Source organism: Acomys russatus, chromosome 17 (genome assembly GCF_903995435.1).
Source record: "Acomys russatus chromosome 17, mAcoRus1.1, whole genome shotgun sequence".
NCBI classification, from domain to species: Eukaryota; Metazoa; Chordata; class Mammalia; order Rodentia; family Muridae; genus Acomys; species Acomys russatus.
In genome coordinates this window covers 49244065-49532422 of record NC_067153.1, presented here as the reverse complement: position 1 = coordinate 49532422, position 288358 = coordinate 49244065, and positions in this window count along the sequence as shown.

Here is a 288358-nt window from a genome sequence, read left to right as displayed (position 1 = left end):
GTCTACCCACACCCCATGTCCACTCATGCCCAGCATGAAGCAAGGCTGAAGAAGCATGGCAACGCACTTCTGATACTAGAACCTAGAACTGACTTTTCTGACATAAAATAACATCATTTATTTTGCTCACACACCTGCAAAATGAGGCAGCTGAGCCTATGATCGTGGTCATTGCATGAGAAATAAAGTCCAAGAAACAGCATCTGGATACAGCCTGCTACTGGCCATTACCAGCCAAAGCCACTTGTGCATGCCGTCTCACCCTCACCTGGACCCACAGAATTTTCACCATGGGGGGGTGGCCATCTGCTCACACCCCCCCCCCCCATCTAGCCTCACCACTAACACTCTTCTCTGTGTGTGATGCCTTCACCTCTGCTCACAGCCCAAGGGTTCCTGGCTCACTCAGGCCTCTTCAGGTCCCAGTGTGGCCTAGATCCTGACATCTATCCCTTCCTGCACTCCATCCTCCACCTCTGGGAGGTGCTGGTGTGGAATCTTAGAAGTGGGAATAAGTCTTCACAGTTCTCTCTCACTTCCTGCAGGTCCCTTGCTCAAGGCTGGCCTTTATGGAGAGACCAGCCTTGTTTACACCTGTCACACTGTATGTCCTCAAACCCCAATTTTGTTTCCTGCTGAGACTTATCTCGTGGTAAGAACACATTGGGTAGCACCATCTTTCCTTACACTGGGATGGATGGAGCTCCATGAAGATACCTGTTTACCCGTGTGACTTCTGTTCCTATATACATGCCTGAATGGCGTGAGTGTTAAGGAAGATGGGGGGAAGAAAGAAGAGGGGGGGGGAGGGATGAGATAAAGAAAGATAGAAGAGAAAGAGGAAAGGATAGAAAGGAAATAAGGAGAAGAGAGGGAGGTATGGAGGGAGGGGGAGGGAAAGAGGAAGGAGACAAGGGAGGGAAACTGATGCATGAGGGATGGGCTTGCTCATGCTCTGTGCAGACTCACTGACTCTAAATTGCTGCACTGACCCCAGGCATCCTTATTTGACTAGTAAATACTCGGAGTACATGTCCAGGGTGTCAAGGAAGGGGCTTCACAGTGAACGTGTAGGCCAGTGATCGATGGGCTGGAACCCAGAGGCCCAGGACAAGAAGAGAGAAAAGAGAAGAAGAGTGGGGGAGCCCCAGCTTGATGGACCATGGGCTGTGTCAGGCTTGGCAGACCAGAAAGCGATGGAGACACAGATACTGGGATTTAAGAGGGTCCCTGACTCAGAGCATGAAACACCCTGCAAAGATGTGGCCCCGGGTGCCTGCTGCTGTCCCTGGGTCACTTCCCCTGTAGCGGTGACTCGCTTAGAAACCACAGCTCATTTGAATCCTCACACTCATCATCATACGGTCTTCATGTCTACTGCCTTCCTGTGCAGAGCATTTTATTTCTCTATTTATAAAACTGTCTACATGAAATTAAAATGTATGAATCTTCCCAAAGCCAGCTTATCCTCCCAGCATTGAGAGTTACGTGTGTCTCCGCACAAAACCCAAGTTCATCTGTCTGCTCCACACCGCACGCTGTTATGTGAATATACTGCAATTTGTTTATCCATTTTCCCCTTGATGGATTTCTGCTGTTTTCCAGGGTTTCCTTATGTCAAGCTAATTTGAACAGAGAAGGCCAATGTAATGTGTGTTTCTCCTTATGTATCTAAAGCTTGGCTGCAAAAGCAGAAGTGAGATTCCAGGGCTGTGGGGCACACGATTTCCAAGTTCTCAGGATATCAGGGCTAGAGCTCTGGGAATCCAGCAGGAGCTCATGAGTCCCACTGGGTCACTTCCTCTGGGGCCCTGTAGTTTCTTGTTCTTCAGACCTGTGCAACAGATGCGTAACATCTTCAAACTCTGACATCTATCTCCCTGCTAACAAGTTTGGATACTTTTTCCTATGTATATTCAAAATCCTGCTGTAGCTTTGTTGTTGTCGTTGTGTGTGGTTTTTTTTAACCGTGTTTCTATTGTGATTTTCTTTCTTTTTTTTTTTAACCTCGTGGATCTGTGTTTGGGATTCAAATCCAGCACCAATTATTTGCCCTGTAAACATCTCCTCCAAGGTTGTGGTCTTCAGTATGAGTGCAGAGATACACATCTGCAGACCCAGCCGTTTAGGAGCTGCAGCAGGAAAGTTGCTTAAGCCAAGGAGTTTGAGTCTAAGCATCACAGGAATTCCCTACATCTCAAAAGACAGACAAGACAGACAGACAGACAGAATATCTTTTTTTTTTTTTTCATGAAGATTTGAGGTTGGAGAGATGGCACACTGGTTTCAGAGCACGTTCTGGTCTTGCTAAGGACCTGAGTTCTATTCCCAGCACCCACATATCAGCTCAAATCATCTGTGACTCCAGTCCCAAAGGATATGACATCCTCTTTCTGGCCTCCCCACACACAGAGTGCACATTTTTACACGCAGGCAAAACATCCACACATATGAAATAAAAATAAATTAATCTTTAAAAAAAACTAAGATTTTTATTTCTTTTCTTCCTTGCATCTGTGTGTGTGTGTGTGTGTGTGTGTGCGCGCACGTGCGCACACACTCATGTGGGTGCTTGAGCTAGAATTATAGGTGAACTCAGGTCCTCTGCAAGAGCAGCATATGCTCTTATCTACTGAGCCATCTCTCCAGCCCAGATTTTCACTTCTAGGGATTTTCCCCTGTATTTAACCCATGCTTTACGCAGTTGCAGACTTCCGTAACAACCTCACCCTTCCCCACAGGCACACAGGCACAGTCCTGGATATCCCTCAGCCATCTGAGTCTCTGCCTCTTTTACTGCCCTGCTACCCATCCCCCAGGCTGCTGTTTGCCAGGGTCCCCACTTTCCCCTTTCTTAGTCCTCGGTTTTCTCTCCATGCCAACAGCACCTCAGATTACTCACTTTCCCCCTTTCCATTTCTGAGTGTGAGTGTGCGTATGTCTATGTGTCTGTGTATGTGTACATATTTTCACCTGTGTGCGTGTGTGTGTGTGTGTGTGTGTGTGTGTGTGTGTGCGCACGCGTGCGCGCACCTATATAAGGAGGCCTGTTTATTCATGATCACCCTTCCTCCTTATTCATTGATTAGGGTCTCTTAATCAAACCAAAGCTCAGCTTGCTCTGAGGATTGCATGCCCCACCCCCACCTCTGCCTTCCTAGGCTGGAATTCCAAGAGGCCCATTTGCCCACCCATCGTTTGCACACATTCTGAGTTTCTAAACTCCGGTGCTCACACATGTGTGGCAGACGCTTTAACCACTGAGCCATCCCTCCACCTGAAGTTAATCCTCACAGAAAAATTCTACAGGGCACCTCCCCTCAGGGGTTCTGAGCCCTTTCTTCTCCATTCAAATTTACATATTCCCTAGAGAAGTCCCTCCGCATTGGCTGGACTGAGTGTCATCTCATGGATTAGTCTGAGGAAGGGGATGTATTTATAACAGCGAGCCTGCCTCTTCATGTGTAGAGAGATCATGTCATATATACAACTCTTTCTTAGTGTCTCCAATGAAGATTTACACATTTTACCCATCAGGCTTTCAACACTTCTGCTTAATTTATTCCTAGGAATTGTGTAGCTTTTGTTGTTTCTATAATTGATATTTTTATTGTTACTCTTTTCAGTACACAAAATTGTAATTGACTTTTTATCTCCCTCTTATCTTGGGATGCGTTACACTTTTCTCTACTTCCCATTGTAACCCTCTCCTTTGAGTCCTTCACTGAGACCGTTGTTTTAAGCTTTAGACTCTCCAGTATGTATCTTGGATCCCTTTCTCTGATAGTTTTCGCCAAACTGACACAAACCTAGACAAACCTGGGGAAGAGGAACCTCAGCTGAGAAAATGCCCCCATCAGATTGGCCTGTAGGGAAGTCTGTGGAACGTTTGAGAGGGCCCATGTCCTGGGGGTGGGGTACCCTGTGCAGGTGCTCCTGAGATGTATAGAAAAAAAACTCAAGATGAGCAAGCCATAGGGAGAACTCATCCACTTCCATTGCTTCAGTTCCTATCTCCATGTTCCTGCCTTTGGTTCCGGCCCTAGTTTCCCTCAGTGACAGACTAACATATTAGCTGAAATAAACCCTTTGCCCCACATGGTGCCATGATTCTGCTGTTTATCACAGCAACAGAAAGCAACCTAGGACCCCTATGCACTCTTCCCTCTTGGTGTGGCCTCCAGGAACTCCTAGGCAGAGTTCTGGGGATCCCTTTGCTCCACTGTGCTGTGTGTGGGAAACCCCAACAACCCTGGCTTTACATGATCCTGGTTCTGTCTCCTCAATGGAGCCAGGCTTTGTGATCTAGATTGGGATGGCCTGGAAGCTGTGTCCAGGTAGAAGCCAGTGTTCCAGACCTAGCTTCTTGGCATCTGTCTCTCTTGCTAATGGATAGATCTGTGCTTCTTTCTACCATGTTCTCCATTTCCCTTGGTTCTTGTGGTAGGAGGGACATTATCCTAGTGACACCTCCAAAGAGGGAGAATAAAAGATACCAGGGATTTCAGAGCATAAGAGGTCATGCACACAGCTTAGCAAACCTACCTAGTGCAGCTTACATTGAATTTAACTTGAATGTTTCTTTTTGTGTGTTGGTGTGTGTGTGTGTATGTGTGTGTGTATGCACTGTTGGTGTGTGTGTGTATGTGTGTGTGTATGCACATGTATATGTGGGTACTTGCTTGTGGGGGTCAGAGGACAACATCAGGTGTCACTCTTAAACACTTTTCACCACATTTTTTGAGCCAGGGTCTCCCAATAAACCTGGAGCCCCTGATTCATTTAGACTGACTGACCAAAAGGCCCAAGTGCTAGGGCCACTGGTATATACCACAGTGCCAAACTGTTTAGGTGACTGCTGGGGATTGAACTCAGGTCTTCAGGCTTGCATGGTGGCTACTCTACCCACTCAGCCTGTATATTTCTTTACCACAGTTTCTCATTCTATCTCTGTTTTTATATATATATATATATATATATATATATATATATATATATATATATATATATATGCACACACATATATATTAGTTTTTACCTAATAGTGATTTTTCCAGAAATTACAGCATAGACTCCGTATACCATGAACATCTTACATAAGGTGTGTTATACTGTTTGTGACTCCTGCTCTGTGTGATTTATTTTCCTACGTATTTTTAGTCCCATCATAGATCCTTCGTATTAGTTTTGCCTCAGACCATTGTCATTCCAGTGTTTGAGACAGGAGAGTGAGGCGCACCGTCTTCAGTGCTTCATGCATTCATGCCTCTGTCATCTCTCTGGCCTTGTTCCCTCTGCCTTAGTTCTTTCTGATCATGTGGGCGATAGTTTCTCACAGCTTACCCTTCTCTTATTGTTGGATTCTTCACGCTGCCCTCTTTTAAAAGTCTTAATTATAAACGGACAAGTTGCTGTTATACGTTGCAAACCCATTCAGAAGACTTTGGGATTTATGTACACACTGTGGGGGTAATTACATCCCACTGTTCTCTTGACCAGAGAGCCTTTAAAATGTGCTTTGTGTGTCTCAGCTATATTATTCATTGTTCCATACCATATGATGCACAAGACTTCGATTTGAAGCTTTTCTGGGTACACTTCAGGTTGCTGTGTTCATTTGGTTTAAGTCTTGAGATGGTGATCCTATGTCCCCTCCCTGGTTGGCTTTGTTCCTAATGAACTATCAGTTGTATTGTGGCTCAGTGTCATGTGACGCAGACCCTCCTTCTCTATTGTCTACTTTCTGGTTTCCCTATTTCTTCTTCTTCTTCTTCTTCTTCTTCTTCTTCTTCTTCTTCTTCTTCTTCTTCTTCTTCTTCTTCTCCTCCTCCTCCTCCTCCTCCTCCTCCTCCTCTTCCTCTTCCTCTTCCTCCTCCTCCTCTTCCTCCCCTTCTTCTTCTTCGTCATTTTGTCATTATTATCATTGTCATTGACATACTTGTCCTCATCTTGAGCTTTTCAGCAATTCAAAATGATGGGTGGCACACCATGTCACTGTTAGGGCACATCCAACTTCCTGGTCTGTGGTTGACTGTCACTTTCATCAGTGAAGGGAGCACAGTGGCCATGCCTTCCAGGCCTCTTCTCCCCCGCTCCTCACTGCAGCCTCAACCACAGCAAACACATCCATTCACATCTGAGTTTCCGGCACACCGTTCTGGCTTTTTGTTTTGTTTTGTTTTGTTTTCTTCTTGATTTTATTTTTCTTTTCTGCTTAGCAAGGACCTCCACGTTGCTCTACCTTCAATGTCACTGCTCTATCTTCTTAAGTCCCTAATCGGCTTCAAAGCCCATTTTATTACTTTTTTGTTTGTATTCAGACAATGTGTTTTCTTCCTACATTTCCACTTTGTTCTTTTTTAAAATTAGCATCTTTGTTCTACATAAGAACACCATCCCTTTAGTGTCGAAATTTCCCTTCACAGTTTGATGTTTACAAAAGTTGTTTTAATGAACTTGCCATTTGGACATTCTTCAGCCTGCTTCTGTATGATGTTTGACTATCAGGCTGTTAGAAAGCCCTGGACCATTTCATCTTGTCGGTAAGCAAGAGCCCTACAGATGGAGGTGTTTGCCTTCATGCTTTGGGTCCATATTTGCTTCCAAGGGTCGGGCCATCCCAGTATGTATGCAGCTGGGGTGCACACAGATGTACCACATACCACACCGAGTCAGTCAGAGTTGGCTCTGCAAGACATTGTGTGAGGGCTCAGCTCTGCCCTGACACCTTGAGGCAATGAGTGCTGGAGGAAAGAGATCAGGTTTGTTGGTAGCAGCATGGCCCCCTTCCACTGTTCCTCACTGTTAGAGTGGAGGCCAAGATTCATTTGTTCCCCCTTTTTGGCCCATTGACCTGGGAATGAAGCTTGTCCACTGCCTCTGTCTTCACCAGAGGTAGAAATAAAGAGCAAGTTGGATTTTTTTTTTTTTAAGCTGCTTACTCAGTGTTGTCATGCGTATCATTTCAGGGAAATTATCTTTGCATATATATTTTTATTTGTGTAAATTTGATTAAAGTAATCTCGTTTTTTTTTTTTTCTTCTACTGGGTCTTTCCTTCAGTCACCTTTTAATATCATTTGCTCAAAATTTCCCTTCATCTTTAAAATTGTTTTCCTTCATTTTTATTTTATACTCATGTGTGTTTTGCCTACGTACATCTATGCTCTATGTGTGGGCAGGGTGTCCTTAGAGACCAAAAGAGGACATTGGATCCTCTGGTACTGGAGTTACAGACAGTTGGGAGCCATCATACAGGTGCTTGCAATTGAACCCCAGTCCTTTTGGAAGGGCAACTAATGTTCTTAACATCTGAGCCCTCTCTCCAGCCCTGAACCTTTCATCTTTTTAAAACATTATTTATAATTAGTTACTTAGTTGCCTATCTAGATACCTACTTACTTACTTACTTAGCTAGCTAGCTAGTTAGCTAGTCAGTTGGTGGGGTGACCATATGGTGTGTGTGTAGAAATCAGAAGACCACTTATGGAGCTGGTTCTCCCCCTTCTACTCAGTTCACTAGATCTGAACGCATCTTTATTGCCAGAGCCAGCTTGTTAGATCCCCCGCTTCAACCCCCTTAGCCATTTTTAAAAATGTGTATCTGGGCTGGAGAGATGGTTTAGAGGCCAAGAGCAGGGCTTGTTTTTAAAGAAAGTCCAAGTTAGTTTCCCAGCACAATTCAGCTTACAGCCACCTATAACTCCAGCTCCAGGGGCTCTGACTCCCTCTTCAGGCCTCTGTGGGCACTACACACACACACACACACACACACACACACACACACACACACACACACACACACACACATCAAAATAAATAAAGGTATACATCAATGCTTCAGTTACCATCCTGAGTGCTTCCCTAGCTCTGCTCTGTGTGCTGTTTCTATCAGAAGAATGTTTTCTGGCTTTGCTTTGACGTTTTGACTGACAGATTGTTTAGAGATGTATTGTTCAATCCCTCAACTGTTACATTTCCCAACTAATTGATTCTTGGATAAATTACACTCTATTCAAATAACAAATACCAGTGTCAGTCTTTGGAAATTTGTGAAGCATTTTGCGGTGGCCTAGCATTGGAGAAACAGATGACAACTGTGACATGCAATGCTTCTCTCTGCCGCCTGGTTAGAGGCTTTATTATTTTATCTTTAAAGCATATATGTGTTTAACGGTGTATCTCACAGATATCATCCCACTAGACAATTCTAATGGCTACAATGCACGTCTAATCCATTACCTTCATCCTTGTGATTGATGGAGTTGGCTTTACTTCCTAATGCTTTATGGTTGTTTTTGTTTTTTTGTTTTGTTTTGTTTTGTTTTGTTTTTGTTACAACTCTTTCTGCTATGTCAACATTTTCATTTGACCCAGATTTTTTTTCTAATTTATTTATTGCATATCTATATGTGTTCGTGTATGGAAGAGTATACATATGGAAGTTAGGTGCACTTGGAAAGCTACTTCTCTCCCTCTACTATAAGGATCCTGGGGGCTCAGAGTCTGGTCATCAGGCTTGGTGGCAAGTACCTTTACCTGCTGAGCCATCTCACTAGCCTACCACAGATTTTTTAAAAAATATTTTTAAAAGGGCATGTCTTAATTAATGCATGCTTAATCAACTCTCTGATTCCATATTACTGCCTCATAATAAGTGATAAGAACTTTACAGTGACTTCATTCCATCCTTCCTTTCAAATATTGTGTCACTTTTAGCCTGGTCACGCAGTTTTAATCTTTGAAATGAGTTACTGAAAATATTAACTGACACAGCCAATATTTACTTAGAGTTATGCAGCCAGAGATTAACAGAGGTCATCAGTTTATCAACTAATATGTTTGAGGACTTAAATCTATCTCCTGTTCTCTTTCACATCAGAACCCCAATTAGCTGATGCTAAATCTCTTTACTTTGAGCCTTTCTTCTTAAGCTTTCCTCCTCCTCCTCCTCCTCCTCCTCCTCCTCTTCTTCTACTTCATCTTCTTCCTGCTTCCTACTTCCTTCTTCTCCTTCTGTGGCTCACATTCTCCTGCTTACGTGCTCCATGAAAAATTTCTCCAGGTTTACACTCCACTCAAAAATTCATTCTTTAGCTACACCAAGCTCTATACTTAACACAGCATCCACTCAATTTTATTAATGAGATGCGTAATTTCTTTTTAAAAATGTGTCTTGGCAATTTTCCTAACTCTCTGGCATTTTTCAGTGTCTTGCCTCTTTTTTATGTTTTCAGTGTTATATATTGAGCTTTCCTCCATCTTGGTGCATACGTGTGTCTGTGTGGATTATACACCATTATACTTGCAAATCTATCACTTACCTCCTCCATATTGCATCTGGAGGTTATTATTGAAGGTGGTGGATTGAGTTTTAAATGTTTCATGGTGAAAGTGCATGTGAGACTTGAGGAAATAGTATCCACTAGATACTTCTTTCTGCCAGAGTTCCTTAGGCTTAGGGACCTGGAGCCCAGGTTTACATCATAGCAATTACATCACTTGGATTCTTCTGGGCCCATTTGTAAGTGCAACTTCAATTCCAGACCAAGATGAGTGAATAGCTCATATCATGTGTTTCTTATTTTGCCTGGAGTCCTGGTTTGGAAGTGCATGTTTTCCTCTGTGTTGGCAGGTGGAATTTCATTTTATTTCTGGTACATGTCCCTGGACGTCTTGTCTTTCAAGTTCCTGATAGGAGTCACCGTTACATCTCTGTCCTCTGCATGGTTCCAAAGACCTCACTTTGTCTCACAAAAGGATTTCACTTTAATGCAGAAGACACCCTCAGGGAGATGAGGGCTCCCTAGAGCTAGTGGCCAGCTGTTTACTTGGGACTATTTAATTCTGTCCCCAAGGATTCCCCTTTGTTTCACAGAAGCTCAGCTGTGCATGTTACTAGCCAACACCTGTTATATTTTATACTGCGCAACTATGATTGTGATACAATGGAGTATCTTCAATCCTACTCACTTAAGGGTCGCTACAACTACTGAGTAGATGGAACAAAACCATTAAAAACCCTTTGTTGACATAGTTGCAAATGTCAAACTAGTTGCCCCAACTTTTACTGCAGTTCCAGGCACCGGGGCTCTTTTCTATGCAAACAAGTGTGCTCCTTCTCTGGCATGGCAACAGCATCTGAACCATTTACTCTGCCCATGATGCCACTGTGCTGTGTAAAACAGATCCCAGGGTTCTCATCGCTTAGTCATGAACGAGATTTTAACAAGTGTATGCAGGATTCTGTTTACTCAGTTCATGCGCACTGAGTTTGTTTTCTGATGGCCCACTCTGTGTTTGAAACTAGAGTTCTGTTGTGGCTACCTTTGTCTGAGTCACACTGTGCTATGCACACGTTCCGCTCAGTAATGAACCCTTTATGTTGGACTAGCCTCAGAGGGCTGTGGCTTCTAAACCAACAACTACAAAGTGACTTCCTGACTCTGGAAGGATGCCCAGCACTGCTGAGAGCAGAGATACACTGTGAATGTTTTTTTTCCCATGTATTTAAATTTTAATTTTTATTACGCTTTATTTTGTGGGTATGAGAGCACACATGCATTACAATGAGCATGCACAGGTCAAAGGTTCGAGCCATGCCCATCCTCCTGGACACAGGGCAATGGCTTCTACCTTCCTTCACTTTGGGGCCACCAGGTGCCTCAGTTCCAAATGGTAGAGAGTGAAGTGACATGGTGGGGCCATCCAGCCTGCAGCAACTACCTGTTGTCCTTCACTCCATCTTTCCCATTTTCAAGCATAGATCTCCTGGGAATCCAAGGCCACAGAGATAAAGGCAGAAGGAGCAAGTGACCTGCTCAGTAAGTGTCGTGCATAGCCCAGCATATGGTCATGTCCCTAAACCCACACTTTACCTTTAGAAAGCCACTAGGTGGTCTGGGTGGCTGATTTCGGTTTACCCTGCCTTGGTCAGTGACAGGCTTTTATCACGTCAAGCTAATGTTCCCTCTTTCAATAGACAAGCAGGGTCTGGAGCCACAGTCCTCAATCTGTGGGTCGTGAACTCTTTGGGGAGTTCAAATGACTCTTTCACAGAGGTCCCTTAAGACCATCTGCACATCAGATGTTTACATTATGACTCATAACAGTGGTAAAATGACAGTTAGGAAGCAGCAACAAAAATAATCTTATGGTTGGTTGGGCGACACCACAACATGAGGAGTTGTATTAAAGGGTCGCAGCATCAGGGAGGTTGAGAACCACCGGTCTAGAGATTTTTCCTATGGTCAGTTCCTCTGCGGATGGAATTCTTTCATGTTACATTTTCTATTTTGGGTGTTGCTACTTAAGGAAAAGCCATTGGTTTCCCGGGCTGATGATTCAGCTTAGTTGTTAAACACCAGTTCCCTGACGTTTGCAATTTTTATTGAAAAGAGAATGATCATATAATCGATGGCATGTTGTATTTTTATCCAGTTTTTCCCATTGTCTCGAATCTTTGGCACCACAGTGCTGGGTTAGGCAGAATGGGCTCCCTCATTGGGCTGAGCTGAGGAAGCACCGGGAGTGTTCCTCTGTTAAGTAAGACGTGCCTTCCATTTGCTGGTAAAGACTTTTGATCAAGATAAGAGCATTTCATTATCCTGTGTTTTCTAAGTGCTTAAAAAAAAAAAAACAAAAAACAAAAACAAAAACAAAACAAAAAAACCCCACCAAAATCAGGAATGGGCTTGACTTCTATCAAAAGCTTCTGTAGCACCTGGTGAGATAAAGCACGTCCTTTACTCTCTTAATGTGAGGCCCCGATGATAGTTTTTTGTTTTGGTTTTTTTAAGATATCTCTGTATTGTCATCATTAACCCTGTGGAATTGTCACCTGCTGTTCTCCCTAGGCCTTGCCGATCTCGATAATAATCACATTGGATTTATCTCACTAAATTGGAATTTAATACAGTTCCTTGCTTGTGCTGTCTTATCTAGTTGTGACATCATAATTGTATCAGATGGAAAGGCTCTCTCTTGTCTCAGTTTGCTTTCTGTGGTTATGATACAAACACTGTGGCCAAATGCAACGTGGGGAGAAACAAGTTAGTCTCAGCTTTCATGTCTCCCTCATATGCCATCACTGAGGGCGGCAGGAACCGAAGCAGAGTCTGGCTTGCCCGTCCTGGCTTAGCTTGCTTTTATTTTTGTTTGTTTTTCCAGACAGGGTTTCTCTGTGTAGCTCTGGAGTTCTGGAACTTATTCTGTAGATCAGGCTGGTCTCAAACACAGAGATCCTTCTGCCTCTGCCTCTGGAGTACTGGGACTAAAGACGGGCACCCCATATTGGGCTATCAAAGGTGTCAGCCTGCTTTCTAATTCAACCCAGGAACACCCACCTCGGGGTGGCACCACCCACAGTGGTCTGGCCCCTCCCACATCAATCATGAAAATGCACCGCAGCCAATCTGACAGAGGCAATTTCTCAATTGGGGTTTCCTCTTCCCCGTTCCCTGGCTTGCTTCATGTTGACAAAGAAGCTAATCAGCACACACCTCCTGTTATTTTCTGAAAGTCTGTAACATTTGACAGTTATTCCATGACTCATATGTGTGCACACATTTGTGGTGTGCATGCACATGTATGTGCGTGTGCACATGCACGAGAGTGTGTCTGTGGTATGCATGCATGCATGTGTGTGCATATGTGCATGTATGTGTGCATATGTGGTAAATCTGCATACATGGTATGTAAGCATGCTTGTTGTGTGTGTGTGTGGGGGGGGTAAATGCTTCCTTTAGCTGTTACTAAAATTTAATTCACAGTACACTTGATGGATAATCACTGGTCAATTCTTAAATGTCAAGCTGTGTCAACCTTGCACAGTACAGCTCCTTATCTGTTTCCTTCAGGATTCCAGCCATAGAACTTGCTGTTCCCACAGCTGTAGCACATTTGTAGTTTGCCCTATCAGCAAGGAACTGCTCTCCTGCCTAGGGGACTAGAGCTTGCTTTTCTTATGGTTATCCTAAAACACACCTGCAGGCACAAACACATATAGTCACTCACATACACACATGGAACAAACATACACATTCAACATACATGTAAGCACACATAAATGCACACTCAAATACACACATGTAAACACGCGCGTATATTTTTGCCTCGCCAAGAATTTATCATGTACATATAATAATTCTATGATTGGTTTATATTCAATATTTTCATCATCTGTGCTGTGGAAACACTGTTTACACTATATTCTCCTGAAGTTATTTATCCCATTCTTCACACTTAGCTGAGACAGTTCATGCTGATTCCCAGCCCATACTTCTTTCATATATTTGAGTTATTTTAATTAGTGTATACAAATGTATATATGTATGTATGTGTACATATGTGTTTATATGTAGATATGTATTCATATCATATCTACCATATATATATCAGAAGCTATTCACTTAACACAGCATCATAGAATGGACAGACACACTCCAGGCCAAGAAGCGGGACATCACCAGTGTCCACCCAGGATGTCACCCATGTGCATAGAGCACATCGCCTATGTCCACCATATTCTCTCATCACTGTTTCCTCTTCCATCATCCCACTGTGAGCATTGTCTTGATTTCTGATCCTGTAGGTCACTTTTGCATTTTTCTAAAGTAAGCACACATACCAAAGGCTGTCAAAAAAAAAAAATATGCGTTTTCCTGCATAGCTACCCTTGCTATTCTATAAACTCTGTGCTGTATCACAATTGGTCCACTTTGCTGTTGATAGGCATCTAGGAGATTTTCAGCTGCTGACTTGAAGAATGGGACTCTTACAAACTTGTTGTATGTTCTTATTGGTGATTATACATCTATGCACGACTCAGGAGAGGTGGGCCTTGGAGCACAATCCTGCGCTTTATGGCACTGAAAACCTTGCAACACTCAAATGGAGCCCAGTTTCCTCACACCTTGGCAGGATTTCGCATTCTTGCCTGTTGGTGGCTTAGTTATTTCTGAAATCTGTGACTTGGATGTTCATATGTTAGAAGGTTGGATCTCAGGGCTGTGGTCTTGGTCAAACCGTCACTGGGTCAAGGAGGGGTCCAAGAGAGGGGATGTAGAAACTCAGTTCCTCATGGCTTCCGGTCTCTAAGTGTGTTCCCTTTCTTACATGGATGTATTTTCACCACTATGAGTCACAGCCTACAAGGCTCTGAGAGCTGCTCTGGAGACAGCATTGTGCCTTAAACCTTCAGAACTGTGAAATAAACAAACCTCTTTTCTTTTTAAAATTAGTTGTACTTGGGTATTTTATCATAGTAATATAAAATGGGTATTTGGAATGTACAGTATATAACACACACATATGTATATATAAATACACACACACACACACACATACACCCTCATCCCTCATCACCTGTGGCAGGTAGGAAAGTCATGAGAGCTGGAGAGTTGGCCCTGCCCCACACTGGCTGCAGCACTAGGAAGAGAAGGCTCTGTATTTTGCCTGAGCAGGCCTTGGTGGCATGATGATGGGGGATCTGGACCCAAGGGCATCAGAGAGGGAAGGATGGTCCTGCCACTGGGTGGCTGAGGCATTAGGTGAGCTATCTGGGCAGTGTTGGAGAGATCACTGTAGTGGTGTGGGTGTGGGAGAACTCGTGGGCTGGCCAACTCAACTACCACTCAGGCCTATATCCATGGCTTTGAGTTGGCCCACCCCAGCATCTATGAACTGCTAGAGTGGGTGAAAGGGCTGGTCCTATAGATCCAAAGATGCAGGATGTCCATGACACAGCACTGGTGAGGATTCAGTATTGACAGTGTAGCAGAAGCCAAAGGCCTTGCAACAGACCAATGAACTTGCAATGAACATTTGCAAGTAAAGCTGTAGGGCAAAAGGTCATACTGTGTAATACAGTTTCACACATTGTAGCTTCCATGAGAAATGAGGGTTTTGTTTGTATTTTATTTTATTTTTATTTTGTAGGGGAGGTTACAAGGGCAGAGGATGCATAGGAAGGGATGGGGATATAAGGTGGGACTGGGGGAGTGCATGATGTGGATCATAAAGAATCAACAAAAAGTTAAGAAAAAAAAAAAGAAAGAACACTTCCCTATGTTGTTAAACTCTCATACTATGAGCCAGGTGTGTATCCTTGTGTTTGCTGTTTCACTAATTTGGGATTCATTACTGATTTGCAAAGTAAAAGTTTCATGCCAATATTTTAAACAGTATTTGAAAATGCAAAGCGTATACAATATAATTTTTATGTATTATGCATAAATATATGTTGTTTTGTATATAAGAATATTATTTTACATATAAATATATTATAGAGGAACATATAAAATATGACTTACATAAAGCATATTAAAATATAAAATATAGTAGAATATGTACTAATTTACTCACAGCTTAAGTGAATCATATTTACAGACTGTTTGGAAATTCTCCTTTGAATTGTGTGTCAGGCTGCAATTCCATCTTACAGAACTTTCATGAATTTAAGCTTCACTTTAGTTGAATTTAATTCTGTTTTAGGAGTTTTGAAAATATATAGGGGGAGGCAATCCCCCTCAAGAACAGTCATAGGGGAGGGGAATAATGGGAAAATGGTGGGGGGGAGGAATGGGAGGATACAAGCATACAAGGGATGGGATAAACATTGAGATGTAACAAGAATAAATTAATACAAAAAAAAAAGATTAAAAAAAAAAAGAAAATAATCTTTGCTTCTTATAAAAACAAAACAAAACAAAGCAAAAGCAAAAACAAAACAAAACAAATTGTGGTACATTTACAGTATGGAATACTACTCAGCTATTAAAAACAAGGATTTCTACCCAGATCTAGCCAATGGTCAGAACATTCTCCACACTTGAGTGGAGAGTGGGATATGACTTTCTCACGTACTCTGGTGCCTCACATTTGACCATGTCCCCTGGAGGGGGAGACCTGGTGGCACTCAGAGGAAGGACAGCAGGTTACCAAGAAGAGACTTGATATCCTATGAGCATATACAGGGGGAAATAATCCTCCTCAGGAACAGTCGTAGGGGAGGGGAATAAAGGGAAAATGGGAGGGAGGGAAGAATGGGAGGATACAAGGGATGAGATAACCATTGAAATGAAAACAAGAATAAAAAACAAAACAAACAAAACAAAACAAAACAAAAAAAAAACCCAAGGATTTCCCAAAATTTGTGAACAAATGGATTGAACTAGAAAATATCATAATGAGTGAGTTAACCCAAAAGCAGAAAAACTCAAATGGTATATACTCACTTATATCTGGACACTAGCCCAAGGGGCATGTCCCATGAAAGTCATCACTCACCAGGAAAGTGGATCAGAGGGGAGGACATCCTATTGGGACTTTAGGTGAGCGAAACATGGGAGAATGGGGAAATAGAAGGATCCAGAGGGTCCTAGAAACCTACAAGAAGAACATTATGATGGGCAGATCTGGGCCCAGGGGTCCTGCGCAAACTATGTCACCAGCCAAGGACAATACGTGCAGTAAACTTCGAACCCCTACCCAGATCTAGCCAATGGACAGGACGTTTTTCACAGTTAAGTGGAGACTGGGGTCTGACTTTCACACGAACTCTGGTGCCCCATATTTGACCACGTTCCCTGGATGGGGAAGCCTGGTGGCACTCAGAGAAAGGGTAGCAGGCTACCAAGAAGAGACTTGGTACCCTATGAGCATATACAGGGGGAGGAAGTCCCCTTCAGTCAGAGTCATAGAGGAGAGGAGTAAAAGGAAAATGGGAGAGAGGGAGGAATGATAGGATACAAGGGATAGAATAACAATTAAGATATAATATGAATAAATTAATAAAATATATTAAAACAAAACAAAAGACAAAAAACAAAACCAACTCTACCTATTCTGAGGTGTGGATGCCAGATGGCAGACGTCCTCCAACTCACAAGCTCACTGTGTTAGTATCCGAGTGAAAAGGTTTAACACTCCCTATGTTCACAACCACCTGGGAGACTGAGCCTCGTTATTGTTAGTTAGTGTAGAGTTAGTGCTCTTCTGTCTGATCAATAAATCTTTCTGATGCCCATGTTCACTCAAAAACACCTTCAGGTCATTTCAGTAAGTTTCAATAATTTATCATTTATATATACATCTATATTATTTCCTTCCCTACATAGGATATTGAAGACTCATGCTCATGGTTATCCAGTGCAATGTGAATATTCCCTCAAACGATGGTCTGTCCACCTCTACCTTAACACCAGTTTGATTTTTTTCCCCCCTTCACAAATTAGGCCTTTTAGAACACTTGAGTTAATGCTACAGATGGGGATTTTTCAAGGCAGAAGAGGGAAGTCTTCCAATATAAATATGAATTTATCACACAATATATTCTACTACCCTGTGTGAGAACATACCACACTTTTCTTTCTTATTCCCACTTCATAAAACAAATTTCCAATTTGACATCACTTCATACTTTTCCCAGTCTTCTGGTTTGTATCACATCTGTTAGCATGAAATTGCAAACATGTTCCTAATTAATGATTTTGATTGAAGGATTGCTTTAAAACCTGGAATTTATACTTAGTTTTCTTATCAATTTCAAATTTTATTGCCTTGAAAATGTGCCCAGCATCTTCTGGCTTTCATTTTTCTATCAATATATCACTGTTAGTTTGCCATTGCTTCTTTGAAAGAAACCTTTAAAGAAAATTGCCCATTTTAACATTTTTGTTTGGGTTCTAAAAAGTTTTCTATGTCATACCTATGTATGTTCTTTTAAAAATTATTCCTGGTTTCATCTGTGGCATGACTTGATATTTTCAGTTACTTTTAAAGCATTCTCATCACCTTTTCCTTTAAAACATGGATTTCCTTCCATCCACTGCAGGACTCCAGTTACACCTCAACTTTCCGACATGACTACTTTGTCATTTTTTAAAATACTTTTCTCAAGTCTTTTCACCCCTGAGCATGAGGCTCGTATGTTTCTCTAGTATGTCTTCCTGTTTGCTCATTCTCTCTTTAGCTATGTCAAATCTCACTTTGTAACTTTAGGTATTTCAGAAGCTATTTTGTTAATTGCCAGTTTTTATAATGCCTTCTCAGATATGTTCTGTGCATTTATTTAAAAGATACATTTGGTGCACTGTGTTCTGAATCCAAACCTCCCCGTGGGCATGTAACTACTGTTCCTTTGTCCATCCTGTTTGGTCCATGCTTCTCTTGTTTCTTTGGGTTTTGGGGATTTTTAGATACTGAATATGAAAATCTGTAGAAATAATTGATGGAACAGACAATTAGCCTCTAAGGAGGACTTACACTTACCTCGGTGGCCAGCCTGCCAATCCCAGTTCTCTCAGGCCTTTCAGCTGCACTCGGCTAGAGCTGAGCTTTGATCCTTTGCGGACATTCCTTTGTAGTCACTCTTATTCGCGGGATATGATCCTTATGACATCAATGCAAAATGTTGTTTTGTTTTTGTTTTTGTTTTTGTGTGTGTGTGTGTGTAAGATGGACTGTTCTCTCAAGCAGAACTCCTCAGGAGGCTGATCCAAAGCAAAGATCTGTTTACTGACATTTTCCTGGGAAGCATCCTTGATAATAGCTATGAGAGATCTGAGTGTGAGGGACTAATGAAGAAGCTTCCAGAAGCAATCACAGAAGCCCTAGCTGAGCTCTTGGAGACTTTGAACCTGAATTGGTGGTCTTCAGTGGTTATCCTCCATCCAGGCTATGTGGCAGAGTGTTCTCTGTTCTCACCAGAACATGGATCTGCTTTGCTTTAGGGAAAATGGCTGAGACCCACTCCCCCAGGGAAACACATCAGGCAGCACCTCTGGATGCTGAAGAAGTGTTTACCTTGTCCAGATAAATTCTGTAGCCACTGTGCTCCACTGAAATGGCTAATCTGTGCTGCAGCAGTACAGAAACAGCAAAGATCATGGAGCAAAAGGATGAGTGAATCCCACTGGAACTTCTTCTGCAGAAGCAGCCATACACTTACCCTTGGCTGTTACTGTCAGATCTCAATCATCCCAAGTGTTTTGTGCCATCACCCAGGTCATGCCAGCCTGGGCAGAATGACACTATGATATAAAACACAAATCTCCATTGCCCTAGCAGCTACTTTCCCACTTGTGATGAATGCTTTTAGAGCTGTGTCGTCCTGTACAGCTAGGCCAGTTATATGCCTTTTAATTCACAATGGTCCAGACTGCACACCTCCAAGAGCTGCCAAGAGAATGTTGGATGTTTCTATCATAAACAAATGATAAATATTTGGGGAGAAATATATATTTCACCTGCTTTAAACAGTATGCATTGCATCAGAACACCACATGGTACCTCATTAATGAACATACACAATGTTTATATTTTTATGCATCGGTTTAAAATAAATAAAAATTTAATATAAGTAGCTAAATTAAATAATGCCCCAGATTATGTTTCCCAGCCACTGTTGTCTATGTTAAGGGTTCAATAGCCACATGTGGCCAGGGATGCTATATCAGAGACATCCTGCCCCACAGGAGATTCCACTGTGCATCTTGTGTACCACAGGTGTAGGGGAAGGGTTGAGGTCCTGCTGCAGGATCAGGGGTGCCACTCTTGCTTCTGTATATATGGGCCCTGATTCCTCTACCCTTCTGTTCCCTCAAACTTTAAAGATAGTGTCTGCCACATTGTTTGTCTTGTAACTAGAAGTGAAACACTATACGATTTGTAACACTCTTCCCACTTTCTCATGCCATCTATTCAGTGCTTCCTGTTTGAACGTCTTCAGATTGCATGTGAGGTTCCCCTGTGTAACATGTGCTGTGGATTCCTCAATCTAGTTTTCACACTTCCACCTCTGCCCAGGTAATAATTTTCAGCTTCTTGTTTTAGTTCCCTATGAGTGTTCTTTGTATGGTATGTGTCTGTGCAGATGAATATATGTGCTTGTATGTATCTTATGTGAGTATGTACGTATTGCTATGTACGTGCATAAGTGGTATGGGGGGGTATCTGGTGTATATATTTTTGGGTGTGTATCTGGTGTATGCATTGTGTGTGTATCTGTATGTGTTTCTGTGCAAATGCATGTATGTATATTTTGTATGTATGTATAGTTATGTATGTATATCTCATGTGTGTATGTGTATATACGTGTGTCTGTGAAAGTGCATGTATATATTATGTGTGTTTGTATATATTGTTATGTGTGTATATCTGGTGTGCATATGTGTATATATATTTCTGTGCAAGTGCATATATGTGCATGTGTGTGTATTATGTTTGCATGTATGTATTGTTATGTGTGTGAATGTGCTTTGGGTATGTGTGTGCATGTGTGCATGTGTATCTGTGCAAGTACATATATGTGCATGTATACACATTATATGTCAATATTTTTATGTGTGTGTATATCTGGTATGTGTTTGTGTCTATGTGTGTTTGTGGAGTGCTTACATGTACATTATGTGTGTATGTATTATTATGTGTGTCCGTATCTGGTATGTGTGTGTGTGTGTGTGTGTGTGTGTGTGTGTGTGTGTGTGTGTGCACATGTGCATGTGGCACAGACAGAGAGGGCACAGCTACAGCTGTGCACATTCAAATTTTCTACACTATGTTTGATGATTCATACCCTAGCCTCTGACAGCACAGGCGCAACCTTTGTCTTCCAGCAATGACTTGTTTCTGGCTGTGGCTTAGTAACATTAGTTTACTTCTGAGTTACACGACTTGCCACCTGTATGTCTCACAGTCCCTTCACCACAGAGGCTGCTCTACTGTATGGACAACCATCCTTCTTTACTGCTGACTTGTACAAGCACAGCACTCCTAAGTGATGGATCTTGCATTTCCAAATCTTGATTTTTGGTTATAAAATATGTGTATCCTTCATGCAAGTAACAGATTCTCCTTATTTTCAATCCAACTTGCATTTCTTTCATCTAATATGCATTTAGTCCAAAATTTCCATTTTTGAAGTAGAAAGAAAAGGTGGCCAATCCCTGTGCAGCTTCCTCTTCAGATTTCCCATCCCACTGCCCCAATGTCACATTCCCCAGTGCTGTTTGTCGGGGTTGGGGGAGGGGGAGGACAGGATCGCTGTAAGACCATGAGAAAATAATCTAAGATGGAACTCTGCGTTCAAAGCTCACAATACTCTATAACCCAGCACGAGCTCACAGTGTTTAAGCCTCAGGATGCCAGGAGATGCAACCATCACTCCAAGTGACAGCAGTCCCACAAGGAACCAGTCAGTGGACAGCTGCAAGCCTAGAAACAATATCTCAGGGCCAGAGCTTTTATCCGGCTCAGCACACAAATTGAATTCAGTAAATATTTGGGCACAAATACCCGATGTCCATTAAGAATGGGCAGGCTGGCAGTGAAGGAAAGATGCGCTGGAGTACATGGGCCAGCCCTCTCCCGCAGCTTCCTCAGCAGAAGTCTCAGTGATTCGGCTGTTTACTTTCTCAGAAGTGTCTCTGATGATGGACCGGGAACAGAGAGGAAAGATAGAAAGGCACAGGATGGCAGTGCAGAGTGCTTGCTTTTTGGTCAGCAGGTGGAGAGATGTCTGCAAGAAGGTGAGCACTGTAGCATGGACACATTTAGAATTGGGACAAAACAATCAGCTAGGCAGGAGCCATGATGAAGGACACCGGCTGGAGCAGCATTTTCATGGGGATAGTGGGTTCTGCCATTTATCGTGCACACCCCATTGTCATAGCTGTTTAAAGTTGGTGTATTCTATCAGGTCCTAGTTAAACAAACAAACAAAACAAAACTGTTGTTCATCATTTCCCATCTTCCAAAAGGGGAAAAGAAAGCTAAAAAAATATTTAGCTCATTGGCCCTGAGCCTTGGTGTTTCTGATTCTAGTAGCCGTAGGGTGGGAGTTGGGTCTGATCCTAATTCCCACATGTTCTGCCTTTGAGCCTGTGAGTGCTGGATGGATGGGTCATGTGCAGACACTGACATGGGCGGGACACAGGGGACATTTAAGAATGGCCATGAGTTGGAGCCTTTCTCTTCTGCTCTCCTCTGGGGAGAGCTCCAGGCTCCACTTTCCTCAGAGGTCCTGTGACTGGAGACCATAGGAGACAAGACATTTCCTTCACAAGTCTGAAGGCCTGTGACAGTGCAGAGGGGAAGCCACTGATGACCAAGCCTGTCTTCAACAGGATGCGTTACAGTACTTCCCTAGATGCACCCCCCCCACCCCCACCTCACAAAGACACCAACAGCATCAACCAACCATTCTGTGTGTGACTGGCATTCCTCCCTTCGACCTGGGAGAAGGAGTAACTCTGTCATATTGCTTTCCTCAAGATCAACAGTCAGTGCTCTTTTGGATGCCTCCCTTCCAGGGCAGCTGGTAGGGAGCCCACAGGTTTGGCAGTGAGAGGTGATGAGTGCTTTGCTTGAGCAATAGGGATGGCATGCAAATTACTCGCCACCAGGGTAGCAGGCAACATGAAGACAGCCTTGGAGGCTCACTCCCTGCCAGGCTGAAATGATCCCCCTCCCCTGCTTCTGCAGGCCCGTGAGGGGACCCCCATGCAGCAGCAGGGCCCTGGCTGGACCCTGGATTGATGCTGCCAACACCAGCTCTTTTGGGCTCCTGGATGTGGAGGATGGGTGCTCTGACGGGCATATCGAAGCTCCCTCCCTGCCACTGTGATCTTTTTTTGTGCCTCTGAACAGTTTGAAATGTGAACCTTCCAGGTAACATTGTGACTTTGGGAAGTGACTGGGGGTGGGGGAATGAGAGAAGAGCTCACGTGCACGGCATAGATGGCCTACGAAAGAGGGAGCCCTCTTGTTCCTTTTGCCATTGAAGACAGTGAGGATGCATCTGTGAAACAGGAAGCTGGATATCTCTAGGTACCATAGGTTAATGTCTTGATCATAGACTTCCTTTCAAGCCTCATGAGCCATGATACTTAAGGATATCATATCAGACGCACAGTCTAGGGAGTCTTGTTATAGCAGCTGAGATGAGCTGAGGCAAGCCCTCTGTCACTGAGTGAGTTACATTATCAGCCCTCTTTGACTTTCTATTTTGACATAGAGTCTCACTAAGTTACACAGACTGACCTAGAACCTAGGCTTGCTGTGACCGACCCATCTTCTTGCCTTGGCCTCCCTAGTAGCTAGGGAGCTACTCTGCTTACTCCTGGCTTTCTCTTAAGCCACCCCAAGATTTGGACTTAAGAGTCCTTCTGTATACGGCCTATGGATGGTCCTGGCCTACCTTGAGAGGGTCACGTCATTTGACTTGGAGTCAGAGTCCTCACAGTTGTTAAATGAGATCTGGGATCTGTTCAGTCCTAGTGTAGATCCATCTCTGTTGCTGTGATTAAAAACAAAAAACAAAAAACAAAAAAACAAAAAACAACAAAAAAACCCACCCTGACCAAAGCAACATACGGCAGTAGGGAAAGGACAGCTTATTTAAACTTACAATTCCAGGTTATGCCCAGCACTGAGAAGTCAAGTCAGGAACTTGAAGGTTGGCCTTTTTTGCTGTTTCACACAACAATTACCTCTGACCGAGGAACTCACATCACAGTAAAAGGAGCAGAATTTATGGAGAATGCTATTTACTCACTAGCTTTCTTATACTGTTCATTACCACTAGACTGGGGAATTGTGTCACCCATAGTGGGCTGTGCCCTCCTACCTCAATTAAAAATAAAGAGGATCCTCCACAGACATGCCCACGGACCAACTTGAGGGAGGCAATCTTTTTTTTAAATTGAAACTTCTTTCTCAAGTGATTCCTGACTGTGGCAAGTTGACATTTGAAACAAGCCAGTGCAGGTGGGTTCTGTCATACTTATCTGTGAGGAGAGGCTCCCTAGGCAAACACTTCTAAAACTCAACTCAATAAAAAGGGAAGCTCAAGAGAACTGTGCATGTTTGGGGTTGATGTTTGCTGGAGACCCAGGTTTTCTACAGACATCATGCTGGGACAGCCTCGGAAAATGTCCTCGTGATCTGAGAGACACTGAGTGGTGACAGAGACCCACACAGAAGGCAGATTCTCACACAACTCTGCCTCTTCTTACTCAGCCTGGCCTCCCAAATGTCGAGTAACAAATTTAATCCTGTGGAGTAGCCCTGAGAGGAGCAATACGGCAGGTCTGGGCCAGCTGGAGCCCACAGCAATGGTAAGAGGACAAGGGGGAAAAGTGAAAGTGCAGAGGCAGCAGGGAGCTTAACGAGCAGAGGCAGGGGTGGGGGGAGAGTGGAGTGGGAGACACTTCTCTCCACACCAACGGTTCGTTTTCCAGCACTTACCACCTAAATCCGCACCACTGTCACCTTCAGTCCTGGCCTAAGAATAAAGCCAAGCATGACCCCCTCTTTGCTAGGCAAGCTATGAAGATATGGTTTTGTTTCCCCACTTGGCTACAGCGGCTGTCGCTCAGGTGGGGATTCCTGTGTGCAGACGGTTACACAGGCTTTGCTTCCAGTTTGCACTATCCTCATTCTTATTTCAAGACCTCCATGCATTGGGACACTTTCCGGAGACCCAGAGGGTTTGGTTGTTTGTTTCTTTGTTTTGTTTTGTTTTGTTTTACTTAGACAAAATCCCCCAAGTATGGGCAGTTCATAAGGAAGAGAAGTCAGTATACCACACAGTGCCAGAGACTTGGTGCTAAGGTCCACTTGGCTCTGAGGAGGTGGCTACATTATCACTCAGCAGATGACATCATGGAAGAGCCCAGTGCAAGAAGTGGGGACCATAGGATGAGACAAGAGTCCAAATTGTGGGGAGGGCTGGTCTTATTTTTCAATCAAAGCCCATTCTTATGAGAATCAACTGAGGCACATGAGAACTATATTAATCTCTTCCAAAGACCTTGTCAGCTGTCAATCACCTTGCTACCCTATAATATAATCACTGTAGATCCCAGTCCCTAGTGCATGGATCCTTGCGGAGCTTCTTCATTCACAGATTCACAATTAGCTTGCAATTACTGCCTTTGCCGGAATACCACTTCTTACAAGGTTTTAAGGGTGGATCCTATCCCTGACTCAAGCTCAAGTCACCAGGCATCTCCTCCAAGGAGCCAGCACACTCCTATTGTTTGCACTGACTCTTACGAATGCATATTTCTGATTCTGCAGATTGTCAATGACATGTCAGATGCTTCTGGCCTCCCTTAGAACAGAACTCTTGGAGAGATGGCTTGGCCTCCCTGATTTCTGTTGTATCCTTGGAAAGGCCCTGAGTTCATCAGTGTTGACAGACACTTGTAATGATAGTGTCAGGACCAAACATAAAAAGCCCCTGAACGTGATCTATGACCTCCAAGGGCAGACCAGGTAGGGAAGACATGTCTAATGACAGAAGATAAAGGCTTCCCCTTCGAGATGATACCCTGGGATGAATTACAAGTAAGACTTTTGCAAACTAGAAAAAAAAAATCAGTTCAGACAGATACCCATGAGGGCTTAAATGGGTCAGATTTGACCCTGCAGAGAGTAAATACAGGGTGATAAGAGAGGACTCGGGACCTTCCATGGGCTAGAGAGTAAGGGCAAAAACAAAGGCTTCCGAAAGAGCATGGGGGAGATGGTGTGGGTTCTCAGGCAGGAAACAGATGTGCGAGGAGGCTGCACACTTCAGGCAGCAGCAGCCAGGTAGGAACTCCCAGCAACGGAGACCTTCCTGACCCTACCTGCAGGAAGGATCTCACAGTAGACAAAAAACGCGCCAGGTACCGCCAGCAAATGACCCCATGTCAGCAGTGAGCAAAATATTTTCAAAAGGCACCATGGACTCAATTCAACAAATTGGTAGAAAGGGAAAAAAAAATAACAAGGTAAATTAACATAGAGCAGAACAGACTACATAAATTAGGAAATGGTAGCCGATGACTGCAGTTAGCCCAACTGTGATGCGTCACCTTGACAGCAGGTGACTGCCCCATGCTAAAGGGCAGACGTCTTCCTTCTCCTCATCCAAGCTTCACCCAAAATGAGTCAGAAAAACAGATGTTTAAGGACATTCTCTGGCATGCCTGACCTGGTCTCCCTCAGGCTTTTCCACACCAAAACCAAGGCAAATCTGAAGAATCCTCCAGACTAGATGTTGGGCAGAGAGCTGGTGAGACAGAGAAAGTATGTGAGATCCCAGGACAGAGACCCAGGCTACCCTAGAATATCCAAAATTACCAAACTCTATTCGTAACTATGCATCCTGTCTACCTCCCTCATGGACCATGGCAAAGACCCCAAAAGATACAAGATGTAGGCAAGTGAGACCCAGGTGTGGTCTATGTGAGACCTCTCCATGCTAACTTTGTCATGTGAGTTTCTCACAGATGTTATTTCTTTTTAAGAAGTTTTAATATAATATTTATTAAGTCTTTTAGGATTTCACATAACGCATTTAGGCGATATTCATTCCCATTTCTTCCCTAGTTTCTCCCAGATGCAGCCCCCTCCTTCTCTATCCCTCCCAGTTTTGTTTCCCTATTTCCTTTTGATAGCCCATTGAGTTCACTTTTTGCTGTTCCTATGCATATGGGGCATCTACCGGAGTGTGGGTGTTGACTTACTAGGACCACAGCCTTAGATAAAACTGACTCTCTCTCTTCCCCAGGAGCCATCAACTGTCCATAGCTACTTAGTTAAGGGGGGAGGTTTGCATGAGCCCCTCCCTGCTGAAATGTTGACTGGACTGAGCTTGTACAGGTCTGTGCTGGTGACCACAGCTGCTGTGAGTTCACTCACTGCCCTGGTGTGGAAGAGCTGATGAGCTCACAAAATGGGCAGACCCAAGTGCCAGCACCGAAGACTCCACCCATGGCAGGTTCTGGAGGGTGGCCTAGGTCCTGAGATGGGAAAGAAAACCGCAAACTGCAACATCCCACTGGGTGCTTTAGTTCTCTGTGGACTCCGTTGCCCATACACAGGTTCCCCAAGCTTTCCTGAAAGATAATGAAAGCTTAGATCCATTCAGTGGGAAAGAGGTAGCCTTCTGTAAGGCAGTAAGGAGCCCTGGCTCAGCTCTGTTTGTCCAGAAGTTTTGAGTGTAAGGGTCTCACAAAGACTCACTCGGCACAGATGAGGATAAAGAACTAACGTCAGATCTTGTCCTAATCAAACTCATCTGAACTGAAAGAACCTGGAGGCTGCTGGGAGGCCTTGGGTAGAGGACAAATGGGTTGGCCATGGCAATAGAGGATCTTGAATATGTTTTAGGTACGTTCAAGGACTCCAGCTGCTGAGAAAGGCTCAGGGTAGGCATCTCTGAGCACTTACCAGACATCTCACTGAGGTTAACCCTGAGAGAAGAGTCTAGAATGGGGCCAAACTCTGCCTGCAAGCTGCTGGGAAAGGAAGCATGCACTGTGAAGGCAGGTGTTGGACACACCCACAACCGCTCCTGCCAGCATTCTGCCGAGAGCAGAGGGAGCGAAGAGTTGGAGAAAGGTCTCTTTAAATCCCTCTGAGAGTTTTGGTTGTTATTAGTATGTCACTGGGCTGTTACTGCCTGAAAATGAGAAGGAGATTCATGGTGCAGCCGTGTCCCTGTGCAGAGCGGGCAAGGAAGGCAGCCTGCAGCAACAGCTGGAAAGGTCATCCAGAAAGGCCAGGGAGTCTAAGTCACTACATCTTCTTTCCGCCCCTGGTGGGTATGCAGTGTGCATGGATGCATGATGTATGGGCTAACAGATCTTGGGGTACACAGAGCAGACCATCTAAGGATGTTTGAGCTCACAAAAAACCATATTGGTCTGCAGCATTGCGGTATCTGAGAGCATACCCTGTGTCCCTGATTGTCCTCAACTGGAAGTGTGCTTGCTCATCTGGATTTTGTTCAACAGTCCCACAGTGAAATATATAAGCTGGCTTCTGATCTTTTCCCATATTCAGTATCACAGACAGTTCCTAATTTGTTGTCATTGTCTTGGGCAGCAGGGTGTTCTGACTGGTATCCTGTGACTTACCCCCCCCCCACACACACACATAAGGCCACGCTGCATAAAGGAATCCCACCTGATACATCCTAGTTATGCCTGCCTCAGCACAGCACGTCTCCCTGACAGTGGTGTGCAGCTGTCCTCACCAGTTGCATCCTCCTGTTGCCTCAATACACCATGCCTCTTCCCCGAAGGAAACAAGGGATGGAAAGGTGCCAGCTCTCTCGTGCTCATCCGACATAAGGAAACAAGTGCACATCACTCTGAGACATCTTCACCCCCCCCAAAAAAAAAAAACTCACACAGAGATTGGAAGGGCTGAATGGCTCCTGTTGGAGTCATCAGAAGAAAGAAGCCACAGCAAAGCCTCTTTAGACACTGGACAGTCACATATATACTGACCAGAATCATGTTTGCATATGTCACACCATTCAGTACCAGGAACCAAGAATCCTCAGATCCCCACAGGGGCACTGACCTAGTTTTTACTTGGTGATTCATCGAAGAACCTCATAGTTACTGCCCTAGACTAAGAACACTAGCGTGCAAGATTTCATTTTTATAGAAACAACTGTCAAAGGAACACCCAGGAACCTGACCTCAGAAGACAGCAAGGGAAGCAAGCTGCTAAGCGGAGAGATGCCTCCAGAAGAAACTCCATAAATGCCAGCAGGGTTGGGAAGGTCAAGAGATGTGATGTCACGGAGGAGGTGCTGTGTGAACGGAGGGACTGTGATGTGAATGGAGGGGGTGTGGCGTGAAGACAGAGAGTAGCATGCTTCAATTTAGAGCAGGGAGGTGAGGCCAAGGGACTTTCCCATTGAGATGACACCCTGAGTGCCAGTCTGCATAAGACAGCAGCAAATAGGGTGAAGGCTGATCATGGGAATCGGGACAGAGGTAGAGGAAGAGCGTATGGAGAAGCTCAGGGTGGCAGAGTTGGGTGTTACAGGATGCATCATGCACCTGAAATTGTTAAGGTCCTAACCCTTAGTTTCTGTAGGCACAATCTGAACTGAAACAAGGCCTTTGGGGATGATCAAGGCCTGGTGAAATATTTAGGGTGAGTTCTCAAGGGATATGGCCAGCGTGCTTAGGAATAGGGCACATTTAGATTGACCTACACACTTAGGCATTCGAGAGGGATGTAAGGATGCAGGGAGAAGCTGGTTTTCTACAGATCGAGGACCACCATGGACCATGAGATCTGGGCAGTGTCTGGAAAGAATTATCCTCCAAGGCTGTAGAAGAGCCCAGGCCTGTTGATACCTCTATCTAGAGGAATAGAGGTGTGCATGTGTGCTATACTGTCCAACAGCAGAGATACAGCTTTCACTCCATGATGCACAGCTGTGACACTCCCGACAAAGTGTCACAGCTTATGGAAAAGACAAGGAAAAAATGAACTCACAATGCAAAAGAAGAAAGTAAGGCGTCAGGGGAAAGTGTCTACCACTGTATCCTTTGAACCTCAGGAAGACACAGGGATGACCCTCAAGAGTCTCGTGTGTGTGTGTGTGTGTGTGTGTGTGTGTGTGTGTGTGTGTTTGTGCACGCATGCATATGCCACAATCACAGAATGGGCACTGGTTCAAAACTAGTCTTAGAATTGTTGTTTACTGACTATAAGAAATAGATTTGGTTTTCTTAATTTAAATTTTAAATCTTTTCCAGAATAGCCTATGAGTACTATTTAATCATTAATGTACCACTCTCTCCCCACCCAGACCTCCTCCATGTCCTCCTGGTTCCCTTTCAAGTTCACTGCCTCACCTTTATTATTGTTATTATTTTATGTATATGTGTGTATATACACAACCTACTGAGCCTCTTTAGTGTTGTTGGTATGTATATGTATTTAGGGGAGATCACTTGGAACTGGATAACTTATCAAGGGGTTTCTCCTTAAAGAAATATGAGTCTCCTTCTATGGGCAGCCATTAGTTGCCTGAAACTCTTCATTCAGGGCTGGGGCCTTGGGATATTTCCCCTCATCTACTTTGATATGTCAACTGGTTGCTGCCAGGCAGGTCTTATTTAGGGGGCCATGTCATTGAGATTTCATAGCCGTAACTTCCCTGTCGTATATTGAAAACACCACCTAGTATCAAACGCCATGTCTTCTGGCTCTCACAATCTTCCTGTCCTCTTGTTCAATGTGTTCCCCAATCCATCGGTGCAGAGATTGTACATGTATGAGGTGGGGCTTGGCACCCAATAAAGTTTTATCAGTAGTAGATATTTGGAATGGTCTCCATCTGCTGAAAAAAAAGAAAAAAGAAAAGAAAAAGAAAGTATCTCTGCTGAGAGGTGAGAGCTATGCTAATCTGTGGGTGTGAGAATAAGTATTTAGAATGCTTATGATGGTTATATTAGTTTAGGAAAGATAGTTTTATTAGGCTATGAGGTTCCAAGGTACATCATATAATCTCCACGTTCTTCACAGCCACAAGAACTGGTACAGAATGTGTCATTATCAAAATAAGAGAGGAAAATTAACAGTCTTAACTGCACGTACAAAGAAGAGTAAATAGAACTAGTGGCCCTAGTGTCACATCATAAGAATTGTGCAAATGAAGATCAGATCACGGTCAGTGAGCAGAAGGAAGTCAATGAATGAAGGCTCAAACTGAACCCAAAGAAGAGAAAAAAGAAATTAAGGGTCAGTAGAAAAGGCAAGAAATGTGTCCAACTGGGCAAGCCTCAGGAGACAAAATGTAAGAATCTTAAGTATGATAAAAAAAAAAAAAACAACTCATTACAGCTCCTGCAATTCCTAAAATAAAAGAGGAATAGCAGGTACAACTTTTGAGACTATAAATTAGAAGGTGTCAATGAAATGGGAAAAACATCTTCCTGGTGTATTTTCTAAAGATGGCCAAGAACAGGATTTTAGAATCTTAGTAGCTCCAGCTTTGTTGAACAAATCATGTCTGTTACATAACAAGTGCCTGGGTGCCTGTTCCTACAAATAAACAAAACAAACTTGTTGACAAGAAAAGCAATTCACAATGGAATTTGCCAAGTAGGGGGAGGAAGCAGAGTCACCACTGCACAGCATCTTCCAGAACTATAAAGGAGGACCCCGAGCTGCCATGCAGTCTCAGTCCAGCTTATTATTGTCATATGGGCCTGAAAATAGTATTACAGGGAAATAATGAAATCCTATCCCCCAACATAGGTGTGAAGACACTAAGCAGAGGATTAGAAGCAAGAAGCCGGTGGTAAACAAAACAGTACATCCAGGCACTCCTGGATACAAAGAGGAATAAATGTTTGGAAATAAATCAATATGCTCATAAAATAAAATGAATTAAGTGGCCGGATCACATAATTTCTTAGAGTTGTGCAACACACATACATCATATGCACACACATACCACACCAAACAAATACATACATATACATATGCATGCACATGGACCCACAAACATATGTATATACACACACATACACATACATGAGCACACATGAACATACAAAGGCACATACACTACACACAGACACACAAGCATGCACACACATCCAGAAATTTTTAACATCTTCCCAGACTGACCACTCTCTACAAACCAGAATTAGATGGTGATACCATCATTATCCCAATAATTCCGTCTATAAAATCCCCAAGATACATTTCACATCAACTGGTAATTACTGAAAGGCTTGGCAGTGAGTACCAAGAGGCCCTTCTATTTGCTATTCTCACTTCTGTTCAACATGGTGCTAAAGACATTGATTGGTGAAGGAGGCAAGGCAAGGAAATTATAAGAATAAAGATGGGAAAGGAAGGACAAACGTGGTGTAAGAAATCCAAGGTTCTAAAGAAAAACTAGAATTCATTCCTAAGTTGAAAATAAATCAATGTGCCCATAAAATTAAAGGAATAAGTGGCCAGGTTATATAATTGCTTGGAGTTGTGCAACACACACACACACACACAAACACACACACACTATACCATACACACATACTGCACCACACACACACTACACCACATACACAAACACACACACACATGAGTTGTTTGACTCATGGTGTAAAACCAAAACAATAGGCCAAAAGAAAAAACGCTGCAGCCCCCTCTTCTAGCTCCCACAAAACTGAAGACAAGCTTCGGGAAGGGTCTACCATCAGCAGTACTGAAGGGCAGCTCTAGAAACGAATGTAAAGGAAGCCAAAGACAGCTCCATATGGAATTTAGCCAGAGAAAATAAAGACAACTTCTATAAATGGAAAGCTGCCCCCCTAAGGCTCTGGCTGACTCACTGGAAAGTGTCATCTCTTCCCAGACTGATGTATATATTCAACACAATCCCACCGTGAGTCGCCGGGGGATTTCTCTATGAAAATTGACAAGATTCTTCTGAAGGGTATGTGAAAATACAAAAGGCCAAAAATAGCCAAGGAGATCTCTAAGAAAAGGAACAAAACTGAAAACCTTACTCCGGCAGATGTCAAGACATGTTACATAACCACAGCTGGAGGACTCGCAGAGGTTCAGAGCAGACAAAGAAACAAGAATAGATACATGGGGCTATCAGCCATGTAACAGTGCAATGCAGCTGGAGCAGGAGATAGGGCTAGTAAACCAGAAAAGGGGGGAAAAGTTGCAAGCTGACCTCCTATGGTAGCTTGTGTTGTATTGCTAATGGCTTTGAGTTGAATGGGGATCTTAAGACTCAGTAAATAAATAAAACACACACACCCCAGGAAGCTCCCCAAACTTACAAGATTAAGAAAGCCCGCCCCCCCCCCCACCCCTCTAGTTATGTTAGCAGTAATGATTGTTAGAGAGGGCAAACTGTGACCTGCAGAATTGCTTCCATGTTATACAAGGAGCTTTAGGGCTGCAGTTTCTGTGAGTGGTCTCCTGGCTGGGATGGGCTTTTCAGTAATGCAGCTGCATGTGAGTACTCAAGCTTCTGCAGTGACTCCGTCATCTACAATTCTGTACGTAACTCCCCATGCAAACTCACTGGCTACCTAAGCTAGACCTCACTAACCTTCTTAAGCCAGCCATTCAGTTCCAGAACTAAAGTCAACAGATATTTTATGCTCATCACACCAAGCTACACACTATCCAGAAAAGACTTCCAAATCCACAAATATCTGAGACTGAAATAAAATATAAAAAAAGAGTCCAATAAAGAAACATAAGACCAAGTCCTCCTGAATTGGAGACAGGTGAATATTTACTAAAGGGTCTTACACTCAGCCCATGCGAGCTTGGAGATGGGGACATGGAAACAGAAGACTTCACGGTGGGAACATCCACCTGGAGAAAGTGAGGGTGAGAGGGGTTTAGCACTAGCAATGGAGCCTTCTAAATATGCTAGGGTTCCACTGGACTCCTCAGAATGGGAGCTCCATCAAAGCCACTTCCGGTGTCAGCTTCCATTTCAGGTGGTCAAGCAGTGATGGGCCAGAAACTGAGTTTTCACTCCTCATAGTCTTCACCACGCTTCAGGTAGTCAAAAGGCTGGGCAGATTTGCTTCTAGGGAAGGCAAAGGCATTGGTTGGTACACTCTGGATCCAGCTTTGCCTCAAGGCAATGTTTTGTAATGAGACCTTGAGGCCTTCATAGCCTAAACCCAGCCTGGCTGTGATCACGAGGCAGAGGTGTAAACAGTGGGTCCTTGGTACAGAACTGGGTCCAGTGACAGAAGTGACAGAATCCACAGGACTACAAGGTGATTGAAAACCCCAGGGACCCAAAGCTGGGGAACTTGGCCAGCACAGAAACCTTACCAAATTGCTGAGCGTTTTGCTGAGAACAGAGAGACCTCAACGAAGAGCCAGGAGGACTTTTCGCATGAGTCCTACATATCAGACCAAGGAGCATGTGGGAGTAGACTACGTAGAAGTGGATCATGTGAGAGTGGAGCATGTAGAAGCTGATTACATGGGAGAACAATGGAGGGAAAACCGTCAAGGTGAACAAATGGGGATGAAGCAGAAAGCACAGAGAGGGCATAGAGGGATGTGCAGATGACGATGAGCAAAGCCCGAAGCTGTGCACAGCAAAGATGTGATAATACAAACTGACTAAGGCTACAGAATAACAAGTGCATATTGGCTATGTGAGGGCCTGAGTTCAGCTCTTCATTGCCCATATAAAAAGTTGGGCACTGGGCACACACCTGTAATCACAATCCAAGAGAGAGAGAAAGGCTGGAGAATTTGTGAACTTCAGATCCAATGAAAGATCCTGTCTCAGAATGTCAAGTAGAAAGTGATTGAAGAATACATCTGATATCCATCTTCAGCCTCCATACACATGTGTGCACACACATGCACACACACACACACACACACACACACACACACACACACACACACACTGAACAAATAATAAAAGTCACCACGCTTGGAAAGGTTCCCCCATGTTGTTCAGAGTGCAGTGGAGAGATAGCCCAGAGCAGACACAGGGCAGAACTTGCCCAGGGCAGCAGGAAAATTATCAGGAGAATGGATGCTGAGTGTCCCAGACATGGGACAACAAACAAGGGCTTCTAAGTAGCTATGCCTAATGTGCAGCATGATTTAAAGTGAATGGTGGCTGTGGTGAAAGAATAAACAGGGGAGCGCAATGAAGAAATAGAGACTGCAAAGATAACCCAGTAGAAACTTTCATGGAACTGTGCAGTACCTGGCTCTTTAAACCTCCTAGAAGGGGTCATTGCAGAAGGAAGCAGGATCCAGAAGACAAGACACTCCTTGGAAGATAAGGACTCAAGACGGAAAACCTAACACAAGTCCCAGAGTGGCCTGAGATCCACAGTAAGTGATCCTTCAAGGAGAGGAGAGAGATGTGGGGATGAGGAAACATCTTACAAAATGATGGCTGAGGGGCCAGGATACAGCTCGCCGGGTGGAGTTCTCACTTTAAAAGTACATGCGCCTGAGTTTGATTCCCTGGTCCTCAAGGAAAACAAGTGAAGCATTTAGGTTAGAGAGACTGGCATGTGCCGGGCATGTGTCACAAAAAAGCAAGGTAGGTAGCCCTGAGGAATGGCAGCCATGGCTCTCTGGTTTTCTTAGATAGGTGCATGCGTGAGTGAGTACATAAATGTGTGTGTGTGTGTGTGCATGCATCCATGCATGCCTGTGCGTGTGCACATGCATGTGTGCATGCATGTTTGTGAGTGTGTGTGTGTGTGTGTGTGTGTGTGTGTGTGCGTGTGTGTGTGAATCCCAGTACGATGACTCCAGACAGAGCCAACCCCATGCATATTTACAATTCAGTGTGTCAGATCAAAGGGACAAGGACATCCAAAGTAATTGGAGGAAAAGTTATGAAGGACCAGAAGAAGGTTGGCTCTGCTCAGAAGCACAAAGGCCAGAGGCCAGCTGAGAAGCTTCTCTAAAGCTCTGTGGGAAACAGAGAAATTCGTAACCAGGGAAGTGCTGTTCAGGAAAAGTGGGAATGAGATGAGTGTGGACACATGAAAGGTGACAGGCTTAGTTGTCCTGAGCACCCAGGAGCTTGAGTTGTGTTGACGTCAGCCTGCAAGTAGACACAGAGTGAAACTTGCCTCAATATACTTTGTATTATGGGACTGATAACGCACTGTGGTATGAAATATATGCCACCAGGCACAAGGAGAGGTCTACAGAAGGACACACAGAGTGGCAAGGCTCTAAGACGCTGTGGAACAGATTGACAAGAATTCTCAAAGACCGGAAAGTCTAGGGCACACAACATCACCCTTGAGCTCTGTAAAACTATGCTCACACAAAATGCCAGCGAAAGAAATAAAATGTAGTTCTAAGATAGATGGGACCAAGGAAGATGGGAGATTAAAACAAAGGAATGAAACCCAGATAAAACAAAAAGGAAATATTAAATCTAATTATGTTGATGATTATACAAACTATAAACAAGAAATAACACCCCAATTAAAAAACAGAAACAATTAGAAGCCATAAAAAATCAAGGCTTCACTGACTACTCAGAAGAGAGTGTATTAAAACATTAAAAACAAAGAGTTGAAGAGTCAAAAAGTAGGGAAATAATATAACCTGAAAAACTGTAAACAGAATAATTCTGGTGTGCCTGGAATGGTGTCTGAAATAATACAATTAAGAGGCCAGTTTGTAACTAAAGGTATGAAGGGAACTCTCCTTAAGATAAAAGTCATGATGGTTTTCAAAGACATCACAGCATATACGATTGTCCTTAGGTACCACCCTGCAGCAGCTGGCTGCACAGTAGGGCAATAAAAGCCACCCCGCAAGCAAAACTGTTTAAAAAAACACACAAAACTCTCTTAATTGATAGAATAGATAACAGAAACAAACAAACATACACACACACAAAATCAAGGCAATGCCTCAGAGGTTATAGACCATGAGAACCAGAGTTCAGAGCCCAGTGACCATGTAACAAGGCGGCCATCCTGCATGTGCTTGGAATTCTAGCTCCCAGTGAGAAGACTGGAGAATAGCAAGGGCTTGCTGACTTCCAGCCTAGTGGAGAAAACCCCAGCCTCAGGTTCAAGAAGAGGCCCCACCCACAAAAGACAGAGTGATGGAAGAGGACACTCAGCACCCTCTTCCGGCCCCAGGGAGTGTGCAACATACAAATGCACAAATATCAACACACATAGATGTGTTCTCATGTACTGAGTCACAGAAAAATAAATCTTTACGTATGTATCAATTCAGAAAGACCCACTAAATATGAGAATAATCTGATTAACACTGTCAGTCACTGGCACATAATTTGTACTTATAGAAAATGATAGTCACTGTACCCACCCTTTTTGAAGCACATGGTGCTCATGAGCACATGATCCTCTAGACTGAAAAAATATCTTGATCTATCTTATAATGCAGAAATCCTCCATTGGAGGCTATCCGAATAGAAAAAGATTAAATTGGAATTTAATACTCAAATCTCAAATGATTAGCTGTTCAACAATGTCTTCTTCCTTCCCTCCACATGTTAAAGATTTGTTTATCTTTACTTGGTGTATATGAGTGTGCTACCTGCATGTACGCTGGTGCACTGTGCCATCCCTGGTGTCCATGAAGGCAAGAAGGAAGTGTTAGATCACCTAGTACCAGAGTTACAGCTCACTGTGAGCTGCCATGAGGATCTCAGAATTGAACCCAGGTCCTCTGCAAGAGCAGCCAGCACTCTTATCCGCCAAGCCATCTCTTCAGCTCATCTATTTCTCTCACTGCCTACAGAGGTGCGGAAACATGGGAACTTGACAATGCCTCTCTTCCTCCCCCCACCCTCGCCATTTAATGCTCTGCACATTAATCAAGACCTTTTAAACTCAACACTCACCTCTGCTATGTGCCCTTTGCAAACACCTATCTGCTTTTTGTCTCCATAAACATGCCTTCTCTGCATGTCATGAATCGAGTAAACACCATGTCTCCTTACCCGTGCACCCAGATAGGCATTTAATATTTTAATTCATAGGAGCTATTCTTGTTTTACATGATTTGAAGATTTGCCCACAAAGCTTGGTCTTCCTATAGAGCTTTTGAGGTGGCAGGATGTAAAGAGCACAGTGAGGAACCATGTGGGGAGGGACGCCTGCTGGTCTCAGTGAGTCCACTCCAAATGCCTGTCTGTTCCTAATTCTCTTCTATGTTTCTACCAAAATGGAGACTCTCACCAGGGGTCAAACAGATGAGGAAGCTGGATGCTAAGCTTGCAGTCTCGAACCGACGAGATGAATAACCCTTTTACTCTTTAAGTAGCAAGCCTTGGGTATTTTCACTATAATCACAGCAAGCAGACTAATTCATGTCTTTCTTGCATTATACTTCTGTGCTCACTTTCTACTCTCTTGGGTATACTTTGAGGATGGAATTGTCTGGCCCAACATATAACTCTTTAAAACATTATTACATGGATTTATGTGAGTAGGTGGGTGCCAGCGTACCATGGCAGGCATGTGGAAGTCTAAGAACAACTTGCCTTCATCAGTTCTCTCCTTCCACCATGGAACTCAAGCTGTCAAGCTTGGCAACTGCCTTCACTCATTGCCATCTTGATGGCCCTGTCTATACATCTAACTTTAACAAAAACACCCGCCAACCTGCTGAAATGGCAGTTGCTGCTGTGTCCTGAATGTCCAGCCTCCCGCACCCTTGGCAGCGCTGCCCTCTGTACCCTCTAGTGCACAGAAAGTACTTCCTCATTTGGATTTAATTTGCATTTCCTCAATGACTAATGATGCTGGGAGTCTTTCTATGTGCTTTTTGGCTTTGTGATTATCTTCCTTGGAGAATTGTCCATTCAAAGCCTTTGTCCAGCATTTAATTGGACCATTAATCTTGTTATTACTAGTTCAAGTTCTGTATACAAACCCTTCATCAAGTACATGGGTGGTGAATATAGTTTCACCCTCTGCAAATACCCTTTTCATCCTAGAGATATTTATTTATTTATTTATTCATGCATTCATTTATTTATTTATGTTGGAGTCTTTTAAGTGTCAAACCAAGATTTGTGTACGTGTTTGTGTGTAAGCATTTGTTTATGTCCTTATGTATATATGCATGCATGTGTTTGCATGTTTATATATTTTTGGAGGGAAGTGTATTTGTGTGGGCATCTAAATTTGGGAGGTGCCTCTGTGTGTGCATGTGTATATGGAAGTCAAAAAAGTGCTGTGTCTTTATTCTTTAGGCACCACTTGCCTCTGTGTGGTCACATTTTACCTGCAGATCATATTTTACCTGCTATGATAGAAGCTTCTTGCCCAACTCAATGTTATAATGATTGTCATTAAGTTTTGCAAAAGTTTTTTGTCATCCTGATTAAACTATCAATTTTGAGTTAATTTGGAAGATACAACATAAAATAAAGGTCCAAAGTCATTTCTTTTATGCATATAAATATCCAGGCATCCAAATACAAAATATTTGAAAGACTGTCTTTCCGCTGTCTGAATTGTCTTCAGGTCAACAGGAAGCTGGATGAAGGGTGGTCATGCACGTCAGTATTAGAGCTCTTGCTGAATATCTGCGTGCTCAGACCTCCTGAAAACATATGGAGACTGGAGGATTGAACTTTGCAAGTGGACCTGAGGTGAGCACTCATCTTCCCGATGCCTAGTCATCAGATCCATGATGTGGACTGTCTCTCCTTTTATCAAGTCAGCTTCCTCCCAGAAACATGTTATAGGAGCTGGAGAGGTGGTTCAGCGGTTAAAAACACCTGTGATTTTCCAGAGACCTTGCTCAGTTCCCAGGAGCCACCTCAGGCAGCTCACAACAGCCCATAACTACAGCTCCAGAAGATCAATACCCTTTTCTGGCCTCTGAGGGCAGCTGTACTCACATTCACCCATGCATGCACACACACACACACACACACACACACACACACACACACACACACACACAATAATTTTTAATAAAAATAAAGTAAAATTTAAAGAATTACCTTATAACTTCCCATATTCAGATCATAAGCCTTTCTTGGATTCACTAAGTTTTAGAAACCTATTATTAGGGGGCAAATGTAATGAAATGGTTTGGTTAATTTTATTCTTGGTTTATTTGTTGCTAGTTACCAAAAACACAATTGGTTTTTGTATGTTTATCTTGAATCCTCTGAACTCTTGAATAAAACATGAGCAAAAAAAAAAATATAGATGAATTAAAACATTTTTCAAACTGTCATAATAATTAAAATGCAACAAATCCAGTGATTGTAAAGCAAGAGTAAATAGCACTTTTAGGAAATTTACTATTTTAAATGCTAATATTAACAGCAAACTTTTTTCTTCGTGTTTATCAGTTCTTGGAAATTTTCATCACCATCCTCACTCACCTGCTGCCAGATCCATTCTTCCTCCCCTTTCCACCTGACTGAGTCCTTTTCATAAAATCATCAATCCATGTCTGCTGTCCATATAGTCTTGGATGTGAGGTCCACTGGAACATGGTTGGACACACCCTTAAAGAAAGCCAAATGTCCCTCACCTATCAGTCTCCAATAGCCAATCAGCTAGGACTAGAACTTCATGCCAGTCTTCTTTCTGCCGTGCTTGGATGCTTTCTGGCTTGAGCCTTTCCAGGTCTTGTGCTTACCGGCCACAGTCTATGAGAATGCGCATGCGCAGCTGCCCTGCCGGATCTGATAGGCTTACCAGTCTAGCTCTTACAGTCTTCCCCATCCATTACTTTTCTGAGCAGACTCTTGGGAGGGTGAGTGGCATAAAGGTCCCACTTAGGCCTAAGTGTTCTGAAGTCTTTTATTTCCCTGACCAGTTATGGGTCCCTGGTAATCTCCACTTCCTGAGAAAAAGAAGCTTCTCGGGTGAGGGCTGAGCGGCGCCATTATTAGAGCCACAACCATGTGTTCAGGCAGATCCTAGGCCTACTGCTATTCAGCAAAGAGAATTTCAGGCTTAAGCTTCTAAATTCAACTTTTAAAAAACTAGAAAATAGACAGATAATTGAACCTGAAGTAAACTTGGGAGAAGCAAAGAATAAGCGGTAGCATGGCTAACAAATTGCAAACACAATGGGAAAATTATAAGCTAGGTTCGTTTTCCATAACTGAGACAGGGTTCATGTACTCTGGGCTGCCCCTCCATCTGGCTGGATAGCCACGGATAGCTTTAAATTAGTGCTTCTGGGGATTGGAGAGATGGAGTCAGCTGTTTAAAACACTGGTAGCTCTTCCTGCAGACATGTGTTCAAATCCCAGCAGCCTCACGGCAGTTCACAACCACTCCAGTCCCAGGGGATCCAATGCCCTCTTCTTTCTGGCTTCAGCAGCTCCAGGCACACATGGTGAGCATACATGCACACAGGAAAACACTCATATATGTTTTTAACAAAGTAAATCCTTATGATGCTCCTGTTACTGCTAGAATTCCAAGCATGCACCACCATACCTGGCTTATCTGGTTCTGGGCATCAGATCCATGGCTTTTGTATGCTAAGAAAGAGCTCTTACGATCCGAGCTACACACACCCCTGCCCACAAATTTATTTTCCAAAAATTGGTAAAGATTTAAAAGCTTAGTATGTCTGATCAAAATCTTTTTTTTTAAAATATGAATGGCATTAATGTGAAGAGCGCAGATTCACATATGCTATAAACATTTTTTAAAAGTTACATCATATAATACATAAACATTATATAACCAAAAGTTTATGCTAAAGCATCTAGGCAAACAGAAAAATCTCCTAGATCTAAAGAAAAGGGGGGAGGGAAAAAAAAAAAGGTAGACAATGTCCTTATCAAACATAAGTAAATCAATAACTCTTTAAAAATTTATTATTAAGTTGAACCTAGCAATATCTAAATGTGAATTCTGCTGCAGGATGCACAGGAATTCAAGGCTGGTTCAACAGTGAGAATAAAGGAGACCATCTGGTGCTAGTTAGAAGACACAGAGAAAAGACACCTGGCCAAACTCCACATTCATTTAAAGTGTGCAGAAACTCTCAACCTCTGAGGGAAAATGTACATGCAAATGCAACTTTAAACAAATGAAAGCTACTTTGTTTGTGTAAGAGCAACAATGATTAAAAATACCCACAACACCAAATATTTGTAAGGAATCTGAATAGTGCTATCTTTTGTACATTCAAAGTGAGAATATCCCCAGGGTGATTGCTATTGTGTAAAACAGGTGGCTCACGTTTAAACTAGTCAGAAGTGTTTCTACCCCATTACTTTCCAGTTCCACATAGACAAAATGAAACTGCATGTTTATATAAAAAGGTAGTGCAGAGGGGGTGTGCTTTAGAGGCTATCTTCCAAAGCTGGGAGCCATGTGATCCCCATCAACTTGGGTCACAGTGTGGTTCCTTTTCAACTTCCTGCCCTGATGGTGGAGCACAGGGGCTCCTCATTTTCACGAGCTGGATGGGCGTAAAAATGGCAGGAACCTCTTGATATGCCAGCAATAACCCATCTCTTGATCTGTACTGTGGCTACATTAATATTGTTTATTATTATATTATTCCTTGGACTATAATCTCAACCTTTAGGTATTTTACTAGGTTCATGTTTACAAAAAATTCATCCAAATATTTCTACATACTTATTTCTAAAACAAAACAAAACAAAAAACAAATATAGATTTCAGGCACAGAAGTTAATATGCATTCCAGGAAAACGTACTGGGAGTAGCTAAACAACAAAAAAGGGAGATGTGATCCTTGAAGATGAATGTGAGAGAAACAAGCCTTGAAGCTTTCAAAGTTAAGGAAGCAGGGAGCTTATAGGAAAAGTCAAAAGTCAACCTCCACAATAGCGTGGGGTTAGACTTCAGAGAGTGATAAATGTCATCATTCACCTGGGGCACACTGAGCCCAAAGGGCATGATGCCGTATGACAGGAGCCTCTCACAGGACAAGGACAACGTGATCCACTTATGCAGAGAACCCAGATGAGTCAAACTCAGAGAAACAGAAGGCAGCATCGTAGTGGCCAGGGCTAGAGGAAAAGGAAATGAGAGTGGTCACCCTATAAGCAGAAGGGTTGTTACAAGGCTCAATGTGTTAAAGTGACCTGGCATGAAGGATGCTTACTGGTCAGAGACGGCACGTGTTCCTAAGGGCTCGTTATTAACAATAAAAGGAGAGAAGAGAAACACTGCTAGTGATAAACATTGATGGTGGAGAAGTCACGGCTTTGCACTGTGTTTGAGCTTCCCCAATCATACATTCTCATCCCTCCACTCCTCATATCAAAGCCACAGCCTCTTCTCTGAGCTCCTTTAAGGTCTGTTACAAAGGACTGTGCCTCTAAGTAATTTGTTCAAGGTCAAACAGCTTGAAGCTTGGAGTAACAAGATTGAAAACACTGTGCGGTAGCTTAAAGGAGAAAGGTCTACCATGGGCTCAGACATTTGAACATCTCATTCCTATTTGGAGATGCTGTTTGAGGGGCCTTAGGAGGTGCAGATTTTCTGGAGAAAATATATTATAGGGGGAGGGCAGCTCTGAGAGAAAATGCCTTGCCAACCACCAATTTGCTCTCTCTGCTTCCTGCTCATGGTGGAGATGAACTCTCAGCTTCCTGTTCCTGTTGCCATGTCTCCACTCCACCATCATGGATTCTTATCCTCCCTGGAACCCTGAACTGAAATAAACTCTTGCCTCTTAGGCTTCCTCAATCATGGTATTTTATTACAACAGCAGAAAGGTGACTAATACACTCAGGCAAAGGTCTCCCAGGATTTCTTTTTTTTTAAATGGTGCCAGAAATAGAATCCAGGACCCTATAGAACAGAAGTTCTCAACCTTCCTGATGTTGCAACCCTTTGATACAATTCCTCATGTTGTGATGACCCCCAACATATGATTATTTCATTGCTACTTCATAACTATAAATTTGCGACTGTTTTGAGTAATAATGTAAATATCTGGTATGTGGGATATCTTATGTGTACCCTGTGAAAGGATCATTCATACCCCCAAAGGGTTGAGTCTACAGTTGGAAACCATTGCAGAAGATAGTGGTAAGCACGCTGCGTCGCCCATTCAAAACTTCCTCTGAGTGACACAGTGAGGAGAGCTACTGTAATTCCCTTCCATAGAAAAGACAATCAAAAAGACACACTTGAAGAGATGATTTGCATACCATTAATAGAGCCAAGTGTACCACCATAGGAAGTACTAAGCATCTAAGCAAGATAAAACCCACAGTCCATCTTCACAAAACAGCATGGCCGAACCATCCAGAAAGAAAACAGTGAACTGTATGGCTTATTAGCTCTGCTCCTTAGTGACCACTTACTTCCCCTATGACTGAATAACAGCTTCTCACATGCTGGGTTTGGCCAGTAAGGGGTTCCTCTCTCTCCTTCCCCAATACTGTATCAGTGGAAGCCTCACCTCTCCTGGCTTCACCTCTTACAGATAGCACAGGACCTGCCACTACTGCCTTGTCTCCTTGGCCTTTGGATTCCATGGCCTGCAGCCTCCCTGTGGTGTTTCTCCCTAGGCTACCTCTTCACCCTCTTAAATACTGCCCTCACCTTCTCAGGAGTGTATTCACTGAGGTCCCCTCACTAGAATTTCCTGGTCTGAATTTTATCTACTCAAATCCTTTCCGATGTTAATGTTGAGACTCCAAATGAACCCAAAAACCTGAATCTCACTCAGCCTGACGTAAAGGGGCTGCATCCTACACATCTTTCACTGTGGGCTCTGAGTGCCATGCTGGTGCCAATCATGACTGGTGGCAAAAATCCTAGTTGTGTCTTTGTCGTGAGGATCTCTAGCCTTAATTTAAACTATGTTCATAATTCAGACCTTTGTGAGTCATTCTGATGTTTTGGGGGAACTATCTACAATGCGTATACATACATTATGTATGGCTTTAGAGTCTCCCCCAAGCCTTCTGCAGATGGTGGTAGTACAGTCATTTACTGGGTGGCAGTTAAGGAGGAGATGCCTTGCCCTTCCTGGGCTTACTAGATTCTATTCAGATAATGTTAGTCCCTGGGTGTCCAGACACTACTATAGTCAGCTAATTTATGTAGGGTTACAGGGTCAGAAACATGAGGATCTGTAAGTGAGTGAACCACCATAGGGCAGCAGGACCTGGCCCAGCATTGTAGTCAAGTTCTGAAAACAGAGTCAAAATGAATTCACGAGAGACGACATCACTTCACAACTTTCCCACTGACGAGCAGACAAAGTTGATGCAATGGCTAATGTTGTCAACTTGACACAGCTGGGGAGAGAAATGAAGAAATGCCTCCATTAGAGTGGACTGTGAATGTTTACCTGATGGCTGACTGATGTAGGCGTACCTGGCTACCGTGGGCAGTACAATCCCCTAGGCAGGTGGGCCTAAATTGTATACGAAAGCAAACTGAGCAAGCCATGGGGAGCAAGCCAGTAAATAGTGTTCTTCCGTGGCTTCTGCTTCTGTTTCTGCCTCCATGTTCCTGCCTTGAGGTCCTGACCTGACTCTCCTGACTGACAGACTGGAAGCTGTAAGATAAAATAAACTCTATCCTTCCCAAGCTGCTTTTGGGTCATGGTTTTTATCGCAAGAATAAAAAGCAAACCAATAAAGATGCTATAGCCAAATGGAATGAGAGTAAGACTTTACGTTTTTCTCCCACAAGCAAAATAGTAAAGGAAGTTGTGCACACCACCTGGGGGACCCAGGGACCATCACTGTTTGCTGAGGCAGCATGCAGCATGCAACACCTTCTCTGACTGGCCCTTTTACTTCATTGTTTGGCCAAATTCCAGAAGCATGTGTAAGGCCTAGGGATTAATTTAAAACCCAAACATAGGTAGTTGCTGTTCACAGCTGCTGTTCTGGACTCAGAGGCATAATGGAGCAGATCAACAGAGACTTTCCCTGCTGGGGGACCATGCTAAACCCTGGGAAAGCATGTTGCCCTTAGTTTTAGTGATGGATAAAGCACATTTGTTGTCTTACTTTGGGTCATTCCAGGAAGACCAGAGCAACAGAGCTATAATAAAGTGATAGCTCTACAATGTTCGGCAGTGAAAGGACATATTCAAAAACATCACAGTGCAGTTTATATTAAAATTAGGTCAATTCAAGAGACTCATAACTGGCGAAAGTGCAGAGATTAAGTGCTTATCTCTAAGGAGTACAGCTCTGTCATCCCTTCCAAGGCTCAGGGAACATTACAGAAGAGGAAGCCAGAAAGGTTGAGAGAGCTAGAGGGTAGGAAGTGATGCTGTGGAACTCTGTCTTCTGGAGACGATATGGTCATTGCACTAATGACCCAACTCAATAATATATGCACAAGACAGACACCGAAAGTAGACATGAAATTATGAGGTCACTAGTTGAGAGGAGGAGGGAACACATTGAGAGTGGATGAGATGAGACCGAGTAACTTAGGATCTTGATGCATCATATCAAAAAGAAAATAAAAATTAAAACCACAGCACAAATCCATACAGCTGTGCCTACCTTTAAAAGCATGATGACACGGGATTGAAAAAGAAGGGCAGGGGTGGTCTCCATCTCACTCTTTGCTCCAATACTTTCCCTTAGGGTGGGCTGCTCCAGGTGTCTCAGCACCCATCAGTTAGCAAAGCAGACAGGATCTCACTTCTGAGGTCAGGCAGGTCCTATCTTCTCACACTCTTCTTGTATTTCATTGCTCATTCTGAGTGAAGCCAGGCATCGTGCTAGAGTCCTCTCTGCAGAGAGACCCAGGTTCTAAGAAGTGAGAGTGAACTGGAGAACATCTCCCCAGGACAGTCTCCCATTGGGGACAGTCGTTCCCCAAGAATGAGCCAGACATAGGTCTTTGCTTAGTGAAGCCTATACAGGAAGACACTTTGTCCTTTGATCACAGCCTTTGATCCCTGAGCCAAAGGTGAGTTGTTGTATCACATCTGGTTCCCAACCCAAAAGAAACCTGGAGATAAAAATAAATAATCTTTGTTTCAAAGCCATGGAATATTAAGCTATTTGTCACACGATGATGGATAGCTAATACAAGGGAAAGAGGCGTGCTAAGTGATGTGGGCCAAAGGGAAAGGTTGAATGGAGCTGTTAAATGCATAAAGTCAAGTCTGCAAATGTTAAAAGCTAAAGTATATAGCTGTTGGACATTAAAGTATACAAAACTGTGAAAGACTTAATTTATGAGACTAGGGCCTGGAGAGATGGCTCAGCTGTTAATAGCACTGCCTGCTCTTCCACAGGACCTGGGTTCAATCCCCAGCTCCCTCATGGCAGCTCAAGACTGTCTATAGCTCTAACTCCAGGGGATCTAACACCCTCACACAGACATGCATTAAGGAAAAAAAATCCACACAAATTCACATAAAATAAAAAGAAATAAATCATTAATTTATGAGACTAATATAACATTTTACTTATTTGTACTTAGTAAACATACCTAGGATATAAAAGTCAGGAAATCAAAACTATAGGGAAAAATTAATCTATACAAAAAGCCTAGGCTGAGCTTTAGCACTCATAAAAACTAACAAACCAGACAAGTGAATTATCAAATGTGAGCAATGTTTTTGGGTTTTCTGTAACATATATGACATAAACTGCCTCATTTAGAAAGGACTGGAATTACTCTCTTACAATTTTGGACACTGGTCAATCAAGATGAGGGGCTATGAGCCTGGTGTCTGGAGAAGGCTGACTTCCACTTCCAAGTTAGCTTTTGGATGCTGCATTGTCTAGAGAAGACGGATTCTGTGTTTCCACATGGAGAATGCTGTTAGAAAGTGTAAAGGGCTGGGGTCCCTCCATCCTTCCATCAAGCCTTTTGATGGCATCATGTGAATGGAGATCTCCTGACCTACACATTCTTTCTTGTCCCCATCCAACTCTGCTGCATTTAGGATTCTCTTCCCTACACAGGAATTTGGAGGCAACCCAGTCACCAGAGCCCTATCAAGACTACATCTTGAATTGCAAACTGACATTAAGAACTTCCTCACCAGGGTCAGAGAAGTAATTATAATTGTACTTTTATTTAAAAAAAAATGGCAGGAACATAAGAAACAGAACCAAGTCAAGGTCAGTTTAAGGAAAACTGGAGAGAAGAGCTGTGGATGAGGGATCAGAGAAGATGTTTAAGATGGATTTGAAAGACAAAACTGGAATCAGATGTATAGACGTTGAAGAGATTGTAGGGTATGAGGGCACAGCTCAGTGGTAGAGCTCTTGCCTGGCATGGCAGACCCTGGCTCTATTCTTAGAGCTTCAAAAAGATTCAATGGAACGTGAAGATTTAAGGATTCGGTAACAATGATAACTCGTGTTTTCCTGCCCCAGGTGACCTGTGGGATAATGGCACTATTTGAAAACAGGAAAAAAAAAGTGGACTGTCTCTCCCTTATCAGATTGTGAAGCCCATGACCAAAGTAAGCTGCACTGGTTAATTTTTCTGTTGGTGTGATAAAATATTAGATTTGAGTTTAGTTCACACTTCCAGGGAGATGCGGGCCTCATGATGGAGAAGGCATGGCAGCAGGCAAGGTGCACAGAGCAGTCAGGAAGCAGAAAAATCACATTTCATCACCACCCAGGAAGGAGAGAGAGAGAGAGAGAGAGAGAGAGAGAGAGAGAGAGAGAGAGAGAGAGAGATATGATAGGAAGTTGGGCAGACTATAAAGCCTCAAAGCATCCCCCACTCCCATCCCCAGTGTTCCACTTCCTCCAGCAAAGCTCCACCTCCTAAGACTCCATAACCGTCCAAACAGCGCAACTACCTGTGAGCAAGTGTTCAAATACGTGAGTCTATGGTGAACGTGCTACCTTAATACTATATACAGACTTAACCCCAAAAACCCAAGGGGTTCATTTTATTTAGGATTATCTCTTTCTCTCTCACTTTCCTTACCTTCGTCTCTCCCTCCCCCTCCCCTTTCTTGATCTTTACTTTTCTCTACCCACTCCTCCTCCTAGCACAGTTACATCTTATTTTGTGGCAGATGAGTATTTCATCTTTACATGGTCATGAATATGTAAATAGCATCCCTGCTCTGAATATGTAATGCACAGTGATCACTTTCCTGTGATGAACTCCTGTTTGTTTTCCTCAGGGTTATCCACAGGCTCCTCTAAGTTTTTCTTTTAGTGTTTATTATGCTCATGTGGGCTCAGTACTCATCTCAAGATGCCCCTGTAGAACCTCTTCTCACTCATAAGGCATGGACTCAGCTACAGAGTATCTCTTTCATTTTCTCCTGTGTTTGCTCTCATACCCTGGTCAGCACACTCAGCCTTAATGAGCTCCTCCCTGAGTCTACACTTTGTCCTCACCCTGATCCCACAGAGACTTTCCAGATGAAGCCACCCTCCCATCAAAGCACCATGGTTTAAAGATACATTTTTGCTTACTTGTGTCTCATTGAATCTTCTTTTTTTAAAAAAAAGGTGACTGATATGATGTGCCTCCGGCCTTCATGAATGAAAATGCCTGGGTTCCCCCTTTATACAGGAATGAAAGTTGATCTGGGTATAAAATATTAGGCAAAAAGTATTTCCCTCTACACATTTTTAGACATGTTTATCATCTGCTTTCAAATTTGCTATTGAGTGTGTGGCAACATGCAGCTTTCCTCAGGCCTTAAAAGGGATACAACTTCACCTACTCAAAAATATCTTCCTCATTCTTGCAGCTTGCAGTTGGAAGCAACAGGTGTGGGTAGCCATGATCAATTATACTAGGTAATCTTGGATCTTCTTCGTAAATTTATGTTATACAAGTTTACCTAATATATATTATGCACCATGCCCTTTCTAGGTTCTGGTAAAAACAGGACACTTCTCTTCAGCACCTACCGTGTAGCGAAATGAAGAGAATAAGTAGAAAAGACAATAGCTATGTAAACAGCAGTGTAAGTTAAAGGTCGCTGGGCTCTATGAATGAAAATACCAAAGAAGAATGTAAGGAGAAACTGCACTGTGAAATGAGGGGAAAGGGTGAGGAAAATCAGGAATTATCCATCCAGAGAGAGTAGAGATCCATACAAAGCTTGCACCAGTCAACTTGTGTTGCAGGAACAAAATACCAGAAACTAGAGGCTGGGGCTTTCCCCTAGTGCAGGAGACTGGAACTCAGCCTCAAGGTACTTAGAGTATTCATTTTCAGATGAAGACTAGCATCTTCCTGATGGTCACCAGATAACTGAAATCTTTTTACAATTTTTATTTATTTTTATATTATGTTCATGGGTGTTTATATAGGTACACCATTCACATATAGTGCCTGTGGAGGCCAGAGGACAGCATCAGCTACCCCTAAAACTTGCCTTACAATTGTTGCTCTGTGGAGTGCTAAGAACTGAACCTGGGTCTTCTACAGTACCCTTAACTACTGAGCCATCTCTACAGCCCTTCCACTGGGTCCTGGTGTGGGGGAGTAGGAAGATAAACTCCCTGTCCTTTCAAGGGCACACATCCCACATTGAGGTTCCATGCCCATGAGCCCATGGCAAGCCCTCCATTGTGGGGAGCCAAGACCATAGCCGGCAAGCATCTCGGACCTTGGCATAATACATCGAGTGGACCTGGGGCAGGCTGCCTTGTGACCTCTTTTCCTCCTTGCGTCAGGGTACATTCCAGAAGGCTGCCTTATAACCTCTTCCCCTCCCTCAAGGTACTCTCCAGCTGTTCTCAGTATTCCTGGAATTACAGAGGCCTTCAGAGGAGGAGCGAAACAAAGTCTATAGATAACACCTGTGGTTCCAGATGCCTAACAATTCCACCCAGCCCTGGAACCACAGGGGCCCTCGCCCTGTCAAACTTCCTGACTTCCTGATATCTTGTGAAAACCACCCACTCAGATCACCCCACTCAGCCTCCTGCTTCAATGGTGTATAATTGCCTGTGAGAAAACAAAATTTGGTCAGCTTAATCAGACTCCTTGACTTGCTGTCCGTTCTTTGCATCTCTTGTCCCCCATTCTCTCCTCAGGGGTCCGAGGGTCTCAGTTGATTGTCCCGCGAGGTCCCACTCCATACCTCATGGTGAAGATTGAGGCTTCAGCTTATGAATGGAAGGGGAATCTTGGCTCTTAGCAAGTTTGAAGGTAAAGATGTTTCAGGTGTTTGAGAGAAACAAAGAAACTGGTGCAGCGAGAGACCCAGAGCACCTCAGAAGACCCCTGAGCCCTTGGATGCTTCTGGTAGGGGCAGATTGTTTGGGTCCCATTCAGACTGAAAGAGGGAGCCAGGGAGGCTCAGTGGCCTAGCTCAGCCTTTCCTTTCTCCTAGGAAAGTCCTCTGGCTTTAATGTGAGGATCCTTTCATTACCATGTCAATGGGGCTGTGCTTAGGGAACTGGGGGACAGAGTTGAAGGAATAGGTTAAGTTTTCTGTATTTAACCTGAAGTCATGGAGTCTGCTGTCCTGGGCAGTCACCTGGCCATCCACAAGGCCTGAAAAGAAACCATGAAGGTGCAGACAGAAACTTGGAAATCCTTCCTTTCCAGGGAGGCACACAGTCCCAAACTGTCATACAGGATTCTTCAAAAATCACAGGAAGCCAAAAGCTCATCTCCAGGGTGATGGACAGTTGGCGGTCCCAGTATCTGACAGTGCATATTTCATCTTTGCAATAAGCTTAGCACAGAAGTGATGTGTGCCCACAGCTGTCCACAGCCCTCCACCTGCCCTGTCAACCCTGGACCGTGAAGCCATCTGCATTAGTGCTAAGTGCAATGTTGCCACCAGCAAGGTCACTTGTGGATGCTAGAGTTCCTTCGTTGCCACCATACCACAAAGAGTGATGAAAAGATCATCTTCCCAAATCAAGTTCTGGGAAGGCCCTGGCTGCTGGTGCTGTAAGAACAGGCTGCTGTGTTCATTAGCCGACAGCCTATTACAGTAGATGAGACAAGAGCTTTGTGGAGGGGGAGTTCAGATATCAGCCTTGTTTTCCTGAATTATGGAAAATTAACGCACCCCGCCTCTGCTTCCTAAGGTGATCATGCTGGCTCTCCTGGAGGGACAGAGAGCACGGGAGTGGAGAGGCGGAGGAGGGAGTGCGACATATGTCTAATTTTGCTTTGCACAGCAACAAGCGTACCCGCTCATTAAAAAGAGACGAAGAGATATTTATATATAAAATGAATGCTTTTGATTTGATCCCTGGAGTGAGATGTCATGAATTGCTGTTAATTTGGGTCTGTTTACTAAAAATTTAATGCCTGCAGAAAACCTATTTGAATCATTGCAAACGCAATAACATCTACCAGGAAGAGAGCGGGAAGGATAGCAGTAATTTGGGAGGAAGCCCTGAGCAAGGCTTAGCTGGCATCTGCTGGAGTAGCGCCTGTTAACGCCTGCAAGCTGCCTACCCAGAGGACTCCAGCCCAGTGTAGCATCAATCAGAGAGTCCCCCCCCCCAAATCCTCAGGCCTGATACATCAATGAGTTCTTTGTTTCCCGATCATTGCTATTAATATGTGACCCTTATTGGATTCCTAGCTGTCTTCATGAGTGGGTTAATTATAATGGAGATTATTTCATCATAAAATTTTGTGACTCTCTGCCTAGCAAAACAAGAACTGCTCCGTGGGATGAAATGGAGGGAACCCAATGCAGTCATTATATCTAAGCTGTGCAGAACCGAGGCTAACAAATGACTGCATCCCTGGTAATGACATCCCCAGAGATAAAACAGCAGATACAATGGGGACCTTTGATCCCAGATCCTCAGCTAAGCATGGGGGACAGGGTACCTGTCATGTTTTGCAGATGACTTGAAGCAAAACCTTCTCACTACCTGCCCCCAACATCACTTCTGCCATATTCATTTCTCAGACGCTACAGAGTGAGGATGAAAAGAGCAAAGCAAGTCGCCTTCGTTTTGTGCCCTTGTAACCATGCTAGCCCATGAATGTTTGTTTCAGTGTGTGGGAACTCTCTGCATCAGCCTTGTGGTCCCATAATAGCTGTGAGGAAGCCAGGGAGCATCAAGGTTTTGGAGAGATCTGGGTGGTTGTCTACCTACACCTCATCTACACTGAGTTGCTGTCTCAGCTCACTAGATGTCCATCAAAGAGGAATCACCATTCAGTGTCCATGTGATGAGGCTGTGCTTTCAGGCTGTGGCCAAGTCATACCTAGCAGCCTGAAACAAAGACACTGTCACACTCCATGGAGCATCAGAGTGGCCCTCTGGATAAGGAATGACTTCTTCCCTGTGCTGTCACTCTTCAGGATTAAACCCAGAAGCCATGGGATGAAACTAGTCTTACATTCCACATGCTTCTGTATGCGCTCAGCTTCTCTGTGAGGTGGTCTTCCCAGCACCCAGGGTCTCCTGTCTTCTAGGTCCATGTGTGGCTCTGTGCTGTGCCCAGGGAGAATGTTTGGTTCTGGATCCTGTCTTGGGCTTTCTCCGTCCTCTCCCTTTTGGAACTGTTCAGTGGGCTCAATCTCACATAACTCTGGAATTAGAGTATGCCCGTGACAGTTTTGCCCTTCCTGTTTCTTTTCTATTGTAGACAAAGATGTCAACTGAGCTAACCACTCTGTGCCCTGATGCTGACCCAGGGTCTATTCAATTTTCTTAAAATAATTTTTCAAGTTTAAATTTTTTTTATATTTTTATTATAATTTATTCAGATTATATCTCAATTGTTATCCCCTCACTTGTATCTTCCCATTCCCACCCTTCCTTCCTCTTTCACCATATTCCCCTCCCCTAGATCTCTGGCAGAAGGGATCTCCTCCCCCACTATATGACAACAGTCTATCAGGTCACATCCCTGCCTTTCCTAGGGCAGCTGGACTAGTAGTGTCCACCATTGAAGGAAAGAAACAAGAATCCTAACCCAGATCAAAAGGCCTCCAGAAACAGTATAACTCTGTTATAACAACAGAAACAAGGAGAATCAAGGGTGGTTTATGGTCGAGAGAAACAGTGATTATAAGTGTTGTTGGTGTTGGTTGTTACTGTGTGTGTACAAGTGTCCCAACTCAAGGGCCCTAGATGTCAACCCTCTTCACTGATGGGTTGCTGGGTGAGGGAAATGAGCTCTCAGATCAACTGGGGTCACAGCTCAACAACAAAAGGGTGTGCTCCTCCCCCTGCCCCTCAAAGTCACAACATTTACTGTGGTGCCTGGTTGTCAACAGGCACCCAGCAGCCAGTCACAGCACAGAAGATTGGACTTACAAAAGCACAAAACTCTAAAGAAGGCTACATTGTGTCCTCTGTCTTGACTCACATGGTCTTGGCCACTCTATTGCCTACACAGAGGCCCCTAGAGCTACTGTGAATCTGCCCCCAACCAAGCCCTTCCAGTTACATATGAATTTACTGTCGCTGATACCTTTTGCTCATATGCACAAAAGCTTCTATAATGTGGGTCAAGCTCTTGAGCTGTTTTGAGAAGCAGGAAACAAATATGAAACAACACTTATATTCGAAAGCTGCCTTTACCTTGGCACAGGAATCTTGATGGCCACATGATGATGGCTGTCACTTCAGAGCTGGGCCACTTCTTTTACAAAAGTGTATACATGAATAAAGAAAGCAAGAGGAGAGAAATGAGATGGAACTGCTCACTTGTGGTGCAGAATCTATCGGTGAGCTGAAGACATGTTGCAGACCAGCTCAGCCCACTGTAGAGTGGAGCAATGCTGGGCTGGATGCTTGAGACAGCCACAGTTGGTACTCACACCATGTGGACAGTTCAGGGTTGCCTATCCAGGCCTTCCCTCTGGAGATTGGGAAGCAGTACTTCCCAGTTGGTTGCCTGTTTTTTTTTTTTTTTTTTTTTTTTTTGTTTGTTTGTTTGTTTGTTTGTTTTTTCTCTCCTCTTCAGGATGATCACCTTGAGCATATATTTTCCCAGAATTCCTGGTGCAGGTAGACACTTGGACAACTTTGTTATCAATGTTGGGCCATACCCACTCAGGGAGAGAAAGCAGGGTGAAAGTGTTAGTTTTGAGCACAATCCTGCTTCTTATTTTGAAGTCAAGATCTTAGGCTCAGTCTGTGTCCCAGTTTAGTGCCTCCATCTCTAATGAAAAGTCCAATGAGGTCTTCTGGGTTCATTTCCCTAAGGTCTAGGAGGGTCATGTTGCACTCAGCACACTGGCCAAGTACATCCCTCTCCAAGCTTCCTTGGAGTACAATGAGCTATTTCTTGGAGCTCAGCTAGCACTCTGTGCCTCAGTGTCCCCACTTTCCTGTGGTGAGCTGACATCTAAGGCCAAGGCTCAATGCACTTCAGTACAGTGAACAGATACCCTGAGGCCCTTGGTATTGAACTCAGTCATGGTACTTCCTTGGCAGTGTCAGCTGAGCTGTCTTGTGCAACTCTCTTCATTGTGATTTTGTTGCTCAGATCTGGAGGTGTAACACTGATGGAGTTGTAGTCTGTAATGACGGTCATGTCAGCCTCTATGCTGTGAAACATCCTGATTTGTGTAAGAGCAAGAAAGCTGCAAAGGCCCAGAAGAAGAATGCCTCTGTTCAGAGCCTTCCACACCTTTCTAAAGAGAGAACCTTCAGCTACTCAGGTTTAGTGTGATGAGGGTCTCCTCCCCGCCTTCATATCAGTCCACTCTGAAGAACGCAGACATGAGGTGCCTGAGGAGAATTCTCAGAACATGAAGGAAGAACCTGATAGGGTCTATCATGGGTGAAAGTAAACAGCTGAGGCTTGAGGTCCTAGCAACAGGTTGGCATGCACTGAGTGAGACGGATGGCCGGACTCATGGGCCAGGACCTCTTTAGCCTTCTCCAAGGACACAGTGTGATGAAAGCTACCTCAACCCTTGAAGGTTCCATCACCATGCAAACCTCAAGACAGAGCAATATTAGTTCATAGCTAAACTGGTTCATCTCTGGCATAGCTGTTACTGATCTAGTGATGGATGGATGGATGGATGGATGGATGGATGGATGGATGGATGAAGGAAAAGAGAAGCCTGTGGGGTCCACAGTCTAGATATGTGGGAGGGGGCTTAGCAGAGGCTGCTCTGGACCAGTCCAAGTGCACTGGGGATACAGAGATGGCATAGGGAGCAGGAAGAAGAGGAGACAACTCAGCAAGTAATCATCAGAGATGGTACCCAGACACTCTACTACCAATACAAGCAAGAGGAGAGGGTGGACAGCAGGACTTGCGGCATCCAGGTGCAGCTGAGACCTGGGAGCAGAACAGAACATTATTCTATATCACAAGGTTGGTGAATTTCTGGGAGGATAAAGCAAAAGGACAAAGCCAGAAGGGGAAGCTAGAGGCCACAATCATGGTCACTGGTCTCATGTGAGAAAAGAAGAAACCAACTATTGAAGGAAAAGTTGGACTGCAGGACATGGTTTTACAGCTTGTAGCTGTAGTCTATACACTTGTGATGGTATTCAGAGCATGCTGACTGGGACAAAAGTAAAATAGGCTGTGAGGAAAGACTATGACGATCTACTAGTTCTTTCTGCTCTTCAGTCTCCTGGCAGGAGCTGTGCACTCAGTTCCAGGAGGGCAGGGGCTCTCAGTCTACAGGTGCCTGAGCCAAGAGGGGTATTCATTTTTCCCCCCAAGAGACTGGCTCATAACTCACAGGTAATGATGGAGGATGAGAATGTGTGGCCTGGATGAAGCATAGTGAGCTTCTTGGTGGAGGCTGCATGTGAGGAGGCTCCTGAAGCTCCAAGAGCACTTTGGGTAGGGAAGTGAATGAATAAGTGGAGAAGGAACGGAGACCAGGCTACTTCCTCCACCCGCCCTCCCTCTGTCCTCTGTATATCCTGTGTCTGCCATTCTCTGATGCACATTCATCTCACTTCCCATGAGCCCACAGGAAGAGATGGTGGCAATTAATATTTTTATGCAAATGTTTGGTGCTTCAGGGCATACCCTTGCTATGATTTATGAACAATGATTAAAAATAACTCATTTAATGTAATCTAACGTGGACAAATATGGGAAGACAAGATGAAATTAAATTTCTTCCTTCTGGAAAGAGAACTCTGAAGGTCAGCACCTCTTTGGAAGTTCAAGTGGCTTCCTCCATTGGTGCCTTGGTTTGGAGCTCCAAAATGACATTCCCAAAGCAAATGTCATTAAAGCCAATTGCTTCCTGAGAGTAAGTCCCTGCTTCTGGTTCACTTCCTTCCATCTTCCCATTGCTCTTGGTGGTGTTTGACTTGGAGTGAGTGCTGTAACTCAAGGCAGGATGGTCAAGTTATTTAACACAATTGTCACCCCAGGGCCCAAGTGGTCCCCTTCCAGGGACAGTATTCCTTTAACTATGCCACAAGGAATGGGCCAGATGATAGATAGACAGATCCAAGACACTTCTCCTGTGTGCACATTACCAGTTTCCAGCCACAAAACTCCCAATGTAGAACTCTACCAAGGCAAAGGTTAACAAGTTTGAAGACCCCTCAAGGCTCTCTAGGCTGTGGCTGTGCCATGTATGTTGGTTGATATTATCACATAGCTGAGTGGAGGGAGGGGAGTGGCTAGGATGGGAATATGATGGACAAAGAAGCTTCTCTTGAATGGAGAATAAAATGCCAACATGAGGCCACATCATCTGAGGTCCTGTTTCAGCACTTGTTCTCCACCTGAGCCCTGTAGTCCCCTGAATATTGTCCCATGGTGATGGGATGCCCCCATCCCCAATGCTCAGTAGTCAGCTCTTCCTTGCATGTCTGCAGGAATGGCTCTGACTTTGGCTCACTTGGAGGTGAGGCACTCATTCACTCATGTACTGTGACGTTACATGTGGCCCACAAGGGTGTAATGATGCTCCCACTCTTTGTCACCTACAAAGTGCCTCTGTCTTCTGGAGCAGCTGATTTAGGAATGTTCTCTCTTCCTGGGGAAGTTTTCTGACTTCATCCTTTGAAAGTCCCAATGGAATGCTGCTCTCAGGAATGTGTGCCCTGCCAAGTGTCCATTTATGCAGATGCCGCCAGCACTGTGTGGATCACACATGTAGTAATGCTTGGTAAAGCTCACGAGAATAAACAATACAGAGTATTACATTCCAAGGAAGGTCTTGTCACTCATTCCCTCAACAAGCATCCTCCATCCCTGGTGTTTTTGCTAGAATAACAGGCATAAGCCACACTCCTTAGAAACCTATGCTGTCTTATGTGGCTTCTCCATTGTTGTGAAATAAAACAAACAAACAAAACAAAACCACTGGCCAAACCACCTTAAGGAGGAAAGGGTTTAATTTGCCTTACAATTGTATGTAATTGTCCATCACCAAAAGAAGTCAGGACAGGAACTCAAGCAGGACAGGAACCTGGAGGCAGGAGCTGAAACAGAGGCCATGGAGGGGTGCTGCTTACTGGTTTGTTCCTCATGACTTGCTCAGCCTGCTTTCTTATAGAACCTAGGACCACCAGCCCAGGGGTGACACCATCCACACTGTGATGGGCCCTCCCCACATGGATCATTAATCAAGAAAATGTCCCACACAATCACATATAGGCTAACTTGATAGAAGAATTGGTCAATTAAAGTTCCTTTATTTCAGGTGACTCTAGTCTGTGTCTAGTTGACAATGACTAGCCAGCACAACCATGAGTTTATTTCCCTTCTGCACACTGGGAAGCTACACCAGATACACATGCAACTGTTGTAAGTGATAGGAGGGCTGTGCCTCTAGAGCAAATTGTGCACCAAGCTTTCCCTGAGGCCATCTAGTGTCCTGTCCACCCCTCACCCCCACCCCTGCCTGAGACATTTATGAGACTGAGAAGTCTGATGGATGTGTCTGTCTCACAATGACCTGGAGAAATAAAAACCTTCATTGTTCATTGCCCCAGGCTTGGTCCTCTGTAGCTGTTTTTCTTGGAAATCTGGGTGCTCACATGCAGGAGTTTGCAGTCACAATGCAGCAGCAATGACCACCACCCCCCCCCCCCGAAAACAACTCTGGCAAGAGTGTCACTTAGGAATCTTTATGGCTCTTGCAGTTCATCTATCTTTCTAACAGGTCAGCTCCAGGCTACCTGGGAAAGAGATTTCTCAGAAAACCCAGTCAAATAAATCACAAATTTCCTCCCTTGCACAACTTAAAGGAACACACTTTTACGGGCATGAAGGAAACAGAAGGAAAAAGTGAGGCGTTCTGAAAGGCCCAGTGATACAACTGATGTCCCTAGTCCTTTTCCCATCCTTGGAGTATTCCCTGCTGTTGACAACGCTAGCTTCATTTTGCAGGTCTCTGTGTGTTTCTCACTCCTTGAGGTCATGGCCGGGAAGAACATAATTGACTCACTGCCTATTCAAAGAGCAGGAGAGGGAGGATGTTTCTGGAACTCATGCCCAAGCACCTGGAAGCAAGCAGCACACACCCTGAACCATCATTTATGGAGAACAAGGCCCCGTGGAGACTTTCATCATGGCACATCATTAATGATGGGAGGGAAGAGAGATGCCTCACAGATCAAGGACAAAGTGGGCTCTCTGCAAGAGAGAGGTGGCTCAGCTCAGGCCCTGTGGCTGGAGGGGAGCACAATGTACAGAAGTCAAGATACTGGAGGAGGAGCCGGGAATGGAAGGGGATGTTTTCATTGTATCCATGAGAGCCTAAAGCAAGGAAAGGGGAAAGGCCCAATGGCAAACGTCATCCCTGCAGCTCTGACAGGTCCCTGCTATGTCTCCAGAAAAACAGAGCCATTGCCCAGCAGCCTCTCTGGTACCTTCATTACAGCTCAGAGACATTACTTTTCAGAGCCTTTTCCTTCTGCAAATCCACCACTTATCATCTCATAGTCTTCTTCGTTTCATGTATCCAGGAGCAAGTTCTCAAGATTGAACCACACACAGTAAGAAAAGCCTCAGTTCCTTACAGTGCCTAGCAAACCTGGGCACTAGCAAGACCCTCTTGCTTGCTTCTTGGGATATTTGCTTCTCAACAGCACTTTCATCCAGGAATATAGAGAGCTGTGACTTCATGGTTTTTGATTTATGTGTTATTAAGTCCTGACATTGCTTGGTAATAAATAAATGCTAAGTGCTTACTGCTAGCACCCAGCCCTATGCAAGGAGATTTGAGGCCAGCTAGGGGAGGAGCTGCACCTGGCACCAAGTAGTAAAATGGTGCCAATCTGACAGAAACAGAAGAGGAAAAGGAGGAATTCTGGTAAGCAGGTATAGAAGGCCCAAAAAGCTGTGGAGTGTGGGTTTCCCTGTGGCTCCATGGTGGCTTTCAGTATCTATTGGCTCACAGTGAGTGTTAGGTGTTAGTCATCCTGGATGTGATGAAGGAAAAAATAAGGCAAGTCATGTATATTCTTCCTAGAGACAGTTAACGAACATGGACATCAGGAACATGGACATCAGAATGAGTGAGTCCATAAACGTGCTGGCCATCCCTTGTCTGGAATTCTTGGGATCAGAAATGATTAATTTCAGCATCTGAAAATTTGGAGATTTTTTTCCTGGTGTGTGTAATTAAAGATTCAGAGGATAAGAGCCAAATCAGAATGTGAAATAATTTATATTTTATAATACACTTTGTTCACACAAGCAGAAAGTAATAAACTGTGACACTCTAAATAAGCTCGATTCTTGATCAAGGTGTATTGGGAGAAGCCAGACCCATGTTCTTCATTCGTGGCAGTGCCTTTGTGCCTGTGCAGATGGTTCATCCACATTATCAACTTGTCTGGATGTAGAAGCAGCATGGAACCAGCTGTGTCTATGAGTGTGTTTGCAGAAAGGTTTAATGCAAGAGAGAGACTCACCACGCTAAGGATGAACTGTCCCATGGGCTAGGGTCACAGACTTAATAAAAATGAGATAGTGAACTGAACACCAGTGCTCCTCTCTCTCTGTTTCCTGACTGAAGATGTGGTGTGACCCGCTGCCTCATGTTCCTGCCACCATGCCTTCCCTTCCATGATGGACTGTGAACCTTCAGACTGTGAGCCAAAATAAACCCCTTCCTTCTTTGTGAGATATTTTGCCACAGCAGCAGGATAAGCAACTAGTACAGACCTCCAGATGGATTTTTGGAGCATTTCATATTTCATACTCTTTGGGTTTTGGACATTAGACTCGTACCTTAGGGTCCCAAGTTAAGAATCCCTACATTGTTTACTTAAAGCTCCCCTTCTGCTACATAACATTTCTGACAGAAGTGCAGAGAACTGTGGGTGTTTTCATATCCAGCACCAGGCTTTTCTCAGAAGGTAGCATGCTGCTGGCTTGATTACAGTGATCTTTTGAGAAGTAGTCACACAACTCCATGGATTAGCTAGATCGTGTGGGAAACCTATTCCACTTTAAATCTCCTCTGGAAGACCAACTTTGTCAACAAGATTCACTGACCAGTTTACCTGTGGTAATTTGACAGAGAATGACGCCCATAGCCTCATGTGTTTGAATGCTTGGTTTCAGTTGGTTGAATCATTTGGGAAGGATTAAGAAGTGTGGCCTTGTTGGAGGAGATGTGTCCATGGGGATTGGCTTTGAAGTTTCAGAAAGACTCATGCTATTCTCATAATGCCTTTATCTGCCTTCTACTTATGGTTCAAGATATGACCTCTCAACTCTCCCTGCCACCATGCCTGCACTCTGCCATCATGGATTCTAACCCTCTGAAACTGTAAACCCAAAGACTTTCTTTTGTGAGTTGCATTGCTCCTGGTGTTTCATCACAGCAATAGAAATATGCTTAGACACAACCCTCACTTGCTGCTGTGTAGTACCAAGCCTGATTCATTTCAATGTATCCTTGGACCTGTTTCTGGCTGTTCCCTTCTTCTATCTCTCCATGTCAGTCCCTACATCCTGTCATAACACCTTAATCATGACAGACTGGCATATATGCTGATGTGGGGTAGGCAAATGAAGACCAGAGAACAACAAGGTAAAACCTGCCACACACCCAATATTCCCTTGAAAGTGAAGACCCCGCAACCGCTCAAGTCTCTGTGAGATTGTCTGGGCTATCTAGCTGGCCATGCAGCAATGAAGATGAAAAATGATAGTGTTTTCAAACAGAAGCTTCCCCGCCCCCCGCTGTGTGATTCATTCTTGTGGCTTTACTTCCAGCTGACCACGTTTCCCAGTTCAGCTCTATGCAATCTGCTGTTCCAAGGAACTATGGGCTTCAGATCACCTGCATATTCCTAGAGATCCTGTGTGGATGTTTTGTAGACTGACTGACAGATGTCTATCCATAGATGCTGCCCTCCTATGCACTCTCTTTCAGGTGCTTCAGGCCTGGTTTCTAATCTTCTACTTTGTCTTACTCTTGCTGGCTTGTGACACCCTACTTTATAATTTTTTATTACAAGATCACCTACAGTGAGAATCTGTTGGAATCTGAGCCAGGCTTTTGTCCTCAACATCTACAATTATTTTATTCTCTTGATTTGTAGAGTCAGGACATACATGCCCACGTGTGACAAGGGCAGAACTCTGTTCTCTAAGACTTTTTTCTCTACAGATTGGTAGATGTGTATAGATGCCTCACTGTTGAATTAGCTTGCATTTCTCTCCTGGCTCCTGATATAAACACTTCTTCTCATGTGTTTGTTTGTTGTCTGTTCTTTGCACTGTAACATACTTCTGAATGACTTTTGTTCATTTTTATTGTATTATTAGATTGATCACAACCATTAAATTTTGAAAACTGAAGGCTGGGAAGATGGCCCAGTGGTCAAGAACATTGGCTCCTTTTGCATAGAGGTTTGGTTCCCAGCCCCATATGACAGCTCACAACCATCTATAACTCCAGTCCCAAGAGACCCAACACCCTTGTCAGGCTTTCTTGGGCAATATAGACATATGTATACATTCAGGTAAATACTCATACACATAAATAAAAATAAAGTTTAAAACATATCCCTACAATTTTAAAATGCGTTATGTATTCTAGGTATGTCTTTAGTCGTATTTGGGATTTGTAAATATTTTCTCTCAAGCTGTAGTTTGGTTTTCTTTTTATTTGTTTTTGTTTTTTATCTCTTTCACATATCTCAGCAGCATTGACTAACTAGTGTACCTGTGGTGGTCTGATTGATTATGGCCCCCATAGGCTCATGTGTTTGAATGCTTGGTACCCAGTTTGTAGAATTGGGCAGAACCTTCTGCAAATTATATATATATTGGGTTATTGAGGGAAACCTACTCTAGCTTCTGGTGGGACCACTCAATAGGTTGTTGTCCTGAATCAAAACATGACACTGATGTAAGCACCAGCATCCATCTTTCTCTGCTTCCTGCTATCAGAGGTATTGTGTGACCAGCTACCTCATGCTCCTACAGGCAGGCACACCTTTTCTACTATTTTAGACTGTGCACCCTTGAACTGTGATCCTAAATAAACCCTTGCTTCCTTAAGCTGATTTTGTCGTGTATTTTTACCAGATGAAAGTAACTAATACCTTCATGCAGTCATTGTTTCTTTCTGTATATCCTTGTCCATGTTGAAGACCTCTTTTTCCAAGCATGGGTCTGAATGATTTTCTTCCCAATGTCTTCTCATTTCTATTTTACAGCTATATCCATAATTCTGCTCCATGTAAGAGACATTCCCTGTGCACCACAGTCTCACCAGGAGCAGTGGTAAGGTAAGACAGCCACGAAGACTCGGAAGCCCACATTCAGGAGACTATACCCTACACACTGCTCAGGCCAGAAGCAAGGTGGTTTGTTGTTGTTGTTGTTGTTGTTTTTGTCTTTGTGGCTCACAGATCCTGCTAAGGCAAGATTGACTGATACTGACGTCTACAACTCACTCTAAGCCCCTGTCCTCTGTCACACACTTCTGAAAGTGGTCTCCTTTTGGGCCGTCCTCTCCTTTCTTGTTTTTCCACTGCAGCCTAGGTGAGCCTTCTATATCCTTTACTTTTCTCAGCACTGTGATCAATGCCTGCCAGAAGCATCTTCAGGAAGGATGGGGATCGTTTGGCTCATGACATGAGGGTGTAGTCCATCCTGGGAGGGAAGATGTGATAGTAGAGGCAGGACATCGCTGATCACACTATGACCTCAGCTACAAAGCAAAGAGAGATGAATATTGCTTCTCGGATCACTTTCCCTGTCTTATTCAGCCTGGGTCCCCTGCCCGTGGGATGACACGATGCATATATGGGGTAGATCTTCCCTCCTCGGTAAAACTTTCCTGATAGACAAGCCCAGCCCATGCCTCTGCTTTTTATTTCTATGGAAAACAGACTGAGAGAACCTCTTGGAGATGAATTCGGACATCTCTAGCTCCAGGGGAAGGGGTTTTCCCTTGCTTACCTCCGCCTCCCTATTTGTCGGTGCACACAGCTCTCAATGAGAAATAACCTTCTTTTTGATTCTGAATGCTTTCCAAGTCTTTCTGAATCCTGGGGGTTGTGGTGGGAAGTTGGTAAGTCATTCACAGAAGAGCCTGGCTTGGTAGATATGGATTTATAGACACAATGTCCATAGATAAGGAGCCTCTGGACCCAGAAGGACCACGAAGCAATTTCAGGGCAAAACATGGTCTTTTTTTATTAGACTCATCCATTCATTCATAAGCTATGGTATCTCAGCTGTGCAAAGACCCAGCCATCCATCCCCTCATTCATGCCTAGGCAGGGGTATTGAATATCTATTGTGAGAGAAGGGACATGGCAGGTATTGTGGTGGACAGAGGGGAAAGACGCTTGCCTGCATCTTCTGAGACCCGAAGCAGAATTTTCCACAGCTTCCAAACAGTGCACAGCTGCACAACCTCTCAGGTATAAAATGAAGATGGAGGTGAGTGATTATGCAAGTCTGGGAAGGCGGGATGGAAAACTTGCCCAGCTTTTCAGGTCTAGCTTTCCCATTTCCTGGTGAGAAGATTTGCTGCCTGGTGGGGAGAATGCAATTTTATCCACTAAAGGCAGCCACTTCAGATTTGCAGGCAATGCTGTAACACCTCAGACACACCCACGGCTAGAGCGTGCAACTTCTTCATGGTCATTCACTGAGCCACAACAAACTTTCATTTTTTCAATCTTTTTTTTAATTTAAGTAACTTATTAAGATTATATCTTAATTGTTATCCCCTCACTTGTATCTTCCCATTTCCCCCTCCCTTCCTCTTTCATCCTATTCCCCTCTCCTGTGACAGAAGGAAACCTCCTCCCCCACCATATGATCACAGCCTATCAAGTCTCATACCCATCTATTTTTTTAAATCAATTATCAGGTATTGCATCATGTCTCATTTTAACGTGCTTTGGCGTGTATCTATAAAATATGGGCTGGATTTTATATGGACACATAGCCCCACATATGTGCAGTTCATGCGGAAAACTGAAGCAGAACTATCCAGAAAAGCAAAAGGACCCAACAGAAGTAGGAAAGGAAGAAGTGGGAGGAGAGCCAGGGGATGGGGCTTCTGCTCAAAGCTTATGAAGCATCTATTTTTTAAGAAATGGTCCAGGTAACCCACTTTAATAAAACTGTAAAGTGGGAAAGTTACTGTTGTAAATAAGATGTCCCGCATGGACCTAGGAGTTTGAATAGTTGGTCTCAGTTGGTGGTGTTGTTCAGGAGATGTAGGAGGAATGGCCTTGTTGAAGGAGGTGTGTCAATGGGTGTGGGCTTTGAGGCCTCAAAGTTTCATGTCATTTCCAATGTGCCCTCTGCTTGTGGTATAAGATATGGACTCTCAGCTCCAGCCCATCTTGTCTGCTGCCTGCTGGACTGCATGGACTCTAACTATGTTGAAGTGTAAGCCAAAACTAAACTCTTTCTTCTCTTAGCTGCCTTGGTCATGATACTTTATTACAGCAGTAGAAAACTAAGTAATATGGTTACCTTAACCTATAACCCATGATCTCGTCTGACACCACTAGCCATCTTTCTTACATTTAGCTAATACCCACTGCCAGGGCCCTTTGTTTTATTCTATGTATATGTGTGGGTACACATGTGTTTGCATGTATGGGTACATGCATATGTGCAGGTACACATGCACATATGTTACCTAGGTGCCTTCCTTAATCGCAATCTGATTTATTTATTTATTTATTTGAGGCAGAGTCTCTCTCTGGACCCAGAGTTTACCAAATTCAGATAGTCCAGTTCACCAGCTTGCTCCAGGGAGTTCCTTGCCTCTGCCTCCTGTGTTCTGAGCTGATGCTGATGCTGACAAGTAGCTGCTTCACCTGCCAGGTGTTTACCTGATTTCTGGGGATCCAAACACCATTCCTCATGCCTGAGCAGCAGTGGCTTTATCCACTGAGCTACCTCCCCAGCCCTCATGGGTGACTTTACATAGTGGTTTGGTTTTCATTGGAATCTAGACATTAAATCTCTCTTGTCTGTTGAACAGTGGCCTCCACCCCCTTCTATGTCATGCGTTCATTTCGTTCCTGAAATATTCCTCACTGTCCAATAGAAAAGCCAAGTATTCAAGCTTGTTTCTCGTCATCTTAATGAATCTTCTCCTTTGTAAGTGGAAGATAGAGGACTGAGATTCTTCATAATATAATCCTTTTCCCCAAATACTTAATAAGTAGAGCCCTGTGTGCTGCAGGGCATCACCCAGTAGACATACCTGATGGCCATCTACCTTTAGGGATGCTATAATCTAGTAGTGGATTTGGTGGTGACAATATGATCTCTCTGTTGCTGGACTTCATAAGAGGAACCTATCCTTTGATCTTCATTGCCCAGACCACTTAGCTCCCAAGGTTGTCAAAAAAAAGTGAATTTAAAAAAAAAAAAAAACTCTAACTCTTCTATATTTCAACAAGTATAAATAAGATATGATAATTTCCTTTTAAAATATGATAATTGTATTAATTCTCTGAGAGCTTCATGCATGCACACAATGTATTTTTATCATATCCAACTGGTATTCCTTCCCATAACTTCTCCTATGTCCACTGCTTACATTCTTACCTCATCCCAACCTCCTGTCCTGTTTTGTAATAACCCTCTGAGTCCAGTTTGTGCTGCTCATGTACCTATGGGTGTCAGAACATATGCTGCAGCATGGTTGACCCACAAAGGCCACAGATTTAACACAACTTGACTTTCTCACCCCATAGATCCATAGCTCTTCAGTTAGGGATTGGGATTCTTAATCCACCTGTTTCTATGCTGGGGTGTCGACAGGCTTGACCTTCTGCATGCCTTCTGCAGACAACCACAGCAGGTCTGAGTTCGTGGGTGCAATAGCGCCCTTCCAAGACAGTCCATGGAGCCTCGAGGAACAGGTGTTACATAGCCATCCTCTTGTGGGCTGAGCATTCCACAGTTGCTTGTCCTCTGACCTTGTTCTAGTCCCTTCAGAATGGATGCAGTCTGGCCAACAGCTGAAACCGATGCCAGACATCTCCCTCCAGAGTCGTCTGAGCAATGTGTGTCATTTGGAGACCCTAGGTATATGGTGAGTGCTTACAGTGCCAATTATCTGTGGGAGAGAGGAGAGGAGGGAACCTTGGATTCCATCTTTGAAAAACAATGTGCATCGTGGGAGCATTCACAGAGAAAGAATAAAGGGATCAGGATCCAAGTTTGCTGATGAAAGAGCCCAGTCTTTCAGGAGCCATGCACGCTGAGGGCGCGGGGTGGGAGGCTGTGTTGCAGAGCGCATGCCGAGATCAGCAGACAAGATCAATCCCAGGAATGTTCCACCATCTACAGTCTGAACAGCAAACCTCAGGAGTGGAGAGAAGCCTCAGAGCTGGGCTGGGAAATGCTCACTGGCATTTAAAATGTCTCGCATTATAACCCCCCTGGTTTCTTTTTCCTGATTACACCTAGGAATTTCTTGCCTTTGTTCAGTATTTACCAAGTTATATCAACTACCAAGTAGGCTGTGTTAACTCCTGATGTCAAGTGATAACTCTGAGCATCTTTACTGTTGGTACAAATGCTCCTGGGGTAGGCATGTCTGTCATTGATGTGCTGCTTACTGGGACATTGCCAGTATGGGAGACGTTTAACAAATTTTACAGCATGATTTCTGTCTGGTATATATTGTTTTTACATCACTATAAAGTAAAAATAAATTCTAAGTCAAGCTTCCTAAAATGTGGACCATCCATGTCCCTGAAGAAATTAATCTCTTTTGTGAATGGGGGGAGGAGGAAGTGCATGGTCTTGTGGGTCCACTGTATGTACAGGTGTATCTCCAAGTGTGTCTGTGTATGTGGAGGCCAGAGATATTTTTCCTCAGGAACTTCCCACTTGCTTTTGTTTTTGTTTTTTGGGACAGAGTCTCTCACTAGCTTGAAACTCACCCAATAGTATAGGCTACATGGCCAGCCTGCCCCAGCAGTCTGCCATCTCCCCAGCACTGGGATTACAAATGTATGCAGCTATGCTGAGATTTTTTGTGCGGGGGGGGGGGCGGTCCTGGAGGTCAAATGCAGGCCCTTCTGTATCATGGGAAGCACTTTACAGAATCAGCCATCTCCCTAGCCCCAATTGCCTGATTTGTAGGAAGTTTTATTTCCACCATGGATTTGTAGAGATCCTTCCCATGATCACACACCCTGTTACCTAACCAGGGTGATTACAGGAACCCATGTCTCTAGCCAAACATTTATTCTAAAAGGACACAGAGCCTGCCTGAGATAGAGTTTAAATCAGGGGATAAGAAAGGCCTAGGGGACTATAGAGATACAGGGATGAAAACCTGAAGTACCAAGTACCAGGACACCTAGATATTGCATCAGTCAGCTGCAGCCAGTCACACTGGGTAGCAAATGTCCTCAGAGTATTAATTTCTTAAGCCAGGAAACTGTTGCTTCTTCCTCACATTGCATGCCACCTGCAGTTTTCTTTAGACTGTTTTTTCCTGGCCAAGGGTCTCATTTTATTTCTTTTTTCCTGTGTTTTGGATTTCATTTTGGAGATGAAGAAAAAAAGGGAGGAAGAGGAGAAGAGGAAGAAGATGGGGGAGGGAAGGTAGAGGAGGGGGAGGAGACCAAAGCTGATTCAACCATCATCCCTCTGCCCCGTGGCTCCCCCTGGACATTGGTTCCATTCAAAACCATCAGAGTCTGAAGACACTCAGCCTTTGTATGAACACACACACACACACACACACACACACACACACACACACACACACACACACACCTTCCTAACATTTTTAAAGACTTACGGCATTTTTAATTCTGTGAACTTGTGTCCATGTGGGTTTATGCACATAAGTGCAGGTGCCTAGGGAGGCCAGAAGAGGGCATCAGAGAGCTCACTCAATGTGATATAATTCTACAGCTATAATCTGGGGACATATTCCTTTCCTCCTATATTTTCTACTTGCTATAGTTTTACATACACAGAGACAGAGCCTAGGAACACAGGGGTAGCTCATTGATCTCTGGGAGATTGTGTTCTGCTCTCATCAAATCATGGAGATGGCTTAGTGTTGCCTAATTGATCTGTGTCACAATCAGACCAGGCCAGTGTTTCATATAGTGCTTGCTCACTAGACTCACTTCCCATTGGACAGGAGTGATCTGCAGGTCAGATTTTGTGTCACCTATGACCAGAGTCCTGATAAGAACTGAAAAGTCTCCTACTCTAGAGTGATGTTTTACAAAGCAGAGGAAACATTTTTTATTTGTCTCTTCAAATGTCTTTTCTGTATGTCACTCAGCATCGCAGGCTCTGAAGCACTTGCTGGCTCATCCTTTGTTGTGTTCTAGGTTAGGGGTCCTTTGCACAGCCCTCCACCTGAGTTTGCAGACCACCAAGTGCAGCAGGCTGCAGGAAGCCCACCTACATTCAGAACATATTTGCTCCCACTTAAACCACTGGCCTCTTAAATCATTGTGAGTTACTGAGAAACATCAACAGACTCAATATTCCACAAATGCTGTGCCCTGTGCCCCCTGAACATGGCTCAAAGCTTGCAGAACTAAGAGATACCTGAAATGTGATTTGAAGAGAGAACACGTAAGGCTGCCTAGCCACTAGAATGCATCTTGCCTGTAGTATTTAATTGTCTATAGCTGCAACTAACTGTTTCTTGGGTGACTCATAACTAATTTCTCTCCCCACTTCCTACTATGAACCTCTGTCTGTCTGTCTGTCTGCCTGTCCATCTATCTATCTATCTATCTATCTATCTATCTATCTATCTATCTATCCACATATGTGTGTGGTGTATGTACACCTGTATGTGTACATGGGTGCACACACCTATGTGTACACATGCAGAGGCCAGAAGAGAACATCTTGCTCTATCACTCTCCATCTTATTCTCTTGGGACAAGGCTTCTCACTAAACCTAGAGATACATGGAGATTCTAGAAAATCCCAGCTATTTTCTGTCTCTTCCATCCCACTGTTTGGGGACACAGACATGATCATGGTCATGACCGGCTTCATTATGTGGGTGCTAGGGATTTGATCTCAGGTCCTCGGGCTTGTACAACAAGCACTCTCATCCATTCCTACCCCTTTATATATTTGCTGTTCTACCTGAACCCCACAAAGAGGCTCATAGCAGTTGGAAGAAGTCACTCCAAGGCTTCATGCCCAGCAGTCCTGGCTTGACTTTGAGGGTTTTACCTGTCTGCAGTGATGTTCTGTCTCCCAAGGCCACCCGATCCTTTGATTCTGTTATTAAAAATGCATATGCAACAGAGAGCCCACAGTCATGCTGTCATTGGTGGGCTACTGAGCACCCTGAGTGTGGGCAAAACTAGCCTCCTAACCAGCTCCTCCAGAGGCTCAGCTGTGGCTGAGCTATGTCCCACCAGTTTTGTCCCTTCTCTGGGGAGCATCTTGGCTACCATACAGGTTACCTTTCTTCTTAACAGCATGCCATGTCTCCCTTCCAATCTTCATGTCTGTATTTTTGGGTTCTACAACTGCCTATAATAGGGGACAATCTAAAACTTGAACCCTAAACTAAAATCACTTTAGTAAAGGGATGGGGGTGCACTGGTGTGCTGTTTGTCTTAAATTCCCAAACATTTCTCATCTTGTTTTTTCATGAAAAATAAAGATACAAATTTCCACTCAGCATGCCCATGTTAAAAAAACACACACACACACAAAGAGAATACTTCATGCTTCAGGTCCTGTGGAACCAAGAAACCATTCAGGCTGTGCACCCAACAATCCAAATACTAATGGTCCCACTTGATCTCAAATTTAAAAGGGAGAACATGTTATGGCCTAGTCCACAAAGAAGGCACTCTAGATGGCAGAGCTTACCTAAATCAAAGAGCAAATGATCTATTGTGGAGTTTCTCACTGAGAGGAGGAAGAAAGGAGGAACCACACAGAAATGGATTCCTGAAGGTCCAGGCAGCTGCTCCAGAATGGAAGGGAGAACTTACTTGGAACTCAGTCCCTGAAGACTGCAGCTAAGGCAGGGTATCCTGCAGGCTAAGCTTCCATACCTGCTATGATGAAAAACCATGATATAAAGAAACTTAGAGAGGAAATGGATTATATGGCTTATGCAGCTACATCACAGTTCATCATCGAAAGAAGTCAGGACAGGAACTCTAGCAGACCAGGAACCTAGAGGCAGGAGCTGATGCAGAGGCCATGGAGGGGTGGTGCTTACTGGCTTGCTCCTCATGGCTTGGTCAGCCTGCTTTCTTATAGAACCCAGGACCTACAGCCCAGGGAAGATACCACACCCCATGAATTACTAATTAAGAAAATGCCCTACAAGTCTGCCCACATCCTGATCTTATGGAGGCATTTTCTCAGTTGAGGTTCCCTCCTCTCCCAATGACTCTTGCTTGTGTCAAATTGATGTGAAACTAGCTAGCACACCTCCAAAAGCTGAAGAAGACCCCAAGAACTCCTCGCACTATCACAGCCTGGCACACCAGGCATGAGGAAGGGAACCCTGTGGATCTCAGGCCTACTACTTCTGGTGGTATCTGCTGATGCATGTATTAGTGTCAAGCACACAGTTATTTCAGGAGAGCTATGAACCCTTGCCTATGCCCTTTAACATAATATAGCAAGATAAGCTTACTTAATTTTCAGCTTTACCAGGAAATAATTAAAAATTAGAAATTACACATGTCAAAAGTGTAAAACCTGATCAACTTGAAGCTTTGACAGACACACACATTGTGAAATGATCACTGTAACCAAGATAGCCTGCACATCTGTTCAGATGGCTAGATTTTTTTCTTTGATTTGTTTCATTTTTTAATTATATGTGTATGAGCATTTTGCCTGCATATATGGCTGTGCATCACATCTGTGCAATGCAGAGGGGGTCAGAAGAGGGCATCAGATCCCATGAAACTTGGGTTACAAATGTTGTGAGTCACACCACTTGGGTACTAGAAATCAAACCTAGGTCCTCAGTAACAACATCCAGTGTTCTTAACCACTGAGCCATTTCTCTAGCCACCTCCTTTTTCTTTTTCTATTTTTCTTCACCCTAACTTCTCTTTTATCCTTGCCTTCCTTCTTTTCTTCCTTCCTTCTTTTTTTCTGTCTTACTTGTGTGTGTGTGTGTGTGTGTGTGTGTGTGTGTGTGATGTTGTTGTTAGCACAAGTTTACTCTTAGTGGGTACGATGTTACTACCCCACTATTCAGACATACAAACAGAGACCTATAAAGAAAGGCTGTGCCACACTGCTGAGTCAGTCACCTGATCACTGAGTAAGAGCTGGCATATGAGATGTGAGCCCTGCCTCTTTCCTGAAGAGCCTTGAGTTCACTCTTGAGCTTGCTTTCCCTCCTGGATTGAGTCTTTCCCTCCCGTTTACCAGAGCATGCTGCGTGAGCCTCTCTGTCACTGTAATGATAATGGTGAGCTAATGATCCACGTTACTTTTTTCCTAATAGACTTCTTTATTTTTCTTTCTCCAGTGGCTGAAGCATGGTCCCTGACAAACAGTAGGTACTCAATAAATGTTAAAATACACAAACGAGGTAATAAATAAGTGATGTAGTTCCATATGCTCTGCATTTTCAGCCTAAATGATCCATGGTGCAGGCTTTCCTTTGTGCCTATAGGGAGGCCAGCACAGGTCCCCAGGCATCTGTTTCTGAGGCCATTCCTCGGTGTCGCCAGCCACCTATATTTCTGCCTTCTGATCTTCATGTAGAGTCTCTGGAACATGTTTAGACAATGCACTTGTCTATATGTGTGCCTGAATTTTAATGCACTCCCAAACGCTTCATTCTTGCCTTGGGATTTCAATAGAAATGTCACCTGACCCAGCAGAGGTGAGGCCATGAACATGAAGGAGGCCAGTGTAGGGCCCAGATTCCTGATCTACCCCATCTGTATTGGTTACTTTTCCTGTCAGTGTGATAGAATATCCTGACAAAAGCAATTTAAGGGATCAGGATTTATTTGGGGTCATGGATCAAAGTCACCGTACATGAGACTAGGACGTCACAGAAGGAGGAGCTGGAGGCAGCTGGTCTTGCTGCAGTGACAGTCAAAACTCAGAGAGAAATGGATCTTTGTGTTCAGCTCACATCTCCTTTTTAATAACAGTTCAGGATCTCAGCCTAGGGAATGGTGCTGCCCACTGTGGGCAGGTCTCTACATATCAACTAACCTAATCAAGGCAATCCCTTCGGGTATTGCCAAGGGCCATCCCAATCGATTTTGTCTCCTCAAGTTGACAATTGAGGTTAGCCATCATACCCACTGAGCTTTATGCCCATTTGTAGACACTCCATAGCTCCCACAAATGGCATTGGCCCTCTACAACCTCAGCAAGTGAGCATCATACCCCTCTACACACATCTTAAATGTCTCAGGCACAGCAAGCCAGAATCACCCACCCCCCCAAAAGTTATATTTTGCTGTTAGCTACCTTAAAGATGGAGCCACTATCTTTAGGTAATAATCACACTGTAAACCCTGTCATTGTTTGGAAAAGCATGACTCTTGGAACATTTGCAAACTCACAAATCTTTACCAAACACTTCAAGTTGTTTTGTGCATGGGAGCTCAAGAGACATGAGGAATAAGAGCCTTAGAGGAGAGACATAGGACTGAAGCAGGACACACACACATGCACGCGCGCGCGCGCGCACACACACACACACACACACACACACACACACACACACACACACACATATGCACACATGAAATGAAAAGCAGGCCTTAGTGCTAAGTTCCCAGGGAAGCCCATAGTCCTGTCCCCACTATGGGTGTGAAGAAAAGTGAAGTAGATCAGAGTCTTGCTGCTTGTCCTGGTGTTTCCCAGTACTGGAACAAACTTCAATCTGGACAGATAAGATTAGGCCTGCCAGCCACGGATCTCCCTTACCAAGCCTAATGAAGGGAAAGCAGCTAGCCTCATGACCCTGTGCTGCAGAACTAGGGAAGGGAGGAAAATCTCCTCCTTCCACCTTCAATCTTGGACTGGCCTCAGGGCCTTCCATTCCTAACTGTGATTTCAAAGTCATATTACTTCCCTGATGCTTCAGTTGCTTCTCTGGTAATAGAATTGAATGATCTTTGTCAGGCAAATGGTACTAGGGTGGTTTGAATGAGAAATGTCCCCTACGGACTCATGTGTTTGAACACTTGGTCCCGGGTTAGTGGTGGGTTTTGGAGGAGATTAATGGAATCTTTAGGTAGAGAAAGTACATCACTATGGGTGGGCTTCAAGAGTGTATAGCCTCATTCCACTTCCTGTTTGCTCTGCCTCTGCCTCTTACTCCCCCTCTTCTTTCCTCCTGTGTGGTGAGATGTGATTAGGCTGCTCAGTATCACTATGCTTTCCCTGCCGTGATGGACCTATCATCTAGAACTAAAAGCCAACTCAAATACTTCCTTCGCTAAGTTGCTGCTGGTCAGAGTAACAGAAAAGTAACTGATACAGGTGCCAAGAGTAAACATATAATGAGACTTGTGGCATGGTTCTCTCAGCCAGTGGGCACATCAAAGTCCGCAGAGCTATCACTCCTTTAGCAACCTTGTTTTATACCCAACACAATGGTCTCTTATTCACACCCTCAAACACAGACCAGTGTAGAGGGCCAAACAGATGACTGCCAGTAACTGTGTTTTAATCACTTGTGCTTGAGTTTTGAGTTACAGAAGTAAACAACAAAAGAATCCTCACTGTCACCAGTCCAATGATGGAGGTCACAGACATGCCCCTAGGCCCTGTCAGTTCTTTACTGTCTCCAGAAGTATCTCATACATCAGGGTTAGAGGCATCAGGGAAATTATGTTTTTAATCTAGAAGTGCGATGAGCAAGCAGGTGTTGGTGCCATTTGCCTGATGGATCCTTGCTCATCTCTCCCCTTGTGATCAGGCATGGGTCATTCCTGGCCTATCTGTCTTTGTGCTGCAGCTCCTCTGGGTGATTGCTTCTGAGCCAATGGGTCATTCAAATGACAAACATCCACAGCATGCTGCTGGCGAACAGCCTGAACACCATGGAAAGGAAGCCCAGTATTAGCATCCTCTCTGAGGGGAAGGCCACACCAGGTATGAGAAGCTACTTTTCACTGGCCCCATGCTTTGAAAATGGGGAAACTGAGGCTTTATCAGAAAACTTTATGAGGTAGAAAGTAGCAGATTTTAGTTATGTGACCTTTCTTCTGATTTCTAGTTAGTTTCTTTCCCTCTCTGCTTCCTGATGCCTCAAAGACAGATGGTTTATGTCATGTATATCTCAGTCTATGTGTGATCCTTGACTAAGGGGGATGAGGCAATGAGCTACAAGTGGGCCTTCTGCAGTCCAATTATGTAATTTCCCAAATCCAATCTCACCTACTGACAGTTCTCGTGTGTGTGTGTGTGTGTGTGTGTGTGTGTGTGTGTGTGTGTGTGTGTGTGTGTGTGTGTGTATGGATGCACATAGGCCAAAGGTTGGTATCCAGCATCATTTCCATCTCAGGCTTCGAGAAAGGGTCTCTCACTGAACCTCAAACTCTGTGATTCAGCTAGACTGGGCAGCCAGCAACCCTGGGGGATCCTTTTGTCTCCTCTCCATTCCCATCATTGGCCTGACAAGCATGTGATTCATACCTGGCCATTTTACTGGTTTCTGAGGGATCAAACTCAGGTCCTCATGGGTGCAAAGAAATACTGTTGGGGCCATCTTCCATCTCCACTGCCAATTGTTCTGTAGATTCAGAACATGAGACAGAGAAGGAAGAGGACACATACCAAGAGAGAAGGGAGGATAGAAGGAATGCTTTTCTCAAGGCCCCATTTGTAACCAGCACTAGGGCTAGCAATAGCATGCCTGGGCGAGCCTTGTGGGGCATTGCGCAGAGCTCACAAGCAGCACAGGACAAATTAAGCCCTAATCATAACTGCTTTTGTCTCCTGATGATGTTTTGTCTTCTATGACAATTTCTGCAGAAATAATTGATTTTATGGCTTGATTTCATTCCTTGCCGATCATGTTGAAGACATAAACACATAATGAGATTGTTGTCTAACATTCAGTGAGATTAAATGCCGGCAGAGTATCTGGGATTAATCAGGCCCATTTCTGTCATTAAATTACTCAGAACAACTGGAGCAAGCAGGCAGGTTTCGCTCAGCATGCGGCCTGTCCCCAAGGTCTCAGAAGGAGATGTTGGCAGATCCTCAGCACAGGTTGCAGCTGAGACCAGGTCCTCTCCAGCTCTATGGCTGAGGGAGGTTTCCACACTCAGCAGGGAGGTCTCTGGTCTGGAAAGTGAATAGGGTGTAAGGCAGAGAGCTCACAGAGCCTGAAAAGGTAGGAGGCAGGAGGGGGAACAGTAAAGGGCTTGCCACTAGCTGCTTCTGTGCCACACAGGTACATTGTCCAAATATTAAAGTTCAAGGTTTCCAAAATAACAATAAATGCCTCCACTCTTTTTTTTTTTACACATTTTTATTGAAAAAGAAAATAATTCATATTACATCTCATTTGCTATCCCATCCCATGGATCCTCCCATTTGTCCCTCCCTCCTGCTTTCACTCAATTCCCCTTCCCTATGACTGTGGCTGAGGGGGACCTCCTCCCCCTAAATATGATGCTAGGGTATCAAGTCTCTTCTTGGTAGTCTGCTATCCTTCCTCCAAGTGCCATGGGCCTCCCCATCAAGGGGACATGGCCAAATATGGGGCACCAGAGATCATGTGAAAGTCAGTCCCCAGTCTTCACTTAACTGTGGAGAATGTTCTGTCCCTTGGCTAGATCTGGGTAGGGGTTTGATGATGACTGTATGTATTGTCCTTGGTTGGTGCCTTAGATTGAGCAGAACCCCTGGGCCCAGATCCGCCCATCATAGTGTTCTTCTTGTAGGTTTCTAGGACCCTCTGGATCCATCTATTTCCCTATCTCCTATATTTTTCTCACCTAGAGTGACAATAGGATGTCCTCCACTCTGTCCCACTTTCCTGGTAAGTGAAGACTTTTGTGGGACATGCTCCTTGGGCTAGTACGCAGATATAAGTGAGTATATACCATTTGAGTCTTTCCGCTTCTGGGTTAACTCACTCATTATGATCATTCCTTGTTCAATCCATTTGTCCAAAAATTTTGAGAATTCCTTGTTTTTAATAGCTGAGTAGTATTCCATAGTGTATATGTACCACAGTTTCTTTATCCATTCTTCTACTGAGGGACACTTAGGCTGTTTCCATGTTCTGGCTATTATGAATAAGGCTGTTATGAACATGGTTGAGCATATGTCCCTGTTGTATACTGGAGCATCTTCTGGGTATATTCCAAGGAGTGGAATAGCTGGGTCTTGAGGAAGCCCTATTCCCGTTTTTCTGAGATAGCACCAGATAGATTTCCAAAGTGGCTGTACTAGTTTGCATTCCCACCAGCAATGAAGGAGTGTTCCTCTTTCTCCACATCCTCACCAGCATGTGCTTTCACTTGAATTTTTGATCTTAGCCATTCTGATGGGTGTAAGATGGAATCTCAGCATTGTTTTGATTTGCATTTCAGTTAAATTGCCAGATAAAATTCAGACTCCCCAGTTGAAGGTTTTTTCCTCTCTTTTTCATGTGTATATGTGTGTGTGTGGTGTTCATGCATATTTATGTGAGTTCACATGTAAGCAAGTCCAAATAATTCTCCACCACCACCTCCACCCCTGTGTGTGTGTGTGTGTGTGTGTGTGTGTGTGTGTGTGTGTGTGTGTGTGTGTGTCCTACCTTATTCTTTGAGGCATGGTCTCTCAATCAAATCTGCAGGCCTCCTGTAGAGCTAGTCTCACTGGCCAACTTTCTTGGCAAATCCCCTGCTCCACTTCCCCAAATTTCAATTATATGCTTCAAGCTGCTACATCCACCCAGTGTTTATGTGGGTTCTAGGTACCTGAAATATGGTCTTCATGCATGCTTAGCATGCCCTTTAAGCACTGAACCATTTTGCAAGGCTCACCTAATCTCTCTCTCTCTCTCTCTCTCTCTCTCTCTCTCTCTCTCTCTCTCTCTCTCTCATTCTTGTTCTTCTTGTTGTTGTTTTAGAGATTTGGTATCACGGTGACCAGGAACTCACCACTAATTCCAGATCAATCTGTAACTTGCAGCAATCTTCCTGTTTCAGCTTCCAGGGTGCTGGGGTCCCAACTGTGACTGAGTATGCCCAACCTTCAGTTTAATTTCAATTTTAGACTAACAAATACTTTTCTAAAATGAGTACATTATACATATTACTTGGAAAATATTTATACAAAAAACAAAATACAAAACAAAGCAAAAACAAAAACAAAAAACTATGTGCTGCCTGAAAAAGTTAACCATTCAGATTCCATTTTCATTTGTTGAAAGAGACTTCCGAGGGACTATCTGCCCTATGGTCTTTCATCCCATCAACATATGCATCTCCAGCACTGACACTGTGTCAATGTCTCTTTTAGAGCATGAGAAAGAAAGAAAAAAAATCTGAAAGGAGGACCAGGCTGGAAAGCACTCACTTCTCAAGCTTGAGGACCTGAGCATGCTCTCCGGAAGCCATGTGAGAGAGCCAGGTATGGTAGCTGAGCCAGGTGTTCCAGAGAGGCTGGGACAGGAAGGTACCAAGGACATGTTGGCAGCCACTCTAGCCAGTTGATTCAGATACCACAACAGGCCTGCTCTTTCCTATAATCTCAGGATGCCAAGTTCTGTGATTGGGCTCTGCCATGCCAGAGCCCTGCAGCTCTCCCTCCAGCTCTGTTGCTGTTGGGTGGTGTCATACTTGGCTCCATTGGTCAACTTTACCCAAATGTAAGGTCACCCAAAAGGATTGTCTTTATTATTAGGCTGGCCTGTGGGCTTGTGGCTGAGGCATTTTCCTAAGTCTTAATTGTTCTAGGAAGTTCCATTCCCTGCCATCTGTTCTACTCCTAGGCAGGTGGGCCTGGGCTGTGTAAAAAATGTTGCTGAGCAAGCCAGAGGAAGCAAGCCACCAAGCAGCATTCCTCCATGGTCTCTGCTTCAGTTCCTGCCTCCAGGTTCCTGCCTTGCTTGAGGTCCTGCCTTGGTTTCCCTTCATGATAGATTATAAGCTATAAGCCAAAGAAGCCCTTTCTTTCTTGAGTTCATTTTGGTCCCGGCGTTTATCACAACCTGAGAATAGACTGTGAGAGTTTGATGTCCTGCCCTGCCAACACCTCCAAGTATACATGTGGTTGTGTGTGTACACCGTGTAGTACAGGTGTGCATCTCCAAATACACATGTAGCCCAGGCTCTCCATAGCTGCAGTTCTAGTTCTTCAATTTCAGTTCCTGTTAAATCATGTTAAAAATATAACATAGAAAAATGCAAAAAAAGAACAGCTAATGAGACTTAAATTATACAGTGTGTTGAGCTGGAAGATGATGTCCAACTCTTGCCAGGGCCCTGTTGTCTTTGCCCAGTGTTTCCTTGCTGTGTATGCTACTTACCTGTCAGTCATTTCAAAGATATCTCAGACATCAGATCACACCAAGGGGTGTGGGGGTCAGGGCGAGGGTGGGGATGGGGGGGATCAGGGTGGGGGGGGGGACATGAGACCGGGTGGGGTTTATAGTATCAGAATGCAACACAGACATACATGAAATTAACAAAAAAAAAAAAAATCAAAATTCCCCTGTCTTGGTTAGTGTTTCCATTGCTGCGGTAGAACACAATGCAGAAGCAAGTTACACTTTCACATCCCACTCCATTACTGAGGGAGGTCAGGGAAGGAATTCAAGCAGGAACTGAAAGAGACCATGGAGGGATGCTACTTCCTGGCTTGCTCAGCGTGGCTTGCTTAGGCTGCTTTCTTTTAGCTCCCAGGACTACCAGCCTGGGGGTGACACAACCCACAGTGAACTGAGCCTTCCCACAACAATTATCAATCAAGAAAATGCCCCACAGGTCAATCTGGCAGATGTATTTTCTCAACTGAGGTTCTTCCCAGGTCATCTAACTTGTGCCAAGTTGATGTAAAACTAGCCAGCACAATGCCTGACATTCATGTTTGGCTTCCACATGCATGTACACATAGGCATGTACACCCACATACAGACATATATGCATGTGCACACATGCACACTCACACACATGCATGTACACGCACACGCATGCAAGCATGCACATTCTTTTTCCCTGCAAGAAGAAAAATGGGCTAAAATAATCAGCAAATGCTGGCTGGTATCACTGATACTCCATTGTCCCAGTTGGTGACCTAAAATGGAACAGCTCACGGGTACAGATCCACACCCCCGCTGTATATGGAGCCTTGCTCTGAAGTCTGCAACTCCTCCTGTATGCCCACCTCATCTGTCCAACTTAACTGACTGTGTTATTACCCAAGATCATCTTGGCAGTGACTAGCAGCATGAAAAGACAAAGGATCAGTTCCTTTTCCAGGGGTTTTGGTCTACCATGGGGACAGCAGTGACATTAGACACACTGTCAGCTGGTGTTCCTGCACAGTGTTGAGTCACCCAAGTCCTCTGGGCTGCTGGACCTGGCAGAACCATCCCACATCACTTTCATGTGGCAGCACAGGCCCTCCTTCCAGATTAACACGGGCCTCTCTGCCTCCCTTCTCCTGCCTCCCCTGCAGGACACCCTGCACCCAGACATCAGGGCACTCTTCTCTTGCCTGCTCCCTTCCACTATGCCACCCCTCCCAATTCCCAAAGGGAAAAGGTTCCATTTCTCCACAGCCACAGCATCTTCTCAGAGTCCCAATCTTTGTCCAAGTCTATGGTCTCCTCTCTCCTCCTCCCTATGGTGTATTCGCTCTCTTACTCCTCCCGGACCCTGTGTTCCCTGGCCTTGATGCCCATCTCTCCACTATGACCAGCTGCCTCCCACCTGCTCCATGGGCTTAGAGTAAATGCTACAAATTTGCAAGGTACCTCTCTGCCTCCTAAGTCTTGCAATCCTTTAAGCTACCACTGCCTTCGGATTCTACATACATGCCCATGACTTGAGCTGCTCATAAAGGGAACCAGATGTCCTGGAGTTGCTATGGAGACCGATGCATCAAGGAAGGACCTGCTCAGAGCTGGGTGTAACTAGAAGCTGTGTTGCCAGCATTAAGAGTCTTGTGGTGTGTTTTGGGGGCCCACTCACTTGTTCAGGGGAGACTTCCTATTCCAATATTTGTATTTCTTGAAACAAATGCACTCAGTCCACGGGTGGACAGTGACAGAGTGTCTGATTGCCTGTTTCTCTCTGACTAACTGCGTACTCTGTCGCTGCCAGAGCAAATTAGCACAAACTACATAGCTTGAGACACCAGGAATTGATTTTCTACCATTATGGAAACAAGGAGTGTATTCGTTAATTTTCTATTGCTGTGATAAAACACAGTGACCAAAGCAACTTATAGAAGGAAGAGTTTATTTGGGGCTTAGAGTTCCAGAGGTTTAGCATCCATGATAGCAGAGCAGAGGTAGAAGGTGGCGGGCACCAGGTGACAGGTGGCAGGTGGCAGGAGCAACAGTTGAGAGCTCATATATTCAGCCACAAGCCAGAAACAGAAAGTGAGCTAAAATAGGGTGACTCTTTTAAAACCTCAAAGCCTACCTCCAGTGACATACTTCCCTCAGCAAGACCACATCTCCTACTTGTCCCCAAAGGGCCACCAACTGGGGCCAAATAGTCAATTGCCTAACATTTATGGGGGAACATATCATTCAAATTACCACAGAAGGGTAACCAGTGCCAGACGCCATCCCCTGCCTGAGAGGACCACCTCTCCCGTGTCTTCTTGTCCCTGGTGGCTCTAGAATTCATGGCTTCAGCATCAGTCCCCAATCTCATCTCTGCACACCCTGTTTTCTTCTCCCATAAAGATTTAACATCGGATCCCAAGCCTAACCTAATCTGCCTCACAGTTCTTAGGTTAAACATATCTGCGTGGACACATGTTTCCAGGCAAGATCATCTTTCTAGATCTGGGGAGCAGGTTTTGGAGGTCTCTTCTGGGGTGGATTCAGCCCATCAGGTAATGGATAAGGTTGTGTTTTCCATCTGCCCCCATGTCCTTGCTGCCTGCTCCAGCACACCACCTGAGCTGAGTGCAGCTGGAAGCGCTGTTCCAGGAAGGAGTGGTTCTGACTTATGGATGAGGCATGATTTGCACACAGAAGCCTTGTGCCTGGTGGGCACTTGTTGAACACTGGAGGGCTCTGGGACCAAGGCAGGCAGGCATGACCTCTGTTGGAGCTGCATGCACCTGCATGTCACAGGCCCACAGGGCTCACAAAGCCAGGCAGGAGTTTTCTGGGAGTTGCTGGGGAGAAGCAGAGGCAATTATGGCCTAGGTTTGTTTAGTCCCAGAAGAAAGAGGGAATCGTGTCTGATGCTGAGACATTAGAGATGCATGGGTGTGGAGGGGATGTTTTATAGTGTGGAAATAGGTTCATCCAGGGAAGAGAGTGGTTTGTGGCCATTTGTGGTTGCCAACACTGGGAAACTATGGTGGCACATGAGTATATGCTGAGCACGTGTTTACAGAGACAGGTAGAACTACAGGGGACCTCAGAGGTGCTGCCTCCACTCACAGGAGCCCAACAGAACCACAGAGCTGCCTGCAGCTGGAACACATGATCACATCTGTGCCTTGTAAGGAACAAAATAGATAATAAGCCTATGACAGCAGTTTCTTTGACTAAGCTGCCTGAGGCCACACAGTGAGTCAGGATGAGACCTTGCCTGCCCAAACACACACTCAAGGGTGGTCTGAGCTAGTGAGTGAAGGGTAGATGACATGAATAAATTTTTGGTATGAAAGTTTATAAATATTCCATGACACATGTCAGCAACCAATGCTGGTTGTTCATATGAAATTCGAATCTAACTGGACAGGCTGCATTACATCTGCCAATCTTAACCTAAGCACACTCCTGCAAACATCATGCACAATACAGAACACAAACACATGGCATGCACATGGACACACACATGCACATACATATATACATACCATGAACATATGCACACAACAACATACAATGCAAATACAATGACTGAACATATAGAATATGTGTGTGTGTGTATATACCACCTACAACATGTATATCAATGAACTTCACATGATGAAATAGCTCACACCATGTACAGAGCACACAAGACATGCATCACACCTAAGAAGTGACTAAAGCACCTATGTCACCAATACAACGTGTAACATAATCACACATAATGCTCGTGCACATAAGACACAGAGACACCTGCAGAATATCTAGAATATATGGCCCCACAACACACATGATCATATACACTAGGCATAATCACACAACCACATACAACACACACATACAACACACACACACACTCATACACCATACAATACATGTACTAACAGAAACTGTGGTGTTTCCTCAGCATCAGCTCTTTCTGACTGTCACATGGACTTGATGTACACTGTTCCACTCTACCCCTTGATCTACAGTCCCTGTAGTAAATATCAACTCAGGATCCAACCTGAAACATTCAGATGACAGGTCTAGTCCAGAGCGCCCCTTTTCCAACCGAGTGAGGGCTTGTTCTGAGCTTAGCAGCTCCTGACTTCTTGGGAGTCCAAGTCATGGGGCCCCCACTTCCATCCAGCTTCTCCCACTTTGCCTGCTTCTTACTTTCCTGACCAACCCTATCTTGTGAGGCATTGATCTATTCAACAAATGTAAATATGGGCCCCGTATAGAAGCCGGGGATACAAAAGGGACATAGGCAAGCATGAAGCCCTAGGCTCATCATCCACTCACAGTGCCTGATGTGTGCTGAAGTTCTTATGGGTATAATGTCCATGTTGTGTTGGGAGCTGTGGAGGGAGAAGTGGGTTCTGGGGCCATAGGTATATGTCTGAACCTTATTCTTAACTTTCAAGTGAACAAGATGGATGTGAGCCTTAGTTTCTTATTTGTTGCTGTGATAAAATACCCTGGCAGAAGCCACTTAAGGGAGAAAGAGGTAGACATGACAATGGGCAGGGAAGGGCCAGTGACAGGAATAGGAAACAGGCTGAGCACATGGTATACACACACCGGAAGCAGAAGGTGATTAAGTAAGGCCAAGCTCTAAAGCCTCAAGGCCCAACACCAGGGACCCTTTTCCTCTAGTGAGGCTTCATTCACCTCCTAAAGGGTCCACAGCCTTCTCAAACAGTGCCACTAGTACAAACCAAGTATTCAACTACAGGAGCCTATGAGGAACATTTTTCACTCAAACCACAGCCCTGCATCACTTGCTGAGATCCCCTAGGCCAGTAAGTCAGGGTGCATCCTCTCTGCAGTGCTGTATTCTTTTGTTTTAATTTAAGGAAGATCTGTAAACAGTCCTTCATTAGAAGCTAATGTCAGACTGTGCTCACTTGAAGTTCCATGCCATGCCATGAGGACAGTCACCTGCCCAGTGAGTCACTTTGTTCATTGTTGTGGCAAAGCTAGAGAGTGGCTCCTTTGAGCTGGGGTTCCCAGAACTGTACGAACTGCTCAGAAGCACTGCTTCCATGTCCTGCACAGAGAGGTGAAGGAGCAGACCTGGGACTGGTAAAAGACAGATCCCAGAGGATGGAAGTCTCTCGGGCTGGGAGGAGACTGGGAGCCTCAGTACAGCATTGAAGGGCAGGACAAGGAACAGCCAGCTAGGGATTCGTCTGAGTGTCATCTCATACAATCACTGGCTTAGTGGGGATGTCAGGGTGGGTAGAGATGCAAAGATAAAACTGGACAGATATCATCAAAGCTGCCCTAGACAGGCCTGGTACACTTCCCTCTATGTAGAGGAACAAAACAAGGAAAAGACAATAGCAATTTCTGTAGCGCTCGAGGCAGAGGGCTTGAGTGCAGGGCAAAGAGACAGGGATGTTTCAGAGCAGGGAGATACATAATAGTCTCACAAGCAGAAACTAAGCATGATGTTTCTACCTTTTTAATACCAGAGAAGTAACCCGAACCAAGAGGGACATGGCATGATGGGTAAACAGGAGACCATCATCCGTAGCCAACTCTGCTCTCACCATTGACACCGGGACATTCACTGTAGGAAGTTCCAGGGGCGTGTGCAAATCTGAACCCAGACTGAAGAACTAGACTCCACTACTGTGATGCTCTGGAAGAATCCAGAACCCCTGCACCTCCCATACCCAGCTGGGGCTGCATGGAGATGCCCTGAGATCATGCTTGCCCTCCCATAGCCTGGGAAGCATCAAGGCAGCCCATCTTGAGATCTCAGCCTACAGAAGACCCAGAAAGCAACCATGGCTCTGCCCATGGTCCTAACAGCACCTGTGGAGCTCTTGAGCACTTCTCGAGTAGTTCAGTCTTCAGGGCCCTGGAGAAACAGTTGAATGACCTGCCCACTGCCTCTGGAACCCCCAGGTGCCTCACCTTCCAACAGCAAGAAGAGGCCAGCTGCACCCGTCCAATACCTTCAGTCCTAGAAATGGTTGCATGACAATCTTGAGTAACTTGTCTCACAGAAGAAGCCTAGGGTTTAGAGGAGGGACCCCACCCACTCATAATACTGGGAATCAATTGAGCATCACTATAAATGTGTCTAAGAAGTACAATTGAAGCTCCTGTCACCCCAGAAGCAGTTGAGATGCCTATTCTAAAATCTTGGCCCATGAGAGCCTGGGAAGCAGATGGTTGACCCACTCACCCATCTTTGAGACAGGACCACACAGTCCCTGTAAGGTCGTTTGTGCAGCCTTTCCATGCTGACAGGTACCACTGATTGGCCTCCCAAATACTGAGGGAGACCACGCAATACCCAGCATGCTATGCCACAACCATCTATACTCACCAGGCTGCTTTCCTCTCTTGTAAACCTTAGGTAGCAACCAGTGTCCAACATCTGCAGCCAGGGACACCACATCTGGGACTGCCAAGAACCTTCCACAGGGGCTGGAGAGATGACTCTGAGGTTAAGAGCACTGGCTATTCTTCCAAAGGTCCTGAGTTCAATTCCCAACAACCACATGGTGGCTCACAACCACCTATAGTGACATCTGGTGCCCTCTTCGGGCATGCAGGCACATATGCAGGCAGAACACTGTATAAACAATAAATCTTTTGAAAGAAAGAAAGAAAAACCTTATACAAGTGGGAGTTCACATTTTTTAGTCTGTGCAGCCTGGTCCATGGTCACATGACGAATACCACCATCCTTTACTGCAGTTGAAGGACATACAGAGGCCACATCCAAGTACTAACCAGGAACTGTGGCCAGCACAGCCTGAATAGCCAGAACCTACAACCCACCAGCAGCAGAAACCCATTTTCTATGTCAGATACCCTATAACATTGGCAGAGCCAGCTGACCCACTAGATGGCATAAGGGCTTGGGAAGCATGACAAAGTGTGACAGCTCCAAAGGAACATAAAAACTCTAAAGACAGGTCCCTAAGCAAACGCAGACTGATAAATTGCCTAGCGAGGAATTCCAAAGAAGGGTTTTTAAAGGAAATTAATGAGGTGTATGAGGATGCAGACAGGTAACTTCATGGGATCAGGAAGATGTTCCTAAGCGGAACGAGAAAGTCCACAGAGAGATCACAGAAATAACCAACTAGAACCCTGAAGAACATTCTAACTGAAGAAAACAAACAAGCAAAAATCATCAAGAGCTTTAACAGTAGAATTGATACGGTTAGAGAAAAAAAAAATCTCACATGAAAGAAATATTTTACTGAGATAACTTAAATGAAAATGAGAATATGATGACCTCTTTCGCTCTCTGTTGCAGTGATAAAACACCACGATGAAAAGCAACTTGGAGAACAAAGGGTTTAATTTTACCTTACAGCTCATTATAAAGAGGAGTCAGGGCAGGCACTCAAGGCAGGATCCTGGAGACAGGAACTGAAGCCAAGACCAGCACTACTTACTGGCTTGTGCCCCATGGTTTTCACCCCACAGCTATCTTGGCCTTCTTTTTCATGCAACCCAGGATAGCTTGCCCAGGGGTGCAAATCAAGAAGATGTTGGACAGGCTTACCAAGAGCCAATCTTGTGCAGACATTTTCAATTGAGGTTCCCCTCTTTTTGGATGACTCTGGTTTATGTCAAGTTGACAAAAAACAAACAAATAAACAAACAAACCAACATGCTCAGAGAAAACCTTTGAAAGCTACAGGATGTGGTTAAGAACCAAAGAGGGTCCTCAAGAGTATTGCAGAAGGAGAAAAAGATAGGAAGGTAAAGGAGAGATTCGTGAGTGAAGTGTGCTTCAAAAGTTTCCAAATCCTGGGCAAACATCAAGGCAAACATCAAGGCGTCCCACAAACTCAGTCAACAAGGATCTTCTCTGCAATGTATCAGTCCAGCTGCCACATAGCTGGGACTAACTGTAATAACAGCCATTTGACTCAATTACCCAGAACTCACGTTAGACTCGTGGTCAATGTCTCAGCAGGAAGCTCACAGGTCAGAAGACAATGGGATGAAATATCAAAAGTTCTGGATGAATAGGACTGTTCACATAGGGGCTAAAGAGGTCATGTGCTACAGGATGAACAAGTTGATCATTATCTATAGAGAACGATTATACTTTAACCCTGGGGCTATAGGAGAGGGGCCACAGTAAGGCAGGCTTCACAATCTATCACCAAATGAAGTTGTTATGGAAACGAGTCATGCTTCGAATGGGAGTGATCAACGTTATCAATTCCAGAGCTTAAGGTTTGTTCAAATTCTATATCATCTCATGCCAATAGCCATACCAAAAAAAAAAAAAAATGGATTTTTTTTTCTGTCCCTATCAAGCTCTACTTTCAGACCATTTGTAGGTTTCTGATGACAGTCAGCAGTCAGTCAAGAATCTTGGATCTAGCTTCACCTTTGTTCATCATGTAGAGTCCTCCTTGGGGAGTTGTCCACACCATCTAGATGAGCAATTAATGCAGCAGATATTTTCCGAGATCCATATTCCCATAGCTTTCACTCTATGTCCTGTAAGAACTAGAGTCCAGGCTAATGTCTTCAACAATGTGGCATTGTAATTAGCTTCATATACATGGTGTGCTGCTGACCAGTGGGCGAGAGAGTCCAGGCTGATATCTAGGTTACAATCATAATGTGCTGGACCCCTTACTCAGGTCAAGTAAGAGTTATCTCACATATTTGTACCCCAAAAAGCAGATGCGTAGACATGGACACACTACTTTTGTGGTCATAAGAGCTGGCACAGACTAGCACCTGAAGCAGGCTTATAGTGTAGAACCGCATTGCCTCGCCAAGCAAGACCAACACCACAGAGCAGCTACCAAAAGAGTGTGCATGCCCAAAGCCCAGAAGGAAGCCCTGCAAAGCAACTGCTGAGTGAGGATTCCTGAGGGAAAAATGTTTTCTTGAGACCTTGTTTTCTTCAGTTCTCTTGCTGAAACCAAATGTATGGCAAGCAACAGCTTAAGTATGGAAGAAGCCATTTGTTCTCACGGTTTGAAGGAATAAAACCCACCATGGTGAGGAAGGCACATGGTAGGAGTGGATCGTAGCTCTGTCCACAGAAATGTGAGGCCATTTACACAACTTGACCTATGTGGTATGAAAGAAAGAGAGAGAGGAAGGAGAGAGGGGGAGGGAGGTTGTAAAAGCCTAAGCCTGTCCCCTGGTTGTTAGGAGGTTTCTGTTCCTGAAATGCAGATCCTGTGGCTTGTGGGCAATTCCTGTGGTAGCCTGACACTTCCTAAAGATGCTATAACTTGTCAAAATGGCCCCACCAGCTGGAGACTGTGTCACCAACCATGTGACCCACTGTGGGACATTATGCAATTAAATAGTGACAAGCCTTGAACAGGAAATAGAGTATAGTTACATGAGGGGATGTGTCCACGCCCTGTGCTCAAAACAGGAAAACCATTAGCTGGTTGTTACATAGCATAAAGCAAGCCCTGACCTCCATGGGCTCACCAGGTCCCGTGAACTAGCCATTGGCAGTAAGTCTGGAACAGATCTGGGGTCTTGTTTTGGAAGACAGGATGCTGGGAGGTGTGGTGAGATGAGAGAGAGAGAGAGAGAGAGAGAGAGAGAGAGAGAGAGAGAGAGAGAGAGAGAGAGAGAGAGGTGGTCCCATATTGCCAGTGGTAAATATTCACATGGGAAACTGTGGAATAGTGCCAGAACCCAGTGGTACTTAGTATTAACAGATGAAGCTGCTGGCTGACATTCCTGGTGATCTTGCTGTCCAGACACTTAATATAATTAAGATCCATTGCCATGGAAACAGTAAAATGTTAGGCTCCTATGGAGCTGAGTGTATTCTGCAAAACTGATGTCAGAAGATGCTCTCTCATGTCTGCACTGGAAAAAGAGAGCTGGTGGTAAATCACAATCTTTCCCACTGGAATGACACCCCCCCCCACCCCAGTTCCTCGTTTCAACCTGTTGCTTCTTCAAAGGAGAGGAGGTCACTACACATAGTGCCACCATGGTTGTTGCACATATGTCCATGCTTGCTCACATCATATTCTGTATGCCCCCAGAGAAAGGATGTCTTCCAGGTGGCCATTTTTCCTTGGGAGTCTGACACCCCAAGCACTAATTTTTAAATGCAGGGTTGTTTTTTGTGCTTTTGGGTTTTTTTTGTTTGTTTGTTTGGTTTTTCTTTTTTTTGCTGCCATGAGCCATGCATCCTCACAGCTGCAGAGCCTCGGGCGTGCTCTACTCTAACTCTAAGCCTTTTCCCAAAAATATGTTTTTGGGGAGCGGCACCAAAGTACTTTCTGCACAAGCATGATGACCCGAGTTTGTTCCATAGAAGCCTTGTAATGCTGGCACCGGGGAGGTGGCGACGGGAGGGTTGCTGGAGCTCAGTAAGTACTCCCATGTACAAATACACACAGAAGCGAACGGATGGTGTGACTGTGTGGAAGGGCGCAGATGTGAGTGAACAAATGAATGAATCAGCAAACGGATTCTACCGCCATGCCAGCACAGACAGGTGAATGAGAAATGCCGACACAGGGGCAGCACCTCAGATTTCTGAGCTACTGTTCACAGAAGCAAGATGTTCAATAAGTGAGAGGGTTGATTTGGAGAAAAGCATCACAGCCAGTCCTCCAGGGACTTTGTTTTCAAAAGTCAGACCAAATGCATGCTTAATTTAATACCATGCGAAAGCCACAAGTGTGCTTGTGGACACGCAGAGTAAGGGAGAAACTGGCCCTGGGTCCCAGAAAAGTGACCCGGGGAGAGATGCTATCTCTCTGGGCAACACCCCCCTCCGCCCCCACCAGCTGCTCCATTCACCTAGGAGCCTTCACCGAGCTGCTCCCTGAGTGGTGCTGTTATGAACCTGCATCTCATCCTCTGAGGCCTCCTCTTTCCAAGTCCTCCTCCTTTTCTCCCCAACACCTTCCCTCAGCTTTGTTGCTGTCCTTCTCGCTCATGTCTCAATCTCTTCCTTGGGCTATCTCCTCCAGAAAAGCTTCCCACAACTCAAGTCGACTGACCTTGACATCTGCAGATCTGCTGCTGGAAGGGGAGCCATGCTGGATTCCCATGAGCTGCCTGCCCTCTTACACATTACAGCAACCTCCACCCGTTGCCTTCACCACACTCCGAAGCAGAAAGAACGAGATGCAGGCTGGGTGTGCTCCTGGCAGGTATTTGGCCAAGATGAGCAAGCAGGAAACATCAGTGGGACACAGCAGCTCTGATGGCGGCAGCAGGGTTGCAGGTGCACAGAGGTAGCAGGCCTGTATTAAGGCGGCTCAGCAGACTCTGATCTCATGGGTGGAAACAACAGAGGATCCTCCTGCAAAGAAGTTATCAACGTCAGTATTTGGAGCTGGAAGAGATTGTTTTCCAAACCTGAGCTGTCTTCCAAAGGTCCTATCAGGCACTATCAGGTGGATGTGTGTGTATGCGGGGGTTGACACCCGATTTGCAGAACTGGGTGTGAGTCCCATTGATCTGCCTCCAAGTAGTTGACTTAAGTAGAGAGTCATTATATGTTTTCCTGGTGAGTTAGTCCATTGGCAGGCTATAGCTGCTCTAGCTAAGCAGCAGCCAGCAGGCAAGAATCTGCTTTCTCTGGTTACTGCCTGGAATTGAATTCCAGCTGGGACAACTTAGACTACAGCAGTGATTTGTTTCTGTCTAAACCTAACTTGTATTTCAAGATGCTAGAACTGAGGACTGACAAGATGGCTCAGCAGTAAAGAGCACTTGCTGCTTTAGGAAAAGAACCAGGTTCAGTTCCCAGCTCACAACCATCTGTAACTCTCTGGCTTTAAGGGATCTGATGACGTCTTCTGGCCTCTGTGTGCACTACATGCACTTGGTGCATATACATACAGAGGAAAACACTTGTACATTTGATAGGTAGATAGATAGATAGATAGATAGATAGATAGATAGATAGATAGATGGGTGGATATGTCTTTAAGAAAACAGATGGTAGAGCCCGTATTCCAGGGTTCAGAGAGGGGTCCAGGCATAGAAAAGAGGAGTTCCTAGACCATAGAACACAGCTTTGAGGGTACCCACTTCCTCTATGGTACAACCTCAGCCCATGTAATGCTAATATTACCTCCAGGGCATGATTATTTTAGGCCTCCTTGTAGATTTTGAATGTATTCTTCAGCACTTTGATATTTAAAACATGTTTTTCTGAAGTAGTGATTTCCCTGTGTTACAGACTATATAAAATTTATTGGAAACCCTGTCTTGTCAAAACTCCTTAGGAGGAGAGTTACTGGGATGCATTGAGACGGGAAGAGCTGGGGGGAGGGCAGGTTGGCAAAGAGGCTCATAGATAATAAAAATTGACACTCACAATGGCCTGTGTGCGTGGAGATCCCCCCAAGGCAAATCAGCATGATTGTCTCTTAATTAACCTTGAAATCGGAATATTCTCAAGCATTGAGACCTTTTGGGGTGAACTGTGATGAAGCAGAGGCCTCATGTTATCATGATAACATCTTAAGCCCAATAATGCAGTTAACATCTGTAGAACGGAAGCACCTGTAAGTGCCACAAGTACTACTGGTAATACCAAGGTTAAAAAAAAAAAGAAAAGAAAGAAAGAAAGAAAGAAAGAAAGAAAGAAAGAAAGAAAGAAAGACATACAAGCCTTTACATAGTTTCAAAGACAAGCATTTCACTTAAATGGCCCACTTTTTCTCCTGTCTGTGTTGGCACTAAGTCTTGTCTGCATTTTGGAAGGCATCTCTGCATTAGGCTCTGTCTTATCTCTATGCTGTTGAGAGCCAATTAGGCTGAGCCCTTAGCACATCCAGGGTCATACTAGGTAGGCCTTAGGACAGCCTAGACACATGGGAGTCACTAAGATAGGAGGCCCTACCTCCAAGACCATGCCAGTTTGATGGTCAGCATGTCAAAGGAAAATCCAACTGGTCTCCTATCTCTCCTTTACAGCACTGGCTCTTACCTGGTAAATGCACTGGCCACCATGGACCACTTGGCTGCAACAAGTTGATTCCCGTTCAGCAGCTAAGCCACGCTTTAGCCTAAAGTCACAGCCTTGTTTGTGAGATTGAGGGCACCAGGCCTTTTCTCGGGTGGTTTCTGCAGCCTCCATTGCACCTTCTGCAGCTACCTGACAAACAGACAAAGATACAGGGCATGTGAGTCACTGGGAGGGGTAGGAGTAAGTCTGGAAGAGGTGCTCCCATCTTAGCTCTTGGCTCCTAGCCATAATTCATGGGTCTGGTTGTCTGTGAGAAAAAATGAAGACAGTCCAACAAAAGTAGAGAGTCTGGGCTTGAAGGAGAGAGGCTATATTCCTGCTGTTGCTTCCATGAAATTCCCACTTTCCTTGCAGGCAGGGTGTTCCCATGCATGGCTTTGTCCCAGGTGCCCAGGATGGAGTCCTGGTTAGATCTCTATGGATTTGAACCAACCAGTACCCTCCTGAGTGCAGAGAACACATAACACATGAGCATGTGACTAAGGCTGGGCCTCTCCCCACATGTGTCTTTCCTGTGTGTTCACTAAAAGGTGGCAGAAAAAGCACACGGTTCCTGAGACCCATGGCCCAAGTCTGCACCTCACCTGTGCTCCATACAGGAATGGATGGACGTACCATTGTTACTGCCTGCACAAGCAGAGAGCCTTAGAGAGACTAACTCTCCAGGGAGCTAAGCACATGGTGCCTGGGCACATTGGGCATGCACAGAGGCAGACAGACTACTCTTCTGTGCCTCTATCTGAACCCAGAGGCTCTGCCTGAGGCCCCTCCCACTCTCAGTGCCACTCCTGAGCCAGCGCCAGCCCAGCCTCCCCCTGCTGTCTTCTCACAGGACCGTCAGTCTGTTCTTGCACTAATTATGGCCTGTCATCCAGAACAAATACCTCGTATGACAAGTGAGATAATTAATACGCTCAGAGAAAACTTTCTTTTTTCTTAATTAAAGCACACAATTCCTTTAAAGAGAAAGAAAATGTATCTATTGTGTCCAGGCGGTATGGGTACATTGGAGAATGCATAGAGCCATTGTGACTTGGTTGCACTGTGTTTTCCTCCATTTCCTTTTTAAGAAATAAAAACAGTGAGCAGATAGACCATTTTTTGAAATAAGTATCCAGGAAGTACCAAATAGACAATGATGGCAGCTGTTTAGTTCGTGTCTGATGCATATGAGCCATTGTGCAAACATCTGTAACATCTAGTTACTGCACTCTGAATTATTATGATGTTATTTGGTTAAAGGGGGTGGGGAGGGTATGCTGGGTGATGACTCAGTGAGTAAAGTTTCTGCCTTGCAAGCACAAAAACCAGAGGTCAGTACCCAGAACCCATGGGAAAATCTAGGTGTGGTGGAATGTGCTTATGATCTCAGCCCTGGGGAAGTGAAGACAGGAGGTCCTTTGGGGATCTATGACCAGCCTGTCTAGCTAAACTGTGAACCCCAGGCCATGAGACCCCGTCTATGAAAACAATGTGGGTGGCTCCTGTAGCAGGATACCAAAGGTTGTGCTTTGGCTTCCCTGAGTTATGTTGACACACATGCACATGATTCGCACATACATGCATCCGTGTATGCATACACAAAAAAAAGCAGGCAGCGTTAAGAGAGGTGCGTGATCACAGGCTTGGGCATGGCAGAGACTCCCCTTCTGAACCTTCCTGTCCTTAGAATTGAAACCAGAGCCTCCCAAAGCATTTGGCCCAAGTCTGTACTAGAGATAGAGCTACCAGATCTCAGTCTAAGAACAAGAGAGAGAGATGGTTCTGTCCAGATGTGAGAAAGTGTAGGTAACCCTGAACTGGTGAAAACCAAAGAGTGCTGAGGGGAGCAGACTCCTCATCCTCTGTTCCAGACAGTGCAGGCACACAAGCAAGTGGTCAGGGGAGAGACTAAGCCTCAGACCACCAGGACTAGCACAGAGGTGCATGAGGAAGTAGAAGTTAGCAAGTAGCCATTGCCAATGAGGGCAAAGAAGTGAGCATCTATCTGCTGTGGCACCCCCAAAACTATGCTTCCACTCCTTGGGAGACTTCAGGTTGGAGAGGGGGAGTCACCTCACTGAAGGTCACTTTGATAAGACAGGGATAAGGCTCTGGGCATCTATCACTTTATCCCCTCCATTTGGAGAGCAGAAATTGGGCATTTGTTCACCCTGATTTATGTTCTCTCCCTCTCCCTCTCCCTCCCCCCCCCTCCTTGAAAAATGTTTGATTCCCTGGCTTTAGCCATCAGAGGGAAAAGGAAGAGCACGCAATTTCTTGTAAAAGGCTCTTCTAAGCTCACAACTCCTCTCTGCCTTTCTGAAGAGATGGTGAGGCCAGGGCAGGCACAGGTCTCCGTCTGCAATGGCTCTGAGCTAGCCATACCCATAACACCGCAGGGAATACGCACAGGGCAGAGATAGCTAGACTTAGACATCAGGAGGTATCTGAAGAGAGAAAAAGTGCTCTCTGTCTGTGTCCTGAGCTGCATGTAATGTGTGTAAAAAGGGGCCCAGTGTTCATTATGACGTCAGATACCTACCCGGAGGAACAGATGCAGGGTGCCTGTTCTTTACCTCCCAAAAGGGATGGCTGAGCCTGGCTTCAGGGTAGGAGGTAGGAGACACAGCGTGTGTGTGTGCATTGCTTAAGCTGGTAGAAGACGGAGAGGCAGGAAGGAGATTCATGTCTATGCCCATTGCTCAAAGCAGCTGGTGACAAACAACTGACATGTGGATCATCTCATTCTTTTTGTTTTAATCAATGCATTATTCTTACATTTATTTAAGTAATAGTTACATGTTGAGTATTGGCATAGGATGTAGAATATATTAGAAAGCATGAGCATGAAGGAGAAGAGATACATTTTCTATTCTTAAGGTGTTACAGTGTGTCACGGAAAGAATATTGCTAACGTATACCAACATTCTCTAAAACATAATTTCAGTTATATTGTTGATAGGAAGAGTGCAGTGAGCCCCAGAAATCCATGATTGTCTTCAAAGCATTGGGAAAGGAGCACTCTGTGTGTGCCTCCTGATCATCTCATTCTTGAGTGCCAGCTCCAGCTCCACCTACCCTTGGAGGATTGGTATCACCCAAATATGGCACTCTCTGAGGAGATCAAGGGGATCCTGGCCTGGCAGAATGAGGTGTTCTTTCAATCAAGGACCTAACAAGAGGTCACATTATCATATTTCTTCCTGCAAGGAGCTCCAACCATCTAGGAACCAAGAAGAGGCAAGGTTGGGGGAAAGGAGGGCTTCAGATCCAACCATGACACTGGTCATATGACAGGGCTACGAACCTTCCTCTTAGAATCCAGAGAGAACTGGTTTCCTGTTTTGTTTGACTAGTCATCCAACTTCTTAGAAACAGATATAGGACTATTTGACATTTCTATTTCTTCTACTGTGACTTTTGGCATATCATATCCTATTGGGACTAATTTGTAGTCATGTTTATTGTCCCATTTCACTGTCTCTTCACTGTGTTAGACCTGTAATGATCTCATTGCTTTCATTTCTGACACAAGTAATTTGTGTTTTCTCTGTTTTTAGTGAGTCTGGCTAGAGACTTACTAGCCTGTTTGTCTTTACAAAGAAATCAAATCCTTATATTGTTGGGTTTTTTTCTCTACTGATTTTGTTTTATTTCCATTTTATCAGCTTCTACTCTGATATTTCTTTTCTTCTCTCTAATACATTCCTCTTTTTTCCGATTTTCTATGTTAAAAGCTTAGGTGACTCATTTCAGCTCTTTCTCCAGTGTGTGCATTCTACACTATAAATTTTCATCTCAGTATTATTTTTGTTGTGTCCCACAAATTTTGACAAATTGTATTTTCATTTTTTAATTTACTTCACAGTATTTTTTTAATTCACTTGAGATTTTTGTCTTTGGCTCTGGTGTTATTTGCAGTAGTGTTTAATCTCTAAGCATTTTGGGTTTTTTTTTTTTTTTTTTTTTACAGCTTTCTATTTTAAGAGCATGAAGTATATAATTCTTATTCTTTAAAGTTTTTGGTGTGCATGGTATGAGCCAGGGTGCAGTCTCTCTTGATGAAATTTCCTCCTAATCTTGAGAAAAGCCTATTTTTCTGCTGTTGTCAGATAAAGTTGCCTACAGATACAAACAGTATCTAGTGGTTTGATGGTGCTGCTGATGCCAACTCCATCCTTAGTCAATTTCGTCTGCTGGGTTTACTCATCTATGGTAGAGCGGTGTGGGTGCTGTGGCTGTGACAGTGAATTCACCATCTCTCCTTACAGACTTGTCTTCTGTGTATTTTAACATTTGTTATTAGGCAAACACCGGGTAAGGCTTATTATATGCTCTTAGAGATTCATCTATTATAAGACTTTCAAAGAGGCTGAACAGACATCTTTTGGCATGGCTAATGGAGTCAAGGAAATAGCAAGAGTGGAGGCAGGAACTGGAGAGATAATTTGGCAGCTAAGAATATGTGCTACTCTCAGAGAGGACCCAAGTCCGGTTCCAAATGCCCAGGTCAGGCGGCTTACAACCACCTGTAACTGGGGCCAGAAGATCCAGTGCTTTCTTCTAGCCCCCACAGGCACTCAAATACATCCACATCCACAGATGCACTGCGAGCACGCATGCGCGTGCACACACACACAACACACACACACACACACACACACACACACACACGATAAGAAAGAAACAATTTTAAGAAAGGAAGAGAGAATGAAGCCAACTATCACCTTCACCAGGGGCCACCAAAGTTTCTGTTAGGATGAAGATCTGTTACTACCTCAACAATCGAAACCCCACCCCAGCTCCGTGCTGACACGACAACACACTAGTCAAGCCTCCCTCCCAAACCCAGTACGCCTGGGTTCAACCACCCTCCTCTGGCTTCATCCCTCCTCCTTTAGCCCACCCTGAACCTGCACAAGTCCTTCCCTCAACCAGAGATGCCCATCCATTCTGCAGGTCTCTACTTCCCTGCTACTTACCTGGCGAGCCCTCCCACTTCCCACTGAGCATTTGCTGGACAGCCTCGGATTCCACTATAGCCTCCCTGAGAACTGCAAAGTCATCTGGGTCATGTTGCTGCGATGACTCAGGACTACAACAAGGGTTTAGCAAATATTCTCTGAGTGAGTATGTGAACACAGCTTATAGAGCTAGCGGGTATGGGTGGTAAGGGTCTCAAGTTCCATTTGCTGCCCCAGTGCCAGTAACCACTGCTGTAGAGTTTGACCGAAGTTTCTGACTGTATCTTACACATTCTCTCAGGCTGCCCCACTATCTCAGAGTAAAGTGAGAGGAGGCCCTCTCAGATGTGGGGGGCTACGGGCAGCACCCCCAGGAGGTTGAGAAGATAGCTCAGTTGGTAGAGTGTTTATACACTCTGCCTCCTAGCACCCGGGAGGCAGAGGCAGGATTTATTTAGCAAGTTCAAGGCCAGCCTAGAATACCTGAGACCTTGCCTAAAATAAAAACCCTCCCAAAGGCAGCAGCCCCTTTGCTACTGAGTAGGATCCCCTCATCTGAAATGATTGTGCTGACAGCCATGCCCACCCGATGCCATACTGACCCCTCCTTGCTGTTTCTCTGTCTTTAACACTGGCACAGCTGAGTCTTTGCAAGAGAAGCTGTCAGCAAACTTTCTGTGGCAGGATACTTTTTGGTTTCCTAGTCCTGTTCAATCCTTAAATAATTCAAAGCGCACAGCCCTTGCAGATCCCTGCAGGCTGGGCCCCCTCTCGGGAAGCAGCTGGAAGGAGAAGAAAGAGCCGCCTCTCAACCCTGAGTTCAAGAGATGACCAAAGCTTTTAATTTAGTTTGATTGATTTAATATCCTGCATCCTGGGAGCTGAGCTCGGTGTGATCCTGGCCGCTCTCCTCTCCCGGCTAAGCGGGAGCAGTGTCTTACAGGCAGGCTCAGAACGATAACAAGACACTTTCTCTCCACAATACACAATGGATGGGGACCATTTGCGGTGAGTGATGGGCCCCAGCCACTGCTGGTACCTCACCCGAGCTGCTCTCCTTGCAAAGTGGAATCTTCTTGCTGTGGGAGCCCTCCTCCCTCGGCCTCCCCTGGAGGACTGTGCTGTGTCATTTTACAATACAGTTCTGGACAGAGAGCCACTGCTTTCAATAATACAGCCATGTGCTCACCTGGAGAGCAAGAAGATGCTTGTGGCTACTTGCGGCTATGTGCACCGTTCCACACAATGGCCTCTTTTCCAATCTGTCCTATGCCTCCACCAGTGAGAATAGTTTCCATGAGTTCCCTGCCATTGGATGCACCTCCATCAGGAAGCCCTTTCTTCTCCAGGACTTCATCCACACTCTTGGGAGCAGTTGTGACCCAGCATGGAGATTGCTTTTACTTATTACTCACCTTTGCTGACCCGTCCAGTAACTCTTGAGGCAACTTTAGACAAATACGGCTTGAATTGTCATCTTGACACAAGCCAGAGTCATTTGGGAAGGAAAACTCTTAACTGAGAAAATGCAACCATCAGATAGGCTGGTAGCTGGGGCCTGGGGGGCGTATTTTCTTGATCAGTGATCAATGTGGGTGGGCCTAACACATTGTAAGTCAGTGGTTCTGAACCTGTGGGTCAAGACCCCTTTGGAAAACCCCTATCTCCCAAATTATTTACAATTCCTAACAGTAGCAAAACTACAGTTATGAAGTAGTAATGAAAATATTTTTATGGTTTGGGGGGTGGTCACCACAATATGAGGAACTGTCTTAAAGGGTTGTGGCATTAGGAAAGTTGAGAACCACTGCTAGGTGGTGCCACCCCTGGACAGATGGTGCCAGGTGCTATAAGAAAACAAGCTGAGCAAGCCATGAGGAGGAAGCCAGTAAGCAATGCTCCTCCCTGGCCTCTGCTCCACAGTCCCTCCCTTGCTTGAGTTCCTGCCCTGACTTCACTCAATAATGAATTACAAGGTGTAAGGTGAAATAAACCCTTTCCTCTCCAAGTTGCTTTTGGTAATGGTGTTTATTGATTGGAGAGAGAGAGAGAGAGAGAGAGAGAGAGAGAGAGAGAGAGAGAGAGAGAGAGAGAGAACAGAATGAATTCTCTGAATTTCTCCCTCCCCCGTGTCTGTCTGTCTGTCTGTCTTTGTGTCTGTTTCTCTGTCTCTGTCTCTGTCTTTGTGTCTGTCTGTGTGTCTCTGTCTCTGTCTCTCTCTTTCTAGCTCTCTCTCTCTCTCTCTCTCTCCTGCTAATTGACTTAAGAAGGTGAGGTCCTCCATCTTCAGGGGTGGGAGGCCAGGGGTGGGAGGCCAGGGATGGGAGGCATGCTGACCAAGGTGCTGTGCTCAATTTTGCCCTAAAGAACAACAGGCATGAGAGCCCTGGGAATTTCCAGGTGTCGACAGAGGGGGAGCCAGGCAGGCACAGCACCAGCACAGGGTGCCCAAGGGAGGTATTTTAAGGCACATGGGCCTAAGCTGGAAAAGTATCTGCTCTCCCCATGAGGCTGAGCCCCTGTGTCAGCTGGCTACTTCCTTTGTATCTGTGGATGGACTGCTTACCTGGGGATAGGCACTGGGAAGGGCTCTTCTGGCCCATGTAGGTTCTGAGCTGGCTGATTACTGGTTCATATCCCTGCAGGCTGAGGGACTGACTGAGACACTGTGTTGGTTTCCTAAGCAACAGCATCCAGGAGAAAGGCAGGGAGCCACTTCTGGACAACGTGCCCCAGTCCCATAGGCCTGCAGTGCAGTCCTTTGGGCAGGCTGTGTGGGTATTTGTGGAACATGATTTGCTGCTCTCCTCTAAGGCCTGTGTTATGTAACTGTGTGTGCCTGTGCTCTGTGTGTAGTTGTATGAGCTCCGCCCTCCAACTATTCTCACTCATACAGAGGGGCTAGGGAAGACTCAAGCCCTTCCTACCTCATTTCTACAACACAGAATCCCTCACCTAACATGAAGCTCATCATTTTTTTTTTCCTGACAGGCTGGCTAGCCAGCAAATCTCAGAGATCCTTTTGTCTTCATCCCCACAGTGCTGTAAAGGAAGTACCTGGTCACGTCCATCCATCCGGGCAGGGTGGAGAGATAGCTCAGTAGGTAAGAGTGTGTATTGTTCTTGCATAGGACCTGAGTTCAGTACCCAGCACCCATCTCTGGTGGTTCACAGCTATTGTTTTTTGTTTTTTTTGTTTTTTTACAATTATCTGTATCACCTGTAGGCCCGGCTGGCAATCAATCAAGACACAGACATTTGTTATATTTTTTAAATAGCCTTAGTTAACCTGGGGCAGGGCAGATATCAATCCTCTAAACTACCTCCCATAATGGGGCAGGTATGGGATCCCTGCCTCAACCCCATGCCATCTGTTTTTAATAACTTCTATCAATCTACCTCCCATCCATAACCCCATATACTTGCTCATGTTCTTCATCTGGGCCAGATTCTCCATCCATGCCGGCCATGTGCATCTCCTCCATCTAACCGATGGCAGCCTTCCTCTCTTCCCTTCAGGTCTCTCTCTTTCTCCTTGTGGTCATCCTCTTTTCTTCTTCCCAGGATTCCTCTCTCTCCTAGCCCCACCTAACTCCTGCCTTGCCCAGGTGGGATGATTTTTTATTAAGCAAAAGGTGGATCACGCAGACAGCAAGCAGCAATTAGCATCAAAATACACCAGACCATCCCCCAACACACAGCCTTTTGCTGATCCAGCCCAAGAGGTCTGATGCCCTCTTTTGGATTCCTCAGGCACTTGTACTCAATTGTGCACAAACCCACACACAGTAATGCATATTCATGTAATTTTAAAAATAGATGTATATCGTATCATCCTTGATAATTCTTCTATCCTAATTCACTGAGACAGGGTCTCTCAATCAATCGCAGAATTCAGTGATGAAGCTTCACTAGCCACCTCGCTCCAGGCATCCCCTATCTTCACCTTCTGAGGGTAGGGGTAGCAGGTAAGCTGTCATGGCCACCTGGTATTCATCTGTGCTTTAGAGATCCAAACTCTGGTCCTCCTGTACGTCTGGCAAACATTTTAACCACAGCACCATCTTCTTAAAGTTTTGTGATGAAAATTCCTTCCTTCCGTGAGACCATGTCAGCAGTGGTGGTCTAGTGGTTGCCCATGCTGCAGTGGCTGTGGCTGTGGCTGTGGCTGTGGCTGTGGCTGTGGCTACAGTTTCTGCTCAAGGGTACCGGCTGCAGAAAGTGAGTGAGCACAGCAGTCTGAGGGCCTCTCTTCTCTTTGTCCTGCAGCTCCTTTGCTGCACCTATGCATTATCAAGAAACTCTCTTCCATACTAAGAGACTGGGATTTTTAGTAGACCTCACAGCCAGTTAGTAATACACCTTGAGGTCATTTAAGGCTTAGGACTGCTATCCTCCTGTGTGCTCAGCCTGTTTGTTTAGCCTACCTTTAAGAGAACAATGTAACAGCTAGTCTTATTTGCCTTGGATTTCCCAAGTAAACAATGTTTACAGCCAAACTTAATGGGTAGCTGTAATATCTTAAATGATGTATTCTTCCATGCCCGTGACACCCACGAGCAACGCATTTGTGTGTGTGTGTGTGTGTGTGTGTGTGTGTGTGTGTGTGTGTGTGTGTGTGTGTGTGTTATGGTAATAAATGCTGGAAACAGCAAATAAGTTGAAAGCAAACATATAACAAATAGCCACCGTAAATGCTGGAGACAGCATTCAGATATTGCTTGATGTTTGTTTGTTATCTGCGTCGGTTGTGGTCAGTGGGAGCCAGTTACTTATCCCCTTCTAGAGCCCCCTTAAGTATCCTTCATTCCTTTCCTGGGTAATGCTTTCCATACTGCTCCACCAAAGAGAAAGCAAAACTCTGTTACAGACAGACAGACAGACGTGGGGACAGGGACAGACAATACGGCATTCAGACAGGCAGAGAGTCAGGCTCATACAACAGAACACAGACAGGGACGACAGAAGACAAAGGGAGAGCACAGAGGAGAATTCAGATGTGGGGGCTGCTCTTGGTGAAGCTGCTCCAGGGGGAAATGCTTTGATTTCTTTTCCTTAATCTTGGTGACTCTGAGTCACCAGTGTGTTCAAACCCATGTGCCTACTGCATTTACACAGTCATGTAATATTCCAGTGCTGATTACTTGGGTCTCCCTATCCCCATCCTACCCCTGTAGGAGAGCATGCAGGGCCTTTTCCAGCTTTCAAAGGAACTGGCCTCAATTTCCCTAAAGAGGTAGTGTTAGATGGTTTGGACAAAATGTCTTTTGGAAGGGGCTGGTGAGAGGATTCATTTGGGAAAGTGCCTGCCCGACAAGCATGAGAATCTGAGTTCGAATCCTCAGTATTCATGGAAAAAGCCTGGTATAGTGGTGTGCAACCAGAACCCCAGTGCTGGGGTGGGCAGGCTCAAGAGACACGTGGGAGGACTGGAAAACTGACCTGGCTAACCAGTGTGCTCTCAGATGAGTAAGGGGCCCTGTCTCCAAAAATAAAATGGAATACATCTGGCATGACTTCTCCTGACCTCCACATATGCATGCATGCATGCACGCATTCAAAGTAAAGAGAACATTTTTGGGAAATGGAGTCATTTTTGGAGTCTTGGAGTTTTCTCTCTTCTCCTGCAGTATGGCTGTTGTTATGCATCCATTTGGTTGGATCTGTTTGGTTTGTTGTTTATTTAAAAACTAGGGACTTAATTTTAGTATAGATTTTTAGCATTGTTAATCCTGATGACATTTTTTTTCCTCCTTTGATTTCTGAACAGTGTCCCCCCCCGCCCCACCATCACCCCAATGTAAAAAATCTTTGCATTCTAAAAGTAAAGCCTGGCTCTGACCTGCTTGTGCAGGTGGTACATTCTTAGATATGACTGTATGTATTTGGGTGGGGTTTGTATCTAGTGTTCGGACTCTTGCAGCATAAATGAACACACTATATTAGTTTTATTGCTCTTGTCCAATGTCACTGTCAAGAACATTTCAGCCTTATGAAATGTTCAGGTAGCCGCTCTGACCTCAGTGCTCCTTTGTGTTGGGAGGAACGCTATGCTCTTCTGTGGAAACGCCTTTGACTCCCCACTTCCTAGTTCGCTGATGGTGGTACTTGGGATGGAGGAGGGAAGGACGGTTGTCAAGCAGTTTGTAAGATAGTTATGAGCCCATCCTGGAATTCAGTTTCTCCTATAGTAAATTTTGGTGTTTTATGCTTTTCTATAAAACTTCCATTTCATCATAAATATCAAATTTATGAGCACAAAATTGGCTCTAAGACAAAGCTCTCTCCCTCTAAACTGCGCTATAATCATGAAAGGCTTCATCCCCCGTAGTTTCAACTTGAGATTACTCTGTTTGCTCAACTCTGTCCCCAGAGCTCGGTGTATTTCATTAATGTTGTCAAACAAGCTCTCTTAGCCATATTGATTCTTCCTATTATTTCGAGTGTTTTATTAATGTATACTTCTAATTTTGTAGTTTCCTTTCTTTCAGATGTTTCATTTTGGAGTGTGTTGATAACCCTGTGCTCAGGCCTGCTGTTAATTGACTCCGCTGAACATTTATGATGTTTTCAGTTTCCCATTTTTACTAAAACAGAACATTGATGCTAAGCTAGCATTCTGTGACCTTTGTTCTTTGATGATATAGTTACAATGCTGTTTCAAACACACACACACACACACACACACACACACACACACACACACACACGGTTTTTCTTGCTGGAGTATCTTCTGTCTATCCACTTTGTTCTAATTGTCTCTATTTAAACATTATTCACCCTGTTATAACTCTCTGTAATTTTGTCCATCCAAACCTGTAAAGGTGTTTTCCTTTCTTCCCCTGGGGGTTCATAGTCCCCACTTTGAAATGATCAACATTCTAACTGGAGTTGGTTTTCTAAGGAGGCTGAGAGGCTAAAGAGCTGGCTTCTCCTTCATGCAAGAACCAAGTTCAACAAGATCTGACCAGAGACCTGCAGCCACTTATATCTGAGGGAATGTTTTCCATAAAAAGCAGAAACAGTCTTGCCTCAGCTGGAGAAGCAATGTGCTGGGTGTTCCCATCTCCCACTCCTGCCCACCACCCTGCCCCTTTGCTGTGTGAAGATCTTCTCTTCTGGTTTTAGTGCAGTGTTCCTCTTCACAGGCATCTCACTACTGATAATCTGAGATTAACAGCAAGGTCTAGTTTTTTTTTTTTTGTTTTTTTTTTTTTAACACGCCATTTCATCCCATTTGTGGAGCTCTTGATTTTATTTATAGTTATTTTGTTTAGGTACATTTTCGAGCTGTCTTTCACAAAGAACCCACAGACGGTAAATTGATTTTCTGGGGTTTCTCATGCACGAAAATCACTTTATTTCCTTCTACTTGAATTTTTTTCCTGAGCTTAAAATGATAGAATCGGAACGCTTTCAGAAGCTCCAGGGTGTTTTCTTTGGGATGTGGGTTGATGTTATGAACTCGCCACTAATGTGAGCTGGCTCGTTCTGGAAACCTCTCTCCTCCTACAGTTAGCAAACAGGTTTTGATATGGTTTCTTTCTTGATGATTGGAGTTCTGGGGCTGATCCAGAACATTCAAGCACTTTCATTGCTGTTGGTTTTTGACCTGCTATGTCCTGCCCCACACTCTTGTTAACCTAAGCATCATGCGCTCACTGTCAGAAATGTAGGTGAGCATGTCTGCGTCTTTCCACAATATCTGAATTTTTTGAATGAACAAAAAGTCACAATCTATGTTGGTTTCACTAGCACCATTCATCAAGTAGTTCCAGACCTCTTATTGCCAGGCACTGGCAATCAGGTTTGTTACATTAACCTCCCACACCCAGTGGTGGGATGGCACTGTTGTTGCTGATGCCATTGCAGTGTTAAGCATCTGCTACCCTGTGGGGTCCAGGTGAGGGGAGCTGTACCCTTTCTCAATCTGCTGGGTTAATGAGTTCTCAGACCTAGTTTTTCTGATGTGGTTTAATAAACCTGTGTGTTCATATGTTCCAACCTGCTTTCCTAAGTTTATAGATGGCAACTTTTAACTTTCAGGGATGTAACTGCTCACTTGTCCCTCCCAGTTGGAACTGCATAACGACTGGCATCTCCTAGGGACATCTCTGCCTTCCTTGCCTTTTCACTCTCAGAGGAACCAAATGCTGCTTGTAAAGTGGAATCACCCTGGATGGGGCATAGCCTGAAGCCTCAGTTTCACATCATGAGGTCACTTTGAACAGGGCATAGCCTGGGAGCCATAACACGTGTCAGAGCCCTATCAGTGCAGGAAAACCAACTTTTCTCCCATGCGAGCAGCTCTTTGCCCTAACCCAACACTCTGCCCTTTTTCCACAGTTCACACCTTCAGGAGAGAAAGAACCACTTGGCTTTGCTGCAGCCCAGCCAGTCTACTGACCAGTCCTGGGAGGAACCTCAATTCCTCCAGGTTCCCAGAACTCCTGTAATGCCCAGTCCTCTCCATCCCTTACAGGGTACAGTCTGGGATTTCGCCTGGATAGAATCACACAGTAGCAACTTGCTCAGATGTTTGTTTGTTTTTTGCCAATTTTTAGAAATCAGACTACATCTCAATTGTTATCCCATCATTTGTATCCTCTCGTTCCTCCCTCCCTCCTGCTTTCACCCTATTCCCCTCCCCTAGGTCTATGACCAAGGGGGACCTCCTCCCCCACTATATGGTCGTAGGCTATCGGGAGGCGAGAAGCAGGAGACTAGTGGCAGGCCATGGTGGTTGAACTCAATTTGATCTGGGATTGACTAAGATCGGAATACGTTTGTAAGGGGGCTTACACGGAGGATAAACTGAGGGAAGATGATCCTTTCTCCTTGGACAGCACTTTCTAGCAGGCAGCCTAGATGCACTAAGATCCAAGGAGAAATTGATGCCTCTGTCTCCTGGCACCAAGTCTGTGAGAAGCCCTTCTCACAGCAGGCTTCTCCAGCCTAGTGTCACTATCCTTTATCACTCTCAGCCCCAGCCTCTTTGAATTTCCAATGTTGACCGAAGACTGGAGACTCTTAAGGACTCTTTCAGGCCGAGAGAACCAGACTGGGGCTATTAAGTTACCTAGCTTTGTACACTGAGCAGTTACCAGGCCCTTAGCCTCTCCAGGATGCAGATGTCCAATGTTGGGCTGATGAGCCCTATTGTCTGTAAGCCATCATAGTAGAGCCCACTTTGAAAACTCTGCCTAATGCATAAAGACAGAGACGAGGGAAGACGGAGAGACCAAGGGGATGCTCCTTTTGTCCCTATGTCCCCTCCATTCCCTTCTGTCTCTGCAGCTAGCTCCTTCTGCCTTTCTCTTCAGTCCCCGTGTAGTTTCATATTGAGGTAAGATATAACCCTACTGACCTTCAATCCACCAGAACTTAGGGTTGCACAGTTTCGTTTCAGAGGACATTTGGGACTAGATACTGCCACACCCAGGCTCCTCAACTTTAATGTGGGAACAAGTGCTACAAAGAGGCATCTAGCCCATGATGGTCCCACCTGGGATGCCTCTGCCACTCCCGCTTACCCCCTACCTAACTCTACCCCAGAGATCCTGCAGCGACTGCACAGAGTTAAGCCTGAGTCTTAGGTTCCTCATGCCTTCCCCTGGAGCCTCCACTGCCAATTCTTTTGGTAGTTGCATCATCCATCTAGATCCCAGAGGACAGAATGTCCAGGTTTCACCCTCACTCACCCAAACCCTTGCAAGCATTTTTTTTTTTTTTTCTGAGTGAAAGCTCACCTTGTTAGGTAGGCCCATTTGGGCAGACATTTTCCACTCAGAGGCCCATTCGTCCATTGATAGGGCTTGAGCCCCTCCTGCTGAGTCCTGGGGTTCATTCTGATTTGTTGTACCACTCTCTGGGAAGCTACTGCATCTGGGGCAGCTTCTCCAAATACCCGAGACTGGGTACTTTTTGTTTTTGTTTTTGTTTTTTCAAGACAGGGTTTTCTTTGTGTAGTCTTGGCTGTCCTGGACTCACTTTGTAGATCAGGCTGGCCTCGAACTCACAGCAATCTGCTTGCCTCTGGCCTCCCAAGTGCTGGGATTAAAGATGTGTGCCACCACCAACCAGCCTGAGACTGGGTACTTTGATCCAGATGCTTCTTGATGGGTGGCTCTGGAGGCTGGGAGGTCCTAACGTGGGTCATCACCATACGGCCATTCATCATCATCCCTGGCAGGAGGGAGAGGGAGAAGAGAAAATGCCCATCTGTCCAAGAAGCAACTATAGAGCAGAGGTCATATGTTTGCTATCCTTGTGATGGAGGCCTGAAGGCATGCCTGTGGAACCTTCCATCCCTTTCTTCCTCTGTTAGGCGCCCTTTCTCCAGTACCTCTGAGTTGAGGAGTAAGTTTCCAGCCTAGAGACCTCCAGGGTTTCAACAGCCATCTGCATGAAATTCTTCCTTTCATTGCATTGTATGAGCGTGAAATCATATGGGGTCAGGGGAGGGGTGGGGGTGAGCGGCCTGCCAGAGGTCCAGCCAGATTGGAATCCAGGCCGTTCACTCTCAAACCCACCTCAGAGCCACCACTACTTTACGATGCCTCCCCCAACAAGGCAAGGCCACCGAATGCATGGGGCTTGAGGTTCCTTCCTGAATTTTTCAAAACACTATAAAAATTTAATGACGAAAAGCATTAAAAAGCTCCCACAAAAATACTGTCTGTCTCAGCCCTGGGATGTGTTTCCTCCTGTGGGAGCGGAAGCCGAGTCATCCCTTGTGTGAAGGAACATATGTATCTGGCTTGTCTAGTGAAGCCCGATAATAAAGCAAATTAAAGATTGAAGGCCCGGGTCAGTGCCCTCTCTGGGGCTCAGCTCTCTGGCTCGCACCCCAGTACTTGCTTCTCCTCCCTTCCACACTTCTTCATCAATACCTGCCAGGCACTCAAGATACACAGATGAAAATGGCTTCTGAGTGGGGTCCCTGAGGGCATCACTATGGCAAATATATCTTATGCAAATGCTTGAATGTTCAGTGGGTTTTGCTAAAGAGTGAGGGTGGGAGGAGGTGTGGCCGTCAAGATGTGGTCTAAACCAAGGCTTCTTTTTCTCTCCCAACCCTGATGGGGCAGTGAGGAGGGAAGCTAGTGGAACTGAGGGTGCATAACACTGTTACACATCATAAAGGGGGGCAGTGAGCTCGCTCCTACCTTCCATATGCTGGGTCTCTGTTCCCAGAATGTCATCATGCCTCTGCTCGTTAGAGAAAGGTTTGCGATAATGACACGATGTGGGTAAACCCTAGGTAGCAAGGGTTGTGTAATAAGGCTGTAATGCGTATAGGGGCTTGGGAGAGGGCCTAGAGGTGGCCTGCCATACAAGCATGAGAGCCTGAGTTTGAATCCCCAGAACTCATGTAAATCTATGTGCACAGCATGGGTGCCTACGATGTCCTTGCTCCTGTGTGTGTGTGTGGGAGATAGAGACAGGAGAATCTCCAAGTCAGCAAGTCTGAAATATACAGCAGAAAATCAACAAGGAGACTCTGTCTCATACAAGGTGGAAGACAAGTACTGTCCTGGTTAGGCTTCCATTACCAGGAAAAGCAACCATGACCATGACCAGAAGCAACTTGGTGAGGAAAGGATTTATTTAACTTCATAGTTTACATTCCACCATGAAGTGAAGTCAGGGCAAGAATTTGGAGGCAGAAACTGAAACAGAGGCCACAGAGGGGGGCTGCTTACTGGATTGCTCCCTACGGCTTGCTCAGCCTGCTTTCTTATTCTACCCAGAACCACCATCCCAGGAGTGTTACCCCCCCCCCCCCCCCCCCGCCCAGTGAGCTGGGCCATTCCCCATCAATCATTAATCAAAATAAATGTTCCTACAGATATGCAACAGTCCAATCCAATGGAAATGGCTGCTCCATTGAGCTTCCCTCTCCCCAGCTAACTCTAGATTACGTCAAATTGGCAAAAACTATCCAGGATAAGGACTAATAATAGCCAAGGTTGTTAATCTGACCTCCCTATGCACGCCTTAGCACACATGTGCCTACATTCACGCATATGTACACACACAAATACTCCACATACATACATACATATATATATATATACATACATACATACATACATACATACACACAGACACACATCACATTACATCAGATCACACAGAGAGACAGATGGACAGTGACAGAGACTGACAGAACAGACACATATCCAAGGATGGCCACGCAAGAAGACAGAGAGGTCTCAGGAGAAATCGGCTCCATGAACCTTGAATTTCTAGCATCCGGGCTGTAATTGTTAAATGTGTCCATTGTTTAAGGCACCCAGAAGCTTTAGCACAGCTTCCTTTGCAAATGAATACAAGGCCTCTCAGAGGTTCCTGTCAGGGATGTGGGGTAAAAGGGCCTATGCGCCCTCCCTCATATAGAGGAAGATATCTGATTTTGTAGGGCAAGTAAAGGCTGCAAAATGACTCCATTAGGAAGAGAAACTGAGGTCTGGGAGGTCAGTGGCTGATGGATGCCAGAAGTGTAAAAGTAGTGGCAACAGTGACACCAGGATAGCACTCAAAAGAAAATGTAAAAGGGAAGCTGAGGTTGTTATGACCTGGTTCTCGGCACCACCATCATTTTGAGGCTTACAGGACTGAGTCTACCTGTGACCTGTGCAGTGTAGAAATCGGTCCCACTGCATTGCAGGACCCTAATAGATCTCATTGCACATGATCCACCTGACCCTAGACCCCTCTACAGGAGGATATAGGCCCACTGTGGCCCCTATTCTAGTGGTGTGTCAAGGGCTTTCTTGGGATTCTGACCCTTGGGGACCATAAAGAATTGTCAGACTCCCCAGGGTCTCTGGTCACAGACATCTCACCCACCCTGGATATTGCCTCTACCCTCCCAGCTCTACCATTTCCTGTGTATTCTCTTCTCCATCATCCATATGAGGAAACCCAGACCAAAGCAATGAGGACCGTGTAGTCCTTTCATCACACTGAGTTTCTGGGTTGTTTCCCTGTCTTAGTCATATTTCTTCACCTGTTTTCTAAGGTGTCACTGAAGCCCATGGGGACTGTTGTGATCCAGCCCCAAACAGGGATTTCTTGGTCCTTGGAGCCCTTCAGCTTGGAGGTAAGGTAGCTGCCTCTGGGCTCACGTCTCCCTTTTCAATACCTCTAGATGAGCAAGCTCCCTATTAGTGTAATCACCACCTTCACACATCTCAGACACCTTGCCCCTATCCATTCCTATTAGCACCTCTGCTTATCACCCCACACCTGCCTCCTGAACATCCCTTTCCCTAAGATACTAGAGTCTCCACCACCTTCCTCTGGATATTGATGTGCACCACTATTTCTGCCTCCCCAGTACTTGTCCTTTTCACCCAAGCCCTCCATCCCATGGCTACCTCATGGGGTTTTCTGTCTGTCTATGCCCACCCTCTTTCTTTAGGAACGGGGGTGGGGGTCCGAGGCAGCTCTGAGACTGCTATGTCCAGATCCTGGCTCCCAGCTGACCTGAATGAGATATGTGGGTCGATCTCAACTCTGTCCATGTGACCCTGGTCGCGCCGGTGTCATTTCTAATGTGTGAAATTGTAACTGATAAACCGTTACATTCCTTGTAAGATTGGAGGGCTCAGTACATGTGAAAAGCATGGAATGGTATTTGGCACATCTCAAACAAACAATTGATGCTAGATGCAGTTATTGAACACACGCTGAACTACTCCGCCACCAGAGAAATCTGAGACACTGCCTTTCCCTCTCCCACTGCCATGTTGAAGTAATCCAGACCCTTAGGTATGGATCATTCCCTTGTCTGCATCCCACTTGGCAACTAGCTATTTTTTTTTGCCATAAGCAGCCACTGTCCACACAACACACACCTGTCACAAGGTCCCTTTTCACTTTGTTTACATGTAATTAAAATGTCTCTCCAGCTGAGTGCTATCTGCCTATGTCCTGTACCTAATGCCCAGCCCATTCCAGTGTAAGCATTAGGAGTCCACATCCTGTTCAGACACCGAAGGGCAGGAGATTACAAGGGACATGGCTATTATCAGGATGCCATTCATTATATGATGTTTCAACGCATGCTGGGAAGAGTGGACAGCTGACAGGTGGACTGCTTCTAGGCCTGATGCAAGACATGAGACCCCTGCTTCTAGGTTGGCAGATAGCAACAAAGACAGAAACATGGCCTCAGCCTCGGCTGGAAAACAAAATGCTATCATCCAAAGCTATATGCCACTTTTGAGCAGATGTCTGAGTGGCTGCCATATTGATCCACTGTCGAATGAATGTGGCTTGTGCAAGAACACCTGCTCTATTAAGGTGGTGGAAAGATTCCATCTCTGAGGAAGGAGACTGCCCCTTACAGCATGCGGGTACACTGCAACTCCTTATGAAGTAGGTGGGCCATGTCAGCTTGGTGACCTGAGAGTAGGAGAGCAGAGTCACAGAGTCCCATGATACCTCTGTTCACAACCCTAGAAGTGGGCCAGAAACCATCCTAGTGAGCACACAGAGCTTGGGTCATTGTCAAGATCTGGAGAGCCTGACTTGACTCTCACTAATGGAGGCAGTGATACACTACACCGAACATAAGGCAGGTCATGGGGCCACTTCCTCAAAATAGAATCACTATCTCCTGGAAAGGGCCTCTTAAGATTCAGGAAGGTGGGCTGGAGAGATGGCTCAGAGGTTAAGAGCACCGACTGCTCTTCCAGAGGTTCTGAGTTCAATTCCCAGCAACCACATGGCGGCTAAAAACCATCTATAGTGGGATCTGATGCCCTCTTCTGGCCTGCAGGTGTATGTGCAGGCAGAGCACTGTATACATAATAATAAATAAATAAATCTTTTAAAAAAAAAAAAAAGATTCAGGAAGGTAAGAAAATAGTGGGTCTTGCCCCAGGGTTATTCAAAAAGAAATAAATATGAGCAGGACTACGCAATCTTCCAAGACTTCTACAAGTTACACAGGACAGCCAGCTGTGCAGCTATCATGAGTCGTTACCCAGGATGACTTTAAGTTATCCATGCTCCTGTAAGTTACCCCTCACCTATCTTGCTATAAATAGCTCCCATAAATCCTTTGGCTCCTTAAGATAGAAACAGGTTGAATTGTTTCTTTGTTCTGTCATCAGTGCCCTACCTAGAAAGAATGAATATTTGCTCACATCTCCTCAAGACAAGTCACATAAGAGTGAGAACCTAAGACAGGTTAATGTTGTTCATCTGTCTATCCATCTGTCTACCCAATGAGAAACAGCAATCACTTAATCTGAGTCTGGTAACCAGTGCACAAACATTCATCCAGCTGTGCTTCCTACCATTTGAAGAACTGCTTAGATCAGAAAACTTCAAATGGCAGCAGGTAGGACTGTTGAGGGAAAGGCCCCCAGAAAGGAAAAACCAGACACCCCTCACTGCATAGACCAGGGGCTGAGGGCTTTCCAGCTTCACAGATGCCATTTTTGGGTACCATATTGAGAAATATAACCCTCAACTGTGTTGCCCACATAGTCTCCCATCAAATCCCGTAGCTGAGGTGGCCATTGTAAACTCTAAGATGTGTGTCCTACCAGCAAGGTCCTGGTGAGCCCCATCCTTCCAGGGACAGCTAGATCTGGAGATTTGAATATTTGTTGAGTGAATTGTAAGTCCCAGACATGAATCTCTGTGCCCTGGTGTCCTGGAAGATGCTCCCTTCATCGATATAATGGCACCTTGCATAGAAGACCAAATGCTGTTGCCACCACAACAAAGCAGCTGGCATTTTCAAGACATAAAGTTGTTGAACATCAAATCAGGGCAACCATTGGGATGCTGTCCATGGTGCTGAATAGAACTTATCTCATCTCCTCCAGGAAGAGCTTGCCTTTGCATGCAGTGCTTAATTCCCCCATGCAATTCTGTGGGTATTCCCTGGGGCCAGGAAGGAGGTATTTAATTTGCACCATGATGCCCACAATCACCTATTCTATGGGTGGAGCAGGTACACACTGACCTTCCCACAGAGGGGAAATGGTCATCTTCTGAAGCCACCATGGCTGGCTTACTCAAAAAGCGATTTCCCCCAGGATCAGATAAAGTGTGTCTGCAGAGCCCTAACCAAGCTGTAGCAGGGAGATATCCACAGCCCCACTCACAGTTGGCAAATCCCACAGATGGCAACTTGATCAAACAGCAGTGTCTAGGCTAAGCTCCTTATCACGCCCCATCTGCAGGGGCTCTTGAAGCTTGTCCGTGGGAGAACTGCATCCTCTCTTCATCCCTTCTTCTGCTCACAGAATTCCAGTACTCTAGGAGGAAGCTCAGCTTTTGTTCAACCCACAACCCACAGGCTTTGGGTACAAGTACGTCTCACTTAGGCAGTGTGGCTGCCTGCTGTCCCTTGCCTGTGCTTGCTCAGGGATCATCTCTCAGGCCACTGGAAGCATGTGAGGGCTCTGCAGAGGGGACAGGTGGTCTCTTCATGTCTGCAAATGTCTGTCTGCTTAAGTATGCTATAGAGAATGACCCAGCTAGGAAGAGACAGTTAGGACCTCTTCAGCAAAAGCCATCCACACACTTTCCAACCTGTTATGACAGTTCACTTCATTTCTCCCTCCACTATCATTGGATTTTCACCCACAGTGTTAGGATACATGAGGTGGGCAAGATAATTCCAGCCTTTAAGATATGCTATGAAGACACACTGAAGGTTTTAAGTAGTATTTGTTTCCCAGGAACTGTGAAAACAGGTTGATATTTCCCACATCTTCCAAACTTATTTACCCAACCCTGATTTTTAGAAGGTGCAATAGCCCTGCTTCTGAGTCCAGACACTTGAAGCTTCATAAGCCACACAATGTTCCTGGTCCAAGCAGGGGCAGAGTCTGGAAATGGTCAGAGAACCCAAGAGCCATTATTCCTCTGCATAGCTATCGCAAGACAGAAAAAAAAAAAAAAAGCATGCAATAGTTAATTCAGAAGGAATTCCTATCAAGGTGCCTTAACAGGAACATTTTGACAAATCTCATCCTCTGCTGGGACCACTTCTGAGCTTGTGAGGTACCTCTGGGGACACTTGGCGTCACTTTGGTCAACAAGGCTCAGTAAACGGTATCTTCTCTGTGCTCAGGGATGAAGAGGGGCCAGTGACCCACAGGCAGGCTCAGGCACAGAGGGACAGCTATGTATCACATTGTGACTCATGGTGCCTCTGGCTCCCTTGAGACTGCCCTAATATAACTGCTGTGCATCCTCTATAAAGCCCTGCAATGTGCCTAACTACCAATACATATGATAGATGGCCCATGGTCCTACCACTGATGGCCGAGAACCAAACAAATCTGGCAAGTGATGCCATCCACACTCTGGATTGGCATCTTCACATGTCCGGAATCTCAGATGCCATGTTGTCACAGGGGACTGTCTAATAGACACTTGGGTGTCTCTGGAGCATCAGAAAGGAGAGGATGGAAAGCTGCAAGGGATGCTTGTATGCCCCTCACAGGCAGCTGCTGTAGGATAGCAGGCATTTTCTTGTAGAAGGGGATGGGAGCCTCCTGGAGAGAAGAGATATGTACTTGAATAAAGCTGCAAGGTACTGAAGATGCTGACGGCACTCTAGTACAGGCAGCCAACGGTCCCAAAATTGTTGCTGTGGCCATGTAACTTGCCAAGCAAAACAGAGCAGTCATAGATGACAACAGCAGAGCAAGACAGAAGCTCCTTCAAGGGGCTGTCTCCCTTCTACTCAGGATGACAGGGTAGGAAGCACAGCATTATCCTGTGTCACAGATAAGAGTGTCATTGAAACTGTCTCAGGACAGAGCTAGCTCCAGACTGGATGCAGTCCATCAGACAGTCTAGACTGTCCTCTCAATGATGACCCTCCTCTCTGAAGACAACAGTGGGATAGACTTTGTCTCCAATACCTGGAGCTGTGCCTTGGTCGGCCTCAGCCATGTCTCATGCCATTGTCCCCATCTCTGACTCCATCTCTGCCCTAGCCAAATCCCTGGATCCAACCCAGCTCTGCTCCTAGCCCAATTTGTTGCACTCTCCCATAGCCACACCCTCTGGCCTGCCAGTTTTACGTTGCTGGGATGGAATCCACCAAGCCTTCTCCTGATTCCTTCCATATCAGACTGCAAAAGTGATCACTTCCCTCAGCCTGGTCTATCAGCTCATAGACAAGAACTTAATATTCCATGGAAATAGAGTGAGGTCAGAGATTGAGAAATGACTGGGCAGGACTTCCTTGTTTCCCTGTGGATGAGCTACTAGACAGGCTGCCCCCCATCATAGCTGGTAGACTAGTCCGTGTAGTGAGTGATTGGTGTCCATCTTAATCCAGTGCAGAGAGAGCTGTTTTTTTTAGAATGAAACCAACCAGAAAAGTGGGACAAGTGAATAGAGAGATGGATCAACCCATGAGTGAAGACAAAGCATCCTTGGAACTTCTCTTTTATAGGAACCAATATATTTAGTGGTCCTGAGGTCAGGGCCTTGAGACTTGAATTTGGGGGCAGGGTCACATTGCAGTTCATTCCAGCTCCCTTTTTCTGTCTCTTAATATTGTCTTTGCTATAATGGCTTTTGTCCTGGATGCAATTCCAGAAGCCTTTTCTTCTTCTTCTATGGGTTGTGTTATGTTTAATCTCCAGCAATGAGGCTGACCCCAACAACATCTCCCCAGCACCCTGGTCACAGTAGCCTGCTGCATTTGTGCTAGAGGTTTTATAGACTGCCTTGACAATGGGACAGCATGGTCAGGGAGCTGTTGCAATATAGGATCAGCTTGTTTGTGTTGGAAAGAGGGTTCTTTCTCCTTCTGCACGGAGTTAGTTTTATCTTTTATTTCTTTATTCTGTGGTTCTGGGGGTTGAACCTAAGGCCTTAGGCATGAGAGTCCAGAACTCTACCACTATGCTAAAGTCTCAGCCCTTAAATTCTAAGAAAACCATGAGATTTCCATGCTTTCTCCTTACAGGTCCTTTTGGGGAGTCTGCATCCTCTACCCGTCTATGTTGTCACATTGTCACTTCCATGCTGCCTTGATTACAGTAACTTAGAGTCAGCCTCACAGTCTAGCAATACAATTTCTGGTTTTATTGTCTTTCATAAAGCTTTGATCTAATTTATTTGGCATCTCATATAAATTTTTAAATTATCTTGTCTAACAAAAATCCTGCTGTTTTCTTCTTACCCAATTCCATACAGGAATAGAATGTACTTTGATCATGTTCACCCTTCATCTGTTTCTTCTCTTCTCTTCTTCTCCTGCTGACCGGTCTTATTATTCTTAGCAAAAGCTCCTCCTATTTCCATATTTCCTTTTTAGTTTTGTAACCCACTGAGTTTAGTTGGGGTTGTTTACATGGACAACTTAGGGGGCAGTCTTTACGGGAGCTCAGGTAACTTACCACTGGAGAAAATGACCTCCCCACCCCTGGTAGCCATTGAGTTCCATTGAGGAAAGAGTAGGGCCTGCTGAGACCCTCCCCTATCCATATTGGAATGCTGAGGGGTTCAATTTTGTGATGGTAATTACAGCAGCTGTGAGTTTGTAATGGCAGAGGCCATGCCATGCCTAGAAGACAGCATCTCACAGAATTCCTCCCCATCACCTAGCTCTTATATTCTTTCTATCCCCTCTTCTGCTATGCCCTCTGAGACTTGGAGAAGATGATGTAGACTTGGGGTTTAGGGTTGAGCACTCAGAAACCACTTATTCTCAACATTTAAAATAGTTACAGTCGATGCAGTAATTTCTGTCCTCCAAAAAAAAAGTCCTCTACCCAAGGCTAAGGACAGTACTAATCTGTGGGTATAAACAACAATTTGGAAGATGGTTTTGACATGTCCATTTAGCAAAGCAACTATAGTAGGTCCCCCAACCCCCACTGCAGGGCCTATGAACTCCCCACACATGAACCTTTGACAAGGTTTACTGTATCAGACATGAGTTCCCTCTTTTGTAACAGGCCTCAAGCCCAGTCAGAAAGAAATTGGTTACCCTCACATCACATCGCTCATGTCACTATTGCATCAATGGGCACATCTTGCCTGGCAGGATGATAGTGCAGCATTCAGGGTCCAGCTGTGGATAAGACCAGTGATGCCTGTTCCCCTTCAGCAGCCTGCCCAGAAACTTCCAGAACTATGAAAATTAGCCACTGGGGGAAAACATTTCTCAGTAAATTCTAGATTTCTATATGTCCTGCAAACTAAATATGTGGTGTTGTCAACAATAGGGCCTTACCATTTGGTTCTGGTGGGAAATCAAAAGTGATAACAGCAGGCTGTGTTGTTTTATACAAGTTTATAATGCCACATAAGGCTAATGAATGAGAACATTTTGGTCTTTTCCAAGTTTTAGAGAGAAGCAAGTGTACCAGTGTTAAGTAACACGTTAGCTGTAAGTTTGGAGAAATAGCATTCAGCGGATGAACGAGCTTTACTTTCATTCTTACTTTGTTCTACTTTTTTCTTGTAAGTTTGAGTTTTGTCTGATGACTATATGACACTGTTTCTCAAAGAGTTAGTATTATTCATTATATCTTTAATATTGGCCTGGTTTTGAATTCTTGTAACAAACATTAATAGTTGAGGATGTATTAATTGTTGGCTTGCTGCCAGATCCAGTAGTTTGTTGAGTAGATTTGTAGGCATAAACAGTACTGACATTTCATCTCATCTCGCTTTGCTTCTTTTTCTCCATTTCATTCTCCCTCATTCACTCAGCCACTCATTCATTCATTCATTCATTCATTCCTGCTCTCCTTTCTTCCCTCTCCCTCTTTCTCCTCTTCCCCTGCTTCTGTTCCTTCACCTCAACCCCATTAAGAATTTGTGTAACATTTGCTTTATAAAATGACACAAGAAATTTTTCTTTTGTCAGTATGTCTTACATGGCCAATGGTGTTTTAAATACTGCGTGGAATGTCCCTTTAGCTTGGAAGTTTCTCTAATGGGGTATGGGTGAGGGGGGTGCTCCTAACTACAAATTCCATTTCCTTAATGGAAATATGAGGAGTTCTGAGGTTTTTCTCTTTCTTGCTGGGTGAGTTTAAGGTAGTCTGGTTTTCAAGGACTTGGCATATTTCCTGTGAGGTGTACAATGTACTTACATGTGTGGGTTCTCTTCTTATCTTTTTCTTTTATTTAACAAGAAACAACTCCTTGTTTCTGAAATGATAATGGCTTCTTTCCCATCTGCCCTTGCCAGCCCTTCACTAATTGAGCTAATCTTTACAGAGTATCAGGCTGATGTCTGGATAGTTTCTGATGCTGTTTTCATTCTCACTGACCTCCGCCCGTGCCCTGTCATCTTTCTTAACTTTCCCGGTGTTTATTCAGCTCTTCACCCTCCAGTTTTTCAGATCAAGTTAAAGGAGTATATGTCTCAAAGCATTCATCTTTCTAACAAAACCATCAGACGATTTAGGTTTTCTCCCAGGCTTTGCTTTAGCCAAAGCTCGTTCATTGTTACTCAGTTAAAAAATATCTCTAAACTCCCTTAAGACTTCCTCTTTGACCAAGTGTCACCTCAGCAATGTTGATGAGTTTCCAGGAGTCTGCTTATAATTCTGCTGTTGATTTCTAGCTTAATTCCATTAAAACAGGAGAGAAGACTGGGTGAGATCTCTGGGCCAGCGTGGAGTCTTCCTAACAGGAGTGCGGCATCCCTCACTGGAGCTAAGCATCCACAGCTTCCTACTTCCAGTTTCTGCAGCTTCTACTTTCTGAGTTTGGAAGCTCTTTCATTAGAAACGGATGCTGCATGGCTGCTGTGTCTTGTTGGTAAACTTATTCTCTTATAATTCCTCAACAGTCTCATTTTTCCTATTGAAGTCCACATTTTGGTATTTGTAGCCCAAGCCCAGTTTTTGTGATCAGTACTCAGAATGACAGCCTTTTCCTCCTCTCTCTTCCTGTGTTCATATGTCCATGACACTTTATTTGAAGTGAGTTCCCTCAGGGCATTTGGAGTAATATTTACATCCATTCCTTAACAATGAGTTTTCTGATAATATGTGCAGTGACCTGTATTTGCTCTAATTAATACATTTGGACTTGATTCCGCCATTTCACTGTTTGTTTGTTTGTTTGTTTTTTCTGTTTGTCCTCTCTGGTTTTCATTTTTCCATCTCCTTCCTCCTTTGGGGTTATTAGAACATCTTTAGTATTCTGTAGTCAGCAATTCTGGGGACGTTGCTTTGCACAGATTAATTCTGAGAACAAGGGGACGCAGTTTCTCAGTCGCCTTAGAAACAGGATGCCATCAGGTCAAACTCAGCACAGAAAGCTGGCCTCCTCCAGGGCCCGCTGCCTGCTCCTGTGTGATCACTCTCTTACATATTACGCCACCTACATGGAAAGGCCATCAGGCAAGGGCACAGTATTTCTCACTTTCAGCATCAAACATATTTTGAAGACTGTAAAATGCAGAAGGCTCTTAAGCATGCCTTCACTTCTGATGACGCCCCATGTCCCTTTCTGCCACCCTTTCCCTCTGTCGCTTTTGATGTCCCATGTCTCCTTCCTCTGTTCTTCTCCTCAGTCTAAAGCCCTCCCCTTGAGAATCTCCTGGAGCATTTCTACAGACCCTGAATTCTCAGGAGCGGTGCTTAATTTTGTTGCCAATTTGACTGAATTGAGAAACGCCGAGGGCACAAGTAAGGCAGGCGTTAGTTCTCTCTATGACAGCATTCCAGAGAGGGTTACCTGAGGAAGGGAGACTGCCTGTGGGTAGTGCCATTCCATGGGCTGTGGTCTTAGATTTAATAAAATGTAAAAAGAAAATGGTTATGGGAGACCACCATTCTCCTCCCTGTTTCCAGGTCCAGGTGTAAGCAAGCAGCCCCACACTACTGCTGCAGCAGCTTACAATGGCCCCCATCACCATCTCTGCCCTACCACGATGGGCCACACCCTCAAACTGTGAGCCCAAACAACCCCCCTCCCTTGCTTCTGTCAGGCTTCTTATCCCCGGTGCTGAGGAAAGTAACTAACTCACCAGGGCTTCCTTTAGCTGAGAATGTTCCATTTCATCTTTATTCCTGAAGGTATTTCCTGTGGATACGCATTTCCAAGGTAACAATTCTCCCGTCTCAGCGCTTTTAAAAGTGTACCTCCACTTCCATCCCACTTCGGTGGCTTCAAGTGGAGAAGCTCTGTCTGTGTTGCATCCCTGCAGGGACTACAACAGGGCACTGAATGTAACTTGCCAAACCCCCCTGTGCATCTCTGGTCCTGCAGTTTCTCTGTGTGTCTGGGGCACAGTTTCTTTGTGGTCACTCTCCCTGGGATTTTTTGACTTTCTTGAGTGTGTTAGTTTTCACATTTTTTTCCAAACCCAGTGGATTATTCAGCAAACATTTCTTGAACAATTTTTGTCTTGAAGTTTCACATTCTTTCTCTCAACCTGTGTCTGACACCGTGTGAACCCTGGAACTTTGCCTGATGGCAGGTCCTGGCTTTGTCTTTGCTGGGTGGCTTGGGTTCTTTCTCTTGGACTGCCCCCTCATCCTTTTCTCTGGGTTCTTCTTTTTTCCACTGTGGAGCTTGTCCATGTGCTTTTTATTTTGTGCAGTTCCTCCCCCCTCCGCACCCCCACACACATCCAGGACTTAAGGTTCCGTTTTCTAATTTTTGTTGACTTCCAGTGTGTTTGCGATGCATTTGCTAACAGCTATCTGTCAAATAATCACAACAATGGCGTGTTCAGGGTACCAGGATCTGCCCGCTGTCTTTCCCCAGATCTGAGATGGTCCTGTTGTTCCTGTGCCAAGAGACCTAGATTTTTCACCCTGGGCACAGTGCAGCTTCTGAGGCGAGGCTCTGAGGAAAGGGGGGGTGTGCTTTTGCCTGTGCAGGGTGCTGCATCCAGGCCCCACACTTGCAATTCCTTCTTTAAACTAGTCATCTTAGTTTCCAAGATTCTACTTTTCTGTTCAGATCTTTCCTGTGTGTCTTCCACACAGGAATGAAATATCTACCTTATGGTCTGTGTTCAGTCTCTAAGCATTTGGGATGCTCCTCTGGGGCTACCCAACCTGCAGGCCACAGGACCCATGCATCCCAGAATAGCCATGAAGCCACAATAGAAATTGATAAACTTATTTAAATTTTGAGTGGGTTCTTTTGTTGTTGTTGTTTTGGTTTTGGTTTGGGGGTTTGGATTTTTTGTTTTTTGGGGCTTTTTTTCCAATCACTTTGTTACTAAATGTTACTTTGTTACTACATGTTTTGTTACCAGGGTCTCAAGCATGAACTTTGTGGGTGACAGTATCTTGTCACAATGTCAAAATTGGACACACATGCCTATGAGTGAGTACAGAGGATGACGTCCTCACACATCCTGCTTTTGTGTCCAGGAAAATGCAAACCCAGGTTTCTATGCAACTTTTCAAGGCTCCTACACTGGCTTGAGCACCTTTGTTCCTTGGGTCTCAAGGGATTGATGATGCCTACAAGAATAAGCCAGAAAGGACCCAGGACTCTGAGTCTCTCCCTCTAGGAAGATGCCAGAACCAGAACAGGGGTACTGAGCTCAGTCGTGGGGAAATGGGGCCTGGGAAGAGGTGGAACCTGGGGAAGTCAGGCCTGGGAAGGTCCTTCCAGCCAGACATCAGGCCTTTGGTATTCAGGCTTAGGGACCCCAGGCCTGGGGAGATCACTCATGGGAAAGTGAAACATGGGGAACTCAGGCCTGGGGAGACTAATCCTGGATAAGCTGGGTCTCCCAGAGGTGGGACATAAGATCTGGTATGGTGAGGCTGACCCTTGGAAAGCAGGGCCTGTTGTAGAAATGGCCCACTCTCCATAAGTCTGTAGCATACTGGCTTTGCAATTCTTCCAAATCTGCCTGTTGCCAACTTTCCAGGCCCCTCTAATGTTTGCTGTTCACTTCTCTGCTTTTCTGACTGTAGTCCACTGACCCCTCCCCCAGGTTCAGAGCTGACTCTGGGCTTTCACGTCACTTTCCCAACCTTCTCCTACCCAGAGCCTCAGAGCTGCACACAGCATGCGATGGAGCCCATCAGACCTATTCTGCCTGGCCGGTCAAGCAATGTGTTTCGATGTAGCTTCTACATTTGTTCTTCGTAACATTAAACAGTGTGTCATGTGCTTTTATTGATTTGGGTTTGGGAAACATTTTTGAACACTTTCACCAGAATTCCAGCTCCTCATGTCCCAGACCCCAAGTGTCTGGTAATAAGCTGAGGAAAAAAAAATGAAAAATGGATTTACTTTTCTTTTAAGAAAAATCAATAAATCACAAGAGATGAATTTAATAAAAATCAGAGCAGAATGAAGGGCTTTGCCTTATTAGAACTTTCATGTTGACACAGGGAAGTGGCAGATGTAAGACAGTCCCCAGAGGCCAGGACTAGGCAGCCAGGGCTGGAAACACGTGTACAGGGAGCAAGGAGTGGCCTCAAGCTTGCTTTGGAGACCTCACTTTAAGGCCTAGTCTTCCCACTGTAGGCAGCCATGCCTGCTTCCTGAAAGCTTCAAGCTGGTGCCTGCTCAGGTGACTCTCAGCTTAGCAGGCTTTGGGGTTTCTGAAACTCACTATGAAGGAACGCCTGCTCAGATCTGAGCTACACAGGAGAGCTAATGTGGAAATGTGGGTTGGGGAAACCTGCTGTGCTCCAGGCCCACACCACATCCATAAAAAGAGAAGGACGTAGGAAGGAGAAAACAAGACACTGGTAGAATGAAAGGGAGACTCATGTGAGACAGGAAAGGGCCCAGGCACCTCCACACCTGTGGTGGAAAAGTCCAGGGCATGTGGTGAGAGGTGATTCGCTTATACTTTCTGGATCTTGGAGGCAAGAATGGGTATCGCCATGGAAAGATGAGGGGTGGGTGTGGAAAGGGAAGGTTGGTGGTCATGGTAGAGGAAGGATGGGGTGTCACAGCACAGGGAGGATGTCATGCACATAGAAAGGTGAGGCTTGGATGGCAAAGGAGAGGAAGGAGAAGTTGACTGTCACAGAAGAGGGAAGAGTTATAGGAAGTCACAGTGTAAGGTGTAGGATGTCACAGTGAAGGATGGTGGGAGTGTATGTCACAGCGGAGAGGCGTGTGCACTTTCAAAGTGGATATAGGTAGAGGGGTGGACATAGGAATGTATTTCTGATGGGCTCTGAGAAAAACATACTCCTGACTTTGTGTGTATATGTGTGTATCGTATGTGATGGACATATATATGTTATATATACTATACATGTTCATATGTATCAAATACATGGTTCTCTCACATACTATTTATTTGCATTTTTAGATGAGTTAAGGAATAGCATGAGCTTCAGGTAGAGTTCATTCATAAGACCACTTGTCAAGTATGTTCAAGAACATACTTCTCCAAGTTCCTTCTCCAAGAACATACAAACATGCACACACTGAGACACATGAACACACACACACACATACACAGAGAGAGAGAGAGAGAGAGATGTACACACAGACATGTACAAACACATACACACTGAGACAAATGCACATACATGCCCACATGACACAGACATATGCACACACAGACACACACGGAGACACATGCACATACAGAGGTATATAAATGCAGATATGCATGCATAGACACAGACACAAACAGAATCAGATGCACATATGCACACTGTCATGTATGCAAATACACAAAGACATTCATGCATAGGAAAGCATATATCCAGACATACACCAACAAATACACTTAGACACATGCATACACAGAGAGAGAGACACACACACAACACTGAAATACATGCAAACGTACAAAAACATACATATACACACATAGAGAGACATATGCACACATAGGCACACAGGGGTACACACACAGACAGTTAGGCAACACACACCAACACATATAAGCACAGACAAACAGAAATAGACACAGGTGCACACTGACATAAAGAGACATAAAAAAGAGAAGAATTGTGAAGAAAAAAGTGACAGTGGAATATGGTCAGGGAGCGATTACCACTGTGATGGCCGGTCTAGCTGCTGATATCACAGGATCTAGAATCAACATGATGTTAAGCCTCTGCACATGCTGTAAGGGATTACCTAAATTGGGTTAATTACAGATGAATGCCTACCCTGAGAATGGTAGCACCATCCCGTAGCTGCCTCAAGCCCTGGCACCAGGCTTTCCCATCATGAGGAAATGTGTGTACCCTTGAACTGTAAGCCAAAACAAAACCTTTCTTTCTTACATTGCTTTGTTCGGGGTATTTTTAAACACAGTAAGAGCAACCAATGCAGCCAGTGTTGAGTGAGTAGTGGAAGGGAGACTGCATCCCACCTAATGTGGACAGTCTCCAGTTCGGTTCTCCCTCCCAAACTAATTTGTGTTTCTTGAGATGGAAGCTTTGCCAGGAGAGAACTCTCGCTCTAGGGGTGGATGGCTCTCCTGCTGTGGTGCAGACAGGAACTCTTCTCTGCAGCTCACGTCATGGCTACGGCTTTAAACTCGTCTGAACTCTTTCCCCCATGGAACTGCATTTTCTGTATCTTTCTGCCATGCCTTTGTAGCCTTGGGTAGAGCAATGGAAAGTAACTATACCCCAGCCTGAATGCTCTCCCATCTTGGAATTTCCTAGGCTAGACACTTTAGTAAATTACTTTTAAAATTCAGCCCTGGATTTAGATTTAACTTGAATTGAAATTTAATTCTCAGGGCATGGACAGAATCAGCCAGATCTGTGTCCAGAACAAAGCCTGCTCGTTACCTAGTGTGGTTCCCTCTCGTGTCCTGGGTCCTCTCTGGAGCCTCCTGAGCCAGGCCTCCGATGTCCACATTCCTCTCATTGTCTTTGTCTTTCAGTAATCTCTGCTTACTTATAGGATTCAAGAGCTTTTCCAACCTAAAGTTACAAACTTCTCCACAGACCAGCTCTGTGGACCTAAGAACCACTCTCAGGTTTGCTGCAGTGCTGGCCCCACACCTCAGGACAAATTTACTGTATTAGGGTTTTTATTTGTTTGTTTTGTTTTGGGGGGGAGGTTTTTGCTTTGTATTTGTTTTGTTGTTTTGTTTTGTTAGCTGCTGTTAGGACAAAATACATGTCAAGGTCACTTAAGGAAAAAACGGTTTCCTGTGGTTCACAGTTCCAGGGCACAAACCAGCACCGTGGCGGGGCTGGCCAGGCAGCAGGAGGCTGAGGAGCCCCTCACACTGAGTCTGTGGTCAGAAAAGAGAGATGAATGCTGGGGCTCACTTCACTCCAAGCCCCCAGGCCATGGGACGATGCATTTAACCCGACTCAGATAATGTCTTCATCCCTTTTTAGTTGACAGTCGAGATGAACCATTGTAGATGGCCATGATAAATAAGGCAGCAAAATGGCATGGAGGGTGAGATGGACAGCACAAGCTTATAGGGGGAAGCCTGTGCCAGTTGGAGGCCACAGAAGGTGCCTTCCTCTGCCGACTGAGAATCCTGAGTGTCGTTAGAGCTCCAGGAGGGCTCTTCAGGTGCTGGGTCAATTAATAATCAAGACAAATCTCCTGTAAGCATGCCCATAGGCTAACCTAATCTTGACAGCTCTTCCACAGGCACTCCTTTCAAGTAACTCTAGGTAATGGCAAACTGACATTTATATATTTGTGTATATATATTATTCTTTGAGTAGATGTATAGACATAGAGACAGAGATCGATAGATTCAGTGTAGCTGTACGCATAGATATAGATAATACAGATATAGATATATTGTTCCTCTCCCTGAAGTAAATACTCAGCACACGTTCTGCATGTAACGTTTGTAATTTTAAGTGTGTTTATGAAACATCATGGATCGCTCTGTTTTTCTTCCCAATTGTGTGGCAGAAGATTCTGTCTTACCTAGAACCTCAGTGATTTTTTTTTAACCTTTATCCCTTTATTTATTCAGTCAGAAACCGTCATCTTTCACCTACAGGGTGTCTTCAATGGCTTCCCATCATAGCCATTGTGAGCAACAAGGAATTGAATATGTATGTGAAATATATATGTTTATATATATTCAAATAAAAATAAGCTATCAATTTAAGAATGAGAGAAGAGCTGGAGAGACGAAAGGTAAAAGGAAAAGTAATGTAATTATATTTTAATTAAAATGTTTTAAATATACATATATATTTTTAAAAACAGTATATATTGTATCCCCCATAAACAAGACAGATACCTCTGCATTGCCTAAGGTATATACCCGCAGCTATGAGGGATATATAGACAGTGGGGAGACATGCTAAGGGCACCAAGCATTCAGATCTGGCTATGTTTAGATTCTGCCATGTGGCCTGGAGATGGCCCTAGTCATTTGTCTTCATCGGTGCCAGGGCTGGGACTCAGCTGGAAGGACTGCCAGGTAGGGGAGAACAGAGATTGGGCCTTGAAAGGGAATAGAAATACCAGCAAGATTTGGCAGGTGCTCAACTCTGCCTTCTGAGGCCTTTGGGTTAGAGAGGACTCTATCTCTCCTGGTTGGCGAGGAACATGAATCTCCAGATGCTAGGGCCATGTCTCATGGCATGGGACGACCGTACCATCCTGTGGTTGTGGCATGGTCCAGGACAGAAAATGGCTGTGGTGCCAATGGGTGTGCCTAAAAGTTGTTCTGATGCAAGTGGGAGGTCTCTGAGCCTGTAACCCTTGCTGCTGGTCCATTACAAGGGCAGCCAAAGTTATGGTGCCACGTACAGAGCCCAGCAGCTGCCCGGGAGGATCTGGGGGAGCCTCATCTGCACCACCAACAGTCCACCAGAGCCAAGCTTGCCTGCCAGGGTGTGTCCCCTTGTGCTCACAGAGTCACCTCTCATTTTGCTAGAAATCCATCATTCTGAGCTGTTCCAATGCAGCCTGTCACATCACATTCCTGACAGGTGTGGGCTAAGGACAGCACTAAATCTTATATAAGAGCTGGGACTGGTCAGCACAGGGCTATTTTCAGCAGCATCTGATGGGAACAGACTTTGAACACAGAGGCACTTTGACAGTTTGTGATGGATTTGAGGATCTGGCTTTAAAGGTACATGTCCCCTTGCATTTAAGTGTATGCAAAGCCCTTGGTGAGAGAACCATCTTTTTTTTTTTTTTTTTTTTTTTTTTTTTTTTTTTTTTTTTTTTTTTGTTTGCTTTCCTTTGCCTGCCTTGGAGAAGCATCCTTCACCTCTAACACTCTGTGAGCCCCTGGATTCTCGTGGACTTCCTAATCTCAGGAGCAGACTCAAGGCAGCGAGGGGCTCATGATGTATATGCCTGAAGCCAGAGGTTTTCGAGGATTGTTGTGGTCCATGGAGGTCACACTGCCCTCCAGGTAGGACAAGAACCAAGACTTTCATGTGCAATACACAGACTACATCTCCACTCTCAACCCTGGCTTGTGGCTGAGGAGATTCCGTCTTCTTCCAGGACATCGTAAGGGCTCAGGGCTGTCATCCACTCCTATATGGAGACTCTGTATTTAACTGGCCTCACTGGCCTCAAGTAGGAGCTCTGTTCTGGCAACCCACACTGGAGCTCCTTCTCACAGCACACACCAGACTCCAGACTCAAATGTTGGTGGGTCTGCCTGGCTGGTGTCTCCAATGGGACGACCAATAGAGAGTCCTCAATTCTGCTGTCTGTGACAACTTACCAGGGCAGTGACAGGCAGGCCTGTGCACCCCTTCGGGGGGATGCAGGATCACCAGGCATTGCCTTCTTCTTCTTCTTCTTCTTCTTCTTCTTCTTCTTCTTCTTCTTCTTCTTCTTCTTCTTCTTCTTCTTCTCCTTCTTCTTCTTCTCCTTCTTCTCTTCTTCTTCTCTCTTTTCTCTTCTTCTTCTTCTTCTCCTTCTTCTTATGCCTCAAGCCCAGCGCATCACCAAACACTAGCTCAACCTCTCTGCTGTGACATCCTATTACACAGGTCTGCTACTTGACAACAGACCACAGATATTCTCTTTGCTTGGTTTTGCTACAAGACCCATTTGTGTAGGTGACAAATGCAGATGGCTTCTGGGACTGCATGTACCCCAGAACTTGGTTTCTCTTGCCTCATCTGGTCCCTCTCACCTACATCCTGGGTGACCACTACCCAAATGCTCCAGACTGACTTGTGGTATCTTTTTGATTAACAGGTAAGTGTTACTTATCTCTTTTATTTCCTTTAAAAAAAAAATATATATATACATATATATTATATATAATCTCCCATTTATTCTCAGGCTGGCCTTGAAATCGTGAGGTAGGCAAGAATGACCTTGCACTTCTGATTCTCCTGTCTCTATCCACGAAGTGATCAGACAACAGGTTAAGGCCACCATGCAAGCTACCAGTCCAGCCTGAGCCAACTGTTTCTTCACACCCTGATCCTGTCCATCCCCTTCTCGTTTTCCCTGTTGCCACTCAGCAAGACAGACATTTCTGCATCCCACATAACCCCACACTTTGATGCCCCCCATCTTGACATTAGTTATCTATTATTGCATGCAAACCTAATATACATTTAGTAACTTAAAGAGGCCTCTGGATTCTTCAGATCAGGAGTCCATATATCACCAAGCTCAGTGCTCAGCTCAAGGTTTTAAAATGCTGCAATCAGTATGTCAGACACAGCTAGGCTGTCCTCTGAAAGCCTGGATGATGGGGGATCTGCTTCCAATCCCCTCAGGACATTGGCAGAATGTGTGTCCTGTGACTCAGCTAGCCTGTAGCTTCTAACTGGAATCTGGGAGCCGCCTGCAGCCCCAGAAGCCATCTATGCACTCATCACCTACACAAAACAGGGCTCACCACAATTGCTACAATCAGCCAAGGACAGGGAAGATCTGTGGTCTGGAGTCAAGATGGTGTCCTGTATAACGGGATATCACATCAAGAAACAGCTATCCTCCCCCCCCCCCACCCCCCTCTTCACACTCTGCTTGTTGGGAGCACTACGCATGCAAAGACAGAGGAGTGCTGAAGCCATGAGCACTGGGAGGTGGGACTCCGGAAGCCACTCTGCATTTTTCTTCATCCCCTGGACTCCACATACCTTGCCTCATACATCATCCATCTTTGATAAATGTGTAGGCATCCAGGGTTGGGCTGGGCCAGACTTGGGCACCTGTACCCCATGCTTAAACCCATGGGAGCCAATCTCTGCTTGATCCACACAAAATAAAGCAGCACTCGCTGCATTATCTACTTCATGAAGCTATCAGACCCAGCACAGAAGACTCTCAACTATTTCACAAATACCTCCCGGGGGCTCACGGTCTGGGAGATTCTATTTAGTTCAAGTCAGAGATAACTCGAGTTTTTACTTGCCATTAGCCCTTGTCTAGATTCTCTTGAAAATGGAGTTTGGTGACAATGAATGAGATTTCTAGAAAGGCCCTGGTGGTGCTGAAACCTTTTGAGGCTTAAACTTAATTTCACAATATTTTGTTTTCTAATCTCTGTCTGTAGTGACACATTTTGAAGTTGTGCACCCTGGGAATTGCTTGTGCTACTCAGCAGAACGCCACTTCTGAGAGATTCCGTTTCTGTGTTGGGCCCTCCATCCGAGACGTAGAAGCCAATCCATGGGAACACGGGCTCCTCACCACAGCGGATGAATAGATGGGAACTCAGAGGAAACTGTGTTTGCTCTTGAGGCCACAGGGCGCTGTCAGGTCTTGGGTATCAAGCCTCTTCCTGTCAGACTGATGCTATCATCTGATGCCTGGGGCAGGGAGGGCTTCTCAGTTGTGACCTACCTACACCACGCACACATCGCCGAACCGCGTCACCTCCCATTTCCATCTGTGAAGTATGGGCGAATGATATATTTATTTAAGTCAAAGACGAAGCTACCCTGAGTGGATTTTAATTTTTGTGTCAGTCTTCAGAAACGTAAATGCTTTGAGGCTCAAATTCTTCATAAATGTTCTGTGGTTTCTTCTGTTAACTTGTTCCTTATAAAGGCCTAACCTACTCTGCTAGCAGCTTGTTGTCTGGGTCCACATTCTACTCGGATTTGAACACACTTCAAGTGTGTTACATTTTATTTACATATTTCTGTGAATTGATTCTTTGAGGACGCCATACTGTGTGTTTTTATTATATTTACTCTCTTTCCTCTAGCTGCCCTCAGATCCACTTCAGCTTTCTCTCTCTCTCTCTCTCTCTCTCTCTCTCTCTCTCTCTCTCTCTCTCTCTCTCTCTCTCTCTCCTCTCTCTCTAACAAATTGAATTCAATTTGTTTTGCCCAAATGCTCTTGGCTGTGGAGCCTAAACACTACAAGATATTGTCGTTGTCCGTAATTGCCCTCCAGAACATGACAGTAAGAACTGATTGCTGCCGGAACAGTCACCCAAAACTCTCTGTCGCTTTTATTTCACTTTGGAAACTACTAACCTGCACTTCCTGTTTACTCAGGTAATTAATTTTATTCCTTCTCAAGTCTCTGACGGAGTTGAAGACCAGATAGTTTAGTTTTACAGTTAAGCTTAGTTGTTTAGGGGTTCAGATGCTTTTAGGTCTAAATAGACTTTTTACGTTGATAGGGATGAGATAGGATAGATACTGATTTACATTCAGAGTTTTAGACTCATCAGGATAGGAAAGGTGTTTTCTTCAAGGTTTCCAAACACAAATAGCCAAAAACATTGTGAATGTAACATTAATATAATCCCTCATTGTTTCATGGTTCTTCCTGATGTAGGTAGTTTATTTTATATGTGTGTAATAATATAAATGTATGTATAAAATGAATAAAATATTAGAAACAAAGTAAGAAGAACCAGTTTGGCTTTGAAAACAAATTATTTTATTGTTAAAAAAAAAAAAAGAACTGATTTGCTGAAGACGCAGGACATGAGTCATAGCACATAGAGAAATCTAATAGATGCTGATCTAGAAGCCACGTAACTAATGGCTAGCTTTTAAAGTGTTGGAAGGTGGTATGTGTCCTACCAGGAGAGAAAAGTAGCTATCTGTCTTACCCAGCTGTGAACCCTGCAAGCTACAGTAAGGATGGTCCTGGCAAGACATTTCCATTCATGCAATAGTGGCACAAAAGTAAAAGTGGTGGAGTAACCAGCCACTTTGTGTTTAGGTTTATATATTCATCTTTAACTTAAGAATAGTCATTTAGTTATTTCAAAAATCTGTGTCTATGTTTTAATTAGATAAAGAAATGCATCTATGAGTCACAGATTCCTTTCAAAGACAGACATAGCTCCCACAAACACCAATATATTTTATCTTTATATTATTCACATCAACAAATGAGTTTCATTTCTCAAAAAATAGTTATTTTAAATTAATGTTGTTTAATTTCCATGTATTTGGAATACTATACCCATGTTCTTATTACTGATTGATTCCTTGATTTGTCTGATTCAAAATATACTCATAATCCCCCAGTTCATTAGAGAGTTCATAATTAGTCTTTACTCTAGCTGAAGGGAGATTTGACAAATGGTTCACATGTCCTCAGGAGCAATGGGTATGCTGCCATCAGAGACAGTATCTATAGACACTGTTGGCCCACACTGCTTTCTCTGGTTAGAGTTGCCTACAGTCTGGTCCATATTCCTGCTGGGGTTTGCTGTTACTGAAAAGGTTCTGTTGCATTCCCCACTGTGGCTCACCTCTGAGTGCGGCTCTGTTCATTTTGAAGTAGCATCCCCCAGGCACTATGACGCTGGGGTACCCTCTTCATGTATGACAATTTTGCCATTATTAACCCTGTGTCTTTGCATTTCCAACACATTTTCTTGACCTAACCCGCACTTTCCCCATTTAACACTGGCTTGGCTATAGCAGCTTTCTGTGATTGTTGACAGACTTACATATTTTCTAGCTTTTCACTTTTCCCCTACAGTTTCACATTTGAGGAAAGCACTCATAGAGAGGTGTATATACACCTACGGTAGGTATAGCTCCTGATATAATGGGTTTTCTATTTTACAGTTGTTCTCAAGATTTTGCTAATGATTAAATTATTCTCTTGAATTCTTTTTCATCAGTTACATATATTTTATCAGTCTGTTCCCCTTTTTAATCTTCCTTATCTTTTAAATAATCTTTAAATTGGGTTTTTAACACTTCAGAGTAAATTCTAGGACCTTGTTGGCCTTAATTGCATGTGGCTTTTTTCCATCCTGTGTTTTGTTGTCTCTCCTCTCCCTACCTCTCTCCCTCTCCCTCTCTCTCCCTTCACCCCACCCCTTGCACATGTATATACAAGAGAACATCAGGTATCTTCCTTTTTTCATTTTCTGCCTTATCCCTTCAGATGGAGTCTCTTGTTGAGCTGAAACCCACAATTTCAGCTAGGCAGTCTTCCCAGAGAGCTCCCCAGAAACATCTGTCTCTGACCCCAATGCTTAAGTACATGCAGCCAGGAGTCATTAGGATTCTAACTCTGGTCCTCTTGCTAGCACAGTGAGTTTAGTAATAACAAAGGTCACAGGATGTTTGGATCTTTACTGAGTTTCCAGCCACAGGAAGAGTTCAACTGCACATGTACCTATTACTGCTCGTTGGTGTCACTCTTGGTAAAGTGTTATAGGCAAGGGTATCCCAGGGGTCTACATTCATCTGGAGGGTCAGACACAACTTCCAAAGGCAACAGAATCCAGTGGGAAGGTGAAGAGAGGCACGTTGGGCAACAGTTCAAATAGCAGGCACAGACAATCAGGTAGGAAGGACCCCAGCTGGTTGGTCATCTCAGGGCTACCCTCATCCAAAAGAAAACACAGAAGAGTTGCTAGCTGAGTCAGAATCCCAGATGGGATTTCACTGAGGAGTAATGAGAACTCTTTAGGGATACTGAGACCAAAATAGCATGATCAGGACTGTCCAACTGCATTTTAAAAAGGTCATCTGGCTCTTTTATAGAAATTGTGTTGAAGAAACCCTATGAAAGTATTATGTCAGTAAACCAGGGAATTTGACAGCCCAGATATTAAGTCATAGTTGCTAGAACAAGGTGACAGCATAGTCATGGGGAGGAATAATGACATAGTAGAGGACTGAGAGAAAACAGGCCCAGGACAAGGACATCCATGATGTCCTAAGGAGAAGTCTATATGGTGACTGTATTTTCTGGGAAGAAAAGCAAAGGTTTGAAGGAAGCTTCTAGAGAGCACTGGACATATACCAGAGGCACTACTAGGATATTCCCAACTTGGGTTTTCTACTTGGCTGTTGCAAATGCTAGTTTTGAATTTCAAAGATAAGAGCCAAGCTACACAGACTTCTAGATGCTGACCTCCATGGATTGGACTTGGCAGAGGGAAAGAGGATAAAATGTCAAGAAACAGGATGTAGAAGTGGATCCAGGAAGGACCGTGCCTGGCAGCATATGAGGAAGAAATGTGCTCTAGACCAGCTGCTTCTGCTTATCATCAGCCTTTCTTCTAAACATCTTTCTCCGGATAATGGTGGTGGTGGCAATGTAGATGATGATGGTGATGATGATGACAATGCTGGTGATGGTGACAGTGATCGTGGTGGCATGATGATGGTGGTAAAAACAATGATAATGATATTGGTGGTGGTGGAAATGGTGATGGTGATGATGTTGATGGTAATGGTGATAGAGAAAATGGTGGTACCAAGAACAGCGATGATGGTGACAGTAATGATTGAAGGCAATGACAGTAGTGACAGTGGTAATTATAATGAGCTCTTTGGAGGGTATATGACTAGGATTCACCTTTTAGCAGCTATCCCTCTGTTCTTCAGTGATCCTTTCCTGCCATGTTCCAACATCCGATTTGTCTCTCCAGATGGAAATATTGAAGCTGTCTGCTTATCTCCCTCCATGACACTTGGCTATAGATCCCAAATACAAATGCTTTTGTCTATAAGCTCTTTTGTGATAGGCTCCTGAAAGCCTCCCCGTTGCCAGCCTGTACCTTCATACGCTCCTGTTGGATTGCTATCTGTGAATTAAACTGGCTGTGCCTACTTTGACTTTCTCACCTCTGTTCCTAATTACTGTCCAAAAGGAAGGTCCAAACTGCCCATTAGCTGTGTTCCACATAGCTTTGTGCCCACCCTCATCTATTCTTAGCCTTCTATTATGCAACCACAACTATGACCATGACCAGAATGTCACCACGTTACCCACATATCCAGCTCATTTTTGCCATTGAGGCTTTGCCTAGACTAAAATTCCTTACATTCCCCTTTGGAGACAATGCAGTATGTTTACCACATGTTTTAGTCCCTCAGTACCACCACTGGGAATGCAGAAGGAGCACATATCTCACGCCATGGTACCAGAGCCTTAAGACTCCACCTAACCAGATAGGACCAGTTCCTTGAGGCCCTATAGCCAAGCCCCTTTCTCGAGCCCCTTCTGTGGCTCATCTTCAAAATGGCTCCATTCCAGAAGGATGAAGAATCCATTCCTTGGACTGGGTGCATAGAAAAGGCATCCTCTATCCCTACTCACCCAACAGATATGGCAGGCCCTTGATAAAAGTAGATGGGGATTGTGTGCCCATCTGTATGACTTGTTTGTGTGTTTGTTTGTTTGGTTTTTTATCTAAAATACCTGCCTGTACTATCCATTCTTCTTTCAAACCCAGAGGAATAGCAATGCTCACCCAGCCAACCAACTTTGGGCACATACAAGCTTCTCATAGCTCTCTCCCATGCTCAGTTTTGCTCACAGAGGATTTTTAAAACAAGACTATACACATAGTTCAGTGATTTTTCACGTCTGTCTCTTCTCTCAGGATTCAAAACCCCAAAGGGCAGAGACTTGTTGTCCTTACAAATTGTGTGCTAGAGCACCGTCAATTTTTAACCCTCAGTTTGCCAGGATGTGGACGCTGAGCCCTAGAAGAATCAAATGGGAGCCCTTCCTTTTTGTCTGTGGTCCTGACTTCTTCCCCCACCAAGAAGCTCTTCTGTGGTTGGCTATGCCAAGACTGCAACTCCATTATGTCATCTTCCCACACAGAGCACCAGGATGTTCACAGAGACCCATGCTGACCAATCACATAGCATTCTTCTCCTTAGAGACCTAGTTCAGAACCAAATTTCAGTGAGCCTCTCTAGAATGTCCCTTGTGTTCATGTGTGACATAGACAGATGCTATCCTCCTTTCTGCCCAGCAACAAACTGCATGGTGCAAGTGGTGAACACCCCAGCAACTGGAGGAGTCAGCAAGTGCCTTCTACTCCGAAAAGTAGCAAAGATGCTGATGGCAAGGTAGGTCCCAAGCCTGCTCAAGTCTGAATCCACCCCTGAGTTCTCCTACTGTCCATCCCTTGTCTAAGGCAACTAGGGTCAGGGATTCACCCAGGCTCACAGACAAGAGGAACAATTCAACTGCAGCTCCTTCTACCAAGGGAAAAGCCCTTCAGTTCCCAAATGCTGAGCTAGTTTTTCCTCAGTGTTAAATAAGTCTTAGTCGCCTACTGTTTGCCCAGCATCAAGCCATTTCATATTTTTAATCCTGTCACTTCTTCTGTCATTCACAGTTACATCCTTTGGGCAGCATCAAACCTTTGTGAGAAGAGCTGGTATTTCTCTATGTGCATGCACTAGGTACTGTGTGTGGCAAATGCACCGGGAAAAAAAAAAAAAAGACTGCTGGGTGTCTCAGATTACAGCCAGACCCCTCTGCACTCAGAGCCATCCTTCACCAGAGTGGAAAAATAAATGACATGGATGTTTACATGGTGTTCCGTGGGCACAGCATAAAATCTAACTGTGCTTAACAAAAGGACATGGTTTCTAGCAGTCTCAACCCTCTTTACTTCAAATTGAATCGGTGAAGTGCCTTATGCTCCTGTCCCATCTGTATCCTGGAGACAGGCACAGATGCTGGCACTGGTCCTTGTCAAAAAAGTACTGAGAACTCAAGGACCACCCAGGAGGGACCATGTCCATCCTTCCATCTAAGAAAAGAGTCTGAGAGTTGAGCCAACAGTGCAGCTTGAGTGGACAAATGGAGTCTGAGCAACAAAGGCTTCAAGCACATGAGGCTGCACTAACTGGCAAAAAAAAAAAAAAAAGAGTGCCAGCCAGCTGGTACAAGCAGGTACCTGTTTATACATGCATGTTCTCCACTTCTGACAGCAGTGAGGACACTCCCACACAGCCTTCTGTTCTATTAGAGCCATTTGACTGGCCTTCCAGAATTTCAAATTCCATCAGACTGACTTCCGAGGTCAGCAACCCTCGCCCCACACCCAAATATAGTGGCTCTAAAATATGTCCATGCCATATGAACTTTATTTACGCAGGTTAATAATGAAAGTGTTTGTAGAGATAAATCAGAAAACTATCCATCAATATGAGGTGACACCGTGGACAATTTAAAGAACCTGCCATGAACAAATCATCAAAAGGAAAAGTCTGAGGCTTCTCCAACCACTTCTCTGGCAATTATTCATCTATGCAAACACAACCTCCATGGAAAATCGTATTATGTTGAAATGGGCCTTCTTCAGGCACCTCGCTGCTCCTAATCGCAGAGAGGGCATCATCCTGGCTGAGGAGCCTGCAGCCCAGTGGCTATGAGCTTTCCAGTTGGAGTGTATAAATAAATGGTTCCAGATGGAAATCCTACACCCAGGCTTAGAATCCTGTAGGCTTTGAGGTTTTGCTGTCTGATATGGAGCCTCATAAAATAATGGAATCCTAGAAATTAAAATCAGAGATGACCTGAGCCAGTCCACAGCCAGATATCATCCTCCTGAGTCAGTGAGGTCTCGTGTGTTTGGGACAGCAGACAACACTGAATTTGGTTGGACTTGGACTGTCAGTGTCGATAAAATAATGCCTTGCATCTAGTATACAATTTGGTAGTCACAGGGACTTCACTTGATAATAGTGGCTGGGAATCAGCCATGACTAAGTATGCCCCGCCCTATTCACTAGAGTCTATTCTGAGGTCTCAGGTGTTGGGTAGATTGGTATGTCAGCTTGATTGGGAATCCTACCCAGCTACCTGGGAAAGCCCCAGCGAAGATACTGTGTGAAGGAGCCACTTGCACCTACAACCCAGTATCTGTGTGTAAAGTGAGTGAGCTCCTCTAGGCTGTTGCTGGACAGTTGCTAACCGCAGAACGAGCTTTGGCCTTTCCTCCAATGTCCTAACCACTCACTTCTCACTCTGCTTACCAGAACACACAGCCGCATGCCCTAGCTGGAAGTTGTATTAACTACAGAGGCAGCTTCAGGAGAAAGGCTGGACAGCATGGTTGCTCTTCACTCTGGTTTTTGGCCTGGTTTCCTGCAGACAGAGGAACACCAGCCAGGGAAGGCTTGAGCTGCCTCCCCTCGCTTCTCTGGCCTTTCTTCTTGGCTCTTAGAAATGGCATATGGCTGGAGTTGGGAATCAGTGATTAAGCGCACGTGTTGTTCTTGTAGAAGATCCAGGTTCAGTTCCCAGCACCCATGGCAGCCCACAATTATCTGTAACTCAAGTCCCGAGGAATCAGGTGCCTTTGCTTACCTCCACAAGCTCCTGCATGCCTGTGGCATACATACTTACACTTGTGCCCTCTCTCTCTCTCTCTCTCTCTCTCTCTCTCTCTCTCTCTCTCTGTGTGTGTGTGTGTGTGTGTGTGTGTGTGTGATTCTCTGTGTGTGTGTCTGTCTGTCTGTCTCACTGTCTCTTTCTGTCTCTCTCTGTCTCTATCTCTCTTTCTCTTTTGTGTGTGTGTGTGTGTGTGTTGTCTATCTGTCTCTCTCTGTGTCTGTCTCTCTATCTCTGTCTCTGTCTCTCTCTGTCTCTCTGTCTCTCTCTGTCTCTGTCTCTGTCTGTCTCTGTCTGTCTCTCTCTCTCTCTCATACACACACACACACACACACACACAAAGTAAATATATATTTTGAGGAAAAAAAGAAATGAGATTATCACTGGCCTACTCTTCCCTCTGGGAAGATGGAGTGTGGGTGCAGCTGCCACTATGAAAATGCTTTGTGGCAGCCAAAGTACTGTTTATAGGTCAAGTGACATATGTGTAAGTCTTCTCTCCCTCTACCTTTCCGTGTGTGTGTGTGTGTGTGTGTGTGTGTGTGTGTGTGTGTGAGTGAGTGAGTGAGTGTCTGCTCTGGGGACAGCTGTTCTGGAGATTTAGGACTTCCAACCATCCATGCTGCTGTGGAAGACTTTTCACTTCACATAAATCACAATTAATGGGAATTGCAAGAAGCGAAGACAATTTATTTGGTTTAGAAAAAAGGCATTTGCAATAAGTAAGCCACCAGACTATTAAATGTAAAAGGAGGGGGCAGGAGGAAGGGCAAGAAGAGAGAGAATGGGGTGGGGGTGGGGGGGGAGTAAGAAAGGGTAAAAGAGAGAGGAAAAGGGATGAAAAAGGGTAGAGTGAAGGAGGAGAGGAAGAGAGAGAATATAGATGGAGGATGGAGAAAGGAAGACTGAGAAAAGGAAGGAACAAATTAGGGAGGCAAAAGCAGATGGAGAGGAGGAGGGAAGAGGAAGGAAGGGAGAGGAAAAAAGTGAAGACACAGTAGAAGGAAGAGAGGGGGAGGAAAGGGGAAATAAAGAGAAAGGGAAGGAAGAGAGAGGGCGATAGGAAGGAAATAAGAAGGGCAGGGGACAGGAGAAGGGAGAGAGTAAGAGGCAGAGAGGACAGAGACAGGGGTTTGGAGGGAGGGGAAACTGCCCTTCTCATGAGTATGTAGATGCCAACTTAATCTTGTCAATTGAGCTGGCCATGTGGCAGGCCTGAGGTGATTTTCCTAGTCCCTGAGCAAGTAGGAGTTAGCCTCTGTATGTGCGCCATGCGCTTATTCATCACACACACACACACACACACACACACACACACACACGCATGCACACACGCATGCACGCACGCGCGCGCACACACACACACACCCTAGCGCCTGGCCCTCTTCCCACAGGTCCTCCTCACTGGGTCAGCTGAACGCTGGGGCCTGTAAGCCAGGCTGTGGACAGAGCTGGCCTACAGAGAGGAGCCCCGGAGTAAGTCCAGATTCTCAAGCATCAGGGACTCCTCAAGGATCAGGGGCTGTCACACTATACCCCAGGCCTTCTGCTGCATCTGAGAGGAGCTGGTCCAGCCTGCAGCCTGGAGGCCTGGAGCCCGGAGAACAGAGAGGATTCAGGCACTGCAAGAAGCTGTCTGCCTCAATGTGCAGGATCCGAAGCTGCAGCTCAGGAGGAATGTAGTGTGTGTGCTTGACCTAGAGCATCCAAGATGTTTCCATGCAGCAGAACAGAAGGATGAAGCAGGGACTCCAACTTAAGTCCTGTGAGCCCCAAACTCCAGTGCATGTTACTTGATGCTGCTGTCTCTCAGGGTGCATCCAGTCCCTTGTCTCTCTGCATGAACAGCTCCACAAGCACATACAAGATGGTCAGCAGTGTCCTCTGTGAACCTGCTCTAGCCTCCCCTCAGACAGGGCAGTGTGAGGCAGTTCAGATGATTCCTGTTGCAGTCGGGAGCCAGTATCCACTAGCTGTAGGTGTTCACAGCAGAGGAGTCCCCTTTAAGTGGAGCTAATAAACAACCCTGGCCTAGAAGCCTCCGAAAATGATGGACCAAGGAAGATAAGGAGGATGCAGTCAGATCCACCTGGTGCTAACCGACCATTCACAAATACCTGTCAGGCCTCCTGATAGCCAGGACAGCATCAGAAAACCGGGGGGGGGGGGGGGGGGGGGGGGGGAGGAATAGTGGGTCTGGGTGAAATGCATGGCCCCAGGGTTTGCGTGATGCCAAAGCTTTGATTTACTGAAAGAGATCAGAAGAATAAGGCAGCAGCGTTCCCAGGCAGCTTTTCACAGCAAAACAGACTATTTCCGAATAACAATTGTTCTCCTCACCCAGTACATTTAAAAATACTTTTTTTGCACTGGGATGCTGAACAATAGTACCCAGAGCAGGTGGGGCTAGGAGGAATGGAGGATCAGCCTCTCCCTGCCCCATGTCCTTTTGCTCAGAGCAGCCCAGCATGATGCCAAAGCCACTTAAACCAAAGTCTTGCCTCTCACAGGGATCCCACAAAGGGACACAGGGAGCCCCCTCCCCCTGCTTTGGCAGAATAGACAGATGAATACGTGGCACTGGCTTATGTATTCCTGTGGCCAGCAGTAAGATAGGGGTTTTGTCTCTACCAGAATGATAGCAGGGGTTATGTGGCCACTCCCCAACCTTGTGTTCAGAGACACAGGCACCCTGTCAAAAACACGTGACCACCCTCCACCCCTCACCCAAACACATGCATTGGCTATATGCTCCATTACTCATCACCAGGTGTGGCAACCCAGGATGTCAGCCCACTCAAAGAAACATGTGTTTCTCGTATGTTGCCTCTCGGGCAGGAAGTATCAGTCTTGGCCAAGCAAATGGCTGAAGAGAGTGGGAAGGAGAAAAAGATTGGGAGTTGAGAGGGATCACTCTGAGCTTCAGGTCCAAATGACTTCTGTGACATAGCCTCATCTACCAACATTTGGGTAGAGCACACACAGGTGTACAGCGTTAGTGAGATTCCTGGTACTGTAACAGGCACCTGCACGTGTCAACTTTTAAGGGGTTTATTTCTGCCATTTTGGAAAGTGTCAGGCCATGATGGCTGGCCCTATCACTTCTGGCCTGTGGCCCAGCAGTCCATTACACCAAGTTCACATATTGGGGCAAAATGGCTTTCCTGGCTGCTAACAAGCCACAGAGAGTAAAAGGAAGTCGGGGGTGGGTGAAGTATCAGGGACAATGACCTAAAGACCTCCTGTTAGGTCCTATCTCTTAAAGGCTTCACCATTTCCCCACAGCCTGAGTTGGGTACCAGGCCTTCAACACATCCTAAGAACAGTGCAGACAGAGGAGGGAGAGGGTGGTGCCTATCTAAGGGTGAGCAGACCTGTTGCCTGTGCAATTCAACACACCTGGGGAGTAACCTGGGCACCTTCCCCTAAGACCTATTGTTGGGTGGCTATTGCCTTCAGACTGAGAGGATTCCTCCTACAAGGGGGCAGGATGTTTCTGTGAGACTCAAGAACGCAATGGCACAAACGAGGTTTGGGAATCTCAGAGAGTTACAAAGTTTACAAGCCCCATCCCCAAAGCTTTCCAAGCAGTTGCTGGGAAAAGAGACTCTTCCATGGAGCTGCTTACAAGATGCACAGGAAGGTCCTTAGCTATGCTGGAAAGGACTTTTCTGTGATTAGCCAACATTGAGTGACCTTATCAGTGACCCCCAATAAACCCACTGATACACTTAGCTTTACGACCCACGAGTCTGTCCTCAGCGGCCTGTCTGGGGTGAAGACACATTTGGTCATATCTCCCTAGGAAAAGTCACATAACACCTGTATGCCAGAAGGGAGTCGCTTTCTCTTCTTTGCCCATTTTACCTTCTCCAGTGAAACATAAGAAATGTCTGCGCAACAGATCCAGGGCCACCCCAAAAATCTGTATCATCTGCAAACACTTGGGATGCGTAAAGGGGCCAGTCCTGCTGATCCAAAGCTGCAGGATCTTTGCGACATAAGGCAACAACGGGATAATTGGGAGAAGTCCCAATGAGTATCCAATATTGGTGTCACAGAAGCCAGGGATCTCGAACCAGACCAAGGACTCGTTGCAATGAACATTCACAAGTGAAGATGTATGGACAGAGGGATGTACTGTGGGACACACCGTGATACACTGCAGCTTCCACGACGAGATGTTTTCTATACTTTGTTTTGTGTGTGTGCGTGTGTGTGTGTGTGTGTGTGTGTGTGTGTGTGTGTGTGTGTTTATTTTGGGGGATGAAGCCGCAAGGGTGATGACCAGATGTGAGGGGATGGGGAGATGAGCAGACCTGGAGTTTATGATGTGAAACGCACAAAGAATCAATAAAAAGTTGTTGCTGTTTTAATGTCTGGGCCAAAATGAGCCCTCAGATGTGGGACTATCAGGCAGCCTGAGGATACAGTGGGTGTCCCTGTGGCATCAGTAGCCTCCCCTGCCCTATGCCTGCTCAGTCAGAGGTAGGTGGCATCATGCACAATCACAATGTGGCAGGTTCCTTTTACACAGGACTGACCTGCTTCCTTACACCAAGGCCCAATCCAGATGTCTGTGTGACCATAGGCAGCCGCATACCAGCTCTGGCCATTCCTTCTGCTCCTCACTATCTGGTTTGACCTGAACTGTCTAGTCAGATAACTGTGAACCAACTCTCCAGTTTTCCAGCCCCTAAATGTAAGTTAGGTGTGACTCATGCCTGCAATAAATGGAGCATGCATTACTCAGATTCACCCCAAATTAAACTGTGCCGATGTTCAGAGGACATGCCTACTCCAACAGGGAAAAGGACTCAGCCAGCTTTCTGCAGGATTCTTTGGACCTACGGGACATGGGGGAGGCTCCCTGCCTCCCTGCTGGTACCCTGGTGGAATAGGAGATCTATTGAGCAAGCAAGCTCTGTGGCAGGCTCTCAGTTGGAGAGGGGGCAGGATCCCATTTAGAGCAAATTGTGGAGCAATGGGGGCCGCTGGGAAGTAGGAGTTTTCCTCCAAGCCTGTTCCTGTATTAATGGGCTCTCCACCATCCTGGCTCAGCAATACCAGGCCAACAGATTGCTCATTTTGTCCCCAGTGGCAGGCATTAAGCAGGGCGATTTAGGATGAGAACACTCATATTTGGAAGTCTTTTCTTTGAGTACAAATGGAAAATTACCTTTTCTTTTGCTCTGTGAGAGCCAGCAGCATGTGTGAACACTTTTCTGTCAACACTCTGGGCCCAGCCTCCTGGCTCGCCTGTGATGCACTTACTGTAATAGGAAGGCAAAAAAAGGGTCCAGGAGAGATGTCCCCCCACAAGCTGTCTTCACTCACTCCTTGTTGGGAGCAATTTCTAAATTGAAGCATTCCATCCTGGAAGGATATTTCAGTCTCCAGAGGTGAACAAAACTTACAGATCCAGGAATCCCCTGAAGTTTACAGGACAAATAAGGTCCCTTACTGGGTATTACAATTGTTGGGAAGAGGAGAGTTGTCGTGGGACTTCAGTAATATGGTTTTCCAGAGTTGTCACCCGACCCAGGTTAGGCTTCTTAGAGATGCCGCTGCCTTCAAGTTACCCATGATCCTCTACATCCTCACACATGCTCCTGTAGCCTGTGTTCGATACTTTGGATACTTTGTAGAGTCTTCCTTTCTTCCACCTTCTCCACTCCTTTTCTTCTACTCTTTCAATGTCATAGCATGAGATTAAAAAAAAAGAAAGAAAGAAAAAAGGACAGAGAGAAAAGAAAAGAGATGCCTGTCCAAAGTCAGGGGACAGAAAGGGAGCCCTGATACCCTTAGACAACTTCCTGCTGATTAGGGGTGTCGAGTTCCTTGGGGAAAGTTTGATCTTTGCCATAAGAGTACCTAATTTCTTCTTCTTTCTTCTTTTTGAACGACTACTTAACAAACTGCAACCAACTACAACCAACAATAAACCAACCAACCCACCAAGCCCCTTGGGGTCCTAGCATTTATATACGCTCTGCAAAATTCCCAGAACTCCAAACGTCACACAATTGCAAAAGCTATCTGCAGTTAGCCAAGCCACACCTCTGCAAAAGCGCAAGGCAATTCAAATGAAAACACGTTCTTATATAATATTTCTGGGTTTTTTTTTTTTGAAAGAACCAAAATTCTAGGATTCTCACTACCCTGGCCATTTACCACTCCACTGACTTGGGTAGAATCATTTCTTTGCTCTGTCTTTGTTACCTTGTCTGGTGTCAATAAACATCCACTTGTATCTTCCCAGGAGGAAGCACACAAGATTCAGGCTCTCCCTGTTTTTTTGCCAGTTAAGCTGCCCAGGTGAGTGCAGACTTCCTGATTCTATGGCCCCTATGCCCTTTATGCTAGCAAGGTGAGAGGCTGGACTGGCACGACCTGGTTCTTCCTTCACCTGACATTATATAATATATGCTGTCTCTGGGAAGGGAGTGGAAAACTCATCACCAGCCTCTCAGCCTTTGTGCTGCAAATACAAGGACAACTTGGGACTCCCGCATCAGCTGCAGTGCTCCTTGCTCCTGACCCGGTCCTTTTGATGATGTCCTTGTGCCGGTTTTCTGTGCCTCCCCTGATTGGTCAGCCCGGAAAAAAAAAATCATTCTCTTGTTACCTAACCATGGATGGATATAGCCAGCTGTATTGCATCACTATCGGATGGGAAGGAATCTTGGGGACATCACTAGGGGTTCTGCAAGGTGTGGGCAGCTAAGTATATGCCCGTCTGTTCCCAACCACCTGAGCCCATGGTCACTCATAGCTACTGAGGGAAACCTAACTTGTTTTTAAATACTTATTTTTATTGGTTGGTTTTAGTTAGGTACATGAGAGAGAGAGAGAGAGAGAGAGAGAGAGAGAGAGAGAGAGAGAGAGAGAGAGAGAGGCGGGAGAGAGGAGGAGAGAGAGAGAGAGAGAGAGAGAGAGAGAGAGAGAGAGAGAGAGAGAGAGAATGGGGCTATGTACAAGTAAGTGCAATTACCCAAAGAGGCTAGAGGTGTGCGCAGTAACTCTAACCAGGTGGTCCTGAAGGCGGCAGTGAAGAGACATCACCTCGGGGACCAGCAGTCCCAGCTGCGTGCTCGGTTTCCACTGTGTCAGAGTGAGAGATGGCTGAGGGCCAGCAGTGTGAACCTACCACTCTCAGCTGTGGGCATTCGCTAGCTAATGGCTTGGAAAGAACGAGGTGCGGAGACTGCTGACCGCAAAGATGTTTGTGGAACGAAAGTCTTGGAACGAAAACAGACCTTGATGATGTTTACATCTCGAGAGACGCCCACTGAAAGGGCAGCCACCTGCAAGAGACTCCTGGAAGTCAAGTGGACAGGATGACACCGTCAAGTCTGTGCCTCCCAGCCAGCCACCCCAGGGCTTAGCCATTCATCCAGGAACAACGTGGCCATGGTATTGGGGATGGAGGCTACACAAGAGTTCCAAGTGAGGCTGGCCGACATATGCACTACTGTCTACTCTGCCCACAGTTAGACCATACAGAAAGCTGAGCCCTGATATAGACCATTCCTGAGAGGAAGGGGCAGATAGCCATGTCATGGAAGCTTGCCTGCATAGGTCACCTCCCATTGTAGAGAGAGAGTAGTCCCACAAGGGTGAACACTGCTGGTGTGCTTGAATCTGCCATCCCTACTGGTGCCGCCTTAGCCCTCGTCACCATCAATGGGCACAAGAATACACTCCTCAGAGTGATGTCCTTCCAGCAGTCTCTGGCCAAGCAATGCCTTCCGCAGCAGAAGGCTCCTACCCATGGAACTGTTTGTGGCAGCATTCATCACCTCACAGGTGCAGTGGCCAAGCCAGAAGGCAAATGCCACCCTGCTGCCTCCTGCTGCCTCTGTCGAGCACAGCAGGCTTACGTTGTGAGGTACAGTGTAGGCTTGGCTCAGGACTGCACTGTGGTGCTGTCTTACTGAGCAGGAATGCCTGGGTGTAAGAATGTGTTTGGGGGTCTGGGGGGGCACTTTGCCCACCCCGATGTCTCTCCACACAGCACGCACGTGCAAGCTAATATAGCCTGCACAGGTTTTATTAATGACATTTCCAACTTTAAAAAGTGCATGTTCACTCAGCACAGATGTCTCAATAGTATTTACCTTTTATATTTGTTACTGTGATTTTGTGTTTCTGAGTAGGTTGTGCAGCTCATTGCTGCATGGCTGGCCTGTTCCAAGGCTGGTTTAGATCATAGCTCCTCTCTCTCTCTCTCTCTTTTTTAACACCAGCCTCAGCTTTGTCTCATGTTTAGAACCATTCGCTTTGTTTTTGCTTGTGTTATACTTTATTGTTATTCACAAAAGCTTAGTTCCCTTTAATCAGCTCAAACCTTCCAAGGTTTCTCATTTCTTAGTGGCTTCCAAACTCTGCATTTTGCTTCGAAAGGTGTATTATGTGTTAAATCACTATAAGTTCCTTGAATTTCTTCTAATCTCTATGCTTGGTTTTACTACCTGACACCTAATGTTCAGTGTCACCTCTCCGTCATGTCTATTTTTCCTTATATGGTTGGGTATCTGTGCTGTGAATGGGTTGGACAGTCTGTCTCTTCTCAGAATCTGGGGTGCCTCCTTCCGTGACCCTACTATAAGGTAAAATCATGTTTCTCCTGTCTTATTCATTCAGTGAATTATGTTTGTAGCAACAACAGCATGCCACTTTAATTACTTCAGCTGTATACTTTCACATCTCCTGGGGCCACTGTTCTCTAGTTTTGCTTTTCCCAGTCAACAAAAAACGAGGGGGGGTGGATTTTGCATATTTTTATATTGTAAACTTTCTCCTATACAAACTCCAAAATCGATCTGTCATATGCCATGAAGGGAATATTGGTTTGGAGAGGATAACGCTGAAGCCGTAGATGACTTTATGGACAATTTACCAACTTGATGTATAAGAGAAGTTCATTTACAGGGTCGTAAGGGATGTCTTCGCTTATAAGGGGAATTCAAGTGGAGCCAGGAATGACGTGACCTAGTGATTCGTGAAGAACATTCTGTATAGAGGAACACGGCTGTGGGATGGTTTAATGAACAATGTGCCTAGTGTGTAAGAAACAGCTGCATGGGCAAGGTTAATGTAGACTGGGCAGGATAACACAGAAAGACCCCAAGGTGAGGCCCTGCGTCACTGGCTTTGCAGCGAGGCTACTGTCCTACTTTGCTCTAAGGTAGTGGGAAGCTCGGTAGACAAGGCTTAATTTTTGTCCATTAGATATCGCTGTGAGTCATAGTGTGTAAGGGCAGAAATAGAAGCAGGAAGGCAAATGAGAGGCCCTTTCATGAGCTCAGGAGGGAACTGGGAATATAAAGAAGCAGAGAAAACCTCAAGAAGGTTTAGTGTGAATAAGAAAAGAGTCACAGAGGGGTTGGCACTATGCGGTGTGTAGTTAAGCAGTGCCAAAGAACCAAAGGACACCAAGGAACCCAGCCTGAGTGACCATAAGAGAGATAACCCATTGATCATTAAGAATTACAGGTGGCCAACAAACAAAAAAATCCAATTAAAAATGGGGTACAGAGCTAAACAGAGAATTCTCAACAGAGGAATATTAAAAGGCAGAGAACCACCTAAAGAAATACTTGGGAGGCAGAAGAAGGCAGATCACTGTGAGTTCAAGGCCAGCTTGGTCTACAAAGCAAGTCTAGGACAGCCAAGGCCACACAGAGAAACCCTGTTTCAAAAAAAGAATGGGGAGAGAGAGAGAGAGAGAGAGAGAGAGAGAGAGAGAGAGAGAGAGAGAGAGAGAATGCTCAACATCCTTTGTCATCAGGGAAATGCAAATCAAAACAACTCTGAACTCTGAGATTCCATTTTAAACCCTTCTGAATGGCTAAGATCAAAAACTCAAGTGACAGCACATGCTGGTGAGGATGTGGAGAAGAGAACACTCCTCCATTGCTGGTGGGAGTGCAAACTTGTACAACCACTTTGGAAATCAATCTGGCACTTTCCCAGAAAATTGTGAATTGTGATACCTCAAGACTCACCTATACCACTCCTGGGCATATACCCAAAAGATGCTCCACCATACAACAAAAACATTTGCTCAACAATTTCCATGGCTGTATTCGTATTCATGATAGCAAGAATCTGGAAGCAACCTAAATGTCTCTCATCCCAAGAATGGATAAAGAAACTGAGGTACCCTTACACAATAAAATACCTCTCAGCTATTAAAAATAAAGAAATCTTGAAATTTGCAAGCAAATGGATTGAACCAGAAAAGATCAGTTTAAATGAGGCAACCCAGACCCAGAAAGACACACATGGCATATGCTCACTTTTACAGGTATTAGCCAAATAACACAGGATAACTACACTACAATTCACAGACCTAAAGAAGCTAAATAACAAGGAGGACCCTAGGGAGGATGCTTAATTCTCACGCAGAAGGGCAACTAGAACAGACACCAGAAGTGCTTGAAGAGAAAACAGGATGTGAACCTACCATAGAGGTCTTCTGAAAGACTCCACCCAGCAGGGGATCAAAGCAGATGCTGAGACTCACAGCCAAACTTTGGGTCAGAGCATGAGATACCTTAAGGAAGAGTTTGTGGATAGAAGGACCTGAAGGGGACAGGAGCCCCACAAGGAGAACAACAGAGCCAATAAATCTGGGCCCAGGGTGACTTACAGAGACTGATGCACCAACCAAGGACTATGTATGGAGAGGACCTAGACCCCATGCTCAGATGTAGTTGATAGGCAGTGAACATCTCCATAGTATGGAGAGTAAGGGCTGCCTCTATCATGGACCTTGTTGCCCACCTACTGATCACTTCCTCTTGGCAGGGCGGCCATGCCAGGTGACAGAGGAAGAGGATGCAGGCAGTCCTGGTGAGACTTGATAGGCTGAGGTCAGAAGGCAGTCCCCCTTTCTGAGGACTAGGGGAAGAAGGAGAGAGGGTGAGACCAGGAGGAGATGAGGGAGGGGGCTACCATTGGGATGTAAAGTGAATAAATTAAAAATAAACAGGCATTAAAAAAAAAAAAAAGAAAGAAAGAAGAAGTGCAGGTGGTCCTTGAGTGTGATACAATCACATCCTGATAAACCAATCACAAACTGAAAAGATGGTAAATTAAAAGAGTACAGAGTGCCTGTGTCAAGCCTCCTGACTCATCAGCATGGGGCACCATGCAAAGTCCAGTCAGTCAGCTGTTCTCCTTAGAGATCACTGGGCTCACTGGGAGCTGTAGACAGATGTTTCTGCCCAGCATTGCTGGAGAGGAGGTGCCAGAAGCCACAGTGCAGTTCAAAGTCGAGTTTCTACTGCATGCATATTGCTTTCACACTGAGTTAAGTCCTAAGACAGATCCCATATGGAATGAAATGCTTCTGAGGTCATCAAAGAAGCATCATGTCCACTCTCGCCCCTCATCACTGTCCCCTTCTCTTGTCTTACTTTCCTTTCGAAGCAGAAAATGTCACTATTGGTCCAGGATATTTAACATTCAGTTGTCTGGTTTCTCCACTGGAGCAGAAGGTCCCTGTGGACAAGTTTTCTTTTTTGTTTTTGTCATTCTGTCTTCTGTGTAACTCCAAAGAGACCTCACACATCTTAGGAGCTGGATAAAGACCTGTTGGAGAGAGTGTGTGTATTTGTTACTCTCTGTTGCTGTGATGAAACACGTGGTCAAGGCAAATGATGACAGAGAGAGATTGTTTAGGTGTATGGTTCTAAAGAGTTAGAGTCCATGATGGTGGAACAAAGGTGTGGTGGCATAAGCAGGCAGCTAAGGGCTCACAGCTTGAGCCACAACCATTAAGCTGAGAGAGCAAACTTGAAATGGTGAATATCTCTAAACTCTCCAACCCTCCCTCCAGTGACATACCTCCTCCAGCAAGGCCATATCTCCTAAGCCTCCCCAAGAGAACCACCAATTGGGAATCAAGTATCCAAATGCCTGAGCCTATTGGTGGGGAGGGGGGTATTTCTCATTCATACCACCACAGGGAGGAAAGAGGCATAGAAGGAAGTAGGCAATGTAAGTACCAACCTTGCATAGGTCAAATGTGTGAGTGTGTGTGTGAGTGTGTGTGTAGAGTTGTAATTTTTCACATTAAAAACTGTTTTGTTTTTGTTTTTTTGTTTTGTTTTGTTTTTTGGTCTCTTACTCAGCTTCCTCTCTGAGAACTTTCATGGTAACATGCATTGGAAGTGACTAGTGTTTCTAATGCATTTCTTTTCAAGCTTTGTCTAGAACTTTCTCCTCTATAATGTACCATTTCTTTTCTTGTCTTATTGCATTGGGCAAGACATACACAAACACTTTGAAAAGGGGCATCTCCGCTGCTCAGGTATTCCATTTCTCACTAAAAACACACATTTGGTCCTATGTGTTTCATGATTTCTAGCAGACCAACTTGGGCCATTGTATTTTTTGGTCACAGATGGTGGGCTTTGCTTTTCACATTATGACTGCTATCTATGCTGTTGTTTCTGTACTTGAAACTACCTAGCAAGAGGAATTTGTCATAGCCACCTTTGGGTCCATAGTGCCAGTTATAGTCACAACATCTGTGCATTCTCAGTGGCTGTGGACCTAGGTTCCCAGCAACTGACAGACAGAGCACATCCTTCCTGTGGGACCAGAATTTCCTTGTGGATTATCTTTGTAATTAAACATGAGCTATCTTCAACTTCTCTCAGTTTTGGAATGAACACTTCTACTAATGAGAGTAGCTGCCATTCATGGAAGTTGTTTTACAGATGTCCAAATGATTCTTCAGGTCCAAGGAGCTTTTCTGCACAGCTTTCTTCCTCTGCAGTTAAGTATGTAAGAACAACGGCTCGCTGATGGTCCTTATCTTTAGCCAACTTCCACCAGCTCTTCACATCTTCATAGTCACAGGGATCCTAATTAAACACTTGTTTATTGATTCTGGCTCAAAGAGTTGAGGTTGTAAACTCCTCTTTGTGCAGATAGGCCATGTTCCGTTTTGTGCACAGTTTGAATTCCGATTCTCAGGGAAGCAAATTCTACAGAAAGCCAAGCAAGGTCAAACAGAAAAGTCTGGGGAATACAGGGGGGGGGGGGGGATGCTGTAGGGTGGTGACATGGGTAGCAGTGAAATGAGATATAGAGAAAAAGGAAAAGGAGGATGAGAAGGAAGAGGATGAATGGAACATATGGATACATATGTGTGAGTGTAGCTGTGTTGAGGACCAGGCCAGGATAGAATTGGACACACAAAAGTGTCAGTGAGCAAATGACTGTGAGGGATAAAGTGGCAAAAAGAGGCAGACAGAGAGCTGTCAGGCAACTAACTACACAGGGAAAGGAAGAAGGTAAGCTGATAAAGACAGGTTGAGACTACAGCACAACCTTATGGAAGATTTGGCCAGGCTAGAGAAGAGTCCTCATGTCATGTTGTCCATCGGATGCCTCACCATTCTGAATCTTAGAGCAATGCCCATGATAGACAATGTAAAACCTCTGGAAGGTGCTCTTTAAGGTCTGGAGTCTTTTACGGTCCATGGTAGAAGCATCTGGTGGCCTGTTTTCAATGTTGCCATAGCGAAAAAAAAAAAAACAGTGGAAAATATAGGAAAGTGAGATGAAAATTAAAGCAATCATAAGCACTTTCCATTTGGTGTAAATTAAATTAATATTTATATAAAAGTTCTTGCTACTACAAAAAGAGTGGTGTTAACAGATTCTTGTTTCCCAACATACAGATATTAGTTTGTTTTCTGTTGCTGTGATAAAACACCATGAGCAAAGGCAATCTGGGAGATGAAAATGGTTATTTGGCATATAATTCAGAGTCCATCATGGAGAAAAGTCAGGACAGGAACTCAAGGCAGGAACCTGGAGGCAGGAACTGAATTAGAGACCATGGAGGAGTGCTACTTATTGGCTTTCTCCCCCTAGTTTACTCAGCTACCTTTCCAATACATCCCAGACCCATCTTCTTAAGATGGCACTACCACAACGAGATGGGCACCCCAAATCAATAAGCAAAAAAGAAAATTCTCCACCACTGTGGCTACAGGCCAATCTGATAGAGGCAATTCCTTCATTGAGATTCTCCCCTTTTCCAGGTATGTGTCAAGTTGACAAAAATCAAAGCAGAAGAACGCACATGAGAAGACAGCAAGCATTTATTTATACACTTCCCTGAGCCTCTCCCAAGAAAGCAGAAAATGGAGAAGAGAGTGATAAGCAATAAAGGCCCTTTTTGCTATGGAGGAAAGGGTGGCTTTTGTAATTTACATCAATATCATTCCAAAGGCCTCACTGTTTTCAGAAGGAACCAACTAACTCAACCCCCAGACACTGAGGAGAAAAATCAACCCTTCTCTCTGACTTTTCTCACTGGCTTTAGGAATAGCAAGACCATCTTGGGCTGAAGTAAGTATGACAGGTGGCTCGGGGAGCTGCTGCAGAATGGGTGTAGAAGAACAGCCTCTTCGTGCCATAGGTGACCCTCAGAAAGATATGATGAAGAGGAGTGAAGAGAAACAGGTCCTCTTTGTTCACTTGCAGTGTTGACATTTCTAGGAGTGTTACAGGGTCTGGGGAGATAAACCAGTGGTTAAAGAACACCGATTGCTCTTACAGGGGACTAAGGTTTAAGTGACAGCACCCACATGGAAGCTCACAACCATCTATAATTCTAGACTTAGGGACTACAACACCCTCTTCTGATGCACATACATGGTGCACAGACATATATTCAAATAACCATTCATGTACATAAAATTTTTAAAAAGTTTTTTTTTTTGTTTGTTTTTTTTTGTTTTTAATATTGTAACAGTCAATGGGAGTAAGGCGAGGCCGCTAGTGGAAGAAAGTCTCAAGGGGAAACTTAAAATGAAAGTTGATACAACTGTAAGCTTGCTATGAATAAATAATACCACAAAGTATCCACATTTGTTCTTCTTCTTCAAATCCTTGGGATAACATATCCACGTAGTAGAAGCAGGCCAACATGGTACTGATAAAGTAGCTGAGAGCTCACATCTGATCTTCAAATCATAGGCATAGCATGAGTGGGACAGGGCCTGGAAGGGGCTTTTGAAATCTCAAAGCCAACCCCCCAGTAATACACCTCCAATAAAGCTAATCCTATTCCAAAAGAACCACACCTTCAAATCCTTCCAAAACAGTTCCATTAACCGGGGACCAAGGGTTCAAACATAAAATCCAATGTGAGCCATTCTCATTCAAACTGCCACGGGGGGGCGGTATTTTATTGTATCAAACCTGTGTTTCTGTAATTAATGAATTTTCCTTCCTTCCTTCCTTCCTTCCTTCCTTCCTTCCTTTCTTCCTTCCTTCCTTCCTTCCTTTTTCTTCCTTCCTTCTTTTCTTTCTCTTTTTCTTTTTATTTGTTTGTTTGGTTTTGCAAGAATGGGTTTCTTTGGGTAGCCTTGGCTGTCCTGGAACTCACTCTATAGACCCAAGCTGGTCTTAAACTCAGAAATCCACCTACCTCTGCCTCCTGAGTGCTGGGATTAAAGGTGTACACCACCAATGGCCAGCAATTAATGAAAGTCTTACCTGCTTTCCTTACCTACCATGGAACTTTTCTCATGTAGTAGCCACTGTGACAAATTGGTATAGGTTTCAAGAAAACAACCACATAACAATACAAAGTATTTCAACAAAGCAAAATCTTTATTTCTGTGTGTAAAAGGATATATACTCATGCATAAAGAAGAAGGCAAGCACATCCAGCTTGGGCCCCACTGGTCTTTATTCCTGAGGCAAGGTGGTCCTGTGCCTCACTCTGAGTGGTCTGAGCTTGGTCCCAGACTCTTAAGCAGTTGACTGACTCAAAATGGAGGAGCTTAAAAGCAAAGTACAACTTTTGAAAACAGGATGTGACCTTGATTTCAAGAAGTACTGCCATCATAGGATTTGAATGTCTGCCAAGTGGCTTCTTTATATTTCTTAAATGAAGTTTGTCTTTTTCAACCCTTTGACAGAAAAGACTGTACATTTTGTTTACATTTATCATACTACCCAGCTCTTCTATGCTTGTTCAACCTGCAGTCACTGAATTCTGTGTTGACCCTGTATTCTTAGGCCATCCGTCCTAGAACAAAGGTTTGTATTGTTGAGCTGTCCTGGATTGCCAACACTTTCTCCCAGTCTATGGCTTCCCTTTTCCATTTTCTTAATGGTGTCTTCAGATTCAAAGAAGCTTTTAATTTTGAGGAAGCTCAAATTGTCAATTTATTCTCTCGTCTGGTTATTGCTTTTCTTTTCCTCCCAAGCAAGACCTTTGCCTGCTCCCAAACTGCAATTGCTTCCTTTAGTCTTCCTTTAAAAGCTTTATGGCCATAGATATTTTTTTTACATGGAAAACTATCATCTCAATTAATTTTGTGAAAGAGAAGTTGGTCTTCTTTTCTAAATGGATGTCTGGTCTGAGCATTTTGCTTCTGCAAAAGGCTTCCCTCTCTCTATCAAATTGCCTCAATGTCTTTGTCAAAAATCAATTGCCTTTTAGGTCTAAGTCAATTTGGACTCTCTTGCTTCCCACAGGTCTCCATCCTAAATGGCCACTGCCAGCACATTGTCCTTCTTCATATGACTTTCTAGCAAGCACTGAGATCCATTATAAATCGAATCATTAGGCTGCTTTTTGTCTTAAATATTTCAATATCATATAGTGATATGAATTTTAAACTGAACTTATGACTTTTAGTGGAAAGCAAGCCTGGACTTTTTTAAAATATAGAATTGTGTTGTATCTGTAAAACTTCAGGGAAGCACTTGAGTGGTCAATACTGAGTCCCCCAATCTATGAACATAGTATACTTCCCGAGTCACATGGTCCATCAGAATGTAAAATGAAAGTTATCCCAGCTCCCTGATGTATACCAACTGCCCATAAGTGACTGTGAAATTTAGGATCCCTGCCTAAGATTTCTTGGCCCACACTGCTAAGAGCATGTGCTCTGATTCTATTTTTAAGTGCTTCATTAGGTTTTACCAGCAGCATTATGGTGGGATTATGGGCTTTAGAAATGGCTATTCTTTAGCCAACCAAAGACTGGCCCTACTTGAGACCCATTCCCATGGGAAAGAACCAATCCCTGACACTATTAATGTTACTCTGCTATGCTTGTAGACAGGAGCCTAGTGTAACTCCTCTGAGAGGCTGCACGTAGCAGCTGATGGAAACAAATGCAGAGACCCACAGCTAAACAATAGACAGAGCTCGGGAGTCATATGGAAGAGCTGGGGGAATGATTGAGGGAGGCAAAGAGATCAAGGACTCCACAAGAAGACCTACAGAGTCAACTAACCTGGGCCAAAGAGCATGCATCGGTTGGTCCTAGGGCCCCTGCACATGTGTAGCAGATGTGCAGTTCCATCTTCATGTGGAACTCCTCAGCAACTGGAGTGGGTGCCCTCTCTGGTTCTGATGCCTGCCTTTGGATCTCATTTCCCTAACAGGGCTGCCTTGTCTGGCCTCAGTGGGAAAGAATGAGCCTAGTCCTGCAGCAACCTAATGTGCCAGGGTGTGTTAGTACCCATGGGGAACCTCTACCTTCTCTGAGGAGAAGGAGAGGGGAGAATGGGGAGAGGGGGTGTGTAAGGGGGCTGGGAGGAAAGAAGGGGGACTGCAATCATGATGTAAAGTGAATGAATGAATAAATAAAGAAATAAATAACAGAGAATGTAGCTCAGTTGTCTAGGATACACAATGCTCTGCATTCAATCCCCAGCACTGGCAAGAAAGAAAAGAAGGGAGAGGTGGAGGAGAAATGACTATTCTTCTTCTCTGGTTTTTTTTTTTTTTTTCCAAGTAGAGTGAATAAGATTGACCGTATTTCCTGCTGCAATGTCAATCAAGTAGACAAACTGGACATGGGCCTTCTATTGTCAGAAGACATTTAATTATCAGTTCAATGAGTATGCAAGACTGGCCGGGTTCTCTTTTTCTTCTTGCATTGCTAAGTTGTTTGTTTGTTTTTGACAAATTTGTCAAGTGTAGCTGAGTTGCAAGAATTCCTGGTTCTTCTTAGTTCTCATCGCTTTTTACATCAGCAGATCCCTTAGGGGCATCCTCTCTTCCCCCTGATAAGCCCTCCACCACCTCTCTCCTGTCCCCAGCTGGTCCCTGTGCCTGTGGCATGTGTGTCTGTGTGTGTGTCTCTGTGTGTGTGTGTGTGTGTGTGTGTGTGTGTGTGTGTGTGTGTGTGCCCATTATGCTTCCTCTTTCCAATATTTTAGGAATTCCATTAGCCTTTTCAAAGAACCCTGTTCACTTTGTTAAGTTCTTAATTACAGGTTTTCTATTTCATTTAATTCTGTTCTACCCTTTATTATTTTTATTATTCTCCCTTCTTTGGGACTAATTTACTCTTCTCTTTCTTGCCTCTTAAGGTAGATCATTAACTTTAAAACTTTCTTCCCTCCTAATTATGCATTTAAATTTATGAATTTCTTCCTAAGCTTTATTTAAACCACAGCTCATGTATTTTAATACATTGTGCTTTTGTTTTCACTTAGCTCAGTGTGGTTTTTTTTCTCCTAGTCTTCATGGTGATCTCTTATTTGAATCACGGATTATCTGTGTGTTACAACAAATACTAATCATTTGGGTAATTTCTTACCCATTTCTAATTTAATTGTAGTTCGTAAGTAAGGCAGGGTGGTCCTCACCTATAATTCTTGAACTTGGAAGATAGAAACAAGAGGATCCGAAGTTCAGCTGCATCAGTGAGTTCAAGTCCAGCCTGGGCTACATGAGAACCTGTCTCTGGGATACATAAGAACATGTCTCAAAAAGCAAGAGAAATATTAGTTTAATTGTAGTGACTCTGTCATATTTTCTGGCACAATAAAAGGGGTTGTAAGGTGTCCCTTTCACTTCTGTCACATTTTACTGAGTATAATTATCATGTTTAACACCGATCTCACACATTTACTTATTCTGTGTAATAGCAGATCATTATTACCCCTTCCTCAGGGACACTCAGAATGCATGGGGAAAGAACCTGGATGTGCTACCACCAAACTAACTCCACATTTTCTGGTGGGCAATTTAGCACTCTGCATCCCGAATGGTTCTGTGCCCACCTGTCCCCCACTGTGAAAGATGAGTGTGAACATTTCCAAAGACATGGACATATTCACGCATCTTTTTACTTCTGCCTATTTTTCTTCATGTATTGAATTCATAGGCAATATATCTTATGTCTTGGAAATACTAAGCAACATTTTAAAAAACAAACAAAGTAAACACATTCAGCGAAGTCACAAGACATAATTATGCATTCAGCTGTGTTCTACGTTTGTACTTCATGCCAGTAGTGGCAAGGCACACAGGTAGGACGTAAGAGGCTGAGGCAGGGGGGATCATGGATCATTGACAATAAAATCAGAAGACAACTCCATTGCAAAGAGAATCAAGAATAATAAAATATCCAGAAGGGGCTAACAGTAAAGGTGCTTGTCACCAAACTTGATAAACTGAGTTTGATCCCTGGGAAATACATGGCAGACAGAAAGTAGTGACGCTCCACCAGCACACCGCTATCCTACACAAAAGAAATTCAGTCAAGAAAATTAATTAATTAAGTAATTAAGTAATTACTTCAGTCAAGGTAATAAAAATGTTTTTACAGAAAAGTAATAGGATATTTAGGGGTGGTGGGGAGATAGACCAGTGTGTACAGTACTTGCTATGCAAGCATAAGGACTGGAGTTCAAAGCCAGGTGTGGTGGCGCACCCCTTTAATCCCAGCACTTGGGAGGCAGAGGCTGGCGGATCACTGTGAATTCGAGGCCAGCCTGGTCTACAAAGTGAGTCCAGGACAGCCAAGGCTACACAGAGAGACCCTGTCTCGAAAAAACAAAACAAAAACAAACAAACAAAAAGGACTGGAGTTCAGGTCCTGTGCACCCACACACAAGCAGACATCACGCATCTATAATCCCAGTGCTGGGGAGAGGGAGAGACAGGAGAATTCTGAGGGGAGAAAGGTGTTACCTATCTAACCAAACTGGTAATTTTCAGGTTCAGCAAGATATTCTGTATCAAAAAAAAAATAAAAATAAAAAAACCAATGTGAAGAGTAACAGAAGACCTGCGACATTGGCTTCTGGCCTCACAAGTGCACACACACCTACACACATGTGAATACCGTGTATATGCATATGCACACTCACAGGCAAAGATAAACAATAATAACATGCAAAAGTAGTGAGGTTATACACAGAAAATAATGCAGAGGTACAGAAGTAAATATCTAAATAAATAAGAAGACATTCAACAATTCTGAGTTAGATCTCACAGCACTGTCAGGATGGCGAGCTTCACGGCACACTCACAGTGCCAACAGACTATTCTTTTCATTATGATGTGTTCATTTCAATACATAAACACAACCGTGAGATGCATGCAAGAGCCAGAACAGTTCTGAGAAAGGGCAGCATCGGAGGAATTCAGGACTTAACTGGAGGGCTCACTCGGGGCTTAAGAGTATCCTTTTTTTTTTTTTTTTTTTTGGATGACCTAAACCCACATGATGGCTCACAATTGCCTGTAACTTCAGCTACGGTGAACCTGACACCCTCTTCCAGCTTTTGGGGGCAACCTGCATTCATCCCCCCCCCCCACACACAGACTAAGTAATAAATATGACATCAAAAGCATGTTCCACACATAAAAATGAATCTGATGAATTTCATTGCATCAAAATTTAAAACTTTTGTTCTTCAAAAGGAACCATGAAGAAAATGGAAGAAAGGCTAGATGTGGCATGCCTTTAACTCCAATACTTAGGAGTCAGAGGCCGATAAATCCCTGAGTTTGAGGTCAGCCTGGTCCTAGTGAGGTTGATGCTACACAGAGAAATCCTGTCTTGAGGGGGAAAAAAAGAAGGAGAATAAAAGGAAGAAGAAGAAGGAGGAGGAGGAGGAAGAGGAAGATGAGGAGGGGGAGGAGGAGGAAGAAGAAAGAAACAAAGAAAATATTGAGGAAAATAAGTACAGATTACATTTATGGTCTAGACGTGTATACATCCAGATATAGATATAAAATTTTTAGAACCTCAAAATAAGAAAAAAGAACAGGTTCTAAAACTTGGTGGGCATGGTGAACGGGCCTGGTGTCTGTGAAGCAGGCACATGATTTTAGGGTTATGTAACCCTTGGCATCTTAAAAATGAGTCCCAGTGAGAGGTTATAAGACTTAACATCTTATAAAATGACTTCAAACAGAGAGATGGAAGGCAGGGATAAATGGGAGAAGATTCCAGAAGCCTTGTATGGATCTAGGAGTTATTTATCTTCCTATGTAGCCAATTGGAAATAAATCTGGCACTTTCTTTTTAAAAATTAAGTATAGAAGAACCATAAGGCCAGTAATACAACCCATTAGCCTTCAACAAAGATGAATGGAGACACACTTCTACAGAAACCTGGATTAGATGCCCACAAGTTCAAGATATGTAAATAAAATGCTACTTATGGGGAAAGTAGAGCCTTATATTATTCAACAGTGAAGAATATCTCAAAGGTGATTTTTGCCTCTCAAGTTTCATTATGGGTGATGCCTGTCATGGTGGCAGGAAGTGCATCCCTCCAGACTGAAGGATATCTATGCCTTTGTAGCAAGAAGTAGGCCAGCCACACTGAGCAGGCAGAGAGAAAAGCACTGGAGGAGCCTCTGCTCCAGGGAGATCACACATCAGTTAGCAGCTTCTGAAGCCTGGGGCTGGCAAGGTAAGGTGGCTTTAGGCATCTTCATAAAGAATAGGGCATCGGGGGTCTCCAGGGCCCTTCTTCTGCTTCTCCTGCATGGCCTTGGATACAGCTTACCTCCAAACTGTTCATTAAAGCTGGTGGTGATATGTGAAAAAAATAAAAATAAAGAGTAAGCATTTGAAAATGTTTATAAAAAATTGACAGAGCAATTTCATGTCTGTTAAAATTAATAACAAAAAGAAGTGGAGTCGATTATGTATGCCTTCTGGTTTCTCTCCTCTCTCTCTCTCTCTCTCTCTCTCTCTCTCTCTCTCTCTCTCTCTCTCTCTCTCTCTCTCTCTTCTCTCTTTATATTTTTGGAATAATTTCTTTTTGCTGAAATTTTCAACCACAGTCTGTGATAAACTGCAAAATACCACTCCTCCACACAGACCTATGATGAACCTATGGGTCCACCTGGTGGGAAACGGATCACAAGGGTCAGGAGAACTTAGCTTTCTAGGTCCAGGGGTCTTCCAACGCATGCCTAGCTGGGCGGGTGTCCAGGCACTAGAGCATAGGCATTGGGTTCTGTGATACAAATAAGAGTTTGCCAATGGTCAGAATATTCTCCACAGTTGAGTGGAGAGTGTGATACGACTTTCTCACATACTCTGGTGCCTCACATTTGACCATGTCCCCTGGAGGGGGAGACCTGGTGGCACTCAGAGGAAGGACAGCAAGTAGCCAAGAAGAGACTTGATACCCTATGAGAATATATAGGGGGACGTAATCCCCCTCAGGAACAGTCATAGGGGAGGGGAATAATGGGAAAATGGGGGGGGAGGAATGGGAGGATACAAGGGATGGGATAAACATTGAGATGTAACAAGAATAAATTAATAAAAAAAAAAAAAAAAAAAAAAAAAAAGAGTTTGCCAAGTGTGCACTCCTGAAAAAGAACATTAGTTGTGAAGTACAACAGAGTGTAGTGGGACATGGAGAAGATGCAGGAGAAGTCCTCAGAGGCCTGGAGAGGATATGGAAATCTTGGCTGCTTAGGGACAATGCATGAGGGGAAAAGGAGGTGGTCTGTGCAGGGCCATGATGTGTATCTCTATATCTCTGTGTGTGGTTCGAGCTCCGCTTCCTCCCTCAGGGCATCCAGGCACCACTACACACTGGGCTGAGAAGAACAGAGTGGAGCCAGAACGAGTGAGTCTGCAGGATCCTGGTCCAGAGTGAAGTGCCACCGGGAGAAGTCCTTCTTCCCAGTTTTCAGGGTTACAGCTATTTTGAGCAATAATGGCTGGAGTCTTCCTCCCTTCAGAGCATCCAGGCACCAGAGTGTGCCTACTAGCTAGGCGGGTGTCCAGGCACCAGAGCGTACCAGGCTGGGGGCCGAATGTCCAGCGGTGAACGCTCACAGAGAGAAAGCCTTCCCTGCAGCAGCTCTCCAAGTGTCACAGCCTCTTAGCTAAGAGCTCTCCCAGTGAAGCAGCAACTCTTAGACAATATTCAGTGAAACAGCTTGTGTCCTTTATTCAGGATAAACAAGGGCCATGTGAGTATTTGGGAGTGCAAATGCATCCCCAGGGTGGACTCACACCATTGGTTGGGGCTGGAATGCTGGCGATGCTTTCATTACATGGAGAGGAATTCCAGGTGCCAAGCTACCTTGACCACTTTGAGAATTGTGGAGATAGGGGGTCGAGACTACAAATGCTAGGGCATGCTGGTATGGAACAGGGGTTGAGTGATCCTTACTCCTGCGGATCTCAAGATTAAGATTTCCGGGGTTTGGATACATCTTCACCTCACTCTAACTCCATGCTGGCTTCCCCATCGCATGGTCCTGGTGAGTCCTGGTGCCCCACATCTGTGTGTGCATGCGTCTAGGTGTGTAAGTGTGTGTGTTTATATACACTGTATCTATGTGTGTATGTCTGTAAGTCCATGGCTACATCTGCCTCTCTCTCTCTCTCTCTCTCTCTCTCTCTCTCTCTCTCTCTCTCTCTCTCTCTCTCTCTCTTTTACACGTATGTGTGTGTGTGTTCATATATGTGAGGGAAGAAGGAAGGAAGGAAACAAGTTGTCCCTGTCCCCAGCCCCTAGAACCTAGGCTAGACCCAAGACTAAACACTTGCTTTTTGCCCCTGGAGCTCTGCACCAGGAAACAGGCCTTTCCTGGCTGAGTGTTGCTTCACTCCTGCGCTCAGACAATCCAGCCAGGATGTTCCTTAGGGGACAGTGTGCCTTCTGTTCTGTTCTTCGGGTGTTGAACTTGTATCTCAACAGTAAATGGGGGTTGTGATCAGTCTGCGGGAGCTGCAGAGGGAGTCATAGAATGAGTGTCACCTCATCTGACCCCAGGGGCCACTCAGGGTCTTAACTTTTCTAACCACCTTCAGGTATCCCCTCTTGTCCTGACAGAGCTGTATTCCCACCACTGAAAATCCACCCTCAGAGCTGAAGGACAGGGAAAGACAGGAGAGGAGTAGATCACTGCTGTAGGTTTCAGAAGAGACAAATAAAGACGGCCCCTGTAGTGGAAACACAGAGGCATCCAGAGGCATCGGACCAGGACTACAGATGGCGGGTGCTGAGGCCTGCTGAGGTCTGAAAGCAGCAGGTCTCTTTAGCTATAATGGAGTCTGAGGCAGAGGCCACCCCTGATCTGAACAGAAGGAAGAAACAGAACAGAAGCCAATCCCTCGAGGCTGCTCAGCCAGCCCCCTGGATGTGTGCTCCCCACCACAGCACAGACTGTAACCATGGAGTCTGAGAATGCAGAGGGATAAGAGGGGGGGGGGGACTCCAGGAACAGCCCTTCGTTTCTGCCTGCTGATGGGCCAGTCTGCAAACCTGACCACCTTCATGCTCAGCCTCTCTGTTGCCATCACAGACAACAGAAATGTACCAGGTCCCAGGTCCTGGAGGCTGAGAAGTCCATGAGCAAGGGACTCTGTTGTGTGAACTTGGCCTGGGCAGATGAATAAATATCTGCTTCTATTAGACAGCAGACCAGTGACAGACAAGAAACCAATTCCATTCTAGTCAAACTTGGTGGGTGTGGCAGCTTGAATGAGACATGTTCACCATGGGTTCAGTCACCTGAATACTTGGTTCCCATCTGGGTCGCAACTGTTTGGAGAGGTATAGGAGGTACAAGAAGTATGTCACTGGGGGCCGGCTTTGAGAGTGAAAACCTCACACCACTTCTAGTTCGTGATCTCTGCTTTGTGCTTGTGGCTCCAGATGTGAGCTCTCAGTTTCCCGCTGCTGTTGCCATGCCTGGTGCTTGTTGCAATCCGCCTCCCCCTACATGTCATAATGGGCTCTAATCCTCTAGAACCATAAGCCAAACTAAACACGTTTGTCCAAAAGCTACCTTGGTCATAGTGTTTTATAACAGCAATATACAAGTAACCTAATACAGTGTGCCTATTAATTTAACTGGAGTTATTTCCAGGAATATGGGAGAACAGCTTTTGACAGGAGAATGCACAACATACAAGTGGCTATACCTCGTTCTTTCCTCCCTCTCTCTCTCTCTCTCTCTCTTTCTCTCTCTCTCTCTCTCTCTCTCTCTCTCTCTCTCTCTCTCTCTCTCTCTTTCTCTCCCCACTCTCTCTCTCCCCTTAAAAACCAGTGACTATCCTTTAATCATCCTTTAACAAAGTGCTAATAGGCCATCTCTTAGGATGGTCTCCCAGGTGTAATCATGGTTGCTAAGACTATGTTGTGCCAGGAGCCAGCATTCCTCAACAGGCTCTTCCTGATGAGTATTTTGTGGGATCATGCAGATGAGGGCATCAGGCAGATGAGGAAATAAACAAGAGAGGAACATTCTAAACAACCACCCCCTTATACACCCCCAACACCCCAGCCCCATGGCCCACAGGCAGAGCCAGGCTGGCCTGGCCACCTCACATCACCAAGCACAAGTGTTAAGTCTTCAGCATGCAACGTGGGGAGACACAAGGACTCTCTGGGTGAGTGGGAGCCTTCTGAGGAGCCTCTCAAATAAAGTGACCTTCTGACGTCCATTTTCATTTCATCTCTACGCTTACAAAATGTGTGGCTAGAACAAAAGGGGAAAAGGGGTACCCCACAGGCGCTTCACAGGGATCCCAAAAGTGTTCCAACTGTGCTGTGGACCTGCAGACCCTAGGGACCCTGTTCCTGCTCTCTGGTAAATGCAGGGGAGCCAGCGATCAACACTGAGATAGAAAACAGTTTAAACATGGGAGAGAGGCATGTCCTTGCGATGCTACTGAGGGCTCCTCTTTTCCAGTGCTGGTATACAGAAGCAGATCACCAACCAGAGCTCAGCACTCCTAGATTTCCAGGGACACCTCTCCAGCCAAAGAAGTGACTATCCCCAGAGGTTACAAAATAGCATTTGTCCCTGCAATAAATACTAAAAATAAATAAAATAAAATAAAAAATGCAGCATCGTGCACTGTACTTCTAAAAAAAAATACTAGAAAAATATCAGAAGGCATCGACGATTGGACACTCTGGTGATGATGAAAAGAAACAACTGGAGGGGCTGAATTTTCACGTGTAGTCATGAGCATTGAAAGCTGAATATAGCTGAGAACAACCTGGGGCCCATAATGGCAGCTCATGGGGCAGAAGTGGGGGTGGGGGTGGGGTAGAGCTGCTCCTGCCACCAGGAGAGAAAAACAATCAGATGGAAAATAAAGGAAGGTGTGGAAGATGAGAGAAACAAGGGCACAGGGCAGAACTGCTGAGAACACAGAATTTAAACAGTGAATAGTTTTCTTTTTTAAATATGCTTTCAAGGAGAGAAACAGTGGTGCGGGGTGGGGGGCGGGTGGTGGCAGGGGAGCAAATTTGAATGAGCAATGTCCCCATAGGATCATGGATTTGAATACTTGGTCCCCAGTTAGTGGCACTGTCTGGGGAGGGCTGTGGAACCTTAAGGAGGAATGGTCTTGCTGGAGGAAGTGGGTCACTACAGACAGGCATGGGGTGGGGGTGGGGGGTTATAGCCTTGCCTCTCTGCTTTGTGTGCACAGTTAAAATGTGCTCCGCTAGCTTCCTGGTCCTGCTACCCTGCTGTCCCCACCATTATGGACCCTCCCTCTGGAAGCATAAGCCAAAATAAGCTTTCTTCATTAAGCTAATTTTGGTCATGGTGTTTAATCACAACAAAGCAGAGACGCAGCTAACACAGAGGGTAAATAAAGACTAAGAATATAATGGCATCCCTGTATAAACACTTAATTGTCAAACTCACACCAAAAAAAAAATTTTTTTTAAAAAGAAGAAGAAAAGGATAAATAAGATCTATCACCTAAAAAGTATAAGGCCCTGTACCGAAGGGATTCAAGAGTGCTTAAAAGAAGCCAACGCAGGGAGTGTAGAAAAAGTTGAAGTAAATTTTAAGATAAAGCTAAAAGAAATCTAAAGGCTCCCAGCTAAGAAGTAAAGCCAATCAATGCAAGAGCCCAGCTGGCTCACAACAACAGTGCAGGAAACCTACAATAGTAACTTTAATTCTTCAGGGAAAAATTATGCCCAGGCTGTTACATCAAAGCTAATCTATTATTTACTGCTAAGATAAGATGAGATTTATTCAGGCATAAAACTGTTGATGGATTTGAGGATGCTGAATTCAGGAGCTTATGTTCCCTAAGAGATTCTACAGGAGTGAGAAATGAGCCATGAGGGGGAAGACCGTCACAGCATTGGTACCCCAAAACAGCAGAATTCATATCCAAGACATCTGATAGCAAAGCTTGTTCAAACCTATGGAGAGACAAGCCCAGAAGAAAAAGGACAAATGTAGAAATAAAAGACTTGGCAAAGGGTAGCAGGGCTGGAGAGGTGGTCTAGGGAGCTAAAGCACTTGTTCTACAAGACAGGGGAGTGAAATTTGGACCCCTGGAAGCCATGTCCGATGGTTCGAATAAGTATACCCTATATAGTCTCTAGTATCTGAACATTTGACCCCCAGCTGGTGGAATTATTTGGGAGAGGTTTAGGAGATGTGGTTTTACTGGAGGAAGTATGTCAGTGAGGGTGGGCTTTGAGAGTGAAAACCTCATGCCATTTCTCTCTGTTTTGTGATTGCAGTTCAAAAATGTGCATTCTCAGAATCCGGTTCCAAGCACCACGCCTGCTGCCTGCTGCTATGCTTTTCCACCATATAGAGTCTTATCCATCTGGAACCACACCCTCTTTCTTTATGGGCATCCTTGGCTCTGATGTTTTCATCACACCAGCAGAAAATTAACTAACATTCCACATAAATACCCAGAGGGTGTGGTGGTTCGTCAGCAATTACAGCACTCTGCAGCAGAGATAGGGAGTGCATGAGCGGACTGGTCAGACTAGCCACATTGATGAGCTCTGGGTTTGATTGAAGGCCTGCTTCAGTGCCTGTGCCGGAGAGCAACACAAGAAGACACCAGGCATCAAACCTGGGCTTTACACACATGCAACACTCATACATGCAGTTGAGTTCTGTTTTTCCTTCATTCCAGACCCCAACTCATCTCTTCCCTTCCAGCTGACAGAGCCACTCTTTCTGATGGAGCTTTCAAAAATTTTGTGGGACTTTGAAAACTGAACTATCACACAAGTGTCAAGGGTTCCATGTTCCTCTTACATTTTCAGTGTGTGTGTGTGTGTATTTGTGTGTGTGTGTGTGCATGTGTTTATGTGTGAGTGAGTATATTTGTGTTTGTGTGTGTGTCTCCACATGTGTCTGTGTGTTTATGTGTTTGTGTGTGTATGTGTGTACATGTGTGCATATGTGCATATGTATCTCTGTGTCTGTCTGTGGTCTGTGTATGTCTATGTGTGTTTCTGTGTATGTGTGTTTGTGTATGTCTCTGTGTGTGTGTGTGTGTGAGAGAGAGAGAGAGAGAGAGAAGGGAGCTCCCTTGTTTCTCCACTGAACATGGCTCAGGCCTGTGTGACATCAGAAGCTTTGCGTGGTGACAGATGTCTACATATTTCATTAGTACACCCCACAAGCCATGGATACCTGGAACATCCCTAGTACCCTGTCATATGCACACTGTGATGTCCCCACACTGTGGACCTGCAGATTCCCCTGGCTTCTCATCCAGGAGAAGATTTTGTGTAAACAGGAGACACCAGGGTTAATTTCACTTGGTTCAGCTATTTCACTCTTCAGGCTGAAGGGGAAAAGACAGGCTACACTCATTAGGCGTGTGGGGCCATCACCCTGCTGCCTTCTCAACCAGTATTCTTAGACTCTGAAATTTTGCCCACAATATGGGTGCAGTGTATATATTTGAGATAAGGCACAGGCACAAAGCCCTGGCTAGCCTACAACTCACAGGACAGGGTGGCTTTAGCTTGCCACAGGAACTGACTCCCAGAATCTGAAAGCACAGAGCTCTTTGTCAGGGCACAGGACTTCCCCTTACTTCTGCTTCTCTGTGAATGTGTGATATTATTTACAAATATGTTGGGTGTTTGTTAAGGAGCGTTCTTTTTTCCTGGATGGTGTTGTCAATATTCGATTTTCATTAAGTCAGTTAAGTACCTTAAATGGGTGAACCACATGCATTCGTGCATATGTGTATGATGGGCCTATGTGCATGAGTGGTCCTGTGGGAGAGCACACATGCATACGTAGGTGCTCTTGCTCACATGTACACGTGGAGGCCCAAGCAGACCCTGCATGCCTTTCTGGATCCCACTTCACTTTATTCATGGAGGTACGGTCTCTCAGTGAACCTTGGAACTCACCGATTCAGCTAGTCTAGTCCCTGAAGAATCCTCCACCTCTGCCTCCCTAGTGCTGGGATGCCATGTGCCTTCCACCCATGGCCAGCTTTAACTTGTTTCTGGGGCTTTGAACTCTGACCTTAAATTAGCATATTGCTCATCTGTGCAAGCTTTATCCACTGAGCCATCTCCCCAGCCAAGGAGTAGAATCGATCCCGGTTATAGGTTTTCTGACTTAAACATCTTTTACTCCCTTGAATAATTCAATTTACAGTGATACGTTTTTTCTTTTAAAATACGTTCAACTCAATTAGCAAATGTAAGATTACTCATGAGAGAAAAGTCCATAGACTCTGCTTCCTGAAGTGTGTTTACAGCTTTGGAATGAAAAAAATCCTGACACTGACAATTCTCTCTCTCTCTCTCTCTCTCTCTCTCTCTCTCTCTCTCTCTCTCTCTCTCTCTCTCTCTCTCTCTCCCCTCACCCCCACCCCCACCCCTAGTCTTTCATTAAAGACATGCTCTTTAGGAAGTTTGAAGAACTCTCTTTTGGCTTGTTCTAGATCAATGTTGTTGTTGCTGTTGCTGATGATGATTCCTCTAAGAGGAAGTTTTAATTACATTTCTATAGGTACATTGGGAGTTTCTGTTTCTTCTTGTTCCAGTTTGGAATAGCATGCTTTGGCAGCCTCAATCTCCGTTTTGCCTACATCTTCCAATCGGTACCTTTAGTTAAAACCTCTGTGGTGCTTGTCAGGCTGTGGACTCATCCAGAGTCCGGGTTTGCTCACTGCGGTTCACCTCATTTTAATGACTGGGTTTTGTGTAGCCTCGTGTGTCTCACTGGTCTTTACAAGGAACCAGTCTGGAGTTGCTGATCCTGATTTTGCCAATGTCTGTTCCCTATTTTATGCTGTTTACGGTCACATCTGTGGGCCACTCCTGCCCGCTCTTGCTTCGCTCTTGAGCCGACTGCTACAGCTGTTCTCTTGGTTTCTGTTGAATCCATTTACCTTCTGCAGCCAACACTGAGACATGGCCCTACTGTGCTGTGCTTCCTGTTTCCTGGGTTCTTACAGCAGGATGACGGTTTTTTGGTTTTTTTGCTTGTTTGTTTGTTTTTGGTTTTTTTGTTTTGTTTTGTTTTTTGTTTTTTTTTGTTTGTTTTGTTTTGTTTTGTTTTTTTGCACTTTGGACCCACAGAGCTGTTTCCCAGTCACCTTTGGTCAATGGTTTCCCTCAGGCTGTGGCCATCAAGGTGGCACCAGCCTCGTCCAGTCCCACACCCTGTGAGAGCACCCACCACACACAGGCATTTTGCTTTGGACTTAATCCTGTCATTCAAATTTTATGTGTATTTATGTTCTTTTATTTACAGCTTTTCGTTGTTGTTCTTGTTCCTTTGACCAGCTAGCTTCTAGGAGGCCTGTGCTGAGATCCTGGGTGATAAATTTCCTCTCTATTTTCACGCATAATTCTGACTGTTGTGCTTTTTATATTACAAGACGCTATTTTCAAAGCATGTGCATCCCTATGCTCTCCCTAAACTGATAGTCAGCTCAGCCAGCACAGCATGCAGCGACCTTAAATGGCACTCACACCACTGCTGCAGCCCTGACTAGTGTGCGATGGAAAAACAAAACAAAACAAAGAAACCCTCTTGATGGTATGTATAATCTATATAATACCCCTATGGCTCCTTTTAATGACACCATTCGTTAGTCTGTGCAAATTTCCATATCCATCTGCACTTCTCATTAGAAATCAGCCAAGAGGCTCCTTGGGCTTCCCCAAGGCTTGGAGATCTGTGGAAGAGAGGCCACTGGTCCTCTCCCCGTGCTGTGACACTAGTCGTCATTCCAACTCCTCTCTCCATTCCTCCACATCTCCTCCCTCCTCCCTCTTCTTCCTTCTTTTTTCTTGTCTCCTCCCCCTTCCTTTCCTGTTTCTCCTTTCCTTTTCTCTCTTCCCTTTCTCTTCCATTCCCTCCTCTGCTCTTCCGGCTTCTCTTCCCCTCTTCCCATCCCTGTTTGATGGCTCCTTGTTTTCTTCTCCAAGTTGGAAAACACATAAAGTGAAGGGCACAAAACCTGTGGGCGGGGGGGGGGGGTTGGGGGGATGTCAGTGAGTCTCCAGAGCCATCCAGCTACAGGATCACCTCCAGCTGGTCTCCTTTGTGTTCCTAAAATCCTGGTCCCTTCCATCCCTTCTAGGCCAGCACAGCTTTAATGTTTGAACCTGTCTCCCTGTTGTCCTGGAACCCCACCCCCACCCCCACCCCAGTTTCTTCTGTCTCTGCTGATTCTTGTGAAAGGAATTGTGGGAGATCTCACCTGGGCAGTGGTCTCTGCATTGGAGTTTCCTGACTTGCACTGGAGTCTGTACTGCTGGGTTGCAGAGGTCAAGTTGCATCACAAGATGAACCCTCATCCCCCCCCCCCCCAATGAGCAGAGTTCACACATCTTGCAGAGAGTTTGCTAAGGGTTGGTTGGCTATGAATACATTTATCTTCCATTTGCCCGGTAATGCTGTGGGCCTGGGTTTGTTTTGTTTTCCCTGAGAGGTCTGTCAGCCTTTGCAATTCCCCCACCCTGCCTCTTTCTCTCCTCTCTCTCACTTTTCCTTCCTCTTCTTCTTACCATATCCCCTCCCTTACCCTCTTTCTTTCCGTTCACTCAGTCCCTTCTTCCCCCTTCGCTTCCCTCCTCTCCTCTCCCCTTCCCTTTCTTCTTCTTCTCTCGTACATTCCTAACCTCCCTTCCATCTGTTCTTTCTTTTCTTCTTCAGTAGGTTCTCAAGTATCCCAAGCTGACCTTGAATGTAGCCAAGGATGACCTTAAATGGCTGATAATCTTCCCTTTCTCTCCAAAATTCCATGCTCAATTTTACAATATTTTCCTTTTTGTAATATATGTGTGGTATGTGTGGGTGTCTGTATGTATATTTGCATGTGTGTGTGGGAACCTCTAAAGATCGTAAGGGATTCATGAATAAAAGGTTTTTGTTTAGCAGGCTACAGATTGAGGGAAACTCTGAATCTTAAAATCTTAGCAGTGAGCAGACATATACACTAGCAAGGGAGAACAGAAAGCCAAAGAAATAAAGACATGGAAGCCAGGGACATAGCTCAGTAAGTGACGTTGACAAGCTCCACTCTCGGGACCTACATGATCGGAGGAGAGAACCAACTCCTACAAGCTGCCATCTGACCACCACACAAACACAAACATAATGCTGTGCATACATTCGCGCAGACTCCCTGGCGCGCGCGCGTGCACACACACACACACACATACACATACACACACACACACACACACACACACATACACACACACACACACACACACACATACACACACACACACTTGTCTACCTCTCCAAGTTCAATTCCAAATCCAAATTCAAGAAGGAAGAGATCAGCTTCCCTGTGTATGCTGATGGGTAGCTACCAATGCTGAATTTGATCCACTGAGGACCATTACCCGGTCGTAAGCATATCTCCAGATGACAGACATTGCTTCAATGACAACCTGATTCTACCAGCCTGTGTCTACACTCAAGGTCACCCATCCCGAGACAGTGCCTCCAGAAGCCTGTCAACCTCTGCTCCATGCTTCCCCGGCCCTCTGCCAGACAGGCAACTTACCTTGTTCAGGTGACAGCATCCTCCAGGCACAGCTCTCCCTTACTTAGGAAGAAATACTTTCAGCCTTTTTGGATTCAGCATTTCATGCGAGTGGCACTTTCCTACTTGGACAAGGATAATGAAGCTTATGTTCTGGAGATAATATGAGGCTGAGCGATGGCATCATTAAAGCACTCATGAGCAGGAGTGCCTACCACAGCCGGCTGGAAGCAATGAAGCCTGCAGGCTCATCTGTGAACCGCAGAAAGGAAAAGAGAAGCTGAGAAAGGATGCGAGACGGTGGAATGCACTGGCCACATAAGTACAGAGACTGCAGTCCGCAAACCACTACCGCTTTGGTTTTTGCATGTTCAAAGTGGAGAAGACACTGACCTAAGACAGCCAAGATATTAAACCCCGGTGTGACCAGCAGAGAACAGTGAGAGCTTGGGAGCTAACAGCAAGTACAGGTCGGATTATCACAAATGCTTATCAAACAAAGACTGTGAAAAGTACAAGCCAGAAACGAATTTAAAATAGAACAAGTAGAAAATAAAAGGCCACAGCTAAATATAAAATATCTCAGCACTTATATTGAACACAGTGAGGCTGTCTTCTAAATCCATGGCACAGTTATCAGACTAAGTGATAAGCAAACCCAAATATAGGCCACTTAAGAAAGATGCAAGCTCGCTAAGTGTGCTCCTGCTACCCCAGCACTGTGGGGGATCCAGGATTGGAGAATCCTCCAGGCTTGCTGACCACCAGCCTAGCTCCATGTTCAGTGAGAGACCCCAATCTAAGAACAATAAAGTATTCTCCCATGTGGAGAGTGTGATATGACTTTCTCACGTACTCTGGTGCCTCATATTTGACCATGTCCCTGGAGGGGGAGACCTGGTGGCACTCAGAGGAAGGATAGCAGGTTACCAAGAAGAGACTTGATACCATATGAGCATATACAGGGGGAGGAAATCCCCCTCAGGAACAGTCATAGGGGAAGGGAATAAGGGGAAAATGGGAGGGAGGGAAGAATGGGAGGATACAAGGGATGGGATAACCATTGAGATGTAACAAGAATAAATTATTTTAAAAAAATTTTTAAAAAGAACAATAAAGTAGGGACTGACAGAGCAGGTCACTCAGTGTCCTCCCTCTGGCCTCCAGGTAGCATACAGGTGCACGCAGACACATGCACTCAAAAGTAGGCAACAGACACACAACTAAAAGAAGAAAGTTGCATCTTAAAGTCTTACATAGGTTGCATTAAAAAGGAGATGCAAGCTGGATGTGGTGGCTCATGTCTGTAATCCCAGCAGTCAGGAGGCTAAGGCAGGAGAATCCCCAAGAGTCCAAGCAGGCTTCAAAGGAGGCGTTCACTGAAGATTCAACAAGTTGTCAAAGACATCACTGAAGACTCAAGGGCCTTCAAAAGAGATGCCATGGAAGTTTCCATGATATTTTTAAAGGAGACGTCACTGTACACACCATGGCTCTTCCAAAAAAGACTTCACTGCAGATTCACTGAATCTTCAAAGGAAATCTACTACAGATACCTCGGGCCTTCAGAGGAGAAGCTGTGGCAGCCCCAACAGGTCTTCAATGAAAAGAAGGAATTTTAGCAGCTTTATACCAGAAACAATTTGGAAATTTAAGTGGCGTGTACACATTCCTTGCCAGACACAGCTTCCTCAATGTTACCTAATAATAAATGTTGCATTTGGACATTGGTTGATTAAACAACTTTCATTCCTAATCTAAATAATGTCTTACACACAAATAAATGCAGTCTCTTCCTGGTGAATTCTTCGCAATTGCTAAAGATGGTAAAAACACGACGTGGTACAGGAAGCACAGCGAACAGCCATTAACAACCACCCTTGACACTTTCAGTGCCTGGCCGAGAGTAGAACCAACCTTTCCGCTCTGCTAAGGGCCTCTAAAAAGGACGAATAATTCACAGCCAGTCCCATGCTTTCTGGGAAAACACTAAAAGTTGTCCCCTGAGATCAGGAAAGAGAACATAATGTCTGAAACTTTCTCCAATAAGAAAAGAAAATATAATGAGATGTATAATAATTAGCAAGGAAATTTTAAAGCACCATAGTCATGTATGAATAAAATTCAAAACTGGATCAGAAAGGTATGAATATTATTAAAATTAACAAGGGACCTTAGCAAAATTCTCTGATTTGATTCAAATGCTAAACAAATTATGACTCCATCCTGAGGATTGTAATCAGTATTTTTTTTTTAATTTCCATTCATGATAGTATTGAAAATAAAGTCCAATTCCTAGGGGGAAATATTTAAAGGTATATGTGAACTCTACATTATAAACAATGAATATTACTAAGAAAACTTTCAAAGCATATTTAAATAAACATATGTCATCTATGGATTTAAAGACATATAGTGTATTATAACTGCCAGTCTTGCCTTGTTTTAACTATAGATTTCATGAAATCACCATTAAAACAGGGAAGGGCAGGCAACTGAGAGCATAAGTGCAAAGACCCAAGCAGAGCAAAGCTGCAGGATCACAGAGAATGAGACAAGGATGACATCGGCAGGCGCCCTGGACCATTAGAACACAGGGTGCACCTGAGAGACCATGTGCACAGGATTCCTAAAATCCACAGTCTTACAGACAGAAATGGTGCAGCCATTTTGGAACCCAAGGTTGAAACTAAAAGGCTCAGACTTGGGAATAGACTGAAGTTAACGTGGGGTCATTTTGGCTCTTGGTTTGATGGCAGCTACTCATCCTCCAGTCTCCTGGAGCAGCTCAGGAGAGCCACGTGAACCTTGAACACCTTGTGCTGCGATCATCAGTAGTCAGCACTCCCAGACACAGGAGCATGACAGTGGTCCAAGATGTTCCTCTCTCACTGGCTGATGGGTGGGACTTTGTTTTCACTCCTCATCATTCGTTTTCTTTTTGAAAGCCAATCCCATATAGACCCCAAGCATGAGCCATGTACCATGTACCATGGGAGAGGTGGAAGCTTAGAAAAGACCAGAGAAGACTATTGATCTTTCTGATGTTCTCTGGCATAGAGACCCTCTATGGAATGATCTCTTCAGCACGAGTGATCTCTTCAGAGTTGCCACACTAGAAGATTCTTCTTGTGTTATGTTTGTGACCCGTTGGCATCATGGGGCTTAAAAATAAGTGGAAAGGTATGGCCCTTCGAAGAAAGAAAATAGGGCAGTTGGAACCTTGTCTGAAAAAGACCAGACAGCAGATCTGCTGGGCAAAGACCAGATGTGGAGATTTGAATAAGGAACATCCCCCATAGGCTCAGGTATTTGAACACTTGTTCTCTGGTCGATGATGCTGTTTAGGGGTTTAGGTGGTGAGATGAAGATGGTCATGGGCATAGACTTTGCAAGTATACAACCTCACCCCACCTCTACTTCACTTTCATTGTTTTGCGCTTGCAGTTAAGATACGATCTCTCAGTCTTCTGCTCTGGCCATCACATCTGCTGCTTGCTTCTGTGCCTCATTGTCATGATGGACTCTTATACTTAGGACCCATAAGGCCAAATAAACTCTCCCTCCTGTAAGTTGCTTCCGGTCCTGGCGTTTTATTACAGCAACAGAAAAGTAACTAACACACCCCAGAACCATGGTATCAAAGATCCTTAAAGACCCGGAAGAAGAAACAGAGGTGAGGGTGGAAGTTGTAGAGTGGAAGGGAACGGTAAAATGAGAAACTCACCAGAGAAACTCAGAAATGCATCTGAATAGGTAGAAGGAAAAAAGTGCTAAGTCTGGGAAACAGAAAGAAAAGTGATTGCACGAAAATGATTACCACACCCCAGAAACTGGTAAATAACCATTATGCACAAATTTCTTTTTTTTTTTTTTTCTTTTTTATTTATTTATTTATTTATTTATTTATTTATTTTTGGTTTTTGAGACAGAGTTTCTCTGTGTAGCCTTGGCTGTCCTGGACTCACTTTGTAGACCAGGCTGGCCTTGAAGTCACAGAGATCCGCCTGCTTCTGCCTCCCAAGTGCTGGGATTAAAGGCATGTGCCACCACCCAGGTTATGCACAGATTTCTAATCAGAGTATCAGTAGATCTTTACCAACAATTATGGAGGCCAGAGCCAGGGAAGACACAGGCCACATAACAAACAGAAGAAATCACTGTTGGTCAGTTTAACTGTCAACACAACACAACGAAGAATCATCTGGGAAAAGAATCTGAGTGAAGACTTTTTAGATCATCTTGACTGCTAATTGGTGTGTGGGAGACCCACCCCAAATGGGGGAGGGGCCTTCCACTAGTGTCCAGAGAAAAGGACAGAAATAACAAAACCTTTGCTCTTTTGCCTCCTTGGCTTCCACTCTTGCTGTTGAATTCATCTACTCTGTTGCTGCTGATTACTTCATTGATGTTAGGACCAGCTTCATTAGGCTTTCAGTGTGGATGGAAGGCCATCAGCCCCCCAGGAATACTCCAGACCTTCAGCACCAGATGGGAACCACTGAGGTTGGTACCCAGCCTTTTGGACTAAGCAGCTAAGAGGCTTTCAGCCTCTCAAGTATGAGACAGCCACTGTTAGCCTACCCAAACTCTGCAGTGTAGTCTGATCTAAGAAAACCCCTTGTGAGGTATATTAATTCTCTCAGTTCTGTTCCCCTAGAGAACCCTAATGCCATCACCAACAAAGAATCTTATAACTCGCAAAACCTTCAAAAGTGAGAGCAAGAGGAAAACACTGAGCTGAGGAAGCTAAGAATCTGAAATAAATAAAGGTGATGACAGGGCCTGGAGAGATGCTTCAGTGGTTAGGGGTGCTTGCTGATCACTCATGAGTACTGGTGTCTATTCAGGTCGCTTACAAAAGTGCCTAGCTTCCAGTCAATTCCAGATGTAGTTATCACGTTGCTAACCATGGTCACCTATCACCATTCCAAACTCAAATACATCAAGAGTGAGAAGATAGACAAAGCCATCTTACAACAACTGCCAAAAAATGAATGGGGGAGGCTGCACCATCTCAGACAAAGTAGCTTGTGATCAGGAAGGGTCATGAGACACATACACTCATGTATGTGTACATACACATCCATGAGACTTTTAGCATAGCAAGAACATAGAACTTTGACAACATTTCCACACTTGGTGACAGACCATTGGGCTAGGCAAGTAGAAGCTGAGGCTCATGGGCTTTAGTAGGGCTCAACCTTGAAGAAAGTGCTGTGTGAAGCTGGCCCATCAGGAAGACCAAGGACCGAGTGATCTGAAGAGGCAGGGACACACTTACAGCATCAGGCATCCAGGGCAGAAAGGTGAACTTGGCCCTCGTGGTCCAGGACCATGGTGGGGGTAGAGAGTCAGCCTTTGATGGGTACAGGGTTTTAATTTGGGGAGATGGGAAGACTGAGGGTGGTGATGGTAGCCCAATGTGAGTGCTCTTAGAGCTACTGGATCACAGATAGAGTGTTTAAAATTAGTTGTGTTTATACTTGTCTACATTTTTTGGTCACATTTAAAAGTATATTGTAAAGATTGGAGGTTGCAGGCAGGGATACAGAGGTCTAGTGAGGGGAGGAGCTGTTCTGTCGGAGGCAGTGCTATGTGGCTTTGTATATTTACTGAAACCTACAGAGTGACTCCCAGTGCTGACTGAGGGGGGGGCTCTAATTAACAATTGTACATCAAAAGGTGAAAAACAAAGCAACCGAACAAAAATATTTGAATAGGAAACTTAAACAGAGTGCAGAGTGTCAAGACAGGAGCCACACAGCAGGTTGTAGACTTGACAACGAGCTTGGCCATGCTGTGAGGAAGCACCTGCATCCTGGACATGAGAAGACATGGGAACCAAGATGATTGACTCAGCCATACACAAACTCCAGGGTCCCAATGCCAAGTCATGAGTGGAAGATGCTGAATCTAGATAGTGACAGAAAAGCATCTTCATGGCCCTGGGAAAGGTGACAATTCTGAAGGAGGACACGATGAATAAAGAAGACAGGGAACAAGTTGCATTTCACTGAAATTAAGCATCTTTAGGCCTCAAAGGATGACTTTCAAAGATCAGAAAGGCAAAGCTCAGACAGTGTGTCTGCGGTGAAAGCAGCTACTACACAAAAGTAGCTCATTATTTTTCCTTTTTCTTGGGGTATAGAATCCATGGCACATGCTCTGCCACTGAGCACCATCACCCATCCCCTGAGGTTCAGTGCTGAGACAGAGTCTCACTAAGTTGTCCAGGAGGTCCCTGAACTCATCCTGCATTGTAGACAAGCCTTGAACATTTGATTCTCCTGCCTCAGTCTCCTAATTAGCTGAGAGTATAGAACTATGCCACTGGGTCTGGTGGACTATTTTCCCAACAGAAGACATATAGGAAAAAAATTAGAAAGGATATCCTCGGAGAGGTGCTTCATAAAGGAGGAGTACAAAACCTCGTCCAATTCTATTTGTTTATTCTTTCACTCACTTGGTTGTGTCTTCTTATAGTATTTTTATTGATTATTTGAGAATTTCACATCATGAACATGATCACATTCACTTCCCTGTCCTCTTAGGTCTGACCCTCTACACTTGTGATCTCTGCACAAAAATAGAGAAGAAGAAGGAGGACAAGGAGGAGGAAGATGACAAGGAGGAGGAGGAGGAGGAAGGGAAGGAAAAAGGAGGAGGAGGAAAGGAAGAGGAGGAGGAGGAGAAGGAGAGAGGGTGATGGACAAGGAGGAAGAAGAGAAGGAAGAAGGAAGAGGAGGAGAAGGAAAGGAAGAAGGAGAAGAAGAGGAGGAGGAGGAGGAAGAGTCTAATTCAGGCTACCCATATACTCACTAGAGCATGGCCCAACTCCCAGTGGCTGGCCTCTTAAAGAAAACTGAGTCCTTCCCTACCTGCACTCCTGTCAGAAGCCATCAGTTGTGTAGAGCTACACTTCAGCATCCTTATCACAATTATAAGAGTTCTCTTTGTTGGCTTTCTGCCTTGGCTGTTACTTTGAGGGGTGGAAGTAAGAGTGAAGGTCGTCACATGAGGTTTCCATGTCCCTCTTTCTCAGCTGTGAATCTGCAGTCATCAGTACCACAGCAAAGTAGCCTCTTCATGGTCTCTGGCATCAGCACATGCCGCAGACCTCAGCATGGTCTCCAGTGGCAGTACAGACCATGGATGTCAACACAGTGCTCTGCTGTAGCACAGGTCACAGATGCCATCAGAGCCCTCCTCCTGATGCCGGGTTGGTATCTGTGGGCCATGCTGCCACTGAGGGTCATGTTTGGGTCCTTGGCCTGTGTTACCACCAAAGGCCAGGCAGATATCCCTGGTCTGTGCTGCCGCCTGAAGCTATGCTGATGTGAGTGGCCCGAGCTTGTTTATTTTTGAGATAGAATCTTACTTTATAGCCTAGGCTAGCCTCAAACTCAAGGTCATCCTTCTGCCTCTGCTTCCTGAGAGCTAGGATTATATTTGTGCACCATCCCATTTGGTGCTACAATAGCTAAGGGTTCTTTTGCTGTTCTGGGAACCGAACCCAGGGCTCACATACGTTGGGCAAACATTCTGTCACTTGCAAAGCTGCATCACCCGCCCCAAAACTTTGAGAAGCTCAGTAGATAAGAACACTGGCTCTTCCTGCAGAGGCCCTGGGTTTGGTTGTCAACACACACATGGCAGCTTACAATTGTCTCTAACTCCAGTTCCAGGGATTCAATACCCTCTTCTGGCCTCCACAGGGACCAAACACATGTGGGGTACATACATACATGCAGGCAAAACACACACACACACACACACACACACACACACACACACACATACACACACATATATGTGTGTGTGTGTGTGTACATATATTCTGGCGGCTCTTCTCAGATGGATGGTAACAGCTGAGGGTTTGGTGATTATGAACACAAAGTCAAGGGGCAGACAGCCAGCTCACTGGATGCTCTTGCCCAGAGACCTCCCTCCTTGAGCCATTCTTCCTGACTCTTATGTCTGAATGGTCCCAAGTTGTGTTCCTCATACCAGGAGTTTGTCCAGGTCACCGTCTTTCAAGAGTCACAAGCTTGTCTCTGTGTCTAGATTGGCCATGTCTCTAGGACACCCAAGGGCTTCGGGGATCATGTTGTAGACACTGGGAGGTGCTCAGCCAGCATGGAATCCTTGGGCCAGGTCACATCATACTGTTCAGTGCCATGTTTGCCATGCTTGCCACTCAGAATGTTTGATTGGAGGCCTGGATAGAGAGTGCACTGAAGGGATTGTCCTGCAAGCATGAAGACCTGACTTAAATTCACAGAACCCATGTCAAAAAAAAAAAAAAAATGGGGCGTGTGTGTGGTGGATACACTTACAATCCCAGCACTGAGGAGACACAGACAGGAAGACCATCGGCTCAATGGCTAGTCAGACTAACTTAGTTGATGAACTAAGTCTCAGGGAGAGACACTGTCCCAAACAGCAGAGTGAAGAGAGAGGCAGAGTCCCTCACTGCAGGTCACCACTAACTTAGGATAACTGGCTAGTGAGCCCCAGGGTGGTAAGGTGGAGCTGGGCCCATAGTGCCGTATGCCTTTAATGCCAAGGAGGCAGCATCTCTCTGCAAATTCAAGGCCAGTCTGATATACACAGAAAGTTCTAGGACAGTGAGAGATCCTGACTCATGGATGGATAGATAGATAGATAGATAGATAGATAGATAGATAGACAGATAGATGGATGGATGATAGGGATGATACCCGAGGCCATCCAAGACAGTGGGAGACCCTGCCTCCTAAACAAATGGATGATATCCATATCATATACATATATACATATATATATTATGATAGATAGATAGATAGATAGATAGATAGATAGATAGATAGATAGATAGATAGATACTCCACATTCACAGGCACACACTCACATACACTCTCTCATCCATCTTACAACTGTGTTCCTTCCTGTGTGGTTTATCGGAAGAGTTACCTGAAGGAAGCCAGAGCTGAGAGACTGCTAAGTGCAAGACAAAGTCTAATGGGCATGTTGGTAAGAGCAGAGACAGCATTTGGAGGCAGTGGTTTGTGGGGTCATTGGGAGCCTCTGAGTAAAGCTGGCATCAGACTGTGAGTTTTCTTTGCACGCTCCACACATCTGTTTGAGCCCTACACTCGCACAGTGCTCTTCAGGCTTATTGTTTAAAAGAAGGTTACAATAATCAGAGCAGAGTGCGCTTCTCCACTCACGGAGGATATTGAAAGAGAACGTATTTGTTAGCTTAACTTATTAGATCCGTGGGCATTGTTTAATGCTTAGAAGGTCTATTTACTAGCCACACAATTGAAATACAAAAAAAAGGAAGCTCAAACACACTATGTTTATTAGTGCCACTTAAATACTTAAGAGAATTTAATCATCTATGCTAATAAATAGGATCAAACATTAATCAAAGTTGAATCTAAAGGGATAAAGAAGTGATTGTTTTCAGTGTGTGGTTTTTAACAAGCCAAATAGCAATTTTGAAACCAGAGTTTCTAAGTGACTCTTGAGTCATCTTTTCAAAGGATGGAACAGTCCTCCAGGATTTCAAAGAGCCGAGGACACTTGGAATGGAGGCAGCCAGCATGGTTCTCGGAATCAAGTAAATAGTAGCACTGGATATTGCCACCCTGGTCCAATCCCAGAGCCACAGTTTCCTGTGGCCCCTGGGTGAGTCTAAAACCATCCCAAGGCTCCCTGTGAGAAGGAAACTGAAAGGGATGGACACTGGGCAGCGAATGTAGAGACAGAGGGATCTGGAAGGGCCACACAGTCAGCTTTGATGACAGAGGGCCACCAGCCACCAAACAGAGGTGGCTCTAGAGGCTGGGAAAGGACAGGAACTGGACCTCGCAGAGCCTGAAGAAGGCCATACTTACTAACTACAGGTTTGCCTGCCCATGCTGTCTCAAGACCCACATCCGTGTTCATTGTTGACAGTGGCAATAGAATTCAAGTTCCTCAGCCTCAGCTGTGACCCCGCATCCAGCTTCCCTCCATCTTCTCTTCCTTTCCCCGTAGCACCATGCCTGAAAAGTCACATACTGGTCAGGAACACCAGCCATGCAAACCCAACTACCACAAAGCTGGCTGGTGTGCCCCCTGACCCAGAAGAGTTTCAGAGGCCCTCCCATAGCTCCCCAAAGGAGCACCAAGGAACCAACTGACTGTCCCATGTACCATCACAGCAGGGAGTTTGGTAGAATCTTCCAATTAAAGGTATTTTAATTACTCCTGGCTTCAGATCCAAGGCTTGGTCTCTTGTCTTCAGATAAGGCTGGTAGAAGACAGAGCAATTGGGATTCCTCCCCAGACAGCTCTCCAAGACCCACCTGAGCCACCTTCCTATCGCTTTGGAACACACTTTAATTATGCTGGCCTAGTCACAACACTTTACATCTGAGAAGGAAATTGGGTAATCTCTTTAGTGACAATTAAAAGAGAGGATTTGCCTGCAGGTCATCATAGAGGGCATCTGGGAACATGCTAGCTGCTTTTCCTCCTCTCTTCTTAATCCCCTTATCTGGGCTCCTTAGGGTCTCTTTCTTTATTACTTTAAAAAATCTTATCAGGGAAGGAAGGAAAACAATCAGAATGCCGGCATGATGGTTATCACACAGGGAGTTAAAACCCAGAGTTCTGGAAGGTTCTCAGTACCTCAAAGGCCACAAAGACATAATGAAGTGGTACAACAGAGAAAGGGTGCCACCAGTGCACAGGCTGCTGGGAGTCCTCCAGTGGCAGCTGAGGCCTGAGTACTGAGACTTACGGTTGTGTCTCTGGAGGCCAGGTATGGCCAAGGCATTAACAGTTCCACTGATATTAGAGCAATGAGGGTCATAAGCAGGAGTGACTGCTTCATCCAGCCTAGAAACACTTCTTGTATCTGCAATTCATTCCCAAGTTGCACATATTCCATTTTTCAGGAAGGGAGGGGGGGTGAATACTCTTCTTCATCCTATATGTGAGGCAGAAGAGAGTATAGGGTAATCAAGAGTCAACATCAAGTGGACCAAGTGGGGGCTGTGTACCTAGACCCTGTGAATAAGTGGCACACCTGAGCCATTCCTATACATTACATTACAATCTATACAAAGTCTGACACACAGTAAAGGATAGCACGATCTCAGATGCGAAGGTAAGGTGACCTATCCAAAGTCACTCAAGGGTCTAGCTGAGTCAGAATGAAATATATATCTACCCATATACCAGGCCCAACTGTCATTCTAATCAGTGGAGAAGAGAAGATAGGGCTACCCAGCTGCCTGGAGAGGCACCTGCCACCTGGAGAGGCAGCAGATGGCTGAGGGAATCCCAGGGTTTTACCTGGAAATGGGCTCTGTGTTCCTCCCTGCAGCCTAAGTTTGTGGCCCAGAGGTTGTGTTAGGGTAAGCCCAGACCACTGGGCATCTGGAAATGTCAGTCATTACTGGCCTGATAATTAACTGAGTCCAAGGGCATAGGGCAGGGGAGAGATGAAGTACCTCTCACAATCTGGGCTCCTTTCCTCAAGCTTAGAGCCATCCTTTAGCCCTATTTCTAATCCTTTATAATGCTGCAACCTCCATCATCCAGCACCGTCACTGTCCTGGTTTCATAACTGTGATTGTGATAAAGCATCATTCTAAACAGCAGTTTAAGAGGGAAAGAATTTATTTGGTTTACAGTTCCTGGTTATACTACCTCATTACAGGGAAGCCAAAGTAGATATTTACATCCATAGTCAAGAATAGAGAGAATGAGTGCACGCAGACTTACTACTCAGCTTGCTTTTTCTACTTCTACACAGTCTAGGACATCCCTTCTAGGGAATGATATCACTCACAATGGGCTTGGTCCTCCCACCTAGGCACTTAAGACAATCCCTCATAGTCATGCGCACAGGCCAATCTGATCCAGACAACCCCTGAATGAGACTCTCTCCCCAAGGAAATCTAGATGTGTCAAGTTGACCATTGAAATTAACCATTATAGCAGGAAACACAAGCCAACTGTTCATCAGTAGCTCCCCAATTGATACAAGGACCAAAGGCAGCCAGTGGAGATGTGCTCACAATGTCCGCATATCCCCCAAATTGATATATGGCACTGGTAGTTAAGAAGCTTTGGGAGCTGATGAGGTCATGTGGATCTAATTTTCCTAATTAGGGGAAATGTCTACAAAAGAAGGTTGAGGGTGTTCCCTTGCCCCTTCCATCAAGTCAGACACAAGTAAGTGCCATTAAGAACAAAGACTTGGGGTCAGCATGTTGCTCAGTTGGTAGAATACTTCCCTGGCATACATGAAGCCTTAGGGTTAAATCTCCCAAACCAGGTATGGTCTTGCACACTTGGAATCCCAGCACTTGAGAGGGGAAGGCTGGAGGATCAGAAGTTCAAGATCATTCTTGATTGTATAATGAGTTCCAAAGCAACCTGAGCTACATGAGACCCTGTGTTGATAGATAGATAGACAGACAGACAGACAGACAGATGATAGATAGATAGATAGATAGATAGATAGACAGACAGACAGACAGGTATAGTCAAGGTTCTTTTGCTTATGCCCTCAAGATCCTCAGAATCCAGGTGATGAAGAACTGTCGTTGAGGTGGACCCAGAGCCAGAGTCAAGATTAATGGAGAACACCAGCATTCTCACAGCCCATCATGGAGGTCATCACTTCTCATGATGACCTCTTGGGCTGAGGGATGGTGCCTGGCATCTCTCCTCTCCCTGAAGTCCCATCTGGCAGGGATTGGGTAGCCCTCCTAGGCAACTTAGGCAACTCTGTAGAGCCTAGGGCAGGATCCCAGGGGAGCAGATCCTACAGCAAGACACGCTGTACTGTGGAGGAGATATTGTTGCCCATACCACTTAAGCCAAAAGGGAGTTGGAAGGATAAGCTGACAATGGATGGCTAAGCATCAAGGACAGATGAGTTGCCTTCCATCTGACCCCCAGTGTCTAGCCAGCTTCAAGGCAGAAGAAATCCCCTGTCCCAGGACAAGGACTCGCCTGCTACAAGGGAAGCCAGGCCAGGCTAGGGCAGGTTGGTCACAGCGCTCCTTTGGTCTTTACTGCCTGGCCCAACAGCCCATGTGGTTGGTTTCCTCTGCTCCTCATTCCTGTTTACCTGGTGTTTTCTGCTGAGCCAATCCAAGCACACAGAACAGCCCGCCAAACCTTTGACCCACAAGCTCCCAAGTTCAGGTCAGGAAGTGAAGTTCAGCTTGCATGCCCAGCCTGCCCCAAGCACACATTGATCCATTCTGCACAGACGAATCAATGCTCTTTGTAGGTCTCTCCGCTCTCATGATCTGTTCTGTAGTTTTTTGCTCCAGCACAGCAGCTGCTGAAAACCCACAATGCTGGCATTGCCTGGATTAATATTCAAATGTTGATCAAACTAGCAATGCTGCTGTGAGGGAGCTGGGGCAGGGCCAAGCACTGGAGGAGACGCAGACCTCACTCAGCCTACAGGTCAAAGCTAGGATTTGTGGGCTGACAACTCTCACCCCTCAGATGAGGGAACTGATACTGGAACCATGAGAAGGGTACATCCCCATTGTCACAGATGTCATGCTGGATGTAAAAGAAGTATTTAGATAAAAGGGTGTGACACCAGAGCCTTCATCTGGGGTAGGGGCGGGGGGACCATCTAGAATCTTGGGAGCAAAGTATTTACTGTGTAATCAGGAGGCCCTGAGTCCTACCAGCATTTAGATAAAAAGCTAACCATGGTGGCACATGCCTGATAAGGTATTACTGGGGAGGTAGAGATAGGGGTATGTATCCTGGAGTCTTGCTGGCCAGCCATTCTAGCTAAATTCAGATGTTCTAACTTCCATGAGAGACTCATCTTAAAAATTAAGGAAGAGAGCAATCTAGGAAGATACCTGCTGCTGCCCTCTGGCTTCCACATGTGCATGCTCACACACGTGAAAACACACACATACTATCTGACACTCAGACCTAAGGAAAAGGTGACCTTCAGACCACACTGGGGTATTGCCTAGTGGGCTGCACACACATGAATTAGTTTAAGGGTATACCTTTGCCTGACTCGCTCTCTGCATTGATTAAAACTGAGACTCTGAAATGACTTGTTAACTGTAGATTTTTTTTTCCTCCAGTGAGATGCAAATGACTTGTCTGGTGGGTTTGATAACCCACCAGGTCACGGCCTCATTGCCTGCAGGACGTTGCTGGTCCTGCTTTTCGTTCCAAGGCCTCATTTCAGCTTCCTCGCTTCTGGCTTTTGCTTGGAAGTGTCTGATCCTGACTTCTCTCTGAATTGGCTTGCTTCTCTCTCCTGCAGGCTCCCTGTTCATAGAGGTAAGTTAATCCTCGGCAAGGGCTCTCTGTGTATAAGAGCGATTCTTAACTTCTAAGAATTTGTCTTTGATTGCTCTCAGCCATTGCTGTTCTTATTCCTACATCTGCTCCAGCCCAGCTGTAAGTCACGCTCCAAGGCAGCGTCATTTATGTTCTCTAGGTCCAGCCTGCAGACTCTGGCCATCCATTCAACTGGCTCCAACAGCTCCCACCTGCAGCCACAGCACACACACACACACACACACACACACACACACACACACACACACACGCTCATCTTAAACAGAAAGGCAAATCCCATGATCTTTATTTATCATCCCAAAGTCCTTGTAACTCCATGGCAAAAATATAGTCTTTTAGTCTTCCATTTTGGTACAGGGACAATATGATTCTCCCAGTCTGTTCAGTAGATGAGTAGGTAGATGGATAGATGCACAGACGAATGGCTAAATAAATGGGGGAATGGATGGATGGATGGATGGATGGATGGATGGATGGATGGATGGATCGCCAGTGAATGATAGATGGATAGATGGGTTGATGTGTAGGAGATAGGTGGGCGGATGAATAAATGGTTGAGTGAACAGGTGGGTGGATGGGTGGGTAGGTAGATGGATGGATAGATAGATGATGGATCGATAAATGGGTGAGTGAACAGATGAGTGGAAGGATAGATGGGGGATGGCTGAGTGGATAGATAGATGTCAGACAGATGGGTGATGGTAGATGGATGGGTATTGTATGGGTAGATGGGTGGGTAAGTGGATGAGTGAGCGGGTGATGGATGGGTAGATGGTGGGCAGGTAGGTAGAAAATGGTTGGATGAATGCTTTGGTGTATCCTAATGAGTCAGGATTTCCAAATTGCTACAACTTAAGAGTCCAGGTTCTAAGTGTTAGAACCATTTCATGGGCTGGGGCCTTAGACTGAACTTAAGATAAAAGGGGGCTGATTATCATCACTCTTCTCTTGCTTTCTCCCCTCCCTCCCTTCCTCTGTCCTTCCCCCTCATCCTCCCCCCCTGCCCCCCCCTCGCTTAACTGTACAAAATGTGCCTTTGAACTGCGAATCAATATAAACTTTTCCATCCTTAAGTTGCCTTGCCAAGTATTTTGTCACAGCAACAAGACAAGCAGCTAGTAAAACTAAGTAACCTTGGGCAGACTGCGTCCTTACTCTTTGCCTCAGTTTCCACACTGATGAGAGAGAGAGAGAGAAGACAGGGTGGTATCGGTGCCCCTGATTGCTGCGTGTATGCTAGAAGTTCCAATCACCGACAAATCTTTGAACATGCAGACACTCTGTGACACCAACTTTAGAAGAGAAAAATATTAATGAGGAGAATTCAAAAACAAAGCAGAAACCCTCCTGTCAGAATCAGAGTTCTATTTGTCAGGAAGCTGGGCAAGGGAGGCTGCTGGGTGAAATCACCCACAGGGTTCATCTTTATTCATGGAGTCCCGCTCTGCAACAAAGGAAATCTCCTCTCCATCCCTGCTGGCCTGAAGGGCAAGGAGGGGCCTCTCCATCTATCTGAGCTGAGGTTGCCCTTCCACCTTCCCCATCCTAAAAAAAAAAAAAAAAAATGCAGGTGGCTCTGACCAGCCTGGGCCTGTGTCCCTGGATGAGAAGGCTCTGAAAGCCATGGTCTGATAGACAAGACCCAGAACAGGTGGCTACCCTCCCCTGCAGGTCTCTGAAGAGACAAGAATGAAGAGGCTAGCCTCTCCCTTCCAGCAAGAAATTACACTTTTGATGGAGGAGGGGGGTTTTCAGAGATGCAGCCTGGGAACCTGGCTTTCTAATACCCAGACCTGGCATCTATCTATTCCTTTTTCAATGGAGTCTGATTCCAGCCACTGGGACTCCTGCCGTTCTTTTCTATGGAATTTGCATCGCAATGATTAGGGACTGCAGGAGATGGGGAGCCAATTTTTTTTTTCAGCTGTGAGCTTATCAATGCAGGAGTCCACACAGAGCTCGGAGCAAACTTCATCTTGTCCCAGGAAACTGCTCCTGCCAGCCCCCCCCCCTCGCCCCACGCCTATCTGATACCTACTTCAAAATGAAAAGAAGAAAAGTTAATAAAAAAAAATCAGAAGGGCACCAGACCCATCACTTAGCATCACTGTGGTGATCAAAAAAACGTGTTAAGGATATCTCACGGAAGCACTCAGCCTAAAGAATCTCATCCCTAAGAAACAAGTGACTTTCTTCTTCAAAGCTCTGGTGTATCAAAGTCTCCCGAAAAGAGAAGAGTGGGAAGGAGACAGAAATTGGGGCTTGAAGGCATGTTAATGAGTCTTTTCTTGGAGGGCAGAAAACCCAGTCCCTACAGTGACTTGTGACAATGGGGAGGTGGCAGGAAAGCTTTAGCAAGTCAGGGCTGGGGAAAAAGGGCCCAACCCTCACTAAGTCTCTGGTGAGGACTCTGAGGCAGGGCAGTGAAAGGAAGCCACAGGCAGAGGTGACCCTCAAGGGAAAACTGTCCAAATCAGTTTGCTGACAAGGCAGTTCCGTCGTGCATAAGCCTTTTAAATATTGATTGTGCATCTGAGGAAGATTCAGTCTCCAGGTAGCAATGACTACTTGGACCCCAGCCAGCCTGGGTTCCAAGAGTCATTGCTAGAAGTCATGAATGGGGTCTACAGAATCAGGTTGAACCCCAGTAGCTTTTGCAGGGCCACGGGCAAGAATACGCCCTTCCCCCGTGGCTGTGCTGGCAGGCTATTACCTTCTGCCAAGCCTGTGAGCTTTGGAGAACAGGCAGCGCATGGTTCCTCCCATGGAGGGAGATGTGTGGGTGGATAAGAGGCTTGCAATCTGGGGTGGGTGTGAGCGCACTTGTGAATATCTCTCAGGTGACAGTAACCTAGTGCCTAGGCATGGGCTCTGCAAATGTCTTAAGGTAACACAGGAGCAGAGCCCTACATGTGGGCATGCTCCTCGAATATCTAAGAGTAAATGGTAGCTGTGGGTTCAACTGACAGGTTCCCAGCTGTTTTTACCCAGAGCCACTGGGAACCTGTGGGTCTTCTCCTGAGCTACGCAACTCCACCCTCTGCTGGTTCTAGAAGCATCTGCTTCCTGATTTTAAGCATTTTCCTCTACAACCTGGAGTAGTTTCTATTTCCCTCACTGGACACTAAAATACCTCATGAAAACAAGTTCCAAGCAGTGGTAACATTGGTATAAGTGGCCCTTTGCAGGCAGCAAGTCATCTATCAGAGACAGCATCGTCACAGTGTAGTGTGTTGAGAATCACACCTGGACGTGGGCCTTCAGGACAATTGAAGTTCAGTTATTTGGGAAGCCACAAAGCTAATAGCTCTGTTACTGGAGTCCATGTATCCACAATGAAGAGGTTCACTGTGGTCTGTCCACCCTTCTGGCCCTGGAGGAAGCAGAGAACATCCAAGGTGGTGGCAACCCTGATGAGGACCATTCAACCTTCTGGTCCAGGATACCAGATCAGCATTGACCCTGGAAGGCAATGACCTCTGAGAACTATGCCATGGTGGTGTCCTCTCCTCCTCTCTAAGATCACCATTGCTAATTGCAGAAGAAAAACAAAGTAACTAACCCTTTGGGGGAATCTTACTATAGCCAGCATATGGCTTCATTAGCTATAGGGAAAATCCCCACCAGGCAATCAGATTTAATCTCTTTATACTGATTTATAAAGGGTAGCTTAGAGCCACCTGCTACTTAGCATTATGAGGAGGGTTTTCATTGCAGGTTAATCGCTCTTGTTATTTAAAAAATCCTTTCAAGCATCCAGGGGCAACCCAGAAGCCCAACCATCCTGCACCTTGCTGGAGCATGCTCAGAGTTGACTTGTTTTAGCTTATTACCCCTTAAGAAAATACTGTTGAGCAGTTGAGGCCTATACAAAGGTTGGCCGTCTCAAAAACATCTCCCAGGGCACCAAACCATGTTCATGGGGGATGAAAGGCAACTCTTGGCCATGTGTAATGGTATGATCTCTCACAGCCAACTCTGGGCTTAACACCCAGTGCAGCCGTCTACAGACCAACCCCTCTCCCTAACCCAGGAGCTAACCCTGACTTCTTCAGCCAGGCTGTGTTCTCTCAGACCCCTTTGCAGACAGAAAGCAGAGGGCTGATGAGACATCTGCACAGCATAGGAAGGAAGGAAGCTTTCAGTCTGGGACCTGAGATACTCACCAAGACTTCCCAAGATGCTAGTTCTGCCAATTAGCCTTGTCTTACATTCCTGCACAGGTGGCCATGTCACTAGGCAGTGTCAGGGACTTCATAGCTTGGTTTTTGTTTGTTTGTTTGTTTGTTTTTGTTGTTGTTTGTTTTTTGGTTTTTTGCTTTTTCGAGACAGGGTTTCTCTGTGTTAGTTGTGACTGTCCTGGACTTCCCTTGTAGACCAGGCTGGCCTCTAACTCACAGCAGTCCACCTGCCTCTGCCTCTTGAGTGCTGGGATTAAAGGCGTGCACCACCATGCCAGACCGCAGCTTAGATTTTTGACATTACAATCCATAGTAAATATCAAAAATTAAGAAAAAATGTTACTTAGGGTGGTCAGAATTGGCATATTTTAAGTGCCAAATTTTAAAAATACAGATGCTTTGACTTAAGAAAGCCAGTCTTATACTGTAAATTTTTTAAAAATTGAAATGGAAGGAAAAGATTAAAAATGTGGCATACTCCCAGATTCCCATTCCCCTATTCCCTCACACCCCATAATCTCTGCCCAAGCTTGTTTACATCATGCTGGGGGCCAACCTTCCTGGTTTGCCTGGGAATAAAAGCTTCCCAGATTGCTGTGTTTCTCAGCTCTAACCAGCTAAGCTGTGAATGGATGAGGCTGAGCAAGCTGCCCTTTAACCACATGTACCTCATACAAGTCAGTCACACCACAACTGGGTGCAAGGAACAAGGTAGACAGAGAAAGAGCAAGAAGAAGAAGAAGAAGAAGAAGAAGAAGAAGAAGAAGAAGAAGAAGAAGAAGAAGAAGAAGAAGAAAAAGAAGAAGAAGAAGAAAAAGGAAGGTGTGGGGAAACCAGTGGCCAGTGAAAAGAGAATTATCAAGTCTAGGGATCCAACTAGGCAGCTCATGGTGAAGTCAGATGGAGTATGAGCAAGAGGAAAATCACAGTTGGAAGAGGAGCAAGGGAAGTCTGGACAGCACTCACAGAGACAAGGTGCAGGAGGGGAGGAGTCTTTACATGTGGAGCCCAGGGAAGTTGGTGAAGGAATAATTTACCCATCACTAAGAAGGTGCCATTGAAACCCTGGTCCATGGAGGACGATAGATCCATAGGAAATAGAAATGGGAAGTAGCAAGAAATAGCTGTGTGCAAACTAAGGAAGCATTCCAAGGCCCTTTAAGAGTCAGCTATGGGCACTGGGAAGAGAAAAGCTGTAATGGGAGGCATCGCTTACATTTCTATGGAAGAGAGAGAGAGAGAGAGAGAGAGAGAGAGAGAGAGAGAGAGAGAGAGAGAGAGAGAACATAGCTAGGCTTCATGGAGAGCTTCTCCAAATGAAAGCTGAATCTGAGAAGAGAGTAGAGAATGTCATTATATTCCAGGAGAAAAGGATACAGAATAGTGAACCCCAATATGCAATGGGGTAAACACAGGAGCTTGTCACTGAAGGAACCATTGCCTATGTAGAATGTAAAACGAGATATGCACGGTCCCCTACTTAGCTTTAATTGTCACCTTGACATAGCCTGAATCATCTGAGAAAGAAGTCTCAACTGAGAGCTTGCCTAGATCAGATGTCTGTAGGGGATCTTCTTTATTGGTATAGAAGTCCTCAGCCTACTGTGGGCAGCACAATTCCCTAGTAAGGGAATGGTCTAGTCTGTATAAGAAAGTAGGCTATGCTAGGGACACAAAATGGGAAAGAGAAAGAAAGAATTGTCTGCCTCTCTTCCTGGCCTCTGTAATGTGAGGCACCCAGTTCCATTGTGCCCTCCCTGCCAGGATACACTGAAACCTCCAGCACCATAGGCCAGAATTAATCTCCATCCTCCCTTAAGTTGGTTCCTCTCAGGAATGTTATTGATTGCTGCAAACACCACGAGCCACAATATGTCAATGATCTCACTGATAAAAGTGGTGGAGTGAAGAAACAGGTCGAAAGCAGAAAGATACATGCCTGCATTTAGAGGTGGTACATGTGGGTCTAGACAGATAACATTTAAGCTGATGAGTTAAGTACAATTACATAATTCATGATATAGTAATAATATAGGGTAATATATCATAATTCATGATATATAAGTTTATCATATTTAGCAAAATAAGAATCAGAAAAACAAAGATCTCATTTTTCTATCTTGTGCATCCTAGAATATAATAGCCACACAAAGCCATACATGTATAGAGGGCATGAAAGTAGAAATGATGCTGTCTGGGGGAATGAGAATAAAGAGTGGGTGAAGGAGAAAGAGGACAGTGAAGATGACCAAAATACGCAATGTGTATGGAGGAGAATGTGTTTATCTAGCCCATCACCATGGGAGGGTTGTGGGAGGTTGCAAGCAGTAAAAGACAGAAATACTAGCTGAACACTGAGCCCAGGAGAGCTGCCTCCAACAAAGACCTACCTGACCCTGAAGGTCATTGTCACTCCTATGGTATAATCATGAGGTAGTAAAAAAAAATGCATTAAGTTGGGGACTGCAAAGATGCCTCAGTGGTTACAAGTGTTTACTGCTTTCCCAGAGAACCTGAGTTCAGTTACCAGCAGTGTCACATGACCGCCTATGACTCCAGCTCCAGTAGCACCATGGTGTTCCAGTTTGCTTTCTGTTGCTTTGATAAACACCATGACCAAAAATACTTGGGGAGAGAAGAGTGTGTTTCAACTTACAGCTTCTGACGGGAAGCCAAGGCAAGAACTCGAGGCAGGAGCCTGGAGTCAGAAACTTTAGTGTGTGTGATGGTGAGTTGCTCCTTATCGGCTTGTTCTGCCTGTTTTCTTATGCCCCTAAGGCTACCTGCTCAGTGGTAGCACTACCCACAGTGGACTGGGCCTTCCCAAACATTAAGAAAATGCCTCACAGACTTGCTGACAGGCCAATCTGATGGATGCAATTCTTCAGTTGAGATTTCCTCTTCCTAGATGACTCAAACTTGTATACGTTGACAAAAACCTAACCATCCCATGTGGTCTCTTTTGGCCCCTCAGTTGATAAATACGTTTCCATAAGATCAGGCTGTAGGCAAGCCTGCAAGGGATTTTCTTAATTAGTGTTTGATGTGAGCATGCTCAACCCATTGTGGTTAGTGTCATCCCTGGAATGGTGTTCCAAGTCTAAAAAAGAAGGTTAAGCAAGCTGTGGTGAGCAAGCCAGTAAGAAGCAACCCTCCATGGCCTATGTGCCAGCTCCTGCCTCCAGGTTCCCTGCCCTGCTTGAGTTCCTGTCCTGACTTTATTCAGTGATGGACGACAATATGAAAGTGTAAGCCAAATAAACTCTTTCCTCTATAATATGCTTTTGGCCATGACGTTTCATAACAGCCACAGAAACCCTAGCTAAGGTAGTTACCATAATGCCCACAGAAGCACACTTCAGAGAATCAAACACTGCTGTCCATAACATATCTAATGTGCTCCAATTCCCATGTTGGTCAGCAGACACGTATGGCACATCCATGGTGAGATGAGAGTTGGGGCAAATATCACCTATAGTATATTCTTCTGACTTCTATCCTGGTATGTAACTTTGGGGAGATTGTGCCACAGCCCCTCAGTGACCTTGAGAGGCATCACAGCTCAAGTTTTTCAAACAAGAAACCCTCTCCCCAGCTCTAGTGGTTAACAGTGACTGTCAATTTGAAGGGACCTAGAATGTCCTAGGGTACAAAATTCTGAGTCTGTCTGTGAGGAAGTTTCCAGATGAGATTAACTAAGATGGGAAAATACACCTTGAATGTGGGTGGCACCATTCCACAGGTTAGCATCCTGAAATAAATGCAAGCTGGCTGAACAGCTGCATTCATCTCTCTCTTTGCTTCCTGGCCTCAGATGCAATGTGACCCCACAGCTTCACACCCCTGATTCCAGGATGGTCTGTGCCTTCAAACTGTGAGCCAAAGAAAACACTTTCTCCTTCAAGTTGTGTTTGCTAGGTGTTTGCCACAACAATGGTAAAAGTAACCCGTATACTAAGGTAGCCACCACATTTCCAGGCAGCGAGCATCCTGGAACACAAAGAGAGTGATGGACCACTGCCCAGAGAGAGATGTCCTGACTAGTGCATCAGCCCAAGTGAAGCCCTGTTCCTCTGTCTGTATGGCTATCCCTCTCTGAACAGAGCATTCACTCAGATGCATCTGCCCACCCAACCCTGCACTTGACAAGCGTCTGTACCCCTGGCGTTGTTCTCAGGCTCATTGCAACTCTCATGAGCAGGGACTTTTGGGAAGACAACTACTACTACTCTTTTCAGAATGAAGACGGAAGAGCCTCTCTTTCAGTTGGAATCATGGAGGGTGTGAAGAGAAAAGAAAGAAGTCTCTAATGCCAAGAGCCCTAAATAAAGCTGAGATGGAGTGTCCAAGAGCAAGAGTTTGCCCAAAAGATGCTTCAAATAGCAAGAAGGATTTTTACCTATAAGGAGCCAGGTGCAGCCATAGGAACATAAGCAGGAAAGTGGCAGATGGAGATGGCTCAGTCTATAAAGTGCTTGTCGTGTAAGCATGAGAGCCTGAGTTCAGATCCCTTGAAATCACATAAAAAGCTGGGTACAGCAGCATGCACCCGAAACCCCAATGCTGGAGAAGGGGAAATAGAGGATCCTTGGGGTTTGATGGCCAGTCAGTCTAGTCAAGATGGTGAGCTCCAGGTTCAGAGACCCTGTCTCAAAAAACAAAACTAAGGTGGAGAGTTATGGAGAAAGAAACCTGATGTTGGTTTCTGGCTTACAAACACGTGCATACACATGTGAATCTTAACCCACACATATGCGTTCTCACATACACACAGTGGCAGGCACCATGCATGTGTAGAACTCGGCTAGACTCTGTCATCTGAATCATGGCTCTACTGTAGAGCTCAATGCGGCTTCAGGGTTGTATGTACTGAAAGCCATATGCCTCTATTGCAAGGGGAGGGACTAGACGCCCATTCTATAACAGACCTGTGAGTGGGGTTATACTAAAATCAGTAGGGAACAGTTTGCCAGGGATCACTCTGATCACACCATCTCTTAGTAAATATGGCTTCACCTTTGTGGAGCCCCTGACTTAAGAGGTTGATAGCTTTGGAAAACAGTTCAGAGAAGAAAATAACTTTCCACAACCTTCCACTCATGAACATGGAGAGAGGAAAAGTGGAGGCTTTGACAATGGGGAGGCCCTGACAGGCTTATTAGAAGGATAAGCCAAGGCACCTGCTGTGGTCATGGACAGTTTAGTAAGCAGTGATTGCTCTCCAGTTGAAAAGAGCACTTGAGATGGAGACGCAACTTTTAGGCAGATAAGGCTTAATAGGAGAGCTGCACCCATTCAAAGGAGTGGTTATGCAAATACTATTACTACACTGTTCTTTTTTTAAAAAACACCAGTGTGTGTGTGTGTGTGTGTGTGTGTGTGTGTGTGTGTGTGTGTGTGTTTGTGTTTTGCAGGGGGTCAGTGTGGTATGTAGAGGTCAAAGAAGAACTTGCAGCATCAGTTGTCTACTTCCACCTTGTAGTTCCAAAAGATTGAACTCAACTCTTCAGGCTTTGCAATGAGCACCTGTACCCTGAGGCTCCCTGCAGGTCCAAAGTTTATTCTTACAGTATTTCAGTTGTTCTTTCATCCTCTTGCCCAAATGTTCTACTTCCGGGAGACAGGGCATATAGATAGGTATATTTAGGCTGCACATGCCTCCTTTCTCACAACTACTGATTTGTCAGGACAATGGGGCATTGTTTTGCACTGATGCTGAGGGACAGAGAAACTGGGCGCTCATCTCTCCCTTATCTCTGTAGCAGTTTGCAACTTCCATGTGACTTTGAGGGTGCCCAAGGATGGCTACATCTTCTTTATGTGTTTGTCAGTATGGAAGCCCCATATGAGACAGCCAGAGGCCTCATTGGCACATAAGAACCCCTCTGTGACCTAAACCTGGATGCCCCAGTTAGCATAGAGCCACCCCAGAAAGTACCTTGAGATGTGATTCTGGAAGACACTGAGCAACAGAGTTTGTTCAATAAAGTCAGCAGAGAGCACAGAGCCAATCAGACAGTGTCTTCATCAGACAGTGAAATTGAATTAGATTCTGCAATAGCTGGTGTCTGCAGCCCATTTTCATGGCAAGTGTGAGATTAGAGCAGGGTAATTTGGGAGGGAAGATGCTGCAGGAATTCTGGGCATGCGGCTCCGTTCCAGCCAATCTTCCCCTCCATGCAGACTCATGAAGCTTTGACTCTAGTGGAGATTTGAGGGCCACACATTGCATACCCAGACTGGGGGTCTCACTCATCTAACTTTTTGCAAAGACTACCCTAGCTCTCAAGGGTTGAGCCCTCCTCTACCCTTGGGCTTGAGGACCCAGAAGGTCTAAACTTTAGACTCTAAAGCATCCCTCTGCATGTGATATTATAGCAAAGAGGGGAAGGCGGTCATAGCTTGGAGGCAAAATCCAGCCCACTAAGCAACTTGTCTGCCTTATTTTGGGTCTTCCAAGCCACATCTGTTCCCTTACTATGCAGCACCCCCCAACCCCACTCTAAGCTCTTTTGGAAGGTTGGACTCTTTTCTTCTTCTTTTTTAAAATTATAATTTATGTCTATTACATCCCACAAATATCTCCTAAGTTTTGATGTCCATCTCAACCAGCTTTACCCTGTCAAAGTCACCTAGTGGCATTGGGCTGTGGCCATCAGGACCCAGCAACCCCCCATTCCAATGGAGGGAGAAATAAGTGGGTCCATGGGACTCAGTGGCCAGTTAGCCTGTCCTACTCGGTGAGGTCCAGCCAATGGGAGACCTTCAAAGCAAAGTGGATAGTGCTTGAGGAGGAATGACAGCTGAGGTCAACCTGGGATGTGGTTGGAGTGAGACTTCTCCCATAGTCTCTGGTGTTTGAATGCTTGACACTCACCCAGTTGGTGGCACTGTGAAAAGCCTTAGGAGGCGTGGCCCTGTTGGAGGAAGTATGCCACTGGAGGTGAGCTTTGAGAGTTTAAAGACTTGTGCCGTGTCATTTCCATTCTGGTTGCCAAGTCTGCCACCTTCTGCCTCTGTTCCACTATCATGGATTCTAACCCTTTAGAACCCTCTTAGATATTTCATCACAGCAACAGGAAAGTAAATAATACAACCCCTGACTTCCATATATATGTGTGTATGTGTGTGAGTGTGTGTGTGTGTATGTGTGTGTATGTGTGTGTGTGCGTGCACGTACAAGAAAACACACATGTGCGCAGCCACATGAAAGCACACAATACATACACAGAGAGGGAGTTGGAAAAGGAAATAAGGATGATGATGATGATGATGATGATGATGATGATGATGCTGGTGGTGATGAAGAGGGAAGAGAAGAGGAGAAATATTTTTTAAAAAAGAGTCTGTGCAACTCACTTGTGAAGACTCCAAACTGCCTGCAGCCCACACTGGCTCAGGGTGGTTCCACAAGTGACTCAGCCCTCTCCCTCGGAATCCTTAGTGCCTTTCACAATAGCACTGTGAAGACCTGCCACCAGGCCTTCATGGAGCTTCTGGAGAACAGCATTGAAGCATCATACCCAGCCTGTACTCCTCGTCCACCAGCTTGCTCTCAACACCAAAGCTCCCCTTGCTGGAGGCAGGATTGGCCAGGCCCTGAAACCCAGCAGGAAGCAGAACAGCTAGGAAAATGAGCTTATGTTGGACTCCTGTCTCCAGATAGATGCATCTTATCCACACATGTGGAGCGGCAAGCTAGGCATGCATTCGCAGGGAAGGTGTTAACAGTGTCAGGCAGAGCTGCTCCCCATCATGGAGGATGTCTGTCATGCCAATTAGGAGCCACTTGACCAAAGGGTGGTCACATCCTGGAGGAGATAAAGCTGTTCTTGGTGTGTCTATATCATTTAAAGGGACAGTGTCTTCTACATTCTCTGGTAATTGGGTTCCCGTAGTGCTGGCCTACTGGTAATCTAATAAGTGAAGGAAAGAGATGAAGAGATAGTTTTAAGGGCTCCCCTCTCCTCAGGTCTTCCCATGCTGGTGCACCTGCCTGGCTCCAAGTGCCCAGGAGCTCTGAGGCAGGAATGCAGTGGGAGTATCTCATGAGGACAGAGAACCTATTGCAGAAAGGGACAGTAAGCATTTATTTATGTCAGTTTTCTCTGCCCTGCTCCCAAGAACCCAGGTGCTGGCCTATGAGGATATGACCTCTACATGCTTTATAAACAGGAATGACAACAATTAATATCACTTGTCAGGCAGGCATTCTAGGTGCTGCCCAGAACCATGCTAGGCTCTCACCACCATGGCAAAGTCCTCTGAGAACCCTGGGGTAGGAGGCAAGCAGAGAAGAGAACAATGATTGGTATGGAATCTGAGACGGGACCTTGACAACCAGCAAGGTTGAACATTCGGCCCTCCCTGATCACTACTAAGCCTAGTCTAATCAGTAAGCTCCAGGCCAATGAGAGATCTTGTCTTGTGAAACAATGAGCAAGGCACCCAAGGAAGAGCAATAGCTGTGACTGACCTCTGACCTCCACAAGCATGCATGTATACACAGACACCAATGTAAGCGCGCATGTGTACATGCACAAAAGAAGGACACATTGAAAAGGAAGAGATGAAGGTGATGACGAGGACAAGGAGGAGGGGAAGGAGGGGGAGAGGTGGGGGAGGAGGGGGAGGAGGGGGATTTGTCAGAAAAAAATCCATATCCAGCCACAGCTCCATGTAGTCACCTTGCCATCAAGGCTCTGTGTGGAGCCATTCCCAAGGCCTTGCTAGCTGTGAGAGGACCTCTAGACTTGGAAGCAGCAGCCCAGAATCAGATTCTCCACACCAGCAGTGCCTCCAGCCCTCTGTGAGCTCTGTTGTCTCCCTCAGGGAAATGGGGGGGGGACTTTACTCATCTCTGAGTAAGGGAAGGTCTTGTGGAAGGAATCTGTAAGGCTGCACCAGTCAGCATGCACTCAGCAACCAGAGGCATGGACACAGAAACTCGACTTTCCTCACCCAGGATAGGGATAGAACAACCGAGGAGATGACTTGTTTGGAGCTGAGAGGTACATGGTGTGTTGTATACCATCTCGACCTCCTCTTCAGAACCACCCTCCTCCTATCAGACCCCAACTGCAGCGGTACTGTACATCATCCTTGGAAAGCTGAGAGAAAAGTAGAGCAGATTCAGAGCTTAACTTAGAACTCATTATGTACCCACTTAGAAGCATTCTTTATGCACCGCCCAGTAAATATATATGCTGTCCTTTGTGGCTATTAATAGGCTCCATTTATTAAAGATAAAAAGAGAGAGATGATGACTGACAAGGAGGATACACTCAGAGAAGGCTTGCCACAGGAGCCAGGCTGGACAGCTCCCGCACAAAACCCTGGGCCGACCTTGGTACAGGCAGAGTAAATGGTAGGCTTGGGGTAATGTTCAGTTGAATGGACCAGAAAGACCATCGTCCACACTGCAGACAACACCATTTCACCTGTCTCTCTCTGCACAGGGTCTGACACACAGACATTAAGGGACACATACACATCAAGCTAGGACATGCTCCTCGGAAGGGCCAAGTGTTCTCCAGATGAACTCTTGGGGCATAGAACTCCAGAGCCACTGGACAAACTACAGGGAAAGCATGAGGTCTATGATGAGGGTGAGGCACCTTGTACCCAAAGAGCAAGGAACTAGAGAGGTCACACATCTCTAACAAGGCTGAAGAGGGATCTGAGTTGAGACTCCTCACTTCCTGGTTGCAGTCCTTTGTGTACCAGCATCTCCACTGCCTCAGTTTTTCTGGAAGGGAGCATACACGCCTTCACCTCATCTATGGGGATTTTCAGGAAGGACAAGATTTCCCAATATAGAACATTCTAGAGTATGAACAATGAGGGCACTAGGCTGAGTAGAATAAGTACCTCTTGAATTCAACAAAGCACTAAGCTCCTGGTCCCAATGTCTTTTCTCAATTCCCAGTGACAAAAGATGACACTGTAACCTAGCTTGTAAAAGACATATAGATACTTGCAGGACTTGGACACTACTCTGCTATTCCTCTGTGGCCAGCATTCCAATCCTTGAAGTCTCTGACTCCATGAACAGTTGGGAGGTGCTCCAGAATCCAGGCTGAGCACTCTATTATACAGACATCTTTATGTCTGAATATAGGGAGTCTGAGGGGTGACAAAAAAAGAATATGGCCCTGGATAAAAGGTTGGTACCAGTATGTGCCTCACACTCTAGGACCTGTTATCAGGACATACTGTGGATTGTTGCTGAAAACAAGCTAGAAAAACTCAGCCTAGGTCCTTGTGTCATCTAAGATGTGCCTTCAGCCTCAAGACAAGGCTTGGAGAATAGATGCCCAATGTGGCACTGACCTCCCTTCTGTGGGATTCAGCTTGTACCAGTGGCTACAGAGAAATTATAAAGACTCTTAGTAAAGGTGTGGTCTTTGTACTGAGTCTGAGAGCACCAGAGTCATAAGCTATAAACCTCCCCCTCTATTGCCTTCCTGAGACAGGACCTAGGCTGACTCAAGAGCCCAGGAGAGAAGGGTCAATTCTTACTTATGGGGCAACATGCAATAGCCATGCTAGTTAAATTTTTGTCCACTTGACATAATCTGGGATCATCTGAGAAGAGGGGTCCTTCACTGAGAAAAAGCTTTGACCCAACTGGCCTGTGGGGCATTTTCTTAATTGAAGAATGATGTGGGAAGGCCCAACCCACTGTGGGCAGTGCCATTCCTAGCCAGGTGTCCCTGGATGCTCTTAGAATGCCATCTGAGCAAGCCATAGGGAGCAAGCCAGTAAGCAGCACCCCCCCCCATGACCTCTGCTTCAGTTCCTGCCTCCAGGTTCCGAACTTAAGTTCCCACCTTGGCTTTCTTCAGTGATGAACTGTGGTCAGCACACATAAGACAAAGAAACCCTTTCCTCCCCAATATTGATTTTGGTCTTTGCCTTTGCCAAGCAACAGAAAGCAAACAACAGTGAGTGCAGTGGTGTACAAGGTGCTCTTTCCTCATGGTGATAAAGGGACAAACTGATTAAAGAGGGCGGTTCTGATTGGATGATGATGTTACAGCGTTTTCTCCATGCTGTCCTGGATTCTCCTGAGCCTGTGCTGAGACAGAGCAACATGGTAGCTGGGCAAAATGCAACAGGCCTGCCCATTCAAGGTGGACAGGAAGCAGAGAGAGAGAGAGAGAGAGAGAGAGAGAGAGAGAGAGAGAGAGAGAGAGAGAGAGAGAAAGAGAGAGAGAGATACAAGAAGGAGACAGGGGTAAATACTTCTCAGGTCACAACTCCAGTTATCTGCTTCCTCTAAATAGGCTTTATCACCCACCAACTCTCAATAACACAAATAATGCATCAATGGATCCATTCATTGGGTCAGTCCCCTCAATATCCAGCCACTGCTTAACAGTTATGTGTTTGTCCTTTGCCAGCCTCTCCTCCAAGCCCAGGGCTCTTTCTGCACAAAGAGTTCTACTCTGTCTCCTACTGCCATTCCCTTGCATCCTGTGCTCTCCACATGCAGCAGAGGACTAATTTGCCTGGAGTCTAGAAAATTCTACCCCTTCCGTCATGTCCCCTAGAACCTCTTCCCCTCAGAACTTAAAGCACCTCTAACATGTTTGCCAGAAATCCCCACTGCTGAGGACATGGGGGCCTCTCCTTTTGGTCACTCAGTGTGTGCACTAGTCAGTTCAACATGCTAGCAAAATCCCACGGACTTGGGACTTAACAGATATCTAGGTTTCATTGTTCGAGGAGCTGGAAGTCATTCATGTATATTTAAGATGGCACCTGGAGAGCCCTCCTCTTTAATTGATGCCCTTTTATTCATGGCAAGGCACCACTACTCTTGTGTCTTATTACTGGGGAAAAGCACATCGACATGCCACACATTGACACTTCAAACTACACTAGAAGTTCCAGGTGGATCAAGGACAGATATGTCGCCAGGTGACTGTCACACCAACTCACACACATTCCCATCATATCTTATGGAAGACTGAGTTACTACAGCTTGCCACTTTCCACTACAGTGCTATTTGCAATGGGAACTCTGGAGAAAGCACATGACAATGAGCTTCTAAGGTCCAACTCCAGGGTGAGTCAAGGGTCACCTGTACTTTGAAGTGGGGGTGTACATGGCAAGCTGACCACCACAAGGTCACACAGCCATTTCATATCAAGTCATTAGCGATGATGCAAGCCTTATCTATCTATCTAAGCAGGCAGGCAGGCAGGCATTCAGTGAACATCTTCACTCCAGTTGTATTCCAGGAGCCATAACGTTCTGTACATGGTCCTGTCTCAACATTTGCATACATCCTAGCATATCCCTGCCTCTGCATCTGCTTGCCCAGCATCCTTGCCTCATCCTGTTTCTCCCCCCTGTGCTTCAACCTGATCCTGTAAATTCAGGTAGTTTGCCGCAGGTGTGATGCAGGACATGCCTGCAGCTGGAGCACACCTCTTCCACAAGACCAGAGCAACTCTGACACAGAAGCGATCCCCATAACATCCCATTGTTAATCCTGAGTGTAGCTAGGCTGTCCTTGCCTGTCTCTAGTGACTGGCAAGACACCCTGTTTTGTTTTTTTTTTTTCTCAAGCTAACCGTGTTGTAAGGTAGGCAGGGAGAAAATCAAGGAAGTCTCTGTAAACTTTGCACTCAACAGAAGCTTTTCTTTTCATCTGGACTGGCTCCCAGATGCTCTACCCTGTGTAATGCTCTGGCCAGTCACTCTGTGAAGTCTTACCTGTGGCCTGGGCTGGGGCTCCAGTTCAGGAGATTTGGGTCTCACCATCCAACTCTATCTGAATCTGGCCATGAGATGGAAGAGTTGCCCAGGACTGAAGAGATGGCTCAGTCAATAAGCACTTGCCATCTGTACTGGCTGGTTTTGTGTGTCAACTTGACACAAGTTAGAGTCATGAGAGAGGAAGAAGCCTCAGTTGAGGAAACACCTCCATGATATACAGCTGTAAGGCATTTTCTCAATTAGTGATCAGTGATGGAGGGCCCATCCCATTGTGGGTGGTGCCATCCTTGGGTTCTATAAGAATGCATGCTAAACAAGTCATGGGAAGCATACCAGTAAGCAGCACTCTCCATGGCTGATGCATCAGCTCCTGCCTCCAGGTTCCTGCCTTGCTTGGGCTCCTCTCCTGACTTCCTCCAATGACGGACTACAATCACTGTAAGTGTAAGCTGTATAAATCCTTTCCTCCCCAACTTGTTTTTTGTCATAGTGTTTTCATTGCAGCAATAGAAACCCTAACTAAGACACTATCCAAGCACGAGGACCTGACTTCAATCCCCAGGAATCTTCCAAAATAAAAACGAAAACAAAAAACTTAGTCATGGAGGAGTGCTAGGGTGGTGGAGACTTTCTAATCCCTGAGCCTTCTGGCCAGTTAGCCCAGCCTATCTGGAAAGTTCATGGTCAGTGAAAGATCCTATCTCAAAACACAAGGTAGATGACAGCTGAAACATGAAATCTAGGGTTGTCTTTTAGCCTCTACATACATGTGTACACATGTAGACATGTACTTGCAAACATATAAGCATGCACACACTACAAAAGAGTGGACAAGATGAATCCATCACTTCCATACATATCAAAAACCAAGCAGAGAAATCCTTTGTTTCCCACAGAATGGACTGAGGGTGCAAAAGACTTCTACACTCAAGAGCTACCCAGCCCAGCCCAACACTTTGGGAAGACTAGGGGCTACTGAAGCATCATAGTCAATCAGTTGTGCCCTGATTGCCAGCCTGGTGGGTAGCATGGCAGGAGCTTTCCTGGGCTAGAACTCTAGGTCAGCCCTACTAGCCCTTTCCAGCTCAAGGACATGGCTTGAACAGGGCTGAGCTTCCAGAAAAGAAATGACGGAGTAACACATTGTTGTGAGAGCATAGAATGCTGGTAGCTTCCATCTACCACACTTGAGTTCTGTTACTGCCTCCATTTCACCATTCTGACACACCTGGTTTAGCTTAAATGATGGTGGTGGTGATGAGGATGATGACAATGATGGCAATGTCGATGGTGGTGGTGGTGATGGTGATGATAACAGAAATGTGTTAAAGATGAAGATGATTATGATGGTGGTGGTGATGGTGGTGAATGTGATGGTGTTGCTTACAGTGACCATGGTGTGGACAATGACAAGGTGGTGGTGATTTAAGATGATAATGGTGATTTAAGAATGATGATGGTGGTGGTAGTGGTAATGGTGATTATAATGGTGATGATGGTTGTGCTGTTGGTGATTATGGTGATGATGACAGTAATAACAATAATAATGATAATTAGCTTCTATTGGAGTCTGGTTATGTGACAGTGACAGGGACGCTGCTCATGACTACTATCACCATCTCATTTAAGGATATGAATTTGGTTTTCACTTCAAAGTGTTTCCATGACAGTGGAGGCAATAATAGTGATTTTTTTAAAAAAAAACATATGTTTTTCTTTGACAAGATATGCTGAGAACATATGATATTTTTTATTTCAACTTAAAATGTCTTTTGAAAACAGAACTGGCCAGATTGGCTCTAGTTACCTGAGGACTTTGAACAATGAGTCGCACTCTTACAAGAAGCAGTTGCATGTATCTGTGTCAGCACAGGTGTGTGTGAGCATGCCCATGTGTTCATGTGGCATTAGTATCTGCATGCACACAAGTGTGGTATGTACGGTTGCATGTGCCGTGTGTGTGTGTGTGTGTGTGTGTGTGTGTGTGTGTGTGTGTGTGTGTGTGTGTGTGTGTGTGTGTGTGTGTGTGTGTACCTGTGCAGATTCTCAGGCATAATACCCAAGGGCACACCTCTCAGGTCCACACATAGCTGCCCCCTTCAAGTGAGTAGTTCAGAGTCTGGCTCTGCCAGATGCCTTGTCTTCATTCTGCCAGGTGGGGAGAAGGAGGGAAGCCTCTGTCTGCTCCGAGGGGGGGGGGGATCTGAGGCAACATTGCAGAACAAAACCCCTCCTTAATACCTTTCCACAAAGCAGATTGCTTTCTGTAGCTACGGCGGCTGGAAGTCCAGCAGCAGATCCCCAGACAGACAGGCAGAGCAGGGTTATTTTTAAACTATATCACACCTCAGGATCTGTGCAGAGCAGGCCCAGAGCCAAGCAGCTGCACAGCTTTCTCCAGCAACCACTTAGCTCCACGCTCAAGCAGCCTGCCAGCGTGTTTCCTTGAAGTGTCAGATCCCAGCAGCACTGTACATCCTCCTGGAATTATTTTAGAGCCTGCAGTGCAGTTCCTATCCTCCCATAGTTATTACTACAGCACCCAACTCAGGCCCATGCCAAACGATGGAAACAAACTACAACAAATAACCATTATGTATGCTGAACTGTGGGCAGAAAAACCACCACATCTGGATGCCTGGCAGTGTTTCTTACGGTTTGAGTGAATTTTTAGTTTTTGCTCAGCTATTTGGCACAAGTAAAATGCTAACATTCAAAATGAAATGCTCATGAGAAGTGCAAAAATCTACTTACATCATAATGCAAAAGCAAGCCCACGGTGTGAGTGCTGCAACCAATGAGAAGCTTTCCTGGGGATGACAAGCCACATGCTGACAAATGCTCATTTGGGTTGATTTTGCCATCTTCATCACCATAATTATCATCTTCATCAACACCATCAGCATCATCACTACCACCACCATCATCACACCATCACTGTAGCCATCATCATCAACATCATCCCCTCTTAGTAGCAGCAGTCTCTCTTTAACCATTGGCAAATCAGTAGCTGAAAATCAGTTCTGTGATTGCTGTGCTTTGCACATTGGTCCTAACAGCAGACTTGTACCATAAGCTCTGGGTACCGCTTTTTTTTTTTTTTCTTTCAGTTAAACTTTATTGAACTTTAAAGTGGCTTTTCCAAGAGTGAAGAGCTATAAACTATAACACTGTAAATTATAAGACTGAACCAAGATATCTGTAATGCCCAGGCCCTCTCTATCACGCCACATCACTCCTTAGTGGACTTAACTTTCTCAAAACACACACTACTACAGTGACAAGAGCTCTTGGCAGCTGGCTCGCTTCTCTCCCAGCAGTGCAGAAAATAGCTTCTGCCTAGAGTTATTCATCCAACCCACTCAGTGTCTTGCTTCAAGATGATCTCTCATGGATCTTCCTGTGGAGCTAGAGTTTTGCCAAGGAACTTGGAGAGACCACTGAGAGACTGATGGCCACTAGGGCTATACTTGGAACCTTGAAATGCTCAGCAGTGTGTATGTATTGCATTGGCATGAATCTCTCTGCCTCCAGTAAGTAGCTTTGCACACAGAAATGGGAACTCTGAGCTGGGGAAGACCCATTCCCAGTCCATGCTCTTCCATTGACTGGCCTTAGACTAATGCCAGCAACTTTATGTCCTGGGAACCTCTGCCTTCGTGTCCTCTTCCCAATGCCTCCTCCTGAAACCAAATGAGACCCACTGTCCAACCATTTCCCACCAGGACCCTCTTCTCTTTCCAAGTTCCTTGTTCCCTGCTGTACTTTCTTCTCCAACTTGGAGCCACCCCCACGGCAGAAGTAGTCATGCTCTGGACTCAACTGTTCTCAGAAAATAAACACAGGTCTCAGACTAGCCTTTGACCTTTGCACTCTTCTCCCAAGTTCTCTTCCCATGATCCACTGAGATCTGTTGGCTGCAGGCCACCGAGCACCTGAGCTTCCATTTCTCAACCTCCACCCACAGCTTGTCACCTGTGCCTCTCTGAACCTCGGGCCACTGCAGTGGCCTCTGGGTGGGCACCTGTTTTGCTCCCTCATCTTTGTCATCTGTCCTCCACTTGACATGTAACTCTGGCTTCTCACTGCATATCATCCCATGCCCAAAACAGTGACTGAGGCACTGAAAGTTTTCCATGATATAGCTGGTCCATCCTCCTTTGGGGCCATGCTCCATTCTCTCTTAAGCAAAATTAGACTCTATGGCACCAGCACTCAGCCATTCCTTCTTGATTGGAGCTTTGCTACCACAGCTCTGCCTCCTTCTCCTAGTCTGGCTGGGTCTTGCCATGGTGCCTCCTCACTCCCTCTAGGTCTCAGTCTGAAAACTGTCATCCTCTCCAGGGCATCCCCACCCACTGAGCAAAGGTCATTTCTCCTTTTGTCAATCGCTCCTTGTAAACTGGTTGCCCTCCTTCCTTGCCTCCAATGGAAATGAAAACTTCCAGATCCTTGTTCTCAGTCACAGCTACTCCCCTGCAGCAATGTCAGACCTCTATCGGGCCTCAGTGCAAACCAGACCATGGGATGGCTGCCCCAGTCCTGCTGCTCTCCGGTAAAGGAATGTGTGACACCATAGGTACGAGGTAAGGTGTCCAGTCAGCACCAGAGCCAGCCGTACACTGAGATCCATATCGGCCCAGTGGAAAATCCACCACGAATGGTGGCCCTGGTTGTCACATTTAACCTTTGTGATGGCAAACAGATGGCTTTTGTTTTTAGAAATAAACAGGTAGGACATGAAGTTGGATGACAGATTGATTTGCTCAAGATGATTTCCATCAGAATTCCCAGTGGATTCATCCTGAGGTCCCGTCATGCCAGCACCCCTCTCACAGGGCATACACCTTCCTCCGCTTTGCAAACTACGCTGTGTGTACTCAGAGGCAGCAGCCAGCAAGTCCGAGCCACTAAGCTCCAAAGAGCTCCCTACATAATAGCAGTAGAACCTTGCCCATGGCTGCCCTGTGGCACCATTCTAGCTTTCCAGCATCTCAGTCAAAGGAAAAGGCTGTCCTGTCTGTTGGGCACACTTGCCTGGTCTTACCTCCCTGCTGGAGCCACCATGTTCTGCTTGAGGAGCTCCCAGCATCCTTTTTGTAGCACCACCTCAGATCTATCAGGCTCTGGGGCCATGATGCCCACCACCTGGGAGCCCACTGCCAAAGCTGCCTCAAGTTGGAGCTGGACAGTTTGCAGGCAGATTGCTCTTCCGTGTGGCTAGCTCCTTTGGAAAGACAGGAGATGAGTATCCCTGAGGGGCCCTGCAGGGTGGGTGACTGAAGGGGGCCTGTCAGTCCTCCGCTATTTTGTTCCCACTGATGCAGTCTGAGTGCAGAAAAGGCCGGTGGTGAGGAGGAAGCTGAGGGACTATGGAGGAGCCTGCCATTCAGTTAGGATGGTAGCTGAAGGGTCTCCCCACAGCTTCTTGACAACCCTTCTGGGGACTTTGATATAAGATTCTTCATCTAGTAGTGTCAGCTGCAGGAGCTGATTTACCAACAACATGTCTTAGGGACTGGGAGAATAAATGTTTGAGTAGATATGGGCCCTGGGCTTTATATGAAGACCATCACATTCTTGTCAAAAGCCACAAAGCATTTCAATTCTGAAAGTGTGAGCCCCAGGTGTGAGCACTCAAGCTGAGATTCAGCTGAGAAACTCCAGACAAAAATGATGGTGGCAGCAATGGTAACGGCAGGGATGGTGATGATGGTGATAACGGTGGTGATGATGATTGTGGTGAGGATGATGATGGTAATGACCGTGGTATTGGTGATGATAGTGATGATGGTGGTGATGCTGCTGCTGCTGCTGCTGAACTGAACCTTGGGCTTTGTCCTCACATTGTAAACCTGCATTATAGGGAAGTCACAGCAATGGCCCAGATAATTCATACAAATAATATGGGGGGTTCCACAGAATGAGTTCAACAAACATTAGCCACGAGTTTCTCCTTTCTCCCCAAAGATAAAGAGGCTGCATTTTGGAGAGATTTGCATAGCACCCAGCCCTGTGATGAACAAGGATCAGATCAGGATCTGAACTTATCCGCCACTGAGCCTCCTTCTTCCTCCCATGTTTCGCTGCAGCCTCGTCAATGGTGTCACTCAAGTGTGTATGTATAATGTCTCATCACTATGTCAATTTGGGCAATAGTATGAGAAGATGACAGCAGAGAAAAGGTGACAGAACTCTACCTCCAAACAGGTGGTTCCTGCCTCAGAAGGAGGGCAGATACCATACCATTTTCCAAGGACAGTGGTGATAGGGTGACATGGAGTAGCAAGCCCACAGTCACTAAGGTTCACTTCTGGCCCCAGCACTGATAGCTACGACATGCAGGCTTTGCACCTGGTTTTCCAAGACACCCAGGCTGTTGCAAGAGACCTCGGCCCCTCCTGCCCTGCATGTCACCCTGCACAGTCCCCTCTGTCACAAGTAAACTGACCAGAGTCCTTTTCTGTTCACCTTGGAGCTACCCTTCCCTAATGTGGATGGGCAGGACAGGAAACAGCCTCATGCCAAGAGGCCACTGGAAAGTACCACCCAACCACACACTTCAATCCACAGTAGACATCCTCTGGCCCAGTCAACCTCAATGCTAAATGTTCTTAGCTCCACCTGCCCCTTGCTCCACAGGCCACACAGGACAGGCTGCGTAGCACATCCCACCCTCCATTCCCAACGCCAGGACAGGTGTGCAGCTCACTCTAGTTGAACCTGGAACCTCTATAAGGCCCTTCCCTGATGCAAGCACCAACACAGCAGATGCACACATATGATGCATGTGCCCACTCCACAGTGGAAGGGAACCTGTTTCCAGGCTGGCCACCATGACCCAGGGATTTAGTGCCTGGATCTGGCAGCCTCTGAGTAGAAGAAGGAAGCAATCTCTTATCTTTTACTTTGCAATTTTGCTCTACCTAAACAAGTAAAGGGATAGATAACTCTAGATAATAGATAAAGAGATGATAAAATGATAGATCTGCAGATACAGATCACAGACTATTAGAAGGGTGATAGATGGATACATATGTAAACTGATATGATAACTAGATGGGTGGATGGATGGGTGATGGATAAACAAATAAATAATTTATAGATGGATAAATAGATAGATGATAGATGGGCTAATAGATAAATGATGGATGAATGGGTAGATGATGATGAAGATAGATGATAGATGGATAGATAGATGATAGATAGATAGATAGATAGATAGATAGATAGATAGATAGATAGATAGATAATAGATAATAGGATAATAGGTAGGTAGACATATGAATTGATAGATGATATATGAAATAATGGATATACAAAAAATGATAGAGCTGGATGGATAGATAAATTATCAGATGATGGGTGAATGGTTGGGTGGGTGGGTGCATGGATGGATCAATAAATGGATGGTGATAGGTGTATGAGTGAATAGATGATAGATAGATAGATAGATAGATAGATAGATAGATAGATAGATAGATAGAGATGGATCCATCAACACACTGCTGGACCAGGCAGCCAGATCACATGAATTTTTCCTTCCCTGGACCATTTCACCTTGCTAAGCAAGAATTCACACAAGAACTCCCTCCCTTATTGATACCATTTTGCCTTCTCCCTGCCACCATCCACCCTTTCCAGTGTCCCCTGCTCCTTCTCTGCACTCTCCATGATTAACACTAGACTTCAGAGAATGCCCGATATCTTCCTAGAAAGCTGTGAGACCAAATATCACCACCAATAAACAAAACTGACATTTTGTTGAGACAAGAAAGATTCAAAACCTCATGCAGACACAGCTAAGAGATACTTATAGAGCCATACATCAAGTACCAGTATTGTCTCCACTGTATAGGTGAGGCCATTGAGGCTCAGAGACACCAGCATGTTGCCTGAGATCACACAGCAAGCCAGAGGAATGGCAGGTCTTGGCCTTGAGCCTGTCTATACCCTTTGCAGTGCTCATGTCCCAGCAGGCATGGCCATGTGCACAGCACTGCCAGGCTTTCCACCAGCCCGAGTCTCTCCCTGCACATCCCATTGCCCCCCTGAACTTGAGCTGCCTCTGAATAGAGGACCATGGGCCTCCTTCCCATGTGCATATGAACACATTTTCTTCTATGGACCAGTGTAAGTTCCAGGATGGACAAAGTCAAGATGCTAGAGTGAGGGATGCTGGAGTGAGGGACACCAGAGTGAGGGATGACAGAGTGAGGGATGCCAGAGTGAGGGACACGAGAGAGGGGGGGAGATATGCCAGAGTGAAGGACACCAGAGTGAGGAACATCAGAGTAAGGGACATCAAGATGGTCAGAAGCAACTCTGAAAGAGTTCAGGTCTCCAGTGGGAAAAGAAATTCCCTTCCTCCTTTCCTTTTTCCTTGCTCCTTGCCTTTTCTTAAGTAAACATTTAGTAGATGTCACATCTTAATTCCAACTGTAAATATTTATCTATAAATACTGCCATGCATATCCAAAAGACTGTCTTAATCATAGTCATAGGATATAAAAATGTCTAATAAAAACTTTAAATTTCACCTACTGCCTAAAATGTAAATGTTCTTCATTTTCTGTGTGTCTGGCATCCTCGATACTCCTCCTTTTTGAGACTTAGCTGTTGTCTGTAGCTAATTTTGCCAACTTATCATGAAACATATAATCAGGGAATTTAAATCAGAAAAATGTGTATTTTTGTTGAGATCATTTTCAATATGAGACTATGTAGGGAACACTAAGCCTTACCATCTGCATTAGTTACTTTTCTCTGTCATAAAACACCTGACAAAAGCAACTGAAGGAAGAAGAGGCTCCTTTTGGCTCACAGTTTGAGGATGCAGCCTGCCATGAGGGAAAGGCAGAGTACAAGGGGCTCAAGGCCACTGATAGCACTGGGTCCACAGCCAGTAAAAGGAGACAGATGAGTGCTGGTGTTCAGCTTGCTTTCTCATGTGGGTGGTGTCACTCACATGAAGGGTGAGTCTACCCACCTCAATTAACTTACTCTAGAAACTTCTTTATAGACACATCTTTGTCTATGTCTGTCTCCTGTTTTTAGAGCTGTCAGGTTGACAGTCAGTATTAGCCAGCACTCCATCTAAGAATGAGATGTGTCTTGTCTTTTATTCAAATTTATCTTTTTATCTTTAAAGGAGGATTACAGTTCACCTCACATAACCTTTGGATGGTTGTTTTAATCTTATTCCTAGAAGCCATGCGCCGCCTGTGCATGTGATACGGTGTGTGGTGTGGGTTTGTGTGGTGTGTCTGTATGGTGGGAGTGAGAGTAGAGCTGGGATATGCATGCACATATGTGTATGAGTGCAGAATGCTTACCATGTACTATACATGCTGTGTGGCATATATGTTCTGCATGATATATGGTGTGCTTGGAGTGTCTTATGTGTGTTGTGAGCATGTATGTGTTCATTTGCATGTTTGTAACATATATCATTATGTGTGTGTGTGGTGTGTGTGTGTGTGTGTGTGTGTATGTGGTGTGTGTGTGTGTGTGTGTGTGTGTGTGTGTGTGTTGTGGTAGGTATGTGGGTATGGGGTGTGGTATGTGTGTATGTGTGTGCACAAAGGCCTGTGTGAGTGTGGGCAATATGAACAGTCTCCCATGCTACCTCACACTCCCCACCTCCTGCTCTGCAACTCTAGAAGTGTTGGTCTGTTTCTTTCTTCCAAAGGATAAAGCATAGGTATCTGTGGAGGGGCCCCTTGGACAGTGCAGGTCACACAGAGTTGGCCACTGCCCTATGGTGCTTGTCCATCGCTCTGAGGAAAGCAGCTGCCCAAAGAAGTTCATATGGTTTGGGTGTAGCCCCCTACTTACATATTGGGAAGATCTGAGGCCTGCCTGAACCAGGAGAGTGGCCTTGGACTTGGGTCCACAGCCTGCAAAAAGCCAGAGCCTTGACGTGGGGCTGGACCAGCCCTGCTGTACCTCTTCAGGTCCATCCTGGGCCTTAAAGCCCAGAGTCAGTGAGCATCCATTGTGTCGGTGTAGTGCACGCAGATTGGCATGTTATGGCAGATGATTTTACATGGCCATAAAGATTCTGGCTGAAGTCCACATCACCATGTTCTTTAATGGGACTTCATCATGAGCTACCATAGAACCATGTGCAATTCCGGAAAGAGTTTGGTGTCAGCATGGGTTCCTTTCTCAAAGCATGCTCCACATGGGACAGCTCTCAGAAGCACACACATGAGGACTGCACGGTGTTTAAAAGGGTCTAACAGCCCAGGGACAGGCAGTAACATGTTTATGACTCAGAGCATCTTATCAGACAGATTCTAACCATCCTTGCCCTCCACAGAGGCACTGTGTGATTTGATTCCTTAGCCACTGACAACCACAGATTCTGGCTTTTAAAAACTCTGTTTCGTGATGTTCTAGACAAACAGAATCCCAGAATGCATGACCATTGGAGGCCGGCTGCTTCACTCACATGGTGCTGGAAATAAGATGATAATGAATTCAAGAGACTAGTGACAATGAAGCCGTTTCTAATATATCCTTCTGCAGAAAGGGACCTGGCAAAGAGAAAAGGCAAAAATAGCTGCTGTGCTGAGTCAGTAGATTTTTAAAAAGGCTCCTGATCACAAGACATATCTGTCCTTTTCATATATGCCATGCCTTGCCCCCCTTCCCAAATTGTCCATCTCTCTCAATTAGGGCACCAACCCTTATCTAAACATCACTCATACTGAAAACGGACCATCGCAAACCATTTCTTACAACTTAGGCCAGTGGCTCTTGACCTTTCTAATGCTGTGACCCTTTAATATAGACCCTCATGTTGTGGTGACACCACCCCCCTGCACATACACACACACATACCATAATATTCATTACAACTCATAACTGTAATTTTGCTGCTGTTATGAATTGTAATATAAATACCTGCTGTGCAGAATATATGATATGTGACCCCTCTGGAAGGGTCTTTGACTCCCAAAGGGGTTATGATACACAAGTTAGGAGTCGTTGACTTAGATAATTGTCCGGATAGTCCTATATGGCAATAGCTGGTTCCCTTTTAGTGTTGCATATTAAGTGATCCATGGATTATACGAAGATATGCCACAGTGACTTAGACACCATGTGTCACAGAGGCTATGGGGCGACATTTCCAGTTGGGTCTATTCCACATCGTGTACTTTAGTATTCACACGCACGTTCTTTGAGTGAATTCTAATGCTATGGCTTTAAGAAAACCAACAAGCCACTCGCCACAGTGGCTGGATCATCAGTTCCTTGCCAACAATGTCCTGGTGACCCCATTTGTCAGCATGGTCACCAGGACTTGCAGATACCATGCTGGCCGAGCTGGCAGGTAAGGTGTGGTGGCTTTTGGAGGCTTTGGCTGACATTTTTCTAATAGCCAGTGCTAAGCGGGCTCTTCCTGTGTCTGTGTGGTAGAATGTCTTCCCCTTTGTTGGTCAACACTTAGGAGTCTTGAGATTTTAATAAAAAGACTGTAAATACCAGCTGCCTGCTGGGGTGTGGCTGCCAGACTTTCCCTACTTGCACAGAGCTAAAGTTTTTCTAAAAACACTATTATTATTATTATTATTTGGTAAGGACTAGAAATAAGACATGGGGCCTCACACCCTGTTGGCAAGCTCTCTTCCACTGAGCTATGACTCCACCCCTGACAGCATTTAGGGTTTAATCTGTTGACTTTGTCCTTTACAAACTGTGCTTTCCTGTTTGAAAACTCTCTGTCCAGCCCTTGGCCCTGCAGATCCCCTGTGTTTTTCTATGACTTTTTCAGTTTTTTTACACTCAAGTACAGAATCCACTACAAGTTAATTTTCATGTAAAATGTAGGATTTTGATGGAGCCCTTTTGTCTGGCTATGCTTCTGATTTTGCATGTATATATTCAGCTGTTCTGGAATGAACTGTTGCCAGGAGCATATTCCTTCTACTCAATTGTTTTTGTTATTTTATCAAAAATGAGTCTGACATGTTGGTGTGGCCTGTTCATGAATCCTCCACTCTGTCCCATTGATCTCTCTAGCATCTGCCGACAGCAAGCATCCTTGGCTGTAAGATCTACATAAAAGTGCTTATTATCAAGTTGCACACTGACAGACTTTATCAATGGGGTGAGGACATCCCACAGATGGGCAAATATCTTGAAGTCATACATGTCACCAGATGTCAATAAATCCACAATATGTAAAGAGCTCATGAATTAACAAACAAACAAACAAAATAAACAAGAGCAAGGACACATCCACACGATTAAGAATAATACAAAATGTGGTTAGCAGATGCCCCTGCTGTGTGCCTCATCTTCAGAGCTGTCTGAGATAGTTCTGCGACTTCACCTTTCCATCTGAGAGCCGAGATGTTGTCTTCTGTAAATAGGAAAAGTCTCGCTGACTTGGGCAAGCACCTGTCAAAGTGACATCATGACTCTACTTGGGTTTTGTTTGTTTGTTTGTTTGTTTGTTGTTTTCTTTTGCTAGATTTGCTTCCTTCTGTCTGGTGTGGGTCTGTCTCTGCTGTTTGTAGATTTTTTGGGGAGGAAGCTGAGATTGTTGACAGGAGACTCTCCGACTTCAATAACACACGTGACACATGCCCACACGCTGCTTGTGCTGCGCCCAGTAGATCACACTCTCATTTCCAGTCTGTCTGGAATAGTTTTCACATCCCCCGAGGTATCTCCTCTGACCCATGGATTATTCACAAGTGTAGTGTTTGTTTCTCGGCTTCTGGAGATGCTCCTGCTGTTGTCTGTTCATCTGCTTCCGCTGTGTAGGGGAGCACAGGGCATGTCTTTGATGCTTTTTAAATCCACTATAGTTTATCTCGTGGTGAGGCTGTGTCCTGTCTGAGAATATTTACACACACACACACACACACACACACACACACACACACACACACACAGTCAATGCTGTTGAAGTCTCTAGTTCCTCTGACTAGTACCAAGGAGGGTCAAAATCTTCCATTGTGTACTTTGGCCCTGTTTCTCATTTCACATTCAGGTCAGGTTCTGACTCCTAGGCCTTATAGCACTGTTGCTGGGTGTGTAAGATCCCATGATTGATTGGCCATATTGCTGTCCTATAATACCCCTCTCCATCTACGAGCGTTCTTATTGGTCTAAGGCCCACTCGGCCTGGAATTGAGGTGGCCATTCCTGCTGTCCCTTGTCTGGAATGTGCCTGGAATACTTTCTCCATCTTTCCAGGATGACCATACAAACATATCTGAAGTTTCTTTTCATTTCTTTTTAGATTTATTTTGTTTTATGCATCTGAGCATTTTGCCTGCATGTATGTCTGCATACCACATACACGTCTAATGCCTATGGAAGACAGCATCCCCTAGAAACGGAGTTGCAGATGGTTGTGAGCTGCCATGTGGGTGATGGGAGTGAACCCAGGTCTTCTGGAAGAGCAGTTGGTGCTCTTAACCACTGAGTCATCTCTCCAGCCCCCGAAAAATGTTTCTTAAAATATAATATAGTTGGGTTATCCTTTTAATGCGCTCTGTCACTCTTGTCATCTCTATCGGGGCATTATATTGTTGTAATCACTGATATTTGAGGGGTAAAGTACCTGGTCTTAATCCCTCTCTCCCTCTCTCTCTCTATTTGCCTCCCTCCCTTCCCTTCTCTCTCATTCTTTTCTCCCTCTTCGCCCCCCTCTCTCTCTTGCACTGCCTCCCTTTTTCTCTCTCTCCTTCCCTCTACGCCCCCTCTCTCTGATTTAACTTTCCCTGCCTTCTCATTGAACTCTTTCAGCATTCCTGTTGTGATCCATTTTTTTCCCCCAGACAATATGTTTCAATCGGATTTTTTGTTGTTCTCTAATGCCTACCAGACCCTCCCCACTCCCTACACATCCAACTTCATATTACAGTATTTTTCAGACCATAAGATACACTCCCCCCCGCCAAAGTCTGGGGGGATTAGGGTGCACTTTATGGTCTGATTGCTGTTTTTACTGGTTTTCTTGTTTTACTGCTCTAAAAAAAAAAGGCCGCGTCTTATTGTCAGATGCATCTTATAGTCTAAGAAATACGGTATTTTTCTCACTCTCAAAAAAAAAAAAAGGCCAAGAAAAAAAAAAAAGATTAAAAAAAAGTCTCAGTAAGACAAAAAAATCACACACACACACACACACACACACACACACACACACACACACACACACACACACACGCCCTACCCCAAAACAAAATAAACACGGAATTCATTTTATGTTGATCAACTACTCCCAGGCATGTAGCCTGCCCTGGAGTACAATTGGTATACCCAGTGGCATTCCATTGAAGGAAACAATTTTTCCTTTCCTAGCATCTATCAGTTACGAACAGTTTCTTGGCTAGGGGTGAGAACCCGTGTCTGCTTCCCCTTCTCAGTGCTGGGGCTTCGTCCAGTTTGAGTTCTACAGTTCTTACGCTATCACAGTCTCTGTGAGTTCACATATAATCAGTCCAGTTGTGTCTGGAAGGAGCTCTTCTCCCCTTGGAGTCACCCATCACCTCTGGCTCTCACAATCTCCCTGCCTCCTCTTCCACATAGATCTCTGAGTCTTGGAAGACAAGAACCTGAGACTAGCCACATCATGGACCTAGGCAAAACCCTACTGTTGCTACTCTGCTAAAGGAACAGCAGCAAATGACTCCCAGTGGCATATTGCTATACACACAGGTCGGCGCCTCACTCAACCCACACCAGAAAAGATTCTTCTAGCAGAGTGTAAGAATTAACACAGAGACCCACAGCTGGACAACAGCGTGCAGAGAGTGGGAGACTTTGGAGCATTCTGTCCTAACCCGGTTGTCTTCATCAACCTCCAGTTCTGGTTGGTCTTCAGGGATGTGTCATGGCTTTGCATCACTATCATGTTTGGACACAGCCAGAGGACAGTGGGCTTGTCCCTCTGTGAGTCTTGGTGGGACACAGATGCTTCACCTCTCTTCATTGCTCTCCATCTCCCTGGGCAGTCACACCCCTGAACTTTTCCTCTGCATAGATGGAGAGTCACACCAAACAGCCTTCAATTTTGCATTAACTATTACGTGTGATTTGGAAGACTCACAAGGAAAAGAGAGCCAACTGTGTTTACCCGTGTTTTTCTTTGTGTTCCACTTGCCTCCTTCCAGACATTTTTATTTTTCCAATTAATATATTTTTTTATAAAGTTTCATGTATGCTCCCTTTCTCACCTCACCCCCACTTGCTCCCTTGCTCTCCTAGACAGTTTTGTTTCTTTCATGTCCTATATACTCGCATGATTTAGAAATCTGTATAATATCCAGGAACCACAGTGAGAGAAAGTGCATGCTATTGGCATCCTCCTACGCATTTCCTGCCTCCTTCCATTGGCCTTGTCCAGGGCAAATCTGTGCAGAGCAAGTCGCCTTGCTCTTCCCTCACTGAGACTATCCTGGTTTCGGTTGTGTCTGGGGGTGTTTCATGGGAATAGAACCTTCCAGTTGACAGTTTTTTCCTCACAGCTGCTGCAACAGATCCTGTCATTTCCTCCTGGCCTCCTGCTTCTGGTGACAAATCCACTGTCATTCAAGCGATTTTCCCCCACTAGATGAGGCACACTTTCATACTTTCTCTCCGGCATCTTTCAACATTTTTCCCCTTTGTTTTTCACCTTGTGGGAGTTTAATTATGTTACAACTTGGCGTGGATTTCTGTAAGGTTTATCCTGCTTGAGTTGTTTTTTGTTTTGTTTTTGTTTTTAAGTTTCTTGCCAGATTGAACATTTTTCACACATTATTTCCCCAAGTCCCTTTCAGCTGTTCCCTCTTCCACTTCAGAGACAAAAGTGCAGGACTCTGATGTCCCCCACTGCTGATGCGGGGCAGAGCTCTGGAGCTGCCACTCATCTTTTCGGGGCAGAGCTGCTGATTTCATTGGCAGTTTCGGCTCTGAGATGGTGCTTTCTGGGATTTCACTGTGTGAAAGCGGAAACATTTTCAATGCTGCTTTGAAGCCTGTCCAATGTAGCCTCCATATTGGCCTCCCGTGGTGGCGGATGTGTTCTTCCTCCCTTTTTCCAGTAGAGGAGGCCCTTCCTGTGTAATCGTGGACATCTGTGCATTTGCACCCTAAGATACTGAGTTCCCTGTTCAAATGGTACACAGGTCTGCTGGTGACTGCCCCTGTTAGCTTTCTCTGTGATAGTATTCTGGGGAGGCCAGGGAGGATCCCTAAGGGGCTCTCTTTCTTCCTCCCCAGGGGGCATTCCTTACCTGGGATGGTGTTCTAACACTTGCTTCGTCCCTGTAAACATCTAGAGGAGGTCACTGCAGGAGGAGGCCATGTCCTAAGGATCACTAGGCTCCTGAATTACCCACATGGGTGGGAGGGACCCCCTTCTTCTGGTCTGGGTCCTCACAGATATGACAAGTATAAGGCTAAAGAAGAAAGCCTACTATTCCCAAGGCTTCCGTCTGGGTGCCCCCACCTCTGGTGCTCTGCTGGGTAGGGCAAACTTTGGGCGACTTGCTTGAACCACCTGGCGTTTCCCCATCTCTTCCTCCACAGCTCCAAGTGTAGAAACTATAAAGCCAAAAGGAAACCTAGGGAGCCAAGGGATCATATAGGCATGCCATCCCTTGGGTCTCAAGCTCAGCACACTGGTTCCTGTCTCCAGCAAAGGGACCAGGAAGGAATTAACAATGAACTGAGACACCTACAGTCTGAGAGATATCTCTACATGCCCGGCTGCTGAGGGGTTAATAACCATAACCCCCCAAATAGGCATCTCTGTAAAGAAGGCACACATGTGGCTGCCAGGTTTATGAAGAATGTTCAGCTCAGTAGCCACCTCACTGTGAGAGTGCCTCCTGTCTAAGAAAGAAAGATGCTTTTACTCAGCATTGGAGAGAATGAAAACTAGTACAGTCACTACACAAGGTGCTAAGGAGCATCCTCCAAAAGTTAACAGTGAACTGTGATATGATCCAGCAACCCCACCACTGACATCCCATAGAAAATGAAAATGATGCCTCAAAGAGACATCGCAGCCTGTGTCTGCTGTAGTACCAACCACAACAGTTACCGTGTGCGGTTGCCCTGGTTGTCCATCAAGGAAGGCCTGGGTGGAGTGTATGGTCCATATAAAATGCCTGAAGGAATTTGTTTCACTCAGTGTGAGAAATATGAAAAAGCACTCCATCTTCCCAGAAACACGGGTACTTATTGACTTAAATGCACAGTTTTAAAAATATATTTTATTAATTTATTTATATTACATCTAAACTATTATTCCATCCTTTGTATCCTCCCATTTCTCCCTCCCTCCCATTTTCCCCTTACTCCTTTCCCCTATGACTATCATAGCAGCCTTATTCATAATAGCCAGAACCTGGAAACAGCCTAAGTGTCCCTCAGTAGAAGAATGGATAAAAAAAAACTGTGGTACATTTACACTATGGGATACTACTCAGCTATTAAAAACAAGGAATTCCTGGAATTTGTGGACAAATAGATTGAACTAGAAATGATCATAATGAGTGAGTTCACCCAGAAGCAGAAAGAATCAAATGGTGTATAGTCACTTATATCTGGACACTAGCCCAAGGGGCATGTCACATGAATGTCATCACTTATCAGGAAAGTAGGACAGAGGGGAGGACATCCTATTGGGACTCTAGGTGAGAGAAGCATGGGCAAATGCACAGTTTTATAATACTCTACTTGGTGAATATCCTCCCACCTCAGTTAACCATCCCTCTTATGATATTTTTTATATATTGATATATATTTGCCATCTACAGATGAGTTTATTTCCTCAGCTTTCCTGGTCTTGCACTAGTCTGTGTTCTGTTGCTGTAACAAATCATGTGAGAGGGATATTTCATAAACAAGAAGCTTGAGGGGTTTGCTTAGCTCACAATTTTGGAGGTCCAGCAATGGATGCCCACATCTGCTCTCTGGGAGGACCTTGCAGTTGTGGTGTGACATGCACAGGAGAGGAAGAGTCAGGTTGGCTTGTGAACCAAGAACAAGAGGAACCATGGGTGGGGCTGGCTCACTGATAACAACTTACAGTCAGGGGAACTCATGGGTTCTCTAACTCTCCCACTAGGCCCCTCCCCTTAAAGGTTTTGGCACCTCCCAGTTCTGACACACTGAGAATGACGCTTCTGACAAGTGAACTTTATGGGATACACTTAGGCCATGTCTGAACCCCAACAAATGTGGGCATATTGCTTCTATCTCTTTTATCTAATCCCACTGACTAATACTTTTAATACGATTTCTTTTCTATGGTGGGAAAGATGCAAATAGGCCTACATTCTTCTTGGCTTTTTGTGTAAGAAGATAGATGGCAAAGGTTAGAATCACCTGAGACGTGGGCCTCTCGGCATGTCTGTAGATTATCCTGATGATGGTAATGTCTTTGTTTACCACCTTGGTTACTTTTTCCTGTCTTGCTGTTACAAAACGCCCCAACAAAAGTGACTTGGAGATGAAGGGCTTATTTAAGTTCACAGTTACAAGTTACAAAACTTCATTGTGTGCCAGTCATGGCAGAAGGAACCTGAGGGAACGGGTCACATCCCATCTAGACTAAAGAACAGAGAACAGTGGGTGTCTGTGTGCTGTTGCTCAGCTTGATTTCTTCACTCTTACACATCCCAGGACCCTCTGCCTAGGGAATGGTGTCACTCACAGTGGGCAGATCTTCTTCCCACTTCAACTGGCAGAAGCGAGGAAATGCCCACCCCACCCCCCCAGGGACACACGCAGAGGTCCATCCCTCAGGTGAATATGACACTAGCACAAGGGCTAACTTCCAGATGCACCACCTGCTATTTTTATCAAGCATCTTTGACATGAATGTGTTCAATTATGCAGATTGTCTCTTCTACCTTGGAAATGATCAGAAGGGGCTCGTGCTTGGCTGTCTCCCTTGATGGATTATATTAATATGTTTCCTAATACCGCGGTACCCTCTCATTCTTAGTAAAACAACTACTTGTTTAGGATGGGCTATTTGTTTGGTGTTTTTTGTTGCTGTTTTCTGGTTTGGGGGGTAGGGGGGACTTTTGAGTATCTACATCCATCCCCAAGGTAGCTCAGCACCCCTGCTTTTCACAGAATCTCTGTCTCCAGAGGAAGAACCCAGACGCCTTCCACCCTCCCACGTACTCTGGAGTCATTTAAGTAGATTGCTAGTAATGAGTCTAATTAAACATCCTGATTCCCTGTGGAAATGGGGTTTGGAAAGAGTGTTCCTCACCACCTCAGCTTTGCCGTACTGGTAACCACCTGCTTAGGTTCTCTCCCCCATGAGCTCAACTGTGGCACCCCACGGCTTCCTAGCAGGTTATTCTGTCACTATTTAACTCATTTGTATACCACTTACAAATGATCTAATAATGAAAATAAAAATAAACCCAGTCCCTCTCCGCCCAACCCTACTTGCACCCTCTCACCTCTAACACGTGTCCTTTGCCACCCCTTCTAGAACACTGCATCAGATCCCCCTCCATGGTGGTCACGTCTGGTTGCCAGTTCTGAATCTCTTTCTCTGATTCATAGGGATTCATCTCTCATGGCTTCCACTATCTGACGTCTTTTGGTTTAGGTTGCTATTGTTTGGGGATATTAGTCTATTATAGTTTTTAAATTTTATTTGCAATGATACTCATTTTTATTTAAATTCAAATTTTACCCTTGTATAAACACTTTAGCAATGTTCCATAGATTCTTTTTTTTTAATTTCTCTCTCTCTCTCTCTCTCTCTCTCTCTCTCTCTCTCTCTCTCTCTCTGTGTGTGTGTGTGTGTATGTGTGTGTGTGTCTGTGTGTGTGTGTGTGTCTGTGTGTTGCAAGCACATAAGTACACCCATGAGCAGACATGCAGAGGCCAGAGCAGGGCAGTCAGTCTCTATCTCACTCTACCCTAATGGCTTGGGCCAGGGTCTCTCACTGACGTGGAATTTCAATGAGTAGCAATCCCCAGTGGGGACGGGGGGACTTACCTGTCTCTATCTGCCAGTGCCTGGCTTACAGGCACACGTAGCTGTGCACCTGGCTTCTATGTGGTCGCTATGGGTTTGAACTTAGGCCCTCATGCTTACTCACCAAGGCAGCTCCTCAATCTGGATTTTCATCTTTGAAATTATTCTGTCTTTGTTCCAAGTTGTTTATTGACATGCCTTGTGGGCAAGTGTTCACTTCTGCTAGCTCCATAATTAACTTCTAGGTTTTCTGCTTGTAGTAAGAGGGGGCTGGATGGATCATTTCTGTGTTTCGGGACTTAATGAGATTCTTTTTGTAGCAATAGGACATGCTCAATTTGCAGGCTGTTCCATGTACTTTTAAAAGACAATGTATTCTCAATTACCAGAGGTCAGAGTTCAATGTGCCATTGTAGGCTCTGCCCCATTGGTCGTGTCATTGACAGCTTCCATCTTCTTCCTAATAATGGCTGGTCTTGAATTGAGAGAGGCGTGGTTAAGTTCCCCATTCATTGTGTGTTTATTTCTTCTCGCTGAACTCCTATTAGTGCCTCTAGTGCACCCTTCAATTGCTGTCCTTTTCAGGTCCTCTGACCACGCCATCTTCCTGGTGAATGGCAGCTGTGGCAACATTAACTATCTGCCCTTTGTTTTCTTTCCATTTGGATTTTTTAAGACGTATAGTCACTTGAACTTTCTTTGGCTCTCTTTTTAGATTTTATTTTATGTTTAATATGTGTGTGTGTTGGGGGGTTGATATGTGCACATCAGGTGCCCATGAAAGGCCAAAAAGGGTGTTGGGTCCCCTGGAGGTGGAGTTACAGGTTGCTGTGGGTTGACCAACATGAGTACTGGGAACCAAACGTAGGTCCACTGCAAGAGCAGCAAGTGCTCCTAACCCCCAAAGCACCCCTCCAGACCCCTTCACGCTTGTTTAATCTCTTTACTTTCGGCAGGCCTTATGTATACAGCATAGTGCTGGGTTCTTTTCTGTTGTCCAGTCTGAAAGCCTATTTCTTTTGTTTGCATCAAACCCATTCCTTTGTTTATCAGGGGAATCAGGATATTTGTCTTCATTCTGACACAGTTGTGTGACAACCATGTATATTATGTCACACACACACACACACACACACACACACACACACACACACCCTTCCCTCTGTGCTGTGTTGGCCTTGTTCTTTCTCTCTGCTACACTTGTAATCATCTTCACTCTGATGGGCATTTAACATGCATTCTAGCCTTCTCCCTCCTCTGTTCCAAAGCACCATGTTCAGTTCCTATGATCAGCCATATTTCTTTACTCTTTGCACACCCCCTCTTCCTCTATACTCAGCTTGATGATTCCTTACCCTCTGAGAGGGTAGGGCTCTTCTCTCTTCCATCCCACCCTGGCTTTTCTGGCCACTCATGGGTGCCTGCTGTGGCCTCCAGCTGTCTTCTCTCCTCCCTCCCATCATCTTGGTGAGTCAAACTAGTTCTCAAGCAGACGCTGAGGAAAGCCCCAGGACAGCATTTTCAGGCTTTCATGTGATGTGCACTGACAGCCAGCCTGCCTCACACTGCGTTCTCTGTGTATCTTAAATCTGTGTCCCCGATTCCATCTGGTATAAAGGCTTGTCAAAAGACTGGCATCTGTCTGAGTTTGCTCTGTGAGAATTCTGCTCTGCCTGCCTGGAGGACAGTAGCTGTTCTTTCACTAGAGCCCAGCAGCTTCTCAAAGTGTGGTTTGCTGGGGTCTGTTCTGGGTAATTGCTGTTCTGCAGCAATATTCTCTTGCGATACTGGAGCCTCTTGGTATTTCAGGAGGTTGTGTTTAGTTGCAAATGCAGCTTCTCTAGTCTTTGTGCCCTGTGTTCAGTATCTGCCTCAACTTCTCCAATGTAATCTGTGTGTGTGTGTGTGTTGTGTTGTGTGTGTGTGTGTGTGTGTGTGTGTGTGTGTTAGAGGACATTTGTGGGAACCAGTCCTTTACTTTACTTCTACAATGTCCATACTAAGGGTTGAACTCAGGATGTCCAGCTTGGCTGAAAGCACATTTGCTTATTGAACCCTCCTGCCAGGCTCTTGTCTAGTCTTCCATGTGTGAACTTCCAAAAACTTTTATTATCCTTCTGTCTTTGCATTTTCTATTTCTTTGATGACATTATCTGTGACCATCATTTTATTCTTACACCCTGTCTAATTCCATCTCTTTAGAAACAATCCCCTTTTTTTCTTTTCTTTCTTTCTTTTTTTTTCTGTTTTTTTTGTTTGTTTGTTTGTTTGTTTTTTTGTTTGTTTGTTTGTTTGTTTTTGGGCTTTTTTGTTGTTGTCGTTTGTTTGGTTTTTGCTGTTGTTGTTCTATTTACTAAGGTACACAGTCTCATTCCTCTTCTATCTGCTCAGTCATTTCATTCATGTCTAATTTTAATTCCGGTAAACACTCACCGTGGCCTAGCCAAGTTGACAATAAAATCAATTATCACAGTGTTAAAAAGTAGCTGCCATCTGCGAGGACAGAAGCATTCCAAAACCAGGATGTCAGTGAGGTCTGCAGCTCCCACACCAAAAATTGCATAGCCATCCCATCCAGCACCTGGGAGAGGGTCACTCCAGCATTGACAAACGTAGCATTTGAAGATTTCAGTGATCTTATCTTTAACTAACTATCCCTACCCAGACCTGGCTACGTTGGCCTCCGTCAAGTATTGCAACACACACAGGGACGGGGGTCACTTAAAGTCAGAGGCACAGGAGGAGGCGAATCTCATCTGAAATGTCACTGTGATTTATAGACTATATTTCCTGGGGAAAGTGCAAAGATTTATTCCCGAGAGACAGGCCATTTGTAAACACACAGCTTAGAGGTGGGGGGAGGGGGCTGGCAAGCCCCTAGGGGCTTCATCCATATGTTCAAAGAAGCAATGCCTTCTACAAAAGATGACGGGGACTCTTTAAGGTCCCCCAAGGGAGCCAAGAATGGGTCAACTTGTGGTACATTATATTGCATAGGTCAACAAAAAGAATTAATGCGACAAGTAGGTGAGGCTCTGTAGAAGTTAATTAAAATGGTTTAGTTTTCTGTAATGTCTACTTATATCAAAACACTGTCTTGCACTCACGAATATATGCATTTGTTCTTTGACAATTAAAAATGATATTTTTTTAAAAATTGCAAGTTTTACAAAAGCAAAGAATGAAAAGAGTAGTCTTTGCTTTAATGATGGATACAATTTGTCAATTAATATGCCAATAATAACCTTTGTTACAAATACATAAAGGAAACACCAACTTAAAACATGGAGAAACTGACAACTCTGTAATACTCTAGGGACTGAATATGCCTCTCTGCATCCTGATGGCTGAACCTGAAACTAGCCCCCAAGAAGCTTGATTTCAGATGGGCTCTGGTGAGGTATAGGGTTTGAGGGGCAGGAAGAAAAGCCCCACACATGCATGAAGCAGAGACTAGGATAAAAGGGGGCGGGGAGAACTACCCAAAGATTGGAGGCCCTCCATATTTTCAAATACGCTGGTCCCCAGGCCACCACGGTGCAGGTTAAACTGACCACAAGTAAAGAATGTGCATACGTCCTAGAAATGGCCACACCAGACAAACAGGACAAATCCTGGAAAAAGCTAGAAATGAGACTGGAAATAAAGATGCCTGAACAGTCATCAACAGAGGACAAAAATAAGGGCAAAACAGAGTGATGTGACAAGGTGTGCAGATTTGAATAAGATGTTCCCCCCAGGAGTCTTTGGAATTTGGTTGCTTGGTTTCCACGTTGGTACCTGTTTAGGGAAGACAAGGATGTTGCTGAGTTGCCTATTAGACTCGTGAGGGCTTCTCTATCCCAGCTAGTTCACAAATAATCGAGACAGAGATCTTTTAGATTTATAAAAGCTTTAAAGCACAGTAACTGGGCTGACATCAACCCTCTAAGCTGTTTTGCTCTTTCCCAGCTACAAAACCCAAGTTATTTGCCATACTTGTTCCTTCCTGGGCTGCTTCTGTTCCATCAGGCCAGACCTCTCATGGCCATGTGCTCATGGTCCTTACTGCCCTATGGTGACTTCCTTCTCTCTGGCTTTCTCTCCTGCTTCTGTCTCCTGCCTTGTGGTTCCCATCTGACCCTAAGCTCCACCTACTTTTCTTCTGCCTAGTTACAGGCTTCAGTGACTTGATTAACCAACTAACTTTCAATTATGTAGAGCAAAGTTTACACAGCAAAGACCAGTGTTTGAGAAGATGTACTCAGCTCAACTGCAGTCAGATCTTGGGTGGTGGGGGAGGGGGGGGGCAATAATTTAGCATTTGAATGCATAGAACCAGACCAACCGTCAACGTTAGGATGTGGCTTTCTTGGAGAAAGTATGTCACCAGGGGTGGGTATGAGGTTTCAAAAGAGTGGCGCTCTTCCCAGTTTGCTCTCTGCCTCCTCCTTGCAGTTTGAGATGTGAAGATGTGAGCTCACAGGTGCTTGTACCACCATGCTGTCCCTCCACCGTGATGGGCTCTAACCCTCTGGAACAGTTAACTCAATCAAATACTTCCTGTTATGAGTCAGTGTCTCATCACAGCAATAGGAAAAGTATCTAAGGCAGAAGGGTAGCATCCGAAAATATGCCTACAGGGGTTGGTACAGACTTGAATAGGAATAAACTAGGTCATCGATGGTGGATGAGGCACCGCCATGATCTCTTTCGTTTTGCTGATTTACCTGGGATACTGTAGATAGTTGGCTGCATACAAGGTCAGCTGGGGTCTCCCTGCTTCTTTGGGGGTGGATTATTCATGCTCCTATTTTTCCAACTGCCTCTGGGCACTCACACTCCACATGCACATTGCAATGGTCACATGACCAGCTCGGTGCCAAACCATGCGCCTTGCTGGGCCTCCACAGACCCACAGACAGCTGAGTAATCCAGGACCTCAGTAACCCCGCAGGCTTCAGAAGCCAGGGGATAGTTCCAGTTTGGAATTGGGGGCATGCTGCCACATCCAACTTTAAGCTCTGCTCACCTTCTTCACCTTCCAAGACAGGCAAGTCTTCTTGCATCTCACACAGTAATCTAGAGGATTCTCTCAATTCCTGTGACCTTTGGAGCCATTTTCTGCCTCATCTAGAAAACCCCAGACAGCACTAACATCCCCATCCCCTGATCTTGCTGAAAATTGTTCAGGGGCTATGCACAGTGGAGCCCAGCTGTCAGGAAGTCACCTTATGACCAGGGACGAGTAGCTAGCGGTCTCCTTGTCTCTTGGCACATCCCTCTTCCTGTAACTTTGAGCTCCAGGGAGCAGGTCAGCATCCTTTTGACACAGAATTGGAGAAGCTTTGTTTCCCAGTCATGTTTTCTGCCTTTGAGAAATCAGTTTCCCCAGGGCACACATCCCAGACAGTCCCATTTATATGCCTGCTTCTTTTTAAGCTCCCAATTTCTCCTTATGTTGAAGACAGATCTCTTAGACCCTGGGCTGTGAAAGAGAACCTTTCAGAATATGTACATTGTCCTCTTTGCTTCCTCAGAGAACTGCAATGGGTCCTGACACTGTATGCTTAAGCTTAGGCCCCAACTAACCTCATTCTGATGAAATTGTGATTTCTTTTTGCTTGTTTTTAATTGATTTTAATTCTTTTGTATGTGCATGTGTATGCATAGGCAGGCAAGGATGTGAATATACACACGTCCAAAGGCCAAAGGGTGACATAAGATATCTTCTTCAATGGCCCTTGGTGATATTCATTGAGGCAGGGTCTCTCTAGCCAGCTTATTTTCAGAGCTACTTGTCTCTGCCTTTTCAGACTGAAATCACAGGCAGGCTGGACTGCCATACACATACCATTTTGCATTGGATGCTGGTAACACAAACTCAGAGCCCCTCTTTATCCACTGAGCCATCTCCCCAATAGTATAATGATTAGGACCACGTCACATAACATATCTAGAATAAAAGAGGTTTTTTTGGTGGGGAGAAGAGACAGAGCCTGAGTGAGCAATGAGGGCAGAGAAAGAAAGAGACAGAGAGAAAGACTGAGAGACAGACCGAAAGATAGAGAGACAGAGACAGAAACAGAGAGACAGAGACAGAAAGACAGAGGCTAAGAGAGACAGACAGCTGGGGTGGCAGGCTGCCCTTACCTCCTTCACAACCTGGTGCAGGTGATGACTAGGACATTGTCAGGACCCTTCAGGTCCTTGAGGGCAGGCCAGTTGAATCGCCTGCACACCAACACCCAGGCCCAGCTTATGATTTCTATTTGGAGTTGACCACTGGAACAGGGGAGGTTGATAACAGTGAGAGCTGGGTTGACTGTCACACCTAGGTTGTGGTCCACCAAAGGGTGGGAGCAGAATAAGCCTGAGAAAAAAGTAAGCAGGAGGTCCAAGGCCTTGTCCTGCAGCTGCAGACTGCCCATATATATATATATATATATATACACAAAGCCTAGTTCCCAATGAGCTAGATCATTGTTCTCCCCATCCGCGTCCCCCTACACCCATCCCTCACCCCCACCCTGCCCCCTTCCCATGCTGGGAACCACAGTAAATGGTGCTGCCCCCTCCCACCATCAAGTTCTGCAATCCGCCAATCTTGTGTATGCAAAGTAGTCACTTTTAAAATCTTTTATGTGCCTATCATATTACAGGCAATCTCTGGAAATTACCAAGATATGGTTCATACCTGCCTGCAGTTTTTACAGTTTCTTCCCCGCAAGCAAGGAATGAAAAATATTCAAAACTAAGTTTGCTCTTTTTCTTCCAAAATGGTCACTGAGAAGTCTTCTCCCTTAGGGACTAGGCAGTAGGGTCCTACCTCTCCCTCTCCAGGGTGCCACCCTTTCATCTCCAGGGCCCCACCCTTCTCTCCCCAGCACCCTACCACTCCCTCCCTAGGACCTCACCCCTCCCTCTCCAGGATCCCATCCATCTCTCTCCAGGATGCTACCCTGAGTACAGGTTCTTTTTGGTGCCTCCCTTGGTTTGTACCAGGTGGTTTTCTGACTTTGGTTCTGCCATTGGTCCTGAAACCGCCTCTCTTCTCACCAGCATCACCGCTAAAAGCATCTTCCCCTACAAATAAGCCCTTTTGTGTCATCATCCTTTCTTGGCCCAGACCCCTCAGTGGCTTGATGCTTTCCAAGGTAACCCCAGATATAAATGCAGATACCAATGAGGTTGAGGATGTGGCCATGGGTGTAGAAAAAGCTATGGATCTGGATGTGGATGCAGATGTGGATGAAGACGTGGATATGAACGTAGATATGGGCGTTAGTGAAGACATGGGTGTGGAAATATATGTTAATGAGGATGAGGATACAGATGTGGGTGTGAATGTGCTGCAAGCATGATAAGGCCGCGGATACAGATATGGGTACAAATGAGGATGTGTTTATAGAGGTCACCTACCTGTGACCTCATACATTCAAACTTCTCATCTCATTCCACACTGCTGCTCCCTCCCTCCCATGCCAGGCTTTCCTCTCCCAGCTGTGATCTCCACTCATCCTCCCCAGCTTTCCCTTTGGCCTTCAGAAAGTTCAGCTTGTGCACTTGTGTCTAAGGTGTCCTGACAAGTGACCTCATCTTATAAGGGTCCTTTAGACATCCCAGCTCTCTCCACCTGTCACTTAGCAAGAGATGTGCCCTGGTTCTTTATGTAGCCCCACGATGTTGTCCCTGTTCATGCCTTGACTACACAATCTGCCGATCCCATGAGTGTCCTGACCTCCTGTGACACACAGTGGCTTTTGATGGTTTCTTAAGACACCATCACACAAGCAATGTGAGCTATGGATAAGGAGGTAAGAGTGACTAGGCACCCTGAAATTAAGATCCAGCTACCACACAACAATAGGTGGGTGTTCTAGCCATCCTCCAGGCGTGACTGAGTGACACTGGTATGGTCGGAGCTCCAGGAGAAAGGGCTAGAGAATACTACAGCATGACCAGGGAGAGGAAGCTCAGGCAGGACAGCTCCTCCTGCAGAAGTGATGGCAGTAGACTTGTCAGGCCCCTTGGGGACCAGCACAGCCAGGGAGAGGGCCTTGCCTGTCCATAATGGTAAAGACTCTAATGGACCGGAGACTTTAAGATGCAAACTCACAAACTTAAGATCACAAACTCAAGGAAGTGAGAGGGGAAAAGTCTATGCCCAGGTGTGGCCTGAAACTGCAGTGAACACTGCTCTGTGCAACATGCTGAGAGGCATGAGTCTCAGGCTCGCCCTGTCCTTTAGAGAGTGAGACAAACCAACCACGTAAGCAAACATCTTATCTCTTTGGGAGCATGGGAGTCCCTTACAGGATGCAGACATCATTCATGGGTTCTAGGAAGCCAGCTGGGATGATAGAGGAGGTTCCTTGTAGCAGTGCAGTGCAAGGTACAGATGGAAAGTGAACCCAGTCTGAGCACGGTGATGGTTGGGAAAGAGCTGGCCATGTTTGGTTTGGGGGCAGGTGAGACCATGGGGCTGGAGAGCAGGGGTATTCAAGGGCCAGTTTTGGCAAGAGAGAAAGAATACCCTGAATTTTATAGGGTGAACTCAACCCATCTGGGGAGGCCTGGAGTCCAGGCTACTGTGTAGATGTCTTTCTTCCCTCTTCTTCCACAGCTAAATGTGCATTCAGGAATCTGAGCACTTATGCAAGAGGGGCTGGCCGGGACTAGACTTCCTTTCACGGAATATGCCACAACACTCTCTAATGCTTCCTCCTAGAGTCCCTACCATGCCAGTGCCACACTGTAAGCACATGCCCCGGGTCCACTCCTCCAAGGCTGTCTCACTGAAGATAATCTGCCAAGCCCATCCCTGCTTCTATGAGAAAAGCAAACCCATCTCTACCACCTTCTTGTTCCTGACTCCGGTGTGCAGATGGTGCCTCCCTCCCTACCTTGCAGGGGCCAGGCTCAGCTCTTCGATTTGTGAGCTACATACCTGGCACCAAAACCTGCATAAATGTTGGGGAATGAAGTTACTCACCACATTTGGCAGCTCTTCTCTATATATGTATTTTTTTCAGAACTCCGTGTTCATACTATGATAATTGGGGCCACAAAATCAGCACATCTCACTGCCAAAGCCAAATGCACAACTCACGTCAATGTCTCAGTCCAAAAAGAGCCCTGCTGACAAACATCTGGTTCTGAAGAACAATATACAAAAAGAGGGGGCTTCAAGATGAACTGCTTCTACAGCAGACTCCCCAAGGAATAGCCAGGCAAGGTCAGTACTCTTCAGGGCAGCAGAGACAAGGATATACCCCAGTATTTCCAGGTAAGTCCTGACCCAAAGTGGACAGACATGGGTACCCATGCCAGTCATTCCTAGACCCTGACTTAGCTAGTCAAGAGATCCTGGGAGGCATTCAAGCATTCAAAAGGGCTCAGGTAACAGCCCTCCAAGCCACCAGCCTCATTATCAAGTAAAAAAAGATGGAATGATGAAGAGCTGGTGATGAGAAAAGTTCAAGTATGGATCAGGTTTCAGATACAGCTTGCTGGAGGAATGAAGGCCACCTTCCGACCTCATCTGGGGGGCACTCTGGGTTGGTTCCCACTTTTATTGATACCACAGCCAGCAGTACAAGACCCTGAATCCTCTCCATAGCATATAAAGAGGCTAAGTTCTTCATATGTCTCTTTGTGTGCTTAGTGCTCTCATCCATCTCTCTGTGGCCAATGGAGCATTGCGGTACCTAGAGATATTTGAGTCTAATTTCTCTCCCTAAACTGAAGATTTGCTTTTCCCCCATCTCAGGGCTCAAAACTGGAAGATAGAAGGTCACCCTGGCAAAAGGCGGAGTGGTCAGCATGCTCAAAGCTTGGCTGCCTAGCATCAGAAGGCCAAGACTGACTTCAGAAGAATGCTCTTCATAGAAATGGACGGAAATAGGGGCAGACTCAGATGTCTTCCAGTGGCCCATGGACAGGCACAGCTGAGGAAAAGAATGTGTGCTCAGACAATATGGGAAGCTGAGCTGGGACCTGGAGAGGTGGGAATGACATTGGCCCCTCACAAATATTGTCCCCAGAGCTCAGCTTACTCAACCCCGTTGAGGATATAAAGTACCTTGGAGGTTTCCAGGGCTTTCGCGGGTCACATCATCTATCCTCTTCAGGATCAGCCATCCCAGTTCATCTGACGACTCCTGCCAGGTTGCTAGGTTGCATCATAGTGTGGTGATGAGATCATTGGGCCACCTTTCTACTTAGAACCTGGGTAGTTTGGAAAACTACTATGGGCTAGCACAGGGACACCTAGTGCTTGAAATATAAGTGTTGAGCTGACCTTGTGGATGTGGGGGGAAGAGGAGAAAAAAACAAGCAAAAATTACCAGCTGTAGAAGAAAGAATGGGACACTTGCTGGGTAGAGAGCCAGGTATGACTAGGAGAGACATCATGCTGAGTCTGAGTGGGTCTGCAGGGCTTGTTAGGGCAGCACTGTGTCCATTGAAGCTGCTTCAGGAGGAGTCATGAGGTAGCCAAGTGTTAGCTCACAGCTTCTGTGCAGGGGACAAGGTAGATGCCAAGAATCCAGAGGAAGGCTGGTAGCTGAGGGCATCTGGCAGAGCAGGAGCCAACAGGGAGGAATCAGAACAACAGTGAGGGCTGCACGGAGGGCAGGGAAGCCTGTATCCCACAGGATGCAGAGCTGGTCCTTGGCTGGGAAAGGTTCTGTTCCAGGAGATGGGGCTCAGATGGTACCTAATTGATCTGTCTTTATTCCCTGCCCAGAGCAGGTCTGGAGATAGGCAGGTGAGGAATCCTTCTGCCTCTGGATCTGAGCTCTGCAGCAACAAGACTCTCTTCCTGGGCCTGCATTTATTTCTCATGTCCCGGTGCAGTCATTCAGCAATCCATACATGATTGACAGCCATCCAGCTGCTCTAGAAGCAAAGGGAAAGCAGCTCGGAATGGCTGTTTTATGCATAGTGTGGCCAGTAACCTGTTAGTGTTACATCAGTGCCCACATCCTGGGGCTCCACACAGCCTTCTCACCAAGCCGGTGACTGGCAAGTGTCCACGTGAGGCAGCAACAGGAAGTACAGGAGCCCAGAAGACTGTATTCTCAAGCCAGGTTCACAGCCTGGCCCTTTCACCCAATTGGCTACCTGGTGAGTGCTGAGCTTGGGCCTCAGTGAAGCAGTCTCTAAAATGGATGTCACTCAGAAGGCCTCTATAAAAAGACCTGAGCGAGGCGGGCACAGGTCACTCACAGAATGCTAGCAGAGAGATTCTACAAATGTGGTTTTTGTTCCTCCATGTCAACTTGTGCCCCTCTTGTTATTAAAAGTGCTGTCCGAACAGGGGTTCAAACCTCCATGAAGCCTGAAGTAACAGAAGTTAGCCACCTGGCTCACATCTGGGTAGGGAGCAGCAGGCCACAGACGAAAGGCTAGTGTGACTTGGAATTGCCACCTGACCAAGAATGATTTCAGACAGGTGACATTTTCTTCCCTATAGGAGGCAGGGACACTACAGGCCAGCATTGTGAAGTCTTGGGGTTGGGGAGCAAAGAGGTCATCTAGAAGTCACCTGTTTACAGTAACCTGTTAGCCTGTGGTAGGTGTAGTGTGGACTCCACCACTGTGATGGAGAGGCAGTGGCACAAGGTGCTCTCCACACCAACCCACTTGTAGGACTGCAAAACTCACATCCTCTTTACCTCTATCCCACTTCTGAGCCAAGCTGGCCTCTCCCAAGGCACCCAGACATTTCTCGGAGCCAGCTGCCCTTGCCTGTGACTGATGGCTGATGAGGCAACTGTCCCTGCTTTCCTGGGAGGCAGGAATGCTGAAGGAAAGGCCATTTCACTCCCTCCAACAAGCCAGTAACAGTGTAAACCAGGGTCTAATTTATCAACACAGTCACCAGTGTTCTGCACAGCCCATGTTCTCCCCTGAAATATGGTTCCTGCCCAGCTCCAGGCCCACGTGTGTACGATTTTATGATATTTCAGTTTTATGGAGGACATCTCACTGATGAATGTCTCTTAGTGAGCGATCATTCTGGAATCTATTTTGCCTTCAAAGAGGCTTCTCCTGGAATGGACTGGGAGTGTGGTGGGCCCTGCGTGACATATAAATCCAGAGCCTGGAGTGCCTAGCAGGAGCAGGAAGACGGAGGCTAGCAACAGACAGGGACGGAGCCTGCAAGCCTGTGGCCAGGCTTGCCTTGTCTCTCATTTTTTCCAAGGTGGCTGGTGCTGGCCACACAGTGGGCTTTGGTCTCATAGGACAGATATATCCCCCTGGAGCCACTGCCTGTCACCGATCTGGACCAGGACCACTCACTGACTTGGAGCCCCAGTGTCTCTGGGGACATCACTATCATCCTTATGTTACTGGTGGCTGGGTTTCCAGGTTCTTGGTACCTGATCTAAGAGAATGAAATAAGTGTACAGCTTATAACAAGCCAGATAACCTTACTCAAAGCAAAGTGATAGTATAGGTCAAATATGCTGTCAAGAATGACCATGGCCATATGAGTGAAGACACTCAAAGGCTACAGTTTATTGCCTAGAAGCTTCTTTGTGGAGACTAAAGGAAGGAGGAGATACTGTTGACAGGCTTGGAATATATAAACCCTTTGTCCAGTGCATAGGTCCCTTTGTATAATGCATATTATGTTAATTATATGCATGCCCAACTATGCACAGGTATAAAGTGATAAATACGGAATTCTCCCCACAAGTTCACCTACATAACAGTTTGCATCAATGCAAATGCATCTAAAACCAGTTCACCAAAATCAGCCTCTCTATTTCCATACTGTGCATAACTGGAATATGACTGAATAGGATATGAAATTTAGTAATCATTAAGAGGAGGAAAAACTTAATCCACTTTTCAGAGTGGAATATATGCTCATCTCAATGTGGGTAGGGGTCCTAGGTTGCTAACAAGTTGCTACATACATTGTCTGAAGAGGGATTTACATTCATAGTGCATGCCAGTAAGGATCTCGGGCTGCCAAGTGCATTATTTGAAGGGTAAAGCCCAAACCAAGTAGAGTCCCAGTTTGCTAAGCTATCACCTATGCTTGTCTGATTCACTTGAAAATCTGCTTCTCATGTTCAGACATCATCCTATCCTAGGCATTTAGGCGACAGTGCCAGTGTCCTGGGGGCCCCAAAGGACAAGGGGAACCTTCCCACAAAGCATTCCTTGTTTGGTGTGTGATGCAGAATTCCTAGTCTTCGGGGTCTTTATACTTTCCCTGTTCAGGCTCTTTCCTGGGATGCTTGGTCTTTCACTCACCTCTCTTGTGCCTAAAGAAGTCCCTAGAATAAAAATCTCTGGGCTCTGGCTCTCCATTGCCTATCCGCTGACCTGGACAAGCCACTACCAATCTCTGAACCCAACCTGGAGCCTATGTCTGTAGTAGGGATAGGGGAGGGGAGAGACCCTATAAAGCCTTCTGGTACTTAGAGGATCTGAGCATCTCGGCCTAGCTCTGAGCAGTAGTGGGTCCCACCATATACCCTTATTTTAGGAGGCAGCTGTCAGCCCAAAGTCCCCTGTTCCCCCTTCTCTGCTTGATCAGCATGGCTTCTCCTCTCCCACAAGACAAGCAGGAGGGAATAAACCCACTGCCATCTGCAGGGCAGATCCAGCCATAGATGTGAGTTTAACTGTCCACCTCAACTGTCTACAAATGCTGGGATAAGTGGCACACATAGGTGAAAAAGAAAAACACAAAATAAGGTAATTTCAGTTTCATAGGCCAACGGTTGGCTTAAATCAAGTTGTCTCCAGGGATGTGTGTCCTCCTAGGTGCTCTAGCAGCTGAGGACAGAGTTCCTTGTGCTTCCAAGCTTCTAGGCGTGCTTGTGTTACTTGAATGAGGCCCTCTCTCCAGCATCAAGGCAATCTGGGTAGCATCTCTCTGACCTTTGCATCTCATTTCCCTCTGACCTACTTAGGGAACTTTATGTTCAGAGTGGCCCTACCCATCTTAGGGCCTCACTCCATTACATCTTGCACAGGCTGAGGGAAGGTGATATATGTACAGGGTACAGGAAGGAGCTAAGTCGGACACCCTTGGGACAGCATTGTCCTGCAGACCTCTCAATCCTTTCACAGAGTTCCAGCTTGCCTCTGTTGTAAGACACCATGGACAAAGCAACCTATTCTCACATGCAACTCAGCTCCTACTTGTGAGCCCTTCAGCCAAGAGGCCTTGCACCAACACAGGCATTGATCTGTGAATCAACAGAGCAGCCAACACCTTTCAACTTCCCTCCCAATGACCAATTTAGTGAAAAGGCTCAGGGTCTAAAGTAGTGGTTCTAAACCTGTAGGTTGTGATCCTTTTGGGGGGTCACCCCCCTTTTGGGGGGAAAACATAGATATTTGCATTATAATTCATAACAGTAGCAAAAATGCAGTTACAAAGTAGCAATGAAAATAATCTTATGGTTGGGGGTCACTACAACACAAGGAACTGTATTAAAGAGTCACAGCATTAGGAAAACCACTGGTCTAGAGCTTGCATGTACCTGCCATATCCAGGCAGACTGCTAATTTACTGGTCTGAACAAGTCCTACCTGATAACTTGGACTTCTCTCCTCTCACCCTGACTCCACTTCTGTGGATGACCTCACAGGATACCTCCTCTCCTCATCTGCAAACATCTGCTGGACCTCTAAGACTTCCTTTCTTCCTGAGCAACAGCAATCGCCACCTCCTTTCCGACCTCAGAAGACGGTGCTGAGGTGATTTAGGGAGACTCCAGCATCTGGAAGCTTCTACCAGAAGCCCAGGCTGGTGATGGTTCCATGAGCAACCTGCGCCTCACAGGCATTTTTCCCTCTCCTCCTTCAGGAGTAAGGACATGACTGGTGGCTGATCCTGGGACCTCACAGATCCACTGGACAAGCGTGACTTCCCACTGGACAGAAGAGCCAAGAGGGCGTGTCCAGCCAGGTGCTCTGTGTTCTCCACATCAGAGAATACTAGGCAATACTTATCCAGGTGAATGGTTTTCCCATGTGTCCTCAGCATGGAGCTCCAGAGGTCAGGAAGTGCTCCCCCAAACACCCATGGCCCGAGTGAAGACACACTGAATCAAATACTACACGGGTTCTAGAAGCTTGTACACAAGTGACAAATATTCTTGATTTCATCCTTAGAGACCAAAAAAAGGAAGGGAAAGCATATAAAAGAGTCAGTCCACTTAACCACATGATCCCGTCAGAGGAAGAGAAGCCACGCAACTGTGCACACATCAGCCAGAAGGGTTCCGGAGGCGTCCGCCCACCCTTGCTTTCCTAGCAGCCTTATTATCCTTTAATCTTCCTAATAATGTGTTTCTTTCCCAGTAACAGCCTCTCACCATCCTCACAGTCTATTGATCAGAACTCTCTTGCAGGGTTTTTGAGATATTGTCTCGAATAAGGGACCCAATAATGCAGTCTCAGTGATGTTTTAAAGGAGTTGACTGTCTGACGTCCTCTCAGCATGACACACATGAGGCACCACAGGAAACTGGAGAGGGGCCACAGGAAACTGGAGAGGATTTTCTGTCAGGTCTGCTCTGTGTTCGGTACTTTCTATCTTCCACTCAGTTCTTGGGGAAGGAAGGACACATTACCCCACAGTGTGTTGGCCAGGACCTGGGAGTTAGTGGAGCCTGGGTTGCCTTGGATCGGTGCTGGGAACTGTATAGCAAGTGTCCACCAAGGACTGGAAGAGTCCCGTGTTCTTTCTGCTGCCATCGCAGACCAGCACAGAGTGAGCAGGCAGCTAGTTAACAATGGAAATTTAGTTCTCCCCAGGGCCAGCTACCAACACCCATGACTTTCCTATCACCACAATAAGGAATTCTTTCCAGCTCATTACTGAGGGCAGGAAGGACACATCCCCTGCAGTGGTGACCAGTTCTCCCAAGCTGGACCTGGGATGCACCTTTAGTGGAGTGCAGGGAGCTTCTATTTTCCATGTAGATGGGACAAAGTGGAGCCTCTAATGCCAGAGTTGAGAGCTCAGCACTTACAGGCCTGTGTGAATGCTGCATGGCATTTGATTCTTACAGATATCCAGCATGCATCTCTAAAGTGTTCGGCGAAACAGACAGCCAGCATCTTGTAAAGCAAGGCACTGGCACAGTTTCTCTCAGGCTTCCTGACTGCAGGCCGTTCATCACCTTCAAGGGCTCGATGAAACCCTCACAAACTCGATCAATCATCTTTTTATTGAATTAAGACAAATGGCTGGTTATTAATAGGCTAAGGCTTAATGAAGAAAATGGATAGTGTGGGCAGCATAGCAAAAAGTCAAGAGAACGTTCATGGGCATCTATGCTCTCCTTGTTTAAAAAAAAAAAAAAATTGAAAGCATCTCTAGGAAGTCAAGCCCCTAACTGGACCATCCTTTGACTCGCCTTAAGGACTCATGGGCCTGATTGTAGAAATGAAGACCTCTGCCTTTGTCTTCTTATGGAGTTCTTCCCTGTGTGATCTTCAAGCATGGACTTGACCTCTCTGAGCTTCTCTTCTTCACTGAGGGCACACGGAAGGGACATGGTGTTTCGACCTTGTGTGACCTTGTGTTCCATGCACATGGACTGAGGGAAGTACAACCCTGAGCTCCAATGACATTGGAGACCATGTGCAGCACCGCCAACTCCAGGGGAGCAAGTCTGGAACACTATGGGGATGGGACATGGAAGAAAGTATGAACGACAGAATCAGACACCAGGCACATGGCTGGCTGAGGTCACCCTTCAGTCCTCTCTCCAACCCTGTGTATCCTCAGAAATGAGCTCCAGGCAAGGCATGGACGCAAACCATGTGCGGAATCCATTTGGGAAGCACTGTTATTTATGGCAATGATTCTGGGAGACAGATTGTGTTTGTGTCAGGAAGAAATGACAATGTTTTAGGGCAACACTGCAGCTTGTAGGGTCAGATTGACACTCCCAGCCCATATGCCTCCCCAGGGTGCTGGTAGTCAGAACCCCAGCAGGGAGCAGCCAAGCTCCAAGGAGGACCCTGTCATGACATTTGAAACAGTTCTTCAGGTGTCCTCAGAGCCAGTCTGGCTGCCCCAGCACACTGCTCTTGCCACTGGACAGTCTCAGAGGTACCTGATAGCCAGGTGCCTATGACATGTGGTCGCTGCTCAGTCAGGAGCTATAGGTCATAACCACAGAGTGGGATCTAGCAGCCATTGTTGGAGGCCTCTCCCAGCTCTGTGTTTTTAGGTCAAGATACAAGAATGGAAAAGGTGATGCAGGGATTTCTGATGTCTAGCATGGACTTATCTTAGAAATCCAGGGTAATGAGCCAAAGGCTTACTTCACCAAGGAGAACCTTGTGACCCACGCAGGCACTGGTTCATGAGACCCTTCTGACTCCACTCTACTTGTCTGGGTTGATATGAAGGCTGATATGAAGAATAGAAAATAGTGCTGCCTGTATTCTGGCCTGTAAACTTCCTTTTTCTCATAGGCCTCCTACCACTTTCGGGGCTGTTCATTTGTTCCTGGGGCCTCTTCTCTTCCTCCCTAGCCCCTGTGGGCAAGTCCCCTCTTCTCATCAAGTAAGACAGTTCCTCCACAGACATACCCCAATCCCTGACAGACATGCTCACTGGCCAACTTGATCCAGACAATCCTTAATGAAGACTCTTTCCAAGTGATTTTAGAGTGTATGAAGCTGACAGTTAAAGCTGACTATCACGGTACCTTGGGAAATTTGCCGAATTTTGCACTGAAAGTAAACGACTGTGTTCATAGATGGCTGTGTAGGATTGATCTACACACCCAGAGGGTTCAGGATCCCCACAAGGAGATCATCAAGGCTGGTGGATCTCGACCCAGGGGGGCCTGCACAAACTGTTGCACCAACCATGGGCAATGCACACAGTGAACCTAGTTCAGATCTAGCCAATGGACAGCTCATTCTTCAAGATTGTGGGGAGAGCAGAGACTGCCTCTGACATGAACTCTGGTGCCCCTGATTTGATCACTTCCCCCTTGGTGTCCCCTCTGATGGCACACAGAGGAAGGAGAAACAGGCTATTGGGATGAAATCTGATAGGCTGTGGTCATATGGTGGGGGAGGAGGTCCCCTTCTATCAGAGGTCATGGGGAGGGAAATAGAGTGGAAGAGGGAGGGAGGATGGGAATGGGAAGATAAAAGTGAGATAATAACATTAGGGATGTAATCTGAATAAATTAAATAAATTAAAATTTAAAAATTAAAAAAAAATTGGAAATTGTAAGTGGAACTATGACACATCAGGCACTACTGTGACTTAAACAGGGAAGTCTGCTCTGTGAATGGGGCATTGCCTCTTTAAACAGAAAACCTGTTCATTCCCCACCTCTCACCTTTGTCACCACATCTCATCATCTCAAGCTCCCATCCCCACTTTATCCCTGGCAGGTCCCTCCCCACTTCCATAGAGTTGAGAATTCCACATGGTCCAGGCCAAAGGGCAGATCCCACTGAGCTCTGCTCAGACCTGTAGTAGCCAGAGGCAGACTGAGTCCCACTCCTTCCATCCATGGGTTGACTGGACTCCCCACTGAGCAGTCCCTAGCCCCACATGCACACGGAGCATGTGCAGAGCGCCTCCCTCCCGCCTTCGAAGCACTGAGCTTGGCTGCTACAGATGGATGTGATGCTTCGTAGTCATAGCCCACAGCTCACCTGGGACCCATCCTGTCTCAGGGCCACATCGGTCATACAATAAAAACCAGGGGAGGGATTAGCATTTTGCCTCTCTCTGAAATGGCTTCCCTAGGCAAGTCATATTAAAGCAATACATTTCCTCTAAACTATTAAATATTCTCCCAGAAATGTGGGTTGGCAGTGAGCAAGTCCATATGTTAGCCTTAGTGGGGGCCAAGCCGTCCTCCATCTGGGCTCAGCCTGACTTATAAAGGCTCCACCAATAGAAGTGCTGATTTATGGCATGTTTATCCCTGTCCTTATTCCGTTGAGACATCTACAAGGAAGACTATAGAGCCTGGTGCTGGCCCTGCCTCTGCCCTACGCTGTTCTCTCAGACTAGGCAGAGTGGTGGGGGCCCCTCCCGGGTCCCTAGCTCAGCACTGCAGGATAGTCACACACTGCAGTCTCACCAAGTGCTCACCCAGCCTTCTAAAACGGAGTCAGGGCTGGTTTCAGAGGCTCTAGAATGGGGCTCTCACGGGTAACTTATTCATTTTAGTGCCACTCAGAGAGGTCTAAAAAGACCCGATAAATACTGAAAATCAGAACAGTCTTGAGAGTGTTTTACAACACAATTAGTATTTAATTAGCCTGATTCCAGGTGACGAAGGCAGGAGACAGCGCCATTAAGCCATTTATTTGCCTGGAAGACTCTGAGTTCCCTACAATACCTAACAAAGGCTCAGAATACCAGTTCCCTGGGTCGGGGGTGGGAAGAATATAGAACAAAGAACTGTGTGAAAGGGGTGAAATAGGACTTGGACTAGAGAGATAGGGCTGTGGGGTTGCAAGGGAGCAGACAGCTACTTATAAAATGCTGGCCGAGGGCTGGGGATGCTGGTACCAGGTGACAACAGGTACCATTCACTGCCCAGGTTGGCTCTAGAGGCCGCAGGGAGCTACAGAAGGCATCTGAGAGCATGGTCAGTGGATAGGCAGTGCAGAACCTCATTGTTCCCAGCGGATGACTCCAAGGCCTATGCTTGTGTTCCCATTTCCTGGGTTGGAATTTGGCGGAGCGTGGAGGAGTAGATGGCTCTTTGGCTCTTGCCATTTTGACTCCTGGGACCCAGCATAGAAGATGGTCATCTTTTCCTTCAGATACAATACGTGCAACTCAAGATGCTGACCATAGGCTGGCAAGGATGACAGGATTATCAGCAAGGTAAACATGACTTGCACAGAAATATACAGGCCATACAAATGACTCCTTGGATGACCCAATACCAGGATCTGGGCCATGCAAGAGGTTGCAAAAAGCTGTCATGATATTCCATACCCAGCAATTGTTTCCAGACCATATTCTCTGAGTCATAGACTAATCTAAGTTGGAGACTCAAGATGGGCCAACTTCTCCATTCTCATGTAGTTTACAGCATAGGACAGAGAGATGCCTATCAACCTACAGAAAGACTGGCCAGTTACACTTTAGCTGTATAGGATGTCTTGAGGAACGGCTTAGAGTAGTCTATCAGGAAGGGCTGAATGAAGAAGGTGGCGCTTTGACAAGGATTGAGCCATTTGGATAGTAGATGGTAGAGCTAGTAGGCACAAAACTTCCTGGGGCAGAGCATACCAGGAGTGTTTTTTTTTTTTTTTTTTTTTTTTAATCCAAGGACTGTACAAGAAGGGATGTGAAAAAGACAGGTTGTTGGGTAGGGTTTTAGATTGGATGGACTCAAGCATTGGAGAACCTTCTAGACCTTTGTGAAATTAATCAAGAAGAATATAAGAGGGCATGGAAGGAGGCAGTTCAACACCTAGGGATCACTCTGGGCCTTGTGTTGAGATTAAATGGTGAGAACTCAATGAGAACACTAATTAGGATGCCATCATAATCACAAAAGGATCACTAATGGTGGCTTGGGCCAGCCACAGGAATGACAGCACAGGTTGGGCTTTGAGCGTTTCTGGAGAGATTAGATGAAGTGTGGCATTAAATGGTTCTCAGTTGGGGCCACGAACTAGAAAGACAAGAGCCATTAGATATGTAGGTGTCTTAGTAAGACAGTGTTGGGTAGAAACCAAGAGCTCTACCATAGAATAAGCTGGAGATGCCTGCAGGACATGCAGTGGGCTTGCCACAGTGTGTGTGTGTGTGTGTGTGTGTGTGTGTGTGTGTGTGTGTGTGTGTGTGTGTGTGTGTGTGTGTTGTGGTGGTGGTGTGTGTGTGTGTGTGTGGTGTGTGTGTGTGTGTGTGGTATGGTGGTGTGTGTGTGCGTGCGTGTGTGCGTGCGTGTGTGCGTGCGTGCGTGCGTGCGTGCATGCGTGCGTGGTTTCTATCTGTTTGGGTGATGGAGGAAGGTATCTGAAAACAGAAATCCAAAAGTCATAGTATATAGATGCCTTATAGATATTAAGTGCCAAGACTAGGAAAAGCCAAAGAGAAGAGGTACCTCCATGTCAGGGGAGACCAATGTGTTCACGACTGGACCATGTCTAAAGCTATACTAACTCCCCTTTCAATAGCTGGTAATACAACCATCTAGTGGTTTTTTTTTTTTCCTGCTTGTTTAACAGGTTTCTACCTGAGGATGGGGCTTCTATCTGTCTTTCCTGGACCTATTATTTATTGTATTACATATATTTATGGAATATGAATTTGCTTTGGCACACATACATACACACACACACACACACACACACACACACGCACACACACACACACACCATGGAAGGGATGACTCAAGCTAGTTAACACATGCATCACATAACATCCTGTGGGTGGGGTTGGGCCCCCAGAGGCCAGGTGCTGATAACACATTGCCTAGTACAGTGCTATTGGGAGGGGTGGATCCACTGGACATAGGGCCTGGTGTGCGGCCCTTAGGTCGTTGATGGCACACTCTCAAAGGGAGTGCTGAACTCTTTTTTCATTCCCTAGCTATGAGTGAGTGGTTGTATTCTGCCACAAGCCTTGGCCAAGCTGTGTCACCATAGGCCCCGAAGCAATGGATCCAACCAACTATGAACCAACTGCATGTAACTTTCAGCATGTGAGTCAGAACAAACCCATCCGCTTTCTAAGTTATCTCCAGCATTCTGTCACAACAACAGAAAGCCAACCAGTACACATACTTATTAATTCCTAATTCCCTGTATTATAAAGAACAGTTAAAATCTGGGCCATAATGTTCAAGTCTGTAGTGCATGACATTAACTGCACCCAACACGCTGGGCCTCAGCTCTCTGGACCCCACTCCTCCTGTCTAATGGGAACCATATGTCCTTTGACCTCTGTTTCCTCACCTAAGCCTCTAGGAGCCTCCTTCTCCACTCTCTGCCTCTGTGAGCTGTCTTTCTCAAGTCCTCACAGCATGGGATGATGCTGTAGTCCCCTCTGTATCTGGCTTATGTTACCCACTCTCATGTGTCCCAGGGGTTCCCAGGAGCATCAGGTATGTGCCATGTGCTCTCAACATTCAAAGGCAGACAGTGAAGCTTAGATATGAGCTTGTTGGGAGCAGGGAGCGCAAATCAGTTCACCTCTGTCCCCCAGGGCCACCTGCTCAGAGACACACATGGGACACTGCTGTGGCCCAGAGCCCTCCCACTGCCTTCTGATGTTTGGGGATGGGCCAGAAGTTTCATGGCAAATGCCAACTTCCTAGGCAAACCCACTAACGGTACTGTGCTCTGCTTCCATGACTGGCCACAGCAGGCCCTGAGGCTCAGAGCTCCTTCTCCAACCCCTGATGTCTGCCATGCTCTGCTGGACAGAAAAATTCAGCCACAGCTTTTTAGCTCCCAGCCATGTCTAGCCATAATTGGCCGCTGTGCCTGCTCTTTGATAAAGAGATACATGGCCATGGATGGTGCTGTGTGTCCCTTGTCACAGCACAGCTGGAAATGAGGGAAGAGGAGAAGACAGCAAGCAGAGGTTTAAGGAGAACAGGGAAGAGGATGGGGAGGGCCTGGGGAGAAGAGCAGGGTGGGGCCTTCATGAGGAGAATTGACAAGAGGGAGGAGAAAGGCTTAGGGTGAGAGATGGGAAAGAGAATGTGAGCAGAAGCAGGGGGGCGTGGTGGTGGGGGGGGGGGGGAATCTATCCCAAGGAGAGAGTTACAGGTATCAGGGGAGGGAGACGCAGAGCCCTACCTGAGAGCCTCAAAGTCTCCCCATGGCCTGATAGTGGGCAGAGCAGTGGGAGTATTTCAGAGACTAGTGTGAGCTCCTTCACTGCCATGCTATGTGCAAGCCTAAGAAAGAGCTATAGAATCCTGTAGGAAGTATATGGGTAGGATAGGACCACAGCCCCAGCCGGCTTGAGGTCAGTAACCCTGACTTCTCTCAGCACCTGAGCAGGGTTCCGTGATGGCAAAGTGTAGAAGCAAGAACGGTCAGCCAGGCTGCGTCCACTGGACTGAGGTTAACTGCTCTTTGAAAAGTCATGGTTTTCCAAAGTTCACAGAGAAAAATAACAGGGAAAAGAGGTTTTCTTCAATGCTCCAATGACATCCGTTCGTCTCCCAGTGAGTACATGCGTCTTGCAGAGCCAGGGAGCTCTGCGATTTCTTTCCCTATGTCAATGTTTTTTCATAAGGGGAAGTGGCACATGCCTTCAATCCCAGCACTTGGAAGGCAGTGTCAGGCAGATCTCTGTGCCTACATAGCTAGTTCCAGGACAACCAGATCTACACAAAGAAACCCTGTCTCAAAAAACCAAAAAAAAAAAAAAAAAAAGGAAAAGAAAATATTGGGGAAAGGGCCTGGAGAGATGCCTAATTGGTTGAAAACATCTGTTTGTTTGTCAGAACACCTGGGTTTTATTCCTAGCACCCATGTGGTGACTCACAACCAACTCACAACCCTAGCTTCACGTGATCTGATGCCCTCTTCTGGTTCCCACAGGTACTGCATGAACATGATGCAAAACACTAAGCCACATAAAAAATAAATGTCAACAAAACAAAATACAGGAAAGTGTGGGTATTTGTAGGAAAAAAAAAATAGTAGTTTAGCCCACAACAAGAACATTGAGTCACCATTGAAAACATTGTTTTAATATGTTTATATGTTGTCCTACTTTCATTTTTGTTGCTGTGATAAAACACCAAGACAAAGGCAACTCAGAGAAGAATGGGTTTGTTCTAGCCCACAATCCCAGGGTACAGTCAGCACTTGGAAAGGGTAGCCAAGGCTAAAACTGAAAGCAGGTAGCCCCATCCACAATCAAGAGCAGAGAGAGAAAATGCAACGTGATCTCTACATTCGTGTATCCAGAATAGGGAATGGCGCCACTCATGGTGGGATGAATCTTCTGACATCAAATAATGGAATTAAGATAGGCCCACAGCCAAAAGAAACTTGATACCCTATGAGCATATATAGGGGGAGGAGGTCCCCCTCAGTCACAGTCATAGGGGAGGGGAGTAAGAGGAAAATGGGAGGGAGGGAGGAATGGGAGGATACAAGGGATGGGATAACAATTGAGATGTAATATGAATAAATTAATAAAATATATTATAAAAAAGAGAGGCCCACAGACTAAACCCAGTGTGGTGTGGACAATCCCTTATTGAGACTGTCTTCATAGGAGACTAGAGACTGTGAGATTGTGGCCAGGTGACAGAACTAAATATGTAAGACATACATGTGATCACACATATGTTGCTATACGTGTCTGCACCTATCTACACATTCTTACAGACAGATCATCTCCTACATAAAGAATTACACATCTTCCCAAAACCTTTCTATGATTTTTTTAAGAAAACACAGTCTTCTAGGCACAGTGGTGCAAGCCTGTAATCCCAGTTCTCAGGAAGGTAGAGGCAAGCAGATCTCTTTGAGTTCCAGGCCAGCCTGGTCTACAAAGCCAAAGTCTAGGATAGTCAAGGCTACACAGAAAAACTCTGTCTTGAAAAACAAAAACAAAAACCAGAGAGAGAGAGAGAGAGAAGGAAAGCAAGAAAACATATTTCATATTTCCTTCCCAGGACTGCATATTAAATATGATTAAGTGTTTCTGTTCTGCATTTTTTCAATGTATAAATTATTTATTGACTATGTGAAATAGTTCACATTGCCTGGTTATAAAATATCTACTTTAGTACAGGGTTGCAGGGTCCCAGACACCACTGTCCAATTGACTTCCTCTTTTAACATATTGACAACAGTGCAAAGTCAGAGGAAGGAGCATAAACTTAGAGGTAGCCCCCTACACCCACTCACCCTCCATCCAACTCTCCCAACCCCCACCTACCTCCCACTCCCCACCCACCCAACCCCCACCCAACCCCCCACCCAGTGCATGCTCTACTCACAAGCTCTGCTGTGGGTTTACTATGAAATGTCTCCTCCAAGCCTGTGTATGCTTGGTGCCATGGTAGTGATGCTATCTGGGGAGAGTGCAGCACCTTCATGCTGTAGGGTCTAGATGGAGGAAGTAGATGTGTGAGGATAGGCCTTGAGTCTTATAGGCTCTCCCTACTTCCTGCTGGGTCTCTGCTTTATAATCCACCCAGGGTAAGCAAGGATCTTCGTGGTTCTATTGCCATTCCTATGCCTGGCCTTCCCTACCAGGGTGACTGTACCTTCAAATCATGAGCTAAAGTCACCTTAAAGTTGCTTCTCATCAGATATTTGGTCACAGTGACAAGTACCAGTGGAGAAGGAGATGATGGCTGGAGTCCCCCAGAAGCTTCTCTGACTTAGTTTGGTTTCAACTTATTCTCAGAGTCCCCCAGACACCCGTGAGGGCGACTGAACCCAGGCTCAAGCTTTGATGCCTATGATGGAACCTGTGTTTGAAACGCCAGGCCAGGCTGGAGCAAGGAATCAATCCAGAACTTCTCTGCTGGCTTGGGGTTTAGTTTTAGTGGGGGGACAAATGTGAGGAAGGCAGGTTGATGATGAATGACCCCTTGATGATGATGGTGATGATGATGATGATGATGAAAGCAAAAGGTCACCCCCGGAAGTGACAGATGAACTGAACCTTCAATCTGAGATCCACCACATATCCTAGCGTGGCTCTGTCACCTGGGTTTGCTTAGCTCAGTGACAGCATAAGACCTGGAAAGGCAGCAAGACAATCAGCAGGGGAGGCAATTGTGGGGAACCCCATGAATGGCCAAGTTAGAGGCCACGAGACCTTCAACTAGACCGGGAGATGGAACATCTTGGGAGAAAACCAAATGCTGGGTCAGCAGAAAGGACATCCAGGGAAGAACGCTTAAAGGAAACAGAGGCACCAAAAAATTGGTCTCTACACTCCCTGCTGAATGACCTCCTCACAGATAATCCCACTGTCTTAGGCTATCTTCATTGCCCTCTTGTCAGGATTTAAAATCACCATGGAAACACACATCTGGGCATGCCCAAAAGGGTGCTTCCTGAGAGGCTTAACTGAGGGTGCAAGAGCCACCTGCATACAGGCAGCACCTGCCATGAGATGAGAGGAAAATGACCAGAGCACCAGCATCCACCCCACCTTATAGCCTGTCTCTCTCCTCCCACCCTGGCTTCCTGGCTGCAGATGTGACCAATAGCCCCACACTCCTGCCGCCATGCCATCCTTCCTCTCAAATCATGAGCCCAGACAACTCCTTGTTTTCTTACGTTGCTTTTGTCAGGTATGTTATCACAGTAACAAGGCCAGGAACTAGGACACTTGCTAACACAGGTCAGCCACCCACACGATGAACTGCAGGCATCAGACACAATGTAAGGTGGCCGAGTCCAGGGGCCTGAACACCACTACACTTTGGGGAGACAGTCTTCCAGGTAGAAATCAAGACCAACTAGAGCCTGGGAACTGTCTACCAGAGGTGTCTGAGTCGTGTTCAAGTAGAAGGGAGCAGGGAGGGAGGTGTCTGTATTCACAGGCCAAAACAGAGGGTGACAGGAAGGAGCAGTGGGGAGAGCTAGATCCTCTCAAGACCTAGGGTTCCATTACAAAGTAGCTTATGTCTGCTTTGCAAGCTATCTTGCCATTCTCACAATCCCTTAGAGCAGACACCACCTCCTTCACTGTGTCTTTAAGAAACAATGTCCAGTTAGGTGGTAGTGGTGCGCGACTTTAATCCCAACACTCAGGGAGGCAGAGGCAGGCAAATCTCTGAGTTAGAGACCAGCCTGGTCTATAGAGGACAGACAGCGCTATACAGGATAACCCTGTCTCAAAAAACTAAAAAGAACAGGAAAAGAAACAGTGCCCAGCTATTACCAAAGCACTAAAGCACTACAGCTAGTCTCATGGCTTAGAAAAAGAATCTTACTAGTTTCTCATGAAAAAGAACTCTAGGTAAGAGAAATATAGGAGATGGGGAAATAGAAGGACCCAGAGGGTCCTAGAAACCTACAAGAAGAACATCATGATGGGTGGATTGGGGCCCAGGGGGTTCTGCTCAAACTATTGCACTAACCAAGGACAATACAATAGTAAACACCGAATCCCTACTCTGATCTGCCCAATGGACAGGACATTCTCCACAGTTATGTGGAGAGCGGGGACCAACTTTGACATAAACTCTGGTGCTCCATATTTGTCCACTTCCCCTTGGTGGGGAGGCCTGGTGGCACTCAAAGAAAGAATAAGCAGGCTACCAAGATGAGACTTGATAACCTATGACCATAGAGTGGGAGAGGAGGTCCCCCTCTGTCTTAGACGTAGGGGAAGAGACTAGGGTGAAAGCGGGAGGGAGGGAGGAATTGGAGGATACAAGTGATAGGATAACAATTTAGTTGTAGTCTGAATAAATTAATAAAAAAAGTTTAAAGGGAAAAAAAAAGAAAAAGAAAAAGTTTCTTAAATGAAACGGAATAGGTGTGCATAAGGCTATTAGTGTCAGCAGCTTGGTGAGAGGGAGACCAGAAGCCATGTACACCAGTTGCCTGGGGAGCATTGCAGGCCAACCAGGCTCAGCAATTCCTGCCCAGCTCCCACCCCAGGCTTTCACTAGTGTTCTAGCTCTGACGCCTCCCGTGGCATGTGCCAGTCCCCACCAATCCCCAGGAAGGGTGACTCCCTGAGTAACGTTGTGGCGTCCATCCCTGTCTGCTTCAGCACAGATCAAGGAATAAACTCAGGATTAGGCAAATCACTCTTGCATGTGAAGAGGATGACAGTAGGGGCACATAAAACCTGAGGTGGGGGCAAGTATCTCAGCCATCCAGAACTCAGGACAAGTCCTTGGGGTGAGAGGTGCTAGAGCCAGTCTTCAACACTGAGTACAAAGAGCATCCCAGCACAGGCCTGACCTTCACACTCCCAATGGGACTTGTATGTGGGGGGAGTCTGCAACATCAAACAGAAATGCAAGTATACCTTGGGTACCAGCCCTCCAGGAGCCTCCCCAGGTTCCACTCTGGCACCCCTTCTCTGGACTTCCTGGGTTATGGAGAACGTCCCTCACAAGGAATGGGTTGAAAATCGCATATTTGTGTATTAGACATCAATTAGCAACCAGTGAATTCCCTATGAAAGATGATTGAAGTACAACTGTGGAACTGGGCTGGGGGCAGAGACACCAAGGCTGGTGATAGCACGGTACCACAGGAGCCCACACCCTGCTGGCGGGGGAACACAGCATGGCATGAGCACTTGGGAAGAGAGCGAGGATCTTATAAAACTAAACACAGTGTTACCATGCAACCCAGCCACCACACTCATAGGTGTTTTTCCCAACACCTGGAGGTGAAAACATGCATCTACTTCAAAGCCCACACACAGGTGTTCCCAGCAATCCATGATTGTGGAAGCGAGGAACAGACTAGCTGCAAGTGGGCAGATAAATCAGCTGTGCCCCCTCCAGAGAACAGAATAATATTCAATAGTAAAAATGAGTTGTCAAGCCATGAAAAGGCATGCGAGAACCTCTTGGGCACATTTTTAATGATAGAAAGGGGCCATGGAATGATTCTGACTATAGACCCTCTCGATATGGAGAAAGACAAAAAGTCTCTGGTTACCAGGAGCCTGTGGGAGAGCAGACCCACGAGAACACTTCTCTATTTATGTTTGAATTTTGGTTAGTTGGCTCTTATGCATATCGCGTGGCAATAGCTGGGGGCGGGGTGATCAAGGGACCTCAGATGGGACCTATTTTGCCGGTTTTCTAAATAGTCACATTCTCAAACCGCTTTCTTAATGTTTGTGTTATACCCAGACCTGTAGGCCACTCTCAACCTTGGTCAGAGAAGCTTTTGTCTGCAGCAGGCTGCAATCAACGCAAAAGCTCCAAGTTGGTCAAAGTGCTGAGAAGAAGCAACTGAATGTTCAGGCCTGATCAGGACATCTTTAGCAACCTTCCCATCAAGCTCGGAGAACGTCGTGGGAGAGGAGGCGGAGAGAATGTAAGAGCTGGGGGACCCGAGGAATCCTGGGAAATGCACGGGCCGTGGCTACTGAGCTCATCAATTTCCCGGCAGCTGTGGTCACCTGCGTGAGACTGACAACTCTGCTTTGGGACCAAGCAGACAGAGCTGTTCTGTTGTCACAGCTGAAGTCTTTAATGTAGGTGGCCTTTTACAGGCCACTCCCCTCCCTATGTATATTCATTTATAGGATAAGCTATCCAAGGCTGCATGTGTTGGAACCCATGACCCAGTAAGGGCTATAAAGCCCTTTGTGGATCTGAGATGTGCTTATTCTATTTCTGTCCCTGGTGCCAAGAGGAGCCTCTCTGGAACCGGATATAACGTTAACATTAATCAGGTTTCTGCCTGTGCACCATATGTGAACGAAACGCAATTGCATTTCCTGAAACTTGCCAACTGTTCTGGGTAAGAGGGACAGCTCTCCTCCGAGCTCCTTCACTGTTCTGGAAGTATTTAAACAATAATCTTTAGTTCATAGAGGGTCCCCTGAGAGGAAACAACCCCAAGACCCTAATGAGTCCTGCGTGGTGGTCTGGTGGTGGTCTTGAGGCAGCTCACCTTGTTGAGAAGCCAGGCCTAGGCAAGGCTTAAGTGATGGATGTGGCCCTGGTGCCAGGGAAGCCACCTGGGGTGGTCTTTCTCTGTGACCGTGAGGACATGATAGAGAGCACCTTCTAAAAGGAGGGAAGACATCACAGCACCCATGGGTGTCTCCTCATAATGAATGAGTCTGGGACTAGGTGGGCTTTGAAGAAGGAGATTCTCCCTGCTTCTTCAAATGGGAGAAATGGATCCTGGTGTGGTAAAGTGATGGAGCCATAGCCTGGGTGTTCTCTGCATGGTTTGTAACTTCAGCTGATGGTATCTGTGCACCCCATCCTCATGAATAGCATTGTGGCTTGTCAGAGCCGGAGGAACCCACAAGGTGTTCCATGTGGGAGCTGCCTATCTTCTGAGCCAGATGGGGCTAGGACTTCCCCAGGGAGGGAACAACTTGGTTCTAAGTCAACCTATGCAAGAGCCACAGAGCAAAGAAGCGAACGAACCTGGGTCCTGGCATCAGCCCCCCCCCCCCCCCACTGACTGCCTTATTATGGGAATGGTTATCAGTCTCTCAAACCACAGAGCCCCAGAGCCACATTATACCCAGACCAGAGGAAAAGAAATGACAGACTGTGAAGCCAGAAGACTTCAGGCAGGACCCACCTGCTCAGTCTACAAGAGTGTGCTTTCCCACACACAGCATCAGGTATTTTATGCCTGCTGCACATGGGTGCCTTTTCCTACCAAATTAAAATTACAAAAAGGCTTATGGAGAACAGCAGGCTGTGCGCCCCCCACAATGATGCAGTTGAAAGCAATTTTGCCAAGTAAGCAAAATCATCAGACGCCCCGACCAGCCGAGGGCAGGGAGGGGGCTGAGAAACTTTTTAAAAAATTGCTTGGGCAAATGGTTTGCACCCTATCAACGTGACTTATTTTCAGTCCCGTGTTCCCCGGTGGCCATCCTTCATCCAGGGAAGGAGCAGAGGATTGGCTGCAACCCAGGAGCCTCACTGAGCATCCTCCCTATTGATTCTTTGGAGCTCCTTGACTAATAGGGCCATTTGGCAGTGGGATCTCTGGGGACCATGGAGGCACGAGGGTCCAGTGTTGATTTGGGCAGTCAGAAATTCATTCCTGGAAGAAGGAGGGGAAGAAGCGTCTGATATATGTCTTCTCTTTTGTATAGATAAATGCTCCGTCCAGGTGGGGCGTCTCACTTTACGGCAGGCATATTACTCACGGGAACATTCTAGAAATGTCTTACTGTGGTATATTAAAAAATCTATATTTGGTCTTCATCCGTGTTTGCTGGAAGAGCTCTTCAGATCCTTGAAAGTTCCAGTGTGCTTGGAGAATCTTTTGTTAATCATAACGAGCCCTCTCTCCCACACCTGAGCCCCTGACAATGAGGAGTTTGGGACTGGGCCCTGGAGGCTGAGCAGGGAGCCCTGTGAATAGAGTGTTGAAGGTTGAAATCCTGTCCTCTGCTCCACACCTCCCTCACCGCTGGGTTCCAGGAGGCAAGCAAAGCTAGAGAGCGAAGCCCACTAAAGCATCTTCTCTTGCTTTAAAATTGTATATTGTAATGACATATTTATTTATTTATTTATTTATTTAGTGTGTGTGTGTGTGTGTGTGTGTGTGTGTGTGTGTGTGTGTGTGTGTGTGTAGAAGTCAGTTCTGTCCTTCTTGTAGGTCTGGGACGGGGTTGAGGGGCCAATCTCAGGTCATCAGACATGGAGGCAAGCACCCTCACCCACTAAGTTATGTTCATTTAGCAGTCAAGAGCATGTTTTGGAATGTAGTATACATGAACTGGTGCTAAGAGCCTCTCTGTAATCCCAGATACTCAGGAGGTTAAGGCACTAGGGTTGAAAGTCCAAGGCCAGCCTATGCTACAGAGTGAGTTCAAGGCTGGCCCAGGCAACTGAATCAGATTGTATCAAGAATCTTAAAAGCCTGCAGGAAGTCTGAGGATGAGGCTCAGTGGCAGACTATCTGCCTAACCATGTGCAAGGTCATGTGTCCAATCTCCAACCCGGAAAAATACAAGCACCGCATTGGGTTATTTTCTGCTGCTGTGGTTAAAAACTGCTATGACCAAGGGAGCCTGTAGAAAGAAGGGTTTGCGTTTACAGTTCCAGGGGGATAAGAGTCCATCGTGGCTGGGAGCTGTGGCAGAGGCAGGCAGGGCTGCTGGAGCGGGAAGCTGGGAATGCATATTATCAACAACGGTCACAAAGCAAAGCGGTCACGTTGGAGGTGGATGAGGCTATAAACTTCCAAGACTGGTTCCAATGCTCCCTCCTGCAAGGACAGGCCTCTTAAGTGTCCCCAACCAGCACCATCAATTGGGGACCAAGTGTCTCAGTACCTGAGCCGAAGGAGGGTATTCGCATTCGCATCACTATGTGCATGCAAGTAGAATGGACGGTTGACATATAGATTATCACAGTGTGCTGGATGCTTTTAAGGCAATTGGACACAAACTAGAGCCATCTGAAAAGAGGGCACCTGGGTTGAGAAAATAAATCCATAAGATCTGACTGTCGGCCGGGCATGGTGGCGCACGCCTTTAACCCCAGCACTCAGGAAGCAGAGGCAGGCAGATGACTGTGAGTTCGAGGCCAGCCTGGTCTACAAAGTGAGTTCAGGTCAGCCAAGGCTACACAGAGAAACCCTGTCTCAACAAAACAAAGATCTGACTGTCAGGCATTTTCTTAATTGATGGGGGAGGATCCAGCCTATTGTGGGTGGTGCTATCCATGGACTGGTGGTCCCAGGTTGACCAAGCCCTGGGGAACAAGCCAGTAAGCAGCACTCCTCCACAGGCTACGCATCCAGGTTCCTGCCCTGCTTAAGTTCCTGTCCCAGCTTCCTCCAAGGATGAGCGACGATGGACGATGTGGAAGTGTAAGCTAAGTAGATCCTTTTGTTTCCAAGCTGCTTTTGGTCGTAGCATTCCATCACAGCAATAGTAACCCTAACTAGGGTGGGGAAGGGGGAAACGTCTCACTGTCCATGGGGACTAAATTTAGCAGATGAAAGCTGGAAGATGACTCCCAGAAAATTTAGTTAGAGCCAGCATGTTCACCTAGCATGTCACCTCCTGGGTATATATCTGAAAGCAGAAATGGACGGGCTGAACACTGTCTTAGTTTCCCTTCCAAGCTTTCAGGAAAGAAGGTATAATTGCTCCACATTCCAGGTTCGAGTCCATCACTGCAGGGAAACTGGGGTTGTGGGAACTTGAAGCTGCTGGTCATATCCACAGTCAAGAACAGATGAATTGATAGTCTGTGCTCTACAAGTAATCTGCTTTCTCCTTCTTGCTCTCTCTTTCTCGCCTTCCCCTTCTCCAGCTCATGAAATTGTGTATGCCTTCACAAGTCAATTAACCCAATCAATACAGTCCCTCACAGGCATGCCCACATGCCTGCCTAATCCAGACAGCTTCTCACTGAGACACCCTTCCCAACGATTCCAGAATGTTTCAAGTTATTACAATTGTCTTTACTCCCGTGTGATATCGAGGTAGTCACAGGATCCAGGACAGAGAGGGTCCACCTAAAGGCTCCTCCACAGACAAATAGATTTTAAAAAAATCAATCTATGGAGACAGGGGTGTGTGGCTCATGCCTGGAATTTCAGGATTCTGAGGCAAGAAGACTGGCACGAGTTCTGAGCTAGCCTGGGCTACATAGTGCTTGATGAGCGAGACTAGGCTACCAGGTGAGTCCATGACTCGACAAACAAATGAACAAAAAATTGTGGTCCACTTAGCTCTGAAAAAGAATGGGTTCTCAGCATCTGGGACAATGCGAATGAACTCAAAGGATATGATGACATGAAAAGGGCACGGAGAGGCCTCTCCAATATGGTCTCCTTATACATAGAATTAAAAAATGAAGTTCATGGATGCAGGGGGCAGGGTTGACAGAGGTGGGGGAGGGTAAGAGTTGGAGGGGAGACATTAGTCAAGGGACACAGAAAAGTGGGAGGAATAAGTGATGCTCTACTTCAGAGCATAGCCAGTGTAACAAAGAGAGCTATGGAGTCACTTTCTTGACCAAGAATATCTATTGTACTGCATGGATAAGTATAGGGAAGGGGGCCAGCTGCCCTCACATACTATACACCCCATCCTGGTCCTTCCCATTTTCAGCTTGAGTGGGAAATGAGGCAGGCTTGTGAACGGGGAGTCTGCACCTAGGGAGGGGGGACACTTGGCATAACCTAGGTCAGAGGCCTGGTTCTGGAGGCCCCCAACACACCATATGCAGTTGCAACTTCCTGGGGAAGCTGCTTTTGAGTTACTGATGGAAACTTTAGCAATATTCATAGAAGGACAAAGGTAGGGGCTGAGAGGCATCCATAGTCAGACAGCCTGGGCCATGCTGGGGTCTGGCTGATCATGACTTCTGATGCTCAGGAAGAGGCCTGTTTGATGTTCTAAGAACTTCAGGGAAAAGAAACGACTTAGGGAGTGTAGCCAGGTAGACAGACAGAATGCAGTTAGTGGTGGCAGCAGAGTGTGTGTGTGTGTGTGTGTGTGTGTGTGTGTGTGTGTGTGTGTGTGTGTGTGTGTGACTCATTCTTCCCTCTTGCCTGGGACTAGCCATGGCTGCAGGACAGACTTGTAGGTACCATTTGGGTGTCCTGGAACAAGACGTTGGAAAAGCTGGTGGCTGGCAACCTTTTGTTTGTGTCCTGCTTGCCTGGTTGCAAGGATGGCGGTGCCTGGAATCCAAGGAACACCACAGAAAGCCAGGGAGGGAGTCCCAGAAGGTCACGTGGAATGACCCAGTCACCCCAACATCACAAAAAGGCATTGCAGTGAGAAGGCTGGTCACCAGGCCTAGACCTCTCCTGGACCCTCTGTGGCCTCCACAATGCCCATTTGTTAAAGACTCTATGGGAATCAGATGGGCTCAGCTGCATTCTCTGAAAATGATAAGCAAGCAGGTCCTCAAGAGACCCTTTGAAGGGGCCCAGGATTGCAGGGGCTGCGGGAAGGCGGGGTCTTCTGGTAAAATGTGTCAGATTCATTGCCTGGATTTCTAAATCCCTCAAAGCCCTTCATGACACTAGGAAAAGCTGTTCCTTAGGAAAGATGGTATGCATTCCCACACACCATAGATGAGTACCTGCCCAACACACACACACACACACACACACACACACACACACATATTCATACACACTACAAACACATACACAGACACACACACGCACACACATATACAAACACACACAGAAACACCAAATACATGCCCTACACATCCTCACACATACATAGCTGGGCATATGTGTCCTCTGTCTGACTAGAGTCCTCAGTAACAACGTCCTGATGAAAAGTGGCTCCGTGTTCACAGAGAAGCTACACACACCTTCTCTATACCCTCAGGCATCTCCAGAGAACTCTCAAAATGGCCACCGTGCGCACACACAGATACCGTTCTGTTATTGAAGGAACAGCGGTTGGGAGAGCCTGCACTCTTAGTACAGCTACATGCTTTTGAAATATTTTCAGTCTGCACTTGGCACCCCCAGATATGAAGAGCTGACTGACTGTTCATGCACACACCACCCTCACACACACACACACACACACACACACACCACAAACAACCACAATCCAACTTCCACCAGACTAACCGCAACAGCCAACACATCCAAAGTGCGGAAAGCCAAGTCACATACTGACACCTTGCTTCCGATTGGATTCAGACCTCTTTCCCAACTGCCAGGGGCGCCGGCGAGCCTCACACAAGCTCAGCTTCGAGCCCAGAGTTTCGATTCCAAACTCAGAATTAGAAAATTGAAGTTGGCCCAAAGTGCCTTATCCCTGCAGGAAACAGGCAAAACTATTCTAAATGTAAAAACATAAGCTGCGAACACACACAACATAACACATTCTGGGAATTAAATAAAGATACATAGGAGAAGGCGAGCCAGGAAATAAAAATATTTCACACACTTTATATTCACGTAAGACATCAGAGTGGGTCCACACAGGAGGAGCAGGGAGTGGGCGGCTGCAGAACAGATGAAAGCGGCCAGCCACCAGGGATGGGGGTCAGGACAGGCAAGCCTCGGGGGCAAGTGCAGACCCCATGTAAGCAATGGAAGCACAGCAGTGCAATTTATTTTAAGGAAAAAGAGCCGGAGCGATGCCTCAGAGGGTAAAGTGCCTGTCACTCAAGCACAAGGACCCGAGTGTTCGGATCCTCAGCACTCACCACTCAGCCAAAAGCAAGGTGTTCTGCGCATGTGTAACTGCAGCACTGAGGAGGCAGGGGCAAGCAGCTCTCTGGGGCTCCATAGAGAGCCAGGCTGGAGTAGGGAGCAGGTTCAAGACCCTGTAAAAAGGGGACTTTGGCTAGAAGTCAGAGGTACAAGGTGGGTGGACAACAGGCACATGATATTCTGGGTCATGCCCTCCCCTCTGAGCGAACACCAGCCAGAACCAACACATGGTGTGTCTCTGGGTAGAAGCTTGCCCAGTGGGTTGGGGGTTTTTTGCTCAGCATGGCAATGGCCTAGCCATGCAATTAGCCCTGGAACTGGTCAACTTCTGTCTTCACAGTCTACTGTGCCCACGGCTCCCAATCTCCATGGACTACTTTTTCCCACAGTCCGCTGTCCCCACTGCCCACTGTCCCCACTGCCCACTGTCCTTGCAGCCCATTTTTCCTGCAGCCTACTTTTTTTTTATTAATTTATTCTTGTTACATCTCAATGTTTATCCCATCCCTTGTATCCTCCCATTCCTCCCCCCCCCCATTTTCTGCAGCCCACTTTTATCTAGCCCACTGTCCTCAGAGCCCATTGTCCCTGAAACTCACTTTCCTCTAGCCCACTGTCCTCAACTAGCCCACTGTCCTCAAAGCCCACTGTCCCTGCAGCCTAGGAACACTGTAGCTGTCCTCTGGCACAAGCCCTGGGTCCCCTAGTCCCTTGTTTGAGTGAGAGACACTCTGATTTCAGCTGGCTTTACCCATATCATCCAGAAGTGGTGGGGTCATCCTTTAATAACTACCTTCCTATACGGCCAAGAGAAATCCTAGGCTAAAGTGTTAAAGAAATAGAAGTGGAAAATCAGATCCAAGAATGGTGACGGATAAAGGAAAGGGGTCAGTGTGCCATCGCTTGGTAAGGAAGTGTGACACAAAACCAGCAGAAGAGGCCTGAACCAGCCCACAGAGCCACTGTCCCTAATCATCGCTAGGTCGCTGACTCTTCCCACACCTTCAGGCCCCGGGGTTACCTCACTGACTACTACATCAGAAGTCTGGGGTGCAGAAAAGAAAACAAACAAACAATAAAACCATCAGAAAATGTTAGCCAGGTCAGGGCCAGGCAGGGGACAGTGGTCTGCTAAGGCAGTGGTTCTCAGCCTGTGGACTGTGACCACTTTGGGGGCTGCATATCAGATATCCTACATAGTGGATGTTTGCATTCTGGTTAACAACAGTAGCAAAATTACAGTTATGAAGTAGCAACGAAATGATTTTATGGTTGGGGGAATCACTACAACAGGAGGAAGTATATTACAGGGTCCCAGAATTAGGGAGGTTGAGAATCGCTGTTCTAAGGGATGGGGTCATGTCTGCCATAGTTCAGAGGGTATGCTGCAGAGGGTGTCCCCATTCTCATAGAAAAGAAAAAGTCTGCCATCTAGGGATTCACCAAAGGGTCCCCAGAGACCTGGGGAGCTAGAAGGAATGAGGTAGGGAAGGATCCTGGAATCCTGGGTGAGACTGAATAGAGTATAGAGGGGAGCTGTGGCTGTTCACCAAGGCTCAGGTGGTTAATCTCCTAGGAGAAGGCCAGCTAGAAGGAGCATGGTCCAGGAAGGCATCACTAACTCTGGGAGATATGAGGGGGATGGGAAGTAGATGCCAACATGGCGGCTATAGTGCAGCCTTTCACATTCCCAAATATGTGCACTACTAAAGAAGAGTGTCAACGCTTCAGGGGGCCAGCTGGCACTGCCACTCTGGCGCCTAGAGTACACAGAGCCTTCCACCTGTGTTTGCAGAATGTTTTCCACTGGCCCAGCATCCCGGCTTGCCTCACAACCTCTTGTTTCTCAGGAATCTGTCTGCCAGGCTGTGGGATCAGACAGCTGTTGTATGTTCACCCCCTCGAGCCAGTGGTGCGTCACAGAGAGTGCAGTGAGCTCCCGCTTACTCCTGTCACAGTGTTTATTTTTATGATGGGCTTACAATGAACGGCATTGTTCCCACGATGTTGTTGATAGCTTGTGTGAATCTGCATTAAAAAATATCTGTGATCTGGAAAATGTAATTTGTACGAGCTGAGCTCGCCAGGTTGACGCCACAGCTCACTCCTCCAGCGTGTGCTCAGAACAGTGGGGGAAAAAAAAACTGACTTGTGAGATCCCAGGGGCATGTGGTGAGGAATCACTTCCACCTAAGCTTCCAGGGCCTACAGCCAGGAAGGGTCCAGGGAGAACTACAGCTGTGGACGTGTCTAGACAGGAGGGCGGGAGGAGGGGGAGGCCAGCCTATGTGACCTGCCCAGTAACAGAAGAATGTGAAGTCCCTCTGCTCAAGGAATAGGCTTGTTCTGAAGAGGACAGAAATCTGGCCAATCTCATAGGGAAAATAAATGAATTTCCATCAGCACCACTGATGGCAGAGAGCTCTGGCCACCACAGGGAAGCCCCTGGAAGGTAGAAGGGGATGCCCAGGTGAGCTCTGAGGATAGCTGCACTCTCTCCTGGTCTGGGAATGGCCCCTCTCAAAAGAAAAGAACACAGACTAACCCACTAGTGTCTCCTGGACTAGTTTCCCAAGGGGTACCTGAAAATGTTTCTGACATCACTCAATGGCTCAATGGGAATTCTTCTGAGTCATGCATACCCTGGTGAAAGACAAAACAACAACAGGGTCAGAGATCCACCAGGAAAGCTTGTACTTGGCCAAAGCTCCAGGCTCCGGGTGACATCAGGGCTCCCATTGGGGCCTCTGCCACTTAGAGGCAGGGGCAGCCATAAAAAAAAAATCAAGACAGTTAGGACAACTCTCAGTAGAGTCCCCAAGCCAGCTTCTTAAGGCTAGGAAGGATAAGCAGGGTCATCCAGGCCTCCCAGAGCACCCCAGCCACCCTGCTGTGCCCCAAACTCACAACACAGTACTGATAGGAGCTTAGCTTTGTCTCCTTTCAAAGCCTCTGGTGTCCTATTTTATTCCTTTCTCCCTAGTCAACTGCTCTTTGCCAACTGCTCCCTATTTATCTTCATCATACCTATCCCTAGCCACCAGCTCTCCTCCCCAGTAGGTTCTGCTCCATGACTCCCCTCTGAGAGGTAGCAGAGAGCTCGCATTGGACTCCTCACAACTTTACCACCACTAGCCAGGTGGACCCGGGCCAAGTTCACGAGTCTATCACAACCTCTGTTTCTTGCTGAACAGAGAGACACGAGTACAGACCACAATGCCGACTTTCTAGGCCTGAGAACTAATGAGCTAATAACACAGACAGCTGCACACTCGACGCCACAGGTTTCTCACCACCCACACTTGCCCCTTTCTTTGTAGTCTCATTTCCCTGGCTTTCCCCAGTTGGTCTGGCCCTTTCCCACTCATCTCACTGTAGCAAGGGCTCTGCTCCCAGCCTCCCGGAGGTCATCACCTCCCCGAGTCCAGCCCAGGATGCAATCTGGTCCTCACCTTCTTGGAGCCCCTGGAGTCCTGGTGAGTCCTGGGGCCACCCATCCCACATCTAAGAGCACCTGACTTCCTGCCTGAGATGGCTCTCGACTTGGGCTCCTGCCGTTCAAATGAGGCTGCCTTCCTCCCCTGCACCAAGAAGCTATGCACCCAAGGCTTGGCTAATGAGCACCATATGATAGGGACACCTGACCTGAAAGCAGCCAATTGGAAGCGATCTTGAACGAGGCCTGGTGAGGCTGAGCTCCATAGGACTGACAGCTTCTCACCCTTGAGGAAGGAGGGTGGTGTGTGAAACCACTAAGGAGAACTTATTCAAAGGTGAGAGCTTTTAGTTTGGTTTGAATACAAAAGCAAAAGGTGAGAAGAAATACAGTAGGTCAAAAAATGCTTAGTACCGTATAGATTCTCTCCCCTCCCTCCCTCCCTCCCTCCCTCTTTCTCTCTCTCTCTCTCTCTCTCTCTCTCTCTCTCTCTCTCGTTATAGGAGTTCCTTATTGATATTTTTCTTTACCAATAACATGTAATTCTCAAAAATGCTCTTTTAAGATTAGAGGTAACCATAGCAACCAAGGCTATTATTTATTAATCTATTAGAAGGGAATGCCTGACCCAGTGTGTGCTTGCCTTGTTTACAATTGCACTGTGGTCCTCGAGGGACACCTCAGCAGTAAGGAGCTTGTGCTGCTCTCACAGAGGATGTGAGTTCAGTTCCCAGCACCCATGCTGGCCAGCTCACAACTGCCTAGAACTCCAACTCCAGGGGTTCAGACAAAGTCCTCACCTGCAATGGCCTTCAGCAGCACCTGGCAGCAATCAGGCTGACAACCTCTGCACTTACACTTGAACTTCTCCTATTTTCTCCTGGTTCCGACTAAGTCATAGGTTTGGAAAGAAGACCTCCAAAATGAGACATGCTCTGTACCATGTCATACCGAGAGACAACTAAGTACCATGGTACCTGTATTCATTTAGCTAAAAGGAAGATCACTGAGGTCAGAAAGGACATCATGAAGTTGGTCTTCCAATATGAGCTCCTGTGTGGACCACCTCAACTACAGAAACAAACAAGATGGGGCCACCAGTCAACTGAGCATGTATGTGTCCCTCATCACACACTGTACCCTGGATGGCAAGTGGAGTGCAGACACCATTGCTCAGCAAGCCTTATAATACAGACCTCAGTTTCCCAGAAATTAACTCAATCTTTCTCCTCAGGGCTCTGCAGGCTTCCTAAGGGCAAGCCTGAGTGGAAGCAGGTTATATTCTTACTAACTAGCTACGAGCACCCCCACACACCAGGGCATAGTTCACAGGAGACCTTCCATAAATGCTGTTGAGTCTACCAACTTCCAATCTACAGAACAGCCATGGTCCATCCCAGACTGTGGTTTTCAATTTGCACACTGTCATCCATCCTAGATCCAGGACTTCTCACCCTCTCGGGGCCAGCATTAGTTCATTTGTCATCAACCCTGAATCATTGCCATGCTCCTGATGCTTGGCCTTCCCATGCCCTAGAGGAAGCCCCTCACCCTAGATAAACACACCTACAGACTGACTCCTCCCACAACCAATAGGAAACTCTCCTGTCCTCACACTGACCATAGGCTAGCCGAGACAAAGTCCCAGAAGGCTCCCCATGCCGAAGTCACTAGAATCTCCCAGACATCTCCCTGCCCCCTGTCTCCTTTCGCTCTGTTCTGAGATGACAGGGACAAATAAGGGCTATTTGGGGTAAGTACAATCACCCAATCAAAAGCATCGCCTCGGAGGCTTATGCATCGGATGCTCCCATTTTTGTTGCATTCTTTTCAAACATTAAATCTAATAACCCGTTCTGTCTTCTAAATGAGGGTTTGTAATGGCTCACAAAACACAACAGAAAAAAAAGGAAGAAAGAAAGAAAGAAAGAAAGAAAGAAAGAAAGAAAGAAAGAAAGAAAGGGGAGGGGTAACTCAGACAGCACTAGCGCTAATGCCCAACAGCCAGAATGCAAGGGAGAGTAATGCATATTGCTCACTCTAATCAGTCTGCAAAGAGGGCACAGGGCTGGTATGGGGGTCCCTGGCTCACGGGAAGTTGGTTTCACGTTGCGATGTACGGAGGTGAGGGTGAAAGATTTCTCATGCCCCAGCCTTATAACATTTCTTAGAACAATGTCTATTTCTTACCCCACCCTCAGCATCTGTCAGCGGGTGGGTAAACTGCCCTAGTGGCAGGGTGCTGCTCTAGGCTGAGGTCAGACCACCTCAAATACTCTCAAGTGCAGATACCCACACAAGCTCTCTTGACCACTCAAGAGAAAAGATTCTGAAGTGCTTAGTGTTACTTGTGGTACCAAATTTGGACATCATGTGTCATGGGGGTCTCTTTCCAGGTTCACAGGGCCAGCATGTGTGCTCAGCTGCAAGCTACAGCAGTGCGGCTCCTTCCCTTCTCACTTCTATCGTCCCTCCTGAGAACAGTTGCACCACCATCCCCTGGCCTGATGATTTTGACAGAGTGTTTTGAAAGATAACTTACTTCATACTTAGTCAGGTTTGTCAAATAAACAACTGAAAACAGCCTGCTTCTTCTCCATCAGCGAGCACCTCCATCTTCATGCTTGGGGCCTTTGGAGAAGACAGAGAATCTATGGCTTTCTCTGGCTGAAAGCAGGCATTGTGGGTGAAGACAACTGGAGCTGGCCTCGGGCTCAGTTTTGAGAGAGAGAGAGAGAGAGAGAGAGAGAGAGAGAGAGAGAGAGAGAGAGAGAGAGAGAAATTTGTCTTGCAAACACGCTGGCCACCCTTCACAGAACTTTCCTGAGACTACAGGAGCCTTCTGAATAGTGTGAGGGCCTGCAGACACTCTCTTTTGTTATAGACCCATGCCCATGCTACTGGCGTAGGGACACACCAGCCCTAACTTGTTCCCTGATGGTACAGAGACATGCATATCCCTGGCAAGCCCCTGTTCTCAGCCTCCCTGATCCAGGAACATTAGTCCTTGTGGGAGTGTCACTTTTGCCCATGTGTTACAGGCATCTGGCTGAGGGTGAGTACTAGAGCAACTACAGGACCAGATGTGGGGTTCACTGAGCCCCTGGCAGCTTGAGGGGCTCCCTTAGGATAATGACTGACCATTTGGTGACTGCCCAAGTGCTCTGGGAAACAGAGGTAAAGCAGACCTGGTGGGGCATAAAGGAGAGTGCCAAAGAATGTCATCAGGAGGACAGGGACAACTCAGTATGAGTGACACGGGAGAGTGGACAAAGGGAAGCCAAGTCCAGCGGGCAGGACAACCCTCTTGGGCACCTGCACACTATCTTCCCTACCCCCTCTTAGTCAGGTGCTGTGCCCAAAGCTCTTATCAGGTAACCCCTGAGTCCTTGCTTGGTCCCAGACTTTGAGTTTCCAGTTCCCCTACCTTGCTGGTGCCTTGCATCGATCTCTTCTTCATATTCACTACCATTAGGCCATGGACAGATCCCACCCAACCTCTCTGTGTGTATTCTCCCCCTTTGCAGCTCTCCAGAACCCCTGCTTAATGTCTTATGGTATTGGTGTTTGTATCTCCACTGCCAGGGGACAGCCCAAGTGATGGCTCTAACCCTGCTTTCTGACAAAGTGAGCCATGCTTAGGTTGGGAAGCAGTAGGAGATACTCAGGGAGTCAACTGACCCTGTGGTTAAGCCAACAGTGCCTTGAAGGAAGGAGAGGGTAGGTGACCATGTGCTGGGTCCCGAGGAAGGCTCTGAGATCAAACCCTAGACACATGGGCAGTAACAGGTACCTCCAAATCAAGCATTAGCAGGAATGGCTGTGGTGCAGGTTGCAGGTTCTGCATGTAGTTAGAGACACTAGAAAGAGGGTGCGACTCCGTACGTGGGTGGTCACTGGACAACTGAAAGAGATGCCAGAGAAGTGGACAGAGGAAGGGGTGGTGGCCCAGGGGAGAGGATGTCTAGCCTGATGAGGCCTCAAAGGCCTGTTGTGTCCTTCCTTTCTCTCATCTCATCCTTCTCTGTCACCTCCCCATCCTGCATGGCCTTTCCAATTTCAGGCAATTTTTGAGCATCTTTACATTTACAAATTCTTCTTGTCAAGTCCCTTTGAGCAACAGAATCTATCCCAGTTGGTTTATCTCTGCTTCTACCAAAATGAATGGTTCAATTCCTCTCAAAAGCAACAGAAAAGTGGTAGAGTCAAATTCCTGGGGCCCTGCCTGTGGTTCCCAGAACACTTTGGACCAGCCTCTGCTGCAGCACTCAAGGTAAATTGCCATTGATCTGTCGGTGTCCTTCCTGTGGTCATGAACTCATAGAGGGAGATTACAGCCTACTCATCTATCTACAGCCCGGTGCCTGTCTCAGAATTGGCACATTGTAGAGACTCAGTGTATGTGAATAAAGACATGGAAGGTTAGATGGGTCTACAAATGGGCAAGTGCGTGCAGTAGGCACGCATGGATCTATGGATGATTGGGTTAGTGAGTGGATGGGATGGATATGTGGGTGGATAGATAGATGGATGTAAGGATGGGTTGATGGATGATGGATTGCTATTGGATAGATGATTGGATGGATGGACAGATGGTGGTGGTGGTGGATGGAATGAGTTGCTGGGAGGATAGGTGGATGGATGGATGGATGGATGGTTGATGGATTGCTATATGATAGATGGTTGGATGAATGGATGATGGATGGAATAAGTTGCTGAGAGGATAGGTAGATTGGATGGATGGATGGATGGATGGATGGATGGATGGATGGATGGTTAGATTAGTGAGGGAGGGACTGTTTGAATGCTGGATTTTTGTTTGGACAAACCATGTCTTTATACTTCCAAGACAATTGGTGAGTCCACAGCACATGGCTATGAGGAGATACCCACATCTGCAGTGATGTATTTTCCAAGGATGGGGAAATATGGACTGCCCTGAAAATTAATGAAACATATGCAAAAAATTAATGGTATGAAAAATGGCTTATGAAAGCAGCAAATAGCTCCTATTGACCATATGCTATGCAATTCTCTGCCTCCTAAATCATAATAAACTATTGCCTGGAACATGATCTGCCTTTAGCAGGGGCCAATCGTGTCTGGCTGTTCCAGCAGCCTCAGTCGGCCCTGCTCTGCCATCAGCCTGCTGCAACGTGTGCCTCTGAGTGCAGGAACTTCACCTTCTTCACCCTCTCATGTGACAACGTCAGCTTGAGGCCAGTCTCGAGGGTCATTTTGAAGAGGAGATAAGTAGTGCCTTTAATAAGTTCAATGGCTGTTGAGATGTAAATTATGATTTCACACTACGGATTCCATATTTAAGTTAATTCAAAGGTGAACCTAATTCACTTCGTGTGTGAATGAGAGACTGCATCAGAAACGACCAGTGTAGGAAGCTCCTACACTGAGGTTCCGGAAGCAGTAAACAGCAGACATGCCTCGCTGCTCTTCTGTATGTGTACTCATGTATGTGTGCACACGTGTGTGCTGATGAATGCACGCATATTTTGGTGTGTGATGGAAGCCAGGGGAAGGTATTGGCTATTCTGGATTGCACTCTATTTGTTTGTTTTAGACAGGGTGCCTTGTTGAACTGGAGCACGGTGATTCTGCTAGGCTGGCTGGCCAGCAAGCCCTGGGGTCCTTATCTCTCCATGTCCCCAGTGCTAGAGTTCAGGGAACATACATACATCTTTTTGGATTTTGTTTTTTGTTTTCTTGTTTTGTTTTGTTTTTGCTAATTTTCTTTTTACATGTATCAGACTTTTATTTTAATTTATTATTTTTTTTAACATAGATGCAGGAGATCAAACTCTGGTCCTCATGCTTGTATAGTGAGCACTTTACGGACTGAGTCATCCCTCCTGACGCTTTAACTGTCAGGTTCTAAGGACAGGTGACCCTTCCCTAGGAGAATCCATGTGAGCCCTGGAAGAGAACGCATGCTCTGCTAAGCCTGCACAGCCATAATCTGATTCTCATGCTGGATCTTTAGCCTTTTTCTTACACACACACACACACACACACACACACACACACACACACACACACACACACACACACACACACACACACGGAACACTTCCTAGATAACCAAAATCCTTTCCCCCAGGCATTTCGGCATATCCCCGGTTCACTTCCAGCCTGAGGTGGTTTTTGATACACGCCGCCTCTGCTCATGAGAGAAGCAGCTCAGGACTCAGAACTGACCCTTCAGCTTCAGCTGTCCCCGCCCACTTCAGGGTAGGTTTCAGAAGATGTTGACCAGGCAGGTATAATCACAAATACCACGGGGCCTCTGCCTCCGGGCACCTCCATATCAGCCACAGACTGACCTCTGCCCCGCCTTTCATACCAAGCAAACAATGTTAATGCCAGACCCACTCTAAGCTGGGGGCAACTGCTCAGCTTCCGTCTCCATGTCTCAGTCCTCATAAATGTACAGGCCTGGTCAGAGCACTGGATGCTCTTTTGTGAGGATTGCTGTGCTCTCCCCATTTCTCTCCCCTGTCCCCCCTACTTTGTCCTCTTCCTTCCTGCCCCTCCTCCTCTTCCATCCTCTCCAACTTTCACCGCTTCTTTGCTGCTCCTCTACCTCTCTTGTCTCCTTTTTCTTCTCCCAGCCTCTTGGTCTCTCAAGAGAAAAGCCCAAAATCCTTTGTGTAATTTTTCTGGCCAGCAGTACCTAGTCTCTTGAGACATCCTCATAAGAGCACCCAGAGGTTTTGTTGAAAGGTGGGATCTCCCACTCCCTGGGGCAGAAGCTAGCATTGAGACACTTTGCTGGGGTCCACTCTCCGGAATGCTGCCTGCCCACTTGGCCTTGCTGCTTCCCAGGCCTCCTTTTCCTCCACAGTCTTCAAACACCAGCAGACACAACCTGCCCAGCTCTCCCAAGTGCACAGAGAAGGCGCTTCTGCCATCCTCACACCCCTCAGCCCACCCTGTCCTCTGCACTCTCACTAGGCTCGTGTGACCACACAGTCTTTGAGCATCTCATTCAACACCATCTTCTTCTGGAAGTTTCCATGTTTGCACCGCTACGTTCTCTTAAAAGCTTATATTTACACATGTGCGGACAAGCTTGTTACATTAAGAGAGAACAGAAAACAAGACTGGGAAAAACAGGCACCGTTTGTAGACTGGTTACATAAAACATGGGTCCGTTCTAGGAGTGGAGTAGCGTGCAGCTGTCATGAAGAATGGACAGGAGACGTTTCAAAGTGCTAGCTAACCAAAAGCAAGAGGCGATGCCCCCCAAATGAAAAGCAAAATGAAAGAAAGAACATGACTGTACAAGCCGACGTGCATCATCCTAGAGAGAAATTATTTTATATTTTAAATTACTCCATAGAGCATCTGTTTCTCTGTCTCTCTCCTCCCCCCAGAAGACACAGTATTCTCATTATATGTGAGGCATTTAACAGTTATTCAATAAGACATGTAAACAGCCAGTGTTCAAAGCTCTCTGGATGGATAGTGTGTGTGTGTGTGTGTGTGTGTGTGTGTGTGTGTGTGTGTGTGTGTGTGTGTGTGTGTGTGTCCCACAGAGACAAGAAAGCAATCAGGTAAATCTTAGCTGTTGTAGGATCCATGTTAGCTTAACACTGTTATGGTTATTTTGAAAGCTGTGACACTTTAGACAAAGCAAGAAAATAATTATACTAATAGCATTAGAAAGAATATCTTTGGTGTAAGATAAAAGATATAAAAGTCAGGATGTTAAATAGTAAAAAAAAAAAAACAAATCCTGTAAACACATACCTGAATTGGAAACATCAGGATAAATGTGGATGCAATACACTCTCTTTTAGGAAAACACATTTCTTGCCTCTTTCCTGGAAACGCTTTAGAAACAATGGTTCACAAACACAGCTTCAAGAGCCTGCAGAAGGACGCTTGGAGTGCTGTTCTATGACATAATCTGGAGGCTAGAAAACTGGCCCAGGTACAGGAAGCAGGAAATGAGCTTTAACTATCCTGTAAGGAAAAGATCATAGAATTATAGGACATGCCCACAAGAGACAGGATCAGCTTACATGCTCCTGCCAGCCAATTCTGAGAAGATTTGATCTTAAACTTTAAAATGGTGAAGGTTTGGCATATATTCTAGAAAGAAGAAACCCAGTTGCATTCTAATGTGGGTGACTGGGTGGGTGTCCGGATGAGAAGATGGACAGACCAATAGATGAACAGACTAATGAATGCTTGGTTGGGTGGGCAAGTGAGTGGGTGGATGGATGGCTCAATGAGTGGGTAGGTAGATAAAGGGATGAGTGATTGGATGACTTGACGGTAGGTGATTTTATTGGTGGATACATAGATGGATGGATGAATGGGTGTATAGATGGGTAGATAGATAAATGGATGGATAGATGGGCAGATCAATGGTGGGTAAACGGACGTGTGGATATAAGGACTGATGAGTAGGTAGATATGTGATTAGATGAATGGTGGGTACATGCATGGATAAGTGGATAACTAGAGAAGTGGGTGTGTTTATGGATAGACGATAGATGAATTTATTAGTAAAAAATGGGTGGATAAACAGATGGATTGGTAGATAAATAAATGCATATATTAGTAGGTTCCTTACAATAGAAAAGCAACTAAGGATTGGGGTAAGAAGGATGTTAATGGAATTAAAAATTTATCATTTATTAACCACTGCAATGATAATTGGTTTAAACAAGAATCAGACACGGGTACTTAAAATAATTGGTAAAAGAAGAGTAGCATGGCATTTGCACAAACCCACATTCTCTCTCCACACGATGCTTTCTAATAAAGGGAGGTGTTGGCTGTAGAAGGGTAAAGCAGCCCCCACGCCACCGGGCCATCAAGCTTCACCGCATGGCCCTGAGGCTCCTTCCTCAGTGTTTTGCCAGGATTGCTTAGCCTGAGTTGGATGCTGAGGAAACACTAGATAAATGAAAATAGAGGCTCATTCTCTAAGACCATAGCTCCAAAGCATAGTGTTCCGAAAGACAGAAGTGGACTTAGTATACAGGTCAGAGCAGAAGACAGGGTGCAGACTTTCAAGGGAGTCCGAATAATGTCCGAATAAATGATGACACTGCTGCCCTGGTTATAACTTACCAAATTAAACCTGTGCCCGTGGTTTTGAGAAAATACACACAGAAGTATTTGAAGACTGAAAGGAAGCCATTTACAATGTATTCTCAATTATCTCTGTGTTAGTTTGAATAAGAATGACCCCCCCCCACCCCCGCCATAGGCTCATGTATTTGAATGTTGGTTCTCAGTTGGTGGAACTATTTAGAAATGATTAAGGGGCGTGGCCTTATTGGAGGAGGTGTGTCATTGGGGTGAGCTTTGAGTTTTCAAAAGCCCACACCAGGCCCAGTCCCCCCCCCACTTCCAACTTATGGGTCAGATATGAGCTCTTAGACACTGCTCCAGCACCATGCCTGTCTGCTGTCATGCTGCCTACCACAATGATCATGGACTAATTCTGTAAGCAAGGCCCGAATTAAATGCTTTCTTCTGTAAGCTGCCTTGATCATGGTTGTCTCTTCATAGCAATAGAACAGTAACTAAGACAACCTCTAAGAAGCAGAGTAAATACACTGCAGGAAAGAATTCACCCAAAATTTTTTTTTAATGAACTGAACATTTCAGGGTAGAAATGGAGCAAAAGGAAAGAAAATATCTAGATTTTTTTTTTTTTAATTAAGAGAAGTCCTAGCAGGACTTAGGAAAGCAGAGGCAGGCAGATCTTTATGAGTTTGAGGCTAGCCTGGTCTACAAAGTGAGTCCAGGACAGCCAAGGCTACACAGAGAAACTCTGTCTTGAAAAATAAAAAACAAACAAACAAAAAAAGAGATCTCCTAGCAAACGCAAGGTGAAAACCTCGCTGCTCATCACTCAAGGAAACAATAAAATCCCCTTGCAGGACAGATGCTGATGTGCTGTGGGGGAGATGCCACCAGCTTGTATTGAGGGGTGGGGCATTATATTAGTTATTTGAGAATTTTGTACAATGTATTTTTATCATATCCACCCGTTCCTTCAAATCCTTCCAAATATATTCCTTTTCCATACCCACCAGACTCTGTGTGCTTCTGTTTTTAACCAATCAAGTCCAATTTATGCTGCTAAAATACTCTAGGCTATGTGGCCGTCCACAGTGTTCCACAAAATGGGATGTCTATATCACACAAGCCTATGTTTGGTCACTGTAATTTTCTCTGGAAAGCACCGTTATGACAACTGTGTGGAGGCAGAGGGAGAGAGGCTCTGTACCATCTCCTACCTGACTGTGTGCCTGGAGTGTTCCAGAACACGAAGCTTACAATTGTGAGGAGAAATGATATGAACCAATACAAAGATATGTGTGAGGTATGTGCCACAGAAAGGAAAACAAAATGTGCAGAACGGCCCTTTGCTGTGACAGATAGAAGATAGAGAAAAGATGAATGGATCTAAAGATAGATGAAGATAGATAGATAGATAGATAGATAGATAGATAGATAGATAGATAGGTAGGTAGGTAGATAGATAGAATATATATACATATATATGCACATATGCATACGTAGACGGGAGAAAATCACAGTGGTTTGAATGATATGTGTTCCATAAGCCCAGGCACGTAACACTTGGTCCTCAGTTGATGCTACTGTTGGAGAGGTTGCTCCAGGAAGCATGTCACACGAGGCAGGATTTGAAAGCTCATAGCTTTGCCTCACTTTCAGCTTGCTGTTTTCCATGCTTGTGTTTGAGAATGTGCTTTCTCCGCCTCCTGTTTCTGCTGTGATGGACTTTAATCCCTCTGAAACCATGAGCTAAAAAACCTCTCTCTTTCTTAAGTTGCCTTTGGTCATGGTGTTTTATCACAGCAGCAGCAAAGTGACTAATATCATAATAGACAGAATATAGATTATGGATAAATAGATAAATTGGAGATGAGGGATAGATAGGTGATACATTGCAGATAGATGAGAGAGAGTTGATAGGTAGATATGTGATACAGATTTATGCATTTATAGACAGGTGATAGATTGATGATAATAGGTGATTGATAGCTAACTTATTAATAGATGAAAGATAGATTGATAGATGATAGAAAGGCAGACAAGAAAGGAGGGAAGAGGGGAGGTGGACAGTTAGATAGATAACAGAGGTGACCTTGATGTGTGCTGTAACCAGCATGCCTTGCATTCCACAGGAGAAGCAATACAACAGACTCATGGGTAGTGCCTGCAGGTGCACAAGACTTCCAGGAAGGAGCCATTTTGCCACTCTTCTCAAGTCTAAGGGTGGAGGAGGTGACTTCTCTTACATACATTTTTTTCTGCACTGTTGGTAATTTTTCCATGGCAGGCAGTAATTTTATAATATAAAACTTATCTTACTTTTCTTTTTTTTTTTTAATTTTTTATTATTAATTTATTCTTGTTACATCTCAATGGTTATCCCATCCCTTGTGTCCTCCCATTCTTCCCTCCCTCCCATTTTCCCCTTATTCCCCTCCCCTATGACTGTTCCTGAGGGGGACTTCCTCCCCCTGTATATGCTCATAGGGTATCAAGTCTCTTCTTGGTAACCTGCTGTCCTTCCTCTGAGTGCCACCAGGTCTCCCCCTCCAGGAGACATGGTCAAATGTGAGGCACCAGAATACGTGAGAAAGTCATATCCCACTCTCCACTCAAGTGTGGAGACTGTTCTGACCATTGGATAGATCTGGGTAGGGGTTTAAAGTTTACCGCCTATATTGTCCTTGGCTGGTTCCTTAATCTGAGCGGGACTCCTGGGCCCAAATCTGCCTATCATAATGTTCTACTTGTAGGTTTCTAGGACCCTCTGGATCCTTCTACTTTGCCATTCTCCCATGCTTCTCTCATCTAGAATCCCAATAGGATGTCCTCCCCTCTGTCCCAGTTTCCTGGTAAGTGAAGGCTTTCGTGGGACATGCCCCTTGGGCTAGTATGCAGATATAAGTGAGTATGTACCATTTAAGTCTTTCTGCTTCTGGGTTAACTCACTCATTATGATCATTTCTAGCTCAATCCATTTATCCACAAATTTCGGGAATTCCTTGTTTTTAATAGCTGAGTAGTATTCCATAGTGTATATGTACCACAGTTTCTTTATCCATTCTTCTATTGAGGGACCAAAATAATGGTAAGACTTTTAAAAACTGGAAAAGCATAAATACTCCACGACAGACTGCTTCAATCGAGCAGGCAGCTGAGCCAGCTCGAACTCAGCTGTGGAAATGGACATGGGTAATGGGAGCTGAATGGCATAAGCAAAGCCAGGATGAGGAGGCAGCTGACAGACACATCACTGAGTCACAGGGTCCCAAGTCTTACCCAGCCTGGGCCTGCACCTACAATTTGATGGTTTCCAAGCAAGGCACTTATAAACAACACCTAGGGTTTTGAGATTTCTTTGTTTTACCTGTAGTTTCAAAACTGTGCCCAGTGAATACAATCAAATTCTGAAATTAAAAAAAAAGAAAATGCTGAACATAGTCTGAGACTGTGCCTTTTGCCAAAATAAGAATTACCTTCAAATCTCCAGCCCCTAGCACCATGCCTGGCAGGGTTGGAACTCGGTGAACACTTGCCAATCTGAATTGAACTGGTTTGTCCAAATTAGTGGGTTTTTGGACATGCCTGTCTGATGGACATATGGCCTGCTCCTAATGAACCAAGCCATCTGTCTTTACCACCAGCGACACCAACCATCCAGCCCTCTAGGGCCAACTGTCTGCAGGGGCGCTGCTTGCTGCCTCAGAGACAAATGCTACAGAGACAAAGGCCCCAGAAGCTGGCAGATTGCAAGAGGAAGACACAGGCAGAGCAGGAGGAAGTATCACATCAGGGTCCCGGCAGGCTGGCTCCACCTGGGGAGCAGGGAGCACAGCTGTGTGGATGTGCGCTGTTGCTCCACCAACCACAGTTCACCTGAGATGGAGCAGGTACATGACAGGCAGCTTGCAGAATCGATGTTAATGAGACATGTAAGCAGCATTTCGAGTGTATTAGCTTCCTAGGGCTACCACACAAATCACCACATGCTCAATGACTGAAAACAACAGAAAGCTATTTTCTCTCCACTCAACAAGCCAGAAGTCTGAAAACAAGGTGTCCCTGGGTCTGACCTCTCTGAAGGCACCAGGAGAGGCTCCTTGCCACTTGTTCCAGTTCCTAAAGGCTCCAGGCATTCTAGGACTCCAGCCATGTGATGTTTAATATTGACAGGATCTGGAACCCCTGCAGACAAACCTCTAGGTATGTCTGTGAGAAAGTTTCTAGATTGGGTAAACTGAGGTTGGAAGTCTCACCCTGAATCTGAGCAGCACTATCCCCTGGGCTGCCATTTGGATGGGATAAAAGATGAAAAGACAGCTGACCACTGACATTCATCACTGCCTCCTGACTCTGGGCACAATGTGACCAGCTGTGGCACACTCCTGCCACCATGACTTCGTACCATGTGTACCCTCAAACTGTGAGCCGGAGCTGACTCTCCCCACTGCCCTCCCGCAACTTGTTTTTGTCTGGTATTTATTGCAACAGTGAGAAAAGTAACTAATATATTGTCACATGGTTTCTGTCATTTGTAAGGACTCTTTCTTGGGACCTTGGGACTTTCTAATTCAGAGTGACATCGTCCAAGTCTTTGCCTTCCATGAAGTCATAGGCAATCCATGTCCTAATGGCATTGTGTTGGTTGGTGGTTACTAGTGGACACTCATTGTGGGAGAAGACATGATACCAAGTCTCCATGACTCTCATCTGTTCTGTGCTTTCCCAAGAGGAGCTGCTCTCAGATGTCACAGCTGTCCAGACAAGGGGATGGGAAGGATCCATGGACACATGAACTGGGAGGCACAGATAGTGACAGAGTCTGCACAGGAAGAGGAGGCACCAAACACAACCATGCTCTGTTCATGTGCACTAGGGGCTCTTGGGATGCAGCCTCTGTCAGGATGCAGGACCCCTGGTCTGGGCATTGAAGACACCAGGAAGGGTCTGGCTAGTCACACAGAGACTATAACAGATGGCATTGAAATAAGGATGCTGGTTCTGCTGGATTAGGGTCAGCTGGGCTGGGCTTGGGATCAGGGTGGGACATGGATTGTGCTGGATTGGGTTGGGCTAGGCCAGGGCTGATTTGGAGTGGGCTGTGGTTGGTTGAGTCCTTTAGGAGGATATCATTGATGGCCTGCTCCAAACTCCAAACCTGCCCCAGAGGTTAAGAAAGCTTATCCTTTCTGTAGACCCCAGGAGTTCCACCCCCTTGTCAAAGTGTGACCCTAAGCAGAACACTCTAGCTCTCTGGCCTCCATTTCTTCTCTTGTGGAATAAAGATAAAACCAACTTCACACATATCCAAGGGCTTTAGGGAGAAATGACTGAGGGGGACTGTAGAAACCTTGTGAAATACATTCTACTAATGGAGTGTAAAGGGTCATTGTCATAGCTGGTGTGTCTGACCACTGACCCACCTTTCTGGCTCTGCCAGGCAGGATGCTCATCCAGTGTTGATTGGCCAGCCTATGTGGTTAGTGACAGGGAAGATCAAACCCAAAAGGCTTTATAAAACACTTGGGCCACTATGGATGCTATTGGAAGGCTCTCACCACAGCACCTAACAGGAGCCCTTCAGGTCCTTCATCTGCGCAGCTGGAAGAAAGATATGCAAAATGGAGTGACAGGGTGGGAGTTCTAATCACAGCTATAGCTAGTCACCCTGGGGGGTTGGGGGTAGGGGGTACTTTGGTACATAGTGCTAGGCCAGTCTGCCCAGAGCCTCCCACTCTCTCCCCAGCCTGCACTAAGGACTTGCCACCAATAGACCCCAAAACCACCCTCCTTGAGACATAAACAGCAAGTTCAATCGACGGTTAGCGTCAACACCTCCTGTTTGCCACTGTGTATTTGGGCAATTGCGAGGTGTTACTGATTGGCAAATTCAAACACATATTGTCCTTAATTTGAGGTTAATTATATATAACATTTCAAAGGAGGTAATCTCATTAATTTTGATTTGCTTCTAACAGTATTAAAGCATGCCGTGGAAGACTGGCTCTATTAAAATGGAGCGCAGGGGGAAGTCGGCTTTTCCAGTGTTGTTACGGATGTTTTATTAGCCATGGCAAGCCAACAAGGATGCCGATGGACTGGCTCCAACAACAACAAGCTAGGTTTCGGGCGGCCACTGGCCGTGTGCGCACCTGTCCTGGCTGGATGAAGATGGGTGCTTTACAGCATCTACTGATGAATATATAGGTAAAGGAGACCCATGGCACCCTGAGCGTGGGATAAAGAGAACTGGGTTAGCAACATATTCCTTCCATGCATCTGCTGGCCTGGCTGCTTGGGAGGACATCCATCCATTCCCTATGGAAAGATGTCCTGTGTAGGAGGATGGTGGAGACTCACCTGGATTGGAGCCAGCAGATGCCAAGAAGTGCCAGGGGCTGTGCCAAGCCCAGGTTTACCTCAGCAGGGACAATGGAGAGTACAGTTAACCCAATATCACACCTGCAGACAGCATACCTGGATGATGTTACTGACAAGTGTTGAGGGTGTGGTTACAAAAGCAAGCTCTGGTGTAATTGATTAGCCTATAACCAATCAAAAAAACTTTATTAAAGGACATGCATACAGGACAAGAGCAGAGTTTTAGTCAGTGGGGATGGAAGAGGGGAAGATCATGAAGGCAATAACCAGTCCTTAGAGAACAGGGAGCCAGCAGAGTGGGTGAGTCCTTATGTACCCAGTAAAGGAACAAGTGTCTAAACAGGGAGTGGAGCTCAACCTCTGCTGCACTGGGGGCCATGGCCAGAAGCAGTTAGAGCTTCACTGAGAAATTCCAAGAAATGAAGCATCTTCCAATATGGACATGTTGCTGTCATAATTAAACCCAAGAAAGGGATGAAGGTCAAGGGCCTTTGCCCACCAGAAGAATCTAACTTTTGGTCTCGTTCTGGGTTTTGTGGTATGCATGTGCATGCATGCGCTCGCGCATGAGTGTGTGTGTGGTGTGTGTGTGTGTGTGTGTGTGTGTGTGTGTGTGTGTGTAATGCTGGCTTGAGGTACCAACAAAGAAGTTCTGAACAAACCAGGGCTTGGCACTCCTTTCTGGGGCCTGCCATCCTGTGTGGCTCAGGCAGAGCCCTCCCTGCTTCACCCTGGAGGAGCTTCACACACACACACACACACACACACACACACACACACACACACACACACTTTCTTGCCCAGGAAAATGGAGGAGCTGGGTCCTTACTCCCCACCTCCCCCTGTGTCCTTGCCCAGGAAATCTCTACATAGATGAGAGCTGAGCTTCCATGTAATCAGAATAATATATCAAACAGCCATAGGGACAGGTTAGAAAGGAAGAGAGGGGGGAGGCCCAGTGGCCAGGGGGACTACAGGGCAGCTGGGGGCCACAACACACACTTGCATGTTCATTCCACACAGTGCAGGCCCTAGCAGACACACGCAGTGACAGAAAGTCAAGAACAGATGGGGCAGGTCCAGCCCACTTCTTTGATTTATGACTTGTACTTGTGACCACAGAACTTAATCAAGTACTGTTCCTAGCTTAGAGAAAAATCCAATTGTGTGTGTACTCTGCTTGGCAAGTGGGCAGGTGTATGTGCGTGTGTGTGTGTGTGTGTGTGTGTATTTGTATGTGTCTCTGTGTCTGTGTATGTATATGTGAATATATGTATGTGCTGTATCTGTGTGTCTCTGTGTGTGTTTACATGTTTGTATGTGTCTCTGTGTCTGTGTATGTATACGTGAGTGTATGTATGTGCTGTGTGTGTCTATGTGTCTGTGTGTGTGTGTGTGAATATACATGTGTGTACTGTGTATAACTTCATGTGTGTATGTACATGCTAAGCATGTGTGTGACTGTGTTTGTGTATGCTCTGAATAACTATGGGTTTGTATGTGTGCTTCTGTGTCCTCAATGTGTGTGTGTATCTGTGTATAATAACTACATGTGTGTATGTGTGTTGTATATAAGTAAATATGTATACACACATGTACGAGTGTGTGCATTATATATAAGTGCCTGTGTATTTGTGAGTACTGTGCATGTGTGAGAGATACATATGCCACAGACATCTCTTCCTAGAATTTAAGGCTGGAAAGCCAAGATCAGGATCTCAGATCCGGGTCTGATAGATAGAGCTGATTTCATGTTCGTAGATGGTGCCTTCTTCTTGTGTCCCATGGTTGATAGAGTGAGTGTGTTTCCTGAGGCCTCTGTATATAAGGATGATGACCCTTCATTAGTCACCCTTTCGTGACCTCACCGCCTGCAAGGGCCCCACTTCCCCACCTATCACTTTAGAACAAAGATGCTAAAATAAGATTTACAGGGACACAAACATTCAGATCACAGTCACCAGGACAACTTATCTTCACCTACAGCTTCTCGGGAGACAAGCTATAGAAGCAGTGGCTGGTCACGGCTGGTGAGATAAGCAAGTGTCTGCCAGGAAGGTAAAGATGAGAGCAGCTCCAACTCCAAAGTGAAACTGTCAAGAGAAGTTTGGCTTGAAGCAAAGCTTCTGGACACACAGGATGGGCAGAGCAGTACCATATAGGTAGATGGGTCCAGGCAAGATGTTTCATAGGACTCACCAGCCCTCACTTGCTCACTGTGAACATCTGCCTGTATTCCCTACAGTGTATCCCACCTCATGAGATGAGAGCTAACACAGGATACAGGGTTATATTGAGACTGTGTATACAGATACAGCTAACAAAGAGGAGGATTGGGTGTCCTGGATTGAGAAGCAGTGGCCTCACCCAGCTTGGGAGCCAGGGATGGGGGTTGAAATGGAAACCCATGCATGGATCTGACCCTGAGATGGGGTGGCCGGAGGAGGGGTCCCATTCCCACCTGCACCTCAGGTGCTACACAGCAGCAAAAGAAGTGACTAGAGAGGGGACATCAGACACAGCTAAGTTACAAGGGAGGCTGTCTACAGGTGATGGACCCCAGAAGGAAGGCCAAGTAAATGAGCATGAAATCAGGATATAGCTAGACTTGTTACTCCCCAAATGACAGTCTCTGTGCAGAAAAGCCTGTCAGCAAGCTTCCTTAGCTAGAACAACATGGTACCCTGTGGCTGGAAAAGAGAGACCCAGACAGAGAGGGAGAGGGAGAAAATTAGCATAAAGTGCTGTTTCAAATCAAAGGGAAAGGAAGCAAATATTTCAATCAATATAATTAGTGTAATTAGCCCTTGGGGGAAACACTAAGGCAGATCTGTCTTTTGCACTGATACCAAAATAGGCCCCAGGTGAATAGAAGGTTTGAAGTTATTTTAAAAAGCTTAATCTGTAAGGCAATATTTACTTTTGTAATCTGTGGACCCAGGCTGTTTCTTCAATCCCTGGTTTGTGTGGATGGCTTTTCTTTTCTTGTCTCCACCAGCAAGTAGTAGATGCATGACTTAGCTCCATGATAACCAAAACCCACATAAGAAAGAAGGAGCGATGTTTTTGTGAAAAAGTCCAGTGGTGGACTGAAGGGTGGAGTGATCTATTCACGTTTGAAGGGCTCTTTCAAACTCTTTGCAACATTTGGGGGCAAAAGAAATCACAAGAAAGAAAGACGTAGACCATAGATTAGGGTATAAACAGTATCATCAGCCTCGCTTCACATCAAATAATTAAATTGTGAAAAGAAACAGGCTGGAGCAATGGCTTGGGAGCTAAGAGTCCTTGCTGCTCTTACAGAGGACCTGAGTTTAGTTCCCAGCACCCACATCAGGTGCTTCACAACCTCCTGTGATTCCAGCTCCAGGGGATCAATGCTCTCTTCTGGCCTCTACTGACACCTTCTTTCACCTGCCCAGACACACAGAAAGACACACCCATATACACGTAATTTAAAATAATAAGAAATAAGAGTGTTTGTAAGTAAAACAAATCAAGGCAGTGTGTTCCCTGTACTGGACAAAGTTCTTTGATGCTCATCATCTTCTTTGTGGTAGACTGGGTACTGCCAGGAGTTAACCTGTCTTGTTGTCACAGAATCCTTAAAATAATAAGAACATTTTTAAATGCCATATTCTGTAGGTGTCTGAGGTTTTTGAAGACCACATCTATTTTGCCTTATCTCTCTGTAGAACCATACCTATCTGTTAAACCTAAGATATATATTCTTATACTTGACATGACCATAAATTGATCAGCAATTGACTTGTATCACTTAATTATTCTAAAAAGGCTACAATAGCACTCTCAGAATATTGGAAGTGAACCACGTATTAATTTATATGTGTACAATACCTCATATTAGAGTAGAGATATAACGTGTAAAAAATATTAAACTTGAATTCTATTTCAATGTATCAAAATTATACTTATGTTGTACCAATATACAAAATTCTATACTAATGAATAAAAATTAACTTTATTTGTCAGGAACAGTTCTTCACTATAAAGAACCCTAGAAGACGTCATCCAGTCAGTATCTAGACACCTTCTGTCACCTAATGTCATGTCAGCTTCAGATTACCAAAACAAATTCCATGAGGCAACTATCATAAAGAAAAATATTTATTTAGCTTTTGATTCTAGAGTTTCTCATTCAAGATCAACCAGCTCCCTTACTTTGGGACCCGCATGAGGCTCAAGGTGGCAGGTGCTGTGTGTTGGAACAAAGCATTCACATCACAACCACGAAACAGAGACAAAATGGATTTGTAAAGTCCCACATCCCCTCTGAAAATTGCCTCTAGTCACTTGAAAACCTCCACTGGGCCCTACGTCTCAATCTCTCTATCCCCCTCCCCAGTAGGCAACCTAGGGACCAGACCTTTACCACTTGGTCCTATGGGAGAAAACCACATGTATTCTAGTATAGTTTTATCACTGGAGAGGAAGGACAGTTGGACTAATGGGGCAGTGGGCAGGTAGGGCTTTTCCCTATGCATCCATGAGTAAAGGGCTTCACCAAAAGCCAAGCCCTCAGCTGGTCTCTCTGTCTCATACAAAGCATGTCTGATCAGACAGGAGGCTTGGGTGGAATAGCTTAGCCTATTCCATTCAGTGTTGTGACTTCCTCAACCACATTGTCTACTAAATGGGTGTCCGGTGTATAACAAGAGCACTCCTGGCCTGCAGAGTGGCGTTGTCTCAAAGGGAGATGCTAAAGCTATCCACTTGTACCTGGAACTAGGTGGGTACAGTGTTCACAGGCTTTGTGGGTGGAAACCTGCTTTTCCCAGCTGATAGACAATCAGCCAGCATTTCCATCTCCAGCTCCCTGTCCTCTGGTTTCATTGCTCAGTGGTGGGCAGGCTTTATACTGTCTACGTCACTCATATTCAGGGATAGGAAGAGAATGGGTTTGTTTTGGGGATGAAGGGTCTGAGCAGACACAGCTGGCTGTACTGTAAAAGCAAAGAGGCAACAGCCACACTCAGCAGAAGGAAGTCTCAATGGCCCAATGTCTGGGATATCTGGATGGAAGGATGGGCAGACAGATGGATGGCTGGATGGACAGATGGATGGATGGATGGATGGATGGATCGATAAATGGATGGATGGATGGATGGATGGATGGATGGATGGATGGATGAACGGATGGATCAGTGAATGCAATATGGCCTATGAAACAGGATTTGGCTTCAAAGGAAATTCTGATCGCTCCTTCCACACAGAAGAATTTTGAGGACACCAGGCCAGGTAAGCAAAATCACTCACAAAAGGAACATGTACTACAAGGACCCCACTTACAGAGGAGGCAAACTCATAGAGATTGGAGGCAGTGTGAGGTGGGTCTGGGCTAGGGACAAATGGGGAGATAGAGGCCTGGAGGCCCCGAGTTTGTTTGGAAAGATGATATGTTCTATAGATGATCAATCATAGAGGGAATGTGCTTGGTGCTTCTGGTCTGTGCCCTTTCAGGCCCTTAAAGTGCCAAATGTTACATTGGATATATTTTGTCTCAACTGACACAACAGGCAAAGTGTGGGAGGAAGCAGTGTCTGTCCAGGGAGAAGCTGGATCCTGGATGCAAGGAGAGCTTGTTTCTCCACTGCCACCCCCACCCTCAGCCTCCACGGTCTGTCCCCTTCCCCCCCAAACCCCCCACTGCTGAGTAGCCTCCTATATAGGAGAAATCCTTGGGTCATTTTTGCTTGCCTAAGTTCCAGAAACATGCCTGCCAGACCATCACCCCTAGAAAAATGCAGAAGCAAGTCAGAGCCCATGAAAAAGATGAATGCCGGCGTCTCTGGAAAATGAGGAAAACGTGCTAATTAAGATGCATTTCCCAGATAGTTCAGCCTACACGTGCTTTTCACTGTTTTCCCAGAAGCCAGGAAGATGTTTCTTTGTGGATTTTTAACAGACTCATTTCGATGATAAAAATGCACGGTGATGCCTACGTTTATTTTAATTTCTTAAAAGGCAGCAGCTCTGAGGAGGCCACAAGGCAGCAGGCTAGTGGGAGAGAGGTGTCTCTGCTGTCTCCGGAGAGGAGACAATGTGAAGAGCTGCCCAGGATGACCAAGTCCTCGTGATGGCCGCAGTCATTTGTAGCAAGGGACCTGAGGACTAAGTAGCTCAAGCCACTCAACACACCTAGCCTCAGATGAACCTGGCAAAGGTCACCCTTAACCTGCTGGAGAGGTGTCTGTGTGAACCAGGAGCCCCTAGACCAGTGTTTCTCAACCTGTGGGTCACAATCTCTTTGGGGGTCGCATATCAGATATCTTGTGTATTAGATATTTGCATTAAAATTCACAACAGTAGCAAATAACAGTTATGCGACAGAATAATTGTATGGTTGGAGGTCACCACTACATGAGGAACTGCATTAAAGGGCTGCAGCGTTAAGAAGGTTGAGAACCTCTGCTCTGAAGCATATGGCTCCCTCCCACCATGGATCCCTGTGCAAGAGGATTCTCCCAACTGGAAAGTGGCCTTCTGGGGCCCAGACATCAATAAGGCGAGTGACCAACAGTCTAAGGGTGACCACGGGAAACTAAATCTGAGTCTCCCAGGAAGAAATGACACCAGGACGCAGTTCATACCCAGGCACTGCCAACACTGCTGGCAGCTGGAGGTTTAGCAAGCGGAGATGCTTGGAACGCTTAAGTGAGACCCGGTGCTCAGTCGAAGATTCTTTATGTTTGCGCACTTGCCCCCAGCCTGTCTCAGCAACAACTAGACTCTCGCGTCAATGCTCATCCTCCACCTGCCTCTGACAGCGTGAAGAGTTATCCAGACAGCAAGCAGGCTAAAGTGAAGTCCTCCCTTCTCCCCTCCGTCAGCAGCCCCACTCCTGTCTGTGGGATAATGAGGCGCAGTATACTCCACTTGCCTCAGAGGTGCTGCCTGGGGACCTCATTAGGATGTATTGAGGATAAAAGGACAGTTTAGCAGGCCCGGGAACTCACCAGATGCTTGTTGGAGACGGAAGAAGGAGGGGGCGTTCTCTCCCTGACAACCCTATCCACACCTTCCTCTTAGGCTCCTGGCTCCCAGAACTGAGTTTTGCTCTGGAGGGCTGGGTTCATGTGCAACCTCTGAAGCCCAACTGCCAACTGCTAACCTACCCCAGGACTCTAAGGACAGAGTGTTTGTCACTGCGGCAGAGCTGACAGAAAGAATGACAATTAAATTTACCTCACACAACTGAGTTAGGTTAAGATCCACTTCCTGTTTCTTCTAGGGATGGATGGATATATATATATATATATATATATATATATATATTTTTTTTTTTTTTTTTTCAGTAACACACCGGTTCTTGTGGAAGCAAAGACAACTGTTTAGAACTGTTTCTGCCTGGTTTTGAAACTGGGACCTCTCATGTGTTAGGCATACGTGGTGTCAGAAGGAAAACGGATTCAGCCAACATCACCAGGCCTTGGCTAGCTCATAGGACAGTCGGTGCCACCTTGGTGCAGCCCTTGAGGCCCTGGCCTGCCTCTCACTTCATGCCCCCATTGTCCTCTCTCTGACTGCTACTAGGCCTCCTGTCACAGATGAAGAGCAACAAAGTGCTACTTTTGAGATAAAAAAACGAAGACTTGATTCCTCCAAGGCTGGCCCTGCTTGGAATGCCCAGGACACACGTCCTCAGCCCTGCACCCAGCATACTTGAGCTTTAGCTTTTCCAGGCTCCCTGGCAGAGTCCTCTCACACCTCAGATATCTCAAATCAGCTGAAGAGAATGCAGACCCCCAGACTCACAGGAAGATGTGGCTCCTCCCAGTGACAGAACTGATTTTCATTCAGTCCTTCTGAGGCCTCCTCTCCAGCCACATCTAAGACTCCTTTGACTGTCCAGGTTAGAAGACAAAAAAGCCGTGTGTTTGCAATTGTTTCAGTGACCTCAGGACCCAGGTTATTCCTGGCTGAGGTGAGGTTATTGTGTCTTCTCTTGTCTTCCCTATTGCTATAGACACTACACATTAAACTCTGCAAATGCTCCATCACAAATTTAGTGCTTATGGCTAGGATGTGGTAATGCTTGGTCACTCCCAGCCAGGGGTAAGTTTGAAGCCACTCTGGGATGCAGGAGACCCTGTCTCAGAAACAAACTTAATATTCATAAATGTCTATTTTTCCCAATGTTGCTTAAGACGTTTCTTATTTCTTCCCTCCTGCTTCATAACAGGCTTTTTTTTTTTTAACTTTCTTGTTGGCAACACCCTCCCCACCCAACCCCACCCCATTACCCTCCATCCTATTCTTAGTTTAGGATTTTACTCCTTCCATTATTAACACAAACAGTCATCTGAATGCTGATAGGTAAATTTGTTGATTCATTTTCACCCACCTCCTTTGCTTCATCTTAAGTGTTGGAGAAGGACCTTTGGGGCTAAGGACTGGACATTTTCAGGGCTGGGTGGTGGTGGCACACACCTTTAATCCCAGCACTTGAGTAGCAGAGACAGGTGGATCTCTGTGAGTTCGAGGCCAGCCTGGTCTACAGAGCGAGTTCCAGAACAGCCAGAACTACACAAAGAAATCCTGTCTCAAAAAAGAGAAAGAAAAAGAGAGAGGAGAGAGAAAGAGAGGGAGGGAGGGAGAGAGGGAGGTAGAGTGAACTGGAAAATTTCAGACGGGGGTGGGTGCCACTTTATAAAAAGACCCATCTCACCTCACAGAAGGGTCAGATCCATGCCCTCGCACCAAGCACTCCTTGCAATAAGCTCCTCCATGAAGATAGCAGTGATGCTCCAGGCCTTCTGAGGCCAAGACCCCTCCTGTCTCCCACATTCCCCAGCACTGGGGTTAAAGGCATACACTGCAACTTGGGTGCCTGGATCTGAACTCAAATCATCCTCTTAGTCTGGAAACACTTTGACCGACTAAGCCATAGCCCCAACCCCAAATTTCCATGTAGATTTTTTTTTAACTATTTATAAATTTGCTGAAAGTTTTATAGTTCACATGAGGTAGAAGTATGCAAATAGATGTTTAGTTTTTTTGACCCTTGATGGTCACATAGCCACTTCTTGCTGGTGAATGATGACTAAGCTACCCATAGAGTCTGTCTTTAAGCATTTGCCAATGCCTGTGGTGTAACCCTCACCAGCAAGGCCAACTTCTAGCAACAGTGTGGGTGTTACTGGAGAGAGTTGAGGCAGGTACCCGGAGCCAGCTATTCTAAGATGCTGTGAACATGGTGCTCTTCCTCAGTCTCTCCTAGCCATGCCTAGTCTTTCTCCATGTGCAGAGCTCCAAGCGTCTGTGGAGTTTCAGATGTCTCCCAAATGTTATTTTAAATGATGTTCTCATTTTTATTTTCTCATTTGTGTGCAGCTTAGGCATGTGATTTAGCTTGAGGTCACTGTGGGTCACCGATCCTCAGTTACAACGCAGGAGATGGTAATGCTATCTGTATTTCCAGACACTGAGAGAGTCCCAGCGAAATGGGATTGATGTTTGCTTGTTGACTCGCTTCCAAAGCCCTTGCCAAATTCGCTTGTTAATTCTTGGGTTTATTTGGATTTCCTTCTGGATTCTTTATGCACAAATCATTTGTGTTCAAATAATGACAGTTTTATTTCATGCTTTCCAATTATTTTAACCAGTCTTTCTTGCTTGCTTCTTTCTGATTGAAATTTCAAGTAAAATATCGAGTGGAACTGCTAATAATGAGCATGTCTGTGTCTTTAAGGTCACAGAGGGACTTTTTTTTTCATATCCTAGCCATAAGCACAGTATTTTCTGTAGGTTGCTTCTGTACATACCCTCTTAGAAACCAAGAAACTAGTGTGCTTTCTAAATAAATGGGTGTGTGAGTAGGCAGGAGACCAAGAGAGCGCAAGAAGAGATGTTAAGAAATAGGAAATGTCAAAAGGATTCATGCAACATGAAAGCAGAAAAGAGGTTATGGGGCAGGGGAGAGGACACAAAGAAGGAAGGTAGGCTGGGGAAGAAGAAGGAGAGAAGAGAAATGGAACAAAAACTAAATATTTATTTTCTTTGAAGATTTAATCTGTGTATGGAATGTATCTGTATCACACCTACCCCTCACTGTCCCCTTCAACTCCCCTCAGGCCACCCCATCCAATCTCCCTCCAACCTTCAGGACCTTCTTTTATCATTATTTATTTATTTATTTGTATATTTATTTTAACCCACTGAGTCTGGTTTATACCACACCCATGTGCACATGGGTGTGGGGTCATCCGCTGAGCTATGAGAAGCTACTAGTGGCCACAATCCTGAAGAATAGGCAACTGTGTGTCCCCCCCCCCCAGCAACCATCATGCTCCAATAGCTCAGCAAGGGGTGGAGGTCCCAGGGCCCACTCCCCAGCCAGCTAAAACAAATTATGCTACGGTGAAACATAAACATTTGTATGCTAATAAAAATGATGCTTACATGAAATCAGTAAACTCCAGGTTCTGAAAGCTTTGTGTTGCTTTTGGGTTGAAATTTTGCCAAATATTTCTGCTCTGTTTACAGCATCGGATCACTTTCAGCTTTTCTTTGTGGGTACTTTTAAGATGTATTTACTTTCACCTGTATGACTGTCTTTTCCACCGATGTGTCTGCATACACCACATGTATGTGCCTGGTGAACACGGAGGCCAGAAGAGGGTGCTTCCTTACTGTGGAGTTATAGATGGTTGTGCCCCACCATGGAGGTGTTGTGGAAGTTTTGTTTCATGTCTAAACATGTTTTTGTTTTAATCCCCTGTGTGGGATATGGGGGCCGTTCCAGTTTGTCCACAGTTAATACCAGCCTCCTGAGAGGGCATGTGATGTTTGTCAACAGTGAAATTACCTAGTGAGAGGGTGTGGTCTTTGTCAGTGGGGATAAAAGCCAGACCCAGAGAGAGACTGGGGGCTCCAAGAAAGAAGAAGGCTGCTGGTCCTTCCCCCTTGAAGCTCCTGGTTGCTGGTGATACAGTTTAACTGGAAGAAGTTGGACATGTCCTGAAATGAGGATTAGACTTGCTCCAAGGAACTCGATGACACTAAACAGCAGGAAGCAGCCAAAGAGAACTACACTCTTTCTCCATTCTAACCTTCTTTCTCTCCCGCCTGGTGTTGAGGTGTTGAAAGGGATCATGGTGGAGAAGAGAGAAAGAGATTTAAAGAACCCCCAAATAAAAATAGACTTTACAAATATGCCAATACGGGGGGGGGTGCTGAAATTCAAACCCAGATCCTCAAGTGCCTCTCTTATTCAGGTTTTGATGTCATTGACAGTGTGGCAGAATTTAGAATCACCTAGGGGGCACAGGTGTGTATATATGAGGCTGTTTCCGAAGAGGTTTACTGAAGAGAGAAGATCCACCATGGATGTGGGCAGTGCCACTGCATAGGCTAGTGTCTTAGGTAGGGTTGCTGTTGCTGTGATGGATCATCATGACCAAAGCAACTTGGGGAGGAAAGGGTTTGTTTGGCTTACACTTCCACATCACAGTTCATCATCAAAGGAGATCAGGACAGGAACTCATACAGGACAGGCACCTGGAGCCAGGAGCTGATGCAGAGGCCACAGAGGAGTGTTGATTCTTGAGTCGCTCCCATGCCTTGCTCAGCCTACATCCTTATAGAAGCCAGGACCACCAGCCCAGGGATGGCCCCACCCACAATGGGCTGGGCCCTCCCTTACCAATCTCTAAGTAAGAAAATGTCTGGGCTGGAGAGATGGCTTAGTGGTTAAGAGTACTGCCTGCTCTTCCAAAGGACCCGGGTTCAATTTCCAGCACCCACATGACAGCTCACAACTGTCTGTAACTCCAGGATCTAACCCCCCTCACACCAATGCACATAAATTAAAATTAAATATTTTTTAAAAGAAAAGAAAAAAAAAAAGAAAATGTCTTACAGCTAGATCTTGCAGAGGCATTTTCTCAGTTGAGGTTGCCTTTCTTTCAGATGACTCTAGCTTGTGTCAAGCTGACATCAAACTAGGCCAGACAACTAGGATCCCGGACTAAATGAAAGGAGAAAAAAAGAAGAT